The sequence below is a fragment of the Lissotriton vulgaris genome, unplaced genomic scaffold, assembly GCF_964263255.1.
Source record: "Lissotriton vulgaris unplaced genomic scaffold, aLisVul1.2 SCAFFOLD_3205, whole genome shotgun sequence".
NCBI lineage: Eukaryota > Metazoa > Chordata > Amphibia > Caudata > Salamandridae > Lissotriton > Lissotriton vulgaris.
This window is the reverse complement of record NW_028251786.1, coordinates 1-263211: the sequence shown is the minus strand read 5'-3', so window position 1 is coordinate 263211 and position 263211 is coordinate 1. Positions and strand designations below refer to the sequence as shown.

Sequence of the window (263211 nt, the reverse complement as noted above, 5' to 3'; positions counted from 1 at the left end):
AGCTGTGAATGTTGATTAAATTTTAGAGGTGGGGCCACCCGGGAACATATACACATGTAATGACCGGATTTTCCGCTTAGATGGGATCAGCCCCTAGGGGCCCCTCTAACCCAGCCAAAACGTAATCACCTCCCTCCTTAGAACGTATTTACAATGGGTATGGATACATATATGTACATTTCGTACCTAAGGATGGGGAAATAGCAATAAACATGCATAGGTTTTCTACCATATCCTATTCATATCAGCTAGTCTTGCGGCCACTCAGACCCAGACTAATCTACCCTGGGGCAGATATGACACACAATCCGGCGTGTCTACACACATGGGTCTGCAGCCCCAGTGCTCTCATTTACACACGGTCCGCAATCTGGCAGACCTCCACGCTGGTCTCCTCCCCAACACTCTCATTTACACACGGTCCGCAATCTGGCAGACCTCCACGCTGGTATCCCCCCCAGCGTTCTCATTACACACCAGTATCCTCCCTGGTGTTCTCATTAACGCCACTTACCAATGACGACCACTTTCCTATGAATACCTTCAGCTCTCTGTCTCTCTATGTTGGGAAGTCTCTCTCTCTATTCACTAAGGGTTTGCTACTACAATAATATTATGGGATGGCCGAATTACTTAGTGTCAACAATTCCCTAGCTCAAGGGCTCCCTGTTCTCCCTATTTATTCAGACTTACCGGATCAGGGGCAGCATCTGTTCTGGCTGTAACATCTGACTAGGAGAAAAAGGTTACCTATGCTCTGGAACAGAAGACGCTGTTTGCAGGATTATGGGATGGTGTACAAACTTTATCCCTTAGTTGCAGGTCTTCTATCTCCCTAATTATTCACTATTACTTACCTGATCAGGGGTAGCATCTGTTCAAACAGTAATACCTGACTAGGAAATGAGATTACCCGCACTGTATGGGGACAAAAATATACACCACACTAGTTACTAAGAAATGGGGTGTTTTATTGTAACAATGATAAAATACACTTACACAAATCTATGGGGTCTCTTGATTAACAGGGACTTTAACACACCGCTGAAAGAAAAGGATTAGACATACAATTTATCTGCGGGGTAACAGGAACTTTCAACACAACGCTGAAAGGGAAAAGATTAGACAACCTAAAGTCTAGGGAATAAGAACAAGATTAAGGTGTAATTATGAAGGGGATTAGTTCAGACTACCTCACCTATTAGAAGGAAGATTTCTCTCTCTGACTCTGGTGGGATCAGGGCTCTCTCTCTGTCTCTCCCTCCGTCACCACATCACCACGCCTCTGGTTCAATTGCTCCAGCTGACAGCCTTCTTTGATGCTCTCTGCACTGCTCTCTCTCTCTTCATCTTCAGCAATCATCTGCCTTCTTTCTCCATTCCAGAACTGCACTCTATTCTGCAGCTCCAGCAGACATCCTGTTCTCTCCTCTGCAAGAACCACTCTGCTCTGACTCCAAGCTGAGCTGCACACAAGCTGGACTGAACACTCCTCCTCTCCTGTAGCTCGCTAATATGGATTCCTCTCCCCTCATGGAAATTTCCAACAGAGGGCTGCCTCCTACCGAATTCCTGTGCTAGCTCCCAGGCTTCCACGCAACCGCAGTGGCCAGCTGCTTGTTACGTCTGGGCCCAAGAGAAAAACACATTCCTCGGATAAGAAGCAGTCCTAACCGGTCTTCCTCTAGCACACAAACAGCCTTACTGTAAACTTTACCTTTACCCCTGAAGCCTCTCAGCTCCATCAAGATGGAGTCCCTCTAGTTCTGGGCCTGTACGCCTGAGAAGGATGAAATAACCCTTAGCTCTGTCAGAGTACCTACATAAACCATACCAATGTGTAATATAAAGTCAGGACCACAGGATCCAACCTCTACTATAAGCAAGTATGTCAAAGCCAATAGGCAATAGACAGATTAGAGTCAAGAATAAGGGATCTATCATCATATTAAGCAGCTATCCTCTTCTAGGTCTGGAAAAAAGGGCTTAAAAGGGCCAACACAAGCTAGGAATACGTATCCTAGATGTGAGCAAGATTAAAGTCTATATCACTGCTAAATAGAGCCAAAAACCCTGCCAAGACATTCCACCCTTAGACTTTATTTTGCGAACATCTAACAACAACAACATCCATATAAACAAACATCAACACAATCTATCAACAAATCAAAAACTAAAAAACTCTCTAAAATGAATGACAACTTAAAGAAATTCCACCTGAAACGTAATGTAGGGAATACAAATCTAACAACTAACTGAAAACAAATCGAAGCACCCTTGACTTGAATGCTGAAACATATCTAAGATTTGATCTGATAAGAACAGAAACTATGCAAAGCATCCTCAAACTAAATGTGCCTCAACTTCTAGTGATAACTGGTGAAATCTAGTGATATAGGGACTTATTTGTTGAATGAAAACAGCAAGGGGCCTAAATGGGGCCTACCTACTTCGGACAACTTAAGCTAATGATAACTCATAAAATCTATTGGTGTAGGGCCATGTTTGAGTGATAAAAATAACAATGGGCCTAAATGAGGCCTACTGACATTGGTCAACTTAAGGAAACATTTGGTGAAATCTGAGAAATAAACATGACAAACGGTTCTCAAGGTCTGGGCATACATTAATAAGAAATGTAGGACATAACCATACTAAAAGACACACCTCCCAGGACAACTTAAAGTCTAGGGTAACCACCCTTGGATCAATCAAAGTGAAAGTGTGATAACAGGAAAATAAAGACAACCCCCATTCCTACAAGATAGCTGGTGTAGCACTATGCATAGAAATATATATAAATGTGGTGTATATATAAAAGCACAATATCATAAAACAGTTAGCATCCAGGTTCTTCACACTGTGGAACACATGTGTGTACCACCATTTAAAAATTATCAATCCTTCATTGGCAAAAACTGTTTTGCAGAAAACAAGAAAACTATAATAGGTGACTGCATCCTAAAAAGCAAAGATAGTACTACATAAACATCAAAACCATGAAAACATTTCTTTTTGTTTAAAAGTGGGGCCTGTTCATAGTGATTGCAAAGAAAAACATGGGAATAATGCAGGCCAAGGAATTACATAACATATTCCCGTTATGGGAAACATTATCAAAATCCAATAAAAATGGGTTCATGTAGAATACTATTGGCTTTGTCAAAAATATATCCAATGTTATTTGTATGGGGTTTGAACCTGACCGCTGAGGCAGCCAATTGTAGAATATAGTTAACCCCTTCCATGCTCATGACGAGCTCAGCCAATTGCAAGTTGTAAGTCCAATGTCCTAATATTAAGATTTAAGGCAGTCAATTTTTTTTGGGACATCAGTGTAGGTCACCACCCTGCATCTTCATCCGGTACCAAGGAAACACGTCCTCCACCGTTGATCCACCACCAATCCGGTCTGGTCTGGTCTGGTTCCATCTTCCAAAAATAATAAACTAACATAAGAAAGTGAAAAACAAAAAAAGGAGTGGGAGGGGGGTGGGCCGACGCACACACCGAACACCACAACCCAGCAACCTAGGACAAGAAAACAAGTATCATTAATCTTGCAAGATAAAATTTTCCATTTAAAAAGCACCCCAAGTGCTTTTCATTGTCGAAAAAAAAAAACTTAATTAAAAACATTCTTCTAAAGTCAAGAAATAATTAAAATCATATACTTTTAAATTTGTTTGGGCAAAATCTAATTTTTACATACACAGCCAGAAGGGCCTAGTAATACCCTAATCCTCTGTGAGACAGCCCCTCCCTTCAGAAAGATGTTCGTGCTCAGAGCTTTGAATCTGCTCCAAAAAATACGCAGAAGCTAGGCTACAGTGTGAAGTAATTTGAATCACTGCCAAGTGCTGATCTCATTGCAAGAGGAAGGCGCTGCCAAGCACTCGATCCAAGCATCTCTAGTCTCTAATCAGGGAAGCCTACCCAGGCCTACGTATCTAACTAACTCCAAGGGCCAAGAGTCTGCCAACTACTCTGCATGTGCAAGGATCCCTTATCAGCAGGCCATGAAGCTGTCTGCGCCGACAGCAAGGAAGAGCGAGTTGACCCCCCCTTACATAAACATTCCGTCCGCGGAACAAAATTGGATGTTGGCCAATCATAACAAGACAGGCAGTGTTCGGAGCCTCTAGAGGGAAAAAGCCCCCCTTTACAAAACAGCTGGTCTGCCAAGGTCGAAAAACACATTCCTTGTAAGCTGTTCCCAGGCCACATTCTCTAACTAACGAAAGCAAATTCAAATGTGGTAAAAAGCAAAGCAATCTGTAACACAGTCATATGCAAGCAATTAAAAATAATTCTGGTACAGTGTTCTGCTACTTAAAAGCTCCACTTTCTAAAAAACACTTTTGTCTAATTAATTCAGCTAGAAGGCAAGACATTTGAAACATGGGCATTTATTTAGCATGCAGATCAACACACAGAAAGGGGCAATTTGCTTCTGCACACAAGACTATGCATTTTGCATTTGAAAAAACGAATTATCATGGACTGTTGGGTTTAATATTTCTCTGCACATATATATATCAGGCAGCATGTTTAATGAACACTGCTTTTACCGTGCAAGGTATTACCTTTCTATCAACAGCTTGTCAAAGTACATAGGCGAGCCTTGTAACTAAATGCAAATTAAACTAATGTAAGGGACACATAGCAATGCATTAAGATGGTAGTGTGTCATAGTTATCATTTTTAGTCAAAATAGAACAATATATTCTGCTCCACCCTAACTATACACACTAGCATCCAAAAAATAAAAAACAAAATCACAATATACTTGCAGCTGTTGAAAGGGAAATAATATTAAAACAACATAAAATGCAAACACATTTCATCATTGATTTTTTTCCAACCAGGGATAACATGTAATTTTGCATTGCAGCATAATGTATCGTGCAAGCCTTTCAATTCAACCTAGTAAAAGGGCCAAATTCATATATTATCAAACAGCCATTTATTTTCCAACTGAGTGGGTTAACTTACATCTGCATATTAAAACAACTACATTTGAAAAAAAAAGGTTCAGCTTGCATCAGGGAAAAATAATAATGAGAACACATTTGTTTTAAAAGCACACAGTTGCCTGTCACTAATTAAAAGCACATGTTACTGTGCACTGTTGGGCAAGAATACCTACTCACAATCTGTGATCAGTCTAAAACACCGGTCTGGTTGGAAAAACCTCAAAGAAATAATTAATGAAAACAGCCCGTAGCGTGCACTCTAACTGGGCCATCTTTTTAATCATTCACTCATTTTAAATCATGCATTCAAAAATAATTCTCCACACGTCTGTGGATGCATATTAAGTAGCACATTTAGAAGAACACTGCTCTCTCCGTGCAAACCCTTATCTCGATCCGACTGGTTGATTTATAACTTACAGACCTCTAAGAGTCAGACACATGAAACATCAGCTCCAAGGCAAACCCACACAAATTCGTAGACGCAATTCAAAAAGAATGTTAAACGAACAGAGCCCTACGCTCAGCACAAGATGTTACCTTTCCATCAAGAAGCTGACAAAGCACATAGGCAGACCCAGAAACCAATAAAAGTCAAATCAAACCATAATTCATCTAAACACTCACTGACTTTTAGTGTCAGCTCAAAGAACCATGCATGTTAAACAGCATGTTAAAATAAATACTGCCATCTCAATTCAAGATATTAACCCTTTGGCAGCTCAAACAAAATCATTCCCCAATGACTGCAGTACATGGGAAATTCAAGAAATTATCTATCCACGTTTTCACATAACACGTACGCACATCTTCAAAACGTTATCCCCAAGCACCTGAAAGAGATCCAGCTCTCTCCTGCCTAACGTAATGATAACATGCCCTGTCCAAGCCATGACCACATGGCGCTATTCACAAGCCATATGTACAAAAAAAAGTCAACAAGTTCAAAAAATGACATGCTCCTCACAAGGAATATATGCAAGGCGCAATTCACAAGGAACACAGCAAGTCAAAATGAGAACATGCTCCTCACAAGCCACAATTACATGGCGCTATTCACAAGCCATATTTACAAGGGGCTATTTACAAAGAACTCCACAAGTCATATTACATTGAACACATTTCACATTGCACAGCATAAGCAGACGCAGCAAGCAATTTAATGGGAAATTTAAAAGCATTTTTTACACACATTTGTACAATTGGATCATCACAAATATGTTACTGGCTCCCTCATGTAATGTCATCCTTCAACCCTGACAGTTCAAACACCAAAATAAAAACCATTTTGTCCACCCTGAATAAGCCAAATGCCATGATGTAGTACAATCTCCTCACACTGCAACTGTTCAAGCCCATAGGTCACACAGGCTTCATAAACTGCAAGACTACGCCAGATGGAACTGGCGATCAGGGCACTCCCTCACAACACATGGGAAACAATCCAAGCACATGGCCAGATCACACAGGATTCGTAAGCAGCCGACTACGCCAGATGTAATGACCGGATTTTCTGCTTAGATGGGATCCGCCCCTAGGGGCCCCTCTAACCCAGCCGGAACGTAACCATCTCCCTCCTCAGGACCATCTATCCAGGCACCTGGGTACCTACCTGAGGATGGGGAACTCGCAATATACAAGCTCATATTATCAGAAACACCACTAAATCTATAGGGATACTAAGAATACTCACTGAATACTAAGGATATCCATGCCCTACACCACACTCATACCTTATAGTCTCGCGACCACATGGGTCCAGACTAATCTACCCTGGGGCAGTTCTGATTATCTACCATTACACCCTAACCTCAGTCAGTGCTCTCATTAACGCCTCTTTCTCTAGAGACGATCTCATTACACACCAGTGTCCTCCCTGGCGCTCTCATTAACATGCCACAATCCTGTGGGTATACACACATGGGTCTGCAGCCCCAGTGCTCTCATTAACGCCTCTTTCTCTAGAGACGATCTCATTACACACCAGTGTCCTCCCTGGCGCTCTCATTAACATGCCACAATCCTGTGGGTATACACACATGGGTCTGCAGCCCCAGTGCTCTCATTAACGCCTCTTTCTCTAGAGACGATCTCATTACACACCAGTGTCCTCCCTGATGCTCTCATTAACGCCACTTACCAATGACGACCACTTTCCTATGAATACCTTCAGCTCTCTGTCTCTCTATGTTGGGAAGTCTCTCTCCCTATTCACTAAGGGCTTGCTACTACAATATTAGGAGTTAGAACAGCTTTCCAAATTATAATATGTACCTTCTGCTCTTGGCATCAAATGTTCCCTACCTCCCTTACTCAGTCACTCCTTACCTGACCGGGATTCGCATCCGTTCATGCAAACAATGTCTGACCAGAAGCAGATTACCCTGATTGAACAAGAATACAAGGCACATGTCGGTTCACTAAGAACAGGGCTCTCTGTTTATTTTAACAATGATACAATACACATACAAGGTTATCAGTGGGGTCTCTTGAACTTTAACACACTGCTGAAAGAAAAGGATTAGACATACAATTTATCTGCGGGGTAACAGGAACTTTTAACACACCGCTGAAAGAAAAGGATTAGACATATAATAGCCTAGGGAATAAGGACAAGATTAAGGTATAATTATAAAGGATGGATATCACCTTATGAGTGTGAAGTCTTGCTCTAGCTGTCATCTGGGCTCCTCTCTCGTCTGTGTCTTGGCTCATCTCAGACTCTCTCTCTCCTGCACTCTTGGATACACATCTGCGCTGATCACTTTGCACTGGATTTCTCTCCCCCACGGACTCTCTCCACATTCCAACTTCAATCTAATGGTTCCTGCTGCTCTGATCACTGTTCATTCCACTAGCTTGTTCACTCTGTTTCAATGTTTCTGTGCCAATGTCCAATTAACTCCAGCTGCTCCCACAGGTTAATCCACGATATAACTTCAGTCTCTTCTAAAAGGCATTACTTCAGACTCCAGCTATTCATAACTCCTCCTGATAAGTAACTGCTTCTGACTGCTTCCTTCAGTTCCAGCTCACTGACTGTCTGTTTGTCTTCTCTCTGTTCCAAGCATTTCCTGTCTCTTCTCCTCTTGCAATTCCACTCCTCCAACTCTACCAACACTCTCTGCTCCTCCAATTCAACTAACTGCAACTTCAGCTCAGCTCTCTCTAGCTCGAACTCTCTCTTTGCAACTCCAACAACTCTCTCTTCTACCACTCCAGCTCAACTAACTGACTCCGCCTCTGCACTTCTCTGATATAGAATGCTGTTTCCTCATGGAAAGTTCCAGCCAGCAGCTTCCTCCCACCAATCCCATGCCCCAGGCTCCTTGCGCTAGACGCTCCCACAGTGACCAGCTGCTTGTTTCGTCTAGAGACCTGAGCCCAGAGACACTTCCTGATTGGATTCAGCTCTGGCCGGTTCTCTCCGGTTCGCTTAGGGCGAACAACAGCTTTAACTATAAACTTTACCTTTTCCCTTGAAGCCTCTCAGCTCCATCAACATGGAGTCCCTCTAGTTCTAGGCCTGTACGCCTGAGAAGGATGAAATAACCCTTAGCTCTGTCAGAGTACCTACATAAACCATACCAATGTGTAATATAAAGTCAGGACCACAGGATCCAACCTCTACTATAAGCAGTAATAACAGGCCAAAGCCAATAGGCAATAGATGGCCTCTTCTATGTCTGAAAGAAAGGGCCTAAAAGGGCCAACACAAGCCAGGAACACACATCCTAGATGTGAGCAAGATAAAGTCTATACTACCGCCCACTAGGGCCAAAAAGCCTGTCAAGACAATGATGTATCAACAACACATTCAGTGGTGTAAGAACAAGGCACATGACGCATAAAAACACATTCAGAGGTGCAGCAAAAGTACAATTGTGCCAAACTCCCATAAGTCACCACCTGTGACTGTCCCTAGGCCAACTGGCCTTGTTGGGGCTAGGATGCCCTGTGTCCAAAGTCAGGGGGCCTAAATGTGTCAACTGCCCACGAAGTGCTGGGCAGCTGAAAGTCTCCTTTGGGTGCCTAGAAGGAACAATAGTGCAAAAACGATGTGGGAGCCTAGCAGGCTCTGAAATAATTTACTGGGCCCTCAGAAGCCTCTCAGGCTCCAAGTAAATAAATGCCCCCACGAGCCTCTCTGGGCTCTCGAAGACAACTGGGGCCCCTGAGCCCCTCGTGGGCTCTCAGAAACAATTGCCGCCTGGTGGGAGCCTCTCGGGGGCTCTAAACCGACCAGAATGGCCCCCCTGAGCCTCTCAGGCTCTTAAACACAATGTGGGCACTCAAGAGCCCCTCTCAGGGCTGTAGAACAAGATAGACCCCTGGAGCCTCTCAGGGCTCAACAACAAATGTGCCCCCGAGGCCCCCGTGGGCCTCGCACCACAAATATGGCGCCTCGAGCCTCTCGGGACTCTTCAACAAAAGAATGCCCTTTAGCATTGGAGCCTCTCTGGGCTCGTGAACCAAATCGCCCCGGCGTTAGAGCCCCCCTTCTGGGGGCTCTAGATCAAGTGAGGCCTCACGGGCCTCCCAACACTCCGGACCTGGTACTAGAGGGGAGGGGCGGGCACCAGCAATGTGCCCCGACGCCCCCCTCTCTTTACTGGCACTCACCGGGTCTCTTGATCAGGCGGCTGGCAGCGGGGCTCTCCCTTGCGCTGGGGAGCTCCGCTTCTTCTTCTGACACGGCCTCTGTTCCCCGGGCTTCTTCTCTTTGCCGGGCCTTCTTCCACCTCCTGGCAGCACTCCGGGGCTCTCCCTCAGTCCCGGGAGCCCCGTGAAGGCCGGCGCTTCTCTCCTTCTGTCCCGAAGCCCCGCCTATAACCAGGCGAGTCGCGGGCACTTCCGGGTCGCGCTGCTGAGGGCAGCCAGTAGCAGCGTGGCCCTGGAGACGTGGAGGCGGCACTTCCGGGTCGCACTAGGCAGCGGCCCGGCAACGATTTAAATGCCCCTGGGCTGCGGCGGTGATTCTCGAGGGGCAATGCCGGGTGGGCACCGGCTGGTTAAAAATAAACAATAAATCGAGGTGGGCACTCGATCTGGCCAAAAACAGCGCAAGGTCCCTGGCGGGGTGGGCACCTGCCAGGGGACGTTAAAATCGGCGTGGGCAGCTGCAAAAGGGAAAGTAAAGCGCTCCCAGCGCTGGGGTGAAGGCACAGCGCCCCCAAGCACTATAAGACAAATACAGCGCTCCCAGGCGCTATAAGCCCAACAAGGTTCCAGCACAGTTCCTAGGTAGGCAGGGGGGCAAGGCTGGGCCCAGAGCCAGCTCACTGGGCCTCCAGGCAGGGAGGCACTCCAAGCCCAGCAATAGCAGCAGCCCCCTCAGGATCCTGGAAGAGAACAACTTCTAAGGGGACACAGCCCCTTCTTATACTAGTAAATCCTTTGTTCTGGCACAGGGTGAGGGGAGAAACCAGTCGCAGCTGGTTGGTGAGCACTCTTGATGTGCTCAATCACCCTTTTCATTCACTGGCAGGACTAGGGTAATCAGTCGCACCACAGGGGACGGAGCCAGCATTGTGTGGGGGAAGCCCAGCCCCATTCAGGACACAGGTGCACTCCTCCCCCGCCATCAGCATGCTAATCTCACACTCACCACCGGGCAGACCCATCCAGACTTCCTGGAGCCAGGCTCACCAGCCAGCTCCAGCCAATCACACGCCAGGCATATTTTACACTAATATGCTAACTCCTAGAAGTGGCACTTCCGCACAAGACACAATGATGCCACATACATCATTGCGAAGCATTCAATCACACGAGTTCGCCCATACCAAACTCGAGCATGCACACCTCACGCCTCAGGAACTACCAGGGACACAGACATTCCCCATGCATTCCTATGGGAGGGCAGGCCAACCTTACTCCACGCACTCAGAGTGCGCATGCACTTTCCACTGGGACACAGTGAAAGTGCGCACAACCCAAAAATCACCATCACCAGGTCACCATTAAAAGCAAAAAGTTTAGGGGTGAACCTGCCAGAAGGGCCAAGTGCAACAGAGACTGACTGAGGGAGAGACTGACTGAGAGAGAGAGATTGAGACACTGACAGAGAGAGAGACTGACTGAGAGAGAGGGAGACTAAGAGAGAGGGATAATGACAGAGAGAGACTGACAGAGAGAGAGAGAGACTGAGACTCAACATTTTAAATGCAATCTTAAAACCTTTTCAAATGTTTTGTACTTGCAATGGTTTATTTTTAAATCACGCAATAAAGAAATTTAACTTGACTGAGACTCTGACAGAGAGAGAGACTGACTTACAGAGAGAGAGACTGAATGAGAGAGAGACTGACTGAGAGAGACTGACTGACAGAGAGAGAGAGACTGACTAACAGAGAGAGAGACTGACAGAGAGAGACTGACTGACAGAGAGAGAAACTTACTACCAGAGAGAGAGACTGACAGAGAGAGAGACTGACTGACAGAGAGAGAGAGAGAGAGAGAGAGAGAGAGAGAGAGAGAGAGAGAGAGAGAGAGAGACTGAGAGAGAGAGAGACTGGCTGACTGAGAGAAAGAGACTGACTGACTGAGAGAAACTGACAGAGAGAGACTGACTGACAGAAAGGGAGAGACTGACTGACAGAAAGATAGACTGACTGAGAGAGAGACTGACTGACAGAGAGACTGACTAACTGACAGAGAGAGACTGACAGAAAGAGAGTGATAGAGAGATTGACAGAGAGAGAGAGAGACTGGCTGACTGACAGACTGACTGACTGAGAGAGACTGACTGACTGAGAGAGACCAATGCAGAGAGAGATAGAATGACTGACTGACAGAGAGAGAGAGAGAGAGAGACTGGCTTACTGAAAGAGAGAGCGACTGACTGAGAGAGAGAGAGAGAGAGAGAGAGAGAGAGAGAGAGAGAGAGAGACTGTGATGGAATTGGGGTCACAGTGTGTATGAAGCTATGCAATGCCTCTTAAGATTGCTATTGTCTGCTAATAAAAATGTATTATCAAAATGTGCTCTTTGTAGTTAAATCTGCTTTTGAAATACTGCATTGTTGCATTGTCTAATGTTTTAAAACGAGAAGGAACAGTGGATGCACTTTTGTCAAAACTGAACGATGAGTGGGCCCGATGTTGTATATCATGACAGGAGTCTGCATCAGGAAACCCACCTAAAATTGGGCAAACTTCCCCGGCCTACTGATGGCAGGGACCCTGTAATGAATGGACCACCACCTATGATAGCCTGCGGGCAGACTAAGCCCAACCTTTGACTCCACCATCCAGTGTTACTTATAACGGCTGTATTGGTGAGAGTGGCGTAACAATCGCCCCGCATCCCCTGCAGAATGGCGGGTCGCTGGCCTGAGAGCTCTAGACTGGCACGGAGGATGGGAGGGGGGCCCCCTCCATGTAGTTTGCAGGGGGCCCCCTCAAGTTTCGTTACGTCACTGTTTTCATGTACTCCCTATCTTCTCTCTTATCACAGGGCTGACATCAAACTAATGGGCATATTATCAACAACTAGCGATATTTATCGCTAAATAAGCTAGCAACATTTTTTTTATCGCCGCGCATTGCCGGATTTTATCGCAGAGATAACGTGCTATTAGCAACGTTTATCTCTAAAGCGATAAAAATCCCGGCCATAGCGGCGAAATGCGTGAATATCACTGGAAATCCAGCGATATTCAGGCATTATCGCTAATAGGGACTTAGCCTGAATATCCACCTCCCATTGGATATGATGGCTAAGAACTGGTCTGAGCAGGCGTTAGGTTTTGGAGAAAATCGCGCTTAGCGCAAATATTTCCATCGCTACTCCTGCGTTGATACTAGGCAATAGCGATGTTAGCGACTGCTTTCAGTCACTAAACGGTTCGGTACACCCACTTTGCATGTCATTAGCGATAAATATCGCTGACATGCAAAGTGGGCCCCAAACCGCTCGCTATCGCCTTCAAGCTGTCGCTAACTGCTGTTAGCGACAGCTTGCTAATAGGGCGATGAAATAATCGCGGCTTAGCGCCCGAAAACGGCCGCTAAAGCGGCGATAATCTCATATCGCCCACCTTGGTAATATGCCCCTAAAGGTTTCTGAGAAGATTTTAACTCGGAGTTGATGGATGGGGTAAACAGATTGCTGCTGATAAAGGGTCTGTAGTGCAAACAGGGTTCGGAGCAGGAACAAATACTGCGAGTGATGAACCGACACCAGACCTAGGGCCAGATGTAGGTAATTCCCATTTACAGACTCTTAAATACCGAATTTTACTGAATCGGTATTTAAGAGTCTGTAAATGGGAAGGGGGCAGATTTAGGTAATTCCGAATTTAGGAATACCGAATCAAGCCCATAGGAATCAATGGGCAATACCGATTCGGTATTTACCGAATCGGTAAATACCGAATCCTGAAAGGGTGCAGGGGGTGTCACTTTGACACCCTCTAGCACCCCAAGTGCAGGCTTGTGTGACATGTGGCACACATATATGCCCTAAGGGCATGTCTGTGTGTCACATGGCACAGGTGTGCATGCACAGATGTGCATGCACACCTGAATTCGGTATTTTACCACACAATAGGATTGTGTGGTAAAATACCGACTCTTAAGGGGCTGTGGCACTCTTAGGAGTGTCAGCTACATATGGATTTATTGATTCGGTAAAATTACCGATTCGGTAGGCCCCCTACATCTGAAAAGCCTAATACCGGTCGGAAACGGACGAAATCGGCCGTTTCCGACCGGTATTAGGGCTCCTACATCTGGCCCCTAGAGTCTTGCTCTTTCTGCGGTCGATGCGATCTTGGTCTCGAGCAGCCAGAGCGGTGTGTTGTGCAGGGCAAAGAAACGGAGGTAGCAGGAATCAACAACTAGCCTGCCATTGACTGTCAATAAAGCCAATTTGCTTAGCCCTGTGTAAAAGAAGAAATGTGGATATACGTCTTATTTTAAATATCTGTTTAAAAACATCTGCTTCAAATTTTGACCCTGTAAAAGAGGATTCAAAGACGCATTCTAAGAACTATCAACTATTTGTTGGAACGTAAGGCGAATATTTTGTTTAAGCAAATGCATTCAACACAATTTGGTGCACAGTGAACCTAGAACCAACAGCACCATCAAAATCGGGAAATTGGCAATAAGGAATGCTAATAGATGGTGGCAGCTCTCCAAAACAAAACAGATGAATGCAAACGTCGGAGGGTCACCCATTTAAAACCCAGCACAGTCTAAGAGTGCATGTCACTGAAATTGTATGCAAATAATGATAAATCATTGGTCTCTTTGCATAGTGCTTCGTGTCTCAGTTTCTTCCCTTTGTGTTACAAGTGTACGGATTTGTGAGTTTGCAAATGCATCATTTTCAACCGGAAAACATTCAACAATGCACTGCAGCAGCTAAAGCCATGACTGCTGTTATGTCGGCGGGGTCAAGATGACATACGACCTCGCCTAGTGGTGTGAATAACTTAGGGCCTGGGGCTTTGTAAATCAGACTCGGAGCTTGTGTGCTCGTTCCGTGGCTCGCGGTCGTACGCCCTAATGGCCTTACGCACGCGCACCAGATGAAATGAAAGGAAATGAAAAATTATATTTGTATAGCGCGTAACTACCCGGAGGCCTCGCAGCGCTTTTGACTGATTACTGTGGCGAGCTACAGGGTGGATTAACACGCTTTTGCGAACAGATGGGTTTTCAAAGCTTTTCTGAATGCCATCTGGTTATTATTCTCTCTATGGGCTAGGGGGAGAGAATTCCAAAGCCTCGCGGCGGTGTGGGAAAAAGAGCGGCCGCCCCATCGGGCTTTGTTGATTTTAGTTGTGGTTGCTAGATGCAGTAAACTAGAGCGGAGGGCTCTGGACGGGGCGTAGGGCACAACTAAGGGGAACAGGATGGCAGGGCCTGTTCGGTGGAAGGATTTGTGCACAATGCACATGGCCTTAAACTGTGCTCTGGCAGCCACTGGGAGCCAGTGAAGTTCTTTTAGGGCTTTCTTGGCTGACTGCCAGCGGGGATGTTGAACAGTAATCGAGCGGCACAGTTTTGCGTGACTTGGAGCCTGTTGGTCACTGCTACCGGGGCTCCTAGGTATAAAGCATTTCCATAATCCAGGCGGGAGAGTATCAGGGCCTGAACCATGATTCTCCTCGCCTGGAATGGAAGCAGAGGGAGCACTTTGCGGAGCATTTTCATTAGCCCGACACACGTGGAGGCTGTTTTGGTGAATTGGACCGAAAAGTCTAGCGCTTTATCGAGCCAAATTCCAAGGCTCTTTATCTGAGGTTTGGGGGGGGATGAGCGCCGAGACATGTGGGCCAGATGGAGGCCAGAGTGGTCGGTGGAGGGTTGCCCAGTAGCATAATCTCCGTCTTCTCCCCGTTAAGTTTGAGACAGGAGGATTGCATCCACTTAGCAACAGCCTCTAGACAGGGGCCCAAGGTGTTGGACGACCCCTCAGTGTGGTCCAGAGAGACTACCAGTTGGGTATCGTCCGCGTAGGTGACGATACGCACACCAAAGGGATGGACTATCTCTGATAGAGGTCGCATGTAGGCATTAAAAAGAGTGGGGCTTAGGGAGGAGCCCTGGGGAACCCCACAGCTGAGTGGTTCCTTGGGGGAGACTACCTCGCCCTCAAACACCTGGAAGAATCGCTCATCCAGGAAGGAGGTCAGCCATTCCAGGGCCGCGCCCGACACGCCCATGCCTTTCAGACGATGTAATAGTGTGGCATGGTTGACCGTGTCGAACGCGGCACTGAGGTCGAGTAGTATGATGGCTGCTTTTCCTCCCTGGTCCAGCACAGCTCTAGTTTCTTCCGTCACTGCTTAGAGGGCAGTTTCGGTTCCGTGCTGAGGGCGGAACCCTGTCTGAGAGGCACATAGCAGATTATTAGATTCTAAATAATTTACTAGGATGTTATTGACGTGCCTCTCAAGCAGTTTGCTCATCCAGGGAAGCAGGGAAATTGGGCGAAAGTTGGCCAAGTTGTTCTGGGCTAAGGTAGGCTTTTTCAGTAGGGCTTTGACCATCGCACACTTCCATGGAGCTGGGACGGAGTTAGAGGTGATGGAGGCGTTAAGGACATCCAGGATGACCGGGCGAATTGCATCCATGACCTTAGTAAGAGTCTGCGGAGGTGCTGGGTTATTAGGAGATCCCGAGGTAACTTTGGGGATCATTCTGTCTAATGTGATGGAATCAAGGAGTGGGAATTTGTCCAGCGAACAGGGGACGAGGGAAGTCAGAATCTGTTGTGGTGGTGGATTCCATGTCATCACTACCAGTGGTGAATGCGGAATAAATGGCCTGGATCTTCTGGGCCACCGTTTATTAATGTAAGGGTCACATGACCCAATGTAGCGTACCTGTTACATCACGGGCACAACACAACATTCCTCCAGTAGTATTCTCATGTCATGGTATTTCTCCTATGTTACCCTTTCCCTAGCTGCTCAGCCTGTGTGTATGTTCTGAGTGGAATGTTGGTGTGTGGGCCTTGTGTAGAATGCCTGGGTGACTGGATGAGGAGTGACAGTTGGTGAGAGGGGCTGAGCAGCTAGCAGGCTGCTCCTGGTGGGGCTGTGATTTACGGTTTACAGGACTTGTATACCTGTTATGATTACTTGATGAAGACTTTTACTACCTGTTAACCAACCTGTGAATAAACCTACTTGGTTTACATCATACCAGCGTTGTGTGATTACTACACCTCCCCAACAAACATCAAACAATAATCAGTTCATCATTGTGGCGTTCAGTGGTCCATGATAGTCCCTGACAGTCACTGACGCACATTACATAACCATCATAAAATAACAGGAGCATTCTCACGTGAAATAATCTCGCAACCTGCGAGTCGGCTCAGGGTTCTTGCGAAGTCGATACTGGGAATCACCATGCCACTCCAGCTCTCTCTCCTCGGCCCCAGACTGCGAGTTGTCTTGACCATCAGTGGAACTGCGAAATCCCTCCACTGAGGCATCAGCCACTGATCTTTCTGTGGGCATCGGAACTCGGGTTGATCCTCCAGCGTGTCGGTCGGATTCGCCGTTAAGGCCTTCAGGAATGTCTTGAAAAACAACGCATTTATTATTAAGGTTTCTCTCCCTCTTCTCGCGATGATCCGGGTGCCTTTCACATATCATCGCAGTCCAAGGATTCTTTTCATAGGGCAAACGAAATTTCCAGCTGGTCACTCTGTTTTTGAGAAGCACACGGTCGCCTCTCCTGAATTTCACAGGCTGGGCATGTCGCTTTGACAGATTTGGGCGTGATCCCGGGTGCATTGCGCCTTTACTTGGACCTCGTCTGGGGTTGCTGGACACCAATGGGGGTGGTGAGGAAGGGAGTCAGTGAATACTCGCCCCATGAGGAGATGGGCCGGGGCCACACCAGTAGTGATATGTGCCATCTCGCGACAGCTTCGTAGAAAGGTGAAGATTGCTAGCTCCATTGATTGATGTTTTTTGGGAGCGATGCGTATCACCTTATTCAAAGTGCGCATGAATCTTTCTACCGCTCCATTCGCCTGTGGCCACCTCGGCGTGATTCTCCTGTGCCGTATGCCCATGGTAGAGAGATAGGCAGCTAACTCCTGCCCCTGGAAGAGAGGTCCATTGTCTGGGGTCAGTTCCTGGATGAGGCCATGTGTTGCCATGATTTTCTCCAGTTTTGGAATGACCTCCACGGCGTTTGGGGAGGTTATGAGTTCGACCTCAGGGTACTTAGAGTGATCATCAATAGCTACAAACATGTGTATTTCGGCAGGCTGCCGAAATCCAAACTAATGCACGACCAGGGCTTCGGCGGTCTCGGCTCTGCAATAATGGGAGCCGGACGGGGAGCTTCTCCAGTGACCTGACACCACTGAGAGGAGCGGACGGTGGCCTCCACAAGTTCGTCCATGAGGGGAAACTATGCTTTGGTCCGGAGCTGCGACTTGGTCTTGACCATTCCCTGGTGTCCTATGTGTGCCAGCTGAACTACCCTGGCTGTCAGGGCCGACGGTATCACTAGTCGGTGGCCCTGCAGTAGGCATCCAGTGAAGTCCTCTGTGAGTTCTTCCCTGATGGTATAGGCTGTCCATGATACACTGGGCCTCCACAGTAAGGATCTTCCATTCTTCTTTTGCCCGATGCCAGTTGCCTTGTCTCAAGGTCATCTTTGCGTGTTGTAAGCGGTCATCCTTACCTGTCTCCTCTCACAAATCTTCCAGAGAGAGCGGAATTGGGCATCACCAGGCTGTAACACACCTGACGTACTCTTTGGTATCAGTGGCATCCTCCTTTTCTTGGTCAGTGGCCGCCCTCGGGTGACGCGACATATAGTCAGCCGGATTTTTGGACCCTGGTTGATACTCCACTCTGCAAATATAGTTCTGTAATTGCAACATCCACTTCTCGATTCAGAGTGGTGGCTTGTTGGATGTCTCAGAGAACAGGGCTACCAGAGGCTTGTGGTCGGTGGCTATGACAAACGGCTTGCCATACACGTAGAGATGAAAATGAGGGCGCCCTCAGTGTATTGCAATGGCCTCCTTCTCTATCTGGGAGTACCGCTGTTCTGTGCCTGTGAGGTACTAGCTGGCGAAGGCCACTGGAGCCCAGTCTTCCTCGGGGTGCCGCCTTTGGAGCAAGAACGCTCCGTGTCCGGCCGGGCCAGCATCCACCGCAATCAGCATCATCTTTCTGGGATCGAAGAATGCAAGGGTGGTCGCTTCCGAGAGAGCATCCTCGATGTCCTGAAAGGCTTTGGCTTGATCCGCATCCCATTTACAAGGGACGGAGTACTTTGTGAGTTCCTGCAGTGGTTGAGTGAGCGTTGTGAGGTCTCGAATAAATTGCCCACATTAGTTCACCATACCAAGGAAACTGCAGACCTCGGTAACTTTGGTGGGGCAGCTGCACTCTTGATGTCACTGACCTTGTCCGGATCGGGATTGACTCCTTCCTCCGAGAAAGTGTATCCAAAGAACTGTATCTTCCTTTTGAGAAACTCGCACTTCTTTCTGTGGAGCGTGAGTCCGGCGTTGTGCAACCTACGGAGCACCTGAGTCAATCGGGAGTTATGTTCGGTGATTGTCTTGGCGTGAACCATGATGTCATAGCTGACATTTATGACTCCGGGTATGCCCGTGATCTTCTCCTAGATCACATTTTGGAAGAATGCCGCTGCGCTGGTCAGCCCAAAGCTTAGGCGGGTGTACCTTTGGAGGCCCACGTGAGTTTAGAAGGTGGTTACGTTGCCAGAAGCCTCATCTAGTACAAGCTAATGGTATCCGGACCTCCGTCTAATTTCGAGAAGCTGCACACTCCAGCCATTTCTCTGATCAGATCATCGATTGTGGGCGTGATGTGATGCTCTCTTTTGATGGTACCATTCAACAGCCTCATGTCCATGGAGATTCTAACTGCAACTGCTTGTTTAGGCTTCCTGGTGACAACGATTGGGGAGACCCATGGAGTGGGCCCTGTCACATTTTCAATGATGCCTGCCGCCTCTAGCTCCTTTAGCTCTTCTTTCCCTTGGGTGCACAAGTGAAAAGCCACGCGCCGGTGGGGCAGGGCTACAGGTTTTACTGTAGGGTAGATGTGGAGGTGCACTTCCTTGCCTTTAAACTTCCCTATCCCTTCGAATGTCATTACAAACTCCTCCAGGAAGTGTTGAACAGACTCCTGGTGCATGGCGAAAGCAAATGTCACTACCCCCAGGTCTTCGGCAGCACAGCAGCCTAGTAACATGCCTTGTCCATCTTCTGTAACATACAAATTGGTGGCGATGGAGTGAGCGCCATGGGAGATGGACTTTTGAACCGGCCTCTTATCTTTAGTGGTGTATCCTGGCCATAGGCAAAGACCGTGATGGAGGTGGAGTGTAGCACTGGAGCAGGGTCCATAGTTTCGCACAGGGTGGCAGCCATGATGTTGATTGTGGCGCCCGTGTACACCACAGCGGTGACGTTATAAAAGCCCACCTGGACGTGACATTGGAGCAATCGCCGGGCTTATCGAGTGGCAGTTCTGATTATGTGCACTTTGTGTACTACCTTCTCATCTTGAGGTTCCGTGACGATTTGAACCCGTGTTTTCAACATTGTCGTAAACGCATAATTTTGGTATCAGTGAACCGCAAATGATCCATTTAGCATATCCTGGTGTTTTCGCTATGCTACGAGCAAGAGCACTCCTGTTATAAACATATTTCTGATTCACCCATGGCATCCATCTTAGAGTATGGCAGCCATTTTGTATTCTTGCCCTCACATAGTCAATGGACACACAATGACCTCTGATTAATCTATTTCGTTTAAGGACACGTAAGCCTTAGCCGGCGATTCACCTTGCTAGTGACACGTACACCTTAGCACAGAAACGCTGTGGCCGCATGACTCGACAAAAGCTGCCTCCCCAGCCTGAGGCCAGTCCTGCTATACTGGTTCTCGTGTTCGTTGGCCTGATCATGATTAGGCGGCCGAAGCTGGTAGCCTTGCCCATTTACGACCCACAAACATCTCTTATCCTGCTTTTCTATCTCCTGCACCTGGCTCTGCTCCTTTCCTTCTGGGCCTTTATTAGGAGGAGGTAACGAAATTTACGATGAGGCGGTCCGGCTCTTGAATGAAAAGTTGACATGAGATTATGATGGAACAGTGGGAACCCCTCGTTCGTAATGTTTTGACATCAGATATTGTTGACGATTCTTGTGTAACACCAAATATTTATTGTTTAGGACATGAAGGTTTAGAAATGTACTAGCATGTGAAGAATGTTGCCCCAAGCTGAAAATTTAGTATTTAAGGAGCAACCCACTTTGTACAAATCGAACAGGCTCCTAGATTCTGCCCGTGTGTAGTTTCTGTGACTTCTGTGTCCCTGCAGTAATAAACCTTTGGTCTTTGACGCCACCATCGAGAAGCCCGTGTTTCTGTTTATTTGTGCACCGAGACAGGTAGAACTCCGGGGTCTTCGGGTGTTGTCCCTGACACCTCTGGACGGAACCAAAAAGTCCAGAACTCCAATTGGCGCCCTCGTGGGGCGACGTCATTCGGTACCGGTCCAAAAGCCTGAAGAGTTCGAGAAGCTTCGTGTGAAGATTCCAGAGGGAGGCGCCCCACTTCATCGATCCCGGCATATCGCAAAAGTGGCCCGACTTTCTCTTCCACGAGGGTTCCCGTTCGGACGGCTGCAGTGGTCCGCTGCCTTGACTGTCGCCCTGTCTTGGACCCGAGGTGCAGACCTTAGTACGGCGAGACAAGACAGGTTTCTCCTTGGTGACGTCTTCAGTGCCTCAGTTAAGTATTAAGTGGTTGCTAGTTGTTTGGTTACTTCGAAAGGGTTTGCTCCTGTTTTGATAATCCTTTTAGTTCTTGGTTTGGTTTGGTTTCGTAAGATTATCACTGGTTGTTCTGGTTACGATAATCATTTGGTTTAGTTTGGGTATCGATACATTTGTTCGCTTTGGTAGGCCTAAGTTCTTGGTTCAAGTGCGCACCTTTTTGGTTTGTGTCTATTTGTGTTCCGGATTATAAAATGGTAAGTCGGAAAAGTTGTATGTTGTCTTGTTTTGGTTGCAACAGGGATTCCCGGTTGGAGGACTCATCTCTGGTTCCTCCGATTGGGACTCCTCTTTATGATCTTTATTGCAAGTTCGGTGTGGGCCCTATCTCTTATAACGAGGTATGGATCCGCTACACGGAAAAAGACGGTGTCCTTAGTTGGCCACTGCATGGTAGTTTTGAACCTGAAATTTTTGACAATTTAGAAGTGAAATTGTTTAAGAAGAAAGCCCGGCCGGCAATGTTTGATTCTTTCCGTTATTGGCGAAAAGAATCCAAACAGAGAGAAACTAAAAAGCTGAAGAAAGAACAGAAAGAACAAGAGTTGACTTTAGAACAATCTGCCAAGCAGCTGCAACTCAATGAATCTGAGAAAGCGATGGAGGTGGCCAATAGAGAGCGTAATCTAGTGATAGACAAGTGCTACCCTGCCTTGCCATCGAGTACAACTAAGATATTAGAGGACCCTGAAAAGGATCCTCTGTTGTCTTACTTGTTGAGGTCACCCCCACCATATGTACAAGGTGCTACAGCTCCACCTTTGCCTAATGTTCAATTACCGGTTGCTGGACAGCCTGGTATTCCTGCTCCCCTGAATCAAGTTCCTGTCGTCCCTGTGGTTATCAATGTTCCTCCAGCACCCCCTCTTCCAGGATTGCCAGCTCCAGCTTCTTTGCCTATACCTGTACCGCTGAATCCTGTTGTTTCACAAGCTACCTTGCCTGCTACCCCTACTGTTGCTGTTTCTTCTGTCCCGACTACTACTCTTCTTCAAACTTCTGCAAGCTATATGACTCCGCTTTCTGTTCGTCGGAGAATCACTGATTCTGTCGCTAATATTATATCTCCCTTTTATAAAACTTTGATTAGGAGTCCTGTCTCTGATTCTGTTCAGAGACGTAGTCAGCTTCCTAGTAGTGAAGAACGTGGAATATTAGACTCCACTGCCCTTAGATGGATTTCGAAGATGGGAAGATATAGTGTACGAGATGTATTAGATACATTTATGCAATGGAAGGAACCGACACAACGCTATGTGTTTGATGTCATGTGTTCCCTTTTACGTGAAGAATGGGAGGAGAGCGAATCTGAACAAGTACCGGATGAATTAATCCAAATTCAACAAAAATTTGCTGCGGGTATGATAGTTGGTCAAGAGATAAAGGAAGCAATGGAATTAATTTTAGATTTTAGATTCGATCCCTCCCTTCGTTCACCAAGAGACTTAGAGAAACGTAGCACGAAACAAGGTCGACAATATCCTATGAGAGAGGTTCCTCCAATTTGGCGCGAAGCCGTTCAAGCTGATGTGAACCGTGGTATTGCAGCCGCTCCGGCCCAATTCCAGAGAGTGTGGATACACATTCCGTGGAAACGAGCTGAAGTGCTAGCAGTGAAACAGGCCTTGCCAGATCCGCGTAAAAATCCAGCCGGATACTACAAAGAATTGGCGCAAACAGTTGAAGCTTGTGTAATGAATTTAGCAGACATTGACATGTTATTTGGCAACGTAGTACCGCAACCAATTTGGGCTAAAATTCGTAAAGAAAATCATCCAGTTGCCCTAAGTGGTGATTGGGCAGCTATAATAGCGGCAGATGGTCAACAAATAGGTGGTTCTAAACCCGAACCTCTAATTGCTGATTTACCTGGTAGGATAATCGAATTAATGAAAACTTTGATGCCAGCATTGCGCGTTAACTGGGACAAGTTATCCGCATGCAGACAGAAAAAGGACGAAAGTGTCTCCGACTTTTTCACAAGGTTTGAAGAAACTTTCGTAGATCACAGTGGTCAGGATATGAGCACAGAAGGAGGCCAGAGATTATTCGTTGATAAATTTGTGCACAATCTGTTACCAGAGCTAAGTAATAAATTAAAAGATTCTGAAAGTGCGTGGGCTGTCTCTACGACTGCACAAATACTTGCAACTGCTCAGTACTATGAAAATAGGGATAAGGAAGAAAAAGAAAAGTCAGATAAAAAGACGAAAGATTTAAAAACTAAAGTCCTTTTGCAGCAGGCATATCCGCCTCGCACGAATCAGAATAATCAGACTAACACACAGCCAGGGCCATATCAGAGGACAGATTATGGTTCTCAGAGACCACAATATCAATGGAATCAGTGTGCTTACTGCAAGAAGGAAGGTCATTATAAGAATGAGTGTCCTGTTTTAGCACAAAATAATGCTGCAGCAGCTCAGAGAGGTCGTGGTGGTTCTATGCAAAATTCTAGAGGTCGAGGACGAGGTGCTATGCCTCCACAAACGAATGATCGCCCTTCTAATTATTTTGATCAGCGAAATGGACAATCTACTCAACCAAATAGATCTCAACAGTATCACGTTGAGGACTACTGTGAAGTTAGTGAGGAATTTCAGCAAAATGAGTACTAGGACAGCCATGGACAAAGAGAGGGAGTAGTACCAGTTCCAGTAGATCAGAGTGGGCCTTATGTCGCAGTAGCAACATCAGGTGTAGTCGAACCGTTTCTGTTGGATACTGCTGCAGCAAAAAGTTCTATCATACATGCGAAACTCCCTGGCGCACCTTTGTCTGGCTTAACAAATTTTTCAGTAGGTTTTTCAGGCGCCCCTGTTCACAACCCCGTGTCTGGTCCTTTGTCTATTTCTGTTGGACCCTGTCAATTGAAAGCACCCCTGATTTTGACGACTGGTTGTAATGAAAATCTGCTTGGTTTAGACTTGTTAAAACGCCTATATGCGACACTGTACTGTTCTCCGGCAGGAGTACAGCTTACATTAGGTAAGAGAATCATCTCCCCGATGTACTTGTCAATGGATGCGCACCCACCAGAGCTGCGTTCTCTCCCTGATACTCTTTGGGTGACTGGTCCTAACGATGTTGGTCTTTTAGAAATTCCACCATATGTAGTCACTTTGAAAGCAAATGTCAAATTTCCAAGTATCCCTCAATACAAGATATCTAGTGAAGGTGAACGAGCGCTTTTATTGATCGTGCAAGATTTGATCAAGAAAGGCGTAGTAGAAGAAACCAGAGGAAATGTCTGCAACAGTCCTGTACTGCCGATTCTGAAATGCACTGATCCTTCTAAGCCTCCAGTCTATAGGTTTGTAATCGATCTTAGAGAGGTTAACAAAATTGTGATTCCACAGTTTCCTGTGGTTCCAGACATTACTGCATTGTTAACGTTGATTCCTGCTACAGCCACATGGTTTTCAGTCATCGACTTGAAGAATGCCTTTTTCAGCATTCCGATAGCCGAGGAAAGCAGAGATATTTTCGGCTTCTCTCTAGGAGGCCGAAGCTTCAGGTTCAAACGTGCTCCACAAGGCTATTGTGAGAGCCCATCCATTTACAGCCAGGCATTAAAAAGTCAGTTAGATTCTTTTGTACTTCCTACTGGTTCTGCTTTAGTGCAGTATGTCGATGATCTTCTAGTGGCTGCCGATGACAAGGAAACTTGCAAAGCAGCTACAATTTCCCTACTGCATCATTTGTCTAATCTAAATCACAAGGTGTCACCTTCAAAAATGCAATATTGTTGTCAAGAAGTAACCTACCTAGGTCATCTCTTGTCAAAGGAGGGAAGAAGGTTGACCCCAGAGAGAATAAAAGCAATTACGCAAATGAATGTTCCTAGTACACAGAGAGAAGTGCGTGCCTTTTTAGGTATTACCTCATACTGTAGGCAATGGATCCCACATCTTTCTCTTTTGGCAAAACCATTGGTGGCCTTGACTGGAAAAGGTGTTCCGAGTCCGGTGCCATGGTCTGCCGAATGTCAGCGAAGTTTCTCTGAGTTACGAAATGCACTGTGTTCAGCTCCGGTGTTGGGAACACCCGACTACAGCAAGCCATTTACACTCTATGTCCACGAGAGAGAAGGTTGCGCGTTGAGTGTTCTGACGCAACGATTTGGTGATAAACAACGCCCTTGTGCGTATTTCTCATCAACATTAGATCCGGTAGCCAGAGCGTTGCCTAGTTGCTTGAGAGCTACAGCAGCAGCTGCAGCGTCCATTCGACAATCTGCTGGTTTGGTCATGAACAACATGCTAGTGGTCATGGTTCCTCATGCTGTGGACACACTCATGAACCGAACCAAGACACAACACCTTACCAGTGCTAGATTATCAGGCTATGAGCTAACACTGTTAGCGAGTCATATTCAGATTAAAAGATGCAATGTATTGAATCCAGCAACATTGTTGCCGACTAATCAGGAGTCGAGTGATTCCGAACCACATGACTGTTGTTTCAGAACCGAGGAAGAGACAAAAGGACGGATTGATCTTAAGGATACTCCGTTACCAGATCCAGATGGCACGTTGTATGTTGACGGGTCTTGTTTTAAATTGGAGAATGGTGATGTGACAGCTGCATACGCAGTAACGACTTTGAGTATGATTGTGGAGACTGCAAGAGTGAGTCAGAATTCTGCCCAAGCTTCAGAATTAATCGCGTTGACAAGAGCGTGTGTTTTAGCTAAGGGAAAGAGAGTGAATGTTTTCACAGATAGTCAGTACGCATTCGGCGTTGCCCATAGTTTTGGACGATTGTGGAAGGAAAGGGGTTTTATTACGTCCCATGGGACTAAGATCCAACATGGTCAGCTAGTCAATGACTTGTTGAAATCTCTAACCTTGCCGACTGAAGTTGCGATTGTGAAATGCAGTGCTCATCGAGCAATCACGGATGATGTTGGTCGTGGAAATGCTTTGCTGATGAGATAGCTTGTTGGACTTGGCCCGCAGGGCAGGTTCACCCCTAGACTTTTTGCCTTATTTGTGACCCTGTGCTAGTGATTTGTGGGTCTCTGCGCACTTTTCCCTGAGTCCCAGAGTGAAAGTGCGTGCGTGTAGTATGGCTGGCCTGCCCTCCCATAGGAATGCATGGGGAATGTGTGTGTCCCTAGTAGTTCCTGATGCGTGGGGAGTGCAGGCTCGAGTTTGGTATGCCTGAACTCGTGAGAGTGAATGCTGCAAGATGGTGTCTGCGGCATGTGTGTGTCTAGTTGGGAAGTGCTACTTCTGGACATTGAGATATGTGTACAGTGAGGGTGCTGGAGCGTGATTGGCTGGAGCTGGCTGGCATGCCAGGCTCCAGGAAGTCTGGATGGGTCTGCCCGGTGGTGAGTGGGAGATTAGCATGAGTGATGTGTGGGAGGAGTGTACCTGTGTCCTGGATGGGCTGGGTTTTCCCCACACAATGCTGGCTCCGCCCCCCTGTGGTGTGTCTAATGACCCTAGCCTCCCCAGTGAAAGGAATGGGTGGTTGGGCCATCAAGAGTGCTCCAGAACCAGCTGCGACTGGTTTTCCCCCCACCCTGCACATTGTAACAAAGGATTTGTTGGTATAAGAAGGGGCTGTGTCCCCACTGAAAATGTTCTCTTCCAGGATCCTGAGGGGGCTGCTGCTGCTGTCGCTGGGCCAGAGGACCGCCACTTGGATTGTCTCCCTGCCTGGAGACCCAGTGAGCTGGCTCTGGGCCCAGCCTTGCCCCCCTGCCTTGCTGAAGGACTCTGCCTGGACCTTGGGGGCCTGAACTCTCCCCTAGCGCTTGGGAGCGCTTGAGTTCGGCCCCAGCGCTTAATAGCGCTTTATTTGCCCTCTAGCGCTTGGAAGCGCTTTGTTTTTGATTATAGCGCTTGGAGCGCTGTAAATTGCCTTGTAGCGCTTGGGAGCGCTTTGCCTGCCAGATCGAGTGGCCACCTCGATTGGAGTATTTATTTAGGAAAGCCGGTGCCCACCCGGCATTGCCCCGGTGGTTGGCTGCTGTTTGTGAATTTAACTCGAGGGAGCCCTCGGTTTATTGAGCCCCCGCCTAGAAGTACCGAAGACGGGCCGCCGCGCTGCCCGCGGCGACCCGGAAGTGAAGGGGTTGCCGTCCAATCACCGCGCGGCCCGGGAGAGTCAACCCGGAAGTCCCGCCTTCTTCTCGGAGCCGCGAGAGAGCCTGCCGAGGCTCACCGAGAGTGAGAAGAGGAGCCTGGACCAGCGGGAGAGACCCGCCGCCGCTGGAGAGACCAGCGCGAGCCCGGTGAGTGCCTGCCTGCAGAGGAGGGGGGGGAGCGTCGGGACACATTGCCGGTGTCCGCCCCGCCCCCCTCTCTGTAGCGCGACCTCGCGCCGGTAGCTGTGAAGAGCCAGAGAGGCTCTGGGGGCATTTGCTAGTGACGAGCCTTGCGAGGCTCGATTGCCATCCCCGCGTGTCGGGAGCCTGAGGGCTCGGGGGCATTGGGTGTCAAAGAGCTAAGAGAGGCTCCAGCGTCCCGCACCTTCCTCGATTCGACGAGCCAGAGAGGCTCTGGAGGAGCATTGTGTCCGTGCCCCGGGGGCACCGATTGAATTAGAGCCCAGCGTGGCTCTTGGCCAGCATTATTGCTTTGGGTCCCCAGAGAGGGGGACCCCACAGCCCAGCGAGGCTGCATCTGTCCAGCGCTGAGGCCCTGAGAGGCTCAGCAGCCCCCCTTACTGGTGAGAGAGCCTAAGAGAGGCCCACCAGTGCCACAGTGGTGGTTCTTTGAGCCCAGAGAGGCTCCAACTTTGTGCTAACATTCCCTGCTCCAGTTGTCCAGCACTTAGTGGACAACTGCCACGTTTAGGCCCTGACATTGGGACACCGGGACAGTCACAGGTGGTGACTTGTGAGTATGGGGGAATTGTTATTGATACTGCACCGCTGAATGTATTGCTTATGCGTCATGTGCCTTTACACCTCTGAATGTGGATACATCATGTGTTTTATTCTTGCACCCCTATAGGTATTGTGACATGTAGGTGGTTGTTTTCTCCCTAGTACAGGTGGTGCTAGAGAGGTCCTGTTACCAGTGATTACTGGTTGTATGCTCTACTGTTATATTTTTGTGCTACAGTAATTGTTTCTACAAGTGCTGATACCCTTGACAGTGGTCCAAGTGGCCCTGTCCTGTACAAATATCCCTTGTAAATTCCGCCCGTGTCTGTTGGCACCGTGTAATAAGATGTGTGTTTTATCTGATGTATATTTTTATAATACAAAGGCTATTTTTACATAACCTTGTGTGGAGTATATTCTTTGTGGTGGGCCTTGGTTGTTGTTGCTGGGGTGCGTGCGCAAATACTTAACCTACATAGCCTCCAAGTTTAGCCTTGTCTGCTCGCGCCACGTTACCTAGAGGGCGAGAGAGGGGTTATCTTGGTGTGTGACTCCCTTGCCCTGACACTTAGAAATGGCGATCCCTGACTGACCTCGACGCGAGTCTTGGCCGGCCAGGGTCCCGGGTCTAACATTGGCGGCAAGCGGTGAGGATAAGGATTTGTGTTTGCGTTGTACCACAGTGGCAACTGGCCACTACAAAGCTCTGCATTTTAGATGACCACATTTTTGGGGATTATTGTGTTTTTTTGAATTTCCATTATTGCTTCTCCTGAAGAGTGTCATTTGATAATTGTGTTCAGTACATTTGTCCCCCGCCCTGCTTCCAGAGTTTGGTACCTGTGTCACATGTGGTCAGGTTGAGAAGTCAGGGGTGGTAGAAACTGCCTTACCGATCCGAGGGGAGGGTGTGTGTGGATGAATGGTGTGTTTCCCTGGACGCATGAGTGAGTTCTTTTTTTAAGGAGAGTGTGGAAGTTTTGGAATTGTGTACTTTTACTTCAGATTGCTAGGTCCCTTGTGTTGCATGTGTCTGTGATGATCATCCTGTCAAGATGGAATCTCCTTTTAACCTTTGTGGCCTGTTTAAGTACAGTGTGCATGAGTTGGTACGGTTTTGTGAGGAGAGAGACATCCCAGTGAGTGAGTCAGACACCCAGTCCAAGCTTAGGGATAACATGATCCTGTGGCAGAAGAGTGACTGGGAGCGTGAGCACAGTGAGAGGGAGAGGGCCCGGGCCGCACACCATGAGGGTGGTGGGTCTGAGGGGAGCCCTGAAGAGTCTGATGTGGAGAGTGAGTTTGACAGTGGATGGTCGCCAGCAGAGAGCGAGGACCCCATAGATAGGGAGTCCCTTGCTGGGTCCAGTGTCAGATGTAGCACCCCATCCCTTTCCCTGTCCCCAGAGGAGTGGGTGGATAGGAGAGAAGAGAGGGAGCACCAGCTGGCCATGGAGAAGCTCAGGTTAGAGCATGCCAGAGAGATGGCGCAGCTGGGTGTGAATGAGCGGACTGCAGAGGCTGAGAGGGCCTTGGCCAGGGAGAAGATAGCCCTAGAGTGTAGGTTATCCCCTGACCGCAGTCATAATTTTCTGGATCCCCCAGGGAGGGTTGGGTCCAGTGGTGGCAGCTATTTGAATCTCAGTGCAGGAAGTCCCAGTTCCCAGAGTATGGTACCTGTTTCCCCAGAAGAGGAGTATAGGTTGAAGTTCAGGGGCAGTAGGAAACTGTCTCACCAGTCTTGGGAGGGTTTTGCAGGGGACTGTCAGTGTGCGCTGATTGAGTGGTTAGAGGTTCCCACGGGACCTGATTATGACAAACTGTTTGATCTTATTCTCAAGGAGCAGGTGCTCAGTCGTTGTTGGCCGGAGTTGCGGCAACACTTGTTGAGGTGTGAAAACATGGATCCTTGGGAACTTGCAAGTGAAGCAGACCGCTGGGAGAGTGCCAGAGGTTCTGTAGAGTCGTTAGAGAGTGAGTCCAACAGTAGTGGTACAGGGAGCTTCCAGCCCAGCGTGGTGGAAGAGGCTCAGTGTAGCCCAGCTAGGTCCCAGTATAGTGAGAGAGGTGGAGGGGCTGACTATCTGGCTCAGTGGAGCAGGAGTCAGTGGGAGGCTGAGAGTCCCCAGAGGCCCGAAGCCCTATCTCAGAGCCTGGGTGGTTTCTTGAGGGAACACCAGGTTGGGTACCTAGGCTGTCCTGTTAGTACACTTGAGGAGGATCTCCTAGTGCCTAGGGAACCTGGAGCCTCTGTAACTAGAGCTCCAGGGGTTCCAGTGTCCGGCAGTACCGCTCCGGTAGGGAGGGTACAGGAGTCCAGCGTGAGGAGTGATTGGGGGATGAGTTTCCCAGTGGATGCACCAGTGGACCAGAGACTAGCCAGTTGGGCTAGATCTTCTTGGAGGGACCCGGGTGGCGCCACTTCTGTGCTGGGGGATTTTTGCGCACTGTCAGGTGGACAGGAGGCGGGAGATCTGCGCCAGGCAGACAGTCACACGACACATGGGTCATGTGTCAGCCTCAGGGGGATTGTGTGTGAATCCCCAGAAGTCCTGGAGTGCCAGGCAATTGTTCCCCCAAAGGTTTTAGACCGGCGGGTGGATGGCCAGGTTCAGGATCAGCCTGACCTGAAGGGTAGGACGACTGTAACCAGTGTCCTGACCGGTTCTTCTTCCAGAGGAACTTCTCCAGTTGGGAGAGGGCAGACCTCTGGAAGGGGGTGCAGAGGGTGGGAGAGCCCACCTCTGACCCCGGTGCAACCTGAGGGGTTAAACCCTGGGTTGGAATGGCGTCCTGGGTGTCCCCCTCGCAGGAGGAGGAGGAACCCCGGAAGAAGAGGTAAGGGGAGGAAAGCCTTCTCTGAGACTCCTGGTCCGCCTGAGGTTGTAGACCAAAGGCTGGTGAACCAGTGGCAGTCTAGTCCTGTCTTGCAGACAGGGAGAGTGGAGAATGGACACTATGTGCCAGGGGTTACTACCCCCCGCTCTGCGAATTGGCAAGGACCGGTGGCACCTGGGTGGCCCAGGGCCGGGTCCTGGCCGCGGACAACTGAGGAGTACCAGTGGGATAGCCCAGTTGGTCCTTACAGGAGCTTTAGAAGGAACCCTAGGGGTTCACCGTGGCATAGAACAGGAGAGTGTCCCGGCCGTGGCGGGCCTGCGTCCGTGTTCTATCGCCCCAAGCAGGGAAGTCCATCACGGTGGTGATTGTTCTCCCCTGCGTTTTGGCTGGAAGGGGGTTGTGTTGGACTTGGCCCGCAGGGCAGGTTCACCCCTAGACTTTTTGCCTTATTTGTGACCCTGTGCTAGTGATTTGTGGGTCTCTGCGCACTTTTCCCTGAGTCCCAGAGTGAAAGTGCGTGCGTGTAGTATGGCTGGCCTGCCCTCCCATAGGAATGCATGGGGAATGTGTGTGTCCCTAGTAGTTCCTGATGCGTGGGGAGTGCAGGCTCGAGTTTGGTATGCCTGAACTCGTGAGAGTGAATGCTGCAAGATGGTGTCTGCGGCATGTGTGTGTCTAGTTGGGAAGTGCTACTTCTGGACATTGAGATATGTGTACAGTGAGGGTGCTGGAGCGTGATTGGCTGGAGCTGGCTGGCATGCCAGGCTCCAGGAAGTCTGGATGGGTCTGCCCGGTGGTGAGTGGGAGATTAGCATGAGTGATGTGTGGGAGGAGTGTACCTGTGTCCTGGATGGGCTGGGTTTTCCCCACACAATGCTGGCTCCGCCCCCCTGTGGTGTGTCTAATGACCCTAGCCTCCCCAGTGAAAGGAATGGGTGGTTGGGCCATCAAGAGTGCTCCAGAACCAGCTGCGACTGGTTTTCCCCCCACCCTGCACATTGTAACAAAGGATTTGTTGGTATAAGAAGGGGCTGTGTCCCCACTGAAAATGTTCTCTTCCAGGATCCTGAGGGGGCTGCTGCTGCTGTCGCTGGGCCAGAGGACCGCCACTTGGATTGTCTCCCTGCCTGGAGACCCAGTGAGCTGGCTCTGGGCCCAGCCTTGCCCCCCTGCCTTGCTGAAGGACTCTGCCTGGACCTTGGGGGCCTGAACTCTCCCCTAGCGCTTGGGAGCGCTTGAGTTCGGCCCCAGCGCTTAATAGCGCTTTATTTGCCCTCTAGCGCTTGGAAGCGCTTTGTTTTTGATTATAGCGCTTGGAGCGCTGTAAATTGCCTTGTAGCGCTTGGGAGCGCTTTGCCTGCCAGATCGAGTGGCCACCTCGATTGGAGTATTTATTTAGGAAAGCCGGTGCCCACCCGGCATTGCCCCGGTGGTTGGCTGCTGTTTGTGAATTTAACTCGAGGGAGCCCTCGGTTTATTGAGCCCCCGCCTAGAAGTACCGAAGACGGGCCGCCGCGCTGCCCGCGGCGACCCGGAAGTGAAGGGGTTGCCGTCCAATCACCGCGCGGCCCGGGAGAGTCAACCCGGAAGTCCCGCCTTCTTCTCGGAGCCGCGAGAGAGCCTGCCGAGGCTCACCGAGAGTGAGAAGAGGAGCCTGGACCAGCGGGAGAGACCCGCCGCCGCTGGAGAGACCAGCGCGAGCCCGGTGAGTGCCTGCCTGCAGAGGAGGGGGGGGAGCGTCGGGACACATTGCCGGTGTCCGCCCCGCCCCCCTCTCTGTAGCGCGACCTCGCGCCGGTAGCTGTGAAGAGCCAGAGAGGCTCTGGGGGCATTTGCTAGTGACGAGCCTTGCGAGGCTCGATTGCCATCCCCGCGTGTCGGGAGCCTGAGGGCTCGGGGGCATTGGGTGTCAAAGAGCTAAGAGAGGCTCCAGCGTCCCGCACCTTCCTCGATTCGACGAGCCAGAGAGGCTCTGGAGGAGCATTGTGTCCGTGCCCCGGGGGCACCGATTGAATTAGAGCCCAGCGTGGCTCTTGGCCAGCATTATTGCTTTGGGTCCCCAGAGAGGGGGACCCCACAGCCCAGCGAGGCTGCATCTGTCCAGCGCTGAGGCCCTGAGAGGCTCAGCAGCCCCCCTTACTGGTGAGAGAGCCTAAGAGAGGCCCACCAGTGCCACAGTGGTGGTTCTTTGAGCCCAGAGAGGCTCCAACTTTGTGCTAACATTCCCTGCTCCAGTTGTCCAGCACTTAGTGGACAACTGCCACGTTTAGGCCCTGACATTGGGACACCGGGACAGTCACAGGTGGTGACTTGTGAGTATGGGGGAATTGTTATTGATACTGCACCGCTGAATGTATTGCTTATGCGTCATGTGCCTTTACACCTCTGAATGTGGATACATCATGTGTTTTATTCTTGCACCCCTATAGGTATTGTGACATGTAGGTGGTTGTTTTCTCCCTAGTACAGGTGGTGCTAGAGAGGTCCTGTTACCAGTGATTACTGGTTGTATGCTCTACTGTTATATTTTTGTGCTACAGTAATTGTTTCTACAAGTGCTGATACCCTTGACAGTGGTCCAAGTGGCCCTGTCCTGTACAAATATCCCTTGTAAATTCCGCCCGTGTCTGTTGGCACCGTGTAATAAGATGTGTGTTTTATCTGATGTATATTTTTATAATACAAAGGCTATTTTTACATAACCTTGTGTGGAGTATATTCTTTGTGGTGGGCCTTGGTTGTTGTTGCTGGGGTGCGTGCGCAAATACTTAACCTACATAGCCTCCAAGTTTAGCCTTGTCTGCTCGCGCCACGTTACCTAGAGGGCGAGAGAGGGGTTATCTTGGTGTGTGACTCCCTTGCCCTGACACTTAGAAATGGCGATCCCTGACTGACCTCGACGCGAGTCTTGGCCGGCCAGGGTCCCGGGTCTAACATAGCTAAACAGACAGCTAGAAATACGATGAGTAGAATGTATGTTGCAACGTCTGCAAGATGGATTACTGAATCGGGAATGTGTGAGGATACAGTGGAAAGTGTGAAAGCAATTCAAGAAGAAGCGACTGAAGAGGAAAAGCTTGCATGGAAAGAGAATACGGGTAAATTGGACTCGAATGGGTGTTGGATTGATTTGTCGGAACAGCAGCGTTGGATGTTGCCTGATGCGTATGTGCTTGCGGTAGTAACGATGGCGCATGGAGCAGCGCACATCAGTTCTAAAGGGATTTGTAAGATGTTGGCTCCAGTCTGGAAGAATGATGGAATTAGTAAGTGTGCAGAAAGAGTGGTGAGAAATTGCATGATATGCTTGATGCATAATCCTGGCAAGGGAATCCCCACACCCGCTGGTCATTTCGCTCCTCCTTCCTGCCCCTTCGAAGTGATCCAATTAGACTTTATTCACATGGAACGTTGCAACAACCTTAAGTACGTTCTAGTGGTAGTCTGTGCTTTTTCAAGGTGGATCGAAGCATATCCACTAAAGGACAATACTGCTTTGTCCACTGCCAAAATCCTTCTCAAGGAATATTTCCCCAGATACGGCATGCCACGGATTGTATGGTCAGATAATGGAAGTGAATTCGTAGGGAAAGTTATGCAGAGTGTGTGTGCAGGTTTGAACATAAAACAAAAATTTCACAGTGCGAATCATCCCCAGTCTGCTGGACTAGTTGAGGACTACAATGGCACCCTCAAACTGAAACTTGCCAAGATACAGGCCTCCACGGGCTTGTCTTGGCCAGACGCACTACCTTTGGCTCTGTTATCCACAAGAGCGACTGTACATTCTCGAGTAGGGCTTAGCCCTTACGAGATTGTGTTCGGTCGACCTGCGAATATTTGGGGGGTACCTAGACCGAAGGAATTTAAGCAGCTGGAATATCCAATGCTAATTGATTACCTTTTTGACTTGACTGCTAAATTGAGTCTCATTCACCAACAGGTTTTCGTGCTTTGCCAAAGCCACCGGAGAGTCCAGGTCATCAGCTGAAGCCCGGTGATCAAGTAGTCATCAGGAACTTTGGACGAACCAGAAATCTCCAACCCAAATTCGTCGGACCATTCCAAGTCCTGTTGGCGACGAGGACTGCTATACGTGTGGCTGGCAGAAAGAACTGGATTCATGCGACGCACGCTAAGCGTGTACCTCTTCCACTTCCTTACGATAACTGGGTGAAAAAAGCAATTGGTGCCTCTGAAACCCAACCAGTTCCCAGATACATTCCTTTCAGTGATGCAGAACTAATTACTGATCCCCTGAACCCTGAATCCACTTCTGAAACTGCTCCTCTGAACTCTGAACATTTGCCCCCTGCATCAAACGAACACTTGCCATCTGCGGACTCGAACATTGTAATTCCTGCTGAAAACAGTCTGTTTCCAGATCAAACAACGCCAGGAAAACTGAGATATAGCCTAAGCATGGGCGGAAAATCCGTTTCGCTCGCGGATTTTGCGGATTTTCGGTAAATTCGCAATCTGCGAGATTCGCGAATCTCCCGCAAAATCCGCAAATCCGCGAGCAGCGGATTTTATGGCTTGCTCGCACTGTTCGCGTGAGTTCGCGGCTTCCCAGTACAACTTCGCGCCCCGCGAATAAGCGCTAAATTGCAGAAATACGATCTTAGCAAAACTGAAACTACTTACCAGGTTCAAAAGTTCAGGCTCATCATTAGTAGCCATTTCCTGTAGTGCTTCCTGAGGGGCCCCTCCAGAGTTCAGTTGCCAGTTGCAACTATTATGTGACCCTGCTCTGAACCTCAGAATAGTTACACATATGCCACAAAGGTCCTGAATTACAGCTAAGGGAGACAAGCAGGAGCCAGGCTGGAAGTTCAAATCCATTAATCAGCCCCTAATTCATTATTGTCAGTTGGGGCAGGGCAGGTGTTGTAACTAATTTTGCAACAATGAAAGCACTTAGCAAGTGCAAAAGATCACTAATCAGGAAGCACTAAGGAAGCAGGTGCCAGCTAAAAAAATATTCTGTGACACATTAATCAGCCCCAAATTAGTTCAGGTCACTTGAGGCAGGGAAGGTGTGCTTTGCTTTGCCACAATAATGTACACTGACTGGACAACCAGAGGGTGCTGTGATGAAACAGAGGGTGGCATGGGTGGGCCAGAGGGTGGCATGAGTAGTCAGAGAGTGGCAGTGGTGACAGAGAGTGGCAAACACAAAAAAGAAAATCTGCAAATTCGCGAGAATTCGCGGATTTTGCGGATTGCGAGTTCGCAAATCCGCAAAATTCGCGAACGCGAGATTTGCAAAATTCGCCCATGCTTAATATAGCCTCCGTTCTCATTTTATGGACAAATAAAGCAGGAAACTGCCTATTTTTTTCATATTTCAATCTGATACATTGCCTCCAGCCAGGAAGTTTGCTAATATTTTGCATTTCTTTATGTATATTTTGTTGTTTTAATTGCCTTGCCGTCTGGGTAGCCGTAGGGTCGTGGCCTTGTGCCTAGTTGAATCTGAGGGGGCCAGACACAAGGTCGGTCTTTCTGTCAGTTCTGGGAACTCCCAGGGCTGGTAGAGGCATTTTCAACTACGTACATACCATCAGTGGTCGCGAGCGGTTGTAGAAGATGGAGCTTCCTGAGCTGCACCGAGAGAATGTAATTTTTGTCCGCAGAAATAGACTCTACAAGATTATTCATAACAAATGTTTTCTAATGCAATGTGCAATTAAGTTTTTGATTGTTTTAATAACGTTGGTGGGTGGAATCGTCTTTGGAGTACATCTAATTTTTGCACCGATAACAAGTACCGTACCTCCCCTTGATCTTGTTTCTTCTACTGTTGCTTCCTATCATTCCTTTCATCCGTTTCCCGAACATGAGCAAGCTCGACGCTCAGAATTCATAAATAACACTTTTGTACAACTCTTGCATCAACACTAACTGGTAGTTAACACAACAGACTGCTGGGTATGTGGACTGATACCACACACTATGGATAAAGGCATTCCCTATCTGGTCTTGCCTTTTAGCTATAATGGATCATTTCAGGCCTTCCAGACTATATTTGTCTATGCCCTTGAGACCTATCCTCCGCGTCCACCACGTTCCGCTAAATATAACTCCGCTAATAAAGCTTTAGTCAAGGGAATCATTGACATGATTAAAGACGTCAATAACACCCCATCTTATCCTAGGGATGAATTACGAGTATATCTGAGTTGGAATTCTACAGAGTATCGCATTAGTTTGGGTGAAAGCAAGCGTAAGAGCTCCACTCCAGTTTGGGTCGTGCCTCACCGAGGTCAAGTCTGTTTGCAAGGTAATGGGAGAAATCCAAGAGCTCAGCTAGGGAAGAGTGAGTGCGTTGAGACTTACGTATATCCGTCGAACTCTTCCCCTGCCTTTCTTACTGCTAGGGGTACCTACTTCATCTGTCAGGACAGGGCATATACATGGTTGCCTGCTGACTTTTCAGGTTCATGCTATATTGCTCGACTATTGCCTCCAACGTACACTGCTTCTCCAGATTATCACAAGACCAGAGTAGCAAGAGGTGTTTTCAGCAAGGAAGATACCGCTGGTCAGGAAGCCGGAGACTTCTTCAAAGGTTTCCTTCCGTTCTGGGGGCCTATGGCCAATAGTAGAAACCTACGTCAGCTAACTCGGGTAGTTGAATCTACTATTACAGAAACTGCTGGTGCCCTTAGTAACTTAACAGCTGAGCTCCAGGCGGATTGTCTCATGACATTGCAGAATCGTATGGTTCTTGACGTAATACTTGCAGATCGAGGTGGGGTATGCAGAATGATCCAATCGAGCTGCTGTGTTTTCATACCCAATAATGCTCCGACTGTATACGAAGCGATCTCTAAGCTACACAAGATTTCCGACTCTATTCATGTAGACAAGGGAAACTGGTCCTTAATGGAGTGGCTTTGGACTCTACTATCAGCGTGGGGATGGAAGGTTCTGATGGTCATTGGTATTATCTTAGTATTCCTGTTCTCGTGCTGCCTTATTATCCAATGTGGTCCCGCTTTGTGTAGTCTCTGTACTGCAACCTGTTTTAGAAAACCACCTGTGTTTGGAGACAAGGTACGAGAAAGGATGATGATGCAACAGCATGTCACTGACCTAATGAACATCGAGATAGACTCTGACATAGACTGAGTAATTGCCTATGTAAGGGCAAAAGGAGGGTCTGAGGATCCGTGATGATTTGAACCCGTGTTTTCAACATTGTCGTAAACGCATAATTTTGGTATCAGTGAACCGCAAATGATCCATTTAGCATATCCTGGTGTTTTCGCTATGCTACGAGCAAGAGCACTCCTGTTATAAACATATTTCTGATTCACCCATGGCATCCATCTTAGAGTATGGCAGCCATTTTGTATTCTTGCCCTCACATAGTCAATGGACACACAATGACCTCTGATTAATCCATTTCGTTTAAGGACACGTAAGCCTTAGCCGGCGATTCACCTTGCTAGTGACACGTACACCTTAGGACAGAAACGCTGTGGCCGCATGACTCGACAAAAGCTGCCTCCCCAGCCTGAGGCCAGTCCTGCTATACTGGTTCTCGTGTTCGTTGGCCTGATCATGATTAGGCGGCCGAAGCTGGTAGCCTTGCCCATTTACGACCCACAAACATCTCTTATCCTGCTTTTCTATCTCCTGCACCTGGCTCTGCTCCTTTCCTTCTGGGCCTTTATTAGGAGGAGGTAACGAAATTTACGATGAGGCGGTCCGGCTCTTGAATGAAAAGTTGACATGAGATTATGATGGAACAGTGGGAACCCCTCGTTCATAATGTTTTGACATCAGATATTGTTGACGATTCTTGTGAAACTTTTTTTTTTTTTTTTTTTTATCAACAAAGAGAGAGATAGGGAGAGGCGCGAACACTCTTAGTCCCCAAAAATTAACAGAAAATAACAACAAAAGAGTGTTCCTGTACAGATGGGATGGAGGTATGCACGGAGCACAAAGGAGTCAACAAAGCCCATTTGGTTTGTTATTAAAGCCCTCACTCACCGACCTGGTCGGTGACTTGCTTCATCACCGGGCCCCACCGGGTGTGACCGAATGTCACCCCGGTGTGCTGCAACGCCAGAGTTACTGCGGAGCTGGTCTTGTGAGGATGGAGGGGCTATGTGATAGGTAACGTGAAAAGTGTGAAGAGTGGTGGTTTAAAATTGCCTTGTATGTATCAAAAATTATTTAATAGGTGATCATCAAGGACAAAGTAAAAAATGTGATGGTAGACAAGGCCAACTAATTGGATGGTCTCGTACCAATAACATTAAGTGAAAGTGTAGTTGGTCAACATGTTTCAGCCGGTGTGGTATAGTTAACCTGGCATTCGTCAGGACCTAGAGTGTAAACCCCGGCGGTATGGGCACGCTAAGGCCCACCCAACCGTAGGCCTTGAAAGTGAAAAATAGTGTCTGTGAAGTAAAAAAGAGGAGGGCTCCACCAGCCAAAGGCGGGAAGCAAACAGCCTCAAGGCTCCAAAATTCAGAGACCAAAATTAAAACTTCACAGGGGATGATATTACACCCCATAGACCACGGGAGGGGGGGGACAGCGCTTTTTGGCACATCGCCCACTACGCCAGTCTCCCGTTGATACACCTGATCAGCCCTCGGAACCGGGTCTCGCCGATGTGTAACACCAAATATTTATTGTTTAGGACATGAAGGTTTAGAAATGTACTAGCATGTGAAGAATGTTGCCCCAAGCTGAAAATTTAGTATTTAAGGAGCAACCCACTTTGTACAAATCGAACAGGCTCCTAGATTCTGCCCGTGTGTAGTTTCTGTGACTTCTGTGTCCCTGCAGTAATAAACCTTTGGTCTTTGACGCCACCATTCAAAAGCCCGTGTTTCTGTTTATTTGTGCACCGAGACAGGTAGAACTCCGGGGTCTTCGGGTGTTGTCCCTGACACCTCTGGACGGAACCAAAAAGTCCAGAACTCCAATCTTCGTCATCATCATCCATGTCACTGAGCTCTCCAGCGCCTTCCGGAACTGTGTTGACCACTTGTCTGGGCTTTTGGTATTTCTTCGACCTGCAAACCTTCTCAAAGTGATTGTACCGTCCACATCCTGAGCACCGCTTGCCCTAGCTGGGCACTCTGCTCCTGTGTGAGGTGGTCCACCGCAGTATCCGAAGGTCTTTGCCTGTCCCTGAGGTGCGGTTCCTGTTCCCTTCTTGTTCCACCGCGGCGTTGGCTTTGTTGTGACGGCATTCACTGGCTCCATCTTGACTGGTGTTTGGAGGGCGGCCTCCATGTGGGCTGCTCGGGCCTTCGATAGCTCCTTGGGGTGACCAAGTGTTAGTATGTCTGCAAGGGGTTTTCCGGATTCCTCTAGGATCCTTTCACGGAGTTTCGCTGACGCACAGCCTTGAATAATTTGGCCCCTTATTTCTTACGTTTCGTCTCTGAACCCGCACGTGGACCCTATATTCTTGAGCCTGGCATGGAATGTGTCGAGGGACTCTTCAGGGAGCTGGCGCGCCTGTCGAAGTATAAACCGTTCGTAATCTTGGTTAGCCATCGGTTCAAAATGTCCATTGAGGGCATTGATTAGCGTGTGGTGAGTCTTAGGCATGGCCGCAGCGAGGGTCTTGGTTATATTATGAATGTCCTTGTCCCCCGGGTGTAGTAGCATGGCCATCTTTTGGTCCTTGTGGACCTTCGTAGCCTCGAAAAATATGAGTAGCCTTTCAACCCAGTCCTTCCACTACGGCGCTAGTGCTGGATGGGGATCCTTCCACCACAAATGGTTCGATGGGGAGAATGGTGGACATGACAATTCCTTGTTGCCCCCCTGCCTGTGGGTCTTCCTCACTGCAGTGCTTGATGGCGTGGTCCTGCCACATGCCGCTGGGGCAAGATCCCCCTCAGTAGCGCAGTCGTGCAGTGCTGCTTGGGCCTTGGGCAGATGCCCCTGCGCTGCTCTGGCTTATTTGGGCCTTGGTCAGAGGCCTGTGCGCTGTGCTGGACTGCTTGCGTTTTGCCAGGAGTTTGTGTGCTGCTCCCTCGTGGCATCTGCTCTAATTACTGGGCATTCCAGAGTCACTTTTCCCCCACCAGGGCCAAAACGAGATATTGTGTACAATTGGGCGAAGCTGCCACCAGAAACGGCAGGGCTGCACACACGATGCAGGGCGGAATGGATGCCAGAAGTGTCCAAGGTGCGCGAACCACTGCCGGTGCCGTCCCGCGCCCTCTTGGGCTTGCGCACATGGCTGAAGACACAGCGCAGCGCTTAGGCCTCCACTCACCGGTGAAGCGCTGGAGCAGCGCTTGCGGGCGGGCTCACACCACCGCTTCTGCGGGAGCCAAGCCTTCTTCGCAGAGCAGTCCGCAGCTAACCAGGGTCTCGAGCGCGCTGTGGCACGAACACCGTTAGGCCAGGGGAACCCCTTTGCGGCTGCCACACAACGTGGAGACAAGGCGCGCCCACCCTCATCGCCAGGTGTTATGTCAGGGGGTCGCGATGACACGCAACCTTGCCTGGTGGTGTGAATCACTTAGGGGCCTGGGGCTTTGTAAATCAGACTCGAAGGCTTATGTGGCTCTCGTGGTCGTACGCTTTAATGGCCTTACACACGCGTGCCACCATTTATTAATCTAAGGGTCACATGACCCAGCGTAGCATGCCTGTTGCGTCACGGGCATGACACAACAACTGCCTCACACAAAATAATGAAATGAATACTTTTGTCTTTTCATTGACCTTTGTTAAACTCTGTGTTTCCATCATGTATAAGGAGTTTGGAGTATCTTATATTTGTAGATATGTAAATAGGATAGAGATGATGTTCTGTTTAGGTCTCAGCTAGCGTAGGCTGCGCATGCGCAGTCTCGCTGGCGAGAGCTTATGTCTCAGAGTAGCGAGGCTTAAACCCGCCCCTCTTCTCCATTGGCTGGCCTCATAAACGGTAGCCAGCCATTGGAGAAGGGGTCTCTGTGACGATCTCTTTTCGCTGTAAGCCCCGTCCTTTTGGGATTTTTTTTTCTAAAGAAAAACACGCCCCCCAATCCGAAAAGGATGGGGCTTACAGACTCCTGCTGCCCGTCTGCCCGATGCTTGTTAGACCTACCCACAACCTTTTTTATGCAAACACTTCCGTTTTCTAAGCTCTACGTTAGAACCAAGCACTCTGATTGGCCAAAGCCCCAGAATTCTGACATATCCCCTTGGCAATGCGCGTTCAGTGATCACAGCGGATTCTTGAAATTAGGGGGCTCCGAAGTTAGCTATAAAGCAGCAGAAACTCTACAAAAGAGGCCTGGGGAGTGGCCGGCTTTCATCCCCCTGTAGGCATGAAACTAACATAAATGCGGTCGGCCTCCCAGCTGTGCGCGCCTTCTGATCTTGTGCAAATCATACCGTCTGCAAGCAGAGCAGTGTCTGTGCAGGCTTTGTCAGCTGGGTCTGGGAACCACTGGGGAATCACTAAAAATGGCGGGCCTCCTCCGAGACAGAGCTAGGGTGGGTGCTTGGAGGCCTTCCTTGTGCAGAACAAAAGGCGCTACAGCCCTTTTGATGACAAGGGACTCAGACACACAGCCTGCGAAGAGTGAAGTGCGCCCAACAGGGGCCGACAGCATGAATGCAACAACAAGCATTGTCCAACCAGCACTCAGCTCCATGCAGTCTACCGCGTGCACTGCGTCGCTTGTAGGTTTGTTTGCTCTTCGCATCTTCTTCAAGATGTTTTACTCTTTCTCCAGCTGCCCCAACCCTTTCCTCTTTTCCTTTCTCCTCTCCGCTCTCCACCTTTTCTCCTCGCAGCTTCCTATGTCTCTTTTCTCTACTTTTCTTCTTCATGAACTCCTTTTCTTCTTCCTGAACTCACGGCTTGCTGTTTGCTCTTATCAGCCTGTCGCTTTTCTTCCCTCCTTCTCCTTGTTTGGACGGCTTTCAACTTTCAGAGAGAAGGGAAAAACATTTGTCTCAAGGTAAAAAAAAAGCAAAGCAGTCAGACTATCTGATGGGCATTCATGTCTCGAAGGACTTACTTCCATCCTAGCAGCACTCCCACCAGACGGAGCATTGTCGACTCTGTGGGTACAAAACTGAAACCCTAACCCACCTTTTCTGTGTATGCCCAGCACTGACAGGAAAGCAACAACGATATTTGAAATCCACTTTTAATGAGCTAAACATTAGCTCCTGCAGACACGCAGTTACAAGCTGGCTGGGAGGTTCATCCACAATCCTGGCATGCGGAGGTGTCAAATTCATGGCCGAGGCAAGAAAATCCTTAGAACAATTTGAGCAGGGGGAACATTGATGCGGGGGGCCATCGGGGATACCTTTACCTCAGGGATCCAAAAAGGGATCACAAACAGAGACTCTGAGACGGTATGCGGAGTGCTCGTGGAAGTTGTTTTTAATTGTATTGTTTTCAATTTTATTAAGATATCAAGAAGCCATAACCGCAGAAAAATTTTATAACCTTGTACCGTTATTTTATCATGTGAATTTTGTAATAATTTTAATTAATTATGCAATAAATCTTTGAAGACTTGAAGACAGTCAGACGCATGTTTTCTAAGTAGATTAATGTTTCATTTTCTAGCGAGGGAGATTTACTGGTACATGCCATTTTTGTACGTGTATGTTTGCCATCCGTGTTTAGTAAGGGCTTTGTGTCAATAAACGTGTAATTTTCTGTTCTTTGATTTCTTACCTCACATTCATGGTAATCCCGATTTTATAACCATGTAGATGTTCACTCAATTTGCAATAGCTTCATAGTTGTCACTAATGTTTTTTTTTTAATTTTAAACCGAGTTCAGTTGGTGTATTGCTGTGTTTACATATAAGTCTCTTTTGGTGTTGTGGGAGGAACAGGCTTTAAATCTTGATTATACCTGTGAGCAGTGTAGGCCTAACGTTGTCCGCTCTGCTGGAGCTGTGTGGTACTGTATCTACGCTGGTTTGTGGTGCGTTGATACCGCATTAAAAAGTAGACGCTCTGTAACCATTGAACATCATTTTTGTTTACTGATGAGAATAAGTGCAAAACTTGCAATTACGTTGCCTAAAGTCAGTCCTCCCTACACAATAAATCTAAGGGTGTCCAGCATAAGGGAACGTTATATAATTTTACTTGGATTTATGCTGTATTTCTTTCTGTATAACTACTCTGTTTGCAATTGAAAGAAGGCAATTCTGTTGGTCACGTGACTGTTTAAGATCTTTGGTTCTGGCTTTCTGTTAACAAGAACCTCAATTTACAGTTTGACATGCGATTCATAATTATCTGGACTGCAGGCAATGCAATGTGTTGTGATTTTTCGCTAGCCAAGTAATGCTCGCCATGTTGTGCTGAAGGCTCTCTTGACATGTAGCGCGTCATGGCTGTCAGACTTGTTGCAGTTCGAAAGAGGCCTTGTAACATCACCTCCTGGGGATCGTGTGCGGGGACCCCTCTGACAGGTGGAAACTATCTCCAACATTGGTGTCCATTTCCCTCCGATATTTGTGCCACACGACAGTAGCTCAAAATGCACCTTTTCTGTTAATGCCAATGGAGATCTGATGACGAAAGAGCAGTCTGTGATTGATAGATTCCATATTGGGGTTGTTTGTACAGGTAGCTCACATTAATACAATGGATGGGCTGTCAGTATAGTTGTTGCTTCAGATGAATGAGTCACTTCTGTGCAAGTACTTCAACGACGCCTGGGCTCTCTGTAGCCATAGATGCATTGTGCGTGGCTGCAGATGTCTATAATGGGGGTGGCCTGTCCACAGGGGAAACTGTTGGGATGAAGCATCCGCTTGTTACAGCATAATATGTGCTCATTAGCCTGCCATATTTCTTTGTGACCCGAGCTGTGTGGCTGTGTGTGGCTGTGTGTGGCTGTGCGTGGCTGTGTGTGGCTGTATGTGGCTGTGTGTGGCTGTGTGTTTGTGTGTGTGTGTGGCTGTGTGTGTGTGTGGGGGGGCTGTGTGTGTGTGGGGCTGTGTGTGTGGGGCAGTGTGTGTGTGGGGCTGTGTGTGTGCATGGCTCTGTGTGTGTGTGGGGCTGTGTGTGTGTGGGGCTGCGTGTGTGTGTGGAGCTGTGTGTGTGTGGGGCTGTGTGTATGTGTGTGGGGCTGTGTGTGTGTGCGGCTGTGTGTGTGTGTGTGGGGCTGTGTGTGTGGCTGTGTGTGTGTGTGGGGCTCTATGTGTGTGTGTGGGGCTGTGTGTGTGGGTGGCTGTGTGTGTGTGTGTGTGTGTGGGGATGTGTTAGTGTGGGGCTGTGTGTGTGTTTGGGGGGCTGTGTGTTTAGGGTGGCCTGTGTGTGCAGCTGTGTATGAGTGTGGGGCTGTGTGTGTGTGGAGGCTGTGTGTGTGTGGGGGGGGCTGTGTGTGTGTGTGTGTGTAGGGCTCTGTGTCTGTGTGTAGGGCTCTGTGTGTGTGTAGGGCTGTGTGTGTGTGTAGGGCTGTGTGTGTGTGTGTAGGGCTCTGTGTGTGTGTGTAGGGCTCTGTGGCTGTGTGTGGCTGTGTGTGTTTGTGTGGCAGGGTATGCTCAGACGTGAGTCCCTTGCTCACTTTGCCACTGGATTCAAGCAAGCCGGGCTGAAGACGGCTGGAATGCCAGAAACCGGTCCTCGGAAGCTTGTTTCCGGTCCAGGGAAGACATGGCTTGGCAGTTCGGGCTGGACTGTTCCCATGAGGCACAGGGTCAGACTGATTTGCATATAGCCATGTCTGAACTAGGGTGGCAGAGTGGGCTAAAGAACGGTGATGGATTAAACCCAGATCTTTTGACTGGGTGTGAGTGTTTGATTGATTCAGATGCTCCGTCCATCACCAACCCCTTTTGTACCGGTTTTGGCCGCCATAAGTGTGGCAGGGAATGCTCAGACGTGAGTCCCTTGCTCACTTTGCCACTGGATTCAAGCAAGCCGGGCTGAAGACAGCTGGAATGCCAGAAACCGGTCCTCGGAAGCTTGTTTCCAGTCCAGGGAAGCAATGGCTTGGCAGTTCGGGCTGGACTGTTCCCATGAGGCACAGGGTCAGACTGATTTGCATATAGCCATGTCTGAACTGGGGTGGCAGAGTGGGCTAAAGAACGGTGATGGATTAAACCCAGATCTTTTGACTGGGTGTGAGTGTTTGATTGATTCAGATGCTCCGTCCATCACCACTCCCTTTTTTACCGAAGTCTTAGCCGCGGCACACTCAGCCTTTGCTTGCTGGGACTCTAAGCTTGCCTTCAGCACAGGTGAAAGAAGCAGACAACACTATTATATTCAACAGTAGTCTCGTTGTTCAAAGCAGGAATGCGGGTGTGAACCATCCCAGTAACTTGAGACTTAGTTAGGCTTTCTTTTGGTACTTGGCTTAGTAAAATAAAGATGTGAATGTATGTGAGAAAGTGCATTCTTTCCACATGGTATGCCCCAACTTTATGCTGAATTACTGATGTTCTTTGACTGAGTGTGCCCTGTGTTCCTGCTAATCAGGAGCCCAGGGACTATTGCCCAGATGCATCAATGAAAATTGCATTCGCAAACGGTGCGAATCGCTAAATTCGGCCGTTTGCGAATGCAATTCATGTGTTTGGAATGCATCATTACTTTCCCGTTTTTCGCAAATTTAGGAATCGCTATATATTTTGCGATTCTCTAAAAAAATCGCAAAAATTGCGAATCCTTGAAAAATTGCGAAAAAATGCAATGCATCAAAATTAGCAATTAGCGATTTTGTTGAAATTCGCTATTTGGAATTGCTAAAATAAGAAGAAGTTGAACCTGGTGCTAATTTCAGTAAGTGGTATAACTGGATCTGTCAATCACTTGTATAGCATATAAGGACCTCTCAGACCTTGACCCAGTCTTTCAAGATGGCTGCACTTTACTTTTTGGCACGCAGGCAGAGGCTGAGAGCAGCTGCAGGTTGGAGGAGAAGGCTCATAGAGGAGAGAATCTTCAGAGTGCGCATAACCTTATTGGGGCAGACTGAGGCTGAGATATATAAGAAATATAGGCTGAATGCCAATTTAATATTAGATTTAATCCAAGAATTGGACCCAATCCTGCAGAGGCAAACACGCAGGACACAAGCCATACCTACCCATGTGCAGGTATTGTGTTCATTGCACCTCCTTGCATCTGGGTCATTTCAGGGTGTAGGGGCCATTGCTGGTGGTGTGTCCCAGAGTTCCCTTTCCAGATATTTTAATGCCTTTTTAAATGCCATGTTACATAGAATAAGGTTTCATATCAAATTTCCAAGCACACAGCAGGATTTAATGAAGACAAAACTGGATTTCTACAACATGGCACAATTTCCTCATGTAATTGGCTGTGTAGATGGTACACATGTCCCCATTTGTCCATCCTCAGAAAATGAATATATTTATCGCAATAGGAAATGCTTCCATTCTCTTAATATTCAAGCTGTCTGTAATGCCAAAACCATAATTACAGACCTAGTTGCTAGTTACCCAGGAAGTGCCCATGACTCCTTCATATTTAGACATAGTGCCATTCATGCTAGACTGCTAGCTGGTGAATTTGGAGATGGACACCTACTAGGTAAATGATTCATTCCACTCAACAAACTTATATTTGAACTGCACACATGTATGCTTACATTACATTTCCATTGCTTTCCATTGCAGGAGATAGTGGCTATGCAGTGAGGTCTTACATCTTAACTCCATACCTAAATCCAAGTACAAGGAAAGAGCAGCACTACAACCAGGCGCACATATCAACAAGGAATGTCATAGAGCGGACCTTTGGAGTCATGAAATCACGCTTCAGGATTCTTCATAAAACTGGAGGAGCATTGCAGTACCAACCAGACATTTGTTGCAAAATTGTCGCTGCATGTGCAATGCTACATAATCTAGCAACGGAAAGAGGAATAGAACTTGAAGAGGACGATGTGTTACCTCCAAATATAATTCAGCCTCCTCAACCACAACCAAGAGCACAAGGACCAGAGGCAGCAGAGGGCAGAAGGAGAAGAGCAGACATCACACAGCATTACTTCTAAATGAGGTAAGAAATAGTCTGAAAATGTAATTTGATTGCAAGCAATGTGAAATTTAATTGTAGATGGAAAAAAATAGCTAGTTTTTTTTAACATTACACAGTATCAAAAACTTAATTGAGGCCTTTCAAATCAGGCATGTACAAATGAAAAGCAGTGCATCACTAACAAATTATAAACAGAAATACCATGCAAGATGTATTGAAATGTCATTTTTTGTGGCCACGCACTCCTAATGCCTCCCCAGAACTTTTTCCAGGGTGCATGTTGGCATTTGTGCCATCATTCTGCTTCCTAATACTTCTCCGTGTGCCAGTCAAGCAATGCTCATATGTGCCACTTTCAGCACTGTTGTTAAACTGCTCCTCCATTGGCAATAGCTTTTCAGGGGATGCCTTGGGCCTTGATTTTTCAGATGGCTCTAAGGTAGCCCCCATGCCTTTTTGAATGTGTTTAAAAGTTTTCATCAGGAGTACCTGTGTTGACAGGGTTTGCTTGCAGAGGGCACGGGTACAATTTGTAAGGGAACTCAACTCCCTGTTATGGGCCTGCATGTTGTTCAGGACTTTAACCTGCCTTTTAGCACTGCTCTTTTGATGTTTCTGCATCAATGTGCACATTGTCTCCAATGAGTTTGCTATACGGTCAAGCTTCATAGCAGTTGATTCATGGCCAGATTTCATCACATTGATCATTGTATTCATACTGCTTGCCAAAGTACCCATTTGTTTGCTGATGTGCCCCATTTTGCCTTTTATAATCCTAATGTCTTTCCCTTGCAGACGCTGCACCTTTAACATTTTGTCCTCTACTTGATTGCCAGTGAAGGTACCCTCTCCATCCTGACCACTTTCACGCACTGATGTTCCACGCATTGTGAACTGCTGCAGTCTCCTTCGCCTACTCCTCGCTGAATTAGTGACTGTAGGAGTACTTTGAGGCTGGCTTGGAGTTACATTGACATTCTGCTCTGTTTCTGAATCTGTCTGGAGCAGTTGTCGCACCCTCTGTCTTTCACTTGGCTGTGAATTGGCAGTAGAAGTACTGGGAGCATTTTCCATTTCATTTTGAGTTACATCTTGGGTGTGCAAATCCCTTAAGTCCTGCTCTATTAAATCTTGGAGTTGCTCTATGAATAGAAAAAAATAAAACATTTGTTACTTTTCGTTTGCACTACCCTTGCAATGAATAATAAAGTTTGAAAATAATTTCACTTGAAATAATGTAGTCTCAATTTTACTATTTGCTTGTATCAATGTTTTGGTATTCTGCAAATGTTTTCCGTTGTGTACTATGTCTAAAGAACTACAACTACCACAATGCACTGCTTTGAGTTCATTGACATTACTAGGAGGATGATTGTGACTCTGTCACATTTGTTCTTATAGTTATTCAAACATGTTGAACACACATCAGCACTTTAAAACTAATGGTCTTCATTCACACTTTTTGTACCACATACAATTCACTTACCTTCAGTAGGAGTTGGAATCTCTGATGTATCGATGTTTGTTACTCCAACTACAGCCTCAGTCAAAAGTGTGGCTTCCACCATTTCTTCCAGGGGAGTGTTGGGTGTGTCCCTGGGTGTTCCACCTCCAGTAAGCTTCGCAGATTTCATCCTCTTTGCAAGCTTCTCTTTTGCTCGGCTGCGCAGGTCATACCACCTTTTCTGGAGATTAGTAATATCGCGATGTGCAACTCCTACAGCATTAACTTTTGATTGTATGGCAATCCATAGGTTCCTTTTCACAGCCTCAGGGACCTTAAGAGACAGCTTACCAAAAAGCTGCTCCTGTCTTGCAGTCACCTCCTCAATGAGGATTTCTAATTCTTTATCTGAAAACTTAATTTTTCTTTTTCTAGATGGCCCCTCTTCAACTGCATTCTCATTTTCCATTTTCAAAGACAGAAGAAAGGCACCGACTGCAGCAGCAACCTCCAGGGAAAGCTCACACAGCAAACTGCCAGACCACACCTTCAAACTAGGTAGCAGCTGCGCCTGATTGCTGTACTGGCTTTCAGGCAGTTGGGTCAATGAGATGCATCACGTGTGTAAAATTGCAATTTGCGATATCGCAAATTGCGATTTCGCAATTAAAGAATCACATATTTAATGCGATTCGGTAAAAATTGCGATTTTTACTGAATCGCAAAAAATATGCGAAAAAAATGATGCATAGCCTTTTGCGATTCCTTATTTGCGATTCCTTATTTTTCGCAAATAAGGAATCGTTGATGCATCTGGGCAATTATTCCTTCCCTAAAACTGTGTTGATGCCTAACCCCAATTGGCAACTCTGGCCACAGGTAGGTCCCTGGTAAATGGTACCGCCTGTACCCAGGGCACTGTGACCAGAGAATGCCCCTGAGGGCTGCAGCACGAATTGTGCCAGCCTCAGAGGCCCTGCGCCCTGACACAACCACACTGCCTGGCAGGAAGCGTGTCTGGGTGCAGAGCAAAAGTGAAGAGTTGACATGGCACACATCCCTGTATGCCATGCCTGCGAACCACTGCCCTGGCCTAGGTCAGTCACCCCTCTAGCTGGGCGCACTATGCCAGTGGTGAGGGCACAGAGGCATGAGCCCTATACCTCTACAGCGTCAGTATCCATTCACTGGCATTGTAAGTGCAGTGTGCCATTACAGAGTATATGGTGCTGGGAGTTTGTCATTACGACCTCCGCAGTACCATGATGGCTACACTGAAGTCTGGGAAGTTTGGTATTAAACTTCTCAGCACATTGTACCCACACTGAATCCAGAGTTGGCATCAATGTACAATGCACGACAGAGGGCAACTTAGAGCTTCCCCCTGAAATTGACCCACAACCAGTGTCTCCACTGAGTGGCTGCTTCGGCTGCCCCCAGACAAGACTCGGTGCCAGATCCCTGGGTCAAGAGCCATTTGCTCTCGAGGTCTGCACAATGCACCTCCTGGATGGAGGTGCTACGCCTCCTCCCCCAGGATGGACAGGAGAAGCTTCAAGACCCAGGGAACATGGTAAAAATATAAGACTAGCGTCCCTGAATTCAGAATTTATTGATACATTCTTTAGGATGGATGATTTCTAATTTCTCAGTTTAGAAATAGTACTTTTAGGAAGTGACTGTTTTGTCGTTCAATCTTGCTGTGTGCTGCTGCTGGAATGTGTATTCACCGTCTGGAGATAGGGACAGGGCCTAGGAAAACTCCAGCATCTGGTGTCAGCTGTCTGCCTTTTAGATCTGAAAGAGACACGTTAGTGATAGATTCCTTACCTTAGAATATCCCCAGGCATCAGACTGGATCCGGAAATTTTTGCGTAGCAGTACCCTTGCGCGTCGGTAGGCGTCGTCTGCGGCTCCGCGTCCGTCGTCGGCGTCGTGGGCGCCGTGATGACGTCGTAGGAGTTCTTCTTTTTTCCGCACCAGCAAGCGCAGATCTGGAAAAAGCCGTACTTTAGTCACTTTTTGACTAGACTTTTTTGATACCTTTTGATCATTTATCTTCAGTCTTGCGATCCGGACGGTGCCGAAAGGGATGCCAGGTTTCAAGCCTTGTGAGGATTGCGACCGACTGATGTCGGTCACCGAGCCTCACCGTAAGTGTCTCCACTGTCTCTGCGTCGACCACGACGACAAGATCTGCCCCGACTGCTGGGCCCTGACTTCGAAAGCTAGGCGGGAGCAGTCCCGCAAGCGACTCGAACTCCGGCAGTCGGCTCCGTGCCGCGAGAGGTCCCGGTCCCACAGGAGGTCAAGCGACAGGTCGCGGGGTCGGAGCCATCACAGCTCCGAGAGTCGGCATCACTCCTCCGGGTCGAAGTCGTCGTCAGGTAAGCACAAGAAGTCGAAGAGACGTCGTCGCTCTTCTGACTCCACCCGACGCTCGCGCCCACGTGGCTCCGTCGTAGTTGCGGGCATCGCGGCCTGCTCCACACCCTCCGGTCCCTGGGCAGGATGTGACGCCGGGGGAGATCGAGCGTTTCCTCATGGCCATGAGGTCCCTCTCTTCCCCGACGGGTTTCGCGGTGCCTTCGGGCCCAGCGGACCCGTCTGGGGCCCCTAGCAGGTCGGGGGCTTCGGCCCTGACGCCGCCGGCGCCTTTGGGTCCGGCGTCGCAGGCCCCACTGGATCCGCTTCGGCGCCGGTCCCTCAGGTGTCACCTCCGGCGCCGTCCTCGGGCAGCGCCGTCCTCGATGCCTCCCTCGCCCCAATGACTCCCTCACTCCGTAACGGCGCCGCTGGGCGCCGCTTTCGACGCCGCTTGGGGAGTTTAGCTTCTATGAACCGGCCCCATCGTTTGACAACCCTGATTATCAGGGGATGGGTGAAGAGGAGTATTGGGAGGGGTCTGAGGACCCTCTGACCAGAGAGTGTCAGTCTCAAGAGAACTGGACAGGTGGACTTGGGGATGCCAGTGGTCTGGACACCTCACCAGACACTGGCTTTGTCTCGCCTCCTACCGTGGCTACGGAGGAGGGGGAAACCTACAGTGTGGTGTTGATGAGTGCGGCCAAGGCCCTGGGCCTTGAGCTCCCCGTTGCGGCGGTGAAGACTAACCTCCTCACTGAGGTCCTTAAGCCGCAGTCAAGATCGGCCGAGCCTCTGCTGCCGTTTAATGAGGCCTTGACCGACGTTCTTTTGGGAACTTGGTCCAGGCCCGCTATGGGTTTGCCCGTAGATAGGAACGTGGCCAGACGCCACCGCCCGGCCTCGGGTGACCCATGTTTCCTGTCCACCCACCCCACCCCCGAGAGTCTGGTCATCCAGGCGTCCAATTCCCAGACCACGTTCCCGTCGGCTCCGCCGGACAGGGAATCCAAGAGGTATGAGCAGTACGGCAAAAAGGTATTCTCATCCCTTAGTCTGGGACTGTGGTCTTCCAACACCGCATGCCTCTTGGGCCGCTACACCCACTCTCTGTGGGACACGGTCACGGAATTGCTGCCAGAGTGTCCGTTGGAGGTACGGCCCAAACTCGGTCAAGCCCTTGTGGAAGTCCGGGATGCAGCAAAATATTTTATCCGGTGTGGGCTGGATACCACCGACTCACTAGGCAGAGCGATGGCAACGACGGTGGCGATTCGTCGCCACGCCTGGTTGAGGTCCACCAACTTTTCGGCCGATGTCCAGAATACACTGATGGACATGCCGTTTGATGGCCGTCGCCTTTTTGGCGACAAGGCAGACCATGCGCTTGAGCGCTTTAAGGACTCCAGTCAACGTTGCTAAGAAACCTCTACAAGCCTAATAATGAAAGGGAGTGGACGTGCCTGGCTGATAAGGGTCTCTCCTCTAATGTGGGAGAGCCCTTGATTATTTCCTGGTAGTTCCTTTCTTAAAATGTATTAAGAACAGTAACAATAACGTGGGGAAAGGCCTTTCGTGCTCTAAAGAAAATAACAAAGGCACGAAGGGGACGCGGCCAGCACTCCGCAATTTGGAGCTGCGAGGACGGGATGCGGAATGCGGAAGAGAATCCGTCTCGGAGGAGAACAAGATGAAGCGGGTTGTCGCGAACCGCAACCCAAAATGGAGGTAGAGAAAGTGGAGTTACGATAAGATTAGCGCTTGAGGCACGGGGGGGCGCGTATATGAGCGAGTTACATTAAGTTAAGCGCTGAAGGCACAGGAGTAGCTCAGAAGGAGAGATGAGGCACAAACTTAGAAAAACAAATTAAAAAGGTCATCAAAGTCATGGAAGCGTGACCGTGACAAGAAGTGAGTTGCAATTGGGAAACAGTTCAAAACAAATGAGATACGATTGGCAAACAGGCAGGTACACAATATTGATATAAATAGGTACAAGACTGTACAATTGGTAAACATCTATGAGATATTGATATAAATGTACAGAGATAGAATATCAACAGTACAGACACAGAGCACAGGAGAAAAACATCTTATCTGTCTTGAAATCTCATTTAAAAGAGGCAGATCTCTGTGCTGCTGTTGTCAAGTTACCCTTCTTTATTCTAGAGCTTTGCTTTATGATGTCACTTTCAAGTGGCTGTACTTGAAGTTGCATTAAAAGAATAATGCATAATGGTAGCCTCCGGTCTTGTAACGAAATCATATTTTCTTTCACTATGCTTTAATTTCCTAGGGACTTTTTAAGCATGGATGCGGCAATGAATATACAAAGTGGCACATTTCAATGATTTTTGTTTGATTATACATTTTCCATTGCAAGAAACTGGGTTATTAGTTCAAAGGGGTTGAAGCACCACTCAAATAATATACACAATCCCTGTCAGCATGACTCATGAAAGTTACTAAATAAAACTGTGCCAAAACTTCTGATAGCTTGGCACAAAAGCAGTCAGGCTTAACTTAGAAGTCAAGTGTAAAGTATTTATGCAGCTCCCCAACAGTAATAAAGTGACAACACAAGAAAAATCCCAAAACTTTTCAGAACAATAGGGTACATTTTAATTAATAAAATTACACCAAAACGACAAAAATCTAATCAGTAGAACTGGAGATAGGAGTTTTAAAGTGTATTTGAAAATGTTGCCAGGGGGAACAAAATCCCACTCATAGTTATCTGGAAGCACTGGTCTAGGGGTAATTTCCAAGTTTAGGCTGACCACGATAGAGCACAAATCAGAGACAGAGACCACGTTAGTCCAGTAGAAGAGGTGCTTTCTCGAATCCAAAGAGTTCCATTTGTATTGGCAGGGGCCACAAGGAGCTTGTTACTGGCATGAAGAGCAGGCTGGCCATTGTGGATGGTCATCAGCTGGTTGTTGCTGGAGCTTCACGTTGGTGGTTGAAGTGGGCTGTAGCTGTAAGTGCATAGAGCAGGTCTCCTAGCTTTGCATTAGAGATCAACGTCAGCCAGCACTGTCAGCGCAAAGGGATGGTCCATCTTCTTTTGTCTGTGAAGCTCAAACAGGAGGTCAGTCAACTGACACTTGAAGTTATGGAGAACCTGGGTTCAAGGCAAGTAGGTCCAATTTTCTAAAAGTGGGCTTTTCAAAATTGTAACTTAAAATCTGACTTCTTCATTAAATAAGAGTTTACATTACAATTAATTAGCTCAGTGTAAGTCTATGACACAGATAGTTGCATAGCACCCTGCGTTATGAGCATTTAGGGCCTACCTTAGGAGTGACTTCTAAGTATTAAAAAGCAAGTTGTAGGCCTGGCATAAGGTTTATTTAGTAAGGTCGAAATGGAAGTGTAAAACTGCACTACAGGCTTCAGTGGGAGACCTGAAACATGTTTTAAAAGTCTACTTTAGTGGGTAGCACAATGAGTGCTTCTGTTGCATTTAATTCACAGGCCATGGTATCCTATGGGCTTAAAAGTAAATTAACTGTGTCAGTTGTGTATATGCTTATTTTATCTCGTTTACTGGTGGAAGCACAAGTACTTTGCCACTGGATAGCGGGGCAATCCAGTGGCATGCCAGCAAAACTGAGTTCTGTTAAACGAAAAAACAAGGGAACCTAAAGGTAATATACTAGGGACCTTGTGCGGTAACTTATTATAGAAAACAGTGGTCTCTAGTATTTTAGAGGTGACTAAAAAACACCATATGCAGTAAAAATATGCAGTAATGTTGTATGCAATGTTGATTAAGAATCTGAATCAAGTCTGTTCACTGAGTACAAGTACACAGACCGCTTCGCTCGCCTTTTGTTAAACTTTTCTTTGTTTTGTCTTGTTTTCTGTGGTTCACAGGTCATGCCCACTTGTTATTTTTCTGTAATTCATATGCCATTACCTTTATTCAAAAATAAACTCCTGTCCGGCTGGACAAAGGACATACTCACTATCTAGTGTATGCCTATCTTTCGTGTGATCCTCTAAAATACTAGGGACCACTGTTTTCTATAATAAGCAAAACTGAGTTCAGCACAAATCATGGCATGAAGGCAAAATGTCTGGGAGAACACAATGCCAAGGATATCAGGTCTAGCATCTATTATATGTGTTGATGTATGCAAAGGTATAATCTGGCATGCTCCCAGTTTAGTTGCTTCAAAGTGTTTGGGTCCCAGTTGGTGGTCATATGGAGATGGAGAAAGGAAAAAAAACCACGCCCTCGCCGCCGTCCCCCACATCCGAAGAGCGACGACAGGAGGAAGGTCCTTCTCCTACCTGGCCGCCAAGACCTGGAACTCCCTCCCGACCGACCTGCGCCTGACCCAAGACCACCTCTCCTTCAGGAAGAAGCTGAAGACCTGGCTGTTCGAGCAGTAGCGGACCCCCCTCCCCAAGCGCCTCGAGACCCTACGGGTAGGTAGTGCGCTCTATAAATGTCATTGATTGATTGATTGAAAATGAAGGGGAAAGTCAGTTATCGGTAAGCTTGGTTTCAACCGCTTTGTTAAAAGAGAGGCATCATCAGCTACTTCCTGACAACAGAGTAGTCTTTGAGGCTTTTAATCCAGAATAGTTCCTCGCCACTTAGATTCTCACTGCAAGGTTGCTGGGTTAAGGTGTTGGAATTACAGGGGACAAGAATCTCTGATTCCAGGTGGTACATTAAAACTTAATCCAACTGTTACATTGTTTGTTTTTTTTTAAATTATTTTTATTGAGGGTATAGACACACTATTAAACCAGTACACAGCTTAAAAGATATTTAAAAAATAACAGAGATATCAGAATGTGATAAAATCTTCTGAAACAACGCAATTACTTAATAACAGCAACAAGTATCATGATAATGAGAAATGTTGTATAAAGCGATAAGCAATAAAAATGAAAAGTTACATCCACATCATAAAAGAATGTGTTCTACAATAAAGAATGTTTCGTTTTTGTATTCTGTTTTATAGGAAAAAAAGGAAAGGAAAGAGCTGGAAGAGAGGAAAAAGAGGAGGGGTAAAGAGAGAAAAGAAGAAAGAAGGTATAGATAAGTAGAATGAAAAATGGGTGTTATGAGAAGGATGAGAGTAAGGATAGAAAAGTAGTAAAAGGTAACCATAGTGAATCAGATTTAATTTTGTGAAAAATAGAGGAATGAGAAACAGAGGCAATTCTATGTTCTCCACAAATCAAATTCCACCAGAGCAAAAGGGATAGTTCAGAGTTATCTTTCCAACAGGTTAATATAACTTTAAAAGCAAGAGCAATAAAAAGGTCAAATAAAATAGTTTTCGAGGGGAGGTGGTCAAAGTCAGGACATATGTTGCCCAAAAAGAAAGTGTGAATAGCAAATGGAATATTGCATGAAATAAATCCGGAGGCAGCTATAACATTGTTAAGTCCATGGTGGAGGGAGGAATAACTATGCCGACCCACAATTCCAATATGAAAATCAACGTGTTCCTGATCTCAGGGAATATTCTGAAATTTACCACCTCCCCATAGCAGGTGGTAAATATCCGTAGCGTGTTGTGGGTGGTGTTGGATGAGGAGGGTGTTTGTGGCAAGGGTCACTGCAACTGTACCTGTGCCCTGCCTCTTAGCCTACAGTTTTCCCCGGGGCAGATGCCTACCCGGTAAAACAGGAGCCATTTGGAAATGTGTGGTCTGGAAACACCAGAAAACTTGTAGCTCCCTAGAATGGTGGAGTAGTGTTAACAGGGCAGAGGGGAGACAAAAGCTCTTGTTATCTTATTAATAGATCCTAAGAAAGTACAATTATTTTGTGTTTCAAGATTGTTTTTCTACTACTAGTAACACTTGTCTCTATTGCCTCTCAAAAATGTTTAAATAAGTTAATACAGTGAAACATGATTGTTAACAAAGAAAGCACAAACTGAGAAGTTAAAGATATACTGTTATGCATGGCTTCCATATGTTGTCACTAATATTTACACGATTCTAAATCTGGTAACTCATTGACGTAGCAACATTTGAAAACAAAACCTGTTACCCACTGTAGCAATCTGCTTTGGCTGAATACAGAAAGCATAGCTGCAAGAGAGGGAAAGAAGGTGGTAAGGGAGTGGGGATTGGTTACGGATGTCAGGTAAGGTATTTGTTTTATATTTGGGTCAGAGATACAATCAACCAATCAATCAGGGATTTTTAAGTGCGCTACTAACCTGTGAGGGTTTGAAGGCGCTGAGGGGTCCGCAGATCTATTTAGTCGAAGAGCCAGGTCTTGAGGGTCTTCCTGAAGGTGTTCAGGGAGGGGGGGGTGTCTGATGTCTGCTGGTTGCTCATTCCAGGTCTTGGCTGCAATGTGTGAGAAGGATCTTCTGCCAGCTCTTGCTCTGTGGATGCACGAGGTTTCAGCCAGGGCTAGGTTGGAAGATTGGAGGTTTCTTTTGGGGACGTGGAAGTTGATTCTGTCATTGAGATATTTGGGTCAGTTGTTTTGTAGGTATTTGTAGGCGTGAGTGAGGATTTTGAAAGTGACTCTTTTCTCCACGGGGAGCCAGTGGAGACTTTGTAGGTGTTGGCTAATGTGTTCATGTCAGGGGATGCTGACGACGAGTCTGGCAGCGGTGTTCTTTATTGTCTGGAGTATCCGGAGTAGGGCCTTGTTGATGCCGGTGTAGAGTGCGTTTCCATAGTCCAGTCTGCTGGTGATGAGTGCGTGGGTGAGTATCTTCCTTGACTCAGGGGGACTCCAATTGAAGGTCTTGCAGAGGATGCGGAGGGTGTTGAGCAGATGGAGGTGACGGCATTGACCTTTCGGTTCATGGTGAGTGATGAGTTGAGTACGATGTTGAGGCTCTTGGTGTGGTGTGGTAGGTGGGCTTCTGAGGGTGGTTGGCCACCAGGTGATGTACCAAGCAGAAGGGGTGGTACCGAGGATGAGGACTTCTGTCTTCTTTGCGTTGAGCTTCAGGCTGTTGTAGGTCACCCAGACTGTGACGACTTGCATTCCCTCCTGGAAGTGGAGTTTGGCAGTGGTGGGGTATTTGGTGAGGGAGAGGATGAGCTGAGTGTTGTCGGCGTAGGATACGATGTTGTGGCCTTGTTGTCGGACGATGGCTGCAAGGGGGGCCATGTAGATGTTGAAGAGGGTGGGGCCCAGTGGTGATCCCTGTGGGATCTCCGCCTTTGATTTTCGTGGGGTCAGAGAGGAAGGGTGGGAGTCTAATCCTTTGACTTCTTCCAGTGAGGAATGATCGGATCCAGTCCAGGGTTGTTCCTTGTATGCCTGTATCATGTAGTCTGGCGACTAGTGTGCGGTGGAAGACGGTGTCGAAGGCCGCTGATTGGTCGAGTAGGATGAGGGCTGTGGAGTGGCCTTGGTCCAGGAGGGTGAGGATGTCCTCTGTGGTGACAAGTTGGGCGGTCTCTGTGCTGTGGTTGCTTCGGAATCCGGATTGGGATGGGTCGAGGAAGGTGTTTTCTTCAATGAATCATGTCAGTGTCCTGTTGACTGTTTTTTTGGCAACTTTTGTGGGGAAGGGGAGGAGCGAGATGAACCGATAGTTCGGTGGGGTCAGCAGTAGGCTTCTTGAGCAGAGGTCTGACTTCTGAACGCTTCCAGTCATCTAGGAAGGTGCCTGTTTTGAAGTTGCTGTTGATGGTGCGTTATAGTTCGGGTGCAATGGTGGCCGCGGCTCTGTGGTACATGTGAGGAGGGCAGTGGTAGGTGGGGGCTCCCGACTGGATGCTGTTGAGGGTCAAGGCAGTGTCTTCGGCCGTGATCGGTGTCCAGTTGGAGATGGTGGGCTGGCTGGTGAGTCGGTGACGGGGGCCATCTGTGGCGCCTGGTAGATGGTCGATAAAGTTGTCATAGAGGTTTTTTATCTTGAAGTAGAAATAATTCCAAGCTTGTTGCATAGGTCTTGGGATGTGGTGATGTCTCTGGCTTACTACATGGGTTGGTGAATTGTCGAATGACACTGAAAAGTTCCATGGAGTTGGTGGAGTTGGCCAGGATTTTGTTGTGGATGAAGTACCTCTTGGTGTCTCTGATCTGGTTGTGTTAGTCTGTCATAGCGTCCTTGTAGGTGGTGTGGTTTACAGTTTTCTTGGTGTTTCTCTAGTTCTTCTCCAGGTGTCTGCTGGTGCGTCTGGCTTCTTGGAGAGCGATGGCGAACCAGGCGGCTTTCCTGGGGCGTTGTCTGTTGGAGTTGCATAGCGGGTCAAGTTTGTCTCTGCTGTTGGAGATCCAGGTGTGAAGTTCTCTGACTGCATATTTTGCGTCGGGTGCCCAGTTGTGGTTGTCTCGGATGAGGGTGGAGTTAAGTTGCTAATATGTAACCTTGCTCCAGTTCCTTCATGTTGGGCATGGGTCTGGTTTGGGTGCCTTGGGTTTGTTGATGGCAACGTGTACGCAGTGGTGGCCGGTCCATGGCGGCTGTGTTGTGTTGCTGAATTGGGTGCTGTTTCCTGCTGCGAAGATGGGGTCGAGGGTTTGTGCTGCTCTGTGGGTTGGTGTGTTGACGAGTTGTTTAAGTCCGATGCTGGTGAGGTTGTCGCGAAGGATAGTGGAGTTGGGGTCACTGGGGTTGTTGAGGTGGACGTTCAGTTCTCCAATGAGTATGTAGTTTGTTGAGGCGATGGCGTGGTTTGCAATGAAGTCGGTGATGGTGGTGGCACAGGGTGTTCGGGCTGGAGGTTTGTAGACTAGGGTTCCTCAGAGTGTGGCTTTGGTAGTGGTCTGGACCTGGAAGTGCAGGTGTTCAACGGAGGGGAAGGTTTCGCTGGAGGTGGTGAGGTGGTGGGTGCTCTTGTGGGCGATGGAGAGGCCCCCTCCTGGGTGTTTGGGGTGGTCTTTCCTCTGGATCTTATATCCATCTGGGATGGCAGTGCTGATGTCGGGGGCAGAGGATGCGTTGGTCCAGGTTTCTGTGAAGAAGGCGATGTCGGGCGAGAGAGAGTTGAGTAGGTTCCAGATTTCCATAGCGTGTTTGTGTACGGAGAGTACGTTGAGTAGGATGCATTTTAAGATGTTGACGACGGTGTTGGAGGCCGGGGTGGCGGTGAGTGTCTGGCGCAGTGAAGGCAAGAGAACTGAACATGGGTCACGTTCGGCAAGGCCTGTTGGCATTCTCTAAGTCTTCCAGGGTTGAGTGTGAGGAGGCTGGTGGCAGCGAAGCAATGGGCAGTGAGAGGTCCAGTGTTCCTAGTGCTAGCCGCGGTCAGGTCATGGACAGGTGCAGACGAGCTTCCCGTTGGCGCGCCTTTGGGGCGTCTGCTGCATGACCGCGCAGCAGCCGCCATTAAGTAGGGGAGGTGGGAGGGAGAGGCTTGGAGGTGGGAGGGGGGAATTCCAGGGGAGAATTCTGGGGGTGAATTCCAGGGGGAGGGGATGCAGGGGCAGCAGTGGCAAAAGGAACAGGCCGGTATGAGAAAATCAAAACAGTGGTTGAATTAGAGCAAGACACAGAGGGGCACAATAACAGTGGCACAACAGGTAAAAATTAAGAAAGAAAACGGCTGTAAAAGGTTACAGTGGTTGCAGGAAGTCTGGTCTCAGTTAGAGCTGGCAGCAGGCGCAGGAGCAGGCAGCAGGCGCAGGAGCAGACAGCAGCCTCGAACCTCCCAAGGAAGAGGTCGGGGGCTGGAGGCAAGAGACAGCACAGCGGAGCTGCAGGGAGAGAGTGGACCTAGACCGAGGGTCGAAGGTCTTACTTACTCGAGACAGGCCATCTTATATATTGCTCTCCCATTACTTATTTACCCCTATGTAGCAGTTGAAAGCAAGGACTGTTCATTTTGGAGGCCATAACCTGGTTGCCAACATAGCAACGCCCAACACCCACCACTCACTCAAAGCAACTCAGGATCATCATAAACAGCAAACTCGACATGACCTCCCAAGTTAATGCAGTCACCACCTCATGCTTTTATATCCTGATGATACTGAGGAATATGTTTAAATGGCTCCAAATCAGCACCTGAGCCGTCACACATGCCCTGATCATTAGCAAGCTGGGCAATGGGAACAGCATCTATGTCAGAATCAACAAAAGGCTCATCAGAAGGCTGCAGGCCATTCAGAACCTGGCGCCCAGAATCTCTCTCAACCTTCTATGCTGCACCCACATAACACGACAACTGAAGAAGCTACGCTGCCTAACCATTCACAGACAAGCGCAATTCAGAATCCTCACCCACACTTTCAAGGCACTACATAACACTTCTCCAGCATACCTTACCAACGCATGTGCTTTCTCAAACCTTCCAGACACCTCTGCTCCCCCCCGCCGCATGGCTCACCTGCTGTAGCGCGTCCCTGCACTTGTAACCCTCGCTGCTGCTCGTCATGTCCCCACTGCTGCCCACGGGATTTCCGCAGTGCCCTTGCTGCCTTCTGTGTTCTTATCTCTTTTGTTTGCTTTTTGTCACTCCTCCTGTGTGCTGGATCCCCGGTTTGAGTGCCCCCACCCGCTCCCTGCCGCCGTTCCCGCCACTACGATCCCTCGCAGCCCTGCCCCCTTCTCCTCGCCAACCCCATTGGCCACCCAGCTCCCGCCTCCCAGCTGCTCCTCCCTCCCACTTCGCCTCATATGGAGCCCACGTGCACGCGCAGCGGTTGCGCCGATTGTGCACCAAAGGTGCGCCAAAGGCAAGCCCGTCCGCGTCCGTCCGCGCCTGGACCGCAGCCAGTGCGAGAACCCATGGTTCTCGTCGACGCCAGCGCACCCGACGAACGTACGACGCCGCAACCATCCACGCACTCAATGCCGGCCAGAGCCCCGCCTGCTACAGTGCCACCCCGAAACGCACCAACGGACCCTTCACCTGCCAAGCCTGCAAATTCACCTGCCTCTGGACCTGCACTGCACCCGCCAAGCCGAGCACCAGCAGCAACCACCTCAAGTGCATCCTGCTCAACATCCGCTCCGTCCACACACACGCCGTCGAACTCTGGAACCTGGTCAACACAAGATCACCAGACGTCGCCTTCCTCACGGAAACCTGGATGAACGCCGCCTCAGCGCCCGACATCGCCATCGCCATCCCGGACGGATACAAGATCACCCAGAGGGACCGCGTCAACCTGACGGGAGGAGGCATCGCCATTGTACACAAGAACACCATCCGCATCACGACCAGCTCCGACAACACCTTCACCGCCGCCGAACACCTCCACTTCCAGATACACACCGACCCCAAGACCACACTCAGAGGCACCCTCATCTACAGACCCCCGGGACCACGCATACAATTCAGCGAAGACATCACAGACTTCATCAGCCCTCACGCCCTCCACTCCGCTGACTACATCCTCCTAGGGGACCTCAACTTCCACCTGGAGAACAACAAGGACAACAACACCACCACCCTGCTGGACAACCTCCCAAACCTCGGACTCAAGCAACTGGTGAACACCCCCACCCACTACGCCGGCCACACGCTTGACCTGTCTTCTCCTCCAGCAAGTACATCTCCTTCAGCCACTCCACCGGACTTCATTGGACTGACCACAGCTGCGTCCACTTCAGCTTTAGAAGAACCACGACCGACCACCACCTGCAACAGGTTCCTCGCTGGAACTGGAACAAGATAACCGCCAACCAGCTCACCACCTCCCTAAGCCAGAACCCTTCCACCAGCACAACGGACCCCAACATAGCAGCCAACAACCTCACACAGTGGATCACCAACTGCGCAGATGACCTTGCACCACTGAAGACCCCTCCCAAAGGACACAGCAGCAAGAAAGCCTCTTGGTTCACCAATGAGCTTAAGAACTCCAAGAAGAACTGCTGCACCCTCGAGAAAGCCTGGCGCAACGACCAGACCACAGACAACATGACTGCCCTGAAGTACGCCACCTGCAAACACCACCAGCTGATCCGCACCACCAAGAAGACAGCATTCAAAGAACGGCTGGACAACAACGCCCACAACAGCAAGGAACTCTTCAGCATCTTCAAAGAGCTCTCCAACCCCAGCGCTGGAAACAACGACATCACTCCCTCGCAAGACCTCTGCGACTCACTCGCCTCGTTCTTCCACCGCAAGATCGCCGAAATACACAACAGCTTCGGCGCACCAACCACGCACCCAACCCCCAAACCAATGCCCCCCACCACCACCCTCTGCGCCTGGACCCCGGTCAGCACCGAAGACACCACCCGCACGATGAACATCATCCACTCCGGATCCCCAACCGACCCCTGCCCCCACCACGACTTCAACAAGGCCGACTCCATCATCGCACCCCATCTCTGGGACATCATCAACGCCTCCTTAAACACCGCCACCTACCCAGAAAGCTGGAAGCATGCCGAACTCAGCGCCCTCCTGAAGAAACCAACAGCTGACCCCACCGATCTCAAGAACTTCTGCCCCATCTCGCTCCTCCCTTTTACTGCCAAAGTCATCAAGAAGACTATCAACAGACAGCTTGCCGCCTTCCTCGAGACAAATGGATCCCTCGACCACTCGCAGTCCAGCTTTCGAGCCACCCACAGCACCGAGACCACACTCATCGCAGCCACCGACGACATCAGATGCCTGCTCGACAACGGGGACACAACGGCCCTCATCCTCCTGGACCTCTCCGCAGCGTTTGACACTGTCTGCCACCACACCCTAGTACAACGCCTCAGCAACGTTGGAATCCAAGAGAAGGCACTGGAGTGGATCATCTCGTTCCTTGCCGGAAGAACCCAGGGAGTCCGCCTCCCCCCATTCAGATCCAAGGCCACAGAAGTCATCTGTGGTGTATTACAGGGATCATCACTCAGCCCCACCCTCTTCAATGTCTACATGAGCCCCCTCGCAGCCATCGCATGCCAACACAACCACAACATCATCTCCTAAGCCGACGACACCCAGCTGATCCTCTCCCTCACCAACGACCCATCCAGCGCCAGAACCAGCCTACACGAAGGGATGAAAGACATCACCGAGTGGATGAAGAACAGCCGCCTGAAACTGAACTCAGACAAGACAGAAGTCCTCATCCTGGGGTCATCGCCCTCCGCCTGGGACGACTCCTGGTGGCCCCCTGCCCTGGGCACCACTCCTAAGCCAACGGACCACGCACGCAACCTGGGCTTCATCCTGGACTCCTCCCTCTCGATTACCAGACAAGTCAATGCCGTCTCATCATCGTGCTTCAACACCCTGCGCATGCTCCGAAAGATTTTCCGATGGATCCCCACCGAAACCAGGAAGACGGTCACCCAAGCACTCGTCACCAGCTGACTGGACTACGGAAACACCCTCTATGCTGGAACCACAGCCAAACATCAGAAAAGACTCCAACGCATCCAGAACGCCTCCGCATGACTCATCCTGGACACCCCCCGACACAGCCCATCTCCGGCCACCTGAGAGACCTGCACTGGCTCCCCGTCAGCAAGAGGATCACGTTCAGACTCCTCACCCACGCACACAAGGCTCTCCACGACCAAGGCCCCAAGTACCTCAACAACCGCCTGACCTTCTACATGCCCACCCGCCAGCTACGGTCGACTGGACTCGCCCTCGCCCCCGTTCCACGCATCCGCAGAGCCACCGTCGGAGGAAGATCCTTCTCACACCTGGCAGCCAAGACATGAAACTCCCTCCCCATCCACCTTCGTCTAACCCAGGACCACCCATCCTTCAGGAAGCTACTCAAGACCTGGCTTTTCGAGCAGTAGCGGACCCCTCTCCCCCAGCGCCTTGAGACCCTTCCGGGTGAGTAGCGCGCTATACAAATGTTCATGATTGATTGATTGATTGATTGATTGCTCATTTAGAATCCTATTTGCACAAATCCCACATATACAGAAAACCAGACCATCGGGCCTTTTCCTAGATCGCTCCTAAAGCATGGAACTACTTGCTTTTACATATAAAAGTCTACTAACTTCTTGAATTATGCAAGTAGATGAAGACCTGACTTCTTGAGTAGTTCCACTATGCCTTAGGTGCTCCTAAACTCAACTGCTCAGTGCTAGGATACCCTCTCAGGTGATAGTGCGCTCTAGAAATCTGCATAACATACATAACATAACATTTTAGATGAGCAAAAAGTGGACTACAGGGATATTTTTCACCTCAGGGTTCTGAGTAACATCATAGACAACAAGAGTTTCGCTCTCCTTGTCTTTTTGATGAAATTCTAGATGAAAAACATCTCCATGATATACTGTTACCAAACTATAAATCTTTATGTTAACAGTACAGATATGAACCTTGCTATGAAACACTGCTATTGTCTAAACAATAATGTAGACAAAAGATTATGAGAATATGTTATCTTGCTTTAATCCTAAATGCAGGTGGGCATTGACAATGATTGATTAAAATTAACTACAGCATTCTGTACAGTTGTTCAAGTTGACAGTAAGAGGTTGAATATGTTTGTATTTTGGCTCAATGTTCACATAGATATTCGTAGTATGACTGTCCAGATGTTCAATTCTGTGTAGCCTACTCCTCCTTTTCAGTAAGACATCTGGGGACAGAACAAACTCCTTCTTGCCTGTCAGATCTGGTTCTTCTGGATACAGCTCGTCTCCTGTGGAAAAACACAATACAATGCTTTAGTTCACCTTTTTTACTTTTTAATTGTAATCGCGAGAAATGGTCATTTTATTTTCAGATCGTATGAACTAAAGAATGTTATTATTTCTCAAATATGCTGCTTGTAAGCAACATAACGAAGGGTGGTCGATGCTAGCCACTATGTTTAGGCCGGTAACAAATTACAGTTGTAGCATTCAGAAAGCTCAGCTGATGTAATTTCAGATTCCTTTTTTTCCACCCTGAAAAATGTCAGAACTTGTTCAAAATTAAGAATTTCCTAAACAAGTAGCAGTCCAGGTTTCCTGCGTTTAGTGAAGGTTTTCTAACTGGGGTTTTTATGAGTTGTTATGTGAAGAAGTGCCATTTCTTAGTAATATATAGATCATGAATGGTTATTGTTTTGCCAAGGGGCTATTTCTAGGAGGACACTGTGGATATGGAGCAGTGGGTATGAAGTTAGGGAGGAGGTATTCAGGGTAGGCTCTATAGGGATATTGAGTAAGTTTGGTTGAGGGATATTTCGGCTGTTGATTGTGTTCTTGCTATTTTGTGGTTGCCAGGTGCTTATGTACGTGGGCTATATATATATTCAAGGTATCATAGATGGCTTGTGATGAAGGTGCTTGACTTCTGAAGATTTTACAGTGATGCATTGCTAGATGCCTTATGTAAGAATTAAATGTGATCAAATCATAACAAAATTGGCAGGAATATTAGCTCAATAGACAAGATGGCAATAAACTGTACTGCTTAAGTCTATTAGAGGCCAAGTTGGCAGGCAATGAGAAATAACACCCAAAATCTAAGAACAAGACTTTGTTGGGACAGGATTGTACTCTGCATCATGTACAGTCACGTTCCTCTGCCCTGAATGATTGATCGCATGTATCTGCTATGACAATTTGTAATTGATGGCTCTAGCACCACACTAATCTGCTGTGTATGCTGAGGCCTAGGCTTGTTCTATGACCAGGTAGGGTGTACCAAAGGTGCAATTGTTGCACTGACAGTGGACTACTGTCCCTGTCATGTATTTGCTACATAAAGCTGTAGGAACAAGAAATGGCTTCCTGGCACTTCTGATGCAGCGCTACTCCAGAAATAATTTCTAAAACCATAATATCTTTCCCTAAAATCATACATGTACTCAACAGTGGGGCCCGTGACACTGCGAGTCACTCACATAATACTTACACCACTACTTCATGGATCGGTGAGATTCAGAGGAGAGCTGCTGTATCATAGCGGGATGTCTAAACTATAACCATATATTTATACTATTTACACCTGCAGTTTAAAGGAGTTTTCCATGGTTCTTATTAACAAAACATTTATTTAGACATGCCGCCACTGTGGTTGACAGATCTGCTTGTAAAAAATTAGGCGTAGGAAAACTCAAGACCAGCTTAATTCTTTATTTATCTAATTTTTATTAAAAGCAAATTTTCATGTCTAAAAATGTATTCACTTTATTAATTTCTTTATTCAAAAACGACATTTTAAAGAATAAGAGTTTTATCTCAAACTGTTAATTTCAGAAAATTCAGAGATGGTCATTTATTTAGATTGCAGAAATGCAAGTATTTTAGAAAAAGACAGATAGTTACCAAATAATCGTTTATTCTCCTAACTTCCCTAACTAAACCCTCAACTAAAGTGCATCTCCCTGTCAAAGGAAATAGAAAAATTATTCAAAGTCTTACATCTCAGGAAAATCAGCATTCAAGCAGCATCTCTCGTGTAAATCGGAAAGAAGTTTTTTATTCAGTAAAATCAGCACTTTTTATACCTTTTTCACTAGCTCTATCTATCTAAAAGTATAACTTTCAACCTAAATTTGAGTTCTGATTGGACAATTTTGGGGGGGATGAGCATCATCTCGTCACTGTAATATTATTTTTCCTTCCGTCCGCAAATTTCGAATGGGTCCTTTGTTTTACCCAAGTCCGGGCTAGTCTTGTTCTCCACTCGCAACTTTGCTGGATATTCTCACGTTCTGAACCATTGTGCTCATCCTTTTGGCAGCCATCTATACTTCCAGGCCACATTGTCCTTGAACCGTAGTCACTCCAGGCACAAACAGCTCACATTCAGACTCGGACTTTGCTCGTGCATGCAAACTTCTTTTATGGCCACAGTAATCGAGTGACTCCATTTTCTTTTAGGCCTCACAAGTCAAAAATGGGAACTATCTTAGCAACAAACACAAACGAACGTTAGTTTACGAATTTTAACCTTTCTGTTTACCTCCCCCTTACTGAGGTTTTCCCTATTAGTAGTTACCTAGCAAATAAGCAACATTTAGGCGTATTATACTCACCTAATCCCACGATTTGCCACTAAAGTACATAAACAAAAGCACATTCATGCCGCATTCCATTATTTTAAAGCTGCTTATTAGCTTAGGGCACGACAGAATCACATAATTAGTTGATTATAATTGCAACATAAGCAAAGTTAATTCCCACGTGTACTTGTGTAGGTGGAATGTTACTCTAGATTGATTAGTTACATGCATCATTCAATTAGTTCATATTACAGTTATGGAAGTGTGACTTTACAAGGGGTACACAAAATTTTGTTTCACCACCTTGCTCCATCAACTCCACCCTTTGATGATTTATCACCAAATATCTCCCAAAATTTTGCAAAATTTTATTCAGAACATGTTTCAAATTCTTCAGATTAGTAAATCTGTATTTTAGAATACTTTTCTCTGGTATCTTTAAAAATCTTTTCTCGGAACTCTTCCATTTCTATATCATCTTTTTCTCTTTCTCTTTCTCGTCTCTCTTGGATCATTTTCTTTAATGACTTTCTAACATTCCTTCTTTTTCTGTATATACAACATAACCTTATCATTACAATAACTAATACTATTACTGTTACTGTAATTAGTATTTAACCTATAATTGAAGTACCTATTTCTTGAAACCAATGTTTAACTGCTGTAACACTTCTACCAAGTCGTTCAAGAATACCATCAACTTCCAGTGGTTCAATTTCTCTATGCAATTCTGTAATATTTGTAATGTACTTTTCAATGTTTTGACTTTTATCTGGAATGTAGGTGCAGCAATGCTGTACCTTCAAAATTCTACAAACTCCTCCTTCTTTTGCTAATATAATGTCAAGAGCAAGACTATTTTGCATTACCATAGTTCTCATAGCAATCATTTTGGTGTTTACCATTAGGAATCCACCTGCTGTGTCTGTTGACAAACGATCTACTATCGTTGACAATCTTCTAATTGATTTGCATTGAAAGATATTCCCACTGCTGGTATCAGTGCTCCAAAAACATCACCTATTATTTCTATGACACTTTCTCTTTTTCTACGACTTAAAGGTTTACCTATCTATGAATACCATTAGTACCTCTATCTACATGAAAATGTTTAGGAAAGACCAAACCCACAATACATGTCCCATACCAGTGGTCAGGTTGTCTGTAATAAGCCTTGTTTCCACAAATAAAGTAAACACCTGGAAAAACTGGATCATTTCCCCCTTTAGATCCCCAACCCCCTAGAATCTAATAGGTATCTTTACATTGACTTGCTTCCACAAAATCATTGTAATACACAGTGTTGTCTCTCCTAATACACAATTTCCCTAATAATGGAGTGTCTATATTTATTGCTACATTCACATTTCTTTCATCAATATTTTCATCATTAAATGTCCAATATTTCCATTTCTCATGCTTTATTTTTCTTTACGTTTATAGGCAATCCGCCTTTATTCAACCATATCTTAAAATGTTTTCTCTTCTACTCTCATTTTACATGTTAAATTATTCTTAAACGCATAGTCATGACTTAACTCATCTATTTTAAAAAAGTATTCTCCCATAACTGTGGCAGGCTTTTTCTTATTCAGTGCATTATCAATATTCAACTTCGCAAACACTCTGTCTAAATTTGAGTAATGGTACTCTAGCTTGCCTGTTTGATAAAACAGGCTTGCAATCACACTACGCGTGACTCCGTATTTAAGCGGAAAGTGATGATAGGTCACCCCCTCAGAAACAGATACAGGTAACTTTAGACACGCATAGCAGTCACTAGCATCTATTGTTCTAACATACTCAGATAACAATCTTGAAAATGTGTTCTTAGTCAAATCACTTATAGAGCTATCTTGATCTAATTCTGGCCTATATACATGCTGCTTGTTAGGCTTTGATTCAACATTTTGTTCACTTGAACTCACATTATGTTTCAACTTCACTAAATTATCTCAGAAAGGAATGATAATAGCTAAAATTCTCCATATCAATATCAAGAATGCAGTGCAAATTAAACACATCCTGCACCATTTTCTAAAAATAGAACATTTCGTTTTATGACCATTAGTAGGCATTTTTTTTTTTTTTTTACACAGCAAATTTTGCTAACAGGTTTTCTTCGACCTTATTTCACCTATATGCCTCTTCCCTTCTAACAAGTTTTCTTCGCCCTAATGTCACTTACAAGTTTTAGTTTTCTAACAGAATTTTCTTCGACCTTGTGTCACTTATAGGTTTTTCTTTTCACTTACAATGCCCCTTTGCTTCTCCTTCTCCTGAATCTTCAGGTTTACCTTCTACCTTGTCCTTTTGATCAAATTACCATTTTTCTTTGTGGCTCAGTTCTTTACTCCCTTTTCCCATTTGTCTTTGGGCAATTCAAATTTTTCTGACTACTGTTTACTTCTTCAATTGGAGGTAAAACGATATATGTCCACTCAGGTGATTTGTACTTCTGATTTGGTCTTCTCATTCTTTTTGGCCTTTGGACAATTTCTATTTTCTTTCCCAATGCCTCGCTTTGACTGGTTATTTCATTAACCTGCTCTTCTTGTTTTCTTTCTTTGTTAACCAGTTCGAATCTCAGTCCATCATTTCCTCTAGGCCAATTATCTCCTTTACAAAATATTTTTGTCTTAGGCTCTGTGATGTTATGTTCCACTCTCCAAGCCCTTTTTCTTGGACTCTTCCTCAATGGAGTTTCAACTGCACTGTCATCAGTCTCACTTTCAGTGTGTTCGACAGTTTAATTTTGATGAACTTCACAACTTCTTTTTATTTTTTCAGAGTCAGTTTTCTCTCTTGACAGTTCGTTCACTCTGTTAGGAACATCTCCATAGCTGGTATTCGGAATCTCATCCTTATCGTGAGTTTTGCCTTCTTTTCCAGTTTCAGGATCTTCGTTCCTGCTTCCAGAGCTTTCTGACTGTTCTTCAGAGTTTTCTTGCTCACCAGTTTTATCTTCACTCTGTTCAGTGTCCTTACTGGTGACAGTCTTTACCAATTCTCGATCTTCAGATTGATCTTCAGAATTCGGTACTTCAAGACTTTCTCCTTCACCTTCAGAAGCAGAGCTAGTATCTGATAATTCCAGATATCAACAATCCTGTCGATCTTCAGTATCTGGACTACTCTCTGGTTCAACTTCAGAATCTGAATCAGTTGTGCTTTCACTTTCTTTGTTTAGATTTTCAGGTTCAGGCACACAAATGGTGTGACTTGGTGTACCCATATCTTTACTCCAGCACACTTAACTGCAGTAGTGCTAACCAAAACAACTTGTCTTGGTCTCTGCCAACGAGGCACCAAACAGTTTCTTCTGCAGTGTAGTCAGACAGGTTTTTGCAGTAATCCAGTATGATGTCATCATTAATTGTCAACAATTTATCAACTGGTACATATGCTTGTCTCATCACCCTTCCCATTAAGATCTCATGTGGACATATTCCAGTTTTCCTGTCAGGTATGCTTCTTAAGGTCATCAAAACAAGTGGCAAGGCATCAGGCCACTTTAGTCCTGTAGCTAAGCACATTTTTGCAATCCTGTTCTTAATTGTTCCATTTACTTGTTCTACCACTCCTGAAGCCTCGGGTCGGTAAGCACAATGCAGTCTCTGATGAATGTCCAGTGCTTCACATACCATTTGCATGAGTTCATTTTGAAAATTTGGACCACGATCAGTTTCGATCATCACTGGGAAACACAACCTAGGTATGATTTCACGTAGAAGTAACTTTGCAACAGTTAGCCCATCATTCCTCCTTGTGGGGAAAGCCTCTACCCTTCGGGAGAACAAACTGATGATCACCAGAACATATCTGAGTCTGTTACGTGGCGGACGCTCAATGAAATCCAATTGCACACATGTAAATGGACCTCCCTCCCGTCCTATGGTTCCCAAACTTACAATAGTTCTTCTGTTTGGATGAAACTGCTGGCAAACTAGGCATCTCTGGCACAAGCTCTCAGCAATCATCCTGAATTTTGGATTCTACTACGTCTGTCTAAAAAGGCGAAGCATGGCATCCCTCCCAATATGATCTTCACCATGGTACATTCGGGCCATATTTGAGATCATGCCATCAGGCATCACTGGTCTTTCATCTTTGTAAACCCAGATTTCATCTTCCTCTCTTTGTCTACATCCTGCTTTTAACCAGAAATATGCTCTTCTCCCTTTCCTTATTAATGGATGCAAGATTTTTGGCACAGTATTTAGCAATTGAGTCTACATACCTGTTACCTCGGGTGTTGTAGTCATCTGCCTTTTTGTGTTGAGGAAATATAAATTTTATGGTCAAGAAATGTTCCCTAACGTGTACCCCACCGTCTCCATGTACGAGCTTAAAGTGCATGTAACTTCCCTCCTGTGCCAGCTATGAAGGCGCAAATACATTTGCGTCCAACGTTAACATGTCCTCTTTCAGATCCACCCTGAATGGGTCGGATATTCCGTTCCTAAGTATGCCTTGCCACCGTCTTTGTATGGTGCACTTTCACGTATTTCTGGCTCTGTGCGAGCTAGGCCCTGTTTTCTGTCATCGAGCCTCTTTTCAAAGTCATCTCTGCCTCCTGAAACTGCAACGTGGGATGCCCCCCCGTGAACTCTGTCCTACTCCCTGCGAGGCGAGCGGGGCCAGGCTCGGCCTGCTTGCCTGCCAAAGACAGTATTTTACCTTCACGTTATCAGCATAGCCAAGCTCAGCTTCCCGAAAACACATTCCAGTCCAGCAGAATAGATAAACAACCCCTCAGCTGCAGAGCAAAGGGCCCGGCCTTTCTGTCTCCATACAAGTAATTCATAGCTCCCGTTACCATGGTAGGCCCATGGCCCCCTCGCTTTACACTCAGACACGTAGGCACATATGCACGCATTCATAGTCAAGTATAGGATAGCCTCTGCCCAAGAGACCTTTCCTTCTAGATAATATGGTTCCCAAACATCAGATATCAGATATGATATAGGAACGAGTTGATCTGACATGCCAGACTTCTGTCTCTTTCCTCTAGTGTAAATGTCAAGTCCCCTGCACCCTCCAGCTTCACGTCAATCACACGTCATGCAGCTGCGCGCGCATCCAGACCTCAGATTTCTGCTGACATTGCAAGATTCTGCTATGTACCCACCCACTTGTGACACCTTTATGTGACGTTTCTAGCACACACCTCTGTGCACGCCCTAGTTCACGCCTTCTGATTACGTATTGCTAACACGTGTGTGCTCTTATCTTGTTTCTCTCGGCTGTTACGCATTCTGTATTGGTTTCCATTATGTGCTTTAAGTATAAAAGTTATGTATTGTCAATAACGTATGCTCTATCCCTTCCTGAACCCCAGTGGTGTCAGGAACCCGATATCCGGTTCAAGAACCATTCCTTTTTAAGGAATAAAACCCCTAAGAACTCTAACACCACGGACTCTGCGTCTTTCTTTCCGATTGAGTTATTTTATTTTTAAGTACTTACCTGCATAGAAATTAGGACGGTAATTAAATATTTACCACATTAATTTGGCGCCCGAATAGGGACCCCTCCCCCACCCCACGCGCCGGTTGGTGCGTTGCAACCTTTGCCCCCTGCCATAGTCAAGACGGACAACTACGCGTACCCGCAGGATTTCCTGTATCTCCCTCAGGCCTACGGAGGTGACGGAGACTGCGATCAGCACCCAGACGAGGCGGTGAGGAGTGCGGAGGATCCCGACCAGAGCCTAGCCGAAAGAAGCAAGGTCCGAGGTGTCAAGAGGCCCACCAGTTCCAAAGTATTCACGTATCGAGTCGAGTCGAGTCGAGTCCGGTCCAGTCCAGTCGAGTTTTTTCCGAGGCCTTCTGTTCCGTGCTTCCCGGTGAGTACCGTTGCTGGGGACGCATCTAGACGGGTGCATTATTATGTATCCGGTAAAGACGGGTTTGGGTACACAAACACGGTCTGCGCTGTTTTAGACAGTGTATCTGTACTGTTTAGCAGTACATCAGGCATTCAAGTTCTTGCACTGTTCTTGGCAGTGTATCTGTACTGTTTAGCAGTATATAAAGTATTCAAGGTTTCGATTTTTTGTTCTCGTTTTCTGGAGTTCAAGGGTAGTCCATATGTGTTCAAAATGTTTCATGTGATTAATGTCGTGGTATGAGTGACTGTTTGATGTACATTACTGTGTTTTTGTATAACTAGCTGTGTTCAGTGTAAGTAACAAGTATGGAGTGTCCAGTACCAAGTAACAAGATGCCGTTTTTCAATAAATTAAGACAGATAGGAACTAGGAAAGGGATACTAGAGGAAGAAATTCCTGTCCCACCTAGGGACACTCCTGGAAATTTTATGTACCACAAGCATGGCCTAGATGCCATACTGTACCTAGATTTATGGGCTGATTATACCAAGCACCTAGAAGAGAGACACAGGTGGCCTGTTACAGGGACATGGGATGCCGAGTGCATCATGAGAGTAGAGGAAGCGCTATGGAAAAAGAAAGCCAGACAATCCCAGAGAGATGCCATAGAATTGTGGCGTAAAGAATCGCATAAACGTGCCGAAAAAGCATTCCGAAAAGCAGAAAAACATAGAGAAAAGTCGGATGAAGTCCGAGAAAACGAATTAGTTACTGAAGGTATCCGAGTAAAAGCAGAACAAGTAGACCGCATGCGAAACACTCTTGCAAATGGCATGTATTTAGTGGCCGAGGGTTTGCCTAAGGACACTCCAGAAATACCGAAAGATCTGCCGCCACCATTGGTTCCAACTAAAGTAAGTCACAGGACCACCAAAGACATATTCCTTGCTTCCTATCTAGACGATGTAGCTCCCGCTTACACCAATCCACGTGCCCACGTACCGCCTACTGACGGTGACGGAGGTGGCAACCCACTCCAAGACAATGCCCAGCCCGTACCACAACAAAGTTCCCCCGTTCGACATCCTGCTCCACCTGCTCCTCCACCACTTCCCACACCTAAGATTAATACACTGAATCCGTTTGGGCCTGATCCTGGTAAAAGACAAGTTCAGTTACACATACAGACTCCACAGACAAACCATGCTCAAACCTCCGCCTCAGGAGGTGCGACAGGAGGTTACCAGACCCCGCCACAAACACACAGATTAAACCTTAGGAACGTAGTAAAGCAACGTACACCCCGAACACCAAGTTACGACATGCTTAAAGAACCCCTTTCAATTTGCAGATACGATCCAGTACCCGGTAAAGACGATAGAATGTTGTTAGCATCACTACGCTTACGAAAAGTTACAGATTACTTAGTGTTATTTCCAGGAATGACTGAACACCTAGATAGAATATATCATTTTGTCCAGACTGGGGAAGATCCTGAAAGTATTAAAGAGGCCCTGGCTCACCAGAAAGCTGACACTCAAGGTTGTATATTACGCTTCTTCATAAATTGTTTTATAAGAGAACGAGACAGGCCTGGAGTAGACAAGGACGAGATGGACGCACTAAACAAGTGGGGTCAGAATATAGCCGATGGAAACCATGATAAACAGAGTTCTATAGCAAATATGTACAAAAGAATCAGAAAAGCAGTAATAGAAATACATGAAAGAAAGGAACAAGAAAAGGAAGGAGATAGCGACAGGAATGACTCCTCCGAGGAGGACGAACTTGAGGAATCTGACACGGCTAAAGAAATGATAGCGTATGTAGGTAAGGGAAATTACCTTAAGAAAGGCATTCGTCCAGAAAGCAAGAGAGTTTTTCTCTCTGGCGTATCAAAAACGAGTTCTCCTGAATATCTGTTTCAGGTTACCGATAAAATTCTTCAAGAACGAATGGGGTACCATGTACTCAATTCTATGGATGAACAAGAACTAGCCCGGTCAGCAGTACTATGGGCTGACAATCCTAGCACATATAGTGATGATACAGTAGCACAGACGTTTTTGAATCTTTCCCCAGACGAGCAGAAGTTAGCTGGTATGTACATGATTCAGCATCTCATCACGTTATACAGACATCAACATTCTGATCCAGGTCCCTTACCTGATACATTAGAAGCACTACTTATGAATAAATGGAGAGGCCTAAGTACCAAGTTAATTCAAATAATTCTAGAACAACGGCACAGATATAACGCTTTCTTAGGCCCACAATATGTTTCAGCTCCGCCCCCAGAAAGAAAAATGTTTCATTTTGACAGGCAGAATCCTTTACGAGAAGTACACCCAGTTATGAATGACGATAATACCCTAAGACGTGTGTTTGTGTACACACCTTTAACAAAGTTGGAATTGTTAGAAATGAAGAAACTAGTACCCTGTCACGATAAAGACCCTGCAGGTTTCCACCGAGAAATTAAAGACATGTTACTCATGGGAGATTACACGTATACGGATATTATGAAATTGTTAAAAGTACTTTTGCCCACAGGCATTTACGAGAAACTCAAGGAAAAAGAATGGGAGGTGGGAGATAAAAAGATTATTTGGACTGAAATTGAAGACGAGGAAAAAGGTCGTACTCCAGGGCTAGGCCTTGGGGACAAAGCTAAAGCATTACCAGGTTTAATAGTACAGGTTTTGCCAAGATTACTGACAACTAAAAAGGAAGACTGGGACGCAATCTCTGTCAGGTTCCGCAAGTGCAGCGCGCATACCACAATGGGAGAACTACATTTCCCATGAGCCGGCGGGGTCCCGCAGGAAGCTTATCACGGGTCCCGACGCGCTTCCTGTTGCGCGTTATTCTGATTCTTGGCAGCCTTCGGCGTGAGAGCGGATGCTCTGCACGCCATCCACTCCTTGAGTAGCCAGCTACTTCCCGACTCCTGTGGGCTCTTTGACCCCGTGGGCTCGTGGGGAGTCCTTCGGTATCCTGTCCTGGCTAGAGACGGAGTCGGCGCCCGCCCACAGGTACTGTTGTTCCTTTGCACCGACCGCATCAGCGGTCAGCTGTTCGTTTGCCTGTCTCCAGGGGCTCGGAGCCTTGTTTCACTATTGTGGGCAGATCTTGGCATTATAATCGGATTTGGGCATTTAGAGGTGGCGGAACACAGTGGCGGTCGAAACCACGTGTTACCGTACACTCGGCAATATTCATGAAACTGTACTAGCGGGGCGCTGTAGTGAGGAAACTACGCGTCTCCGTTATATACTGCATAATTCTGTGGAAACAAGGATCAGGGTGTGTAGTGAGGAAACTACAAATTTCCCCTGGTCTTATGTGTACTGGCTTCCAGTGGGTTTATTGTTTGACAGAATTCAGTGGTGGTCGCAACTACGTTTTTCTGTTTGCTTTTTCCATGTACACACTTTTGAGTTGTTATATTGAGAGCGGAGTGTTGTAGTTCTTGCTTCCTACACACTACCGTATCCTGATTTACTTTGTGGTGGATATCTTTACTTCCAGTGGATACATTTGGACCCCCTTGTACATTGAGTCCTCTGACATATTCTGTGGTATGTTGTGAGTGTTGGGTTAAGTGTCTCAGTACGGTGTGTATGTGTATGTTAAAGCAGGACTGTGTTCATTTACCCTAAATCTATGTGTTCCTTAGGCCTTCCTCACAGATTATGGCAGAAGGAGTGTAGATGTTTTCTAACCAAGGTCGGGTTTTCTTTCAGCCCAGGTACTTATTCGTGTGCATGCTTTATTAGTGAGACCATATGAGAGTAGTATTTCATGCTAGTAAGCACTTGACTGAAATCTGTCTTGTCTTCTGTTACAGGCGTCCTTTCCCTGCTGACCCTACCTTTACCCATCCCACATTTTTTTATTTTAGTTTGTTATTTTTCTCCCTCGCCTAATGGCTCGAACACCCTGTGTTTATACTTCAGGGTGTTGGTGACATTTGGAGGTGGAACCATATTTGCATCGGCTGGATCCCGCGGAGTAAACCTGACAATCTCAGCCTGTAAACAGAAACACGATGAAGATACTAGTGACTTCTATTCAAGATTCGAGAAATGTTTCATTATTAATAGTGGCCTGAAACCAGGTAGCGAGTCATACCCGCACCTTTTTGTAACAAAATTAGTCGAGAATTCCCTGACACAAGTTAAGAACCGTGTATATAAAGTCGAAAGTACATGGCAAGCAAATACGCCATCCCAGATGTTACAAATGTTACAATATCACCAGAACAGAATTAGAGAAGAACAGGATCACGAACAGAGACGTATGAAAGACACGAAAATGAAAATGTTAGTGGCCCAGTCGGTTCCAGCCGACGGTCAGAAAAAGGGTGTGACCCTGACAAGTAATTCAGCAGCTCCTGTTAAAGGGACATGCAACTATTGCAAACAACCAGGTCACTACGTAAACGAATGTCCAGTCCTGAAACACAATATATCAACAGGTAAAACTAAAGAAAGACCGCGTCAGCCTAGACAAGACCAGGTCCAGCAACAGACTTCACAGAATATACAGCCTATGCATGCTCCACCACATACAGTACAGACCGTAGCGGTATCACAGCCACAGCCCATTGCCGCGACGCAGCAAGTTTCACAACAGATGTACCAGTATGCCCAATCTGATTATCCCGATTATCAGAGGGAGGTTGGCTTGCCTCTTATTGAGATTCCTGTAGATCAAGAGGGTCCTTATGTACATAGTCAAGTATTGGGAAAAGACAGAAAGTTTTTAATTGACACAGGGGCAAGTCGCACAACGATCAGTCATGATGAAGTTCCAGGGGCACCCCTCTCAGGCTCACAGAATGTTTCCCTTGGTTTTTCAGGACAGCCTATTGTAAATGAAGTATCGAAACCTGTTCCCCTAGCAGTAGGTCCATTATCACGTGTTACAGACTTGTTACTCACGAAATCATGTCCAGAAAACTTGCTAGGTATCAAGACACTGAAGGCTCTAGGAGCAGTGATATGTTGTTCTCCGGAGGGAGTTAGACTTTTTCTACGTGACTTTAAGGGTCACTATGTACTATGAGAGTTTGATGTCAGATTGAAAAATGTACCGAAACACCTGCGGGCACAAGGCCCAACCGACGTAGGTTGTATGCACATCACACCATACCGTGTTACACTCAAACCAGGAGTTGTTTTACCCCGAATCAGACAATACAAGTTACCACCCGATGCTGTAGTGGCTTTACTGGAAATCATTGAAGAGCTCATTGCCCAAGGAGTGGTCGTAGAAACCGACTCCAATATCTGTAATTCCCCTATCATTCCGATTCTTAAACGTACTGATCCCAATGCACCGCCAGTATATCGGCTGGTGATTGATTTACGAGAACTGAATAAATGCATTGTTCCACAGTATCCTGTGGTTCCCGACATCTCATCCTTATTGACTGCTATTGATTCAGAGGCGACGTTCTTTACTGTAATTGACCTCAAGAACGCCTTCTTCAGTGTACCCATTGATCCAGAGAGCCAATATCTCTTCGGATTCAGTTTAAATGGCCGAAGTTTCAAATTTTCACGCGCACCTCAAGGATTCACAGAAAGCCCCAGCATCTATAGCCAAGCACTGAAAAGACAACTTGACTGTATCCAAATGCCAGTTAACACTGCCTTACTACAGTACGTCGATGATCTGCTGATCACCGCACGAAGTGAACCCGAATGTGAACAAGCATCACTGACAGTTTTACATTTTCTGGCCGACAAGGGACACAAGGTGTCTCCTTCGAAGCTACAATTCTGTATTCAGGAAGTGGTGTACCTTGGGCACTTGCTGTCCAAGTGGGGAAGACAGCTCACACCTGATCGAGTTCAGTTAATTGCACAGTTACCACAACCAAAGACACAAAAGGAAGTGCGGGCCTTTATAGGCCTCACCTCGTACTGCAGACAATGGATTCCTCAGTATGCATTTCTAGCTAAACCACTGATACAGTTGACAACATAGGAGGCAGCGACTTCGACTGTCCTCCCTTGGACTCAGGAACATACACAGGCTTTTGAGGAATTAAAGAAAGCTTTATGTCAAGCACCAGTTTTAGCGACACCATGTTACAGCAAACCTTTTACACTTTTTGTTACAGAACGTGATGGTACAGCGTTGTCTGTCCTCACACAAGATCAAGCAGGTTCACATAAGCCTTGCGCTTATTTTTCAAGTACATTAGATCCAGTGGCCCAGGCTCTGCCTGCGTGCTTAAAATCAGTTGCAGCGACAGCCCTAGCAATCAGACAAAGCGACTCAATAGTATTAGGACATCCATTGACAGTACAAGTTCCACATTCTGTAGAAGTCCTGCTAAATCGAACACAGACACAACACCTGACTATAGCACGACTGACAGGTTATGAATTGACGCTATTCCAGCCACACATAGAAATCAGACGCTGTAACATTCTAAATCCTGCCACATTGTTACCCTCGATTATGACAGATTTAGCCCCGCATGATTTTATAGAGATCATTAATGCAGTAACAAAGCCCCGACGAGACTTAACAGATGTTGCACTGACAAATCCAGACCTGACACTTTACGTGGGCGGTTCATGTATGAGAACAAGCACAGGAGAATTAGTGGCCGCATATGCAGTGACCACTGAAACTGAAATCAAAGAAACACACCGTATTGATACACTGTCCGCTCAAGCAGCAGAGCTTATCGCTCTGACCCGAGCCTGTATACTAGCCAAAAACAGGAATGTTAACATATATACAGATTCACGTTATGCTTTCGGAGTTGTACACGACTTCGGAGTGTTATGGCAAGAACGAGGTTTCTTGACCTCTCACGGTGCCAAGATCCAACACGGTCCCCTCATTCAAGCACTGTTAGAAGCAATACATCTGCCTTCAGGCATATCCATCATGAAGTGTAAAGCACATACTAGAGTTACAGATTCTATTTCCCAGGGTAACGACCTGGCGGACCAAACAGCAAAACATACAGCATTGACTCACACCCAGACAACTGATGTGACAAAGACAATAGTACCGACACATTGTATGACAGTTAGGGATCCCACACTAGATGTAATCGATATTCAGACACATGCTACTCCAGTCTGAACTAGGAGGGATCCAGACAGATCAGGGATGGATGACGAAGGGAAAATCTACATGGTTTCTCCCCGACTCTATGGTTCAAGTCATAATAAATACAGCACATAGTCCAGCACACCTGGGAGAAAAAGCTATGTTAGACAGTTTACAGAATCTCTGGTTCAACAAACATTTACGAGCAGCAGCAAAACAGAAAGTGCGTACTTGCATGATCTGTTGTCAGTTCAATCCAGGTAAAAGCGTCCCTGTAGAGCAAGGTGGATTTCATCCTCCCGATCACCCTTTTGAAGTCCTCCAGATGGATTATATCCAGATGGAACGTTGTCGAGGATTCAAGTACGTCCTCGTAGTTGTTTGTGCACTTTCCCGTTGGACCGAAGCATATCCAGTCCCAGATTACACTGCCCCGACCACTGCCAAGCAGCTGGTTCGAGAATTCTTCCCACGGTACGGCTTGCCTCGTATCGTGTACTCAGATAACGGACAGCCATTCTCATCCGAGCTCATGAAGCAGGTTTCACTCCTGCTAGGATATCAGTGGAAATTCCATTGCGTCCGACATCCCGAGGCAGCTGGCCTTGTAGAGAGGCACAATCAGACACTGAAAACCCGTCTTGCTAAAATATGTAAAGAGAAAGGGGTCGACTGGATAGTCGCCCTGCCAGTTGCACTATTCTATATGAGAATGGTCCCACATTCGAGATCAGGACTATCCCCGTATGAGGTGGTCTTTGGCCGGCCACCAAATATGTGGGGGACGCCCATGCCTAAGAAAATAACCGATGTTGACTGTAATATGCTGACAGATTACCTTGCCTCCTTGATGTCTGCACTCCAATCATGTCGTTCACAGGTTGCCGCAGCTTTTCCCGACAACACTGATGTGAAGCCACACGATGTCCGTCCCGAAGATACTGTCCTGATACGCAATTTCGATAGGAGGAGTCCGCTGGAGCCCCGTTGGCAGGAGCCGAAGCTCGTCCTTCTGACCACGAGGACTGCAATCAAGGTTGAGGGCCGTAAGGGGTGGATTCATACGAGTCATATTAAAAAATGTAATGAACTGTTGCCAGAGACTGACTCTTCCACCCCCTCAAAGGACTGCCCAGATTCTAGTGACTCTAAACTTCCCATGGTAGAGAAAACTCCGCAAGAGGAGTATAAATTAAAGTTGCGGTCTAGCAAGTCAGACAGTTTAATTGTTTAAGTCCTCCCCTAGGTGAATCGGTTAAATAGTTTCTGACATGTATCCCCTAGACCCCAATAGAGAGAGAGATAGAGAGAAACAGATCAAGAAGCAACGATATTGCAAATCTCTCAAAAGTTACTGTATTGTTACCTTATGGATTATGTTTTCTTTAAGTCTCACTATTATTGTCACAAGTGTAATTTTGCATATCTATTTTCCTATTGCTACACGTGCACATTCTTCTTCTAATAACACTGCCGAGCATTCTTTCAGCGAATTACCCCCTCATGAGTTGTCTTACCGACTTGCGCTGCGCAACAATACATTCATTAGTATGTTACATCACTCTCATCAGACCAGCAACGCTACTAATTGTTGGATATGTGGCCGACTCCCTCCCTACAAGAAAAACAGGGGAGTTCTGCCCCTCTTCCCGTACCCGTTCACACACAATGGTTCATGTGGAGCCTGGTTTAGTTTGATTAATTCCTTAGATTCAAATTCCGTAGTTTATCAGGGTAACTGGGTATGGGGAAACCTGAACACAGTTTTGCATAGAATATGTTATCCTGACAAAGAGGGACTTCCCAAAAGGACAGGGACTGATCTAGAAAATGAAGTATATGGATTAGGAAATTTTACACTTAACCTCATGATTCTAAATGTTGAATCCGAAACCGAGCCAGACTTGCCCACTATGTCAGTACTACCAGTCAAAGGTGAATTATGTGTCAGAAAGAATGGTTCCGTACACCTGGGTCATAGTAAATGTACTACTGTGGTCGAATTTAGTGATAAGGGCAAGTCCACATTCAAAGCTACACGTCATTCCTATTTCATTTGTGGTCAGACAGCATATATACGTTTGCCTCTAGATTGGGATGGGACCTGTTACATTGGATTCCTACTGCCACCTGTTTTCCTAGCTCCACCTGATTATCATAGAAATTCCCGTCTAGTTCACAGACCAAAAAGAGATCTCCCAATTGTCGACTATACTGAGACAGCATGGGAACAGTACACAGATTTCAATAAAGGTTTCTTTCCCCTATTTAGGAGCTATTTTTAATAGTAAGTCTATCCGTCACTTGACCAGAACTCTCGAAGCAGTAGTGAAAGAGACTACTTCCGCCCTAGGTAACTTGACTGAGGAACAGTCTGCTATGAGACTTGTCGTTCTTCAAAATCGTCTTGTTATTGACGTCATACTGGCCGATCGAGGAGGAGCCTGTAAGGTCCTCGGGTCAGCTTGCTGTGTTTTCATTCCAGATAATGCTCCGTCCGTATATAAGGCTATTACACGTCTCCATAAGATAGCTAGTCAGATACATCAGAATCCAGGCACTTGGACTTGGTCCGGTTGGCTCTGGACTACTATTTCAGCTTGGAAAATACTGTCACTCCTTGGAACAATACTACTTATAGTATTCAGTTGCTGTCTATGTTTACAATGTGGGCCAGCGATTTGCGGCTTGTGCGCCACATCCTGCACTCCCCATTCAAGTCAACGTTCTAAATCCCGTTTGAAAAAGGATGAGCAGATGATGCTAACTACACAAATAAATGGATTAATGAAGATTGACCTATCATGAAGGGTCCGTAGGGAACAAGGAGGGAATGAGGAAATATACATTTTATGGTCAAGAAATGTTCCCTAACGTGTACCCCACTGTCTCCATGTACGAGCTTAAAGTGCATGTAACTTTCCTCCTGTGCCAGCTATGAAGGCGCAAATACATTTGCGTCCAACGTTAACATGTCCTCTTTCAGATCCACCCTGAATGGGTCGGATATTCCGTTCCTAAGTATGCCTTGCCACCGTCTTTGTATGGTGCACTTTCACGTATTTCTGGCTCTGTGCGAGCTAGGCCCTGTTTTCTGTCATCGAGCCTCTTTTCAAAGTCATCTCTGCCTCCTGAAACTGCAACGTGGGATGCCCCCCCCGTGAACTCTGTCCTACTCCCTGCGAGGCGAGCGGGGCCAGGCTCGGCCTGCTTGCCTGCCAAAGACAGTATTTTACCTTCACGTTATCAGCATAGCCAAGCTCAGCTTCCCGAAAACACATTCCAGTCCAGCAGAATAGATAAACAACCCCTCAGCTGCAGAGCAAAGGGCCCGGCCTTTCTGTCTCCATACAAGTAATTCATAGCTCCCGTTACCATGGTAGGCCCATGGCCCCCTCGCTTTACACTCAGACACGTAGGCACATATGCACGCATTCATAGTCAAGTATAGGATAGCCTCTGCCCAAGAGACCTTTCCTTCTAGATAATATGGTTCCCAAACATCAGATATCAGATATGATATAGGAACGAGTTGATCTGACATGCCAGACTTCTGTCTCTTTCCTCTAGTGTAAATGTCAAGTCCTCTGCACCCTCCAGCTTCACGTCAATCACACGTCATGCAGCTGCGCGCGCATCCAGACCTCAGATTTCTGCTGACATTGCAAGATTCTGCTGTGTACCCATCCACTTGTGACACCTTCATGTGACGTTTCTAGCACACATCTCTGTGCACGCCCTAGTTCACGCCTTCTGATTACGTATTGCTAACACGTGTGTGCTCTTATCTTGTTTCTCTCAGCTGTTACGCCTTCTGTATTGGTTTCCATTATGTGCTTTAAGTATAAAAGTTATGTATTGTCAATAAAGTATGCTCTATCACTTCCTGAACCCCAGTGGTGTCAGGAACCCGATATCCGGTTCAAGAACCATTCCTTTTTAAGGAATAAAACCCCTAAGAACTCTAACACCACGGACTCTGCGTCTTTCTTTCCGATTGAGTTATTTTATTTTTAAGTACTTACCTGCATAGAAATTAGGACGGTAATTAAATATTTACCACAGTGTGCTGCACATTTTACCACAGCTAATTTGTCTGGCAGTTGAATTACATCAAGCAACATTCTCACAAACTCTGTGGTACTGAAAATTCTGGACCCGTGTCAGATACATGGTCGTATCATGACGATTTTGGTATCAGCAGACCGGTAATGGTTCGAATACTAGGCACAAGCATTTCCGTCATGTTCGAGTGACGGAACCACCTAGAAATCGGATTTCTTGTCCGGAACCCACGGGTTCCATTTTGTGATCGGCAGCCATTTTGTGGTTGCCCTCACATAAGGCAATGACTTAAGGCCGAAACCGGCCTGAAGGACACGTACACCTTTGCTGACTCCGCTGTGACCTGGGCAAGCTAACTCCACTGCCTGAAGCCAAACCTGTTCAGGCAGTTCCTTTCCCAGTGGCCGAGCGAGATCAGAATCAAGGCACAACATGTCATAAACCTTTCACCGCATACAAACCATGCCTAATCTTACACGCACCTGTCCCTGTTTCCTACTTTATGACTTGCTTTACGAGGGGGGAGGTGCCCGACTTTATTAGGGGTCCGTCGATATCTGATGAAAATACTGGGCCTTGCCGGGTAATCAATTATGAACTGGACGAACAGAAATGTGGGCTTGTCATCATGACTTTGCTTTTTCTTTGTAGTAAAAATATTTTGATGGTCAACTGTAAAATAAGGAATGTTTGCCTAAAGCACGTTATCGTGTATAAAAGAAGAAGGCTGGCTTCGTAAAAGAGAGCAGTCTCCTGAGAACATACATGCGCTTCATACTTTTGTACTTCTAGGATATCTGTTACTGGCTGCAGCCAATAAATATGATCTTTGATTTCACCCAGAAGACTCTGTGTTTCTGTAGTCTGAAACAGGAAGGACTCAGGAGTTTTCAGGTGTATTCCCTGGCACTGCCGGGTCCATAAAAACCCGGTACTCCAGTTGGCGTCCAACGTGGCGCGGTATCAGCGGTACCGGTCCAAGCCAGAGGTTTGTGAGGAGCTTCGTGTGAAAATTCCAGAGGACGGCCAACCACTTCAGCGACCCCTGCATGTCGATGTGGTCCGAAGGTCTTTGGTGCGAGGTTCCCCACGTCCCGACGGCTACGAAGGACTGCTGCCCTGACTATCGCCCTGTTTTGGACCCTTGATGATTTGTAGAGCGAAACGATAGACGAGTCATCGATACCTCAGTTAAGTATAAGTGGAGCGTCTCCCAGTCCTTAGTTTAATTCTTAGTTTTGGGTATCCTTCGGGATCGTTTTGTTTGGAACTTGCAAGTGCCAAACCGAAGGACTCGCGTATTCATGAGACTATCGTATTCGATAATCCTTCGAAGTTTGAAGCTAGACTAAAGAGCGAAGATGCCTGGTCTTAGCAGACTTGGAAATTTGTTTTGCCTTGGTTGTAATAGGGATTCCCGGTTGGAGGATTCGTGTCCGGTTCCTCCGATTGGAACTCCAACATATGAGCTCTATGTGAAACACGGCGTAGGCCCCATCACATATAATGAAGTATGGATCCCATACACCAGAAACGATGGTGTCCTAAAATGGCCCCAATATGGTAGTTTTGACACAGAGATTTTAGATAATCTGGAGGTAAAACTTTTTAAGAAGAAAGCCCGGCCGGCAATGTTTACTCTTTTCGCCTATGGCGAAAAGAAGCAAAACAGAAAGAATGGAAAGGGGCGACCACTCGGTCCCCCCGAACGTATGGTGGAGTACCCCGATCCCCCCGGGAAGCCATTTTAGGCGGGAGGCGCGTCTCGGCTGGTATGCCCGAAGCGGCGTAGCCGGGGCGCGCTTTTTCCCGCCCAAGAGTGGGTTGTCCTAGACACTGAAGCCGTCCGCCACGCCCCTGGAGGCGGGAGGAGGCGGGTTTACGCCCGCCCGGAGAAGAATAAAAGGAGCAACAAGCCAAGGAAGCATCCTCTTGTTCCTGTGCTCTGAAGCTGCACCTCCTCGCTGCACGTGAGCTCGAGACGGAACGAAGAGCCAATTTTGAAATTGGTAATTTCTCTCTTTTCTCTTTCAGCACTGCAAATCGCGTTGGGACCTTTCACCTAGGTGGGGAAAATGCCGGGCAAGAGAGTCGCAAAGAAGGTCAGCACCGACCAGATGCTCCGGATGTTGGTGAAAGACATGGCTGAGATGAAGAGAAAAATGGCGGCCAGGGACGGTGCGGGTAGGCCAAAAAGACCCAACCCGACGGAGGCCCCGGCCGGAAGAAGGAAGAGGGCCAGGAATGGGTCAAATGAGGACGAGGTCCCAGTTCCGGAGGCTCCCCCGGCGAGCCCTCCTAGTCCAGCGGAGATTCCCGCGCCGGCCCCTGCCGAGGGCCAGCGGATCCCCGTTGTGGTTACCCCAGTGGACGAAGGTGACATGCCCCCGGAGTTGGCCGCCCAGCTGGCGGCATGGCTGGGTAATAGCAGCGGGGGTTCCGTGGCTATGGGGGACACGGCCGAGGAGGCCAAGCAATTAATGAGGCAGTTGCGGCAGTCACGAGAGGCCGCGAAACCTCCTTGTCCGTTTGTTTCCCCACAGGCTCCAGTAGAGCAACCCGCAGCTGGCATGAGTTCGGCAGCAACGGCGGTTACAGCTTCTAGCTCAGGTAAGCAGCTAATGCCGATTGCGGGGAAAGGGTCTGTACCCTCGAGAAGGGAGAAATTGGCTCAGCATATCCCGATGGAAGTCAAAGAATGGATATGGGCTGAGAAATATGTAAATATGTTCTCCTTGCTAACTGATCATTATGAGATTGAGCATGTGAAAGTTCAGAAAGAACTTATGCATCCAAGTGTTTGGCGCGCAAAAATGGCCGCCTTTAGGGTCGATGAGACGATAGGTAATTGGGGTAGAGCATTTGGCATATTCACTTCGATTATGGGGGAACGGAGACCTGACTTGTTGACCGAGTTACCTGTGTACCAGTCACGTATTATGGAATTTTCTCAGACATATGTTGGCAATGAGTGGTTCTGTTATGACAATATTTTTCGTAAGGCTAAAGAGTTCGACACGTGCCTGACGTGGGATTGTTACGACTCCATTTCTTGGCAAAAAATGGAAAACTCAGGCATGTTAAAGGCGCCATTATTGGGGGGGGGCGGGGGTGAGTTTTCCCGCCAACCATCCGGGGCGCCCTTTCGGACAGGGGCAAATAATGAGCATCACCCAAGGCCGAACGGCAATACAGGTAAAAAAGGGGTATGCTGGAACTTTAACAGGGGAAAGTGTACGAGGCCCCAGGGGTCATGCAAGTTTAGGCATGACTGTGGGGGGTGTGGACAGTCTTCGCATCCCGAGACCATGTGCAGAGCCAAAACGGGTGATAACGGAAGTAGGGGAAGCGCCAAACAGGTCTGACATAGTCCGAGGGGCGGCTTTACCTACACCAGTTGATACCATGGCAATGATTCCTTGGCTCAGTGAATACCCTGATCGTGTCTCCGCTGGGGTGTTGCGAGACGGTTTTTCTTATGGTTTCCGCATCCCGGTGGGGAATTTTCAGGGTAAAGCACAGTGTAGGAACCAACTATCGGTCCTACATAATACGGCAGTGGTGCAAGCGAAGATTGGGAAAGAGGTAGCCCGGGGTCGGGTGGCGGGACCATTCAACATGCCACCAGTTTCTAATTTTGTTTGTTCACCCTTGGGAGTGGTCCCCAAGAAGGACCCGGGTGAGTTTAGACTGATACATAATTTGTCAGCCCCGAGGGATTTGTCGGTTAATGATGCAATAGACCCAGAGCTTTGTTCGGTGCGGTACGCATCCTTCGATGATGCAGTCGCCATGTTGAATCGCCTGGGGCCCGGAGCGCTGATGGCTAAATCTGACATCGAGTCCGCGTTCCGGTTGCTCCCGGTACACCCGGACGACCAGCGTCTCCTGGGCTTCATGTTTGAGGGGCGCTATTACATGGATAAATGTATGCCAATGGGCTGTTCCATATCTTGTGCTTATTTTGAAGAATTCAGTTGTTTCCTGCAATGGGCATTCACGAGGATGACGGGTTTTCAGCATGTAATGCATTATCTAGACGATTTTCTGTTTCTGGGGGCTGCCGGGGACACAGAATGTGCACAGGCTGTAAAAGAATTTTGTGATCTGATGAGTCGGTTTGGTGTACCATTGGCGCCAGGCAAAACTGTGGGGCCGTCAACTTCGCTCGAGTTTCTTGGAATAGAGCTCGATTCCGAGGAAGGTTGTTTCCGGTTGCCAGAAGAAAAGGTGCGGAAATTCAGGGCTTCGCTTGAGGCATGCATGAGAGAAACTAAGGTGAACTTGCATCAATTACAGCAGACTGTGGGTCAGTTGAATTTTGCCCTTAGGATAATGCCAATGGCCCGCCCCTTTTCCCGCTCGATTGCACAAGCCATGGTCGGTCTTAAAGAAGGGCACCACCGCACTAGGCTCTCGGCTGAGATTCGCCAGGACATGCGCATTTGGTTGGCATTCCTGGCGGACTTCAATGGTCGGGTTGTCTGGACCAAGCCGGCGGTGTCCTCCGAAGAGCTGGGGCTGTGGACAGATTCGGCGGGGAGTATAGGTTTTGGCGCCATATTTGGCAATCACTGGTCGGCGCAAACATGGCCGTCATGGTGGCACGAGTGTGGACTTACAAGTAACATTGCTTTTCTCGAACTGTTCCCTATTCTGGTGGCTTTGAAAACATGGCCTGAGGGGTTTAGGGATCACTCTGTGGTGTTCTGGTCTGATAATATGACCGTGGTTGAGTGTATCAATAGTCAGGCAGCACGATGCAAGTGGATCCTGAGGTTGCTCAAGGAAATTGTTTTACTATGTATGCAATTGAACGTGCTCTTTAGAGCGAGGCATGTGCCAGGGGTACTGAATCAGGCTGCTGATGCGCTTTCTCGTTTCCGTATGCAGGCCTTCTGGGGTTTTCTGCCCACAGCGGACCCGGTGGCGGCACCATTTCCCGAAGCTCTCTGGTCTCTCGGTGCCCCGAACTACAAAACCTCGTGGGAGAGAGTTTAGCACCCAGGACAAGGAAGGCATATGAAGGGGCGTTCCGTTCCTATTGGTCCTTTTTGGGTTCTGCTAGGAGGGAGTTTTGGGGCCAGGAGGAATTTGTCATAGAATTTTTACTGTCATTACAAAGGGCAGGCAAATCGGTGGCTACGGCCCAGAGGCATCGGGCCGCCATTTCCTTCATGGCACGGGCCCATGGTATCAAGGATCCTACAGCGTCTTTCGTAGTACAGAAAGCGCTGCGGGGATGGCAACGCCTTGAGGGTCGCAGAGTAGATGAAAGGCACCCGATAGGTCTGGATAGGTTGGCCCGGTTACTGTCCGTACTCCCTGCAACATGTTCATCCCAGTCGGAAACAGTGTTATTCCGGGCCGCTTTTGCATTAGCATTCTATGGGGCTATGCGGGTAAGCGAACTGGTGGCGAGAAACAAGCAGGATACGGGGGGGGGTTGTGCCGAGAGCACATTCAGGTAAAAGGGGAGACGATGATTGTCTCGTTTGTCAGGTCCAAGACCGATCAGGGGGCGATCGGGGACAGAGTAGTAGTCCAGCGGATTCCCGGATCTCACATGTGCCCGGTGGCATGCGTTGAGCAATATTTGGCGCAGAGGGCGGCATCATGGGGGGGGACATTGCTGAGGCACGCAGATGCCACCCCACTGACGAGGTTTCAGTTCCAGCGGGTGTTTGCAATGGCAATTTCGGCCGCGGGCTTGAACCCGAGAGAGTTTGGGACTCATTCCTTCCGGATAGGGGCTGCTACAGAGGCTACAGCCAGGGGTCTGAGTGTGGAAAAAGTGAAACAGTTGGGGCGTTGGTCCTCGAATTGTTACAAAAGGTATGTGCGGTTGCACATGTTGTGAAGCTGATATCATGTACTCACGCTTCTTGTCTTTGTTTGGTTACAGTTTCGCAAACCTACGAGGCGGGGCGGACTGTGCAGTCGACCCGGCACCTGGGAATCAGCGGTCAGAGATCACCGGCTGCGGAAAGAGTGGTGTGGGTCGTGGGCCACTCATACGTGAGGCGTGCCGCGGACGTATTCAAAGCAGGTGACATGATTCACACAGATGGGGAATACGGGTACAGGGTGACCTTCTACGGAAGGGGCGGGCTCTGTATTGACCAGTTTCAACAATTTCTCGAGGGTTTGTTAGGGCGGACAAGGTCACCGCCATCTATACTCATAGTACATCTTGGGGGCAATGATTTGGTGACCACTGGTAGACGACTACTTCTCGAGGCGATACTATCCACAGTAAGTTGGTTGGCGAGAAGAGTTCCAGGGTGCACGATTGCATGGTCCCATATGATTCCACGAAAGGTATGGCGGGGGGCTAATTCAGTGTCTGCTATAAATCATTCTGTGAAAAAGGTGAATAACAAGTTGGGTAGACTGTTCCGTACCAGTACATTGCATTCGATTCCTCATGGTTGTATCAGGGGGGACAATATGTATCTAGAGGATGGGGTCCATTTGTCCCGGGTGGGGAATTCTTTACTCATAGGAGACTTCGTAGCCTGGTTGAGGAGTTTACAGCATGACCTTTAGGTAGGAGTTTTGTGGGGGGTCCGGATAGCCGGTCAACTATCCGGCCTGTGGCGGTAAGGTCATGATCGGTGAGCAGTCATTGGAAGATCCCTAGGGGGGGGCGTCACCCATTACGGATGGGAGCGCCCGGGGGGAGGTGGCCATTGGCCCCTCAACGGGGAGGCGGTCCCTTCTAAAGGACGGGACGCCTAAAGGAAAGGGAAGGCGGTCAAGGCCCCTCCCTGGATAGGAGGGGCTACGGGCCCCTCCTGGGAATTTCCCGGGGCCAGGACATCTGCGACGGCAGATGTGGTAAGTTGTGTAGGGTGGGGAGGGGGGTCTACGCTACCTTCCAGACACCTCACACGAGTCCTCGGACGACCACGTACATGGCGTCGAGTTAACAGGGGCCCCCGTCAAGACAAGGGAAATTGGTATGGCACATGAGGTGCAGTCCTCTGTGCGGCCGCCCCTCACAAGTGAGGGGGGAGTTCTGGTTTAGGGATCTGACACCGGTTACGACCTTGCCGTTGGCCCTTAACGTTAGGATGTACAATTTCAATTTGAAATGCATTTGTAAGGATGTTAGTATCGGCTAGGAGAACCTTTGTATTAGATATGTGTTAAGGTTAGCCAAACATCGTAATGTGGATATGAAATTGTACATGATATGAAACTGTTATTTTAATGTTTTGATTTTGTTTCATATTTTAATAAATACGGCCGGGAGGGTAACTCCCTCCCGCCTTCCAAAAGTTCAGACCTGTTTCCGGTTTCCCAATTCTTGGGGATTGTGTTGAGAGGGGGTGGCGGGTATCTCAGCCATATGGAAAGGGGCGACCACTCGGTCCCCCCGAACGTATGGTGGAGTACCCCGATCCCCCCGGGAAGCCATTTTGGGCGGGAGGCGCGTCTCGGCTGGTATGCCCGAAGCGGCGTAGCCGGGGCGTGCTTTTTCCCGCCCAAGAGTGGGTTGTCCTAGACACTGAAGCCGTCCGCCACGCCCCTGGAGGCGGGAGGAGGCGGGTTTACGCCCGCCCGGAGAAGAATAAAAGGAGCAACAAGCCAAGGAAGCATCCTCTTGTTCCTGTGCTCTGAAGCTGCACCTCCTCGCTGCACGTGAGCTCGAGACGGAACGAAGAGCCAATTTTGAACCCACCCACCATCCCCTGAAGACAGCAAGTTGTCGTGGTATAAAGTCGTTTTACGTAGCAGTTGTTTTTCTTGCAGGTTGTTTTTGAATAAAGTTTGTGATTCGGTTGCAATAAAGTGGATAACTCTGTGCAGTATGCTTTATTAAAGACTTTCATCAGAGTGATTAGTAATGTTTTAGTTGTTTTAGAGGGTTGATACTTGATCTGTTTTAGTAGGAATGTCCTTTCTCTTTAGTCATTAGTCTTGTCGTATTTATTGTTTGGTCGGGCGGTAAGGTCATGATCGGTGAGCAGTCATTGGAAGATCCCTAGGGGGGGGCGTCACCCATTACGGATGGGAGCGCCCGGGGGGAGGTGGCCATTGGCCCCTCAACGGGGAGGCGGTCCCTTCTAAAGGACGGGACGCCTAAAGGAAAGGGAAGGCGGTCAAGGCCCCTCCCTGGATAGGAGGGGCTACGGGCCCCTCCTGGGAATTTCCCGAGGCCAGGACATCTGCGACGGCAGATGTGGTAAGTTGTGTAGGGTGGGGAGGGGGGTCTACGCTACCTTCTAGACACCTCACACGAGTCCTCGGACGACCACGTACATGGCGTCGAGTTAACAGGGGCCCCCGTCAAGACAAGGGAAATTGGTATGGCACATGAGGTGCAGTCCTCTGTGCGGCCGCCCCTCACAAGTGAGGGGGGAGTTCTGGTTTAGGGATCTGACACCGGTTACGACCTTGCCGTTGGCCCTTAACATTAGGATGTACAATTTCAATTTGAAATGCATTTGTAAGGATGTTAGTATCGGCTAGGAGAACCTTTGTATTAGATATGTGTTAAGGTTAGCCAAACATCGTAATGTGGATATGAAATTGTACATGATATGAAACTGTTATTTTAATGTTTTGATTTTGTTTCATATTTTAATAAATACGGCCGGGAGGGTAACTCCCTCCCGCCTTCCAAAAGTTCAGACCTGTTTCCGGTTTCCCAATTCTTGGGGATTGTGTTGAGAGGGGGTGGCGGGTATCTCAGCCATAATGAAATTAGCGAAGAAAAATAAATGAGGTATGTCAATGGTACAAGCTGCCGTTGCGTTTCGAGATAATGAGGAAGAGCGAGAGAGTGAACAAATTCTCAGAAGTAGGAAGTTAGCGGTAGATAAGTGCTACCCAGTTTTGCCACTTAAAGGACAAAAATCAGAGGAAAGACTTGATAAAGATCCATTAATGTCTCATTTACTGAGTTCACCACCTCCTTATGCACAGAATGCTACAGCACCTCAGCAACCTTTGGTTGTGCAACCCCCTGTTGTTGGGCCACAGGTTCTACCGCAATCACCAGCTCCTCCTCAGCTGGTTCCTACTCCTCCGGCGCAGCCCCCTCAAGGGCCGCCGCCTTTGTTACCTACTCCATCTATGTTCTCTACCACTTCGCCTACTGCTCTGACTACTTATCCTAACACTACCTCTACTACTGCCTCCACCCCTGCTTTACCTCAACACGTCTTTTCTGATGTTTCTGTCCTTCCGTCAGTTTCTCCTTCTGTTCGACGGAGAATGGCCAACACTGTTGTGGTCTTTTCTCACCCTTCTTTGGGTCTCCTAGTACGACCCCTAGCATAGAACGGAGACAGTTGCGGAGTCAATTACCTGACTATCGAGAGAGAGAATTACTGAATCAGTTAGCGCGTAAATGGGTTGTGGATACTGTGAGAAATGATGTACAGTCTGTCGTGGAAGTTTTCTGTCAATGGGAAGCATCGAAGCAGAGATATGTTTTTGAGCAAATGTGTGTATTTCTCTGTGAAGATTTGGAGGGGAATGATCCGGAACACGATATGCCCGAATTATGCCGTGTGCAGTTCGAGTTCTCGGAGGCCATTATCGTAGGCGCCGATGTTGAGAGAGCGGTTGCGAAATTGCTGTCGTATCGAAGTAAAGGGGGCACTTCTCGATCACTATTTGAGTGTGACACACCCGGTAGGAAAAAGGCGCGACAATATCCCATGAGAGAGGTTCCGCCGGTATGGAAGGAAGGGGACGCAAATGCCAATCCAGCCGTTCCGCCGCATTTTCAGCGTGTATGGGTGCATGTACCTTGGAAGAGATCTGAAGTCTTGGCTCTCAAACAGACGTTACCTGACCCCCGTAAAAACCCTGCAGGGTATTATAAGGAGTTATCACAGACTGTAAGCTCATGCATTATGAACTTAGCCGATATAGACATGTTGTTTGGGAACGTGGTTCCACAGCCTTTATGGGGAAAGATTTGCCACGCCGATCACGATCAAGAGTTAGGTGATACATGGGTTAACATTGCCGCTGTAGACGGCAGAAAAATTGGTGGTGCTAAACCCGAACCTTTGATTGCGGAACTCCCTGGTAGAATAATAACTTATATGAAGATTCTAATGCCTGGACTACGTATCAACTGGGACAAGTTGTCTGCGTGTAAGCAGAAGACGGACGAGACTGTGTCTGACTTTTTCACGCGGTTTGAAGAGACTTTTGTAGATCATAGCGGTCAGGATATGGCTACTGACATCACATAGTCGGATTCTGGCAATGGCTCATCTCTGATGTCTGCTCTTGGTTTGGTACAGTATTCAAGAACATCTAAACATTTGTGATCAACCTCATTTCTCACTTCTGTATCAGGCAATAATGTGGAAGGATTCACATTTACACATCTAGAAATTGTCACATTTTCTACTCCCAGAATTATCTTCTCGTACTTGGTCATCCTATTGTTAGTCAAGTACTGTGTTTTTGTTCTAGTGAGGAGAATCTCCACAGAGTGAGGTACATACACTCTTACAGGAAATCCCATCACTATTTGTTCACTTTGTTCTAGACTGACGCTTGTGGCTGCTACTGCTTTCAGACAAGCTGGCATTGCTTTTGCAACAGGGTCAAAAACAACTGAGAAATACACAATAGGTTTTCTCAGTTTTCCATGTCTCTGAATCAGTACTGATAATACACATCCTTCTCGATCACTGCAATACAGTTTGAACTCTTTTTCATAGTCAGGCATCCCTAAATCTGGTGCTTCACATAAGCTAGTTTTCAGTTGTTCAAAGGCTTCCATTTCAGTTTTAGTCAGAACTATAGTGTCTCTGATATCTGCTCTAGTTAATCTCTACAGTGGCTTTGCAAAACAGTGAGAATTCACTTATCCACTGTCTTCAATAACCCACCATTCCCAAGAACATTCTCACTTGTCTGAGAGTTTTTAGTGGCTGCATTCCCTGTATCATTTTGATTATTTCTGTAGTGTCTTGTCTAATTCCTTTTGCAATTTTATGACCTAGATACTGCACTTCCTTCTGACAAAATTGTAATTTTGACGGAGACACTTTATGTCCCTCTTCGGCCAAATGATTCAACAATGCAATGGTATCTGTTACACACACATATTTTATCTTCGATGCCACGTGGAGATCATCAATATATTGAACCAATACAGACTCTCCAGGCATGTTCAAACTTTCTAATTCTTTAGCAATTGATTAAAGATAGATGGACTTTCAGTATACCCCTGAGGAATTCGGCACCATGCCAAGATACGATCTCCGAATCTGAGCGCAAAAATTGGCTGGCTTTCTGGGTGCAATGGAACTGTAAAGAACGCATTACACAGATCAATCACAGTGTACCACTCTGCATCATGGAGAATTTTATATAAAATCACTGCTGGATTTGGTACAATCGGACAACATGGGACAACTATTTTATTAATCTTTCTTAAATCCTGTACTATTTTACAGGTTCCATTTGGCTTTTTCAGTCCCATTATCGCTGAATTACATGGACTACTTTCTATCTCTCTCAGTATGCCTTGTTCAATCATTTTGTTTATCACTGCGGTTATTCCTTCAATTATTTCTGCAGTCATTTTGTACTGGGGAATATTCGGGTAACTTGCACCTTCTTTTCTAGAGACTTTAACAGGATCTACGTCTTTCATTAATCCAATATCTTCACCTGTGAAATCCCATACCTTTTCTGTCACTACCTTTTTCAATTCATCCGGTATCTTTTCTCGATCAAACACGGGAAACAATTTGTTTCGTTCTGCCTCAAAGAAAAGCATGGTAATTTTGCACAGACTGTCTTCATCTGGTGTTTGCTATTCTATGCCATCTGGTGAACAGTATATGGCACAGTTCATTATGCACAGAATATCTCGTCCTAACAAATTTACGGGGTTACTGTCACACACCACAAATCGATGCATATCTTTGAAGTTTCCAATTTCTACTTCAACTGGTTGTTTCAAAGAAGTTTTAATCTGTCTATTGGCAACACCTACAACTTGGATGCAGTCTCCTGAGAGAAGAAGATTTTGGACTTCCACTGATCTAACAGTAGAACGGGTAGCACCAGTGTACACCAGGAAAGTTATTTCTACATCATTCCCCTTTCCGCTTACAAATGGACCAGACTGATCTACCTCAAGAGTGGCTCCAAGCACATACTCTTCTCCCTCTCTCAGGCACAGTCAGAAACTTTCATCAGACTCACTCCCAACTTCTTCTTGCAACCAATACTGAGGACTCACATTCACTCTGGGTGATCTGTTTACCTGCCCGACTCCGCTGAATCCTGTCTCTGCACTGTATCTCTGTTGATTTACACTGTGTGGAAGTGGCGGTTGTGGCACCTGACTTTGCTGATTAACTATTTGGTGCTGTTGCGGTTGATATTGAATTACCTCATTCTGCACCTGTGGATTCAATGATGCATTTTCTGGATTAACTCTTGGTTGATACTTACACTCTTTCTTCTAACGCCCTATTCTGCCGCAATTATGACAAGGAAACTTTTTCTTGAGCTCCTCTATATTTCCTACTAGTTTTGTTTTTGGGAAATTTCCTTTAAATTTTCCCTGGTTTGCATCACTATTTTTATTTTTCAATTGTGCCACTTGGTGTTCTGCTACCTTCACTTGTGCCCACATAGCTTTTTCTTTCAGTTTCTTTTGTTTAGCATCAATCTCTTCACTACAGTATTTTGGTTTTCTCATAACTTCTTCTACAGTACCTGATTGGTAACCTATCATATTATGCCTAATCATATCTCCAATTCTGGTCTCAATCCATACACAAATCGGTAAATAAAATGACTCATGTATTTTTCGTTCAACTCTTCATACCAACTGTATTGTTTAAATACTAACAACAATCTCTCATAAAATGAATGCACAGATTCCTTCGGTTCCTGTGTAGTTCTGTCTATTTTTACCCAATCTGTCTTTTCTGGTGGGATTTTATTCTTCAAAAATACAATAACTTATACATATTTTCTCCTCACTTCAGGTGGCGGAGCACCTGTTATTTTGTCTCGAGGATATTCCTCTTTTGGCCAATTCACAGTGATTTTACACTCAGTCCACAAATCTGCTGGCGCTACTATGTCAAATTATCCATCCAATTCAACCCATAGTACTTTCAAAACTTTCACAAACTGATCTACCTGTCGATACCATTCTACTGGCTTTTCTCTCAATCTGGGGAAATCATTTGTAAATCATAATATATCCTGTCTACTCCACGGAACATGTACATATCCTCCTCCTGGTATTTCTCTCATAGGGAATTAATTTGTGACTGTCTCTTTTCATCTGACTGGGAAAGCAAATGTTGATTTATCACTAGTCTCCTCTTTCTTCTTTGCCCATTTTACTCTCCATTTATTCACATCTCCCCATCTGCATAACAGCACAATTAATTATTTTATTTGGGACAACCTTCCAGCAGTATTCATGTTTTCAATGTCTTTTTTTGAAAAGTCCAATCTATAGGATTTCTGCAATGTTTTATTCTTTGCAAATTCTATTTCGAATTCATTTGCCAAACATCCCAACAAAGATGACTTGACTTTCTGGGAAGACCTTTTCAAACAAATTAAAACAATTACAGACACTGTCATGCACATAATTGCGGGTGATTTCAATCTGTCCTTAGATAGGAGCTCACGCTGTACCTTTCATGCCAATAAAGCAAATTTATGCAAGCGTTTTAATATGATTGACACTTGGAGATTACAAAATCCCACGGGTAGGGAATACACCTTCTATTCATCTCCCCATAACTCATATTCACGCACTGATTTTCTACTTATCTATGGTAAACTGAATAGATCAAAATTTCATCGAACCAAGAGTGATCTCCAACCACTCCTGTATCAGTCGATCCATTTCGGACCTGACTCCTTCCAAAAGGAACTCCACACAAGGTTATATAAAAATAACTTCTGTATTGTAAAAACACATCAGATAGAAGTCACACATGTAAATTGTGCCAACTGGCACGGGCGGTATTTACAAAGGATTATGTACAGGACAGGGCCACATGGACCACTGTCAGAATCAGCACTTAGGAGAATGTCACGCAGGGAACCAGGACCTCACTAGGACCACCTGTACTAGAAAGAACAACCACCTAAGTATCACAATACAGTTAGGGGTATCAGCAAGAACACATTACACATGATGCATCACAACATTCAGAGGTGTAGGGAAGGAAAACACTTGATCCATAAAACATACATTCAGCGGTGTAAGAACAAGGCACATGATACATCAATAACACATTCAGAGGTACCGGAGAAAACACATGATGCCCAAAAACATTCAGAGGTGTAAGATCAAGGTGCGTAATCTTATTAAATGCATTACATTTCCTAGCACAACATCACATTGCGCAAAACTTACATAAGCCACTACCTGTGGCAGTCCCTAGGCCAAGTGGCCTTGTTGGGGCTAGGACGCCCTGTGTCCAAAAGTCAGGGGCCTAAACGGAGCAGCTGCCCACTAATTGCTGGGCAGCTGTGAATCAACAAACTGCACCAGGGCCCTCACTGGCCCTCGAACAAAAGCTGCGCCAAGCTGGAGCCACACAGGCTCTGTAACTAACTTTGCCCCCTAAGAACCCTCTCTGGGCTCGCAAAACAACAAGGTGGGCAGGGAGCCTCTCTGGGCTCTAAAGCAACCATGTGGGCAGGGAGCCTCGGGGCTCTACAACAAAGAATGCCCCCAGAGCCTCTCGTGGCTCAAAAGAAATGCCCCCTCAAGCCTCTCTAGAGAGCCTTGTGGGCTCTAAACATTGTGGGGCCATGGAGCAGCTCAGGGCTCGAACTACAAATGCCCCTTGAGCCTCGCAGGCTCTGAAGAAAAATGTGGCGTCGTTGGAGCCCCCCTCTCTACGGGCTCACAACAAACTGTGCCCGGAGCCTCTCGGGGCTCACAACTCAACTGGGCCGGGTGGAGCCTCTCAGGGCTCTTCAACAAATAGGGCCAGTTGTTGGAGTCCCTCCCGGGGGACTCGGAATCAAGGGAGGCCCCACGGTCCTCTCTGCACACAGGCCTTCGCACTGGAGGGGAGGGGCGGGCACCGGTAATGTGCCCCAACGTCCCTTCTCCTGCTCGGTCACTCACCGGGTCGCGGAGTTCGGCTGCCTCCGTTATGCTGCGGCCGGAATCTGCTTTCCTTCTGGGAGCCCGCTCCACTTCCGCTGTGTCTGGGAACCTGGCTCCTCTCTCCCGGGCTCCTTTCAGGCCTCGGCGGTCTCCTTCTTCGGTGCGGGGCTCTCCCAGCCTCCCAGGAACCCCGTGCTAACTTCAGGCCACACTTCCTGGGACAGCTTCACTTCCGTCCGGCGGCCCCGCCCACAACCAGACGGGCCGCGGACGGCATTCGGGCAGTAAATGACGGGTAGGCTCCCTCGGGCTTACACAATTAGGGGCAAACAGCGGCAAAAATAAGCGGGGTGGACTCCCGCGCCGCTCTGCCACACAGCACGCCAGGAATGCCGAGTGGGCACCGTCCTGAGCCAGTGGAAAGCGCCCCCAAGCGCTAATAGAAAATAAAGCGCTCTCAGGCGCTTAGGGGTAATTACAGCGCTTCCACGCGCTATAGGACAATCCACAGCGCTCTCAGCGCTAGGGGTGAAGGAAGAGCGCTCCCAAGCGCTTAGGGGCAGAATAAAGCGCTCTCAGGCGCTAAGGGTCAAGATGCAGCGCTTCCAGGCGCTGGAAGCCAGCAAAGTCCAGGCAAAGTCCTTCAGGAGTCCAGGGGCTGGGCAGGGCCCAGGGAGGCAAGCCTTCCCCTGGGCCCAAGCAGCAGCACGCCCCTGGCAGGATTCAAGTCAGAAACAAGAACATTTTGGAAGGGGACACAGCCCCTTTTTATACAGAGAAATCCTTTGTCTAGCAGGGTGCAGGCAGTGTGAGAACCAGCTAGAACTGGTTATAGGGAATTCCTTTCACTGGCCAGGCTAGAGACATCAGACGCACCCCAGGGGGTGGAGCCAGCATTGTGTGGGGAAAACCCAGCCTCATACAGGACCCTCAAACCAGCAGTCAATCCACAAGCAGGCCCAGGCTCACTCATCCCCTCACATCAGCATGCTAAACACTCCATTCACCACCGGGGCAGACCCTCCCAGACTCTTGGAGCCAGGCTCACCAGCCAGCCTCAGCCAATCACACGCCAGACACAAATTACACAAATATGCCAACTTCTAAAAGTGGCGCTTCTACACTAGACACAATCATGCCGCATATACCATTGTGCAGCATTCAATCTCATGAGTTTGCACATACCAAACTCGACCCTGCACTCCCCACACATCAGGAACTACCATGGGCATACATATTCCCCATTCATTCCTATGGGAGGGCAGGTCACTCACCACACATACACAGAGAGCTCACACACTTTACACTGTACCACAGTGAAAAAGTGCGCAGAGGCCTAAAATCACCAACACCAGGTCACAGACACAGGCTAGGAAAAAGCAAAAAGTCTCAGGGTGAACTTGCCAAAAGGGCCGGGTCAAACAAGACTCTTTAGTAACAACGCACACATTTTATGCCATGCCTTGGAGAAAGCCAAACTAACAGACTCCCCAACAGTGGCAATCACTTTAGACGCCGAAAAGGCTTTTGACAAAATAGATTGGTCCTATCCCAAAGCGATACTCGGAAATTTAATCTGGGGGATAATCCTATTCAAATGGTAAAGGCACTGTATTTTAACCCATCCGCCAGTGTAAGAGCAGGCAGCAGTTTCTCCACTTCTTTTAAACTAAAGCCGTGAACCAGACAAGGGTGCCCACGCTCACCTTTCTTGTTCCTACTAGCTACAGAACTGTTCCTCTATCACCTACGGAACAACACAGAGATCACAGGTATACGTTTCAACAACAATACGGTTAAAATACCGGCCTACACAGACAATGTAATAGTTATCCCTGAAAACGCAGAGTCTGTGATAACCACGCTAATGTCCTCAATTGCCGACTTTCCCGCAGTGTCAGGATACAAGCTCAATAAGGATTAGACTGAGATAAAGTTGCTCAACAATCTCAGCGGCAAAGAAATAATTGGCAACTCGGGCCTTACATAGCAACCAAATAGTATTAAATATCTAGGCTTGGAATTCACCAGTGATTTAATCGCCACCCTACAGGTCAATGAGACTGTCCTCCTACAAAGAATCTCCATGCTACTAGACAGTTGGTCATCAACATTTTTATCTGGTGGGGAAGAGCAGAAACATTAAAAATGATGTTCACCCCATTAGTCAACTGTATGGGCAGTATGCTACCTATGACACTCTCTAATGAGTTATTGTCCAAGATAGACAAGATCTTCAACTCGTTACTATGGCAAGGCAAGAGACACAGAATTTCCATGAAAAAACTCCAACTACCCAAAGAACAAGCATTTACAATGCCTTTCCCAAAGTTAAAGCTATTGGCATTGTAAATGACACATTTCTTATTTATGTGTTGGTTTTGAAAACAGATAAATAAATGGCATTGTCATTTACAATGCCAATAGCTTAATCTCTCGCAAATGCGAGACCTATTGCATTTGCACCCCCACACACACACAGAGCCATACAGACACACACAGAGTCCCCCACACACACAGAGCCCCCCACACACACAGAGTGCCACACACACACACAGAGCCACACACACACAAACAGCCACACACACAGAGCCGCATACACACAGAGAGCCACACACACAGAGCCACACACACTCACACAGAGAGCCACACACACACAGAGACACACACACCCAGCCACACACACACACACACAGACACATACACACAGAGCCCCACATACACACTGAGCCCCCCACACACAGACAGAGCCCCCCCCAAACACACAGAGCCTCCCCCCACACCCACACAGAGAGCCATACACAAACACACACACACAGAGCCCCCCCCACACACACACAGAGAGCCACACACACACACAGAGACACACACACACACACAGAGCCAAACACACACAGAGTCCCACACACAGAGAGCCCCCCACACACAGAGCCCCCCACACACACACAGAGCCCCACACACACACACAGAGCCCCACACAAACACACACAGAGCCCCACACACACAGAGCCCCCCCACACCCACACAGAGAGCTTTACACAAACACACACATACACAGAGCCCCCCCCCCACACATACACAGAGCCACACACACACACACAGAGCCACACACTGGGAACAGAGGCCAGAAAAAACTATCACAACGAGGGAACAGGGGCGGGCAGAAAAGCAAGCATAACGAGGGAACAGGGTGGGCAGAAAAGCAAGCACAACGAGGGAATAGGGGGGACAGAAAATCAAGCACAACGTGGGAACGGGGGGCAGAAAAGCAAGCACAATGAGGGAACAGGGGGTGCAGAAATGCTAGCACAACGAAGGAACAGGGGGCAGAAAAGCAAGCACAACGAGGGAACGGGGGGCAGAATAAGGGAAGAGGGGGGCAGAAAAGCAAGCACAATGAGGGAACAGAGGGAAAAAGAGGCAAGAAAACCGGCACAACGAGGGAACAGGGAGGTGGGCAGAAAAGCAAGCACAACGAGGGATCAACAGGGTGGGGCAGAAAAGCAAGCACAACAAGGGAACAGGGGAGGCAGAAAAGCAAGCACAACAAGGAAACAGAGGCAAGAAAACAGGCACAATCAGGGAACAGAGGTCAGAAAAGCGAGCACTTACCGGTTGGGGCGGAGGACTCTGCAGCTTCTCTTCTTATTCCGGCGGCGGTCCGGCAGAAATGGCTCTCTGAAAAAAGCCCCAACATTTTCGGACGGGGGGGCGTGTTTTTCATTCTCTCCTCTTCCCATTGGCTGGAATGTAAAATTCCAGCCAATGGGAAGAGGAGAGAAAGAACCTAAAAAAACACGCCCCTCAATCCCAAAAACACGGGGCTTAAATGGACAGACACCCCTCTCCTGCAATGGCTGGCCTCCGTTTAGGAAGCCAGCAAATGGAGAAAAGGGGCAGGTTCAAGCCCCCACTAAAAACATAAGATCTCGCCGGCGAGACTGCGCAAGCGCAGCCTACGCAGGCCGAGACCTAAAAAGGGGACTTGGGCCTTCTAAATTTTAAGAACTGTCAAATGGCATACCTCTGCAAGCAAGGAGCGAACTGGCTGTTACCTGACCCGGGCTATATCCCAGTGTGGGTGGACATAGAAAGGTCGCTCATCAAGGGAATCCCTCTGCTCGCTCTCCTAACCATGGATACCTCTACCATCCCTCATTTTAAATATATCATTCAGAATACAAGAAGAGCCCTACTATGACTGGACCAAATGTCAACGGCAAAATTCAACAAAGCCAACTTAGCTTCTCTATGGTACAACCCTTCTCTGAACATAGAGAGAGAAATGTTATTCTGGGAAAAGTGGTCAGAAAATGGCATAAACTTAGTCAAAGATCTCTATAGCTGAACACTTCCCTCCCCTTTTTCCAAACTTCAGTCAAGGTATGGCATGGAACCCTTAGATTTGTATACATTTCTGAAACTAAAGGCACAACTCACGTCACGCTCAATTCTTCCTTTCAGTCCCTCTTATTTCCCAGCTACTGAAAGCAGGTCATATGGTGTCTAAAATCTACAAACTACTGACTTCAAACCCATGTAAATTACACCTGATTAAGGAAACAAAATGGGAATTTGAACCTAATATTGGAAATATTCCCTTCAAATGGCGTTAGGCACATAAAACTCCCTTTACAAACAAAATATCTCCTGTATTATCCCAGACGAAACTCATGCTAATTAATAGAACATATTGGACACCGGAAAGGATCATCAAACTTAACCTCAGTCAGAGTGCTACATGCTGGAACTGCAAAGCACATATCGGTGATTTAGCCCGCTCTTCCACTGCTCCATCCTACAAACATATTGGGATAATATTTACAAGTGCAAAACATAACCCTCAACATTGTCCCTCCCAGGGAATTCTCCTACATTCTTCTGGGATTTGTAGACCCAACACTTTCGTCTGAGACCGACCGCTACCTGTTGGACCTAATTCTCACACTAGCCTGCAAAATAATGCTCAACAATTGGAAGAACTTCAAAGAAGTCTCCTTGATAAAATGGTTGTCCTTTCTCAGAAGGGCAGTCAATATTTCTTTTCACTCTTTACCCTGGCGTCCTTCACATAGTAAGCTATGGAAGTTCCTTGATGCCTCTTCATTAAAGTTTGATCCTCCTGGATTCAAATGACTTCTTGTGAAACCATCTCTTATATTTTATTGTACCCATTGATGATAACCACAACACTAACACCGGAAATAAGACATTATCCTTATGGATTGCTATCACGTTCGTGAACCCTCTCTCCTACTGTAGTTCTGAAAAATTCTGGACTCGTGCAACAAACTTTTCCGTAGCATGGCGATTTTTATATCAAAAGACCGATAATGACTAGTACACTATGCACAAGCATTTTCGTCATAATCGAGTAACGATTTCCCCTCAAAATCGTCATTTTCGTTTTTGAACCCTTGGGTTCCATTTTACGCTTGGCGGCCATTTTGTGAGTTGCCCTTCACATAGGCTTGCAACTACAGCTGAATTCGATATCAACGGACACATACACCTTAATTGACTTCTCTGTGACCTGGCCAAGCTGGAACCATTGCCCCAAGCCAAACCTGTTCGGTCAGTTCCTCTCCCAGTGGCCGAACGAGATAGCATCAAAGCACAACAGGCCATAAACTGTTCCCATCGCACACACACCGCCGCCCAAATCTTGCTCACACCTGTCCCTGCTCTTTTCTCTTCTTTTGCTTTATGATGAGGAGGAGCCCGGTTTTATTGGGGGTACACTGATATCTGATGAAAATGTTGGGCCTTGCCGGGTAATTTATTACGAACTGGACACATTGAAATGTGGGTTTGTCATCATGACTCTGCTTTTTCTTTGTAGTAAAAATATGTGAATAGCTCACTGTAAACCCAAGAATGTTTGCACTGTAAATCTAAGAATGTTTGCCTGAAGCCTAAATTTCTGTATAAAAAGAGAAGCCTGACTCTGTAATTTTGAGCAGTCTCCTGAGAATATACACACCGTGTTGTCGTACTTCTAGGACGCTTATTACTTGGTTGCAGCCAATAAATTCGATCTTTGGCTTCACCTAGAAGACTCGTGTTTCTGTGGTCTGAATCAGGAAAGTACTCGAGGTCTTTGGGTGTTGCCCCTGACACCGCTGGGTTACCGGATCAGTACCGGTTCTGAAAAACTCAGTACCTCAGTTGGCGCCCAAAGTAGGGCGATACCAGCGGTACTGGTCCAAGCCATAGGTTCGTGAGGAGCTTCGTGTGAAAATTCCAGAGGACGGCCAGCCACTTCAGCGACCCCTGTATGTCGACGTGGTTCCGAAGGTCTTTGCTGCGAGGTTCCCCGCATCCCGACGGCTACGAAGGACTGCTGCCCTAACTATTGCCCTGATTTGGACCATTGATGTTTGGTAGAGCGGAACAATAGACGAGTCTTCTGGTGACGTCATCGATACCTCAGTTAAGTATAAGTGGAGCGCCTCCCAGTTAGCCATTAGTTTTGTTTGATTTGGAACTTGCAAGCGCCAAAGCCGAAGGACTCGTGTATTCACGAGAAAATCGTAATCGATAATCCTTTGAAGTTTGAAGCTAGACTAGAGAGCGAAGATGCCTGGTCGTAGCAGACTTGGAAATTTGTTTTGTCTTGGTTGTAATAATAGGGACTCCCGATTGGAGGACTCGTGTCCGGTTCCTCCGATTGGAACTCCAACCTATGAACTATATGTGAAACATGGAGTAGGCCCCAACACATAAAATGAAGTGTGGATCAAATACACCAGAAAGGACGGTGTTTTAAAATGGCCCCAATATGGTAGCTTTGATACAGAATTCCTAGATAATCTCGAAGTTAAACTTTTTAAGAAGAAAGCCCGCCCGGCGATGTTTGACTCTTTCCGCCTGTGGCGTAAGGAGGCCAAAATAAAGGAAATTAAACTAGCGAAGAAAAATAAGAGAGAAAAGGGTATCTCTGTAATGCAAGCTGCTATGCAGTATAAAGACAATGAAGAAGAGCAGATGAGTGAGCAGTTGCACATGCAACGTAAAATGATAATAGATAAATGTTATCCAGTTTTGCCGCCTCTTCAGCAAGAAGCAGCAAGAGCTTGAGAAAGATCCCCTAATGTCGCATTTGTTAAATTCGCCACCCCCCTATGCGCAAAGTGCTACAGCACCCCCACAACCTTTAGTTGTGCAACCCATGGTTGTTATGCCTCCTGTACCTCCACAGCACCCACCAGCTACTCTTCAGCTGGCTCCTATTCCTCCGGTGCAGCCTCCCCAAGGGTCACCGGCCTTTACATCTGCTCTCCCTATACATCCTGCAACTTTAACTACTGTATCGACTACCACTCCTGGTACTCTTCCTGACACTGCCTCTGCATCTGCCTCATCTCACCCTGCCTTCCCACTTGTCTTTTCATCGACTTCTCCGTCTGTCCACCAGAGAGTGGCAAGCACTGTTTCTAGTACTTTATATCCTTTCTTTGGAGCGGCAAGCCCGACTCATACCCCTGAAGACAAAGAGTTGCGTAGCCACCTGCCTGATTCTAGGGAGAAAGAAGTATTGGATCGTTTGGCACATAAATGGGTTACTGACCCGATGAGATATGAACTAGAATCTGTTATGGATGTCTTCCATCAGTGGAAAGCATCAAAGCAGAGGTACGTTTTTGAGAAAATGCGTATTTTTCTATGCAAAGATTTAGAAGAAAATGATTTGGACTCTAATCCGCCCGAGTTGAACCATGTACGGTTTGAATTTTCAAAAGGCACAATTGTGGGTTCGGATGTTAGGAAAGCCGTTGCAACGTTGTTATCACTTAGGACTGAAGGTGTTTCCAAGTCGTTGTTTGATTCTGATTCCTATGTCAAGAAGAAGGGTAGACAATATCCCATGAGGGAAGTTCCCCCAGTTTGGAGAGATGGGGACGCGAATGCTAACCCGATTATTCCGCCACACTTTCAGCGTGTGTGGGTACACGTCCCATGGAAGCGAGCTGAAGTTTTAGCACTTAAGCAGACATTGCCTGATCCCCGTAAAAATCCTGCAGGATATTACAAAGAATAATCACAGACTGCAGGCTCCTGTATCATGAATTTAGCCGATGTAGATATGTTGTTTGGGAATGTTGTTCCACAGCCTTTATGGGGAAAGATTCGTCATGCAGATCATGATCAAGAGTTAGGTGACACATGGGTAAATATTGCTGCTGCTGATGCTAGACAAGTTGGTGATGCTAAACCTGAGCCTTTGGTGGCAGAACTCCCTGGTAGGATCATTAATTACATGAAAACTCTAATGCCTGCGATGCGTGTAAATTGGGATAAGTTGTCTGCATGTAAGCAGAAGAAAGATGAAACGGTGTCTGATTTCATCAGTAGGTTTGAAGAAACGTTTGTCGACCACAGTGGTCAAGATATGAGTACAGAAGGTGGTCAGCGACTGTTCGTTGATAAATTTGTACACAATCTGCTTCCCGAGTTGTGTAAAAAGTTGAAGGATTAAGAGAGTTCATGGGCAGTTTCTTCTTCAGTACAGATATTGGCTACGGCGCAGTATTATGAAAATAGAGACAAAGATGAGAAAGATAGTGCAGAAAAGAAAACTAAAGAGTTGAAAACAAAGGTTCTGTTACAGCAAGCATACCCGCCACGTGGTGGGAGTGGCCAGAATAATGGCGGTCAGAATAACTATCAGAATAATTACCAGCAACCTCCACAGTTCCAGAAGACAAGAGTAGAGTATACTCAGCCACGTGTTCCTGTGGGTCCCAATCAGTGTTCGTATTGTAAAGAAGAGGGCCATTTCAAGTATAGTTGCCCTATCCTGTTAGAACGCGCAAATAATGGGTCAAACACAAGAGGTAGAGGTGTTCAGCAAACACATAGAGGTAGAGGACGTGGAAATGTTCCTCAAAATACACGCTCCCTTCCACCTTAAAATTCTATGAATCGGTTTGATCAGCAGAATAACGCATCTGGTAGGACAGCTCAGTACTACGCTGATGATTACTATGCAGAAGATGAGTATATGGAAGGTAATGATTGCTATGACAGCCATAGACAAAGAGAGGGAGTTGTTTCAGTTCCAGTAGATCAGAGTGGACCATACGTTGAGGTGATTACAGCAGGTGCGTCAGAACCTTTTCTGTTGGATACTGGTGCTACAAAGAGTTCTATGATGCACTCAAAACTCCCTGGCGCACCTTTGTCTGGCGAAATGAATGTTTCTGTAGGTTTTTCTGGCGCCCCGGTTAGGAACCCGATTTCTAGTCCTATGTCCCTGTCTGTTGGTCCTTATGAATTCGAAGCACCCCTTATTCTGACAACAGGTTGTGGTGAGAACTTGTTGGGATTGGACCTGTTAAAAAGATTGTATGCAACTTTGTACTGTTCCCCTTCGGGAGTGCAACTTACACTAGGTAAGGAAGTGGTTTCTCCAATGTATTTGTCAAGGGATGAATTTCCGACAGAATTGTCATCTCTACCTAATATTCTTTGGGCTACTGGTCCTAACGATGTGGGTCTCTTGGAAATACCACCATATGTTGTGACATTAAAAGCTAATGTTAGGATGCCACGAATTCCCCAATACAAAATTTCTGGTGAAGGAGAAAAAGCGTTGTTAGCGATCATTTATGATTTCATCGAGAAAGATGTGATTGAAGAGACAAGAGGCAACGTTTGCATAGTCCTGTTCTGCCTGTTTTAAAACGAACTGACCCCTCTCAGCCACCTATGTACAGATTTGTGATTGATCTTAGAGAGGTGAATAAAATAGTAGTGCCACAATTTCCAGTTGTTCCTGACATTACTACCCTATTGACTATGATTCCAGCCTCTGCAACATGGTTTTCGGTGATTGACTTGAAGAATGCTTTCTTCAGCATCCCAATTGCTGAGGAAAGTAGGGATATTTTTGGCTTTAGTTTAGGAGGATGAAGCTTCCGCTTTAAACGCGCTCCTCAGGGCTACTGTGAAAGTCCATCAATATATAGTCAAGCTCTAAAAACACAGCTTGATACGATCATTTTACCTGAAGGCGCTACCCTCATCCAGTATGTCGATGATTTGCTTATTGCTGCAGATTCTGAGGAAATTTGTAAAGAAGCCACGTTATCATTGTTGCGTCATTTGTGTGATCTGCATCACAAAGTGTCCCTGTCTAAATTGCAATATTGTCGACAAGAAGTGACCTACTTAGGTCATCTCTTATCGAAGGAGGGAAGGAAACTGACCCCAGAAAGAATCCAGGCAATAGCAAAATTAAGTGTGCCAAGAACACAGAGAGAAGTGCGTGCTTTCTTGGGTATTACATCGTACTGTAGACAGTGGATTCCAAATTTTTCTTTACTGGCCAAACCATTGGTGGCATCAACATGTAAAGATACACCCAATCCCGTGCCTTGGTCCGAAGAGTGTCAGAAAAGTTTTTCTGATTTGCGCACAGCATTATGTTCAGCTCCTGTGTCGGGTACTCTCAACTACAGTAAGCCCTTTACATTGTATGTCCATGAACAAGGAGGTTGTGCATTATCAGTGTTGACACAATTGTTTGGAGACAAGCAGCGTCCCTGTGCATATTTTTCGTCGACTTTGGATCCAGTAGCTAAAGCATTGCTAAGTTGTTTAAGAGCAACAGCAGCAGCAGCTGTTTCTATTCGACAGTCTGCTGGGTTAGTGATGAATAACATGTTAGTGGTAATGGTTCCACATGCAGTGGACACGTTGTTAAACAGAACCAAGACACAGCACTTAACTAGTGCTCGATTGTCAGGTTACGAACTAACTTTGTTAGCGAGCCATGTGCACATCAAAAGATGCAGCACACTAAACCCAGCCACATTGTTGCCAATTCCAGTTGGGACAGAGAATGATGAAGAGCAGCATGATTGTTTTCTTAGAACAGAAGAAGAAACGAAAGGGAGAATACACCTCCAAGATACTCCTCTTTCTGAATGTGATGGTACCTTATGTGTGGATGGTTCATGCTTCAAGCTTCCGAATGGTGACACGACTGCAGCATATGCTGTCACAACTTTGCATACAATCGTTGAAGCTGCACGTATTCCACATAACTCAGCTCAAGCGGCAGAATTGATTGCACTTACAAGGGCGTGTGTGTTGTCAAAAGGAATGAAAGTGAATGTGTACACTGACAGTCAGTATGCATTTGGTGTGGCTCATAGTTTTGGACGTCTGTGGTGTGAACGTGGGTTTCTGACTTCGCATGGAGCCAAGATCCAGCATGGTCAGTTGGTGAACGAGCTTCTTGAATCACTGACCTTGCCTCTACAAGTTGCGATTGTAAAATGTAGTGCTCACAAGAAGGTGACTGATGATGTTGGTCGTGGGAATGCATTTGCTGATGAAGTTGGAAAAGAAACAGCCAGGAATGTGACGTGCCGAATGTATGTTGCGGGCCCTGCAAGATGGGTTGGTGATGTTGGAATGTGTGAGGATACGATAGAGATTGTGAAATCGATCCAATCTGAGGCTACAGAGAAAGAGATGAACATGTGGAGAGAAAGTACGGGCAGAATGGATGCAAATGGTTGTTGGGTTGAATTGTCAGAGCATCAGAGATGGTTGCTACCCGATGCGTACGTGCTTGCAGTGGTTACAATGGCTCATGGAATGGCTCATATCAGCGTGAAAGGGATTTGCAAGTTGTTGGCACCAGTATGGCAGAATGCTGGCATTCCTAAGTGTGCAGAGAATGTGGTCGAGAATTGAATGGTGTGTCTGAAACACAACCCTGGTAGGGGAACCCCAACTCCAGCTGGTCATTTTGCACCTCCTACTTATCCATTTGAGGTTTTGCAGCTAGATTTCATCCACAAGGAGAGGTGCAACAATTTAAAATACGTACTCGTTGTTGTCTGTGCCTTCTCAAGATGGGTAGAAGCATATCCCCTTAAGGACAATACTGCCTTGTCCACAGCAAAAGCCCTTGTCAAAGAATTCTTCCCCAGGTTTGGAATGCCGAGAATGGTCTGGAGTGACAATGGGAGTGAATTTGTGGGTCAAGGGATGAAGAAAGTATGTGAAGGGCTAGGCATCCGACAGAAGTTTAATGCTGCAAATCACCCCCAATCAGCTGGATTAGTAGAATGCTACAACGGCACCCTAAAATTAAAATTGGCCAAGATTCAAGCGAGCACTGGTCTTAAATGGCCTGACGCTCTGCCCTTAGCACTCCTATCCACCAGAATGACCGTGCATTCTAGAGTGAAACTTAGTCCCTATGAAATTGTCTTCGGCCGTCCTGCCAACATATGGGGGGTGCCCAGACCCACCAGGTTCAGTGAAATTGAACACCCTGTTTTGCTTGACTATTTGTACGAATTGACGGCTAAATTGTGTGTTTTACACCAACAGGTCCATGACTCCCTGCCTCCGGTCTCTGAAGCTCCAGGCCATCAAATCAATCCTGGATCCTGGGTGTTGGTGAAAAACTTTCAGCGAACAAAGAACGAACAGCCCAGGTGGACCGGCCCACACCTCGTCCTTCTTTCCACAAGATCAGCGGTTCGAGTGGAGGGAAAGAAGAACTGGATCCACGGGATCCACTGCAAACGGATCCCTCTGCCTCTGCCCTATGACCGGTGGGTCCAGGAGGGTGTCGCCGACTCAGAGACTGAATCTGTGCCACGGTTCCTACCTTTCAGTGATGCTCGTGTGAAAGGAACAATTACTGAACAAGAGAGTGACAATATTTTGCAACCAGCCGTACCATCATCAGCCCGATTGGACACTACAGAACCTGAAGTCTTGTTTCAAGACCATACAATACCGGGAAACAACGGTATAATCTGAGGCCGAGAAATACGAACTAATAAAAATGGACTAATAAAAAGGTTTTTTTTTCCCCAAGTACTATTTTTGAAAGCGCAGCTCTCCCATCTGAGAAACTTGCTCATTTTTGTTTTTTCGAACCGCCATCCGCGTTCCGCTGCTAGGGCCGCGATTGCCCAAAGTCTTTGGGGTGCAGCTGACGACGTTAGGTCGGCAGTTCTGGTTGGTCCAAGGGAGTTGCCCTGGATCAACAGAAGCATTCCTTAGCAGAATCAACCTCCCATCGCGGGCAGCATTTTAGAGAGGATGGAGTTTCTCAAAATGGAAAGATCTGCCAAAGCTGCGAACTTTAAAGCCAGAATATGTGAATTGATGACCAAGAAACGTTTTTTATTATTATGCATTTTCCTGTTATTAAGTGCAATGATGTTTTTATTAGGATATGTATTGTTTTCTTTACAAGCGACCTTTGCACCGACTACATCGCCCGTACCTCCTTCTACTGTTTCTGCACATTCTTTCCATCCCCATCCTGAACATGAGTCAGCTAGGAGATTAGAATTCATTATTAACTCTTTCATTCAGCTCTTGCACCAACACCAACTAGTAATGAACACGACTAACTGTTGGGTGTGTGGTCTTCTGCCTCACACAACGGATAAAGGTATCCCTTATCTTGTCCTGCCATTCAGTCACAATGGCTCTGTGTAGGCATACAGAACAATGTTCATCTATGCACATGAAGTCTACCCCTTACGTTCTAAATCAGACAATCCTAAGAATAGTGCTCTAGTTAAGGGTATAGTAGATATGATTAAAGAAGATATTTCCTATGAGACTATCCCGAGAGATGAGACACTGGTATACATAGGATGGAACGTGACCGGTTATGGAACTACTCTGAGTGAGAAACAGCAAGCTAAGAGATCTTCCCCGATTTGGATTGTACCCCATCAGGGTCACCTGTGTCTGCAAGGTACTGGCAAGAATCCCGGAGCTCAGTTAGGGAAAAGCGTCTGTACTAAAACGTATGTTTTTACATCTCAGACTTCCCCTTCATTTTTAGCAGCTAAGGGTACATATTTCATCTGCCATGATAGAGCATATACATGGTTGCCCCCTGACTTTTCGGGGACATGTTTTGTCTCGTTCCTGTTGCCACCCACCTACACGGCCGCGGCAGATTACCATGGGACAAGGACAGTTAGGGGTGTTGTGAGTAAAGACGACACTGCGGAACAGGAGTTTGGGGATTTCGCAAAAGGTTTTCTGCCGTTTTGGGGGCCCATGGTTAACAGCAGGAACATTCGCCAATTGACGAGGGTAGTTGAATCCGCCGTGATTGAAACGGCTGGTGCCCTTAGTAACTTGACTGCTGAGCTCCAGTCGGACCGTCTTATGACCCTTCAGAACAGGGTCGCGTTAGACGTCATACTTGCAGACCGAGGTGGGTATGCAAATTGATCCAATCGAGCTGCTGTCTTTTTATTCCAGACAACGCTCCAACAGTATACCAGGCCATCTCCAAACTACATAAGATTTCCGAATCTATTCAGGTGGATAAAGGAGATTGGTCTTTCATGGGATGGTTCTGGGAACTGATATCTGGCTGGGGATGGAAAATTCTGATGGTCATTGGGATCAATCAATCATTGACACTTATAAAGCGCGCTACATACCCGTAGGGTCTCAAGGCGCTGGGGGGGGGGTGGGGCCGGTGCCGCTACTGCTCGAACAGCCAGGTCTTCAGCTTCTTCCTGAAGGAGAGGTGGTCTTGGGTCAGGCGCAGGTCGGTCGGGAGGGAGTTCCAGGTCTTGGCGGCCAGGTAGGAGAAGGACCTTCCTCCTGTAGTCGCTCTTCGGATGCGGGGGACGGCGGCGAGGGCGTGGTCGGCTGATCGGAGGTGGCGTTTGGGAGCGTAGAAGTTGACTCGGCTGTTGAGGTAGCTCGGGCCTTGGTCATGTAGGGCTTTGTGTGCGTGGGTGAGGAGGCGGAAGGTGATTCTTTTGTTGACGGGGAGCCAGTGAAGGTCTCTCAGATGTCCGGAGATGTGACTGGTTCGTGGGATGTCGAGGATGAGTCTGGCTGAGGCGTTCTGGATCCGCTGGAGTCTCTTCTGGAGCTTGGCGGTGGTACCGTCGTAGAGGGCGTTGCCGTAGTCCAGTCGGCTGGTGACGAGGGCCTGGGTGACGGTCTTCCTGGTCTCGGTGGGGATCCACCAGAAGATCTTCCGTAGCATGCGTAGGATGTTGAAGCACGCCGAGGAGACGTTGTTGACTTGCCTGGTCATGGAGAGGGAGGAGTCCAGGATGACGCCCAGGTTTCGTGCATGGTCTGTCGGTTTGGGTGCGGTGCCCAGGGCGGGAGGCCACCAGGAGTCGTCCCAGGCGGAGGGTGAGGAGCCCAGGATGAGGACCTCCGTCTTGTCCGAGTTCAGTTTCAGGCGGCTGGTCGTCATCCACTCGGCTACCTCTTTCATCCCTTCGTGCAGGTTGGCTCTGGCGGCGGCGGGGATGGTCTTGGCCATTCTTTTCCTGTTCTGTCTGTGCGTGCAGTGCGCTCCTGCAATATGTAGCCTCTGTGCTACATCATGTGTAAGGAAGCCTGTGTCAAAAGATGAACTAAGTACCAGAATGATGCTTCAGCAACATCTCAATGACTTTAGGAATATAGACCTGGACTCAGATTAGCATGAGATTAGGTTAAATTGCTTATGTAAGGGCAAAAGGAGGGTTTGTAGTTCTGAAAAATTCTGGACTCGTGCAACAAACTTTGCCGTAGCATGACGATTTTTATATCAAAAGACCGATAATGACTAGTACACTATGCACAAGCATTTTCGTCATAATTGAGTAACGATTTCCCCTCGAAATCGTCATTTTCGTTTTTGAATCCTTGGGTTCCATTTTACGCTTGGCGGCCATTTTGTGAGTTGCCCTTCACATAGGCTTGCAACTACAGCTGAATTCGATATCAACGGACACATACACCTTAATTGACTTCTCTGTGACCTGGCCAAGCTGGAACCATTGCCCCAAGCCAAACCTGTTCGGTCAGTTCCTCTCCCAGTGGCTGAACGAGATAGCATCAAAGCACAACAGGCCATAAACTGTTCCCATCGCACACACACCCCCGCCCAAATCTTGCTCACACCTGTCCCTGCTCTTTTCTCTTCTTTTGCTTTATGATGAGGAGGAGCCCGGTTTTATTGGGGGTACACTGATATCTGATGAAAATGTTGGGCCTTGCCAGGTAATTTATTACGAACTGGACACATTGAAATGTGGGTTTGTCATCATGACTCTGCTTTTTCTTTGTAGTAAAAATATGTAAATAGCTCACTGTAAACCCAAGACTGTTTGCACTGTAAATCTAAGAATGTTTGCCTGAAGCCTAAAATTCTGTATAAAAAGAGAAGCCTGAGTCTGCAATTTTGAGCAGTCTCCTGAGAATATACACACCGTGTTGTTGTACTTCTAGGACGCTTGTTACTTGGTTGCAGCCAATAAATTCGATCTTTGACTTCACCTAGAAGACTCGTGTTTCTGTGGTCTGAATCAGGAAAGTACTCGAGGTCTTTGGGTGTTGCCCCTGACACTGCTGGGTTACCGGATCAGTACCGGTTCTGAAAAACCCAGTACCTCACTACCCCCACACATGGGTACTGTTTTCCACATGACAAATCTCATGCTAGCCTCACTATGTCTTGAACATGATAAAATGAAGACGCGATGTGGAGGATTGGTGAGAATTTCATGTTAATTGATGTTTTAACATTAAGTCTGTACATAGGATATGTGTCTATGTTTACTATATTGCGATAATGGTCGATCTAACATGATATCCTTACAACACTTCCTATATAACCATTTATGTCTTCAATAAAACTTTTAACATGAGACCTTACGGTCGACCCACATACAAATTTCAAAACGAAAATCATTCGTGATTAACCTGATCGTAATTCCAAATGCCACTTGAATATGTAGCCTCTCTGCAATTCCATTGCTTTTTGTTTTCCATGTAGTTATTCATTTGTTATTATCATTTACAATCACATTTGTAACTCTATTTCAACTCATGCCAATCTGTGATTTTCTGATTGTACATCTATGCTCCTGCTTTTCCTTGAAAACCCAATAAAAATTATCTGAAATAAAGCTGTGGAACAGCATACTGTGTTTTATGAATCTATAGTTGTCACAAAACCTTTGTATCTGTGTCACTGAAGGGAAGGCTGCATGTAAAGTGCTTCTTCCCTGTGCTAACACTGATCCTACAGCAAACATTCCAAGTGAACTCTGCACGGCGCCAGGAGGGACTATTCGTCTTGTGACGGCTCACCTTGACAAAGTTCATCACGGAAATAACCCTGACATACTACTGGAGTGTTCCTATTGAACTAAGGAGCGTGGAGGAATTACCTGCTGTTGCCGTTTGCTCCCTGAGGACGCCTGGGAGGAGAGGAGGCTGACCGCCATCACATCTCGCCGCACCCGCTTTGCGGGTGCGCTTCGCTGTCAGGAGCGGGGGCTGAGCTGTTCTAGGTTGGGCCAGGTCTGTTTCCTGTGTCTTGGTGGCACAGCGAGGAAGGCGATCTGGGGCTTAACGCTGCAGGGACTCGAAGTACAAGTCAAGTCAAGTCAAAAAAGTTGTATAGCGCACTACTCACCCGGAGGGTCTCAAGGCGCTTGAGGGGGGGGGGTTCGCTACTTATCAAATAGCCAAGTTTTGAGTTGTTTTATGAAGGAGAGGTGGTTCTGTGTAAGGCGGAGGTGGGTGGGGAGAGAGTTCCAGGTCTTGGCCGCTAAGTAGGAGAAAGATCTTCCTCCCATGGTGGTTCTTCGGATGCGTGGAATCGCGGCGAGGGCTTGATTGGACGATCGTAGTTGGCGGGTGGGGGTTGTCTAGACAGGCTTTTTGGCCCTAGTGGGCAGTAGTATAGACTTTAATCTTGCTCACATCTAGGATGTGTGTTCCTGGCTTGTGTTGGCCCTTTTAGGCCCGTTCTTTCAGACATAGAAGAGGCCATCTATTGCCTATTTGCTTTGGCCTGTCATTTCATCCTTCTCAGGCGTACAGGCCTAGAACTAGAGGGACTCCATGTTGATGGAGCTGAGAGGCTTCAAGGGAAAAGGTAAAGTTTATAGTTAAAGCTGTTGTTCGCCCTAAGCGAACCGGAGAGAACCGGCCAAAGCTGAATCTAATCAGGAAGTGTCCCTGGGCTCAGGTCTCTAGACGAAACAAGCAGCTGGTCACTGTGGGAGCGTCTAGCGCAAGGAGCCTGGTGCATGGGATTGGTGGGAGGAAGCTGCTGGCTGGAACTTTCCATGAGGAAACAGCATTCTATATCAGTGAAGTGCAGAGGCGGAGTCAGTTAGTTGAGCTGGAGTGGTAGAAGAGAGAGTTGTTGGAGTTGCAGAGAGAGAGTTCGAGCTAGAGAGAGCTGAGCTGAAGTTGCAGTTAGTTGAATTGGAGGAGCAGAGAGTATTGGTAGAGTTGGGGGAGTGGAATTGCAAGAGGAGAAGAGACAGGAAATGCTTGGAACAGAGAGAAGACAAACAGACAGTCAGTGAGCTGGAACTGAAGGAAGCAGTCAGAAGCAGTTACTTATCAGGAGGAGTTGTGAATAGCTGGAGTCTGAAGTAAGGCCTTTTAGAAGAGACTGAAGTTATATCGTGGATTAACCTGTGGGAGCAGCTGGAGTTAATTGGACATTGGCACAGAAACATTGAAACAGAGTGAACAAGCTAGTGGAATGAACAGTGATCAGAGCGGCAGGAACCATGGGGGAGAGAAATCCAGTGCAAAGTGATCAGCGCAGATGTGTATCCAAGAGTGCAGGAGAGAGAGATTCTGAGATGAGCCAAGACACAGACGAGAGAGACGAGAGAGGAGCCCAGATGACAGCTAGAGCAAGACTTCACACTCATAAGGTGATATCCATCCTTTATAATTATACCTTAATCTTGTCCTTATTCCCTAGGCTATTATATGTCTAATCCTTTTCTTTCAGCGGTGTGTTAAAGTTCAAGAGACCCCATTGATAACCTTGTATGTGCATTTTATCATTGTTAAAATAAACAGAGAGCCCTGTTCTTAGTGAACCAACATGTGCCTTGTATTCTTGTTCAATCAGGGTAATCTGCTTCTGGTCAGACATTGTTTGCATGAACGGATGCGAATCTCGGTCAGGTAAGGAGTGACTGAGTAAGGGAGGTAGGGAACATTTGATGCCAAGAGCAGAAGGTACATATTATAATTTGGAAAGCCGTTCTAACTCCTAATATTGTAGTAGCAAGCCCTTAGTGAATAGGGAGAGAGACTTCCCAACATAGAGAGACAGAGAGCTGAAGGTATTCATAGGAAAGTGGTCGTCATTGGTAAGTGGCGTTAATGAGAGCGCTGGGGAGGAGACCAGTGTGGAGGCCTGCCGGATTGCGGGCCGTGTGTAAATGAGAACACCTAAGACAGAGGGGTGTGTAGGTCTGCCGGATTGCGGACCGTGTGTAAATGAGAGCACTGGGGCTGCAGACCCATGTGTGTATACCCACAGGATTGTGGCATGTTAATGAGAGCGCCAGGGAGGACACTGGTGTGTAATGAGATCGTCTCTAGAGAAAGAGGCGTTAATGAGAGTACTGACTGAGGTTAGTGTGTAATGGTAGATAATCAGAACTGCCCCAGGGTAGATTAGTCTGGACCCATGTGGTCGCGAGACTATAAGGTATGAGTGTGGTGTAGGGCATGGATATCCTTAGTAATCAGTGAGTATTCTTAGTATCCCTATAGATTTAGTGGTGTTTCTGATAATATGAGCTTTTAAATTGCGAGTTCACTCAGGTAGGTACCCAGGTGCCTGGATAGATGGTCCTGAGGAGGGAGATGGTTACGTTCCGGCTAGGTTAGAGGGGCCCCTAGGGGCTGATCACATCTGGTCCAAAAATCCGGTCGGTACATCTGGCGTAGTCGACTGTTTACGAATCCTGTGTGACCTGGCCATGTGCTTGGATTGTTTCCCATGTGTTGTGAGGGAGTGCCCTGATCGCCAGTTCCATCTGGCGTAGTCGGCTGTTTACGAATCCTATGTGACCTGGCCATGTGCTTGGATTGTTTCCCATGTGTTGTGAGGGAGTGCCCTGAGCACCAGTTCCATCTGGTGTAGTCTTGCAGTTTATGTAGCCTGTGTGACATATGGGCTTGAACAGTTGCAGTGTGAGGAGATTGTACTACATCATGGCATTTGGCTTATTCAGGGTGGACAAAATGGTTTTTATTTTGGTGTTTGAACTGTCAGGGTTGAAGGATGATATTACATGAAGGAGCCAGTAACATCTTTGTGATGATCCACTTGTACAAATGTGTGTGAAAAATGCTTTTAAATTGCCCATTAAATTGCTTGCTGCATCTGCTTATGCTGTGCAATGTGAAATGTGTTCAATGTAATATGACTTGTGGAGTTCTTTGTAGATAGCCCCTTGTAAATATGGCTTGTGAATAGCGCCATGTAATTGTGGCTTGTGAGGGGCATGTTCTCATTTTGACTTACTGTGTTCCTTGTGAATTGCGCCTTGGATGTATTACTTGTGAAGAGCTTGTCTTGTAAATATGGCTTGTGAATAGCGCCATGTGGTCATGGCTTGGACAGGGCATGTTATCATTACGTTAGGCAGGAGAGAGCTGGATCTCGTTCGGGTGCTTGGGGATAACGTTTTGAAGATTTGCGTACATGTTATGTGAAAACGTGGAGAGATAATATCTTGAATTTCCCATGTACTGCAGTCATTGGGGAATGATTTTGTTTGAGCTGCCAAAGGGTTAATATCTTGCATTGAGATGGCAGTATTTATTTTAACATGCTGTTTAATATGCATGGTTATTTGAGCTGACACTAGAAGTCATTGAGTGTTTAGATGAATTATGGTTTGATTTGACTTTTATTGGTTTCTGGGTCTGCCTATGTGCTTTGTCAGCTTCTTGATGGAAAGGTAACATCTTGTGCTGAGCGTAGGGCTCTGTTCATTTAACATTCTTTTTGAATTGCGTCTACGAATTTGTGTGGGTTTGCCTTGGAGCTGATGTTTCATGTGTCTGACTCTTAGAGGTCGGTAAGTTATAAATCAACCAGTCGGATTGAGATAAGGGTTTGCACGGAGGGAGCTGTGTTCTATTAAATGTGCTACTTAATATGCATCCACAGACGTGTGGAGAATTATTTTTGAATGCATGTTTTAAATGAGTGAAATTTTAAGGAGATGGCCCGGTTAGAATGCATGCTACGGGCTGTTTTCATTAATTATTTCTTTGAGGGTTTTTCAACTAGAAAGGAATATGCCAACCGGTGTTTTGGAATGATCACAGATTGTGAGTAATTATTCTTGCCCAACAGTGCACAGTAACATGTGCTTTTAATTAGTGAAATGCAACCGTGTGCTTTTAAAACAAACGTGTTCTCATTATTATTTTTCCAAATGCAAGCTGAACCTTTTTTCAAATGCAAATATTTCTGATATGTAGCAGATCATTGTATGAGTGTGCCCAGTCAGTTAGAAAAATGACTATTTACAAAAAAAACCTGGTGAATCTGGCCCTTTTTAATACGTAGACTAGAAGAGCTTGCAATGTACATTTTAGTTCTGAAATGCAAAATTATGGTGTTTCACATGTTATTTTCCATAAATATTATACATTGTGTCTGCTAATATTTTTTCTTTGCAGCAAATGACAGTACTGAATTATTTTCAAATGCTAGCATGTCACTTAATTACGAAAAATATATGAATGCTTTTCAACATGTTTTCATTTTACTTCGGTTAGTTTGAGAATAATGGTTCCCTCTCTAGCATGGGAATTGATCTCAGGAATGTGTTTTTTGACCTTGAATTTGCCTGGCTCAGACCAGCTGTTTTGTATAGGGAGGGCTTTTTCCTCTGAAAGCTCCGAACACTGCCTGTCTTGTTATGATTGGCCAACATCCAATTTTGTTCCGCGGACGGAATGTTTATGTAAGGGGGGGGGGGCAACTCGCTCTTCCTTGCTGTCGGCGCAGACAGCGTCATTGCCTTCAGATAAGGGATCCTTGTACATGCAGAGTAGTTGGCAGACTCTTGGCCCTTGGAGTTAGTTAGATACAGTAGGCCTGGGTGGGCTTCCCTGATTAGAGACTAGAGATGCTTGGACCGAGTGCTTGGCAGCGCCTTGCTCCTGCAATGAGATCAGCACTTGGCAGTGATTCAAATTACTTCACACTGTAGCCTGGCTTCTGCGTATTTTTTGGAGCAGATTCAAAGCTCTGAGCACGAACATCTTTCTGAAGGGAGGGGCTGTCTCACAAAGGATTAGGGTATTTCTAGGCCCCAGCCCTTCTGGCTGTGTATGTAAAAATTAGATTTTGCCCAAACAAATTTAGAAGTATATGATTTTAATTATTTCTTGACTTTAGAAGAATGTTTTTAATTAATTAAGTTGGTTTTTTTTTCGACAATGAAAAGCACTTGGGGTGCTTTTTAAATGGAAAATTTTATCTTGCTAGATTAATGATACTGGTTTTCTCGTCCTAGGTTGCTGGGTTGTGGTGTTTGGTGCGTGCGTCGGCCCACCCCCCTCCCACTCCCTTTTTTGTTTTACTTTTTTGTTTTCACTTTCTTATGTTAGTTTATTATTTTTGGAAGATGGAACCAGACCAGACCAGACCGGAATGGTGGTGGATCAACGGTGGAGGAAGTGCTTCCTTGGTCCCGGATGAAGATGCAGGGTGGTGACCTACACTGATGTCCCAAAATTGACTGCCTTGGACACTAAATTATTATAATATTGCACAAGTCATGTGCTATAATCCCTAATGTTGGAATTCAGAACAGTATTTCCTTGACTGCATAATTGGGCCTTGCATTTTTCCCATTTTGCTTTTTTTCCCCCCAGATGGACATTATCACAAACAGGCCCCACTTTTAAAAATTTAGTGATTTTGATGATTATGCAATGCCAATATATTTTACTCTTACTGTGTTCGCCTATTATAATTTTCCTGTTTTCTGCAGAACAAGTTTTTGCCAATGAAAGATCGATGCAGATAAATTTTAATCTTTTAAATGGTGGTACACACATGTGTTCCACAGTGTGAGAAACTAGGTGCTAACTGTTTTATGATATTGTGTCTTTTAGATATGCGCCACATTTAGATACATTTTAATATGCATAGTGCTACACCAGCTATTTTGTAGAAATGGGGTTATCTTTATTTTCCTGTTATTACACTTTCACTTTGATTGATCCAAGGGTGGTTACCGAAGCTTTTATGTTGTCCTGGGAGGTGTGTCTTTTAGTATGGTTATGTCCTACATTTCTTATTAATGTTTGCCCAGACCTTGAGAACCGTTTGTCATGTTTATTTCTCAGATTTCACCAAATTTTTCCTTAAGTTGACCAATGTCAGTAGGCCTCATTTAGGCCCATTGTTATTTTTATCACACAAACAAGGCCCTACACCAATAGATTTCATGAGTTATCATTAGCTTAAGTTGTCCAAAGTAGGTAGGCCTCATTTAGGCCCATTGTTATTTTTATTTCACAAACAAGGCATGTGTTATCATTAGCTTAAGTTGACCATAGTAGGTAGGCCTCATTAGGCCCTTTGTTGTTTTTTCATTAGAAGTTGAAGCACATTTAGTTCTTAAGTTGTCCGAAGTAGGTAGGCCCCATTTAGGCCCCTTGCTGTTTTCATTCAACACATAAGTCCCTACATCACTAGATTTCATCACTTATCACTAGAAGTTGAGGCACATTTAGTTTGGGGATGCTTTGGTTGGTTTCTGTTGTTATTAGATCAAATCTTAGATATGTTTCGGCATTCAAGTCAAGGGTACTTTGATTTGTTTTCAGTTGGTTGTTAGTTTTGAATTCCTTACATTAAGTTTCAGGTGGAATTTCCTTAAGTTGTCATTCATTTTAGGGAGTCTTTTTGGTTTTTGGTTTGTTGATAGATTATGTTGATGTTTGTTTATATGGATGTTGTTGTGTATAGATGTTCGCAAAATAAAGTCTAAGGGTGGAATGTCTAGACAGGCTTTTTGGCCCTAGTGGGCAGTAGTATAGACTTTAATCTTGCTCACATCTAGGATGTGTGTTCCTGGCTTGTGTTGGCCCTTTTAGACCCTTTCTTTCAGACATAGAAGAGGCCATCTATTGCCTATTGGCTTTGGCCTGTCATTTCATCCTTCTCAGGCGTACAGGCCTAGAACTAGAGGGACTCCATGTTGATGGAGCTGAGAGGCTTCAAGGGAAAAGGGAAAGTTTATAGTTAAAGCTGTTGTTCGCCCAAAGCGAACCGGAGAGAACCGGCCAGAGCTGAATCTAATCAGGAAGTGTCCCTGGGCTCAGGTCTCTAGACGAAACAAGCAGCTGGTCACTGTGGGAGCGTCTAGCGCAAGGAGCCTGGTGCATGGGATTGGTGGGAGGAAGCTGCTGGCTGGAACTTTCCATGAGGAAACAGCATTCTATATCAGTGAAGTGCAGAGGCGGAGTCAGTTAGTTGAGCTGGAGTGGTAGAAGAGAGAGTTGTTGGAGTTGCAGAGAGAGAGTTTGAGCTAGAGAGAGCTGAGCTGAAGTTGCAGTTAGTTGAATTGGAGGAGCAGAGAGTGTTGGTAGAGTTGGAGGAGTGGAATTGCAAGAGGAGAAGAGACAGGAAATGCTTGGAACAGAGAGAAGACAAACAGACAGTCAGTGAGCTGGAACTGAAGGAAGCAGTCAGAAGCAGTTACTTATCAGGAGGAGTTGTGAATAGCTGGAGTCTGAAGTGATGCCTTTTAGAAGAGACTGAAGTTATATCGTGGATTAACCTGTGGGAGCAGCTGGAGTTAATTGGACATTGGCACAGAAACATTGAAACAGAGTGAACAAGCTAGTGGAATGAACAGTGATCAGAGCGGCAGGAACCATTAGATTGAAGTTGGAATGTGGAGAGAGTCCGTGGGGGAGAGAAATCCAGTGCAAAGTGATCAGCGCAGATGTGTATCCAAGAGTGCAGGAGAGAGAGAGTCTGAGATGAGCCAAGACACAGACGAGAGAGGAGCCCAGATGACAGCTAGAGCAAGACTTCACACTCATAAGGTGATATCCATCCTTTATAATTATACCTTAATCTTGTCCTTATTCCCTAGGCTATTATATGTCTAATCCTTTTCTTTCAGCGGTGTGTTAAAGTTCAAGAGACCCCATTGATAACCTTGTATGTGCATTTTATCATTGTTAAAATAAACAGAGAGCCCTGTTCTTAGTGAACCGACATGTGCCTTGTATTCTTGTTCAATCAGGGTAATCTGCTTCTGGTCAGACATTGTTTGCATGAACGGATGCGAATCCCGGTCAGGTAAGGAGTGACTGAGTAAGGGAGGTAGGGAACATTTGATGCCAAGAGCAGAAGGTACATATTATAATTTGGAAAGCCGTTCTAACTCCTAATATTGTAGTAGTAAGCCCTTAGTGAATAGGGAGAGAGACTTCCCAACATAGAGAGACAGAGAGCTGAAGGTATTCATAGGAAAGTGGTCGTCATTGGTAAGTGGCGTTAATGAGAGCGCTGGGGAGGAGACCAGTGTGGAGGCCTGCCGGATTGCGGGCCGTGTGTAAATGAGAGCACCTAAGACAGAGGGGTGTGTAGGTCTGCCGGATTGCGGACCGTGTGTAAATGAGAGCACTGGGGCTGCAGACCCATGTGTGTATACCCACAGGATTGTGGCATGTTAATGAGAGCGCCAGGGAGGACACTGGTGTGTAATGAGATCGTCTCTAGAGAAAGAGGAGTTAATGAGAGCACTGACTGAGGTTAGTGTGTAATGGTAGATAATCAGAACTGCCCCAGGGTAGATTAGTCTGGACCCATGTGGTCGCGAGACTATACGGTATGAGTGTGGTGTAGGGCATGGATATCCTTAGTAATCAGTGAGTATTCTTAGTATCCCTATAGATTTAGTGGTGTTTCTGATAATATGAGCTTGTATATTGCGAGTTCCCCATCCTCAGGTAGGTACCCAGGTGCCTGGATAGATGGTCCTGAGGAGGGAGATGGTTACGTTCCGGCTGGGTTAGAGGGGCCCCTAGGGGCTGATCCCATCTGGTCCAAAAATCCGGCCGGTACAGGGGTGTAGAAGGTCAGGTGCGTGTTGAGGTATTTGGGTCCTAGGTCGTAGAGGGCTTTGTGTGCGTGGGTGAGGAGGCCGAATGTTATTCTCTTGTTCACGGGGAGCCAGTGGAGGTCTCTCAGCTAAATTTATAAAAAATGAAGTGCAGGTGCTCAAATGTTTTCGGAGACCACACCCACTTTGCTGACTCCACCCACTACTCCGCCAGCCCGCCCACTTGTTCTATAGTCTCCACCCACAAACTCAACTGGCACTGCTGAATGCCAGATGTAATACTGGATCGGAATTTTAGCAAGAGAGCCTTGCTCAAGTATGGTTTACCCCGCCCTGCGAAAAAAAAAATCATATAGTACACTTGAATGAGCCATTTATCACTTCCAGTGGCCAAAGGGGTTTGGATCATAAATAGTTGAGTATTCTGTGAATGCAATTAATTTACCAGTTGTGCTTATTACTATTACTCACTCCCGGAGCAATATATGTGCATTTATTAAAATTCAAAATAGTAAAAAATATAGAACTAAACTGGCATTTCCAAATGTAGTTCTGTATCACAGACAAGACAGATTACAAAAGAGCAGTGGCGGCTGGTGACATTTGAAAGTGGTGAGGTGTAAAATGAGTGCCATAGTGCACCGCAAGAGTGCTGAAGAACCTAAGGTGGGTTCGGGGGGGGGGTTCTCTCCGAGAAAATTTTGAAAAAAGAGTGGAAAAATGGTGCATTTTCAAGCAAATTTGAGAAAGCTAGAAGGTTAATAAAGCAATTGTGAAAGTGAAGCTATTACATTAATAAAGAGATGTCATATAACATAGGTAGCTGTGTATTCAAGCTTTCTTTCACCCCATGGTCCAGCAGGGTCTTGATACAAGACAGATAAGAGAAAAAACAGTGTGGTCCTCAAACAGGAAGACACTCATATTTCTTTGGTATGAAGTCAAAAGATTGGTCAAATTGAAAACCTAAATGCAATATGCAATCCAACAATTTGCAAGTACATCTCATCTATGTTCAACAAGCCATGTTTTACACATGATTGGATTTGTGAATTACCAAATAAACTGAGAAACTGCAATCAAAATCAATCAAAGTTGTGGCTCAAGGTTACATATTGGCAGAAACAGTATAAAACGGAAACAGTCTAAATAACTATGAAAGTGACACTTAAATATTGACCATGCAACTCAAACTCAGAAATTAAAGATCCAATTCACTCCCAAAGCAGGCCTCCCACGTGTCATTTCATGTGGGCTAAGTGCAATCTACAATGCATGACTTGCCAAAGCAAATTAACATTCTCTCATATTTAAAAATTCCTGTAGCAGACAAAATTTTAAGTTACCCCAAAGCGGGACAAGATTTTACATTCCAACATTCAATAGTCAGTTCCAGTGTTATAGTAGAGATAAATGTGTACGTACTCATACTTAGATCTGTCTTAATTTCTATGTCCCTCTTTTTCTCTCTCTAGCTCAACATACTAGTTACACCCCTCTCTCTTTCTGCCACACTCTCATTCTGGCTCTGCTTAGCTCCATCTCTCTCGTTCTCTCTAACCACCCATCGCTTCTCTCTCTCACTCATTCTGGCTTGTCATCTTTCTTTCAATTTTGCTTCATCTCTCTTGCTCTATTTATCAATATATTCTCTCTTATGTTGTCAATTACATTCAGGTTAGTTCCATTACACACCAAGCATGACATTTTGGTTTACAGGTGTGTCCTGTGTCTTTTTTCTCTTTGCTTTCCATTGAGTTTATCTCCAAGTATCTGTTTTTTCTCTTTTTGTGCCTGTATCTCTTTCTGTCATTTTATCTCTATCTACAACCCTATTTCTTTAGGTCTGTCTGTCTTCTTTGCATCCACTTTCACTCTGTGTCTGTCTCTTGATTTCTCTCTACTGTCTCTAGCAATACCCCTTCCTCTCAACAATGCGAGAAATAAATTGTTTCACCCACCGTTTTTTTCTCCTCCCACCACAACACCCTAATGTCGGTGGTGCTTTTTGTGTATGTATGTGCGCTGGTATGCGGTATTTCTATGGGTGCAGAATGTATGTGTGCCTGCATGTGCTGCCAATTTGTGCCTGCATGTGTGTTGAATTGGTGCACGTGGCATTTACAGCTGCTTTGCTGTCTAGGTGTGCAGACACGTCACACGGCTCTATTTTGTTTGTGAGTCCATGGTAGTCTATGCTTCTTTTCATGTATGTCCTGTGCACATGCATTTGTCTTAGTGCATTTATTTCTGCATGCATGCTGTATGTGACTTTACTTTCCTACGTTTTTGCCCGTCATGCTCGGCTGCTGCCTGTAATGTACAGATCCTCTCTTAGAGTGATGTCTCTGTGCACTGCTGATACTCAGCAAAGCTCCAGGCTCTGGCCCCTGTAATGGTTGCTCCCTGCTATGCCGGCTACTTCTTGTGTGTCGATAGTGCTGTCGTCACTTGACATCAGCTTTGCCAGCGCCATGCACAGGCACCCTATAATCTGTGCCCTCAATAGATGCTAATAACCACGTCAATGCAGGGAGGCGGGCAGAGAGAAATGGAGGGAACGCTCTGTGTGAAACATAGAAGTGGCGCTGGTGTGTGAGGGCAGAACAGACGATAATAACCCTGTGTGAGGAGCAGGAGTTGGACTCTGGGCATAACGGCTGCTTATGCAGGGACTGGCGCAGGAGGGTTGTAAAACCCCAGCCCCACACCCCCAAAGCCAGAGGCGGGCCTTAGTTCAGTGACCAATGAATATTTGTAACTTATAAATATTCATTGGTCTTCGTCTGACTCTGAACTGAGGCCCGAACATATAGTAAAGTTTGAATCTCCTGTCTGTTATTTTCCTTTACACCACTCTGAGTTGGGCGTGGAACGGCAGTTGAAGGAGATGAGTGCTTGACTTTTTTTTGGGGGGGGGGGCGGGGGGGAGGGAAGATGATGTTCCGATCATAGGTAATTTGGCATTACACAACCAGGCCCTCTCAGGAACCGGCCGGAAGAGATGCAAGATGTTTGGAGGCATTTTTAAATCATGAACACAAGCACTGGCGTTGCCAATAGGTCTCGCAGTAGGAAAGTTGGAGCTATTACAATTGCAAATAACAATGCCTTTTATTTTTGTTTTCATTTTAAAAACATAAAGGGCTTTGTCATTTACAAAACCAATAGCTCCAACTTTCCTACTGCAAGACCTATTGTGCACTGCACAGTGTGGGTGAAAGTGGCACTGCGTGGGTGTGAGTGGCGTTGCGTGGGTGATAGTGGGCTTGCGTGGGTGTGAGTGGTGTTGCGTGTCTGAAAGTGGTGCGGTGTGGTTGAACGTGGCACTGCGTGGGTGTGAGTGGCTTTGCATGAGTGAGTGAGTGAGTGGCGTTGCGTGGGTGAGTGGCGTTGCATGTGTGAGTGGTGTTGCGTGGGTGAGTGGCGTTGCATGTGTGAGTGGCATTGCGTGGATGAGTGGCGTTGCGTGGATGAGTGGCATTGCGTGGATGAGTGGCGTTGCGTGGGTGAGTGGCGTTGCGTGGGTGAGTGGCGTTGCATGGGTGAGTGGCGTTGCATGGGTGAGTGGCGTTGCATGTGTGAGTGGCGTTGCATGTGTGAGTGGCGTTGCATTTGTGAGTGGCGTTGCATGGATGAGTGGGGTTGCGTGGATGAGTGGGGTTGCGTGGGTGAGTGGCGTTGCATGTGTGAGTGGCGTTGCATGTGTGAGTGGTGTTGCATGTGTGAGTGGCGTTGCGTGGATGAGTGGCGTTGCGTGGATGAGTGGCGTTGCATGTGTGAGTGGTGTTGCGTGGGTGAGTGGCGTTGCGTGGGTGAGTGGCGTTGCATGTGTGAGTGGCGTTGCGTGGATGAGTGGCGTTGCGTGGATGAGAGGGGTTGCGTGGATGAGTGGGGTTGCGTGGATGAGTGGGGTTGCGTGGATGGGTGGCGTTGCGTGGATGAGTGGCGTTGCATGTGTGAGTGGTGTTGCGTGGGTGAGTGGCGTTGCATGTGTGAGTGGCGTTGCGTGGATGAGTGGCGTTGCGTGGATGAGTGGCGTTGCGTGGATGAGTGGGGTTGCGTGGATGAGTGGCGTTGCGTGGATGAGTGGCGTTGCTTGGATGAGTGGGGTTGAGTGGATGAGTTGCGTTGCGTGGATGAGTTGCGTTGCGTGTGTGAGTGGTGTTGCTTGGGTGAGTAGCGTTGCGTGGGTGAGTGTGGTGTTGCGTGGGTGATAGTGGGCTTGCGTGGGTGTGAGTGGCGTTGCGTGTCTGAAAGTGGTGCTGTGTGGGTGAAAGTGGCACAGAGCCTTTGATGTGGCCTGGCGCAGGAGAAATGCTGCTGCTGGGAACAGATGGCCTGGCTGTGAAGCAGGGGGCGGGGCAGCGCTGGGGAAGCCTGTGGGAGGGTGATTGATGCCTTTGATGTGGCGATATTAAACACCCCCCCCTCCCCATGACGAAGTTAAACAGTGGAAATTCATTGGGAGAGCAGACTAAAAGTCACGTTTAAGGCTGTGATTCGGATTTTACTAGCACCCTACATTTGATCGTCCTCATTTTTAAGTAGTTGCGTAGTTTGATCTTTTTCAATTCAGTGCATTATGGCCTGATTTTATTTTCCTTTTCATGAAGCTGCTTTCTTCAGCGGCCACCATCCGTTCGAGTGATTAAGTGCTCAGAGCTGGGGAGGGGCCTATGCTGCTGCGGTCAGAATTGCAGGCACTTTTCAGCAGTCCATGGTTCAATAACCGATACCTCCTCTACAGTGCGGCGTGAGTCTTCCTCAGACTGTTTGCCATGGCTCATTCCGGTGTCCAGGAAAAGCATCCTTCATGGTCACTGGCGGCGCTAGTGCTCTCTCCGCTGCCCTGATTGGGGATACAGAATTGGGGAGTTGGATGCTGGGGGCCAGGGGAGGCGTGCCATAAGCGACCTACGTCTTTACCAACATTCGCCTCATCCTCCTCGCCACCACATAGTAATTTTCAAGGCGCTGGAGAAAAGTCAGGGGGCTGACACAAGGTTTGTTGGAGGCCTAGAGAAAGGGAGCCTGCACCTCGCCCCAGGGAAAAGAATAGCGGTTTCTAGACATGGGAGATCACTTGGGTCAGGACGACAATGCAGGCGGTGGAAGGCACCGTGCAAAATTGCATGTCTGAAAAGGGTGGCCTCTTGTACACGGCCAGCTGTGGGTCTTGGGGGGTTGTTTCCTCTCACTGCATGCAAGGGAAACTGAGAGTACGGCCGGCCTGCGGCCGGCCATGAATAATTAGGGGAGGAGAAGCCCTTTGATGTGCTGGGCTGTATAGAGTGCAGGCATGGTGAAAGGAGATGCGTGGAGGATGGGGGCTGGCTTGGGAAACTGAGAGTACGGCTGGCCTGCGGCCGGCCATGAATAATTAGGGGAGGAGAAGCACTTTGATGTGCTGGGCTGGCCCTGAATGCGCGTGCTTGTTCACGTGAACTTCATGAAAACTGCGGGGCTGAAAGCCCTTAGTTTGACTATGTTTTCGCCACTTGAATTCTCGCTCCGCTCGATGCGCTTGCGCACATCAAGAGGTCGCGAGACCTAAAAATGCCCACATTTACACATAGACGTACTGCCTGACGTACGTGAAAACAGTCAAACGGGCATCAATTCAGAACAACAATGAAACATATATGCCTCCGTGCAGCTAGAACTAACAACAAACTTACAAGAAACCCAGCAGGCCAGGGCACAGAGATGGCTGAGTGCGGGCGCACAGAGACAGAAGTCCTGAACCGAGCAAGTTTCTAGGGCAAAGCAGGCAATGTGGGGGTTGCAGAGTGAGGTCTGCAGCCTGTGGGGCCTGCTGGGAGAGCTCAACTGTCGAGGCCACTCTAAATCTTTAAGTTAATTGCCGGAATTAAACGTTGCTGCGGAGAAAGCATATCTGGCACACGAAATGTGTCTGCTTTTTTATAAAAAAAAAAAGTTGTGTCTGTCGGTAAAACTAGACACCGATTGCAGAAATCCCTACCTGAATCTGGTGCTGCACACTTCACAACACGCCCCTCCTGCTTCAAATAATAGTGCTGTTGCGTGTGTGTTTCCTGATAAGGCGGGCTGGTGGTGTGGCGTGGAATTTTAAACAGGTTACGCACGCACGCTGCCGCCCCGCCTGTCGCAGCCACCCACACATGACCAAATTCAAGGCAATCAGAGGCCCCAACCCACAGCAACACAAAATGAAGACATGGACTTATAAATGGGAAATGGCCCAGCTCTTCACGGGGAGACACAGAGTGCCGATCTAATGCACACGGAACATTTGATATTATTCATTTTTTGACGCACGCTGTTGATGCTAGTTAGCAGTGGCAATCTGTTATAGACCCGGCCCTGATAAATAAGTGTCGGTGCTAAGCACCGGATAGCACCGGCACAAATTAAGCCCTGGTGACCGGATATGTGATTGTGGCGGGGTATGTCTAGGATGAGTCTGGCGGAGGCGTTCTGAATGCGTTGGAGTTTTTTCTGCAATTTGGCTGTGGTTCCGGCATAGAGGGTGTTTCTGTAGTCCAGACGGCTTGTGACAAGTGCTTGGGTGACCGTCTTTCTTGTTTCGGTGGGGATCCATCAGAAGATCTTTTTGAGCATGCGTAAGATGTTAAAGCATGATGATGAGATGGCGTTGACTTGGCTGGTCATCGAGAGAGAGGAGTCTAGAATGAATCCCAGGTTGCGAGCATGGTCAGTTGGTTTGGGCGCGCTTCCTAGGGCCGGTGGCCACCATGAGTCGTCCCATGCGGAGGGGGATGACCCAAGGATGAGGACTTCCGTCTTGTCACAATTCAGTTTTAAGCGGCTGTTCTTCATCCACTCGGCTACGTCTTTCATCCCTTCGTGTAGGTTGATTTTGGCGGTGTTTGGGTCTTTGGTGAGGGAGAGGATCAGCTGTGTGTCGTCAGCGTAGGAGATGATGTTGAGGTTGTGTTGGCGTGCGATGGATGCAAGGGAGCTCATGTAGACGTTGAAGAGGGTGGGGCTGAGTGATGATCCTTGTGGTACGCCGCAGATGACTTCGGTGGCCTCTGATATGAAAGGGGGGAGGCGGACTCTCGGTGTTCTTCTGGTGAGGAACGATATGATCCAATCCAATGCTTTTCCTTGTATCCCGACGTTGCTGAGGCGTTGTACAAGGGTGCTCTGGCAGACCGTGTCAAACGCTGCGGAGAGGTCCAGGAGGATGAGGGCGGCTGTTTCCCCGTTGTCGAGTAGTGTTTGGATGTCGTCTGTGGCTGCGATGAGGGCGGTCTCGGTGCTGTGTTTGGCTCGGAATCCGGACTGTGAGGGGTCGAGGGAGCCGTTAGATTCGAGGAAGGTGGCGAGTTGACTGTTGACGGCCTTCTCTATGACTTTGGCAGGGAAAGGGAGGAGCAAGATGGGGCGGTAGTTCTTAAGTTCGGTGGGGTCTGCTTTAGGTTTCTTCAGGAGGGCACTGAGTTCGGCATGTTTCCAGCTTTCCGGGAAGGTAGCAGTGTTGAGGGAGCAGTTGATGATATCTCGGAGATGGGGTGCGATGATGTAGTCGGCCTTGTTGAAGATGTGGTGGGGGCATGGGTCGGTTGGTGATCCGGAGTGAATAGAGTTCATCAAGCGGATGGTGTCTTTGGTGCTGATTGGGTTCCAGGCGCAAAGGGTGGTGGTGGGGTGCTTCAGTTCGGTGTTAAGGGGGGTGGACAGTAAGTTGGACACAACCGTTTTAGACTGTTGTGATCCCTCAAGGGTGACAGCAGCATTTCAGGACATCATTGAAGCAGTGTGCAACCTATTCTTGGTGCAAAATAGAGGTGGGGTTCAGAGAGAACATAAGAGGCTCAAGGGTAAGCAGCGGTGGTATACACCTAAATGCTGAAGCAGGAAATCTACACTAATCAAAGCAGTCAAGTCTAAGTCACAAGCTTTGATCCAGCAGGCTAGGGAAGAGTACATGTTGGTGGTAATAGAAGCCAAAAAGGAGTGGGAGGACCAGTATTGGCAAACACTTAAGGAGGCCAGTGATGGGAGGGATGCGGGTCGAATCTGGAATACTATAAGAGCCAAGAATAGTCCTGTTAGTGACCTCATCACGTGTAACATTACGGGTCAAATGTGGTTTGACCACTTCTCGAAACTGTATATATGTCAGCAGGGATTCGTTAATGTGTTCTCTCCCCGTAGTTCTCAGATACCCTTAGGAGAACCCGATAGATATCCCTTTACAGTTAAGGAAGTGGAAAATGAAATTAGTCACGTTGTGCCCCAAAAGGCAGCTCGTCCAGACTATTATTAATTTACTGGAAAGTAGTTGTTATAGGCAAAGGCAGTCTTTACCTCGCGTTGATTGATTTAAAGACTGCCTTTGACCTTGTACCCCGGCAATGCCTAGGGAGAGTGCTGTCCGATATGGGGATTCTGTAAGAACTGGGACCGCCAGCTCTCCAGGGGGTAGCATGGCACGAGCAGGAAGGCAGCCAGGGGCTTGCGTGTAAAGCAGCCACTTAACACACACATCCAATGAAACACACAGCGGCGCAATAATGGAGACCACACCAGTAGTTGTATTTGAAATATCAAGATCTTTTATATAGACTTTCAATTAGAGCAATGCATTGGTAATTCATTAGCATTTAAGGTAAACATTTCTTGAGGCAGTTGCAGAAAGACTTAACCTTACAATAATAATCAGCTCATTTAAGCCGTGCAACATTAACTAACCTGGAGGATCCTACAAGAAGCGACTATAGGATGGCATTAAAGTACCACATAGTAATAAAACATTTCAGCAAGTACTTTTCAGTATAACAAAGAACTTCGAAGAACACAGCCTTTAGTCATCAACCACAAGCCTTTCTTCTTGTGAATAATGATCGTTTTGCGACCCAAATCAGATCATCAGAATACTATAAAAGTCCACCCTTGTAAGAAAATTCAGTACAGTGTAGTGAATCTCCCTCTCATTTCAGGCTTGTAAATATGGTGCACTATGAACATTTCAGCTTGTAAATAAGGTGCACTATGAACATTTCAGGCTTGTAAATATAGTGCAGAGGGGGAAGTGTTTAATCCACCAACCTCCAAACTCTTGAGGCACATTAGAATGGGGCCAACAGGGCCCAGTCTCGGTTAACCCCGGGGGAGGGGTGACCTCGGGCCAACTTGGCCTACCACCCTCCTCCCCATGGGGTTACCTCTCTTCTTCGGCCCACCGGGGCCCTTGCGGAGATGCTGCTGCAGGCGAGAGGGGCTTCATCCCTCCCGTGGCCTCACTCGGCCCGGCGCCGGGAAGGCAGACAGCTGGGGGGCAGCGGCGCTCGGGGCGGCCGGTCGGAGGGGGCTCCAGGGCTCCACGGCCCCCTCCAGGAAGAGTAAGTGCTTCCCCGGGTGCCGGGCCTCGAGGCAGAAGGCTCGTTCTGGGCAGCCAATGGCTGCGCGGCTTGGCGGGGGCTTGGCCAATGACGAGGCCGGAGTCCCCCATCACGTGCTGCAGGCAGGGGGAGGCTTCAGGCCTAGTGCAGCCTGGTGATTACGATACGGCGGCCCTCTCCTGACATCGGGGGCCGCCGAGGGGGGTTCAATGGCGCGTCCCTTCACCAGAGCGCCGTGACAGTCGAAGGAGGATAATTTTCGGCCCCAGCGCGGCCGCTCAGGGTTTCCGGCGGCCCTCTCCGGGCATATGGGGGCCGCTGAGGGAGGAGTTCCCGCGAACTCTGAGGAGGATACTTGATGCCTCAGGAGGGCACAGGCGGCTCCGGGCCGTGGCGGTGAGTGGGGGATGCTAGCGCCTCGTGGAGGCAGGGCCCAGGCACCGCAGCGCTCGCTCGGGGGGCAAATCAGATGGCTCAGGAGAGCGCTTAGTGCAGGGCAGCCCAGCGCTTTAGGGGAGATGCTTCTCGGCGCTGTGCAGGGTCACAGTATACAGCGCGTGGCCAAATAAACAGCAGACAGTGCTGGCAGGAGGGTAGGCAAACAGTTCAGTCAGGGGGGCAGATCAGTGAGGCAAGGAGGGCCCACTGCAGGCAGGGGGAGTGCGCAGGGCAGCACCGTCCAGTACATTGTCGATCACCCAGCAGTCTCTGGTCACAGAAAAGCAGTTCTCTTGGCGCTTGGATGGTTCTGCGCCCTTAGATGGTTGTTTCTTGAAGTTGCTGAGGAGAGGGGGGGGGGGGGGTTTGAGTTGAAGGCTTGAAGAGTTTCTCCTCAGTCACTGCAGATGGACCCTGGGGTTCCCTACCACTGGGCCAGATCAGGGGCTAGCTTGGGACACCTCACCCAGCTTAAGAGGCAGCACCTAAATCCTGTCACTCCCAGTAGCATAGGTTCCTCACTAGGCCCTCCCGCCTAAAACTCCTGTGTGGGTTCCCCAGGTCAATGATGCCCCAACTGACTAGAAAAAGTTCCCTCCCTTTCTTATATATGCCCAGGTCAGGTGACCACTCTCTAAGGCGGGAAAAGTCAGGTCCGCCTTTCTTCTGGAAGGTTCCAGGAGCTTCCAGGAGGTTCCACCATTCTGGCTATGGGCAGGCTGGCAGGTTGGAATGACAACATTGTATGGGGATCCAGCCTGCTCCTAGTAGGTAGGGTGCTACACTAAAAGACCACGCCGCAGTAGCAGGGGCCAGTGGCAGCCATGTTGGAAGTAGAGAGCACCTGCACCCTAACACAGATTATTTTATTTATTTTATTTAAAGGAGCTTGTAGAGCGCCTGGTGACGCCTCCCGGCGTGTCCCCGCGCTGTGGAGAGAGTGTGAGAAGGAGTAGAGGAAAACCCATCACCAAGTGAAGAGGCAGGTTTTTAGTTTCTTCCTAAACAGGATTTCATTATTCTCCATCCTGATATCCGCAGGAAGAAGGTTCCATTTCCTGGCCGCCAAAGTCCGGAAGGATCTGCCTCCCATTCTGGCCTTTTTGGGGCGTGTGGTTCTGAGCAGACCCATACCTTTAGACCTAAGCGACCTGCTTGGTTCATAGACAGTAGCCAAATCCGACATGTAGGCCGGTGCTCTGTGATGAATTATTTTATGGCACCACAGCATAGCTTTAAAATCAATCCTCTTCCTGATGGGCAGCCAGTGGAGGGCTACAAGAGAGGGGCGAGATGGAGCTCGCCGAGGGAGCCTTAAGACCAGGCGAGCTGCCGAATTTTGTAGCACCTGAAGCTTTTTAATATTTTTCTCAGATGTGCCCATGAGCAGCACGTTTCCATAATCAATACGGGACGTTATCAGTGCTTGCGTCATGGTGCGCCTGGAATTAATAGGTAACAGGTCAAGGGTACGATTCAGAGTTTTCATTACCCCAAAGCATTTGCCCACCGTTTTTCTTATGTGGCTGTCAAAGGACAGTTTATTGTCCACCCACACACCCAAGTTCTTCGCCTCTCGGGATGGGGAGGGCAAAGGACCAAGGCAGCTGGGCCACAACTCCTTCGTCCATTTAGCCTCATTGCCTCCCATGATGAGGACCTCCGTCTTAGTCCCGTTCAGTTTCAGACAGTGGTCGTTCATCCAAGTGGCAAGTTTAGTCATGCAGACATTGAAATTATCAGCTTCCTTGGAAGGGGCTTGGGTCAGAAAAATAAGGAGCTGCGTATCGTCGGCGTAGGAGACAAGCTCCACGCCGAACGATTGCACTACCTCTGCCAGAGGGGCCATATATAGATTAAACAGGGTAGGGCTCAGGGCAGAGCCCTGAGGCACCCCCTGCTCTAGCCTCACCCTATCGGAGAGAAAGCTCCCCCTTTGGACTTGAAAGCTTCTGTCAAGCAAAAAAGCCTTCAGCCATCCCAGTGCCTTTTTTGTGATTCCAGCTTTATTTAGACACTGTAGCAGGATGGAATGTGCTACAGTGTCAAAAGCGGCACTGAGATCAAGCATGATGAGGGCCATTGTCTTTCCCTCATCTGCTCCCTCACGTAGGGTTTCGGTGGCCCTTAGGAGGGCTGTCTCCGTTGAGAACCCTGATCTAAAACCCGACTGGGATTTATGGAAGACATTATAGGTCTCCAGATGTTCCATCAGTTGGGTGTTAAGTGAGGTTCCAGAACTGAGAAAGCTTCAGCCAATATTTTAGGAGGAGCCGGATCTCTGGGCGATCCCGACTTGATCTTGTTACACATCTTAGACAGCATCTCATAGGGAGGGACTTCAAAAGATTTGAGACAGACCGGTGTGTTTACACTTTGCTCATTTTCAACGAAGTCTGCGGCCGGGGCTCCCTGTTTAGAGAAACTGGTATAGATCTTACTTATTTTACCAGCAAAGTACTGAGCTATGTTATTACATGATTCCACTGAGTCATTTTGGATAGAGGAGGACATCTCCACTATGGATATCTCCTTGTATATTTGGAATAGTTCCCTAGAGGAGTTGCCAGCTTCCGTAATCCGAGTGTGATAGTGCTCAGCTTTTGCCAGGCGGACGGCTTTGTAATATTCTTTCTGTGCAGTTTTATACTTTATGCTATGAAAAGGGTGCCCAAAGACCTATGAGCCAACAAAAAGTAGGTGGGAAAAATGAGGCAAGGGCAAAAAGTCACAGGGAAATACCACCCTAGGGCTGATAAGTCTAACAGATTCCCTCTAATATTTTGTCAATTCTAGTGAGGCTCCATGAAGGAAATTTTGTGCAAGTGAGGTGGGGCACTCAGGGACAGAAGACAAACAGAATTCCAGTAGAGAGAGGTATCTGCCAGGGATGTGTTCTTGCTCCCACCCTTTTTTCACTATATGTGAATGGTGTGGTTGAACACTTGCTGGAAAATCCATCTGATGTGCCATCCCTGGCGGGCGAGCGAATTCCAACCCTCTTATTCGCTGATGATACGCTTTTAATATCCAAGTCCCCTATGGGCCTCCAGAGTCTCTGAGATAATTTTCAGACCTTTTTTACTCAAAGAGGGCTTGTAATAAATACAGACAATACAAAGTATTTGATGTTGAACCCCCCGAAAAAACGTGGGCGACCCCCAGTCCTAAACCATGTATCCTTGGAAAGGGTCACTGTATTTTATTATTTAGGTATACGTATTTCAGACACCCTGCAGTGGAACCCTCCTCTTTGTAAAATGCTAATAAGCCACAAAAGGGTAGTGAGGATTCTCCTTAAGGAACAGCGTTCTTCCTCAACCAGACCCATTGCCCCGGTCATCGATATTTATAAGGCGAGGGGAGTCAGCTCGTCCCTTTATGGGGCGGAGCTGTGGGGTACCTGCAATATGAAACAGTTGGCAAGGTCAGAAAATAAATTCCTAAGGGATCTAATGTCACTCCCGCAGAGCACTCCATCGGTACCTTTGATACTCGATCTAGGATGCCATTGGATAAAAGATCTGGCAAAAGTCCAGCCGCTACTGTTATGGGCCTGGCTGTGGCGAGTGCCAGAATTAGCAAAGTATGCAGAGGGGCTCGCAGAAGTAATGTCGATGACGAGATGGCATAAAATAAAATGGCTTAAAGATGTGAATTGGGCCTTAATGAAGCCAGGGCAAGTAGGTCTTCTCCCCCTAAGGCAACACTGAAGAAGCTCTATTGGAGTTGGGTCGCATCTAGAAATAGTACTGACCCAAAGCTTGGTAGACTAACAGAAGACTTTCTAAGGTTTAAGGATGTGGCATTTCGGGAACCCTACCTTGATATTGTTCGGAAACCTGCTGATAGGGCTTTGTATTTTAGATTTAGGGTTTGGGTGCTTCCAGTGCATGAACTAACTGCCCGCTGGAAAGCCCCATTCCAAACAACACCCTTCTGCCCTATCTGTAAGTCCAGAATAGAATCTATTGCACATATTCTGTTCGCATGTCCGGCATATGCGTTACCAAGGAAATGCTGGCTTAAAACATTATGTAGATTACTGGGTACTGTAGTGTAGTTCCTATATTCCCAATAGGCTCTGCGCATTGGAATAACATAAACAGTAGTTTAGACATAGGACTGAGGTTGACTAGGTCTCTACTGAATATGTTAGACTTAATTAGGTATGCCAGCTAGCTCAGAGGTCACTAGAAACTTTCTCGAATGAACAGGAAGGAGTTAACTTTCCTGATTAGACAAGAAGGGTTTAGTTTCTGACAACCGCATAAACATGACAACTTTGCTCTCTCCAGAATAAGGAGTATATCTCCAGAGTCATGTGAAAACAATAGATAGCTATTTCCCTCAGTCAATCATGCATGCTTAGTTTCACCAGAGTGCAGAGAAATAGAGAGACTGGCGTTTTCAATAAAAGTTGATATTTATTGAGCAGTCTTCTTTCTCATGCAAGAGAAATGAATTGCCACAATGCCACATTGCAATACTTATCATAAAGTAGAGTGCGTACAGTAAAAGGAGTATTATGAAATAATACTGTAAAAGTATTTATATGGTTTCTGTGCCATATGATACTTAAAACGGATAAAATATATACAATACATACAATGATAAAAAATGACTAAACGTACTCAACTGGTGCTTCTAAAATACGCCTACCACAGTGTACCTACCTAAGCCTAGTACGTGGGAAGGAGTAAGTGAGCTGCAGTTTAGGTTAAGTTAGTTTTGCCAAGAATCTGAATCAAGAATTCTCTAAGGATCTAATCAGCTCCGTACCTTGGTTTTAGAATGAAGGAGGTCTTGCATCTCTTTCTCAGGACTCGATTTCCCAGCAACCCGCAAGGGTGACTGGAAACACTGGAGCTGGATTTCTCTGCAGGAGAAAAGACAGCATCTCTCTCAGTGCGTCAAATAGGAGGGTTGGCTTCCTTCGGCACTCGCACCAGCTGGACTTTGGGTAAGTAGATATCCGCTCTGCTCCAAACCACCGTGTGCTTGCTTAAGGCAAATGCTGGTATATTTATGGAAGTTGCCGTGTTTGACATAATGTTGGACATAAGACGTCACTAAGTACTGTCACTAAGAACTGGCAGTTCTTTCAGGACTCTCAGGAGTTCTAGGACAAATCAAAACAAAAGCAGTGGGAATTCCGGGATGCAGGAGGTTTGGTTTGTTTAAAGAACGTGTTGTACTTTCTAGGAGTCTAGGGTAGTAGCCTTGCCGTATTTGGACTGCATTGGCTATGACTAAATATGGATATAATTCTTTTGACTTTATAAGGATATGATTTGTTATAACCACATAAGGGCATAAATCGGGAATATTTAATTAGGTTCCTAGGTACGTTCACAACAGTACTAGGCAACATAATGAGGCATTGCGTATCCTGATGTCTGACACTCGGTCATTGTATGTATGTGGTCTCTCAAAATGTTTATCATGGGCTTCACCATAGATCTAAAAGGCTTAAAGAAAATATTTAATCTGAGATCTTAAAGAAAATGTATAAATTGTGATTTTAATCTGTAAATTGTGATTTTACCTTTTCATTCCTGTGTTCCTTTTTTCTTTCTATCCCCGATTTTAGTTTTGATGTAATTTGTGTATCAAATTCTTTTTTCCTAAGGTACAATGTATTTTTTAATGTGATGCTTTAAAGATATGTTTTTTATCGAAATAAAGTCTTATACTACTACTAAAAAAAGTGAACTCTGGGCATGTTTATGTATGTGCCCTGAATGTACCTGCAATGTGTCTATGAGCGAGTCAGATTAAAAGGAGGCCCTTGTAATCTATTGTGGATACCCCCAGCCTGGCATTGTGCACAAGATGGAGTAGAGGTTGTTTTCTCTGAAGGTGGAATTGTATTTCTGGCATTCTTGAAGTTGGAGGGAGGTAGGGTACCAACTTCTATATACCACCAAACACCTCGGGTCTAAACAAAGAAATAGAAGAATGGAAAAAGGACAAAGGTAAATATAGGCCAAGGGTTAAGACAACAACCTCCTCTATTACAGAAGAGAATCTCTTTGCCAAAACCCATAATTCACAAATTATGATATCTCAAAATTGGGTCTGGGCTCCTCTCACCAGGGACCTCAGTCTCAGAAATGGACTGGGGTACCCTTAGCTGATAGAAGAGCTAGAGGATGGTTGATGACTCCATGAAACCCAAAGGCACAACTGCATATTGTGTGAAGAGGATTAGTTACTCAAAGGAAATAGAAAAGGCAGCGCTGAATGATACAAGAGAGTGTGTTTAAAAATGACTAAGGGAACTCTATAACCAGTTTATTCCAAGAGTGCCGTTGTCAAGGTTAAAAAGCAGTATGCTAACACTTGAGGATATCATATGTTGAGCAGTGAAATTAGGTCGACATGTTTCTGCCCTCACAAGGATCTAGCAGTATCGGGGCATTCTTCAGAACTAAAACGATGAATTATATAAAGCTGCTGCTAATTGTGAGAAACTATAAAGTGAAAAATAAACACAAGCATATACTCCACCGGTAATGTCCAACTGGGCAAGTTTGGAAGTGATTACCGGGTACCTGTAAAAACAATATACAATTAATAAAAACAACAGTTACCCCACCTATCCCATTCTCCAAAACAATAGCTTCTCCTATATATGAGTGCTTCAATGAAACCCAAAAGTGGATTCAACCATGTCTGAATAATACATGCACTTACCCATATCAATTGGGTGTCACCCTCACCTCAACCTGGTCACTACTCAGAGAATGGGGCCCCGCTCTGTAACGAAAAAGCAATGCCCATGACGTAATCTGTCTAGGCACAGCTATCCGTCATGTGCTTCTCATTCATTCAACACCAAGACACACGCATTGCACCCTCAGTGAAACTGGAAACTCCTGTACTCATGGTTGTGAGAGCAACTCTAGTAGAACACAAGATAAAAACTAGTCTGCTGTAGTCCAATGAATATGACGTATTCACTGCATGTTTGTATGTGAAAGAAAACAAGGGTCTCATCTGTGTCATATATTAATGCTAGTGACTCTAATAGAGTATCCAGTAAACGTGTCTTAAACAACTGGCTATGGAAACCAGCAGAGATGCGTGTTCAAGCTACAAAGTGATCTAGTTGGGCTCAATGATGAAATACCCTAGCTGTCACTCTAACCTTTTGGTTAGGAGCATAGCGGCCTTTCTGGTTAGATTTTAGACAGGATTGTCACACTTCAGACTCAAACAGTAGTGTGATGCTATCTCTGCACACAGTTTGACCATCTGTCATTTTTAGCGTGTTTATACTGGAGTTTTATTCTAGTTATCAGTGGACTGCTGTACTGTAATATGCATGGGCATAATAACATTTCTCAACACATTTTTTTCAACCTTCGCGCGCCCCTCTCTTTAGGTGCGGCGTGTCATTCATGCATTTTTTGTTCAGATTCGATTAAAATGACACTGATGCACTGCCTGTGCGTCGAACATTCGTACACTGAGTCGTCAGACGTCTATTGTATGCAATCTGCGTATTGTGCCTCGTGTTCTCTTGTTTTCCGTCTTTTCTTGTAATTGACAAAGACCCGACATTGCAATTTAGTGGTTTAACATATTTAACATATTGGATATTTTCTTTGCCAATTTGAAACCCAGCGCTGATGTCCAATCGCGCAATAAAAAACTTTATTATGCATATGACTATGGACAGTGCTTACGATTTGACAGCGCTCATATCCCCCCTCTTCAGCGTGGTGACTATGCGCAACAGCCAGTGTCTTGACTTTAGTCATGCGCAGTATACTCCCCCACGGTTGTTCGCGCAGGCAGTAGATCAAACACCTAAACAGGACCCCTACGCCTTGACCGACGCCTCTGCAAGAGGTCGTTATAAGATCGAGATTTGCCCGCCGCCGGTTCCTCCTGTCAATGCTCAACGACCGTTTTGGGGTACCGACGGACACGTAAGGGCTCAGTTTGCTAGTTTTCTCTCGATCTGTGATTGTTTTTTTCTCGATCTGTGACGGGTTAACTTTCGCCTGAGGTGCTTTGGACGGGTTAACTTTCGCCTGAGGTGCTTTGTGAGACGCAGCGTATGATTTGATTTGATTTTTCAATTTGTATAGCGCGCGAATGCCCAAAGGCGTCTTGGCGCTGAGATTCCCACTGACTCCTGAGGTGTATAATTAGGGCTGTTTAGCAAAAAGCCATGTTTTGACTCCCTTTCTGAAGGATTTCAAGGATGGGCTGGTTTTTAATTCTAGCGGTAGTTGGTTCCATGTTTTTGCCGTCTGTACTAGGAAGCTTCTGCCTCCCCAGTTTGTTCTTCCGAATCTGGGTACTTTTATGAGTTTCCTTTGTCCGGATCTCAGAAGTCTATTTGGCTCATACAGTTGCAGGTGTGTTTTTAGAAATTTTGATCCAGTTCCATTTATTGCTTTGTATGCCAAGCATAATGACTTAAATTCTATCCTGCTTGCAATTGGGAGCCAGTGCAAACTTTTTAGTTTATGGCTTACTCTTTCGAACTTTGGAATTTCCAATATCAGCCTCGCTGCTGCGTTTTGCAGGCGTTGTAATTTAAGAAGAATTTTCTTCCTTGCTCCGACATATAGGCCATTTCCGTAGTCTAATCTGGACAAGGCCAGTGCCGTCACCACTGTTTTGCGTGAATCATGTGGTATGTAAGGTGAATTTTTTTTTATCATTTTCAGGATGTACCAAAGTGATGAAGCTAGTTTGCTTGCTTGAGCGTCAAATGAGAGGTTGGTGTCTAACATTATTCCTAGGTTTTTCACCTTTTCCGACGACTCTGGGCATCTTCCCATATCTGCGGGCCACCATAGAGGTGACCATATGTTTGTGTCACCTCCTAGTATCATTACTTCACTCTTATCGCTGTTTAATTTCAAGCAGTTCGTTTGCATCCATTGGCTGATTTTTGTCATGCAGCATTGGAATTTTGCTGCTGTGTCTTGTACCTCTTTATTTATTGACACCACAATTTGGGTGTCGTCGGCCTAAGATATAGGGGTGAAGCCCTCGTTCCTTATTATTTGCGCGAGTGGGGCTACATATAAATTAAAAAGCGTGGGGCTCATCGATGATCCCTGCAGGACTCCACATGGTAAGCTGAACAGATTAGATTTTGCTTCTCCTGATTCAACTGAGAAGGTTCTATTCTCTAGGTATGAGGCTATAAGAGCGCAGGTTGACTCATGTATGTTTGCTGTTTTTAGCCATGTTATGAGAATTTCGTGGCTGACCGTATCGAAGGCCGCTGATAGGTCAAGTAATATCAGTGCGGCCTTCGATCCATTATCCATTATTGTCCTGAGTTCCTCCACTGCTGTGATCAAGGCTGTCTCCGTCCCGTGTTCTGCCCGGAAACCAAATTGAGAATGGTCCAGCCATTCTCCGTCCATCAGATGTTGGGATAGTTGTTTACTTAGCAGTTTCTCCAAAGTTTTAGCAGCAAAAGGGATCCTGGCTATTGGTCTATAGTTGTTGGGATTTTCGCCGTCCAGATTGGTTTTTTTTAACAATGGCCTAATGGATATCATTTTTCATTCATCTGGGAAGGTGTTGGTAGAGATGATTTTGGAAAATAATTTTTCCAAGACCAGGCTTAGTTCAATGGAGCAAGCCTGCATAATTCGGGGTGGACAGGGGTCCGTTGGGCTACCTGAGTTGGTAGTAAGGATTTCTTTCTGGATCTGCTCAGCTGTAGGGGGTATAAAACTAAAAGCTGATATTTGGTCTTGTTGGGCGTCTGAATTTATTGAGTGTGATATGTCTTTATCCAGAGTTTCAATGTTCTGATTTTTGAAGGAGTTTTATACTGACGAGACTTTATTGACAAAGAAGTCACTGAGTATATTGCAAAATTCTGATGACAGTGCTTCCTGATTATTGTTTTCGAACTTTGAAAGTTTTTTGACAGTGTCAAAAAGAGTTTTGCTGGAGTTTTTTGACTCATTAATCTTATTGGTGAAGTATCTACTTTTTTCTTCTATTATTAGTTTTTTATAATTGTTTAAGGTGACGTTATATTCTTGTTTGAGGTGGGCGTCGTAGTTGGTTCTCCATTTTTTCTCCGCTCTTCTACACGTTTGTTTTTGTGTTCTTAGCGCGTCTGAGAACCAAGGTTGTGATGGGGTTTTTCTTTTCATAGTTACCTGTTTTTGAGGGACAGCCGAATTGACTGCCATATCTATCCACTTGTTAAATTGTTTACAAGCTATGTTACTGTTATCGTCAAACGTGGGATACGATATTTGGAGTTTCTCCTTGAACGCCTGGTTATCAATTTTAGACCAGTCCTGATATGTTACTTGCTTAATGATTTCCACATGCAATGAGGACTACACTTTTGACCCGTAGTCGGATAGGTCTCCACATGACGAACAGTTCATTTATATCCATTTAGATATACGCAGTATTTATGATTAATACAAGACGACTATTTAAGAGGCAGGCTCATGTAAAAAACTCAGAGCCTGCCGTGTTTTAGTAGTACAGACTGTGTTACTAATGTAACCTCACCAGAGCCATTAATCTTTCGGAGTTCCGAATTGACAGTTCGTGAGACTAGGCTTTCTAACATCAGGTTTTTACTACATTTGGAGACGCAGTCTCCTACAGGTTTCCATAGCCAGTTGTTTAAGACATGTATACTGGATACTCTATTAGAGTCACTAGCATTAATATATGACACAGATGAGACCCTTGTTTTCTTTCACATACAAACATGCAGTGAATACGTCATATTCATTGGACTACAGCAGACTAGTTTTTATCTTGTGTTCTACTAGAGTTGCTCTCACAACCATGAGTACAGGAGTTTCCAGTTTCACTGAGGTTGCAATGCGTGTGTCTTGGTGTTGAATAAATGAGAAGTACATGACGGATAGCTGTGCCTAGACAGATTACGTCATGGGCATTGCTTTTTCGTTACAGAGCCGGCCCCATTCCCTGAGTAGTGACCAGGTTGAGGTGAGGGTGACACCCAATTAATATGGGTAAGTGCATGTATTATTCAGACATGGTTGTAACCACTTTCGGGTTTCATTGAAGCACTCATATATAGGAGAAGCTATTGTTTTTGGAGAATGGGATAGGTGGGGTAACTGTTGTTTTTATTAATTGTATATTGTTTTTACAGGCACCCGGTAATCACTTCCAAACTTGCCCAGTTGGACATTACCGGTGGAGTATATGCTTGTGTTTATTAGCAGCAGCTTTATACAATTCATTGTTTTGGTCCTGAAGAATGCCCCGATACTGCTAGATCATTGTGAGGGCAGAAACATGTCGACCTCATTTTACTGCTCAACATTTGATATCCTCAAGTGTTAGCATAGTGTTTTTTAACCTTGACAACTGCACTCTTGGAATAAACTGGTTATAGAGTTCCCTTAGTCATTTTTAAACACACTCTTTTGTATCATTCAGCGCTGCCTTTTCTATTTCCTTTGAGTAAATAATCCTCTTCACACAATATGTAGTTGTGCCTTTGGGTTTCAAGGAGTCATCAGTCATCCTCTAGCTCTTCTATCAGCTAAGGGTACCCCAGTCAATTTCTCAGACTGAGGTCCCTGGCGAGAGGAGGCCAGACCCAAATGATGAGATATCACAATTTGTGAATGATGGGTTTTGGCAAAAGAGGTTCTCTTCTCCAATAGAGGAGGTTGTTGTCTTAACCCTTGACGTACATTTACCTTTGTCCTTTTTCCATTCTCCTATTTCTTTGTTTAGACCCGAGGTGTTTGGTGGTATATATATGTTCTCGAGGGGAATACACCTTGCAGGTCTTTAAAATTTCCCTTAGACCTTCCTTAATGTTTTGTTTCGCAGGGTACCAACTTCCCCAGAGAAGAATGCTGCCGTTCAACTTATATTTTAATATTCTGTGAAATGCGTGGATGTGATACTTTATTAAGGACATATGTAAAATCCTCTGTATTTATATCAAACTGGCCTTTCTGTCTCTGTTTACTTTATCGAGCAGAGATCATGTAGGAAGGTCTAGACTACTTTTTAATGCATTTTTGTTTTGCATTTGCTGTATTAACTATGTATGTATATCCCTGATTTAGAGCTATAATATTAAGCAGCACACACGCAACATGCGGAAAAATAAGCAACATACACGGACAACAAGGAGAAATGCCTGCTAAGGGGGACATGTGCCGACACGCCTCTACTGGTAGTTCACTGAGATGGTTGGATGAATCTAGAACTCTTGCTACAGTGGTCAAGACCCAAAAGTGAAAATGGCACGTGCCTCACAAATGGCTCCACCCAGGAGCCATTAGAACAAATATTGGCATAGCCACTAGGTCTCGCCTTTGGACCGTATACGTTTTTAGCCATGCAACAGTTGATGTTGTTGCACCAAGGATGTTGAGCTGCATTACTAAGTACTTACAAGGTCCCAAAAGAGAGACCTATTAGCTATGCCAATGATCATTTTTTTTCTGATGGTGATTGCTTTTCTGTGGGAGTCAATGTGCTGAGGTATTTTGTCACAAAGCAAGGTTTTAGTTTCAAGGTTTTAGTCTTGTGGGAGGGAGCAGCGGCCAATTAGCATCAATCGTGTATCGGCTGTCAACAATAAAATTACATTATGGAAAAAAAAACTTTGGAATATCCCCATTTTCTGTTTTCATTGTTTAAACAGCAGTTGTGATTCTGATCTATGACCTTTCTGTCACACTTTGTGCATGCAGCAGGTATTATGACATCATAAGCCAACTGTAATACTTTTTACATCTGAGAAAGGATATATGATGATACAACGCATGTTATTACAACGCATGCTTTTACATCGTATTTTTTACAACGCAAATGCTATTACAACGCGATTTTTTACAACGCATACTACTACATCGTAAAATAGTGTTACTAATGAAAAGTACTAATACAACGCATTCTATTACAACACATACCATTACATCTATTTTCATTATATTTTTTTTAATTGTAATCTAAAATCTGGCACGGGATGCAGGGAAAATAGGGGTTTTGGGTGGGTAAGTGTATTAAAAAACGGGCAAAAAAACTACCATAATATTACGAAACCGAATTAATTATTTATTTATTTAATACCCGAGTATTAAAAAAAATACTGTATAACATCGTATACCATAACAAAGCAGAAAAATATATATAATTTATTCTTTCTAAAATAAAACCTGGCACGGGATGCAGGGAAAATAGGGGTTTTGGGTGGGTAAGTGTATTAAAAAATGGGCAAATAAACTACCTTAATATTACGAAACCAAATTAATTATTTAATTATTTAATACCCGAGTATTAAAAATAATACTATATAACATCGTATACCATAACAACGCTGAAAAATATATATAATTTTTTCTTTGTAAAATAAAACCTGGCACTGGATGCAGGGAAAATAGGGGTTTTGGGTGGGTAAGTGTATTAAAAAACGGGCAAAAAAACTACCATAATATTACGAAACCGAATTAATTATTTAATAAATTAATACCCGAGTATTAAAAATAATACTGTATAACATCGTATACCATAACAACGCAGAAGAATATATATAATTTATTCGTTGTAAAGTAAAACCTGGCACGGGATGCAGGGAAAATAGGGGTTTTGGGTGGGTAAGTGTATTAAAAAACGGGCAAAAAACTACCATAATATTACGAAACCGATTTAATTATTTAATAAATTAATACCCGAGTATTATAAATAATACTGTATAACATCTTATACCATAACTTAGATTAAAAAAGGACATAGCAAAACGATAACGATAAGAAGATTAATAAATAAGAGATATCATTACTCGATTGACAAAAATAATGAGTTTACGAACAAATTAACGCCATTTTACACACAGTAAAAAGAACTAATGTCCATCTACTATTTCCATGACCTACAATGTCAACAAGACTTTCAAAATGGATGCCAAAACGGAACGAAACATTGAAAAGCTAACTTTAAAATAAAACAATTTAAATTATACGTTACCACATCAAATGAATTAAAAAAAATTTAGAAAGGAAACAATATGTAATGTAATGTAAGTGCCAATTTATAACGCGCGGCAATCGCTCCAAGGAGCATCTAGGCGCCCAGAAAGAACCACCAGGTGTTAGGTAGTTCCTATGCTTACTTGACCGAGACCCGAATTACACTAGGCTTCTGGCAGTCATATCTTGTAGATTAAAGATCCAGGTTTTTAGATGTTTACGGAAATCTATTTCTTTGTCCAGTAATCTCAACTGGGGGGGAAGAGTATTCCATGCTTTTGCTCCCAGTACCGCCAGGGATTTACCCCCTCGAGTTTTGAGTCTGAAACTTGGGACGGTAAGCAGGTTGGCCGTTGAAGAACGCAGTGCTCTGGTTGGGCAGTATCTGCTGAATTTTTTCCTCAGGTAGGATGGGCCTAAGTTGTGAACAGCTCTAAAAGTAATTAAGAGTACTTTAAACAAAACCCTTTTTGTAATAGGCAGCCAGTGTAATGCCTTAAGGGCTTTGGTTGCAGATGATCTTTTCGGCCATTTTAAAACCAACCTCGCAGCTGCATGTTGCACCATCTGAAGTTTGTGTGTGACAGCTTTATTTGTACCAGCGTAGAGGCTATTGCAGTAATCGATGCGTGATGTTACTAGTGCAACCGTAACTGTTTTCCTTGCTTCAAGGGGCAGAAGATCAAAGAACTTTCTCAGTCCCTTTATTACCCCAAAGCACATGCCTGCCACTCTAGCCGCTTGTTGTCTAAAAGACAGGTCAGAGTCAAAATGCACCCCCAGATTACGGGCCAAGTTGGTTGTATGAGGTGGTATTTCAGCTTTTTCTGGCCACCATAATCGTGGGATGAACTCATTATTTGGGCCTATAGGCATGATCTCTGTTTTGCCTGTGTTGCATTTCAGATGGTTTAGACGCATCCATTCAAAGGTGGCCGTTAGGCAACCTTTGAGATTTTCCTCCCAGGCTTGGTTATCCTTATCCATTACCAGGATAAGTTGTGTGTCATCGGCATAGGCTATAGCGTCTATGCCAAATGACGAAATCAATTTTATCAGGGGTGCAGTATAAACATTAAACAGGGACGGGCTCAGGCTCGAACCCTGCGGGACTCCCGTCAACAGCGCTTTTTCACTGGAGCAGAATTCCCCCAGGGTCACCACTTGCCTCCTGTCACTTAAAAAGTTTCTTATCCACTCAAGCACTGTCCCTGTGACACCAGATGTTATTAGCCGGTCTAATAGGATGGCATGTGAGACCGTGTCGAAGGCCGCCGATAGGTCTAATAAAATCAGGACGGCCTTCTTGCCTTGGTCTAGGGCTGAGCGGATAGTTTCTGTGGCGAACAGGAGGGCCGATTCGGTGGAATGTTGGACCCTGAAACCTGCCTGGTTGGGGTGCCATGCATCACTATCTTCCAAGAAACGAGTAAGTTGTTTATTTACAATTGACTCTGTGACTTTACACAGGGCCGGAAGTAGTGAGATGGGTCGTAGGTTCGACAATGTGGTGGGGTCAGGGAGTTGTTTTTTTTGCAGTGGTTTCACCGCTGCCAGTTTCCACTCTGGGGGGACTTTGGCTGTGGACAGTGAGGTGTTGACAATGGCATTTATTATTGGGTTGGCGATGTCCACAATGAGGTGTAAGAGTCTAACTGGGCAGGGGTCAAAGGGGGATCCGGATTTTGTTGCCAGAATTCCTCTTTTGGTATCCTCCAGGCTAACTGGAAGGAAAGTTGTCAGCTGCATGGCCCCTTGCCTCACTATATCATCCTCTATTCTGGGCTCTAATATGGGGACATCAAAGTCCTTCGTCAGCCCCTGTACTTTTCCCTCAAAGAAATCTGCGATCTTGTCACATAGTGCCTGCGAGGGCGGGATTTCCTGCGCTAAACATTTAGGTTTGTTAAAGCCGTTGACAATTTTGAATATTTCCTTTTGTTTGCTACTGGCTGTTTCTATTGCCAACGAGAAGTACCTTTTTTTAGCTTGTTTAATCAGCGCATGATAGGCATTTTTTATCCTTTTGTATTTGCTACGTTCTAGGCTAGAGTAATTTTTCCGCCAGCTTCTTTCAGCTCTTCTGAGCTCCCCTTGTTTATCTTTAAGATCTCGATCGAACCAGGGTGCAGATGTTTTCTTTCTACCCCGCCTTGTTCTGTTTTTTCCCTGCCCAACTGTGCCTTTCAGATCATTCATCCATGTTCTGAAACTGATGGGAGTTGCAGGTACTACCAGCTGGGGTCTACAGTTCCTGGCTATAGTTATAAGTTCTGGGTGGGACAGTATCGTTTTCCATTCATCCCTTGTGACCATGCTGTGTTCCTTTTTATAGTCGTTTTCTCGGTAGGACATAAGAGGGAACGTAAAAGGAATCAGCATATGGTCAGTCCATATTTGGGGTCTAAGGGGGTTAGTTGTCAAAGCGTCTAGGTTAGTGGCAATGCAATCTATTGTATGCCCTGCCTCATGGGTGGCTAGGGTGTCTCGGATAGTCAGGCCCAAGACCTCCATGGTTTCCCGATAGGAGGCAGCAGGTGTATCGGTTGTGGATTCTAGGTGGATGTTTATGTCACCCATCAGAGTGAAATTAGAATACCTAAGTATCAATGGGCTGAGCACCTCTCCTATGTTACTCAGGAAGCCCGCACAGGGTCCTGGCGGGCGATAGATCAAAGCCCCCGAGAAGGAGAAGTTGTCATTAATTTTAATTATAAAACCCATCCCTTCTGCATCTGTTAACTCTTGCAGTGGTACCGTCGAGCAGCTGAGGGAGTCCCTATATATGATGGCCACTCCTCCACCACGTTGTTCATTCTCTCTATCTACTCTTTGTATACCATATCCAGGGGGCAGGGCATGAACCACATCTGGGGGTGCACCAGGGTTTAAGCCATGTCTCCGTAATGAAGAGACAATCTAAGTTGTCATCTATCAATAGGTCCTGGATATGCTGGGCATGCTTCGGTACAGATCTGGCATTTATTAGGGCAGCTTTAAAGCTATCCTGAGGTGTTGAGAAGGCCGAAACCTGGGACCACAGAAAAGTGTGGCGACAGGCCTGGCAGCTCACTGGTCCTGCCCAGTATGAGGGATCAAAATTCTTTGAGTCACAACAGGGCTTAGTTTGTAAGGCCAGCAGGTCTTGTCTATCATAGCGCCTGGGTATGACATTTTTTACAGGGTCCCTGGCCCTGCGCCCGGCCTGTGCGCGGACGGGCGCAGACGGGCTGGACTCTGGCTTGACTCCGGCGTGAATGCGGCGTGCCCGCTGAGCGCGTCCGCTGCGCGGAGTCATAGCCGTCTATTTTTATAGTCTCTAGCCCTACCCAAAATGGCCGCCGCCGTTTTCCTTCGGTGTCCCGGCAAGACCGCCCTGAACTGGCCGGTTGCTCTGGGGGGAGGCTGATGTGCTGTCTGTGCAGCGCGGGTTACGGGGGGTTCAGGAGGTAATTTTTAAAATTTTAAACAAAGTTATGCCTCCACCCTCAATAGGTGGAGACACGCGCTGCGTTAAATCCGCGCGCTGTGCAGGGGGGGGGATAGGACACAGAGGAGGTGATATTATACAAAAGTCTTTTAAAATCAAGTCAAAGCATCTGCCCGGCTCAAGCCTCAGGCATCAAGTGGCATAGTATCTCGCGAACGGGGTCCTTCTACTATTTTTATAGTCTCTAGCCCTACCCAAAATGGCCGCCGCCGTTTTCCTTCGGTGTCCCGGCAAGACCGCCCTGAACTGGCCGGTTGCTCTGGGGGGAGGCTGATGTGCTGTCCGTGCAGCGCGGGTTACGGGGGGTTCAGGAGGTAATTTTTAAAATTTTAAACAAAGTTATGCCTCCACCCTCAATAGGTGGAGACACGCGCTGCGTTAAATCCGCGCGCTGTGCAGGGGGGGGGATAGGACACAGAGGAGGTGATATTATACAAAAGTCTTTTAAAATCAAGTCAAAGCATCTGCCCGGCTCAAGCCTCAGGCATCAAGTGGCATAGAAAAAAAATTTAGAACAAAAATAATGATAATTAAGAAAAGTTATAAATAGACGTATCCCACCATTTTGAAAACAGTTGATTATCAACTACCAGAGTAAGCAGACGTGAAAACCTGACCCTCTGACCTCTTGAAGTAAATCTCAACGAAAACGAACGTAGAAGCATTTCTATTTCATATAACAGTAAGTTAATTAAAACGATTTGCTAAAATGTTTAAGGTTAACATATCATCTGCAATATATCACCAAAAATGTTTTTAAATTAGATTAATTAATATAATAGTAACCATTAATAAAGTTAAACTTAGAACATAATGTGTGAGGTAGATTCGTTTTTGTTAAGAAAGTGAATGATAATAAGAAGAAAAAAATGGTTTTAAGTGAAATAAATTTATTTAATTTTCGATAAACAGAATATAATTAATAAATCGCTTTTAAATATTTCGTGGAAAAATAAACTGTTTTATAATGAGTTGAAAAATAAACCCAACATGTCCAAAGTAATTTGAAATTTTAAAACAATGATATTTCAAAATTAGTACATCAAAATGCATCGTAAACTAATTATTATTAATTAATACATATATTTCAAAGGTGTACTGAAATATCATCTCAAGCAGTACCAAGTCGAAAACACTAAGTGGTAATACGACTAAAGAAAGCGGATTTGAAAAAAAAATTTGACCAATAATTGGACTATCAACAAGGTAAGTGTTGTATAGTATAAAAATCGTGATAAAACATCTTTTTATAATTATATACATAAGTAGACTAAATAATTTAGGATAATCGAAAAAAACAATGCACGTAAATAAACGTACCCTCTGTATACCCCCACTCCGTTCATAAAATAACCCCAAATACTATAAATAAATAAGATAAAACCGAGAGATAATACAGTGTATAGATTAATTATATCTACATAGAATAAGTTTCCCTTTCACAACAGTAATTAATAATAAAACGTTGCATTTCTATTTATATACATTGCTTCTAATATCATTCCACATTTATTTTTAGATACTCTTATTTAGGTCCTAAAGCAGTTTAAAGTTAGAAAAAAACTGAACATACTAATCTACTCTGCACGGCATAGATAAAGATAACAAGCAAGGACTATCAGCAAGGTAAGTACATCATAGTATAAAAGTGGCAATACAAAATCGTTCGAAAATAATGGGCACTAGTATAACATTTTCAGAAGTATAAAGGTAATTAGTATTCCAACTCATGAATATTGTATATGTAACGAAAATGTTAAATACTCCAGAGGAACAACTTAGTATTCCTAATCCTACAAAGTGCATGATTAGTACAAGAACCGGAAAGTGTTAAAGTAGCACTTAAAATTTTAACTCCAGATAAGTGCATAATCTTAAAAAGAGCTGGATAATGAAAAGTTGTGAAAGTGCAAAATAGTCAATAGTCAATCTCTATGATTCTGAAAAGTACTACATAGTGTAGAAAATATAAATATACATTTATATATATATTTTATATTACTATATTAAATCTAGATAAGTGCATGATCTAAATGCAAAAATGTGACTAATTTCTAAACATCCTTAAACATAAATGTTTTTTCCCAAAGTGTAAAAAAAACAAGAAATGAAACATTTTCCATACATTTGACACATTTTCTAATTGTTTTGTTTACATCCAAACAGGAAATACTGCAACCCACAGAGCGCCTGAAAGACAGCCAAAATCCAAACTATTCACAAGACTTTTTGAAAAACAACCTTCAAAACACCAAGGTAATTTTCATAAATAAACACATCTCATTTACAGATTTCATAGCAAATAAAAAGCAATGTTAAAAGCATTAAAAGTGCAAAATCATAAAATAAATGTCACTTTCTATTATAACTTCATGTAAGTGCATGTTCTTAAAAGTGCTGGATAGTGAAAAGTTGGCAGTTACCAATCTAACACCAAGAAAGTGCATAAATAGGGAAAGTGCTGGATAGTGTACAAGTGTCACTTACTATCCTAACTCCAGGTAAGTGCATATTGAGAGAAAGTGCTGGATAGTTTAGAAGTGCCACTTACTATTCCAACTCCACAAAAGTACATATTCAGAGAAAATGCAGGATAGTGAAAAGGTGCCACTTACTATTCCAACTCCGTGAAAGTGTATGAGTAGGGAAAGTGCTGGATAGTCTCCAAGTGCCACCTACTATTCCAACTCCAGGTAAGTGCATATTCAGAGAAAGTGCAGGATAATGAAAAGGTACCAATTAGTATTCCAACTCCAGGAAAGTGCATGAGTAGAGAAAGTGCTGGATAGTGTAGAAGTACCAGTTAGAATTCAAACTCCAGATAATTGCATATTCTGAGCAAGTGCAGGATAGTGAAAAGATGTGACATATTTCTAAACATGCTTAAACGGAAATGCTTTTCCCCAACGTGTATAAAAAACAAAGAAATGAAACATTTTCAAAACATTGAACACCTTTTCAAATTGTTTTCTTTATAGCCAAACAGAAAGCACTTCAACCCACAGAGCGCCTAAAAGACAGCCAATATCCAAACTATTCACAAGACTTTTTGAAAAACAACCTTCAAAACACCAAGGTAATTTTCATAAATAAACACATCTCATTTACAGATTTCATTGCAAATAAAAAGCAATGTTAAAAGCATTATAAGTGCAAAATCATAAAAAAATGTCACTTTCTAATATAACTTCATGTAAGTGCATGTTCTTAAAAGTGCTGGATAGTAAAAAGTTGGCAGTTACCAATCTAACTCCAGGAAAGTGCATAAGTAGGGAAAGTGCTGGATAGTGTACAAGTGTCACTTACTATTCTAACTCCAGGTAAGTTCATATTCAGAGAAAGTGCTGGATAGTGAAAAGGTGCCACTTACTATTCCAACTCCTGGAAAGTGCATGAGTAGAGAAAGTGCTGAATAGTGTACAAGTGTCACTTACTATTCCAACTCCAGGTAAGTGCATATTCAGAGAAAGTGCAGGATAGTAAAAAGGTACCACTTACTATTCCAACTTTGTGAATGTGCATGAGTAGGAAAAGTGCTGGATAGTGTACAAGTGTCACTTACTATTCCAACTCCAGGTAAGTGCATATTCAGAGAAAGTGCAGGATAGTAAAAAGGTACCACTTAGTATTCCAACTCCAAGAAACTGAAAGAGTAAAGAAAGTGCTGGAAAGTGTAAAAGTACCACTTACTATTCTAACTCCACATATTTGCATATTCTGATCAAGTGCAGGATAGTGAAAAGATGTGACATATTTCTAAACATCCTTAAACGGAAATGCTTTTCCCCAACGTGTATAAAAAACCAAGAAATGAAACATTTTTAAAACATTGACCACCTTTTCAAATTGTTTTCTTTACAGCCAAACAGAAAGCACTTCAACCCACAGAGCGCCTAAAAGACAGCCAATATCCAAACTATTTACAAGACTTTTTGAAAAACAACCTTCAAAACACCAAGGTAATTTTCATAAATAAACACATCTCATTTACAGATTTCATAGCAAATAAAAAGCAATGTTAAAAGCATTATAAGTGCAGGATCATGAAAAAAATTTCACTTTCTATTATAACTTCAAGTAAGTGCATGTTCTTAAAAGTGCTGGATAGTAAAAAGTTGGCAGTTACCAATCTAACACCAAGAAAGTGCATAAGTAGGGAAAGTGCTGGATAGTGTACAAGTGTCACTTACTATTCCAACTCCAGGTAAGTGCATATTCTGAGAAAGTGCAGGATAATAAAAAGGTGCCACTTACTATTCCAACTCTGTGAAAGTGCATGAGTAGGGAAAGTGCTGGATAGTGTACAATTGTCACTTACTATTCCAACGCCAGGTAACTGCATATTCAGAGAAAATGCAGGATAGTAAAAAGGTACCACTTAGTATTCCAACTCCAAGAAACTGAAAGAGTAAAGAAAGTGCTGGATAGTGTAAAAGTACCACTTACTATTCTAACTCCACATATTTGCATATTCTGATCAAGTGCAGGATAGTGAAAAGATGTGACATATTTCTAAACATCCTTAAACGGAAAAGCTTTTCCCCAACGTGTATAAAAAACCAAGAAATGAAACATTTTCAAAACATTGAACACCTTTTCAAATTGTTTTCTTTACAGCCAAACAGAAAGCACTTCAACCCACAGAGCGCCTAAAAGACAGCCAATATCCAAACTATTTACAAGACTTTTTGAAAAAGAACCTTCAAAACACCAAGGTAATTTTCATAAATAAACACATCTCATTTACAGATTTCATAACAAATAAAAAGCAATGTTAAAAGCATTATAAGTGCAGGATCATGAAAAAAATGTCGTTTTCTAATATAACTTCATGTAAGTGCATGTTCTTAAAAGTGCTGGATAGTGAAAAGTTGACAGTTATCAATCTAACACCAGGAAAGTGCATGAGTAGGGAAAGTGCTGGATAGTGTACAAGTGTCATTTACTATCCTAACTCCAGGTAAGTGCATATTCAGAGAAAGTGCTGGATAGTTTAGAAGTGCCACTTACTATTCCAACTCCATAAAAGTGCATATTCAGAGAAAGTGATGGATAATGAAAAGGTGCCACTTACTATTCCAACTCCGGGAAAATGCATGAGTAGGGAAAGTGCTGGATAGTGTACAAGTGTCACTTACTATTCCAACTCCAGGTAAGTGCATATTCAGAGAAAGTGCAGGATAGTAAAAAGGTGCCACTTACTATTCCAACTCCGTGAAAGTGTATGAGTAGGGAAAGTGCTGGATAGTCTCCAAGTGCCACCTACTATTCCAACTCCAGGTAAGTGCATATTCAGAGAAAGTGCAGGATAATGAAAAGGTACCAATTAGTATTCCAACTCCAGGAAAGTGCATGAGTAGAGAAAGTGCTGGATAGTGTAGAAGTACCAGTTAGAATTCAAACTCCAGATAATTGCATATTCTGAGCAAGTGCAGGATAGTGAAAAGACGTGACATATTTCTAAACATCCTTAAACGGAAATGCTTTTCCCCAACGTGTATAAAAAACAAAGAAATGAAACATTTTCAAAACATTGAACACCTTTTCAAATTGTTTTCTTTACAGCCACACAGAAAGCACTTCAACCCACAGAGCGCCTAAAAGACAGCCAATATCCAAACTATTTACAAGACTTTTTGAAAAAGAACCTTCAAAACACCAAGGTAATTTTCATAAATAAACACATCTCATTTACAGATTTCATAACAAATAAAAAGCAATGTTAAAAGCATTATAAGTGCAGGATCATGAAAAAAATGTCATTTTCTAATATAACTTCATGTAAGTGCATGTTCTTAAAAGTGCTGGATAGTGAAAAGTTGACAGTTATCAATCTAACACCAGGAAAGTGCATGAGTAGGGAAAGTGCTGGATAGTGTACAAGTGTCATTTACTATCCTAACTCCAGGTAAGTGCATATTCAGAGAAAGTGCTGGATAGTTTAGAAGTGCCACTTACTATTCCAACTCCATAACAGTGCATATTCAGAGAAAGTGATGGATAATGAAAAGGTGCCACTTACTATTCCAACTCCGGGAAAATGCATGAGTAGGGAAAGTGCTGGATAGTGTACAAGTGTCACTTACTATCCAACTCCAGGTAAGTGCATATTCAGAGAAAATGCAGGATAGTGAAAAGGTGCCACTTACTAATCTAACTCCGTGAAAGTGTATGAGTAGGGAAAGTGCTGGATAGTCTCCAAGTGCCACCTACTATTCCAACTCCAGGTAAGTGCATATTCAGAGAAAGTGCAGGATAATGAAAAGGTACCAATTAGTATTCCAACTCCAGGAAAGTGCATAAGTAGAGAAAGTGCTGGATAGTGTAGAAGTACCAGTTAGAATTCAAACTCCAGATAATTGCATATTCTGAGCAAATGCAGGATAGTGAAAAGATGTGACATATTTCTAAACATCCTTAAACGGAAATACTTTTCCCCAACGTGTATAAAAAACAAAGAAATGAAACATTTTCAAAACATTGAACACCTTTTCAAATCGTTTTCTTTACAGCCAAACAGAAAGCACTTCAACCCACAGAGCGCCTAAAAGACAGCCAATATCCAAACTATTTACAAGACTTTTTGAAAAACAACCTTCAAAACACCAAGGTAATTTTCATAAATAAACACATCTCATTTACAGATTTCATTGCAAATAAAAAGCAATGTTAAAAGCATTATAAGTGCAAAATCATAAAATAAATGTCACTTTCTATTATAACTTCATGTAAGTGCATGTTCTTAAAAGTGCTGGATAGTGAAAAGTTGGCAGTTACCAATCTAACACCAAGAAAGTGCATAAGTAGGGAAAGTGCTGGATAGTGTACAAGTGTCACTTACTATCCTAACTCCAGGTAAGTGCATATTGAGAGAAGGTGCTGGATAGTTTAGAAGTGCCACTTACTATTCCAACTCCATAAAACTACATATTCAGAGAAAGTGCTGGATAGTGAAAAGGTGCCACTTACTATTCCAACTCCATGAAACTGCATTAGTAGGGAAAGTGCTGGATAGTGTCCAAGTGCCACTTACTATTCTAACTCCAGATAAGTGCATATTCAGAGAAAGTGCTGGATAGTGAAAAGGTGCCACTTACTATTCCAACTCCGGAAAAATGCATGAGTAGAGAAAGTGCAGGATAGTGTACAAGTGTCACTTACTATTCCAACTCCAGGTAAGTGCATATTCAGAGAAAGTGCTGGATAGTTTAGAAGTGCCACTTACTATTCCAACTCCATAAAAGTACATATTCAGAGAAAGTGCTGGATAGTGAAAAGGTGCCACTTACTATTCCAACTCCATGAAACTGCATGATTAGGGAAAGTGCTGGATTGTGTCCAAGTGCCACTTACTCTTCTAACTCCAGGTAAGTGCATATTCAGAGAAAATGCAGGATAGTGAAAAGGTGCCACTTACTATTCCAACTCCGTGAAAGTGCATGAGTAGGGAAAGTGCTGGATAGTCTCCAAGTGCCACCTACTATTCTAACTCCAGGTAAGTGCATATTCAGAGAAAGTGCTGGATAGTGAAAAGGTGCCACTTACTATTCCAACTTCGTGAAAGTGCATGAGTAGGGAAAGTGCTGGATAGTATCCAAGTGCCACTTACTATTCTAACTCCAGGTAAATGCATAATCAGAGAAAATGCTGGATAGTGAAAAGATGCCACTTACTATTCCAACTCCGTGAAAGTGCATGAGTAGGGAAAGTGCAGGATAGTGTAAAAGTAATGCTTACTATTCTATATCTACAAAATACATTATAATTTAAACTACAGAATAGTCAAAAAGTACCACTTACTATTCTAACTAGAGAAAAGTGCCTTTATAGGAAAAGTACTGGATTAAAAGCCACTTTCTATTTCAACGCATATGAAGTGCTTACCTTTATGAACTGCTATACAATAATAAGCTGTCACTTTGTATTTCAACTTATGTTTAAATAATATGTTCCTAAAATGTCATTATCATATTGATAATATAATTGATATTTCCTTTTTTCAACAGGAAATGGCAAGCCAAACTACTGCTACTTATACCAAATCTAGAAAAGGGAACCGACTGCTTAAACATTGTGGGTATATATATTGTAATGAGAGGCTAAGTGAACCAAGGAGACATTGGAGGTGTGTACAATATTATTCAGCCCGTTGCAGCGGCAGAGCGGTTACTGTTGGTGACATTGTAGTCAAAACCACAGAACATAACCACTCTGCCTCTGCAATGGAGATTGAAATACGCGATACTATCAATCAAATGAAAGATATTGCATCCACCTCCAATGAAACTCCTGGTCAGATTTTGAGAGAGGTTGCACAACATGTCCCTGGACATGTTGCTTGTAATATGCCAACAATCCCAAATTTGCGTAGAATAATTCAACGAAAAAAGCAGGCAAGTAACACACAAACAGTTACTCCTCAAACTTTTGCTGACATTGTAATTCCCCATGATTTAACTCTTTATTTCTCTAATGAACCTTTTCTACTGTATGAAGTCCAAAACCCTCTCAAACGCATGTTAATATTTAGCACTCCCCGTAACCTTTTTAAATTAGAGAATACTGAAATTTGGATGATGGATGGAACGTTTAAAAGTACGCCCCATCCATTCACCCAAATTTACAGTATTCATGCACAAATTAATAATAATGTATGTATGTATGTATGTATAGGCATTTATATAGCGCACTCTTACCCGTAGGGTCCCAAGGCGCTTCGACCGCTGCGAAACCCTTCCTGGCTTCCCTGAGAGATGGTCCCTTAATGGGTATCTCCAGGGTGAGACCAGGCATCCACGGCGGTCTGGTGGGGCTGTTAGTGAAGATGAGGCAAGCTAATGCCCAGAGTTGCCGAGTGTGATCGCTGATCAGAGTGGGGACCGAGGCGAGAGAATTATCGAGTCCGCTGACCCTGGTCCAGAAACCTGCAGCGCCGGGAATCGAACCCTGGTCCCGGGCCGTCCTCTGCTCTCGGGTCTGCCGCCTCTAACCAGTGAGCCACACTACTGTGTAGTTCCCTTAGTATACAGTTTGCTACCAGATAAGCAATCTGCAACCTATACTGAATTCTTATCAGTTATTAAAGAAAAAACTTCAGGAAAAAGTCCTAGGAAAATCATTTTAGATTTTGAATTGACAATGATGAATGTCATCAACAAATTGTACGTGGATACCCAAATTCAGGGATGTTTTTTTCATTTTTCCCAGGCATATTGGCGTAAACTTCAAAAAACATCCCTGGTTGCAGATTACTCATCTGATAGCAAATTACAAGTAGAATTAAAAAAATTAACTGCACTTTGTTTTGTACCACCTGATAGTGTAGATGACTACTACACTGCAATTTCAGAATCGGAATATTTTATAGAAAATGAAGAAAAATTGGCTCCCATTTTAAATTATTTCGAGGACACATGGATTGGGCGTCTAGGCAGATCAGGTCGCAGGAGGAAGCCACGTTACCATGTGGAGTGGTGGAACTGCTACTCAACCTGCTTGGAAGGTGGTGCAAAAACAAATAATGCCATAGAGGGATGGCACAACTCCTTCAGTCATACAATTGGCAAACATCATCCTAATTTCTACTCTTTTTTGAAAACTTTGAAGAAGGAGCAAAGTTTTCAAGAAATGAGACTTGCACAGGCATTGTCAGGTATCCTAAACCCACGACCTTCAAGACAAACAAAGGAGATGTCCAAGAGACTATTGGGTGTACTACAACAATTTTCGTTGTGTGTGGCTTTGGACTACCTAGAGAATGTTGCTAACATTTTACATTTCTAAATTTTTTTTCTCAAACTTACTTTCCTGCTTTGCCCTAAATTGATTTTTTTAATTTTTAATTCATTTGACATTTTTATAAACATTTCTTAAATTATTACTTGTCGGGTTCCCTTACCTTTAAACAATCATATTTTTTCCAACTGGACCAGTTAAAAATAGGAAAAATTCCTTTTCATTTTTCTTTCAAAAGGAAAAACCCATACAAATTAATTTTTAATAAAATATTTGAATATTAAAATGAAAAAAATGTTTTCATTCCATTACTTTTAAATGTTGTAAACATTTTGAACGTTCTAATTAAAGTTATATTATACAACATATCTCACCACTTACTTTTTCAAAAGTGATGCTGGCTTGTGAAAAATTATATCAGTAAACTGGTTGTAATAATGAAAATGTTTTTTGAATTTAATTTATTTTCAAAATTTTCTGTGCTATTTCAAACAGAAAAAGTTCTTAAAAAGCTAAGAATTTCGTATTCCTTAGCTTAAATTTTACCCATTCTTGTTTTTTTGGAACAATTCCTCAATTGAAAAGGTGACCTTTCAACCTGTTAAATTATTTTTGTTATGGTTAAATGACATCTCAACCAAACTGCATATCTTCTCGCTAACTATAGATTTTTCCAAAAACTACCCTATAAAAACAATGTATATAAATTATAATACATTTATTTTGTACATTAAATGCCATTTTGAATGAATGAAATAATGTCAAATTTTTTTTCAACACAACCTAACTGCAGTATTTCTCGCTGACTAAATAATTCAATTCGTCATTTTTACCAAATAATTCTAACAACTAGCAATGAAACAAATTTTTTATAAATGTGAACAATTAATTTCAAAAATAGCGGGCATCGATTTCAACTCTCAAAAACAAACCTTAACAAATGAAAAAAATTCCTTCATTTGTAAATATGAAACCATAACAACCAATTGAAAACCTTTTTTCTAAATTATCTACAAACAATACAAAACATACCTTGCATGATCTTGAACTCTCTTAATTCACAAAAACCAGTTTTCTACTTTACAAAACAAGCCAAATGCTATCATTTTTCAAAAAATCGTTTCTAACCAATCTATGTTCATCAAAATTTTAAAAACCAAACATTTCTATCACTACTCAAAACATATAACGTTCAAAATGTATACAATATATATGATAATTATATTTTTCAAATATATTTACCCTTTATTTTTTCTGTAACATAACCCGACGATGGCATATACTAGTGAAATGTTCGGCAACATGTTCAAATCAAAACAAAAGCAACTATTAGTTTAATACGCAACCTCTACTTAACCTCTCATTACAATATATATACTTTTAAAACTATGTTTTACTGTAAATAAAGTTTGAAAAGTTTCCTACCTTGAGCGCAGATCAGCTTCCTGCTACTTCCAGCAATCGATAAATCCAAGATGGCGGCTAACGTTGACGTGAACGTGAAGACGTCATCCAAAAGCAGCAAAATTGAAAAAGGACTATTTCATTATAATGTATTATATGTTTAATTTAATACATTATGTAATTTATTTGTAAAGTAAAAATATCATGTAAATATTAAAAATACAAATAAAAATCAATATATTTTTTTGACATTTTATTTGAATAATAAAAGAAATTTATTTCAAAACAAATTGAGTTTGTACTTTTATTATTTTTTGTTTGAACGTTATAAATAAAAAGTAAAGATACCAAAAATTATGTTTTTTATCACTTACCATTAGGCTACCCTTGTTTCCTTCTTCTCCATCCTGCTTCAGTTGTTTTTCATCCGTAAGAAACCGTCCCGCGGATTCCAATAGAGTATTCATAAATAAATAAAGGACAAAACGCTTCATTGAAATCAATACAAAAGCGGGGGAAAATGATTAAATATACATATTAAAAATATAACTATAATTTTTTTAAATTTCTAAAAAATATTGTAAACATTAAACTATATTTTATTGATTTACTAATTACTAATATAACCTTCTACAAAGAATAATTATATTTTAAAATAAAATATTTTAAACACAATGTTATTATATATTTTTAAATAAATACCTGAGTATTAATACTTCATTTTTTAATCTCCTTTACTTTATAATATATTTATATATATTATTATATCTTTCTAAAAATAATTTAAAAACAATGATATTATATATTTTTTAAAAAATACCTGAATATTAATACTTCATTTTTAAAAAATTTTTTTCATTAAATACCAGAATATGAATACTTCATTTTATAATCACTAATTATTATAATTAATTTTATATATATAATTAATATTACCAATTAAAACATAAACATTAATACTTAATATTTAAAAGAAATATAATTGTATAATTTTTTAGTAAGTAAATTATTAATTTTTTATTACTATGAATATGTAAATAACTTAGTCAATCTTTGTAATATTTATATCCTAATATATTTAATGACAAACAAATTATTAATACTTAATATATAAAAAAAATTTACATTTTAAATAAAATAAAATATTATTATTAGAACATTAATTACAAATACTAAATAAATAATTTTTTAATACAAATAATATATAAATAACTATGTCGTTAATTATAATATATATATATTTATCTTAATATGTAAAAAAATTTTAAATTTTAAATAAAATAAAATATTATTATTAGAACATTAATTAAAAGACTAAATAAATAATGTTTTAATACAAATAATATACAAATAACTATGTAGTTAATTATAATATATATATATTCATCTTAATACCAAAAAAAACAAAATTATTAATTAAAAATGATTTAAAAACAATGATATTATATATTTTTTTTAAATACCTGAATATTAATACTTCATTTTTAAAAATTATTTTTCATTAAATACCAGAATATGAATACTTCATTTTATAATCACTAATTATTATAATTAATTTTATATATATAATTAATATTACCAATTAAAACATGAATATTAATACTTAATATTTAAAAGAAATATAATTGTATAATTTTTTAGTAAGTAAATTATTAATTTTTTATTACTATGAATATGTAAATAACTTAGTCAATCTTTGTAATATTTATATCTTAATATATTTAATAACAAACAAATTATTAATACTTAATATATTAAAAAAATTAAATTTTAAATAAAATAAAATATTATTATTAGAACATTAATTAAAAATACTAAATAAATAATTTTTTAATACAAATAATATATAAATAACGATGTCATTAATTATAATATATATATATTTATCTTAATAGCAAAAAAAAAATTATTAATTACAATAATTTATAATTGTTATTTTTTAAAAATAAAATAAAAAGTACTGAGCACATAAACACATAATAAATAATAAAAAATAATTAATATTATTAATATTACACACATAATAAATAAAATAAAAAATTATTATTATTAAGCAATTTAAATATTATAATACAACCAAATATTATAAAAAAAATTATTAAACAAATAAAACAAAAATATATTAATAATCATTTAAATACGATGTAAAAACATGCGTTGTAATAGCACTTGCGTTGTAACACCATGCGTTGTAAAAACATGCGTTGCAATAGAAATTACGTTGTAATACCTGCGTTGTAATAGCACTGCGTTGTAATACTTGCGTTGTAATGGATGTTCCCCCTGAGAAACCACTGCGTTAGATTATTGCAGGTGATTACTGAAGTCACGGCTAGACTGTAATAGGAACATTATGAGCACGTTTTTATACACTAATTAAAGACATCTGAAAGAACCACGTAGTGATTCCTTACATTAGAATTGCCCCCAGTCGTCTGACTGGATCCGGAAAGTTTTTCGTCAACAGTACCCCTGTGCGTCGGTAGGCATCGCCATCCGGCTTCGCGTGCGTCGTAGGTGCCGTGATGATGTTGTGGGAGCTACTTAAACGCAACCAAGCGCGCTGACGTCAGTTCTTATTTTTGTCCACGCCAGCAAGCGCAGATCCGAGAAGAGCAAGTACCCCCAGTCAATTTTTGACTGATTTTTTCGAGGCCTTATACCTCATCTTTTCGAGTCGATCAATTCCTGGTGTCATAGGGATGCCCGGTTTCAAGAACTGTGGGGACTGTCATCGCATGATGTCAGTGACGGACCCCCGCCGCATGTGTCTCTCCTGCCTGGAGCACAACCACAACCCCAAGTCATGCCCCGACTGCCGGGCTATGGCACCGAAGACTTTGCGGGAGCGGTCCCGAAAGTTGCTTGAAGCCCGGCTGTCGGCTCCGTGCCCCTTAAGGTCCCAGTCCATCAGACCCATCGGGTGAACGAATACGCCATCATCTCTGCCCCTGGCGTGACATCACTTCGAACAAGTGGGTCCTGCAAAATGTCCGAAGGGGCTACTCCCTCTCCTTCAAGACAACCCCCCCAGCCATGCCACCTCAGTACCACGGCATGTTCGGGATCACTTAGTGCTTCCCCAGCAGGAAGTTGCGGCCCTCTTGGCCAAGGGGGCCATCAAGCACTTTCCTACGCCAGAAGCAGGTTGTGGTTGGTATTCCCACTACTTTCTGGTTCCAAAGAAGTACAAAACGGCATGTGTCCTATCTTAGACCTTCGGAATTTAAATCGCTTCCTCCGGAAGAAGAAGTTCAAGATGCTCACGTGGGCTCAGGTCTTGTTTGCCCTAGAGCCTCAAGACTGGATGGTGGCTTTGGACTTGCAGGACGCCTATTTCCATGTCAGCGTCCTGCCTGCCCACAGACGCTACCTGCAATTCACTGTAGGCCACAAGCATTTTCAGTTCACTGTGCTCCCCTTTGGACTTACCACCGCCCTTCGGGTGTTCACAAAAGTGATAGTGGGGGTCGCAGCTCTTCTGCACAGATCAGGGGTTTCAGCCTTCCCCTATCTCGACGACTGGTTGTTGAAGGCGGGCTCACCCCAGTCAGTTGTCTCCCACCTCCAGACGATGGCCGACCTTCTGCATTTGCTGGGGTTCTCCATCAATGTGCTGAGTCACATCTGATTCTGTTGCAGAAGATCCTTTTCATCGTAGCGGTTCTAGACTCGGAGCTGTTTCAGGTTTATCCTCCCGAACAGTGAGTCCAGGACATTCAGGCTATGATTCCGATCTTTCAGCCTCTGTCCCGGGTTTCAGTCAGAATGGTCCTTCGAGTGCTGTGCTTGATGGCCTCCCGCATCCTGCTTGTGCCTCATGCCAGATGGCATATGCGGGCTCTGCAGTGGGACCTGAAGTACAGTGGGCATAATATCAGGGAAACCTGTCTGATCACGTCCAGATCTCGGAGGGCACTGCACGGCAATTGCAGTGGTGGCTCACGAATCGTGATTGGGTAAATGGCAGATTCCTCTCCCGTCCCCAACCGGAGCATACAGTTGTGTTGAACGCGTCCCTTCTGGGATGGTGCGGCCACATGGGCGAGGCAGAGATCAGAGGCCTCTGGTCTCCGGCGGAGTCCCAGATCCACATCAACCTGTTGGAGCTTTGGAAAATCTGACTGGCACTGAAGACATTCCTTTCCTCTGTCCGGGGAAGTGTAGTGCAGGTGTTCACAGACAACACCACTGCCATGTGGTACTGCAACAAACAGGGTGGGGTGGGGTAGTGGACCCTATGCCAAGAGGCTCTGTGTCTCTGGGCTTGGCTGGAACATCTGGGCATGTCCCTGGTGGTTCAACACCTGGCAGGTTCTCTGAACGCCAGGGCGGACAAACTCGGCAGTCGGTTCATGTTGGATCACGATTGGCGTCTCACCTCGGACTTGGCACAAGGTCTCTTTACAGCAGTGGGGGGAGCCTTGGTTAGATCTGTTTGCCACCGAAAAGAATCCGCTATGTCATCAGTTCTGCGCGTTGGAATTTCCAAGGCGGCACTCGCTCGGTGACGCTTTTGGTCGTAAGTGGAGTTGTGGTCTGTTGTACGCCTTTCCGCTATACCAATTCTGCCCAGAGTGCTGAAAATGATCTGGCACGACAGGGCCCAAGTCATCCTTGTGGCTCCAGACTGGGCTTGAAGAGTATGGTATCCCGAGCTGCTCATTATGAGCATCAATTCCTCTATCCTTCTGCCTTTTCGGGAGGATCTTCTGTGGCAGCAGCAGGGGACCTCCACCCGAACCTGTCGAGCCTCCACCTCCTTGCGTGGAGATTGAGCAGGGGCAGTTGACATCTTTCGACCTGCCTCCTGAAGTCTGTAATGTTAATCTGGTGGCCAAGCGTCCCTCCACAAAAACAGTATACGCCTGTAGGTGGAATACATTTGTGGCATGGTGCACAGCAATGGCTGTGGATCCCCTCCTTTCTGCCCCTCTTTCAGAGGTCTTTCTTTTTCTTCTCTCATTGGCCCATCAGGGTTCTGCTCTTGGCACTATCAGGGGCAATGTCTCAGCCATTTCCGCCTATCTAAGGCTCCCAGATCCGCCTTCCCTTTTCAAGTCTCCTGTTGTAAATAGATTCTTGAAAGGCATCATGCACATGTTTCCTCCTGTTCCTTTTGTGATGCCTCATTGGGACTTGAATCTAGTTCTTACCTTTCTGATGCGCGCTCCTTTTGAGCCACTTCATAATTTCCCTCTTCATCTTCTGACTCTAAAGACTGCTTTCCTGGTTGCCATCACCTCTGCCAAGAGTGAGTGAGCTCAAGGCTCTTTCTTCAAAACCTCCTTTTCTCTCTGTCCATCCTGACAACGTTTTTCTGAGGAATGGTCCTTCCTTTCTGCCAAAGGTTGTCACCGCCTTTCACATTGGGCAGTCCATCACGTTGCCCACCTTCTTTCCGCCTCCGCAATCCTCTAAAGAGGAAGAGAGGCTCCACCGTCTGGACCCAAAACGTGCACTCTCTTTCTATCTGAGTCGCACACAACACTGCCCGGTGGATGACCAGCTCTTTGTTGGCTACATGGACCCCAAGAAAGGTTGGGCTGTGCACAAACGGACCATCGCTCAGTGGGTCATTCTGTGCACAAAGGCTTGCTACTCCTTGGCTAAAAAGGAGCCTCTGGTGGGGTTGTGTGCCCATTCCATTCTACCAGGGCAACAGCAGCCACTACTGCTCTGGGATGTGGCGTTCCCTTCTCGGACATTTGTCGACGTGGGCCTCGCTGCACACGTTTACCGAGCACTACTTCCTAGACAACAAAGTCCGGAACGACAGCTTCTTTGGCCGTTCTGTTCTCCAGGACTCTCTGGTGTGATCTTGGTTCGTAGACCCACCACCGGGGTTGGTATTGCTGGGGTATCTATTCTAAGGTAAAGAATCTATCATTACGTGTGTAGGAAGGTAGATCCTGACTATGGTTGCCCCCAACTTTTTGCCCTGTGTTTTAGCTGGTTTATGACATAGTTGGCCTGGGACCCTGCCAATCAGGACCCGAGGCCTACTGCTCTCTCTGTAAAATGGATTCCATGTACCCTAGGTACATATCCAATTGGTACTGGGCCACCTTATCAGACCCTGTAACTCAGGGCATAGGTGTACCCAGGGCTGCCAGGGGCTGCAGCATGTACTATGCCACCCCTGGCTGGCCATCTAAATCTGACACAACTGGCTGCACGACAGCTGGGGCGAGGTGGTGTAATCACCCCTTGCTTTAGATTTAGTATACCTATATCTAACCCTAAAAATGGACACACAGATTCCTATCAGTCACTCCTATGGCAGGCCTTGACAATCCTGAAGGCAGAGTGCTTGGAATCGTGTGAGATGGTGCTCTGGCATGAGCGGAGCCCGTTTGCAGCTTGCGGAACCAAGTCCTAATAGCTGTTCCATGATATCGCATACCATATACTCTTAAGTGCATTATAATCCTCACGGTTATATGCCAACTCTGGTATTGCTTTATCAAAGCATGTCGAGTAAGGTGTCATACGAATTGGAATACTAACCCCTCGCCAATTCTGGCGACGGGGTTAGCATTCCACCCTTCTAGAGGGACACGACATGTATGTAACCCTGAACCCCGGTTAAAGTTAACTCGAGCCTCAGCATCACAAAATGGATGCTGCTACCACAGACACAAGTCTGACCCCCTACAGCTGGGAGTCCTTCCAGCGAGGGGAGCTTGGACAAAGGGTTTCCTGTCAGGGGCGGTGCTAGCACTATCCCAGACAGGGTTTTGTGTATCCTGGGTAGGCAGGGCTTTACAGGAAGGTGACTGCAGAGTGGCACCCCGGTGCTCACTACGCATAGGCCGGCCAGAACCAGTTCCTGGGGCACACCAGCCCCTGGCCTGGGGAAGTCCGGCATGGGAAAGGGGTGTAACCACCCCCCTCCTAGTCCCACCCATAGGCAGGACCTAGTCACCGGGTCAGCCCCCCTTTCTTTAGGATAAAGGCAGGAGCGGGGACCCTTCCAAATTAGATCATCTTTGGAATCAAGACACGACTTTCTACGAAAGGACTTCAAGATTTCTTCTTCAAGATTCTCCCTTGTGACTAAGGAGTAGTCACCCTGCATCCGCAGGCACCATCTTAAGAACACTGCGGTCTGCTGCAAGTCCTTCCTCCGGAATCCGACTGCCCAGCTCGACGAGAACCGGCTTCCCTGGCACCTCTGACCTCTACCCACCTCTACAGCTAAGCTGAGAACCGTGGGTGCGACGAGACCTCGAGGGACCGGCCATCTTCAAGACTGCACTACTTCTTTCCAGCACGACCGCCGAGGGATCCTCTGGTGAGTGCTTTGGGGTCCGAGAAGCCCCGACCCTGAGCAGCTCCAGCACCGAAGTACAGCCTCCCAGCATCTCCACGATCTGCGTGGGGCCCTTCTGCTTTTTGCTGCTCACCGCGTTGTTTGGCTACTAGCCCGCTGGCTCGTGGCCTTCTTAACGACGCCCGACGACATCACTGCTGCTGGTCTGGTTGCTCCAGACTGGCCCTTGCTCCCTTCCAAAAGAGGAGCACCCCGGACCCTCCTGGTCCACTCCAGACGCCATTTTGAGTCCACCGCGTGGGCTTGAATTTGCCAAGGCTTTGTTGCCCAATCCTGGGTCCAGCGATGCCGACAGCATCATCCATCGTGGGACAGCTCGCACCTCCATCATGGTCGCCGACAACGCCTCCTGGTCCGTGAGACTGCAGAGCCCAGCGTCGCCCACTCACCTAGTCGAGGTGACTACCATCCGGTGCCCTCCTGGTGCCACCTGACTACTGGCTAGTAGTCACGAACTTGGTCCCCTCTGCTTTCAGGTGTCATCCATCTTCGATCCAGGCTTGGATCAACTCGAACTATCTTCACTGGTCGCCTGCCAGCAACTTCTTTCTTCAGGCTCCTGGTCCGGCAACGAGGATTCCCAACGTCTTTTGAGACATATGCAGCTGCAGCCCCTGGGCTAGGTAACTTTGGCATTTCGGTGCCCCAGCATAGCCTCACTATCCAAGGGTCAGAATCCACTTTCGTTTTCCTCCTACCAGGTCGGGTTCGCCCGAGAAAACTAACTTTGCTTTTACTAGCTACCATAGACTTTGTCCCGCATCCCGCGTGAGAGTGCACACTCTGCACCGAGTCCCCTAGGCCTCCTATTAGTAACCTGAAGGTTCAGTAGTCAAGTCCTAGCGATTCCAAAGCCTATTAGTACAGTACTTACCTGCTAGTAATTTCGCATTCCACTTTTGTAGTATATGGTTTTCCGTGCCCCTCTGGCATTTGTGTAAATTGTGCGAACTCAAGTATTTTCGTAAGAGTTTTGTTGTGTGCTTAGTACCCTGTCCTCATAAAGAGTACAGGGCTGTTGTGATCTAAATAAATACACTGTTTATTTTCATAACACTTGTGTGGTGTCCTTTCACTTGGTGTTCAAGGGGTATATGTGATGGTATAACAGCTGGCTTAACACGCCCTCTAGAGTTTAGCCCGAAGACTGCTCGTATCCACGCTACTAGGATAGCTGGTCTATAAGGTTGACTTACAACCAATCACCATAAGGGTTGTTTGGACTGATACAAAGTGCTCACTAGAATAGTGAACATTATATATCAGGCCAACTTCTCACAACGTGTTTCTTTCAGAAGCACAAGATACTTACCTTCGGTAACGATATATCTGTAAGAAACATTAGTAGTGATAAATTCCTTACAGACCCACCCATCCTCCCTGTTCTGCGAACTAATTTCTAGGATTAAGGCCATCCCTTTCAGTTCCCAAGTATCAAGGCACCAGTGGTCAGTATCTTGCATGGCTCTGTGTTCCTGGCACAGAAAGTCGTGTACAGAACGGACGTCAGCACACGTGGGTGCGTCTAAGTAGCTCCAACGTGATCAGGGCTCCAACGACGCACGTGGAGCCACACGACAACCCCTACCGATGCGCAGGGGTACTGCTGACGAAAAACTTTCCGGATCCTGTCTGATGCCTGGGGGTAATTCTAAGGTAAGGAATCTATCACTACTAATGTTTCTTACAGATATATTGTAACTTGTGCTTCAGTGTATTATATTTCCAAAAAATGTGCACAACTCCTGGGAACTGCAGCTGTCATTTACTGGCAGACAACATTACAAGAGTCACCATTTTTTTGTTTTATATAGTGCAAACTCGACCCAAAGGTATTGGAGCACTTTAGATGAGCACCAGTTAAATTACTCAAGGACACATTCATTTTTTGTAGGCACAGTGACATTGGATGATTTGCCCAGACTCCAAAGATGTTGAGCCAACCCCGAGTGTTGATCCCAGTTCCCCTGTTACCAAGTCGGGAGCTCTGGCAGTTATTTTATTGTACTGTACTATACTGTAGTTGTATTTATATAGCGCTTACTACCCCTGCTGATGCGTCAAAGCTCTTTTCGGCATGTAGCAAGCTACTCCGGAACTCAAAAAGGATTAGTGGTGGATTAGTATAGTGAAATTGAGTTCAATTGAGCGGTAGACATGTGAGTCTGTTATTTGAAGTGAAAAGGATAATGGGCTGATAGAAGAGGGACGAGTCTTGAAAGTGTTATTTGCCACATAATGAAGTGAAGCAAAGGAAAACAAAAGTAACGTACAAATTACTTAGGCCAGTGTAATTTCCATCTAATGGCCAAAGCCCCCAAAAAACCTCTTGTCTACAATGTATTTATTTAAATGTGGTGTTTTCAACAGCGCTGCACGGTTATTTTACGGCCGCTTCAAACTAGCTTTTGCAAATGAAATTGATTCATGCAAATCAGAATTATTTCATAAAATTGTTCGTATTTATATTTCCTTTGTACACAGGCTGCTGTTGCATTCCTATCAAATGTTTGCACAATTCTCTGAATTCTTCAGTATGGAGGTACCACTGGATCCGCCTGTGAAATTCCTGAACTTGAAACACAGGTTGCCCTTGCGCTGGCACGAGGCTGGAATGCCGGTTTCTCTCTCACTGTACTGCGGTTGCCAGCGGTACCAAGGCACCCAATCATAAGGGAGAACCATCCTCCGCCGAGAGGGAGCTAGAGGATGAAGGCAAAGTGGACTAGAGATGGGATTAAAACCAATGGGAAGCAGGGACAGCCTGCATGATCAGCCAATCAACGACAGGTTTACAACCATCGCGAGATGGTGTTTGCATTGGACCAGGAAGTGCAGGCATCCAGGCTGCTTGCAGCTAGTGACAGCTCAGTATCTTTAGGATTATAGCTCAGTGACCTGAAATGCCTCTAGCCGTTTGTTTCGTGAGCTAACCCTGTTGGACACTGGATAAGGCTGTGGGTCACCACACACCCGACCTTCTCATAGTCAATGTCATTACCTTTAAAGCCGTACCTCTAGATTCAGAATGTAGTGTTGCTGTCTATAGTACGGGCAAATGCTGCGTTTAGCAGGTGGCTTTGCACCAAGTAGGGTGCCACACTCTAAAAAGAGCAATTGGTGTCCCTGCCAATAACATACATATGTCTTTCTTCATAAGATCACCCTACATCCATCTCAAGTGTCAATAAAACCACTACCACTAAATTTTTAGTATTTGCCTTCCCAAGGTCTTTGGGGCAACTTAATAAGATATGTAGTGACCGCTTCTGAGAGATTTTACAGAGACTGAGGAGAAAGCAAAGAGTAAACAAGCGCTGCAAGAGCCCTGCTGAAGACACACATGCTCACTTGAAGCCCGGGCCAGGGAAGGCGAAGCCTGACCTAATGGAGGCCTGGGACAAACTCGAAGCCCATGTCTCTAGCTAGTCAACCTATTTGTACCGCCAGGTTGCCTCCCCTCCCCCGTCCTGAGGAAGACCTGCCTGCAGAGAATATAAATTAATGCAGCAGAGAGTAAGTAGTATGGCACCCCTGACCAGGAGCGCAATGCCTATTGGGCTTAAAGGGCTTCAGCCCTACCTTGTCGTGTGTGTCAATCCGGCTGAGACAGCTTTGTGGGCACACACACAGCCGCACCTGGGTACTTCACAGATCTATAAAAGACCGTTTACATGCTAATGAGCTTTGTTGTGTTTTCAAGCATTAGAGCCCCTGCATCTCCACTCTGCGTATTACTGGAAGAATCAGCCCCCCCCCTGAAAATTTTAGTAGCCCCCCCCTGAAATTTGGCTCTAGTTGCGCCTCTCCCCCTGCCCCTGATTGCCAGGTGGCAAAACTGGTGTTATTTGTTAAAGCCATCTCTGCAGTAAATGGGCCCCAGCCTGGAGAGCTTAAAGGCCCAAGCCTCCAACTCTAGAGCCAAACCTGGTCTGTTGCATAACACTCAACTGGATAGGGAGTACAAGAGGTTGAACACCTTTGGGAAAAGGAAGTTCTCTGCATCTTCTGCCAGCCTTGCACTGCGGTCAGTGAACACAGCATGCCTCTTGGGCCGATACTCCCATATGATCTGGGACTAGGTTGCTCGGAGGCCCGAGCCATTGCTGAAGAGAGAGATGCAGCAACATTCAACTTAAGCTTTACTTATGGATGTGCCTCTTGAGAACACTTCTCTTTTGGGAGAGAAGGCAGGCTCATTGCTGGAGAACGTTAAGGATAGCAGAGCTACGGCCAGGTCCTTGGGCTTCTCCATAGCCCCTTGCCAATCTCAGTTCAACTTCCACCACAGAAGAAATTTTCAACTGCATTCATACCTTTCCATCCTTTTCATGGCCTTGGATACAGGTCCCACAAACCACCTGGTAGATGTAGCCAAAGGTCAGGCCTTTAACCCCTACTGTGCTCATGACGAGCCACGGCGCTCCGGTGCTCATGACGAGCTGAGCTTGTCATGACCGTTGGAACGCTCGCACGCTGGGCTAAGTCCCCTGCTGTGCTAAGCGCTCTATTAAACAGGCGCGGTCATGACAAGCTCAGCTTATCATGAGCACCGGAGCACCGTGGCTCCTGACCAGCTGAACTCGCCATGAGCACCGGGGCACTGTGTGCACCCCCCACCCCCCAGCACAGCGGGAGAAACAGCCCCGCAACAAAGGGGTTAACCCCACCTCTCCATCAGCCGTAGCCCCTTTAGTTTACCCTCCTACCATCATGGGCATCCAGTGGATAGGCCACCTGCTGCACCACTGAAGTTTGAAAACATCAGGCCATTGTGCTTTACAGATTGCCAAAAGAGGCTACTCCTTCCCTTTTATTACGACCCCTCCACCATTGTCAACCACTAAAAAAAACGGTTGATGCTGGGCCACCTCTCTTTGCTCTATCAGGAAGTGTTGGCTCTCTTGGCCAAATTGCATAATCATGAGGGTGCCAACATCAGAAGTAGGTCACAGATTCTATTGCACTTTCTGGTGCCCAATAAGGACAGAGTCCTTCATACTATCATAGACCTGCACCTTCACAATTTATTTCTCAAAAATGAGAAATTCAAAATGCTCATCCTCGCTCAAGTCCTGTCTGCCCTGCATCCAGGAGTCTGGATGGCAGCGTTGGACTTGCAGGACACATATTTCCACATGCCCGTTCTGCCCGTCTACACGGTGGGTCAAGAGCACTTTCAGTTTCCTGTGCTTCCCTTCAGCTTTACCAGCACCCCTTGAGTGCTCACCAAGGTGGTGACGGGGGTTGCAGCATGTCTGCGGAGGGCAGGGATTCCAATCTTCCCCTACTTCAATAATTGGCTGTTTAAGGAAGGCTCACACCAGGCAGTTGTCTGCCATCTCAAGACTACGGTGAACCTCCTGCACTTGCTGGAGGCTCACTATCAATGTGCTGAAGTTAAACCTGACTCCCTCTAAGGCGCTCCCTTTCATCAGAGCTATACTGGACACTACAGTTCCAGAAAGCCCAAGATATTCAGACCATGATAGATATGTTTCAGGCATTCTACTGGCTTTTGGAATGAATGACCCTGAGGCTGTTGGGCCTCACAGCATCCGTTATCCTACTTGTAACACTTGCTCGTAGGCATATGCGGGCTCTGCAGTGAGACATGAAGTTCCACTGGGCACAGCATCAGGTGAATCTCTTCAACATAGTCCAGATCTTGGCGGTAATTGTGAAAGATGTACAATGGTGCGAACCACGATTGGGTCAATGGCAGCCCTCTCTACCTTCCGCAACCAGAGCTGACTATAGTAACAGATGCGTCACTCCTGGGCTGAGGCGCCATCTGAGAGAGATGGAGATCAGTGGACTCTGTTCTCAGGCGGAGTTCGAGCTTCACCTCAATATGTTGGAGCTTTGGATAAGCAGCTTGTCATCGAAAACCTTTCTTCCGTCGATCAAGGGAAGACTGGTTGTTACATTTACTTCCATTTTATAATGTGGCAGATGAATTACTGTGCGAGGGAGATTTGTTATTTAAAGCTGGAAAATGCATTCCACCTAATGGGGTACAAAATTTGATTTTAAAATTAGCACACAAAACACACCCTTGAATTTCTGCAATGAAGCGTTTGATAAGATCATATTTTTGGTGGCCTGGAATGGATAGATTTATTGATCGTACAGTCAGATTGTGCGATGATTGTTGTGCCAGGGACAAAATGTTAAGAGTTCACACTCCACCACTCAAAACTGTAAAATGGCCTCAAGTTCCATGGAATAAGATTGCTTTTGACATATCAGGTCCTTTCCATATCTTACCTGAAAAATCACGTTTTGCGCTTGTCATTATTGACTATCACTCAAAATGGCCCGAAGTCAAATTTGTTGCAAATGCTACCACCAGTGCGGTAATAAGTTTTTTTAAGGAGGTTTTTGCAAGTGAGGGGTGTCCATCCACTTTGGTTACTGATAACGATGTACAGTTAGTTTCTGTAGAAATGGAGAGTTTCCTGGAAAATTGTAAGATTAAACATATTCGCGCATCACTATATGAACCTCATGAAAACTGCCAAGTTGAGCGCATTAATCGCTTATTAAAGAATTTTATTTCAGATTCTATCAAACGAAAAGGTAATTGGTTGAGTGTTCTCAGAGAGAAACTGTGGACTTATCGTATTACTCCGCACACTACCACGGAGATCAGTCCTTTTAAATTACCAAAGGGTAGGGATCCTGCTTCAGATATTTGTCCTTGGTGGTTTTAGGAAAAATTTAAAGATTTGATAGAGGATAAAGTTGATATTTAGGAGACTGCCAATAAGGTTGATCTCAAACAAGACAACATCAGGTCATGGTACAATAATAAATGGAGGACAAGGGAACATAACATGAAAGTAGGTGATTGGGTTAGGATCGTTAAACCTTTTCTTGTTAGTAAAGGTATGAGCCAACATAGTAGACCCATACAAATAAAAAAAGTGTTTAGGAATACTGTAATTACCCAGGTTGGTAAAGTTTGGAATTCCAGGAGAGTAGCTAAGTGTCCTGTACAAAATGTTAAACAGTTCCAAAATATTACTGTTCAGAATGATAAACGAAGTGATGTATTAATATATGATTCAGTGGCGTCAAGGGTCAAAAATGACGTATGTGTTAGAAGAAGGCCTCCTTTGCTTCAAGATTTTGTATGATTTGTTTTATGATCTTTCCTTTTGTTTTAATGAGGGAGATATGTTACATTCTATAATTAATAGTGTATTTAGTATTACATGTAGGTTATGTATTCATGCTCCTTTAAGGCATGCAACATGTATATCTTTCAGGACAGTTCTTTATTCCAAAGAGAACTATGGTAATGTATTGTTCTATTTCTATGAGCCGGTAGCATCTGGCTTTTGTCTGATCTGGATCTGTATGCTGTGCTGAGAAATAAACACTTTGAATTCATTCTTCTGGACTGCTTTATAACACTGGTGCATGTGTTCATAGACAATAGAACCACCATCTGATACTGCCAAAAACAGGGAAGGGTAGGGTCATGGACTCTTTCTCAAGGGGCTCAGCATATCTGGACATGGTTGGAGCATCAGGGCATTTTCCTGGTAGTTCAACACCTGGCAGGCTCTTTAAAGGTCATAGCAGACAAACTCAGTGGATATTTACTAGTGTATCACAAATGGCGTCTCCATCCAGAGGTGGTACAAGGTCTCTTTCAAGAGTGGGGAGAGCCTTGGCTTGTTCTGTTTGCCACCCTCAGGATTCACCATGTCCACAATTTTGTGCGAGGGAGTTTCCAAGGCATCTTTTGCTCGGAGACACTTTTTATCTTAAGTGGAGCTCCGGCCTACTGTATGTCTTTCCACCAGTACCACTTCTGCACAGAGTTCTCAAGAAAATCAGGAATGACTGGGGCCAAGTCATTCTTGTGGGTCCCAAGTTGGGGAAGGAGAGACTGGTATCCCAGGCTGTTGAGCATAAGCATTGATCCCCCAATCAGGCTGCCTCATTGACTTCCATTGCAGGAGGACCCTGCACTCAAACCTGCACACCCTCCACCTTTATGTTGGAAGATTGAGCAGTAACAGCTGATAGTTTTCAAACTTCCTCACATAGTCTGTGATGTATTCAGGCAGCCAAGCGTGCCTCTACAAAGTGGGTATACGCCAGCCCACAGGGATACATTTGTTGCATGGTGTTTATCTCGGAACATTAATCGTCTATATGCACCCATTTCTCATATTTTTCTGTTTGGTCTATTCATGGCCCAGCAGGGCCCAGTTCTTGGCACAGTTATTTATAGGTCATTTCAGCCTTCTTGTGGTTACCAAACCAATCTTCTTTGTTCAAGGCTCCTGTTGTGGCTCAGTTCCTCAAAGGTTTGCAACATATATTTCCTCCCAGGCATTCATCATGCTCCTTTGGGACTTAATGTGTGCACACTTTTAGCCACTGCATGGCCAGAAGGGTCAGCAAATTGGAGGCACTCTCTGTACATCCTCTCTACACCATCTTCTATCTGGACAATCTGGTACTCCGGACACATGCCTCTTTCCTTACGAAGGTTGTGATTCCTTTCCATGCAGGCCAGAGCATCACACTGCCTAACTTTTTTCTCCGCCTGACACTTCAAAGGAAGAGGAGAGACTCCATTGTTTAGACCCAAAAAGAGAGATGTTGTTTCAAACTTTATCGCACAAAAGAGTTCCAGGTGGACGATTATCTCTTTGTGGGGTATGAAGGGACTAAGAAAAGGAAAGTTGTGCAGAAATGGACCATCTCAAGAGGGATAGTGCTCTGCACAAATAACCGCTATGTGTTGGGCAAGAACTTACCCCCTGAGGGTTTGCTTAATCATTCCACCAAGGTCAAGTCCACGGCCACTGCGTTAACTTAAGGAGTCCTTGTCCTGGTCATCTGTGAGGGAGCAACATGGGCATCTCTGCAGATGTCTACCAAGCAAAAACACAGCAAAGTAAGAACAAAGCACAAAGGGATACCAGACAGAAAATGGCACAAGCGAAGAATAACGATGGAAAGGAAAACGACTGACTACATGGTATACTCTGAGTATTTACAGGAGAGTGGAAGAAAGAAATTACACAATATTAAGAGTAAGCGAGAAAGAGAAGTATACTAGAGTTCATGCCCTGTTGAGGTTTGATGAGGCGACAACACCAGGAAGGGGTACACACGGGAAGCTAAAGGACTAAATGCAGTGAAAAGATCTATGTTGGAATGGGATCTAGGGAGAAATGGTACATGGAAGTGCACAAGAACGGTGGGAAATAGACAAATCAAATGGGTCAAGGATCTGTAAGGCAAAAGACTGAATGGAAGTGGTAGCCCAAACACACAGAATACAAACTACACCACCATGGAAGCTGGCACAAAGATACTACATATCAAATTTAGTGCTGGAAGCTAAAGGAACAGGATACTCCGAAGGGCTACCCTCGAAATTGTCTGAAAAATCCAATAAATAAATTGCCTTCAGCTAAGCTGTAGGCTGCGTGTCCTTGCTAGTAGATTGATAACAAAAAGTCATGGGACCCAACACGGATCCAGACAGCACCAACCCCGTAATCCAGGGTTGAAATGGAGAAGACACAGCTGTGCCACAAGATCAGCAGCATCAGGTCTAGCGAGAAATTTTGTAAGAATTCATGCTACACAGTGCAGCAAGGCAAGTTTCTGTGGTGCATTACGTGAAGGGGATAGAGCTCAGAAGGATCATATTTCAAATATATTGCACTCTTCAGCTCCCTTCCAGCGCTTGCACACTTGTTGCTGCTGAGCAACAATGCAGGCACCTATGCATCATGCTGTAAGGACTGTTTAGGTGCAAGATTCTATGATAAAACACATCAAAGTGGCATTTTTCTTTTTCTATATGTCAAAATGTGGGAAGAATTTGGTCTAATTTCTGTTTCTGTTCTCATTGAAGCATAAGAAAAAGATATCTTCCCTTATCCCTTTGTCTTCTTTTGGCTTAATCATCTGTGGAACAAAAGCCGTGCCCTTATGAACATATCAGAAGAAAAGTGGCCCAGATTCAGAACAACATTGTTGCAATCAATGGCAGAGCTAGCCTATGTGGTGATGGTGACTACCAAGTGGAAACTGATTAACCTAGCTATGCTAGCTAGAGACTCAATACATACGTAATATGAGAAATTGATAAATATGTTAGGTATGGACTTACTTTCGATTCATTGTGACTGTGTTGATGTCTAAATACAAAAGGAAAATATTCAGAACAATGAATACTAAAGAAGTCTTTTACGTCCCTATCCTACCTGATGCACAAAACATTATACCCACAGAGAGCGGGAGAGATTTACCAACTATTGACAACCACAGGCCTTCTCAGGAGGGCGTTGCCTCAAAAGTGAGTGGAATTTCATATGATAAAAGAGTTGTACATTCCAACATCAGTACCGCCTCACCAAGTTGGATACACCAAGAAGATTGGCCCCAGGAAGTAGGGAAGTTTGAAATTATGTCTAAGCCCAAAGATTTCGTTTGTGCTACATATATACACATTCTGGTAACTAATGATATCCTGTTCCACCCTTGCATGTCTTGCTGTAACATATTGACTGCAATGGTCAACGCCCTTTGCCACATATAAGCTTGTGAGCTTTTTATTTCACGAGCAGTACTTTCCTAAACCTTGAACAAAGAAACGCTTACCGCGACTGCTTATTCCTCGCTTGATTCAAGATTTAATTTTATCTCCTCCCGGTGCTGCTACATTGAACATTAACATATTTCCATTGGACATGTAATACTGGGTTTATTATTACTATTATATTCCTACACTTGGCGACAGGGGTTGTGTACATTACTATTGATTTGACACAAGTTGAGGTTTTTCGTGTAAGCAGAATGGTACCTGAATACTCGGAAGATTGTGGAATGTATACCGCTTACCGTTGTAATTTTGATGCATGCTGGGAGAATCAGTACTGAGGGATGTTGGGAGGGAGGATTGAGGTTGAGTTGCGTAGGAGGAGCGGTGATTTTTTCTATAAACACATGTGTGGTTAATTGGGAAGGGGGTAGTCAAAGCAAACGTGCGCAAAAAGGTAGCGGTTACAGACAGCCGCTAGGTAAAGCTGAGAAGGAATGTAAGCTTGAATAAGAGTTCCTTGCATTTGGTTAGCAGCAGGATATCGTTAGGTAACAGAATGTGTAAATATTAAGCACTGCAGACAATTTTGGTAAGAGCAAGACATATAGGCATGGTGCTGTTTGAGATTTAATGGGGTACACATAAGGTAGAGTTCATAAAAGCATACAGTATTCAGATTTGGTAATTGGGTGTGGAATATGATGATAACACTGATTGTCTTTTGTGAACATTTGTTTTTTTGATATCCCTGATGAAGGGAACATTCCTGAAATGCATTAGATTTTTAAATAAATTATCGTAACTCGTGGAAACGTTTTACTCTTCTGTGCTTGAAAAAGACATTACTGGTGGGAAGTTGAATGCATGAAATGAATTGAAAATACGGAGAAAAATATTTGAGAAACTTATGGAGTAAGTTTCATTTGATGCATCCATGGCTGTGCATCTTGTACAGGGATCTAACCCGGTTCCTTTTGTTTGAAGTATATTAACTCTGCCATGGTTAGTCTTTATTTAGACACATGATACATTAATTCTGGTGTATCTCAAATTTATTTTGCAGCACTCCATGCATTTCAGGAAGTGTCTAATATGGGGATCTGTAATGGATCTGTAATGTTGACGTGAACGGCTTCCTATAAGGCTGGCTCTATGCAAATATTTTTGTAGCCATATAAGTGAGGAAATACTAGAGCTGTGTTGCTTTTTTTTGCTCGATCGGAGTTTACATTGCACTTTGAAATGATCTCTAGGTACTTTGCCAGATTCTCTGATGAATGGTAGGTTCTAGCTCCCTGAAAAACCCTCTACAGGGCTGGATATATTTTCTGTGAACCATTGTACCCTAAACTTTGAAAAGCGAGCACCAATTTAGTACTTAGAGAATATATCCATTATGGGGAGATAAATAAACCGGAACATATAGCTCATGCACTTTATTTGTGAATGTTCACTGGGTCTCTCAAACATGGATTTTCCTGTGTGCACATCTCGATCAAACACAGCCATAATTACGCTCTTTTTCTGTTTGGGGTAGTAGGTCCATCTTCGACCCTCACCCTCCAAATTACCTTTCTAACCACATCCTGGTAGTGATAGTGACCTATTACATTGCCTGCTTGAACAGTTTTGTCCTTTTCAAGTCTGGTGTTAGACAAGACCTGTTCATTTTACCATAATTATAAGTAGAAGGTACTTATAGGGGCTTTCAGACAGTCCTCTTCCACTCGTCTGCTCTTGAAACAATCATATTTTTCTTCGAACCACTGGCGCATGCAGGTTCGAGAAGTGGGTCAGTGAGTTTCAGTTTCTGACTAATTTCTGTATGGGTGACAGGAATCTGCTCTTTCACAAGACCATCCTCAAACAAAGTAATCCCCTTCAGCAACTACTCTAGTAGCAATGTGTGCTTTCTGAGATAAAATAAATACTTTTGTTTACAGACTTACATTGCCAGAGGCGAGGCAGTTCCCCAACAATACAATAACACAAACCTTGATACAGCAAGCCTTGTTAAAGCCAGAGCAAAAGTCTAGCATTAGCTACAACTGAACACCAGACCTTTTGGCTTTGCAATTGCTTGGTTGAATATGTGTAGCTGCTCGTACATTAAGATCAACTTTCATTAGTACTAATGGAAGTTAAATTCAGATTTGCAATCCTCATGTCAAAGGCATCAACACTGGAACCTCCAGCGCCACATCCACATTTTTAAAAGCTCTAGCAACTTGTTACTTTTCTGCAGAACTTAAATACATGGGTCAATATGAATAGAAAATTATTGTTCCTAAACGTAAAATGTTACTGCACCTGGTAAGATCTGTATGTACCGATCTAAAGAAACTATAATCAAAGGCATCCAACGTTCACATCCTTCCAAAGCACGATCAACAGTAAACTGATGCAGTTCAAGCAGTGAAGGTAGACGGGCCATTCTGCTTAATTCATAGATCTGAGGTGATGCAATCCATATCTTCTGAGACTGGAAATTTTCAATTATTTCAGTAGGTGTTGACCACTGGAAAGATTAATACGGATGTTAAAAAATATAATTTTCCAAATCAATACTATTTATTTCATTTACAATAACGTGCTATAATTAAAACAATAACAATATTGCATGCAGTAGTACAGGATGTTTGCCAGATGTGCAAAACTGCCATAATTTTTTTACTTGAATTTTCAACTATACCAAAATTGCACTGGGAATGAAAGTCTGCTCCCATTCCTGTTAGTGATACTGATTCTAGGCTTCAAGTATCTACTCATCTTCACAGAGCAACTTGTGACAGACATTCTCCTAATTGAAATATTATCCGTTAGATTCGAAATCCCCTTGAAGACCCACAGCACTCCTTCATTGTGGTGGTTGGTGGGAGACTATCAGGCAAAGTGAAACTTGGTGTCAGCATAGTTAATGGGCTGGTAAGGGCTTGAACAAACAATGTACTAACCAAAGGATGTGGTAGGCATGATACAGCCAATGCTGGCATATGAAAAACATGCTGCACTTGGGCTAAAATACATAGCTAGGTGGTCACCTACACACTGCTAAGAGGCAGATTATAGCTATGTTTAGGTCAGAGTGTCCACTTAAGGAAAATGCTACTTAGCAATATGCATCTGTTCTTGGGATTTAGAGCTGCAGAGTTGCACACTATGCATAGATGGCCACCTAGTGTTGGGCCCGGATGTTTGCAGCTGTTTTGTTGTAGAAAGTCTTTGGAAGTCACGAGATAGGTGACTCCTCCTTTGGGTGATACTGCGCATGGGCATCTGCTCCATCTACAGATTGTTTTTCGCCATTAGAGAAGTGATGGAACTAAGAGATAGTGATGACCATGTGTGTTTGTATCTAATGAGAATACTGGAACAGATAAAGATAGCCGGGGAGGCGGGTGGGTGTGTGCAACTCTGCATCTCTACATGCCAAGAACAGATGCATACTGGTAAGTAGCAGTTTCCGTTCAAGGCATATGAGCTGCAGATTGCACACTATGCATAGATTGTATAGCAGTACCCACACTAGCGGCGACCACCTGTATCTGTTGCAGTTGTTTGAAATAGTGTTTTAAGTACAGCCTGGCCTACAGTGGCTTGTTGCTTTGTTTGCACATCTACACAGTAGTGCTTTGTGAATGTGTGCGGTGTAGACCATGTAGCTGCTTTACAGATGTCATCCAAGGGAATGTTCCCTAAGAATGCCATGAAAGCCCCTATTTTCCTTGTAGAATGGGTTTTTGGAGAAATTGTTAGTGTACGCTTAGCTTTATGGTAACATATTTGGATACACTTAACAATCCACCTGGCAAAACCAGATTTTGATATTGGGTTACCTTTATGCGGTGGTGAAAAGGATACAAAAAGCTGTTTTGTTTTCCTAAAGCTTTGCGTTCTCTCTATGTAATATAGTAATACTCTTTTGACATCTAAGGTGTGCAGAGCTCTTTCTGCTTCTGTTTGTGGCTGAGAGAAGAAAACTGGCAGTTCCACAGACTGGTTTAGATGGAAAGGAGAAACTACCTTTGGCAGGAATTTAGGGTTTGTACGAAGAACAACTTTATTCTGGTGCATTTGCAGAAAAGGTTCTTGAATGGTAAATGCTTGCATTTCACTAACTCTTCTCAACGAATTAATGGCTACTAGGAAAGCCACTTTCTATGTGAGAAATTGCAATTCGCATTTATGTAAAGGTTCAAATGGAGGTACCATGAGACGTGTGAGCACTATGTTTAAGTTCCACACAGGTGAAAGTGGTAGCCTTGGAGGTATTATTCTTTTGAGACCCCTGTTAGAAATGGGACCCCTGGCTGGCCAAGGCTTGCGCCAAAGTCAGTCAGGGACCACCACGCCTAAGTCAGGGCAAGGGAGTTACACACCAAGATAACCCCTGCTCACCCTCTAGGTAACGTGGCGCGAGCAGCAAGGCTAAACTTGGAGGCGATATGAGTTAAGTATTTGCGCACGCACCCCAGCAACAACACCCTAGGCCCACCACAAAGGAAACTCCACACAAGGTTATATATAAAAATAGCCTTTGTATTATAGTAAAAACACATTAGATAACACACAAACTTTACAATGTGCCAACAGGCACGGGCAGAATTTACAAGGGATTATGAACAGGACAGGGCCAAATGGACCACTGTCAGGAGTAGGCAGTTGTTAGAAATAATACTTGTAGGTATAACACTTAGCACATAAACATATAATGACTGTAGCACCAAAATAGTAAATGTAGCACACAACCAGTTATTACTGGTAAAGGGAAAATACCTCCTACGCAACCCTAAACACTGTAGGAAAATCACGCAGGGAACTAGGACCTTATCATCAGGACCTAAAGAAGGAAAACCATCACCTAAGCAGATCACATTTAGCAAAGGTAATAACATAAACAATCCTCTAAGCAGGTCACTTTTAGCAAAGGGGATAAAACACAAAATACCGAAGCAGGTCACTTTTAGCAAAGGTAATAACCATAACACAATCCTCTAAGCAGGTCACTTTTAGCAAAGGGGATAAAACATAAACACATTGCACATGAGGCATTAAAACACATTCAGAGGTGCAGGAAGAACATTTCTGCAGGAATCAAATATGCAAGTAAATCACAATGCACAGGGTGCACATAGCACAACACTAGAACTGTCCCTCAGGCCAACTGGCCTCGCCAGGGGCTGAAATGCCCTGAGTTCAAATTGTCAGGGAAGGCTGCGCAGGCAGCCAAGAACACCAAGCCTAAACGTAGCAACTGTCCACTAAGTGCTGGACAGTTGTGAATCACAGGTAGACAACGTTGGAGCCACGTGGGCTCAAGAACACAGGGGGGGGCAAGTACTGTGTGGGAGCCTCGGGGCTCTGACCACACTCGTGTCCCAAGAGCCTCTCTGGGCTCTACATAAACAAAATAGCGATTAAGAGCTTCTACGCTCTAAAACAATTAAAATGGCCCCAGAGCCTCTCAGGCCTCTAAATCCATGAACTGCCACTCGAGCCTCGCAGGCTCGTAGAAATGAAGGTGCCCCCTCGAGCCTCGGGTCTCGTAAATACCATTAGGGCCAGAGCCTCTCGGGCTCTAAATAAACAAATTGCCCCCAGGAGCCTCGGGGCTCCAATCTCACTTGTGGGCTTTGTTGGAGTCCCTCACGGGGGACTCTGGATCAGCAGCCAATGTCCCACGAGCCTCTCTGGGCTCGAAACCACTAGGCGCCCTGCGAGCCTCTCGGGGCTCTAACACAACCGGAGGGGAGGAGCGGGCACCGGCAATGTGCCCCGACGCCCTCCTCCCTCCGCTCGCTCTCCCGGCCCCACTCACCGGCTTCTCCTGGGCAGAGCGGGGCTCCTCTTTACTCGGGGAGCCTCGCTCCCTGCAGCACTCCGGCGCAGCCTCGGCAAGACGCGGCAGGCACTTCCTGCTCCTTCGCTCTTCCCTCCCATGACGCGCGGGAGGCTCGGCCGGCTGGGCCAATCCCAGCGTGGCTCTCCCAGCAAGCTGCTCTCGGCGGCTCTTTGTCTCGGCCCGGTGCTGCGGCGGTGATCACGGGGCAATGCCGGGTGGGCTCCGGCTTTAAATAATAAAATAAAAACGGGGCAATGCCGGGTGGGCACCGGCTTCCAATCAAGATATAAAGCAAGGTGGGCACTCGCTCTGCCAAAAATCGGCAATTAAAGCGGGCAAAGCGCTCCCAAGCGCTCCGGGCAAAGAAAAGCTCTCTCAGCGCTCGGTAGGCAGGGAAAAGCACTCACAGCGCTAGGAGGCACAAAATAAAATGCTCCCAGCGCTGGGGACAAGGGAGAGCGCTCCCCAAGCACAAAGTCTCTTAGGTAGGCAGGGGGGGGGCAAGGCTGGGCCCAGAGCCAGCACACTGGGTCTCCAGGCAGGGAGACAGTCCAAGTGGCGGTCCTCCTGGCCCCAGCAACAGCAGCAGCCCCCTCTGGCAAGGATCCTGGAAGAGAACAAACTGTATGTGGACTCAGCCCCTTCTTATACTGTAAATTCCTTTGTCTGTAGGTGCAGGGTGGGGGAGAAACCAGTTGCAGCTGGTTTTGGAGTACCCTTGATAGCTCAACCACCCATTTCATTCACTGGCGGGCTAGGGTCATCAGTCGCACTACAGGGGGTGGAGCCAGCATTGTGTGGGGAAAGTCCAGCCCCATCAGGGACCAGGTGCACTCCTCCCCAGCCATCAACATGCTAATCTCACACTCACCACCGGGCAGACCCATCCAGCCTTCCTGGAGCCAGGCTCACCAGCCAGCTCCAGCCAATCACACGCCAGGCATATTTTACATTAATATGCCAAGTCCTAGAAGTGGCATTTCTACACATGACACACTCATGCCACGTACATCATTGCGAAGCATTCATTCTCACGAGCTCGCACATACCGAATTCGAGTCTGCACTCCCCACGCATCAGGAACTACCAGGGACACAGACATTCCCCATGCATTCCTATGGGAGAGCAGGCCAGCCTAACTACATGCACGCACTTTACTCTGGGACACAGGGAAAAAGTGCGCAGAGACCAGAAAATCATTAACACAGATCACAGATTTAAAAGCAAAAAGATTAGGGGTGAACCTGCCAGAAGGGCCAAGTACAACACAACCCCCTTCCAGCCAAAACGCAGGGTAGACCAATCACCACCGTGATGGACTTCCCTGCTTGGGGAGAAAAAACAAGGACGCGGGCCTGCAACTGCAGGGACACCCTCCTGTTTTATGCGACGGTGAATCCCTGGGGTTCTTTCTAAAACTATGGTAGGGAATAACTGGGCTACCCCACCGGTACTCTCCAGCTGCCCTCGGCCAGGACCAGGCCCTTGGCCACCCAGGTGCCACTGGTTCTTGCCTACTCACAAAGTTGGGGGTAGTAACCCCTGGCACATAATAGCCATTCTCCACTCTTCCTGTCTGCAAGACAGGGCTAGACTGCCACTGGTTCTAATCCTCACCGCTGTCCAACAATGTTAGAACTGGCTATTTCTGGTTGGCAAAGGCTGACGCCAAAACCAGGCAGAAACCACCATTCAGTCAGGACAAGGGAGTCACACGCCAAGATAACCCCTGCTCACCCCCTTGGTAGCTTGGCACAAGCAGACAGGCTTATCCCGGAGGCAATGTGTAAAGCATTTGCGCACGCACACAACAGCAACATCCTAGGCACACCACAAAAGGAACTCCACACAAGGTTATATAAAAATAACTTCTGTATTGTAAAACACATCAGATAGTAATCACACAATATACATGGTGCCAACTGGCACGGGCAATATTCACAGGGGATTATTTACACAGGACAGGGCCACGTGGGCCCCTGTCGGAATCAGCACTTAGTAGAAATTGCACTTCTAGAACATAGAATATAGGATATAAAATCACTGTAGCACAAATTAGCAAATATAGCACAGAAACAAGTAACCACTGGTAACAGGTAAGTACCACCTACGCAACCCTAACCACCTTAGGAGGATGTCACGCAGGGAACCTGGACCTCACTAGGACCACCTGTACTAGAAAGAACAACCACCTAAGTATCACAATACAATTAGGGGTATCAGCAAGAACACATTACACATGATGCATCACAACATTCAGAGGTGTAGGGAAGGAAAACACATGATGCATAAAACATACATTCAGCGGTGTAAGAACAAGGCACATGACGCATAAAAACACATTCAGAGGTGCAGGAACAAGGAAGACACATGATGCATAAAAACATTCAGAGGTGTAAGATCAAGGTGCGTAATCATATTAAATGCATTACATTTCCTAGCACCACATCACTTTGGGCAAAACTCACATTAGGCAATTACCATCATAAACATAGCAGGTAACCACATTGCGCAAAATCACCTTAGGGCCTTGCGCACTATTCACCTATCAGCCCCCAAGGCCAACTGGCCATTCAATAAAGGGACTAAAGATACCTGTGTCCATAATGTCAGGGCGCGCTGCCAATACAGCGCCAGTCAGGGGTGCGCCACCGGCGCAAAAACCTAAACGTTGCAGCTGCCCACTAAATGCTGGGCAGCTGAGGACAATCCCAAGCGCCTAAACGGTGCAGCTGCCCACTAATTGCTGGGCAGCTGGGAAATAACAAAACTGCGGCATGGGCTCTCAGTAGCCCTTCAAGCAAATTGCGCCACATGTTGGAGCCACACAGGCTCTGGTATCAACTAGGCCCCTCAGGAGCCATATGGTTCTGAAACAATTACTGCGGCCAAATGCTGGAGCCACACAAGCTCTTGAGACAATAATGTCCCCGTGGTCGTGGGAGCCTCCAGGCTCTAAACATTGTTGCGGCGACCCACTGCCATCCGGGGCCGCCCTAAATGCACCACAATTAAATATGCCCCTTTACTGGGCCATCACGGGCCTTCCAGCCCAGGGAACACTTCTCCCTACGTTGGAGCGGCCCACTATCACACGGGCCGCCCTGATGCCGTGCCACGCACCGGCACCACTACAATTCCTCTGCTCCCTTGAGGAAAATGGAATTTTATATGGCCATGTATGTCCCCTATCGTGTACCCCAACGTTCAGTGTATATGCATGACATCTATGCATTTTCCCTCCTTGGCTGAAATGAAGACGCATTTGCATTTGCGTCCAACGTTAACATGTCAACTATCAGGCCCTCCATGAAAGAAACGATAATTCAGCCTTAAAACCTATATTGCCAATGCGTTTACATGGCACACGTTTTCTTGGCCCAGCCGAGCCAGGCCCTGAATTCAGGCTCCGAGCCTCTTCTGACTCTGAAAGCTGCAGTTCAGTTATGCATCCCTGACCTCTTCGGTGCCCGGCCTGGCCTGCCTACCAAGACGGTATTTTGCCTACAAGTTATCTGCTCAGCTCCGCGAAAACACATTCCAGTCTAGTGAGATAGGTAAACATATTCCGCCTGCAGAGCACAGGGCCTAGCCTTCCTGTCTCCCTTTTCGTGATTTACTGAACCCGTTTCCATAGAAGCCCATGGCCCCCGCGCAATGCACGAAGAAATATATGAACACACTAGCATTTAGTGATGAACAGCCTTTTGCTCGAGAGACCTTTACTTCAGACAATACATCCTCCAAACACAAGATATCAGATATGCCATAGGTACAGGTCGCTCTGACATCCCAGATTCCCGACTCCTCTTCTAGTGCTAAAGTCAACTCCCCCCAGCTCGTCCCCAGTCCCCAGTTACACGTCAGTTACACGTCATGACCAGTTGCGCGAACATGTAGGGTAAAGGTTCTAGCTGACCCTGCAGACCTCCTGCAGACCTCCTCTATGCATCCACCCACCTGTGATACACCTATGACTCATCACGTGTACGCCTACTTACACGCCTTCTCTCACGCCCATGTGCTCCTATCTCTCTCACTTGCTCCGCCTGGAGCGCTCCGCCTTCTCTATTGATTTCAATTGTATGGTTTTACTATATATAATGTGTTATGTGAATAAAACGTTAGATATCCCTTCCTGAACCTTAGTGGTGATGGAACCCGATTCTCCCCTGGCTCGAGCCATTGAAATAAAGCCCTTTTGAACTCGGACACCACGGACTCTGCCTCTCATTTTATGAGCTATCCTTATTGATATTAATGTACAGAAAAATGTCCAGGTAAATTTTATTTACGACATTCTGGCGCCCGAACAGAGACTAGTCCCCTTCCCCACGCGCCGGTGATGTAAGCGCAGCCCCTGACCCCTTCTATAGCCGTGACGGACACAACTCGTGTACACATCCGCGGGACTTCCTGCTAACTCCCTCAGGCCCACGGAGGAGACGGAGACTGCGACGAGGCATCCACACGAGGCGGTGAGGATTGCGGACCATCCCGACCAGAGCCCAAGCCGAGAGAGCAAGGTCCGAGGTATCCCGAGGCCCACCTGTTCCGAGGCGCATGCGCAGCAAGAAGCAGTCAGCAGCAGTAGCAGTCCAGTCCAGTATCAAGTTTCCGAGGCCTTCAGTTTTGCTTCCCGGTGAGTACCGTTGTTGGGAACGCATATAGACGGGTTCATTTATCTGAGCCCGGTCAAGACGGGTCTGGGTACACAGATCCGGTACAGACGTGTCCATTTCGGTGGATACGGTAAAGACGTGTCTCTTTATGAGACCGGTATGACTGTACTGTTTTAGCAGTGCATCTAGTAAATGAGGTATATCTTAGGATTGTGGTGTTCTATGTATTCTATGTATCTGTTTCCAATGTTTTAATGTCGTGGTATGAATGACCGTTTGCAGTCTATTATTGTGTTTATTGTGTTGTTGTTCAAGCTAGTTCAAACATGCCGTTGTTTTCGAAATTACGTCAGATAGGGACCAGGAAAGGGATACTCGAAGAAGCGGTTCCCGTCCCGCCTAGGGACACTCCTGGACATTTTATGTATCAGAAACATGGCCTAGACGCCATACTGTTCTTAGACTTATGGACAGACTACACGAAAGACCTGGAGGAGAAATATAGATGGCCTGTCTCAGGGACATGGGATGCTGATTGCATCATGAGAGTGGAGGAAGCATTATGGAAAAAGAAAGCCAGACAATCCCAGAAAGATGCCATAGAATTGTGGCGTAAAGAAGCGCATAGAAGAACAGAGAAAGAAATAAACAAAGCAGAGAGAAGTAGAGAAGCATCAGAAAAAGCCAAAGAGAAAGAGTTAAAGGAAGAAGGTGAACGGGTTAAGGCAGAACAATTGGATAGACAAAGAAATAATGCACTTATTCAAGGCATGTACCCCATTCTCGCCGAGGGCCTACCTAGAGTGACCCCGGAAGTGCCCAGTAACTTGCCGCCACCACTGATCCCAACTAAACTCCGTAGTCATAAACAGACCGCAGCGGACATTTTTCTTTCCTCCTATTTAGATGACGCTGCTCCAGAGTATGTAAACGAAGATCCACCTCCTCCCAATCCTGTTAATTCAGCCAGCCCTGCTAGTGCTCCTGTCACCATCCCTAACAATCCTTTTTACTCGCAACCGCCTGTCACACATGATCAACCCGCATTACCAGCGGCAGCGCTGGCAGTAAAAGCTGACTCAAGTCATGGCGACTCAAGTCTAGGAGCAGCGGGAGGAGGGCCCTCCACCCCACCTCCAATGAAGCAAACGTTACGAGAGTTAGCACTACAACACACACCAAGAAAAGTGACAGTAGGAACACTTAGACAGTCTCTCACTGACTGTATTTATGATCCAGTACCAGGTGAGGGCACAATGCTCATATACTCAATACGTTTAAGACGTGTTGCAGACTATTTGATTACTTTACCAGACATGAAGAACCACTTAGACAAGATATACCACTTCATTAGAACGGGGGAGGGACCAGAAAGTATACATGAGGCCATGAGTAACAGAAAAGTAGAGCTTCAATGTATGCTCTTACAGTTTTTGATTAATTGTCTGATCAGGGAACGAGACCAGCCAACTAAAGAAGTAACAAAAAGTATGACGAACTGGAGTGACAATATATCTATGGGTAAACATGATACACAGAGCAAAGTAGAAAGCATGTATAGGAAAATTCGTAAAGAAATTCTTGATTATCACGAGAGAGAAGAAGCTGAGAAAGAAGACGATGAAGTCTCAATGGACGATGATTTAGTAGCTGAGAACCCAAGTAAAATAAATTACGTAGGTAGGGCAAGGCCGTTTGACAGACCTATACGCCTAGATTACAATAAACGTTCCCTCTCTCCAATACCAGAATGATATTCTGGCAATTTCCAGTCCCTCGAACATCTATTCCAAGCTACTGAACATGCCCTGAAAAAACGAGTAGGTAGTAGCGAACTCTGCACTATGCATGAACAGGAACTAGCCCGGTCTGCTGTTCAATGGGCTTGTAATTCTGATATATATAAAGATGACATAGTAGCGCAAACATTTTTGAGTCTTAGTCCGGAAGAACAGCGTTTAGCTGGTATTTACATGATTCAACATCTCATCATTTTGTATGAGAGTCAGCATTCTGATCCAGGTCCCTTGTATAAATTACTAGACGATTTACTGTTAACAAGATGGAGAGGCATAAGTACCGAATTAATTAATGTCATTTTAGAGCAACGACATAAGTATTTGGCTTTTCTGACCCCGCATTTGATTCCTGCCCCGCATCGAGAAAGAAAAACCTTCCACATAGACAGACAGAACCCCCTACGAGAGGTTCATCCTGTTAAGACTGGAGCGGGTGTGCTCCAACGAGTATTCGTCTACACACCCCTGACTAAAATGGAATTATTGGAAATGAAAAAATTACTGCCCTGTCATGATAAAGACCCAGCAGGGTTCCACCGTGAATTAAAAGACATGCTTCGTATGGGGGAGTATACATACGCGGATATCATTAAAATGTTGAAAGTACTGTTACCAGCAGGCATTTACGAAAAGCTTAAAGAAAAAGAGTGGGAGGTGGGAGAGAAAAAGATTAACTGGACAGAATTAGAAGACGAAGATAATACACGAGTCCCTGGTATTGGACTCGGGGATAGAGTCAAAGAATTACCCGAGCTATTGATACAGGTCTTGCCAAGATTATTGACTACTAAAAAGGAAGAGTGGGATGCCATCTCACCCTGCAAACAGAAACAAGATGAAGACACTAGTGATTTTTATTCTAGATTTGAAAAATGTTTCCTTATTAATAGTGGCCTGAAAACAAGTAGTGAGTCATACCCACATCTTTTTGTGACCAAATTGGTAGAGAATTCCTTACCACAGATCAAAAATAGAGTACTGAAGGTTGAGAGTACCTGGCAAGCAAATAGTCCTTCCCAAATGTTACAAATGTTACAATATCACCAGAACCGAATTAGAGAAGAACAGGAACATGAAAGGAGACGCATGAAAGATACAAAAATGGAAGTATTAGTTGCTCAATCAGTTCCAGCTGATGGCCAGAAAAAGGGCACGGCACCTGTCAAAGGGAACTGCAACTACTGTAAACAGCCAGGTCACTATATAAATGAATGTGCTGTCCTGAAACATAATATAGCTACAGGCAGAACGAAAGAAAGACCGCGTCCTCCTAGACAGGATAACCAGAACACGCAAACGCCACAGAACGCACAACAGACAGTAGCTGTACCTCAACCCATTGCTGCCACACAACATGTCACGCAACAAATGTACCAGTATGCTCAGTCAGACTACCCAGATTATCAACAGTACTCATGAAACAGCCTAGAGAGGGAGGTTGGCTTGCCCCTTATTGAGGTTCCTGTAGATCAAGAGGGTCCCTATGTACACAGTCATGTATTGGGAAAAGACAGAAAATATCTGATTGATACAGGGGCGAGCAGGACTACCATCAGTCATGACGAGGTTCCAGGGGCACCCCTCTCAGGCTCACAGAATGTTTCCCTGGGTTTTTCAGGAAAGCCTATTGTTAATGAAGTATCAAAGCCAGTTTCCCTAGGAGTTGGTCCATTGTCCCGAACTACAGACTTGTTGCTGACTAAGTCATGTCCAGAAAATTTGCTTGGTATAAAAACATTGAAAGAACTAGGTGCAGTGATTTGTTGTTCCCCAGAAGGAGTGAGATTGTTTTTACGTGATTTTAAAGGACATTATGTGTTGAGAGATTTTGACCCCTGACTTCAGAATGTACCACAGCACTTATGGGCGAAAGGTCCGACTGATGTAGGTTATATGCACATTACACCTTACCGTGTCACACTCAAGCAAGGAGTTGTACTGCCACGAATCTGACAATACAAGTTGCCACCTGATGCTGTAGTAGCATTACTGAAAATTGTTGACGAACTCATTGCACAAGGAGTGGTTGTAGAAACTGACTCCAATGTATGTAATTCCCCTATTATTCCGATTCTTAAACGAACTGACCCAAATGCACCCCCAGTCTATAGACTAGTGATTGATCTTCGAGAACTAAATAAATGCATAATACCACAATACCCAGTGGTCCCAGACATTTCTTCACTATTAATTGCAATTGATTCCGAAGCGACGCTCTTTACTGTAATCGATCTCAAGAACGCCTTCTTTAGTGTCCCGATCCATCCGGAAAGCCAGTACCTTTTCGGATTCTGTTTAAATGGCCGAAGTTTCAAATTTTCGAGGGCTCCTCAAGGGTTCACAGAGAGTCCTAGCATTTACAGTCAAGCATTGAAAAGACAACTAGACAGTATTCACATGCCTACTGACACCGCATTACTGCAATACGTTGATGATCTTTTGATCACAGCACGAACAGAACGAGACTGTGAACGTGCATCATTGACTGTCCTATACTTCCTGGCAGACAAGGGACACAAGGTGTCCCCTTCAAAGTTACAATTCTGTGCCCAGCAAGTGGTCTACTTGGGACACTTGCTGTCCAAGAGGGGTAGACAGTTGACACCTGACCGCATTCAGTTAATCGCACATCTTCCACAGCCCAAGACACAAAAGGAAGTACAGGCCTTTATTGGCCTCACTTCTTACTGCAGACAATGGATTCCTCAGTACGCATACCTTGCCAAACCACTCATACAGTTGACAACACAGGAGGCAGCGACTTCGACTGTCCTCCCTTGGAATCAGGAACATACACTTGCATTTGATGAATTGAAGAAAGCCCTATGTCAAGCACCAGTTTTAGCGACACCATGTTACAGCAAACCTTTTACACTTTTTGATACTGAACGCCATGGCAGATTATTATCTGTCCTTACACAAGATCAAGCAGGAAAACACAAGCCTTGTGCTTATTCTTCTAGTACATTGGATCCCGTGGCCCAGGCTCTGCCTGCGTGCCTCAAATCAGTTGCAGCCACATCTCTAGCAATCAGACAAAGCGATTCCATAGTGTTAGGCCATCCCCTGACAGTACAGGTTCCACACTCAGTGGAAGTTCTCTTGAACCGGACACAGACACAGCACCTGACTATAGCAAGACTGACAGGCTACGAACTGACATTGTTCCAGCCACACATAGAGATCAGACGTTGCAACATCCTAAACCCTGCGATGCTTTTACCCTCAAGTACATCAGATCCTGCACCACATGACTGTGTGGAAGTAATTAATACAGTGAGGAAGCCAAGACAAGACTTGACAGACATTGCATTACCTGACCCAGACCTGACACTTTATGTAGATGGTTCATGCATGAGAACAAGCACAGGAGAGCTAGTGGCCGCATATGCAGTGACCACTGATACTGAAGTCATAGAGACACATCGTATTGACACCCTGTCAGCCCAAGCAGCAGAGCTCATCGCTCTAACCCAAGCCTGCATACGAGCCAAGAACCGGAAAGTAAACATATACACAGATTCACAGTATGCATTCGGAGTCGTTCACGACTTCGGTGTCCTATGGCAAGAAAGAGGTTTTCTGACCTCCCATGGGGCCAAAATACAGCATGGTCCCCTCATTCAAGCCCTGTTAGATGCAATACATTTGCCTACAGCCATAGCCATCATGAAGCGCAAGGCACATACTAAAGTCACAGACACTATTTCCCAGGGTAACGACCTGGCAGATCGAACAGCTAAACTAACAGCCCAGACTCAAACAGACATTTCAACTGACACGACAAAGACTGAAGTACCATCACTGACACATTGCATGACAGTCAGGGATCCCTCACAAGATGTACTCGACATACAGACACATGCCACTCCAGACGAAATCAAGAAATGGACGGAACAAGGAGGGGTCCAGACAGATCAGGGATGGATGACAAAAGGCAAAATCACATGGTTCCTCCTTGATTCCATGGTTCAAGTTATCATTAATACAGCACATAGTCCAGCACACTTAGGAGAAAAAGCCATGTTAGACAGTATACAGAACATCTGGTTCAACAAGCATTTACGTGCAGCAGCGAAACAGAAAGTGCGTACCTGCATGATCTGTTGCCAGTTCAACCCAGGCAAAGGCATTCCGGTGGAACAAGGTGCATTTCATCCTCCTGATCACCCTTTTGAAGTCCTCCAGATGGATTATATTCAGATGGACAGGTGTCGAGGATTCAAGTATGTTCTCGTAGTTGTATGTGCCCTATCTATATGGACGGAAGCGTATCCAGTCCCAGATTACACTGCTGTGACCACTGCCTAGAAGTTGGTCCGTGAATTCTTCCCGCGATACGGCTTGTCCCGTGTCGTGTACTCCGATAACGGACAGCCATTCTCTTCTGAATTAATTAAACAAGTATCTCTTTAGTTAGGATACCAGTGGAAATTCCATTGCGTACGACACCCAGAAGCAGCAGGTCTCGTAGAGAGACACAATCAGACTCTGAAAACTAAGTTAGCGAAGGTCTGTGCAGAAAAAGGTGTAGATTGGATGGTAGCCTTGCCGGTTGCCCTCTTTTACATGCGTATGGTAGCTCATTCCAGAACAGGATTGTCCCCGTATGAGGTTATTTTCGGTAGACCACCAAATATGTGGGGTACGCCTATGCGACGAAGAATTACTGATGTCGACAGTAACATGCTGACAGATTACCTGGCTTCCTTCATGTCTGCACTCCTTTCTTGTCGTTCACAGGTTGCAGCTGCCTTTCCGGACAACACCCAGGTGAAAACGCATGCAATTGTTCCGGGAGACCTGGTGTTGGTCCGCAACTTCGACCGTTCCAGCCCTCTGGAGCCCCGCTGGCGAGCGCCCAAATTAGTCCTGTTAACAACGAGAACGGCAGTGAAGATTGAGGGAAGGAAGGGCTGGCTCCATGCCCACCACGTGAAGAGATTCCATGGACCTGGTCCAATAAAAGACTCTGAGAACTGTCCCAAGAACATTGACATTAAGCCCCCTTTGCTAGAAAAGACTCCGCAACAGGAGTACCGATCCAAATTACGGTCTAGTAAGTCAGACAGCGTTTAATTGTTTAAGTCCCCCTCGGGTGAAGCGGTTAGACAGGTTCCTGACATGTTTAAGATCGTAGACCCAAATAGTCAGAGAGATAGGCGAATAAAGATGAAAGAGAAATACTGCAAATCCTTACGCAGTCGATGCATAGTTACTCTGATCATTATGTTTTTCTGAGTATATCGATTATATGTATAAGCTTGACGCTACATGTTTTCTTTCCTCCTCTTGGTTCCCATATACATTCATTTTTCAATGACACTGTAGAGCACACATTTAGCGACCTGCCACCCCACGAACTGTCTTATCGCTTAGCACTGCGCAACAATACTTTTATTCGTATTTTATACCATTCTCACCAGGCCAGCAATGTCACGAATTGCTGGGTATGTGGCCGACTCCCACCTTATCAGAAAATGATGGGAGTTCTGCCTCTTTTTCCTTATCCGTTTTCATACAATGGTTCGTGCGGACCTTGGTTTGCTTTAATGTCATCACTAGACAGTAAGTCCACAGTTTCCCAGGGCGATTGGATATGGGGATACCTGAATACAGTTATGAATCAGGCATGTTTTCCAGACGAAGGCGGTCTTCCCCAAAGGAAAGGTACCGATCTAGAAAATGAAGTGTACGAATTAGGAAATGTTTCCATTAACTTCATGGTCCTGAATGCCCAGTCCGAGACAAATACAGGTTCACCGTTCATAACAGTCTTACCAGTAAAAGGTGAACTATGTGTCAGGAAAAATGGTTCAGTGTACCTAGGACACAGTGATTGTAATACTGTCGTCAAATTCGATGATAAAGGAAAGTCTACTTTCAAAGCTTCCCGCCATTCCTATTTCATTTGTGGTCAGACAGCCTATATACGTCTGCCCCTAGACTGGGGTGGAACATGTTTTATTGCATTCCTACTGCCACCTGTTTTCCTAGCCCCATCCCATTATCACCGAGATTCCAGACTAGTACATGTTAGACACAAGAGGGATCTTCCCCCAATTGTTGATCAGACTGAGACAACTTGGGAACAATATACAGATTTCAATAAAGGATTCTTTTTCTTTGTAGGTCCCATCCAAAATAGTAAATTAATACGTAAATTAACCAGAACACTGGAAGCAGTAGTGAATGAGACTACTTTTGCCTTAGGAAACTTAACCGAAGAGCAGTCTGCGATGAGACTTGTTGTTCTTCAGAACCGCCTTGTTCTTGAAGTCATCCTGGCCGATAGGGGTGGAGCTTGTAGAGTGATCGGCTCCAGTTGTTGTGTGTTTATTCCAAATAACGCACCATCAGTGTATGCAGCAATAACAAGACTCCATAAGATAGCTCACGAGATACACCAGAATCCAGGCACCTGGACTTGGTCCGGTTGGCTCTGGAGTGTGATATCAGCCTGGGGATGGAAAGTATTGTCATTCCTAGGAATAATACTGCTCGTAGTATTCAGTTGCTGTCTCTGCCTACAATGTGGCCCAGCGATTTGCGGCTTGTGTGCCACTGCCTGTATTCCACGTCCACGTTCACGTTCCCGTGCACGAATGAAAAAGGATGAGCAAATGTTGCTATATGAACAAATAGATGGTCTCATGAAAATAGATGTATCCTGAAGGGAACGTAGGGGACAAGGAGGGAATGAGGAAAATGGAATTTTATATGGCCATGTATGTCCCCTATCGTGTACCCCAACGTTCAGTGTATATGCATGACATCTATGCATTTTCCCTCCTTGGCCGAAATGAAGACGCATTTGCATTTGCGTCCAACGTTAACATGTCAACTATCAGGCCCTCCATGAAAAGAAACGATAATTCAGCCTTAAAACCTATGTTGCCAATGCACACGTTTTCTTGGCCCAGCCGAGCCAGGCCCTGAATTCAGGCTCCGAGCCTCTTCTGACTCTGAAAGCTGCAGTTCAGTTATGCATCCCTGACCTCTTCCTTACTCCCTGCTCAGCCGAGAGGTGCCCGGCCTGGCCTGCCTGCCAAGGCGGTATTTTGCCTACAAGTTATCTGCTCAGCTCCGCGAAAACACATTCCAGTCTAGTGAAATAGGTAAACATATTCCGACGGCAGAGCATAGGGCCTAGCCTTCCTGTCTCCCTTTTCGTGATTTACTGAACCCGTTGCCATAGAAGCCCATGGCACCCGCGCAATGCACGAAGAAATATATGCACACACTAGCATTTAGTGATGAACAGCCTTTTGCTCGAGAGACCTTTACTTCAGACAATACATCCTCCAAACACAAGATATCAGATATGCCATAGGTACAGGTCGCTCTGACATCCCAGATTCCCGACTCCTCTTCTAGTGCTAAAGTCAACTCCCCCCAGCTCGTCCCCAGTCCCCAGTTACACGTCAGTTACACGTCATGACCAGTTGCGCGAACATGTAGGGTAAAGGTTCTAGCTGACCCTGCAGACCTCCTGCAGACCTCCTCTATGCATCCACCCACCTGTGACACACCTATGACTCATCACGTGTACGCCTACTTACACGCCTTCTCTCACGCCCATGTGCTCCTATCTCTCTCACTTGCTCCGCCTGGAGAGCTCCACCTTCTCTATTAATTTCAATTGTATGGTTTTACTATATATAATGTGTTATGTGAATAAAACGTTAGATATCCCTTCCTGAACCTTAGTGGTGATGGAACCCGATTCTCCCCTGGCTCGAGCCATTGAAATAAAGCCCTTTTGAACTCGGACACCACGGACTCTGCCTCTCATTTTATGAGCTATCCTTATTGATATTAATGTACAGAAAAATGTCCAGGTAAATTTTATTTACGACACCCTCATGGAACAGAACCAGAACTGCCCCCGCGTCTCCCGGCCCCGCGCTGACTCACCAGGCTTCTCAGGGAAGACAGGCCGTTCTCCACACGTGAACGCGGCTCTCTCTCTTGGGCGACGGGGCTCTCCTTCTGACAACGGAGCCCCGCCCGCACCTTCCTCCGCCTCTCTTCTCGTTGCTGGGCTCTCCTTTGGGCCCGGTGGGGCTCTCACGATACCGGAGCCCCGCCGGCACCTGCAGCCGCTATGCTCTTCGCGCCGTGGTCCCGAGGGCGGGACTTCTGGGCTTCTGGAGGCGCTTCCGGGTCGTTGCAGGCAGCGCGGCGGCCCCGCGGAGGGGAAAAATGCAGCAAATGCCGGGTGGGCACCGGCTCTCTTCAAAGGAAAATAAATCGAGGTGGGCACTCGATCGGGCCCACAGGTCTGCAAATAACCGGGCAAACCAAAGTACCACGCCTCCAAGGTTGCCCAGGGGCAAATGGACCACCAAGCCCCCAGAAAGGACCACACAGCAGAAAGCAGGTCCCAGTAACAAGGCAATATCAAAATAAAGCGCTTCCCAGGCGCAAGGGGGGCAGAGTCCATCAAGCCCCCCAGGGAGGACTCTCAGCAATGCAGTCCAGCAGGCATCCAGGGGCTGGGCAGGGCCCAGGGAGGCAAGCCTTCCCCTGAGCCCAAGCAGCAGCACGCCCCAGGCAGGATTCAAGTCAGAAACAAGAACATTTTGTAAGGGGACACTGCCCCTTTTGTACAGAGAAATCCTTTGTCTAGCAGGGTGCAGGCAGTGTGAGAACCAGCTACAACTGGTTATAGGGAACTCCTTTGACAGGCCAGGCTAGGGACATCAGACGCACCACAGGGGGTGGAGACAGCATTGTGTGGGGAAAGCCCAGCCTTATTCAGGCCCAGGTACACCCCTCCCCTCACATCAGCATGCTAAACACTCCATTCACCACCGGGGCAGACCCTCCCAGACTCTTGGAGCCAGGCTCACCAGCCAATCACACGCCAGACACAAATTACACAAATATGCCAACTTCTAAAAGTGGCACTTCTACACTAGACACAATCATGCCGCATATATCATTGCGCAGCATTCAATCTCACAAGCTCGCACATACCAAACTCGACCCTGCACTCCCCACGCATCAGGAACTACCATGGGCATACATATTCCCTATTCATTCCTATGGGAGGGCATGTCACACTCACCACATACACAGAGAGCTCACGCACTTTACACTGTACCACAGTGAAAAAGTGCGCAGAGGCCTAAAATCACCAACACCAGGGCACAGAAACAGGCTAGGAAAAAGCAAAAAGTCTCGGGGCGAACCTGCCAAAAGGGCCAGGTCCAACAGATTTGTTTTTTGGATTAATATTACCGCCTGATATGTGGAGAACTATGCGTAAAGTTGATGATCGTGCAACATTTGGAGCATTGTGGAAAGATTTAGAGCAGTTAAATGAAGATAGAGAACCTGCACAGAACTGTGTCAGTTAATTTTAAATCTCCCGGCAGCTATATCAGTTAATCAGTTATATCGTTGCCCCAAGCCGCCGTGACAATCGTCCCAGGCGCAGTCTTTGTAAAGTGAGTCCCAGCTGTGAGCCGACCTCCCCTGACACACTCTCCTGTAAACCAACGTACCAGGCGACCCGCGGCTGGGGCTTTGCCTGAATGGCGGCTGGGGGGGGTGGCAGCCAGTAGGCCCTCTGATCTGTCCGTCGTTAGGCCGTCGTTGAAGGCAGGTCACTCGCGCCCTCCCTTCGTGTTGCTCTGCTGTGGGCCTGTTCATACTACGCTTACTTTGTGGTGCTGTCACAGAGGCTCTCGCTCGAGGTGCCGTCATTGTGGATCTGTCCGCTTTATGTTAAAAGGCGATCTGCCTGCCATCATTTAACCCAGGTAAAATGTAAATGTCGTATACTTGTAAAGCGCACAGCTGCCCCAGCAAAGGGGCGTCCCGGCGCTGTATACCACTGGGGAACCCATCCTGGCTTTCCCTGTGAGATGGTCCCTCCTGGGCATCTCCAAGGTGAAGACAAGCATCCCCGGCGCTGATGGGGCCGTTAGTAGAGATTAAGCAAGCTATTGCCCAGAGTTGCTGAGTGTGACTCATGTTTGGAGTAGGCACCGAGGCGAGAATTATCGAGTCCACTGACCATGGCCCAAGACCCTGCTGCGTCGGGAATCGAACCCTGGTCCCAGGCTGACCTCTGCTTCCGGGTCTGCTTCCGGGTCTGCCGCCTCTAACCAGTGAGCCACACCACTCCAGGTCTTCGACGGAGACACACTGCTCCCCTCCCCGCCCTCTCAGCACTGGGCATGTAGCATTCAGGCTGTCCCTTAGTTGTGTGTTTGCCTAAGCCTTGGTACAGCAGGCGGGTGCACCGGTGATTGCCGACTCCAAGGCTGGTGGAAACAACACGCCGCCGCTGGGCTGCGTTACAAGATGGTGGGCCTCGCTCCATGTAGTGAGCGGCGCAGGGTTGTTCCCTGTACTATATGCTGGACGGAGTGTCCAGAACTCCCGAGTACCCGCCTGCTGTACGGCACAGTCCATTGCTGACTGGCTGCCTGTGGGTAGAAGTTGGAGTGCTCTCGGCCTGCACCGATATCGGGTCGTTCTAAGGCCGAGCCGCACCTTGGCAAGGGACCTGACCACCACTCAGCCCAGTGACCATTCAATTATCTGTTGCGACACGTGGGCTCACAGCACCAGGAGTCTGCCTGCTGTGGACGGCGAAATGCCGGTGCTTTGCAAGGTCACCGGCAGGAGTGAAGGAGCCACACTTCCTATGTGGTCGCCATCTTGGCCACGCCCCCATACCAGACTTTTAGAGAGAGCCAACTAAAAATGGCGAGGCATGCTTTTATGTGTATCCCAATGCAAGATTAGTATTCAGCCTTTTCAGAAATCAATGTACATTTGAATTTCATGTATAGGCTGCATTAAATGTATTCCCTTAGTGCCTTGTTGTCTGTATTTCTGGGCCCCTCAAATGTTGTGAAACTGTAGTCCTACATCTACGTTTGCTAAACTTCCCGGTTTTTCTTTTTCAAAATCTGGTCACCCTACACTGGAGAAGAAGGAAGATAATTTGAGAGGGAAAGGGAGGGGAGAGTAAACAGAAAGGTAACAAGCATTTACAATGCAATGGTTTCGCCTTTTGAAAAGTTTGAGCTATTGGCATTGTAAATGATGTTTGGAGCTAATAAAACAATTGGCAATGCTGACGCTCTGGAGAGGCTCTCTTGGGGTTATTTCTTTCAAATATGTCACTAGCCACTGAGAAATGTTTTCCATGGAATAGGGACACCAAGCACGCAATATATAATTAAAACAAAACACAAGCTACCTGTAGGTATTCACTAGTTGCTCTGCACAGTTGGATTCCCAGCCCCCCACTCAGACACTTTAGCCCAGAAATAACAACAAAAATTAATTTTTCATCTATGGAGGACATTGGCAGTGACTGATCTGCGCCAGGACTTCCCCGACGTGCACCGCTCCTCTCAGTTCTGCTGTAGGACAAGAGGAATATATCCCGCGGAAATCATCTTCAGACGCATGGCCTTGAAATCGGATATGAAAGTGTGCACCTTTTTTTTGTTTAAAGCACAGAGGCCGACAATGGGCATCTTGATAGGATACTATTTATTGCACCCCTCGCAAACCAAGGCTGGCACTTAAGTTACGACTCGCAGGGAACTGGCCTTTTCCAGAGCTGGGGGGCTGAGAAACGTACCGGCTGCAGATGAAACGGTCACATAGTTCGATTGATGCGACCAAAAAATAATCCGCCCAACCAAAAAAAAAAAGAGTGCAATGTGTAAGCATGCAAATGCGTCAGTGTGCATGCATTGGGTATGCCAGTGCCTTCATTGTTTATGTTTTTATTCATCCGTTTCAGGATGCCGACACCATTAGTTGTACTACATAAAGAAAAAAATAATTGAAATATGCACAAAAGTGCATTGGAGAAATGGAGTGGCCCAGCAGCAAATGGCAGCTGTTTGGTGCTTTCAAATAACATAAAAAAGTAGAATTTTTGTTTTAAAGCATCCTAGAAGGATAAAGGAGCAACGGAGAAGCGTGTGGGGGACCTTGAGTTAGGGGAGAGGACTAAAAACAACCATTGGCAAAGCCAAAAGGTCTCGTATTTGGAAAATATTTGACTGCCAATATGTTTTAGCCATGATGTACAGCATCTCAGACACTGTCCCACACCCTTTTATTTATTTATTTTGTTTATTTATTTTGAAAGTTTTATTTAGCGCGAACAGGATCTTTGCAGATATCAGAGCGCTTTACACGGCTGGGAATGCCAGCAAGAGAGTGGCGTTACACATAAGTAGTACAGCAAATCAATAATACAAGTATAACAGTTAAATGTGTGCATAGATAGTCAGTGGCATCAATAATACAGGTAAGATACATATTCATAGAGTTCGAGCAGCGAGTTAAATGTGTGCGTAGATAGTTAGTAGCGACAATAATTCAGGTGAAATACATAGTCGCGGTGTTACTCCAACTCAAAATGGCTCAAGGTGAAATACATAGTCATAGAATTCGAACAAAGTAATACAGGTCAGAGTAGGGTCTTTCCAAATCCAAGCTAATAGGTCAAGTGTATTTGGCCATAAAAATAGCTTTTACTTCTTTCTTAAAAAGTGTGAAGGAGGAGATGAGCCTGGTTTCAGGAGGGAGTGAGTTCCAGATCCTGGGTGCCATTCCTGAGAAAGAGCGTTTATAGGTTTTTACCTTCCGGAATCTTCGAGGTTTTAGCAGAAGATTGTCTGTGCCTCTAGTGTTTCTAGAGCCGCCAGAGATTGACAGCTTCTGAGTGAGGTATCTGGGAGAGCTCAGATGTAGAGCCTTGTGTGTCATGCAGGCGATTTTCAAATGTATTCTGGCTTCAAAAGGCAGCCAGTCCAGCGTTTTCAGATCAGGTGTGATGTGCGAGTGTTTTTTTGAACCAGTGATGAGTCTGGCTGCAGCGTTTAGAGAGGCTCTTAGGGGTGCAGTGCTGGTTAACGGGAGACCGCAGAGGGCGGTGCTGCCGTATTCAATTCGCGGGATTACTAAAGCTTGTACTGCAGTTTGGAAGTCTTTGGCTGGTAGGAAGGGTTTGAGTTTCCTCAGTGTATTGATTTGGAAGTTCTCTCCCTTAGTGGCTTTGCTGATATGCTGCTGCATGTTAAGGTTGGAGTCGAGGGTTATGCCTAAAGATTTCGCTGAGTCCACTATGATGGGTTGGACATTGAGTGCCGTTAACTGTTTAAGCCAGGTTTGCGTGATGGGTATCTTCGCGGGAGGTGCGATCAGCAGGAATTCTGTTTTCAGAGCATTGAGTTTGAGATGATTATCAGCAAGCCAGGATTGGGTGCTTCTAATCGTAGAGTTCAGTATTAAAATGTCGTTGGGGGATTGTAATTTGAGATATAGTTGGGTGTCATCTGCGTATATGTGAAAAAGTACATTGGATGCTTGAAGCAAGGTGGTGAGAGGTTCCATAACTAGGTTGAACAGGGTTGGTGATAGGGAAGATCCTTGGGGGACGCCTAACGACACAGGTATTGGAGAGGACATCAGGTTGTTACTCTTGAATTTCTGCGACCTGTTGTGTAAAAAGGAGGTGAACCACTTGAGAACAGTCCCAGAAAGACCCATTCTTGTGCTCAGAAGATCGAGTAACTTCTCATGTTTGACAGTGTCAAATGCCGAAGAGAGATCAAGCAGGATGAGGAGGCAGGTATCACCTTGATCTAGGATTTGAAGGGCGTCGTCAATTATGTGAGTCATAGCAGTTTCAGTGCTGTGTCCTGCCCGGAAGCCTGATTGATGCGGGTTGAGGAGATCAAACAGGTCGATATGTGTAGTCAGTTGTAGTTGAACGCATTTTTCCAATAATTTGGCGAGAGTGGGAATATTGGTAATGGGACGGTAGTTGTTTAGGTCGGAAGGGTCGGCAGTAGGTTTCTTTAGCAAAGGTGTGACTTGTCCAACTTTGAGGGAGTCAGGGATGGTTCCTTCTTGGAGCGAGCTGTTGATGATTTTAGTCCAGAGAGGAAGGAGCAGTGGGATGAAATCTTTGACAGCGTTAGCAGGGAGGGGATCCGTGAGGTGATTGGAAGGTTTCAAGGTGTTGAGCAGTTTGCCTATTTCTTCTTTGGAGTAGGTTTCAAAGGTTGACCATGTTGCATTGTTTTTAGGTTCGGTGGGTGTTATGCAGTTGAGTGTGTTGTGGAGTCTTGCGTCAGCGCGGAGAACATTCTTTATGTTGTCAGTTTTTTGGGTAAAGAAAGTGGCGAAGTCTTCACAGGAGGGTGCTTCGTGCAAGGTACTGAGAGGTTGGGGTTGTTCCTTGGCTTGTGTTCTGATTAACTCAAAAAGTTTTCTAGGGCGATTTTTTGCTTGGTCGAGCTGGAGGCTGAAGAAGTTTGCTTTTGAGCGCTTTCTTTTCCTGAAGTAGGCGTTTCTCTTTTTCTTCAGGGTTTTCAGGTGTAGTGCAGAGGGAGCTGTCCTCCAGGTGCGCTCTGCCAATCTCATGACTCGTCTATCTTCATTGAGACTCCCGTCGTACCATGGGTTGGAGATTTTAGCGGAGACTCTTTTTAGCTGCATGGGAGCAGCCTCATTAATTATTGAGGTCACGGTGCTAAGATAGTGGTCAGTCAGGGATTGGACATCTGTAACGCCAGTAGGGGGGAGTAGGAGGTCGCGACTGTTCGGGGGTAAGGATGATGGGTTGAGTTTTTTCAGGTCTCTTTTCCAGACTTTAGTTCTGGTGGGTTGAACCGAGTTGAGTTTGACTTTTTCATTGATGTGAAATGTAACAATATGATGGTCTGACCAGTCACAGGGTTGAATAGTCTCAAGTTGAGTAGCGCCCTCTTTGGCGATGATAAGGTCGAAGATAGAGCCTTTCTCGTGGGTCGGGCTGTTACATAATTGTGTGAGGTCCAGTGCGCTAAGGAAGCTTTTAAGACTATTTACCACTGCATCGTTAAGATCGTTCCAATGGAGGTTGAAGTCACCCAGGTATATTTGGGTGAGCTGTCGTCCTGCGTTGGTTGAAATCAGGTCCATCATTTGTTGGGCGAAGATCAGGTGGTCTCTGGGAGGGTGGTAAATGCCATGGAGAGAGCATATTGGTTTGCCATCACTGATGATATCGAGGCAGATGTATTCGTAGGAAGTTGGGGAGGGTAGGGGCGGCACGGAAACTGTCAAAACAGAAAGGCTGTTCCTGTATATGCATGCGATTCCGCCACCTATCTTGCCAGACCTGTCAAGCCTAATGATGTGGTAGTTAGGGGGAACCAGAATGTCCATTATAGGTGTAGAGGATTCGGTTAACCAGGTTTCAGTCAGGATGATAAGGTCAAGGTCCAATCTTAGGATGAGATCAGCGATGGCGGAGGAGTGTTTAGAAGCCGATCTGCAGTTTAGGAGAGTGCATTTGAGACGGGGTGTGTCTGGAGAGGATGAGGGTACTAGAGAGAGGGGAACTTTTCTAAGATTATTTGGGACGGATGTTCTGTTGTTGAGAGTGGAGGATCTACGGGGATTTGAGTGTATTGTGGGGATGGGGAAGTGCGAGGCAGTTGTGAGGTTTAGGGGAGCCTGGTCGTAGGAGCGGAGGAGGGAGAGGGTGTCGAGGTCCGAGAGAGGGTTGCATGTACGAAGGGGGCGGTTGTTGCGATTGTGGGCGGGGATCGCGGTCCAGTGAGTGCGGCGGTTGTGCTTGTTGCGATTGTGGGCATGGATCGCGGTCCGGTGTGAGGGACGTGGCTTAGGAGCGTCGTCGGGACGGGAGGGTAGCAGGTCGAGAGGGGGGGTGGTGGTGCGTGCGGCGAATCCAGGGGGTGTGGTGAGCAACTCTTTGATGGTGTGCATGTCTTCCTTGATGGTGTGAATTTCTTCTTTGAGTTGTAGGAGGAAGGACATAATCTTGTCTAGCGTGGGATGAGTATTAGTGCTGAGGGTGGAAGTCATGGTTGGGTGGATGACCTGGGACTTAGCGTGCGGGTGAGGGGGAGGGTTAGTGTTCATGCAGGGCTCCGTGTTGTCGTCGTGCGGGTTGGTGTTAGGGGGAGGGTTAGTGTTCATGCAGGGCTCTGTGTTGTCGTCGTGCGGGTTGGTGTTAGGGAGAGAGGGTACGGGGTCGATGGGAGTGGATGAAGTATGGAGGAGGTTGGAGGCGTGGAGGCGAGGATTCATGGCAGGCGGAGAGAGCGGGGTGGAAGTGGAGTGTATGATGGTGGTGAAAGGGGAGCCTGAAGGGAAGTGAGGGCTGAGAGTGGGGGGGGGGGAGTTGAGGTTGGAGATGGTCCTGTCGTGGGGCGGGGGAGTTAAGATGGTAGATGTGGTGTGCTCTGCATGATTAGTTAGCGTGTGGAAGTGGGGGCTGAGAGAGGGGGGGGACAGGGTGTGGGATTTGTCGCTATGTGTGGCGATCTGGTGCTGAACTAGGTTAGAGGGGTTGTGGGCGGGATCTATGGTGTCAGGGGGGAGTGGATGGGTGGGAGTATTATGAGAGGGGGTCACCGGGGTAGGAGTGTGGGGTCGGCTAGTGTGTGATGGGAGGTTATTTATGTCTGTGATTGCGGGGTGTGGGGTGGTTGCAGCAGGTGGGTGAGTGACTGGTGTGTTGGGGGAGGAGGTGAGGTGCATGTCGTTCTGGTGCTGAGCTAAGTAACAAGAGTTGTCGGTGGGGGCTGTGAGGTCTGGGGTGATAATACTGGAGGGGATGTGAGTGGAGGTCCGATGGTAAGAGAGGTTCTCTTTGAAAGTGGGGAACAGGTTGTCTAGTAGTTCCAGGTTCCTGTCTGTGGATTGAATTAGGACAATCCCGTTATTGTAGATAGTAATAGTGGTTCTGCCTAGGAAGAGTTGAGAGGGTGTGATGGAGAGAGTTAAGCAGTGTGCGGATTTCCTGGTGGTGGAGACAGTGAGTAGGGTGAGGAACGTTTCTCTCCATTGAGCTCTGCGTGAGGTGTGGAAGATGATATCGATGTTAAGGGATCCATTGACTGGTGAGAAGTAGGTGTCAACAAAGTGGATTTCAGGGTGAGACCTCAGGAAGTTGTGTTTAAAGCGTTTAGCGGCTTTTTTGGTGAGTGCGGATGGGTAGTTGATTTTATATGTGTGCTTGCCGATGGGCTCCATGCTGGGATGGCGGTATATGTGTAGGTGAGTGTGGCGGTAAAGGTGGGTGTGGGAGGGTAGATGATAGTGTGACACGTGCGCAAAGATCAGTGCAGACAGTAGGTTACATGGTACACAAGTGGCCTTAGTGAGTAACAAAAATAGCCAACATATAGGGGTAACAATCTGAGTAAAGCCCTATGCCGACAGTAAATTATGTGGTACACGAATGCCACTAGTGATTAACAAGATAGTCAAAATAATCAAGATAAGGATAAAGAGGTAGCAATCTGTGCCAACCGAAAATAAACAGTGTGAATGGGTGTAGCTTACACAGTGTACACTAATGAATGAAGAAATGTGAGGTAGCAGACGGTACAACTTACACAATGTAACGAAATATACAAAAAGATAAAAATATAAATGGTGTCAAACGGTGCAAATCGAGCAATATTAATACTAGTTATTCGCCAGAACATTTTGAGGTGGCGCTCGGTAAATATAAAAAAAAAATATAAAAATATAAATGGTGTCAAACGGTGCATATCGAGCAATATTAATACTAGTTGTTCGCCAGGACAATTTGAGGTAGCGCTCGGTACATTGACAGTGAAGAAAAGTGAGAAATGTGCAAGTTTACAAAAACGAAAATGTACACAATACAGATAGAGGTATACTGTTGCACTAAATGCAGGCACTTAGTCACACGAGTGTTTAAATACACAAGCTGATTGTAAGTAGCAAAGTACACAAGCTGATTGTAAGTAGCAAAGTACAAGATACAAGTTGAGGTAGAAGACTGCAAAAATAGGCAGGCACTTATGAGATTAGCAGTCCGTAAATTACATGAGAGAAAAGTGATAAGTGGGTGTAAGTTGCAGCATTGTGCAAAGTAGTGCAGAGTATACTTGGAGGAGTAGTTTTGATAAAATATCGACCTACACTATATGGGGTAGCAGTCGGTGAATTACAGGAGATAAGAGTGAGAAATGAGTGCAGGTTGCAGAATTGTGTAGAGTAGTGCAGAGTACAAATAATGTAAAGTAATGTAATGTAAACATATAATATAAAATAACATAGTATAGTAACATATAATACCACTGTAGAAAGGCAGACACTCAGTCCTGAGGAATGACTAGTCCATGGAGGTCGCCCAGGATAGACAGTCTACACTTCATCACACAAGTGTTTAAATACTCAATGTAAGTAAAAATGTACAGTATACAGGTAGAGGCATAGTACTGCAAAATTAGGCAGGCATTTAATCACACGTCGGTTTGAAAACAGAGCTATGTAAAGTGCGCTGTCTAGAAAGGCCAGGTCTTAGGGAATGACCAGATAGTGAGAATGACTAGTCCATGATGGCCGCCATCGAGAGAGAGGAACCAGTCTAAAATGGCCGTCCAATAGGGAAGATGGAGACGGTAGTCCTCTGTCTGTTGTGGTGGTTTGAGAACAGGGAAGTACAGATCAGTTTCTATTTGAGTCGGCCCTGTTCCTGGGAGGGAGTCTTATCTCTGTACTGGAGGACTTGTGTGGGGGAGCCTCGTGAGCCTCGTGAGCCTCGTGAGCCTCGTGAGCCTCGTGAGCACCCGAGGTAAAGGAGGGGATTTATTACTACAGTTTTATGACCCCGGCCATTTTGAACAAAGGAGGATTTTCAAGTATGTGAATAGGCAAGTGGGGTGAATAAGTACCTTCCTTGTGTGCTCTGCTCATCAAGTGCACCGATGTTGATAGCGAGGTTATTCAAGCCAGTGAACACAGCTGCCTTGTGCATCTATAGGTTGCTGGACAATGTTCGTGTATGTGAATGGTTCGAGCATCAGCACTCTCCATCTCCTCAATGAATGCTGCAGTGTGCTATCCGATGACTGTCTTCCCCATCTTGCCGTTCCCCTTTTGGATTTGCACTTGCCTTATAAACTGTTTTCGAAGCTTCCGCTGTCAAGCTTGAGACGCCTGTGTGTGTGCTTGAGGGTGGAGGGTGATGATTTTGATGATAGGCCCCGTTATGTGAGTGTATATTGTGGTGGGAAACGTTAAGGTAGTTACTTGTTAACTGTGCCCGCTGACGGTCATTGCAGCTTTGTTGTTCAGGATAGGAATACAAGCAAGCTGTTGTTGCTTAAATGCTTTCCTTTGCCTTGAGCTTCGAGCCAGGCGCGTCGAGCCCCATTACGTGTTTGTTTCCCGCGGCCCTCATCGTAGGCTAGTTAAATTTAGACAGTGAACAGCACCCTCGTGCATCTCGCTTGGTGTTTACTTGATGGATTTTTTTTTTTGGCCTAAAGGTTTTACTTCGCAAACGGCTGGTGTAGCCTGTCTTTGCGGGGAAGCCAGAAAGCCCATGCCAGTGGTGGAAAGGGGAATGCCATGTCATCAGGATGCAATCATTTGAAACCGCCCAGTCAGCCACGCACGACAAAAGCTGTCTTACCACCCATTTTACTTGTTGTAAAGCAACAGGAAACTGGGAGGATTCCCTGGCTTCTGGCAAATCCGTTTCAGACGTACTCTGCGCAAATGAGGCTACGCTTTTTTTTGCTTTGTCCACTTTGGATTTGTGATGCACATGGCCCTCAACTGGTGACTTCATCGGTCATTCTTTTTCTAAATGCAGGAGTACGTCTTTTTCTAACTGGATAAAGTAACTACAAGTTGGTGTGTAACACAGAGAGAATTAAACTCGGAAATCTCGAACAAAATGTGACTGGGACTGAATAGTTTACGGTACAGAACTCATGTCATGAAAAACAGGTTAGACTAGATTAGACGAATAGCTTCGCAACATGTCTCCCAAGTGCAGTGACTGATGCAAGCTCTGACGTGTTTTTGTAATGCATTCCACTTAGGTTGCCGCCCAGGAGTGAGTCGCTGAACCCTCCTTGTTCTCCAGCACACATCTTACGAGACGCCATCGCTCTCCAGCACTGCAGTGCCAGACCTCCTTTGTTTCACGGCCTTCTCTTATCTGCCCATTTAAGGGCATTCAAGTATTTGGATCCCTCGGTGACCTCCAGCACAGACAGGCAATGCTAAGTCAGGTCCCGGGCCGGCCAGCCAATCACAGCGCGGCCCGGGAAATGACGTCATAGGGTTGTCCCGGCCAGCAGCCAATGACAGCGCGGCCCAGAACAAAGGGGCGGGACTTAAAAAAAGACCAAGAAACGCCCCCGAATCGCGTTTGTCTGCGGTGCTACAGCCAGGTCGAAACCTAAAAAGTAGAAGAGAGAGAAGAGAGGGATAGACTGAGAAAAGGAAGAGTCAGAAAGGAAAAGAAAGACTAAAGGAGTGAGAAGAGGATAGTAGAGACAGAGGGGACAATAAAGACCTAGATGGAGTGGGAGTCAGAATAGTGGGAGAAATGGACAATATACAAAACACATTAATTTATATTAGTAGGAACATTTACCATAAAGGAAGTAACTTCTTTCTGGTCATCAAGTGTGTACGGCTGGTCGTGCAGACAGCACATGAAAAATGCGGTGTCATATCTTCTGCTCTTTACACTTCTTCCTATAACTGGGGTTAGCAAGTTGGACCACTCATGCAAAGCCCAGATGTTTGGCATGCAATGCAGCTCTTGACACATCTGTATAAATTGGGAAGGATTTCCTTGAATCCTTAGTCTCCATGCACTGAGTTGATCGTCCTTGAAATGCACCGTCTTAGTCAATTCCTGACTGGGAGTTCCCTCACTGCCTTTAGGAAGAACAAGCAAAATACCAGATTCTTCAAAGGTTTCTCGAATCGCACAGATGCGGAAGGCTACCTCTCCTGGAATCGGCGACCCAAAATTTGTTCTGTCTGTGGCAAATATCGGAGGTCTTGAACTGGGCTGCTGTTTCACCAAACCCAGTCCAAAGTTTGGGCTCTTCTTAGAATTACTAAACACTTCAATCCATTCACTGGAAAAATCAGAAGATTCTATGAGTCCACCTGGAAAAACGTGAGCGCTGGGCAAGTGACTGCTAGCCTTGCTTCTCTTAAGTAGAAGCACGTCATAGTCATAGGCACTTTTCAAAGGCCAGCTGGCACCATTCTCTTCTAAGAGGGGTAAAGGAGTCCTTTTTAAAACTGTATTTCCATTTCTAGCAGCTACAATCAGAGTAGCAGCTTCTTTCCAGTGCTTTAATGCTTGGTTCATTGTGGGTGGAGCAGTGTTCAGTAAGATTGTATTTGTCTTCCCTTTCTGGTCTTGATTTATAGGTTGGTTTGCCTGCGGCACAGACTGCGTTCTGCAGAGATATGTAAAACAAAGAAAAAAGATTACATATTTTATCATAAATGGTCATTTAACATGTCACGTTCTCTGTTGTAAAATATATGTTTAGAGATTTCTCAATAATGAGAGTAGTAGTAATAGTGAAAATAATTTTATTCAGACATATGTCAATTAAACATAAATATCGTTAAAAGCATACAGCAATTACATAAACCATCATCCAAACATTACATAATTAAAGTCAAACTTTTAATGTATAATAAGTATTAGAAAACATATAATGCCTACGACAATATCAAAGAATTGCATATTCGCAAAAAAAGTAATTGCATTCCACCATGACCAAATCTGTTATTAAAAAAAAGTGACATTAAAAATGTTCTATGAGCGCATAAATAATAAGGACAATCAATAAGGGCATGGGAGATAAAAACATTTCATTTTTCAAAAACATTTACGCATTCCATTAGTATGTCTAGTCCTATTGTAGCTTTCTTGTGGACAGAAAATTGGGTTACAACTAAGCAGCATTTTAAGTAGTTTACGTGCAATTTGGAGTTGGGGCTTGACAAATAGGGGAAAAAAAATTGGCTGAACAAGGGTGTTTATCGTAAACATTATGGACAGTTTCTTAGAAAGATTTTCCACGTCTAGCTTTTGGCAAGTGTTGGGCAATGCTACCAATGTTATTATTATACCAAAAGTACTATGCATGGTTTTAATTTAATTCATTATTTTGAAACGACCGATTGCCCATTTCCTTTCACTTACGAGAATCTCTTTGTTGTAGTAGAAGAAACTCCAGCAGCCAGTGTAGATTATGTAAAATGCTTATTTAAGTAGATGTCATGAAGTTCCCCACCAGTAGCACATTCATGCTACTCAGCCAATTCTCTTACTCTCTGAAACATTCCACAGCATCACCACGCACCAACATTCCACACCCCAGTCACACTGGCTGAGCAGCAGGAATACCACATCTCCCTTCTTTCTAAAGAATAACATTAGAAACTCTTGCATTAATATATACAAGATAGCAAACGAGATGCAATAAAGGTGCATGGAAAAAACAGGTGCAAAACATGGCACACATGATGCATAACTGAATAAGCAAAGTGTCATAACATATTAATTGCAAAGAACCATGTATTTTACCACAGCAAATAAAGAAAATAAAGGTACATGATATAACAGGGGATCCCTGCTGAAATTTTGCTCGTTCTTACCGGATTCTACGCTGCACACTGTGACCTGGTGTGCCTCTGCTGCTGGGCGGAAGCGGCTTCCCTGACGACTCGCCGGACCCGCTTCGCGGGTCCCGCAGCGCGCCTGTGCTGAGGAGGCTGTTGGCTGCAGGCTGCAGGTGACTGTTGGGAGGTGCGTGGGAGTGGTGTTAGGACCAGCGGGGCTGCGAGTTGCTAAGCAGGGACTCCAGTGTCCAGGAGTCCCTGCGCGCCCAACCAGCAACACCTGGGCTGCTCTCCCCGCTGGCCACGCCCCCCTGCCGAGGAAATGAAAAGCGGCATTCTCCCTCACCTAGCTGGGACCCCTGCTGAAATTTTGCTCGCTCTTACCGGATTCTACGCTGCACACTGTGACCTGGTGTGCCTCTGCTGCTGGGCGGAAGCGGCTTCCCTGACGACTCGCCGGACCCGCTTCGCGGGGTCCCGCAGCGCGCCTGTGCTGAGGAGGCTGTTGGCTGCAGGCTGCAGGTGACTGTTGGGAGGTGCGTGGGAGTGGTGTTAGGACCAGCGGGGCTGCGAGTTGCTAAGCAGGGACTCCAGTGTCCAGGAGTCCCTGCGCGCCCAACCAGCAACACCTGGGCTGCTCTCCCCGCTGGCCACGCCCCCCTGCCGAGGAAGTGAAAAGCGGCATTCTCCCTCACCTAGCTGGGACCCCTGCTGAAATTTTGCTCGCTCTTACCGGATTCTACGCTGCACACTGTGACCTGGTGTGCCTCTGCTGCTGGGCGGAAGCGGCTTCCCTGACGACTCGCCGGACCCGCTTCGCGGGTCCCGCAGCGCGCCTGTGCTGAGGAGGCTGTTGGCTGCAGGCTGCAGGTGACTGTTGGGAGGTGCGTGGAAGTGGTGTTAGGACCAGCGGGGCTGCGAGTTGCTAAGCAGGGACTCCAGTGTCCAGGAGTCCCTGCGCGCCCAACCAGCAACACCTGGGCTGCTCTCCCCGCTGGCCACGCCCCCCTGCCGAGGAAGTGAAAAGCGGCATTCTCCCTCACCTAGCTGGGACCCCTGCTGAAATTTTGCTCGCTCTTACCGGATTCTACGCTGCACACTGTGACCTGGTGTGCCTCTGCTGCTGGGCGGAAGCGGCTTCCCTGACGACTCGCCGGACCCGCTTCGCGGGTCCCGCAGCGCGCCTGTGCTGAGGAGGCTGTTGGCTGCAGGCTGCAGGTGACTGTTGGGAGGTGCGTGGGAGTGGTGTTAGGACCAGCGGGGCTGCGAGTTGCTAAGCAGGGACTCCAGTGTCCAGGAGTCCCTGCGCGCCCAACCAGCAACACCTGGGCTGCTCTCCCCGCTGGCCACGCCCCCCTGCCGAGGAAGTGAAAAGCGGCATTCTCCCTCACCTAGCTGGGACCCCTGCTGAAATTTTGCTTGCTCTTACCGGATTCTACGCTGCACACTGTGACCTGGTGTGCCTCTGCTGCTGGGCGGAAGCGGCTTCCCTGACGACTCGCCGGACCCGCTTCGCGGGTCCCGCAGCGCGCCTGTGCTGAGGAGGCTGTTGGTTGCAGGCTGCAGGTGACTGTTGGGAGGTGCGTGGGAGTGGTGTTAGGACCAGCGGGGCTGCGAGTTGCTAAGCAGGGACTCCAGTGTCCAGGAGTCCCTGCGCGCCCAACCAGCAACACCTGGGCTGCTCTCCCCGCTGGCCACGCCACCCTGCCGAGGAAGTGAAAAGCGGCATTCTCCCTCACCTAGCTGGGACCCCTGCTGAAATTTTGCTCGCTCTTACCGGATTCTACGCTGCACACTGTGACCTGGTGTGCCTCTGCTGCTGGGCGGAAGCGGCTTCCCTGACGACTCGCCGGACCCGCTTCGCGGGTCCCGCAGCGCGCCTGTGCTGAGGAGGCTGTTGGCTGCAGGTGACTGTTGGGAGGTGCGTGGGAGTGGTGTTAGGACCAGCGGGGCTGCGAGTTGCTAAGCAGGGACTCCAGTGTCCAGGAGTCCCTGCGCCCCCAACCAGCAACACCTGGGCTGCTCTCCCTGCTGGCCACGCCCCCTTGCCTATCAGCCAACGATCAAACAGGACCTGAGTACTTAGGTCCGCAGAGCTTCCGCTAAGCGGGAGCGTGCGGGAGCGCGCCGGGAGAAGCCCGGGACAAGGGCGGGACCGTCTGTGGCCGTCCGTGGTCGGACAAGGTTGGGTTGGGCCCAGAGTCCTGGTTAAAATCACATTCTGTTTCACACCATTTAGTTGTGTGTGGTATCTAGCCGTATTGTATTTATTTGAGAGGGGCTCTACTGGTATTTTTTAGGTGACATAGCGGATGTTTTAGTACTCATATTGTATTTTGTATTTTATATATCATCTCCTAAACATGGCATTAAGATCTGGTAAACAGCGCCTAGTTCACATACAAACCTCCAAGGGCGTTGTCTCTGGTCCCCTTGATGCTTTTATTACCAGAGCGACGGGAATCCTAGAAAAGGAAATAGAATTGGTCGAACATAGACTGTCCCTGGATTTAGTCACCGGGAAGCGTTCTTCAATTGGTGCCCTAGCCCGTGCTAAAAGCCCTGTGACCAACGCTGCTTTTAATTATATTTCTACTACAGAGACAGAGGCGATAGTCCATGTAGATGGAGATGGAGCAATTATATCCCCACCCCATGATAACAGGGAACAGAATTCAAATACTAATCAGATAAGCTATGAGGATGATAGCCAATATATTGAGGACAACGAATGCAGTCCGTCTGATGCTTCACAATCTTATGTTCCCACTTCCCCCAGTGTGTCCAATCCGCCACAAGATACCATAAACCCTACATCCCGGAAAAGAAAACATGTTTCAAGTCCACAGGGGGAAAAGGTCCAAAAACAACCCAAAATTGATCTTACTAACAGGGTGAGCTCATCCCTCTCCCAGACCCACCAAGGTCTCCCAATGGTGTATTGTCCTTCATTAGCTCCCTCTGGGTCATCAAATCCTTGCCCAACCTGTCTTAGCAGCGATGATATTTTGTTGGCCAAGATGGAAGCAATGTTAAAAACTATATTGCTCCCGGTCTTAGAGAGAACTAGGCTAATGACCGCTAAAATAGATGTTTTGGAATCAGCTGTCAATACCAACTTGGTCCTTTTGCAAAAATTAACAACACCCGTTACTGGGATGGGGGTTTGTAATTCTACTGGGGGCATCAACCAACGAGCGGGAAAATCTACAGCGATCCCTCCAGGGATTCCAGCTGCTAATAATAATAGGAAACCCCTAACAGGGGCAAAATCTGCTGCCACTTCGACCACTGTCAGTAGAGCTCCCGCAAAGGACATTCCGAGGGATTAACGCCCAATAACTGCCAATAATGCCCCAGCGAAACATCTTTTGCCGAATGGCATGTTAAATCAATCAATCAATACCCCAGTGCAAACACCAATAATGGGTAAAGACCAGAAAAATCCCCATCCACCTAGGTCTCAGAGGACGGATAATCGAAAAATACGACCAATACCCAGAGTTAACTTACCGCCAGAAGCGTCCCAATACACCATCGTCTTAACTGGGGTGGCCCCTTTAAAGGATGGTATTAAAGAGACCCAAGGGGACCTGCGGAATAAGGTTATATTTTGGTTAAATAAACATCGTCCTCTCCCTCCCTCATCCCCCACCGAAATCCTCTATGTAAGGAGAGTTGATTGGGTGGGTAAGGGTTTAAAAGACCTAGAAGGGGACTGTATTTTGATTTCTTTTAAAGACCCCTGGGTGGTGGACAGGATTCAAAGGAAAGCAAGATTTGCCCGTCTTGGTGATGTTCAGACCTTGCACCTTGGTTATTTTTACCCCCACACACACATTAACTATCCAATGGGCCCTAACCAGTGGAAAATAAGAGGGGGGAGGTCTTGAGAGCCGATAACACCTTACCCCCAACAGTACCCCCCGCTCTTTAACCACTTTGAGGCGCTGTCAGATTTAGAATGGATAGACTGACTGTGTGCATCCACCTTGTCACCTAACCTGTCTACTGAGAACGGGGAAGGAGTGCAACATCCACCCAACTCTGTTTTGGAATTAAATATGGACTACCAGCCTATGTCCCATAAGAAAGCTAGAACACCGGCTGCGCCAGTTGGGGAAGGGGCGTCTATTGTTAAAATAGAAGATAATAGAACCAGTAATAGGCTAACAAGTGTTAGCTTACCTAATCTCCATTCCCCTACCAATGTCAGCAACAACCCAGCAGAAACCGATACATTGATATCTGACATTGTGTCTTGGAATGTAGCCGGAGCTAAGACCCGTCTGGACTCTGAGGACTGGTTGGAGTTCATCGATAAATATGAGGTTGTGTTACTGCAAGAAACCTGGGCTACAGCACCCATATACAAAGTCGGGTTCATAAACTTCTTTAAACCAGCAATAAAGAGTAATAAAGGGCGTGCATCAGGGGGACTGACAACGTGGGTAAAACAGGCTCGGGGTTACTCAGTATCCGAATTGTATGTGGAAAACCCTGACATTTTGGCAATTAGGTTGCGTAAGGCAGGGGGTCAGGATATGCTTATTATCAATATTTATTCTCGAGGCCTCCCTGGTGGGCGATGCCCCCAGCTGATAGGTGTCCTAGACAATCTTTTAACTGGCTGGAATAAAGGAACATTTATCATGTTAGCTGGTGATATAAACTGCACAATTGAGCCACTCTATCTGCCTGAGGATAATTGGGGGTTTGTAGAAGATGCCACATGGAAAATCCCGGAACTAACGAACCAAACACCAGTTAAAGCAACGGAGGCCGCCCTGAGCTGGACTGCTTTCTGTCTCACCTGGGGATTAAGGGCCGTAAATGGTCGTACCAAATCGGACATTGGAGCCAACTTCACATTTGACAATGGTGTGAGAAAAAGTCGTATTGACTATATTTTTTTAAAAATGGAATTTTGGAGCCTAATTGTTGACAAGAAAATTGTTATGCGTCCGGAAAGTGATCATAATCCACTGTCTATGAAACTTAAAATGCATGATCTGATAAGACTAGCGGAACCAGATCCTAGGGGGCAAGGGGTTTTAACCTTATCAAATGATCGGAGGAGACTGAAATGGTCAACCATATCAAATGATGCAGTTATACAGGCTAGTATAGAAAATGTGGTGAAGCTTGCTTTAAATAATATGAGGACTGATGTTGTTGGGAGGGGTCAGATTGAACTAGATAAGATTATGGGCATGCATGATAAATGTTTTATCGAGCTCAAACAACTTCTCTCGAAACCCTGTAAGAAAGGTACTGGGCATTTGCAAGCCCCAAGAGCAAAATGGTACAACAGAGAGTGTAGAGAGGCCCATAGTTTTTTAATTGAGAAAGTTAAATCTAGAAATATGAGCGCAGTAAAGGTGGCTAGGCAAAGGTATAAAAGAGTACAATGGGAAGCCAAGAGGGCATGGGAAGATGATTTTTGGGCGGATCTTTTGGATGCCAGTAAGTCTAATAACCAGACCAAATTCTGGGACATTGTTAAATGTGGTAAGGATGGTGACTTTCGTATCCCATCCAATCATGTATCCCCTGAAGCCTGGATAAACTATTATTCCTCCCAATTTTGCTCAGAGGTCGCTGACTCCCTGTCCACATTGAACCTGTCACATGTAATGCCCCCTTGTGATGTGATCATGACCTTCACCGAAACAGAAACAGAGATAGCCTTAGGCTTGACAAAGCGGGGGAAAGCCCCTGGGTTGGATCAAATCCCAGGTGATCTGTTTAAGGCAAATACAGGCCTTTGGGTGCCCTATTTAACAAACATAGCTAACGCCATAGCGAGAGGAGCCTGTATCCCCAAAACATGGAAGGGGGCCGAGATTCTCCCTATACATAAAAAGGGAGATAGATCAAACCCAGGTAACTATCGCCCGATTAGCTTAATTGATTGTTTTCAAAAAGTTTTCGCTCGCATGATCTTGGCGAGAGTGCAGGGGTGGATGGATCTTGAAAACATACTGTCCCCAATGCAGGCGGGCTTTAGATCTGGTACAAGTACCATTGATCAGGTGCTACGTTTCTGTATGATCTTCTGGAAGGTTGTTACGCTTGGCGGTGGCACTATTTTTGCTGCCTTCATAGATTTGAAGTCAGCTTTTGATTTGGTACCGAGGGGAAAATTATGGCAGGTTTTAAGGGACCTGGGTATGCCGGGTGAATTAGTTGAGATGATTATTAGACTACATGACGAGAACTACGCCAGGGTAAGATGGGGAGCACAAGGTCAATTTACGGACTCGTTTCCAGTAACACGAGGAGTTCGCCAGGGGTGCGTTCTCGCTCCCACCCTTTTTTTACTCTTTATTGACCAAGTAGTTAAATTCTTCATGTCCACTCATACCGATGCTCCATCCTTGGCGGGGACTAAATTTCCTATGTTGATCTTTGCCGACGACACCCTACTCCTATCAAAGACCCGGGAAGGCCTACAGCGGGCCTTAAACCATTTTGAGGAGTTTTGTAAAAAAAATTATCTCCAGATAAATGTGGGTAAAACCAAGTTTATGGTTTTATCCAGGAAAAAACGAATACGTAGCAGCGTACAACTGAATGGGGTCAACTTGGATCAAGTTGAAACCATGACGTATCTGGGGGTCACTTTGGATTGTCGTCTGTCCTGGAAAGAACAAATAGCGACCCAGCAGCTAAAACTTGCCCAATTAACTGGATGTCTTCTGCGTGAGCAGAAGAAATCCATTACAAAACGGGTCATCCCCGCCTTGCGAATATATGACGCCAAAATAAATGCCGCCACACTTTATGGGGCAGAGCTATGGGGGTTTATGGATCTTTCGAGTCTATATAGAATTCTGTGTAGATTTCTCCGTAACCTGGTAGGGTTGCCCCAATCGACTCCACTGACCCCTCTTTGCCATGATATGGGCTGTCTTCCAATTACGGACATGGCAAGATATAGAGTAGTGTCCACTTGGAGGCGCCTATGGACCTCTGAGGATCTCGTACTATTTGCAAAAGAGCTAGCAGAAGTGAAGGCCATGGGGGGGTCTGAGCGGATCCCATGGCTCCGCTCGGTGAAAAAGAGTCTGTGTGATATGGGCCTAATCCATCTGTGGGTGTCCCCAGGTACCAATACTTTTCCCTCGAAAAAGGAATTTAAGGACTTATTTTGGGCCTCAACCCGCCTTTCCTTGGCACATGCCTCTAGTTCTGAGGGTCTGACGGGGCGTTTTCTAAGCTTTAAGCAGGATCCTGCCCGCAAGACCTACTGGGATTTCATTACCAGGCCATTGGATAAAAAATTGTACCATCAATTTCGGGTGGGCTCATTACCCTTGAATTCCTTTACCTCATCCTGGGGTAAAACCTCCTCAAGCCTTTGCAGCTGTTGCCCTGATCGTAAAGAAACTGAGGGCCATTTTCTGTTCGCCTGTCCACAATATACAGAACCCCGCTCCAAGTGGTTAAAACCCATTTTTAAACGATTACCATGTAGAAAATCCTCGGATGCAATATGGGCCCTAAAAACAAATACTTCTGAATTTATCGTGATATGCTTGGCCAAGTTTTTAGGTTGGGCTTGGGCAATCAGAGCCAGAAGGAACCTAACCTCTTCCTGATTATATCCTGTAATGTGTAATGTGTTTTTGTGTGTGTTTATTGCATTTTTAGAATCAGTCTTATTTAATGTCTTGTGGTATTTACAAATGTTTAATAACTTTTTAGCCGTGGATTCTAGTCTTAGTGTAAACTTGATAATATGTTTAAGTTGGTTTTATATAAGTGTTTGTACATTGCGGTGGTTTTTGATTTGTTTATGAATGTTTTTCTTTTTTGTCTTTTATGATTTTATTATCGAAATAAAGACATTAAAACCTGAAAAACCTGATATAACAGGTGGAAAATATTGCACACTTGATGCATAACTAAATTAAGCAACATGCCATTACATATGAATTGCAAAGGACCATGAATGTTACCACAGCACATAAAGAAAATAAAGAAAAACATATAGTAAGAATAGACTCACCTTACCCCTTTCCTAACCAGGAACTCCACCACACCACAAATCCTTTACGAATCCCCTAATGTCACAAACATGCCAGCAGCCAAGGCCGGCATAAAAGACAGCACACAGGGAACAAACCACCGGAGGACCAGTAGAGAACCACCCATAGCGAATGAACACAACACTGGGAAAGGTGGACCTTGGCTTAAATAATGCACTTCACCCTAACCCATAGTAAGGGTGGAACAACACTCCAATCACACGTCATATGGCTTAAACCCTGCCCCTCACCCTTACCCCGTAGGAAGGGTGGAACATCAAACTTCAATCACCAGTCATTTGGCTTGCACACTTCTCTTCACTCTAGCCCAAAGTAAGGGTGGAACAAAACTCAGATCACACATCATTTGGCTTAAACCCTGCCCTTCACCCTTACCCAGTAGGAAGGGTGGAACAAAAATTAACAGTACAAACAAAAGTCATTTGGCTTAAACCTTGCCCTTCACCCTTACCATGTATGAAGAGTGGAACAAAAAAACTTCAATCATCATTCATGACAAGACCGCAGTATACCGGGACCATGGGACCCTCGTTTCAGAATGCTAACGTGGCCCAAATAATTGGATTTCTTACCCCAGCAACATCACAGTGACAGAAATACAGTATGAAAATCCTCAACATTCTCTTTACAATACCTTTGGTGCCGGTTGACGAATCTTTGGGAAATTTTCAAAACTTTTGGACAGCTCCGGGTCGCTCCTATCCTGAAAGTCTCGGGGTGATTCGTCAAGCATGGACCGAGAGAAAAAGGGGGGTTCCAAAGGTGTTTTCCCCATGTAATTTCCCATAGGAACCTTTAATCGCAGCTACAGCCCGAACTGCTGAACGGAATTACACCAAATTTGGCAAAGAGGTAGTCCTTGGTTCAGTCTCGTGCCTTTTTGTTAAATGGCGTAAATCTGTTCAGTAGTTTTTTAGATATTAAAGGAAAATAATACATATATATCTGGGCGGAGCCTACTGACACATCTCATTGTGAGATCTGATTGGCTGTCAGCACTTCATCCAAGAAGTGTTGGCAGCCAGCTTGGGACCAATATACATGATAGCACCTCATAAAAAATCATTGCAGTTAATAGAAGTTTTTAAGACTTTAGTTACATTATAAATCAATTGTTGATGGTACCATACTCATTTTAGGAATTGTGGTGTGTTCTTAAGTGAGTTTACCCTGTGAAATAGCCTTCTGCTGGGATATCATGACTCATGTTTGAGAGAAAACTATTTTCTCATGCTTTTCCCACAAAGGTTTGGAAGGTGGGTGTGACGAGGGGGACCCGGATTCGGGCCCTCCGGGCTTACCTGTTAATGTCTCCGCTCTTTCCGAACAGCATACGGACTCCTGGAAGACGACGGACGCGGCATACAACCCCATGCTGGATGACAAGGACCCGTGTTTCTTTAATTGGGCGGAGCTGGACCCTGACCCCGCCCACCTGTCACTGGTAAAACCCAGCCTGAACACTACACAGGTGTGTGATTCACCCGGAGGAGGAGAAGGAGAGTGGTGGCGAGAGGACGGAGCGGAGTGGAGTTCGAGGACGGAGGAGGTGAGCAAGGAAGAGCAGAGGATGGAGGAGGAGATCAAGGAAGAGCAGAGGACGGAGGAGGCGAGCAAGGAAGAGCAGAGGACGGAGGAGTCGAGGGAGGAAGAGCGGAGCTCGGAGGAAGCAGGAGGAGGAGTCCGTGACTACAACGACAAGCCAGGAGGCCAACGGGAAGGCGCATCGCCCAGCCACACTTCCCGTGAAGTGTGGCTAGAGCAGGTACGGTCACGCTTCACGGGTTGGGCGGGACGTAGGTGGGCTAAACCACCCTGAAGAATCACTCGGCATACCTTGCACTTACCCCCCCTCTCACCTTACCGACACTTGTACCGGGGTACGGTTTCTGCACGTGTGTGTCCCCACTCCCTTCCCTTATCAAACGCCTTTTCAGTGTCAGGTTAACACGGGTTTCTTTCTTTCCTGTTGGCATCTGAAACATCTGGGAAAACGGCGGAAGAGCGGCCTATAACTCCCAGAAGACATCGGGAACGGCGGCTTGGAGCATCGAGGACCACGACAGAAGACACCGAAACCCCCCTCCCATACTACCGAGTACCGGTCCAGAAAAGGCGACAGTATAAAACAATAAAACCGGCATTACCAAGAACACCGTTGTCCGTGAGTCTATTTGAGTCTCCACGCGAAACCCCACAAGTGGTGGAGAATGCGGGCACTGAACTAGCCATCCAGAACACAAGGATGGAAGAAATGCTACAGGCACTCGTCAAAGGTCAAGAACAATTGGGCTGGACTGTGGAGCAACAGCTCGCCTCTGCCCAGCAAGATAGAGAGACTTTTAGGAACACCGTGGTGACAAGACTCGAGGGGATCCAACAGACAGGCGCTCCTGTCATCACCCAGGCCAGAGCCATCCGTCCACAGCACACCCCCTCTGGAATCTCCCTACAAAAGTATATTGCAGGCGAAGACCCCGACGCATTCCTGACCAACTTCGAGAGGGTGGCATTGGCATGTGGGTGGCCATTGGAGAAATGGCCGTTTTTTCTCGCACCCCTACTAACAGGAGAGGCCCAGGCGGCATACCAGGTAGCCAACAGTAATGGACAGACACCGTACGGACAGATTAAGGAGATCATCCTAGACCACCTAGGATTGGATGCAGAGGCCTACCGGGTACGCTTTCGTAAAGAAAGAGGGCTTTCCGGAGACAACCCAAAGACTTTATTCTATAGGCTGAAAACAGCGGCAGATAAATGGCTCACCCCCATGACCAGCACAAAAGAGGAAATCATGGATAGGATGTACCTCGAACAATACCTAGAGGCCTTGCCGTACGGGACACAGAGATGGCTGAGGCAACACTCCAACCTGTCTACCAAACAAGCGATGGAGATGGCAACAACGTTTGTTAGGGCACAACCCCGCCTGCATCCTACTGAAACGGAGAAAACCAGCAGGCCACCCCTCCGGCTGGACCGGCGGCCTCGTGCCCCCCCTGGTCTACCGGCTCCTCGCTTTGCGCCCCCGGAGGTTCCCCCATTCCGGGGCCCGCAATGCTTTGAGTGTGGGGCATGGGGTCATATCGCCCGCCTGTGCCCACAAAAACGCAACCAGGAAGAACCCATGGAGGTCGGGTACATACTGAAGGCCGTCATGTATACCGCTGAACTCGGAGGATCATATCACGTGAGTGTCAAAGTCAATGGAACAGTGGCCAGTGCACTCCTTGATTCAGGATGCAAACAGTTTGTGATACAAGGATGTTTTGTGAGGCCCCTCCAGGTAATGCCAGATGCGACAGTGTATATAAAATGTGTGCACGGTGACGTCAAAGGCTACCCGGTGGCCTATATCCCCATAGACCTGGAAGGCAAGAGTACGCTAGTAGTGAAGGTAGGGGTGTTGGATGCCCTTCCCGAAAAGCTCATATTAGGGACCGATAACCCCCACTTCCTAGACATGTTTAAGATTCGGGTATTAAAGGGCCAGTCCCCCAGACCCCCTCCACTTCCTGCCCTGATTTCCCCTGACCCCTGGGAGGGAGACAGGAGCTTTCGTTTTGCCCAAGCCAATGATACCAACCTTTTCAACGCCTGGGAACAGGCACATGCTGGTCAGAACAACCCCCAACCACATTATCCCCGCTTCCTGATCAAAGAGGACCTTCTATTTAGACAGGCGAAACAAGAAAGACCCGCTCCAGCTCTTAGTCCCGACTTGTTTCAGGGAACAAATCATGTTCTATGCCCACACGCACTTGTTGGCAGGCCACACAGGGAGCGAGAAGACCACCCAGAACGTACTGAGAAGCTTTTATTGGCCAGGAGTGTACCAGGATATTAAGACCCATTGTCAGACGTGCGATGTGTGCCAACGCAAAAACACACAGAGACCACCTGCTGTACCCCTACAACCTCTTCCTATCATCGGAACGCCCTTCAAGAGAGTTGGCATGGATCTCATAGGCCCACTACCAAAAACTCGGAGAGGGCACCAATATGCCCTAGTAATAGTGGGCTACGCCACTCGCTTCCCGGAAGCATTTCCTCTGAAAGACCCCACCTCGAGGAATATTGCGGAGAAATTCCTGGAGCTGTTCTCTAGAGTCGGATTTCCTAAAGAAGTCCTTACGTATCAAGGGACCCCGTTCATGTCACGAGTCATGAAGGAGGTATGCAATCTCTTAGGCCTCCATCAGATCCGGACGTCTGTTTATCATCCCCAGACGGACGGACTGGTGGAACGCTACAACGGGACCCTGAAGTCCGTGCTAAAGAAAATGCTTGCGGTGAACGGAAACGACTGGGACCTACTGCTACTTCTGGCCTTATATGTCATCCGAGGCCAGAAACAGAGCAGTTTAGGCTGTTCCTCCTTTGAGATGCTGTATGGGAGACAGCCCAGAAGTCTTCTCGAAATGACCAAGGAGGTATGGGAAGCAGAGTCCTCGGGAGAAACAAGAACCCTATTGGAATACAGCCAAAACCTAAAGAACAAGTTAGGGAAAATACGTGAATTGGCCTTTACACAACTAGAGAACAAGCAGAAGCAGCAACAAAGACACTACGATAAGGGTAAGAAATGGAGACGTCTCATCATTGGCGACTGGTCCCTAGTATTACTACCCTCCCCCACAAAAAAGTTCCAGAACGAGTGGCAAGGACCTTACAAAGTCCTAGAGACGATAGGGAAGACAACCTATTGGCTACAACTAAGCGAGAGGAAGGCACAGATCTTCCACATAAACCTTCTAAAAAAATGGTTAGGTTCCCCTCCAGTGTCTTCCAACCTCGCAACTCTCACAGACAACGACTCGGAAACAACGATGAAAGACCTCGTGATCAACGACAAACTACTCCAGAAGGAACACGAGGAGTTACAAAAGATCATACGGCCCTTTGGGCCCATATTCTCCAATCTTCCGGGGACGACCAGATTGACGGAACACCGAATAGATACCCCTGAGGGCGTCACAGTGAAGCAACAACCCTACAGGATCCCTGCAGCAAAGAGGGAAGCAATAAGCAAAGAAGTGAAGGAAATCATAAAACTAGGAGTGATTCGACCCTCCAGAAGCGAATGGTCGTCGCCCATAGTGATGGTGCCCAAACCGGACGGAAGTAGCAGATTCTGCATGGATTTCAGAGCGCTAAATGCAGTATCGTCGTTCGATGCATACCCCATCGCCAGGATCGACGAGCACATAGAGAAACTCGGAGATGCAAAATATATCAGTACCCTCGACCTGACGAAAGGGTACTGGCAAGTCCCATTGCGAGAAGAAGATAGAAAGAAAACCGCCTTCGCCACTCCCGATGGACTCTACGAGTTCAACGTACTCCCCTTCGGCCTTCACGGGCCCCTGCCACCTTCCAAAGGTTAATGAACGAGGTACTGAGAGACCACCAAGGATACAGTTCAGCCTACCTAGACAATATCATTATATTCAGCCCGTCCGGGGAGGAGCACCTACAACACCTACAGATCATCCTTCAACAACTGCGCAGAGCCAGACTACACATCAACTCAAGAAAATCAAGAATCGGGTTCCAAAAGGTCAAGTACCTCGGATATGTCCTAGGACACGGGGCCATAGAGCCCCAACACGAAAAAGTTAGAGCCATAGCCGACACTCCTTTTCCCAAAAACCAGAAAGAAATGAGGGCCTTCTTGGGGCTAGTAGGATATTACCAGAGATTTATCCCCTCTTTTTCTGAAGTAGCAGCCCCGTTGACAGACACCTTAAAAAAACTGCCCAAGAACCCCGACTTACAGAGTCCTACTCCAGCAATGTGAAAAGCCTTCCAGTCCCTAAAGAGAGCTATAACGACAAGCCCCGTCCTTAGCTCCCCTGACTTCTCAAAACCCTTTGTGCTACACACGGACGCATCCGACTTCGGCATCGGAGCGGTGCTTTCACAAGAGACAGGGGCTGGTTTAGAACAACCCATACTCTACATTAGCCGTAAGTTGTTTCCTAGGGAGGTGAGGTACCCCACGATCGAAAAGGAATGTCTCGCCATTCGATGGGCTGTCGATAAACTGCGCTATTACTTGGAGGGGCATCATTTCATCCTGTATACTGACCACGCAACCGCTCTTGTGGATGAGCCGCAACCTCTCGAATAACCCAAGGGTCATGAGGTGGTTCTTAGCCCTCCAACCATTCAGGTTTCAGGTTCGTCACAGAAAGGGGAAGGACAACGCCAACGCCGACTATCTATCCCGGTATCCTCTCCCCGATCGGGAGAATCCTAGGGGGGAGGGGTGTGACGAGGGGGACCCGGATTCGGGCCCTCCGGGCTTACCTGTTAATGTCTCCCCTCTTTCCGAACAGCATACGGACTCCTGGAAGACGCCGGACGCGGCATACAACCCAGTGCTGGACGACAAGGACCCGTGTTTCTTCAATTGGGCGGAGCTGGACCCTGACCCCGCCCACCTGTCACTGGTAAAACCCAGCCTGAACACTACACAGGTGTGTGATTCACCCGGAGGAGGAAAAGGAGAGTGGTGGCGAGAGGATGGAGCGGAGTGGAGTTCGAGGACGGAGGAGGCGAGCAAGGAAGAGCAGAGGACGGAGGAGCCGAGCAAGGAAGAGCAGAGGACGGAGGAGGCGAGCAATGAAGAGCGGAGGACGGAGGAGTCGAGGGAGGAAGAGCGGAGCTCGGAGGAAGCAGGAGGAGGAGTCCGTGACTACAACGACAAGCCAGGAGGCCAACTGGAAGGCGCATCGCCCAGCCACATTTCCCGCGAAGTGAGGCTAGAGCAGGTACAGTCACGCTTCACGGGTTGGGCGGGACGTAGGTGGGCTAAACCACCCTGAAGAATCACTCGGCATACCTTGCACTTACCCCCCCCTCACCTTACCGACACTTGTACCGGGGTACGGTTTCTGCACGTGTGTGTCCCCACTCCCTTCCCTTATCAAACGCCTTTTCAGTGTCAGGTTAACACGGGTTTCTTTCTTTCCTGTCGGCATCTGAAACATCTGGGAAAACGGCAGAAGAGAGGCCTATAATTTCCAGAAGACATCGGGAACGGCGGCTTGGAGCATCGAGGACCACGACGGAAGACACCGAAAACCCCCTCCCATACTACCGAGTACCGGTCCAGAAAAGGCGACAGTATAAAACAATAAAACCGGCATTACCAAGAAAACCGTTGTCCGTGAGTCTATTTGAGTCTCCACGCGAAACCCCACAGTGAGCTATAAGCTAAAATGAGAGCATATTTTCTGTAAATTCAGATTATTTTTCTCAATCATGTGAGAATGAAGTCTGACATTCTCAGCAAAACATGTACATCCAGCAAGGACAGAGACTGTCAGTTGATTCCTTTGTGTTCTACTGCAGCCTCCTAGAGTGTTCTAAAGAACAACTGGAGCGCTAACAGTCCTACTTATTACAAAAGTATAGCACACCTGAATCCATCTTGATTGGAATTGTTATATGGCATTTTAGGATCCGAGCAAATTTTCCCAATTCATGCCCTCACATAGGTACAATTCATATTGCCCTAATATTGATATTATAGAAATCATTCCCTTATTTAGAAATAGCCCACGCAGTCCAAATACAGGCATGGCTACTTCCACCCATGCCAAAACGTCACAACGATTTCTTGGAAAATCGGCTTAAGCAGTCAGGGACCTCTCCTTGTTTGAATATTGATTTGGCCAAGAACTCATGTACTTTACAAAGAACTACTATTCCTTTGGGGTTCTTTACTGACGTTATTATGCCCAACTTTACGTCAAACTAGACACCTCTGAGGTTTAAATATTCCTTCACTTTCTCTAGCAAGACACAGTGGTTTGGACCAGTTCGAAGACCTACTTACCCGACGCAGCTCGCTACAGCTAGTGCCAAAGGAAGCCGACTCTCCAGCTGACACACTGATCGAGAAGCTGTCCTTTCTCTCGCTGAGAATCCAGCTTCAGGGTTTCCAAGGTCCCCTTGTGGGGTGTTGGGAAATCGAGTGCAGAGACAGAGATACCATACCTCCTTCATTCTAAAACCAAGGTATGGAGCTGATTAGAACCTAAGAGAAATCTTGGATAGATATTTGGCAGAAATAACTTAACATATGCTACACAATACATACTCCCTCCCGCGTACTAGACTTAGGTTAGGTACATTGGAGTAGGCGTATTTTAGAAACACCAGTTGAGAATTTTAGTCAATGTTATTTATATATGTATTTATATATGGCTTAGAAACCATACAATGCTTTTACAGTATTATTTCATATTACTGTTTACGCAGTCCGCATTTAACTTTACAGTCTGCATTACGATAGTAGCAGTTCACTTCACTTGCATGAGAAAGAAGACTGTTCAATAAAAACCTTTTTATTGAAAAACGCCTGTCTCTCTATTTCTCTGCACCTCTGTAGAAATGAAGCATGCACGATTGACTGAGTGAAATACCTATCTATTGTTTTCGCGACTCTAGAGAAATATTTCGTATTCTTGGGAAACAAAGTTGTCATGTTTATGCGGTTGTCAGAAACGAATCCCTTCTTGTGTATTCGAGAACGTTTCTAGTGACCTCTGAGCTAGCTGGCACTTACTCTTAAGTTTAGTATATTCGATAGAGACCTAGTCCACCTCAGTCCTACGTCTAATATATAGGATAAATTATTCCAAAGCGCAGAGCCTATTTGGAATATAGGAACAATGCTACACAATAAAGTGGTAACTCTTAAAACATTTAATTTAAAAAGGAACAAAATGAGGAGCTTCATTTTGCCATAGAAAGTATGATTAATGCTTCAGAAAGAAAAATTAGGGCACGTTTTGAGTGACTACTCAAATCCTCTTCTATTTCATTAAAAAAAAATCTGACATGCAGACTGAAACATGTACTTTCAATACCAGCAGCAGACTTCCCTGGTGAGCAGTAGCTTTACTACAGTGATCTAATGAGCAACTAGAGTGCTAACATTCAGAATTGATGGCAAATGTGTGACACATCTGAATACCTTCTTGATGGAACCAAAGTAAATGAGGAAATTAGGAAACTTCATAACAAATAAGTCTCCCAAGACCGCCACCAGAAAAAAAAGAGCCCAAATGTAGCACAAGTATCACCCAGATGTAGCCCAAGTATAACCCAATGAAAAGAATGTCCCAGAGTGTTCTAAAGATCAACTAGAGCGCTAACAGTCTTACTTATGACAAAAAGTATGAAACATCTGAAGCCATCTTGATTGGAATAAAGTAGTAACACTTAAAACATTTAATTTGCAAAGGAACAAAATGAGGAGCTTCATTTTGCCATGGAAATTATGATTAGTGCTGCAGAAAGAAAAATTAGGGCACATTTTGACTTCTCAAATCTTCTGCTATTTCATTAAACAATTCTTACATGCAGACTGAAACATGCACTTTGAATACCAGCAGCAGACTTCGCTGGCAACTAGATTGCTAACATTCAGAATTTATGGCAAATGTGTGACACATCTGAATTCCTTCTTGATGGAACCAAAGTAAAAAACTGAAAGTATTTCCTACTGAGGATGTCAGAAATCATACTTGCGCCTGCCTTACTGTGTCTGGGGGATGACGAGGTGCAGTAAAAAAAACGGGCGCTGAGCGAACTACATTTCCCAGAAGCCTCGGTTAGCCTATTTGAGTTCCTGTGACACGCATCCTGTTGCGTGTTATTCCGCTTTGCTGCTTGGATTGAGCGGAGGGAGAAGGAGCCGGGGAACTCGTTGTACCAGCCGAAAGGTTCTGTGTCCGTTGCTTCCTTTCCTCCAGGTAGGAGCGGCTCCCCGCCTTGTTTGTGATCGCCATTGAGCGGAGCGTTGTGGGGGCTCCCACGCGTTGCCGTGATTTCCAGCGCGCAGTGACGGAACTGCGGCGCTTGCTTGTTTTGTTGCTTCTGCTTTGTTTACTGAGAGGCGCGGAGGAGCAGGTTCGCCTCCGTGGGACAGACTCTGAGCTTTTGGATTTAGTCCGTGTCGGCTTATGGACATTAGAGCGGAGCGTAGTAGTGTGAGGAGCCACACGCTGCCGTCTCTCTATTTGTTGATTACTTCTTCTACTTCGAGTAGGTGGTGCACGGTGGTAGTAGCTGCTCCGTGTAGCCAGAACAAGCGCTTGTATTGTTTATGGTTCATAACTATTAGTGAAGCTTGCGGAGCACGGCGGTGTTTTTTACTGCGTGTTACCGTGGCGAGAACACTTGAATACATATCATGATTATGCTGGCACAGGGTCGCAGTCTTTGATCCCATTCAATCTAACTGCTAAAATTCAGGAAACGTTACCTTCAAGTACCTGTGTTTCTAACAGAGGCTGGTGTGCTTTTACTCGCAGAGCGGAGTGCTGTGGTTCTTGCTTCCCACGCATTACCGTGTCTGTGTGGCTAACAACAACAGCTTCTCCTTATAATTTTGTTTGAGTGCAGTTACACTCTTTTCCCAACATTCACCCAGAACTCCATATTTCGGATAGCTTGTGTTTCCACTGAGGTATATAGGAGCTCGTAATGAATTCATATGTATGAGTTTATGCAATTGATGTTTTTCCTAACTTATGCCTGTTTCCATTAGGGTTCAAGCACATATCCTTAGAGGGGGAATTCGAGACCACCCCATTGCCGAGTTTATGTTTGTTCTCACAGGTACTTAGTTGCAAGAGGAAGTGGTGGTTTATTTCATGTGTTGGGTGTCTGGTGTTCTTACCTTTGTATGCTCTGTCGTTTCAGGTACATCCCTTCCCAGCTGACCCCTTCCTTCCCTTCCCTGTTTATTATTTTGACAATTACCCCTCGCCTAATGGCTCAAATCCTCTGTTGATATTTTATGTCAGAGTGTTTGTGACGTTTGGAGGTGGGCCTTCTATTCACCATCCGGATCCCGTGGAGCGTATCCGGACAGAATAACACGCCCACGAATTACTAGCTACACCCGATCCGGGTGGGGACTAAAATGGCTACCTTAGATGAAGTACTTCAGGCCTTGATATTGGTGCAACAGGAATTGGTTGCTTCTAAGGCCGAGGCCACTGCTCTGAAAGAAAAAGTAGATAGGCTAAGCAGAAACCCCTTCGATGCCTCTCCCTCACAAATACAGGTCACGGTACCTCCTCCCATTCCCCTTGCAAATCCGGAAAGGTATTCAGGAGACCCAGCTAAGACACAGATATTCCTGACACAGGTCTTGATGCATTTCTCGTGCAAACCGGCTTCCTTCCCATCCAATCACTCCAGAGTCGCCTTTGCCATTTCATATCTAATAGGTGATGCGGCCAATTGGGCAGTGCCGTTGGTTCGCAATGACGACCCTGTGTTAACGAATTGGAATGCATTCAGGGCAGAATTTGAGCGCGTATTCGACCGAAGGGCCACTACGTTTAGTGCGGATAGAGAGCTCCTGATGCTGAGACAGGGGAAAAGAGACTTGATTTCGTATTTGACGGATTTCAATAGGCTGGTAGCTGAAACAGCTTGGCCTGAGGAAAAGAGGATGTCACTTTTTTATCAGGGATTAAGAGAAGGGCTTAAGGATATTATAGCTCAAATAGACCCTCAGCCAGCTACTTGTAAAGATATGATCAATTTGACCCTACGTTTGGATGGGAGAATGAGTGACAGGAAACGTTGGGATCGGGGTTATTCAGGGTCCGATTTCAGTCCTCGTAGGACAGTATCATCCCCCGAGTCCAGTTCAGAACCCATGGAGTTAGGGGCTGTAAAAACCCCTCTGTCTAGAGAAGAGAAGGAACACCGTCGAGCCCTGGGTCTGTGTCTCTACTGCGGGAAAAAAGGACACTATGTTAGGGACTGTCCTACTAAACCCAAGACGAGCGGGGGATGGAATCGTAACAAAAGACTAGCCATTACTGCTGTAGGGGTGACTGGGGATGAAGAAGCAAAGGTAGACTCTCCCCTAGCAACCAGGGCCCCTCTCTATCAGATTCCATCCTTGTCAGTGATGACGCTATTAGAAACAGAGACTCACATACTCCTTCCCATGTATCTGGAGAGCCAGTCACAGAGTCATCAGGTGAAGGTGATGATAGATTCAGGAGCCACGGGGAATTTTATTGACAGTGGACTGGTGACTGCTCTGTCCTTAGTACGAGTGCCAAGAGATATTCCCGAGGACGTACTAGCAGTAGATGGGAAACCCTTGAAGTCAGGAAAGATCACGGAACATACAGACAAGCTTGTTTTGTCCGTGGATATTTCAGAGGGGTATCACAGAGAGGAACTGATCTTGAACATTATCGAGGCGCCTCAATACGAGGTTATTTTAGGTATGCCCTGGTTAAGTCACCATAACCCCACGATTGATTGGAGAACGAAGGAGGTCCGGTTTGAATCCGAGGAATGCAGAGAGCATGTGGTTTCCTCTTGTGGAACGATCACTGCTGTGTCATTTCTGCCCTTGATAGTAGCCACTGCTGCTGAGAAACAGGTGATCTTACCCTCGCAATATAGGGGATTTGAGGAGGTTTTCAGTGAACGTTTGGCGGAACAGCTACCGCCTCATCGTCCATATGATTGCCGAATAGATTTGGTAAATGGGGCTACTCTGCCTTCCTGTCGGGTGTATGCACTCTCAGTTCCGGAAACAGCGCACCTAAGGGAATATCTCGACCACTATGTGGAGATTGGGTTCATTCGCCCCTCGAGGTCCCCTGCGGCCTCTCCTTTGTTTTTCATCAAAAAGGCCAATGGGGAGTTGAGAGCGTGTGTCGATTATAGGGTGTTAAACAAAAACACAGTCAGGAATCGATACCCCTTGCCTCTAATATCAGTCCTGTTGGATCAGGTGAAGGATGCCAGAATATATACTCGGCTGGATCTGAGAGGTGCTTATCACCTGGTCCGGGTAAAGGAAGGCGATGAGTGGAAGACGGCCTTTAAGACCCGGTATGGCCTTTACGAATATACTGTCATGCCGTTCGGGTTGTGTAATGCCCCGGCGGCATTTCAGTATTTCCTGAATGATGTCCTAAAGGAGTTTGTTGACATATGTGCAGTTGTCTATATAGACGACATTCTCATATATTCAAACACCATCACACAGCATCATGTTCAGGTGTCTCAAGTATTACAGAGACTAGGAGAGAACAGACTGTTCTGCAAACTATCCAAGTGCGAATTCGATGTGTGTGAGGTGGAATTTCTTGGAGTGATGTTGAGTCATTCAGGGTTGCAAATGTCAGAGAGAAAGGTGAAGGCTGTACAGGAATGGCCGGTTCCGGCGAGTGTGAAGGATGTGCAAAGATTCCTAGGATACTCTAACTACTACCGGAGATTCATTGCTCAGTTTTCTCAGGTGGCTGCCCCTTTGTCCCGATTGCTTAGAAAGGGTGTTCCCTTTGTGTGGACCAAAGACACTGAAGGAGCCTTTCAGACACTAAAGAACGCTTTCACCACCGCACCGATACTGGCCCATCCTAAACCGGAACATCCTTACATAGTCGAAGCGGATGCTTCGGATGAAGCAGTGGGGGCTATCTTATCGCAAAGGAACCACCTCTCAGGGCAACTACATCCTGTAGCCTACCTTTCCAAGAAACTCAATCCGGCTGAAAAGAACTACACTATAGCCGAGAAGGAACTGCTGGCCATTAAAAAGGCGTTCCAGGAATGGCGCCAATATCTGTGGGGGGCTGCGTTCCCTGTTACTGTATATTCCGACCATCGTAATTTGCAGTACATGAAAACAGCACGCAATCTCACTCAGAGACAAATGAGATGGATGCTGTTTTTCTCTGAATATGACTTTGTGATTACTTTTCGTCCTGGAGCTGACAACAGAAAGGCTGATACACTTTCCAGACAACATCAGGGGGAGAACTCGATAGGGATTCCCAGACTTGAGTCCATCGTGGATCCGAACAAGGTTGTGTGTGTGATACACGCTGATACCTTCTTGGATCGCGTCAGCCGAGCAAAGACCCCGGGAGAGTGGGTAGCATGGGCCACCCAGGGAAGAGGTCGCATGATAAAGAAAGGCCTTCCTTTTCAATACACCAAACTCTTCCTCCCCGATGATGCTACAAAAAAGACTGCTTTCAACTGGTGCCACGATTCTCAGTTGGCAGGACATCAAGGGGTGGGTAAAACAGTACAGCTGATGCAAAGGTATTTCTGGTGGGACACAGTCAAGAGAGATGTGGTGGACTGGGTAAGATCGTGTAGTGAATGTGCCATGGCCAAGAATGAGACAGGGAAAAGGAAAGGATTGTTGGTTCCCCTTCCGACTCCTAAAAAACCATGGCAAACCATTAGCTTAGATTTTGTCACGGGTTTGCCTCCGGATCAAGGGATGACTGCCATATTAGTTGTGATTGATAGTCTTACCAAATTGGGTCATTTCGTTCCCTGTGTGAATCTGCCCACAGCCGGACAGACGGCGCAACTACTATTGTCCAACATCATTAGGCTACACGGGGTGCCCGAGGTCATTATATCAGATAGAGGTCCCCAGTTTATCGCCAGATTCTGGAAGTTTTGGTGTCAGGCCTTAGGCATCCGTTCCTCCCTTTCAACCAGTTTCCATCCGCAAACGGACGGACAGACGGAACGGTTGAACCAAACCTTGAAAAAATATCTCAGGTGCTATGCTGCGGAGGCACACGATTCTTGGGTTTCCTTGTTGTGGATGGCGGAGGTAGCCTACAATAATGCTTGGCACTGTTCTCTGGGGGTCTCCCCATTCTGTGCTACATATGGTTATGATGCTAGGATCCTTCCAGTTTCCATCCCTGAAGCGATAGATAATCAGCCTACAGTTTTGGGCCAAATGAGGAAGGTACAAGCCATTCACCGGAAAATAAAGATTCATTTGACCAGGGCTAAGAGAGAGTACAAGAACTATGAAGACAGACACAGAAAACAGGGCCCAACGTATGCAGTGGGTGACAAGGTATGGCTGTCAACCAAGAACATCAAATTCAAACTCCGTAGCATTTTTCACCCCCGGTTCATTGGACCGTATGTAGTGGTAAAGCAGATCAATTCGGTAGCTTACAAATTGAAGCTGCCTGGTTCCCTTCGCATACACCCTGTTTTTCATTGTAGCCTGTTGAAACCTGCATTTTCAGACAAACGCAGGGCTCCCCCTCCGGTGTTGTGTGATGGGGGCTTTGAATATGTGGTGCGGAGCGTCAAGGATTCCAAGTACAGGAGGGGTGTGTTGTGGTATCTGGTATCCTGGAAAGGGTATTCGGTGGAAGACGACTCGTGGGAACCGGTATCCAACATCCATGCCCCTGATGCTATCCGGTCCTTTCATCGGAGGTTCCCTACGCGGCCTGGGCCTAGTAGGCGCTGAGAGGAGGACCTACTGTCAGAAATCATACTTGCGCCTGCCTTACTGTGTCTGGGGGATGACGAGGTGCAGTAAATAAAACGGGCGCTGAGCGAACTACATTTCCCAGAAGCCTCGGTTAGCCTATTTGAGTTCCTGTGACACGCATCCTGTTGCGTGTTATTCCGCTTTGCTGCTTGGATTGAGCGGAGGGAGAAGGAGCCGGGGAACTCGTTGTACCAGCCGAAAGGTTCTGTGTCCGTTGCTTCCTTTCCTCCAGGTAGGAGCGGCTCCCCGCCTTGTTTGTGATCGCCATTGAGCGGAGCGTTGTGGGGGCTCCCACGCGTTGCCGTGATTTCCAGCGCGCAGTGACGGAACTGCGGCGCTTGCTTGTTTTGTTGCTTCTGCTTTGTTTACTGAGAGGCGCGGAGGAGCAGGTTCGCCTCCGTGGGACAGACTCTGAGCTTTTGGATTTAGTCCGTGTCGGCTTATGGACATTAGAGCGGAGCGTAGTAGTGTGAGGAGCCACACGCTGCCGTCTCTCTATTTGTTGATTACTTCTTCTACTTCGAGTAGGTGGTGCACGGTGGTAGTAGCTGCTCCGTGTAGCCAGAACAAGCGCTTGTATTGTTTATGGTTCATAACTATTAGTGAAGCTTGCGGAGCACGGCGGTGTTTTTTACTGCGTGTTACCGTGGCGAGAACACTTGAATACATATCATGATTATGCTGGCACAGGGTCGCAGTCTTTGATCCCATTCAATCTAACTGCTAAAATTCAGGAAACGTTACCTTCAAGTACCTGTGTTTCTAACAGAGGCTGGTGTGCTTTTACTCGCAGAGCGGAGTGCTGTGGTTCTTGCTTCCCACGCATTACCGTGTCTGTGTGGCTAACAACAACAGCTTCTCCTTATAATTTTGTTTGAGTGCAGTTACACTCTTTTCCCAACATTCACCCAGAACTCCATATTTCGGATAGCTTGTGTTTCCACTGAGGTATATAGGAGCTCGTAATGAATTCATATGTATGAGTTTATGCAATTGATGTTTTTCCTAACTTATGCCTGTTTCCATTAGGGTTCAAGCACATATCCTTAGAGGGGGAATTCGAGACCACCCCATTGCCGAGTTTATGTTTGTTCTCACAGGTACTTAGTTGCAAGAGGAAGTGGTGGTTTATTTCATGTGTTGGGTGTCTGGTGTTCTTACCTTTGTATGCTCTGTCGTTTCAGGTACATCCCTTCCCAGCTGACCCCTTCCTTCCCTTCCCTGTTTATTATTTTGACAATTACCCCTCGCCTAATGGCTCAAATCCTCTGTTGATATTTTATGTCAGAGTGTTTGTGACGTTTGGAGGTGGGCCTTCTATTCACCATCCGGATCCCGTGGAGCGTATCCGGACAGAGGAGACTGTAGTAAATGAGTTAATTAGGAAACTTCAAAACAAATAAGTCTCCCAAGATGGCCACCAGAGACATAAGAGCCCAGATGTAGCACAAATATTACCCAGATGTAGCCCAAGTATATCCCAATGACAGAATGTCGCAGAGTGTTCTAAAGAACAACTAGAGCGCTAACAGTCTTACTTATGACAAAAGTATGATACACCTGAAGCCATCTTGATTGGAATAAAGTGGTAACACTTAAAACATTTAATTTGCATAGGAACAAAATGAAGGGCTTAATTTTGCCATAGAAATTATGAATAGGGCTGCACAAAAAAAATTAGGGCACATTTTGCCTTTTCAAATCCTCTTCTATTTCATTAAAAAAATTCTAACATAAAAACTGAAACATGCACTGTGAATACCAGCAGCAGACTTCCCTGGTGAGCAGTAGCTTTACTACAGTGATCTATTGAGCAACTAAAATGCTAACATTCAGAATTTATGGCAAATGTGTAACACATCTAAATGCCCTCTTGATTGAACCACAGTAAACAAGCATTGAAAATACAATAGGTCTCGCCCTCGTTTAAGTTAAAGCAATTCTGTTTGTAATTATTTGGCTTTTTAGCTTTGCTTTTATTAGTGTTTTTCAAACTTTCATGTACATAACATGCACATGTATGCATATATGTATATGTACATGTATATATATATGTATGCATGCATTTATATTTGTATTTATAAAGATATGCAGATTATATATATGCTTATATATGTATATAAATATGTATATCACTAACAAAACATTGAAATTCCTCCGATATAGTTAGTTGTACTAACTATAACTCGCGCGCTCGCAATCCACTGCTGATGATGTCACATATTACATCATTCATGACATGGTCAGTGACATCACTGATGACATCTCAAATGACATCACTGATGGCATCACTGATGACATCATCCAGTGAATGTGGTTTGGTTTGATATTTAAATAAGTATTATAAATATAGCAATGTGCATTGAATACTGAGTGGATGTATAAGTGTCTGGATGGAGGATTTAGTAGCACTGTGATTGACTGTCAAAGTGACTAATTTGAAGTGTTTCTCTAAATATACGGGATAGTCATTAAACAGTGTGAATATCTATATCACTCCATCTCTTTTTGCGTAAACTACTGCATAAGTTGGTTACCAGCTATTTGAAAGTCGATATTACCTATTAATTAGTTAAATGAGTATTTGTATGGGATAGTGAATGTGAGTGTAGTTGGGTGGGAGGTATGTGACTTTCTACGATGTTATGTTATGTTATGTTAAAAATAATTTGTTAAGCGCACTGCACCGGTTGGTTTCCTGGCACTAATGAAAGACAGAGAACGTGACCTGAGGTTTAATGCGTGCTGGGATTATTGATATGCTTGTCTGAAGAGCCAGGTCTTTAATGCTTTCCTGAATGACATGAGATCCGGACAAGTCCGGATTTCAAGGGGGAAGGCATTCTACAGGCGAGGAGCCAGAATAGCAAATCTGCAGCCCCCAGAATGCTTGCGTTTAAAGGAAGGTCTCTGAAGAAGGGCCAGGTGGGCTGAACGCAGATTGCGAGAAGGAATATGCTTCATGACGAGTTTATCAATGAATTTAGGGCTTTTACAATGGAGGGATTTAAAAAGATGCGTAAATAGTTGATTTAGTAGGTATGAGGTTAAGACTGTATGTGGAAACAGTTGTTTGGATGAGTGAATGTCTTTATGGGTGTGGTGATGAGTAAATATATTTCTCAATTATACATGTCCAACAAACTAGAAATATAAAAGGCAGTGTATGTGACAGTTGTTGTATATAAATAAGTATACATAAGACTCAGTGAATGTATGAGTGAATGTATCGAAAACTTTATACATGCAATAGTGATTTTATAACACAGTAAGTATGAGTTACTATCTGAGTTACTATATGAATAATTAAAGTGGTGGTTGTATAAGTGTTTAGCTGAGTAAATCTAAGTATGATCAATTATTACATAAATGAGTAGGATGACTGCATAAGTCAATATGATGTGTGCTGGTGTGTAATGTCCATATAGGTGTAGAAGTATATTTAATAGTGTTCTATTGATCTTTTTTAGCATGTATGTGTGAATCTGTAGGTAAGTGTTTAGATGTGTGTGTAGATGTAGTAATCGCTGAGTGGGTTTTTAGAAACTTGTATTGGTGTGACAATGGTTTCAAATATGGTACGCCATATTTTATAAAGAGTGTTGAAAGGTTATACTAGTGTATGATGAGATGTATCATATTGTCACGTGGATGATGTCATCAGTGATGTCATCAGTGATGTCATTTGATGTCATCAGTGATCGCACGGCTTGGGCCCCATTCCACTATAGGAAAGATTTACTTGGCATAATCTGAAAAGACATCTCCGCTCCTCTAATGCGAGACTAATAAGAACGACTAGATTCAAGAAAACCAGGATGGGGGGCAGAGCCTTCGGCGTGGCAGCCACACGTCTTTGGAATGACTTGCCCCAGACCATCAGACAGGCTGATTCACTGTCCTGTTTCAGAAAGAATCTGAAAACCTGGTTATTTCCAAGGGCGGAAAATTAGATCTTTCACTACCAGTTCAGGTTAATCATTGCGCTGACTAGTCTAAGCGCTAGGATACCCAAAGGGTGGCAGTTTTGCACTATACAAATGCTACATACAATATAATACATGTCACTGACCATGTCATGAATGATGTAATATGTGACATCAGCAGTAGATTGCGGGCGTGCGAGTTATAGTTAATACAACTAATTATATTGGAGGAATTTCAATGGTTTTGTATGAGTGAAATGTTCAGCTAACTAGAACACACCTAAAACCTATGGTTTTTTCAGTGAATTTCAAAGGTTTTTTAAATGCTAATTCCTAACTATAATACCCCTAAAACATATGTTTTTTTCAGTGAATTTCGAAGGTTTTTTAAATTCTAATTCCTAACTATAACATGTCTGAAACCTATGTTTTTTTCAGTGAATTTCAAAGTTTTTGAAAATGTATTAATTGTTTTTTATATTGATTTACTTCCTTTTTTTACACTATTTACTTTTAGATATTTTATTTTTTAAATTACATTATAATTACATTATACATTATATTACAAAATATACCTGCTCAGAATGAATTACTTTAGTTTCAATACTTTGGATATAGGCAATAGACTTTTAAGTGCAGTAGTTACAGTTGTTCCATTGGGCAACACAATTTCAAACACAATGCAACATTGAGCTCAATGTGAACTTCTCGTTAAATGCAATTAGTTACTTTATGGATTACTTTTCTAACCACAGGACTGGATCCTAGATTCAAACCTCAGACATCTCCTGTAAACAGTTGAGTAAAAGCGTTTTGGTTACAGTAGTGATTTTTAACGAATAATATTGTATTTTAAAAGTTGACACGTCAAAACTTTTTCACATAGAATTACCAATGTTATCCTATGGTAGGAAATTCACTTATCAGGTAAGTAGTGTTATCGTTACTTTTTCTTACTCTGTTGTGGATCCTGGATCCAGCACTGATGCATCTCCTGTAAACAGTTGAAAGAATGCGTTTAAGTCATACAGGCGATTTTTAAGGAATATTTGTAGTTTGTGAAAATCAACCAGACAATGAATTCCTATGGAAGGAAAAACAAGTCACTGGTAAGTAGACTTAGAATTACTTTTCAGGGTCAGTGCTGGGCTCAAAGATGCAGCAATGAGGTCTCTCCTGATAACAGGGGAGTAAATTGGAATTCGTAGTACATCCAGTAAGCGCCACAGAGCTGCGTAGCAGAGAGATGTAAATAGGGGCACGGCCTGCACCACCTCTCTGCAACGCAGCGCAGTGGCGCTTCATAGAAGCACATGGTGAGCTACTTTGCCCCCACGGTCCCTCAGGTTTGAAGTGGAATTTTTTCCCAACTTAAAACGTGCCACAGGGCGTGTTTGCACACATCACGTCCGGCCCCGTTTCCTCCCTTCACCATTGTGTAAAAACACCTTGTCACCGTTCTAAGTTGAGATTAAGTTCCCTTCAATCCTAAGGGTCCCTAGGGTCAAACTAGCCCATTAGGTACCTCCAGTAAGCGCCACAGAGCTGCGTTGCAGAGAGGTGTAAAAAGGGTAAATAAATAGTGTTCTATTGATCTTTTTTAGCATGTATGTGTGAATCTGTAGGTAAGTGTTTAGATGTGTGTGTAGATGTAGTAATCGCTGAGTGGGTTTTTAGAAACTTGTATTGGTGTGACAATGGTTTCAAATATGGTACGCCATATTTTATAAAGAGTGTTGAAAGGTTATACTAGTGTATGATGAGATGTATCATATTGTCACGTGGATGATGTCATCAGTGATGTCATCAGTGATGTCATTTGATGTCATCAGTGATCGCACGGCTTGGGCCCCATTCCACTATAGGAAAGATTTACTTGGCATAATCTGAAAAGACATCTCCGCTCCTCTAATGCGAGACTAATAAGAACGACTAGATTCAAGAAAACCAGGATGGGGGGCAGAGCCTTCGGCGTGGCAGCCACACGTCTTTGGAATGACTTGCCCCAGACCATCAGACAGGCTGATTCACTGTCCTGTTTCAGAAAGAATCTGAAAACCTGGTTATTTCCAAGGGCGGAAAATGAGATCTTTCACTACCAGTTCAGGTTAATCATTGCGCTGACTAGTCTAAGCGCTAGGATACCCAAAGGGTGGCAGTTTTGCACTATACAAATGCTACATACAATATAATACATGTCACTGACCATGTCATGAATGATGTAATATGTGACATCAGCAGTAGATTGCGGGCGTGCGAGTTATAGTTAATACAACTAATTATATTGGAGGAATTTCAATGGTTTTGTATGAGTGAAATGTTCAGCTAACTAGAACACACCTAAAACCTATGGTTTTTTCAGTGAATTTCAAAGGTTTTTTAAATGCTAATTCCTAACTATAATACCCCTAAAACATATGTTTTTTTCAGTGAATTTCGAAGGTTTTTTAAATTCTAATTCCTAACTATAACATGTCTGAAACCTATGTTTTTTTCAGTGAATTTCAAAGTTTTTGAAAATGTATTAATTGTTTTTTATATTGATTTACTTCCTTTTTTTACACTATTTACTTTTAGATATTTTATTTTTTAAATTACATTATAATTACATTATACATTATATTACAAAATATACCTGCTCAGAATGAATTACTTTAGTTTCAATACTTTGGATATAGGCAATAGACTTTTAAGTGCAGTAGTTACAGTTGTTCCATTGGGCAACACAATTTCAAACACAATGCAACATTGAGCTCAATGTGAACTTCTCGTTAAATGCAATTAGTTACTTTATGGATTACTTTTCTAACCACAGGACTGGATCCTAGATTCAAACCTCAGACATCTCCTGTAAACAGTTGAGTAAAAGCGTTTTGGTTACAGTAGTGATTTTTAACGAATAATATTGTATTTTAAAAGTTGACACGTCAAAACTTTTTCACATAGAATTACCAATGTTATCCTATGGGAGGAAATTCACTTATCAGGTAAGTAGTGTTATCGTTACTTTTTCTTACTCTGTTGTGGATCCTGGATCCAGCACTGATGCATCTCCTGTAAACAGTTGAAAGAATGCGTTTAAGTCATACAGGCGATTTTTAAGGAATATTTGTAGTTTGTGAAAATCAACCAGACAATGAATTCCTATGGAAGGAAAAACAAGTCACTGGTAAGTAGACTTAGAATTACTTTTCAGGGTCAGTGCTGGGCTCAAAGATGCAGCAATGAGGTCCCTCCTGATAACAGGGGAGTAAATTGGAATTCGTAGTACATCCAGTAAGCGCCACAGAGCTGCGTAGCAGAGAGATGTAAATAGGGGCACGGCCTGCACCACCTCTCTGCAACGCAGCGCAGTGGCGCTTCATAGAAGCACATGGTGAGCTACTTTGCCCCCACGGTCCCTCAGGTTTGAAGTGGAATTTTTTCCCAACTTAAAACGTGCCACAGGGCGTGTTTGCACACATCACGTCCGGCCCCGTTTCCTCCCTTCACCATTGTGTAAAAACACCTTGTCACCGTTCTAAGTTGAGATTAAGTTCCCTTCAATCCTAAGGGTCCCTAGGGTCAAACTAGCCCATTAGGTACCTCCAGTAAGCGCCACAGAGCTGCGTTGCAGAGAGGTGTAAAAAGGGGCATGGCCTCCGAACATCTGTCTGCAACACAGCTCCTTGGCGCATACTGGAGATACCTGTTTGGCTATTTGGCCCTCAGGGACCCTCAGTATTGAAAGATAATTAATTCTCCAACTTAAAATGCATCACAGGGTGCGTTTGCATATTGGTGAAGGAAGGGGGTGTGGCCTGAGGTGATATGTCTGCAAACACGCCCTGTGGCGCATTTTAAGTTAGAAAATTCATTCCCACCAGGTACCTCCAGTATGCGCCAGGAGGCTGCATTGCAGAGAGGTGTTCAGAGGTCGCGCCCCTTTTTACAACACTCTGCAACAAAGCTCCGTAGCGCTTACTAAAAGTACCTGGTGGGCTAGTTGGCCCCCAGGGACCCTCAGGATTGACAAGGAATTAATTCCCCAACTTAAACCGCGCCACAGGGTGTGTTTGCACACATGTGAACTCAGGCCCGCCCCCCTCCCTTCACAACTGTGCAAACGCGCCCGTGGTGCATTTTAAGTTGGGGGATTAACTCCCCTTGAATACTGAGGGTCCCTGGGGTGCAACGAGCCCACCATCTACCTCCAGTAAGCGCCAAAGAGCTGCGTTGCAGAGAGTTGTAAAAAGGGGCCTGGCCTTAGAACAATTCTCTGCAACGCAGTTCCCTGGCACATACTGGAGGTACCTGGTGGGCTAGTTGGCCCCCAGGGACCCTCAAGATTGAAGAGGAATTAATTCCTCAACCTAAAACGCACCTTAGGGCAGTGGTGTTTGGGTAGTGTAGGGGGTCATGACTGGGGTAGTGTCTTAGGGTTTAGGTTAGCGCAGTGGAGTTTGGGTAGTGTAGGGGTTCGTGCCGGGGGTAGTATTTTAGGATTTAGGGTAGAGGAGTGGTGTTTGGGTAGTGTAGGGAGTCATGCCGGTGGTAGTGTTTTAGGGTTGAGGGTAGCGCAGTGGTGTTTGGGTAGTGTAGGGCAGAGCTTTCCAAACTCTGTTTCCCGACACAGTACTGTGTCGCCTGCAAGAGGTGGGTGTGTCGCGGGATGGCCGGGCACTTAGCACATAACTGCTGCTAAAATTAAGAGGCATTCCTTTTAAAGAGTGTCTCGGAGTCTGCCGCAGCAGCGTGGACTCCGAGACACTCTGCTCTATGGGGGCCGAAGATTCACAACAAAGCCCCATTAACATGTAAATGGTCTTTTAAAGACCTGCGATGTACTCAGGTGCAAATGTTCACAAGCATAAAGTATTTGTGTATATGGTTATATACATGCTTCTATGTGTGACACACGTCTGCACGTACGAGTTTGTGTAATGTCAAGTGCGTGCAGACACGTATGCCACGTGTGAGAGGTATATGTATGCATTTTGCTGCATGCGCGCGTGTTGGTCTTTGAAAGTCTTGTATGTTTTCTGAGGGTATGAGTCTGCTGAGGTGGTTCTTGGATGGCCCTCTGCTCTTGAATGCTAAACGGGGTGTATGTGGGGGGAGGATAAAACTGCAAAAAAAAGTGCAGCAATCCGGTTGCTGGTTTTTGGCTGCAAGGAGCTGCGGCAGAAGACAGCGGCAAAGAACCTTGAGTTGTGGTGGTGGTTCCACACAGTCCCCGACTATGCCTCAGCTCACCCCTTTCAGATATGCCACCTGCCTACCTGAGTAAATCCCTATAGTTGAAAAGGCTGTCAGAAACATGCCAGACCGCTGGATAGGGGGGGCTGCTGATTCTGCAAGGGGCTGCCGCAGGGGGGACAATGAATTGTGGTGGCCCCGAGTTGTGGCTGCAGCGATTTCCGCCGGTTCCTGGTTTCTGCCAGTCTTTGCCGCCAGTCTCTGGGTTTTCTGGGTTAGCTGGCCCGACCCCTGAGCTGCTTGGTTGGTGAACCGGACTGCGAACGGCCTGCTGGAGCAGGCAGGGAGCCCGAGCGAGCAAGCGAGGTGAGCTGAGGTATAGTCGGGGACTGTGTGGAGTGGTGGAGTGGCGGAGAGGTGGTGAGAGGAGCGGGAAGTGAGGAGCAATCTATGTTATTCGAGAGTCCTTGCTCCCGCTTTAGCTCTCGCTCCCACCCTCCCCCTTAGCAGATTGTTTCTAAAATAAGGACTATGTTGAGCGCCTCACAGTACAAGGAGCCAATGAGTTAAAAGGAAGGCTAGCACTGAGGAGGCACAGAGCTCGGAGTGCTATTCTTTGTCATTCTTTTCTTCGCCCATACCTTCCTCTTTTATGTATTGGGGGCCCGGGAGATCACTTTTGTACCTGAGCCGGGTGGACTATTAACATTATATTCATCACAGAGACAGAGGCAGAAACTGTAACTGCAGAAGGCATACTATTGGCGCAATATTGGAAGTTTTGAAAGGTTAAACAGGCCTAGACCTGGGCTGCATCTGTGTCACCGGCACAAATTCTTACCAGAATGGAGGCTGACTTGAAACCTGAGGCCTTGAGACTTGAGGCCTGAGGCCAAAGCTGCTGGATGCTGTTGCCACCTTATCCACCTTATGCTCCTTATGTTCACCCCACAATATCTATGACCCTGCAATAATTGTGCCAGGTAGAACAAGTCAGTAGCAGCTAGCACTTTTTGTGGGAACACTATTGAAATGAAAATTAACTTGCACGCTGATTACAGCAGTGTTTTTTGTCTTTTGACCTCCTGTCATATGATTGGTGATTTGGTGACTCTGGACTTTATCTGTGTACTGCTCTATTTTTTCTTTTTCTGTTATTTATATCTTTTTGTCCCTTGATCTGTTATTCATATTTATAGTTACTTATGGTGTAACGCCCTATCCTTTTTGACCCTTGATCCTTTGAGCCCCTTCTCTCTTTGTCTTTGTTCTCTGCCCTTGGACCCCTTATTGCTAAACCAAAAAAGCTAAGAAAGGACAGTCCTGGCTCCAGTTGTAGTTGAGAGAGCGATTTTTTTCTGGGCCAAAGAGTGGGGGACTGTATTTACACCTGTTAGAAATAGGATCTCTGGTTTGCCAAGGCTTGCGCCAAAGCCAGTCAGAGACCACCACTCTAGTCAGGGCAAGGGATTACACACCAAGATAACGCCTGCTCACCCCCTTGGTATCTTGGCACGAGCAGTCAGGCTTATCCCGGAGGCAATGTGTAAAGCATTTGTGCCACACACAAACACAGCAGCAACACAAAAGGCACACTACAAAAGGAACTCCACACAAGGTTATATCAAAAATAGCCTTTGAATTATCATAAAACACATTAGATGGTAATCACACAATATGCACTGTGCATAATTTACAGGGGATTATACAAAACATGACAGGGCCACATGGACCACTGTCAGAACCATCACTGAATAGAAATAGTAGCTGTAGCACAAATAGTACATGTAAAACACAGCCAGTATCTACTGGTAAAAGAATGACCTTAGCATTAGATCCTGCAAAAGAAACCATAGAATGCACAAATCATATTACTCAGGAATCTCATCAGGCATAAACCACATGAATCACCTTAGGTAATCATTTGCATGGACACCGTGTACCCCATTTGGGGACACACACACTAAAACTGGCCCTATGCCAATTGGCCTCCTCCAGGGGCTCAAATGCCCAACTTCTAGAATGTCAGGGTTGGCAATGCATGCAGCGGAGTAAAAGTGCCCAAAAGATCAGGTCAAACATGGCCTTGCTGGGCAGATGTGAAACTGTTCATTGGCACCAGCGTGCCTCCTGAACCCCCACTAGGGCACCTATGTAACAAATTCCCCAATGTTACAGCTGCCCTCTGTCCAGCGGGGCAGCTACGAAGAACCCTCAGGGACTGACACCACCCTTGCCTTAGGGGCAACCTCCGGGTGCGGGCACCGACAATGTGCCCCGACAAACACCACCTACCAGACTCCTGGTTAGGGGCAAGAGTGCCCCAAGAATGTTGTAACTGCACACTGTTGCGGGGCAGCTGAGGATGCCCAAAATACACAAGCCCTTGCCCCACAGGCCTCAGGTAGGACGCCCCTGTACCAGGAATGAGCCCCACTCATGGGGTGGTTGCAGGGACTCCTTCGGTCTCCTCTAACGCTGCCCCTTTCGTGTGCAATGCTCGATGGAGTCCTCCTTGCTTGGATTCTCTGGCGGCGTGTCCGGTCTCTGGGCACAGGGTGGGGCTCCAGCTGGGAGCCCTCAGGGCTCCAAACCTCTTCTGGCCCGGTCTTGCTCCTCTCTGTGGCTCTCACAGCCACCTAAGCCCTTGAGGCTCCTATTTGGAGACAAATCTCCACACGCGGGGCTAATGACAGCCTGAAGAGCCCACGAGGCTCCCCCAGCACTCAAGCTTCACCCGGTCCCTCTCTGGGGACACAGGACTTTGCTGGGGAGCCAGAAGAACTCCAAACGGCTTCCCCAGCAGCGGGCGGCACATTTTCTCCCTGCTTCTTGGCTATACGCGGCCCTACCCATGTCCCAACACAGGTTGCCTGGCTACCTGTCTGGGCTGCGGCAGTGATTTTCTGGTGCAATACGGGGTAGGCTCCCATTTTAAGTGAAGACACTTGTGGGGTGGGCACCCGCTGGGAGGCAGGAAACAGCGGGATGAACACCCACTTTTTAAATATGCTAAAAAAACGGCAAAGATGTGGGGTGGGCACCCGCTTTTTAAATATGCTAAATAAAACAGCAAAGATGCGGGGTGGGCACCCACCGAAGTCCTCAAAATGCGGGGTGGGCACCCGCTTTAGAAAGGCAGTGTGGGGGAAACCCACACGTTGCAGCTTCGCGCTGCAGACCATCAGCGTGCCCCATAAATGAAGGTAAAAAGCCTTCCCAGCAATAAAGAGCCCAGCGCTCTACCCAATAAAGGCAAAGGTTGAGGGGCACAAGGCTCGGCTCAGGCAGGCTAGCACACAGGGCCCTCAAGCAGGGAGGCAGTCCCTTGTGGTGGTTCCTCTTGGAGCCCAGCAACTGCAGCCCCTAGCATCATGATCAACACAGCAGAGAACACATTTATGGGGTCACAGCCCCTTCATTCATACAACCTTTTCCTTTGTGACACATCACAGAGTGGGGGGGAAATCCAGGAGCAACTGGTTTGGGAGAGTTTTGGAGCACTTCGTTGTGCTCAGCTCCTCTCTTCTTTGTTAGGTGGGGGCTGCGTGCTCAGATGCACCACAGGGGGCGGAGCCAGCATTGTGGAGGGAAGGCCCAACTCTATTCAGGTCCCAGGTGCAACTCCTCCCTCCCAACTATATGCAGATCTCCTTATTCACCAGCGGTCAGACCTATTCTGGCTCCTGGAGCCATTCACACCATCCAGCACCTGTCAATCACAAGCCAGACAGGCATTTCACATTAGGCAGGCAGACACACAGCACACAGAAATACCAATTTCTAAAAGTGGCATTTCTCCACCTTTCACCATACATCTGCGCACACCATTGCGCAGCATTTATTCTCACGAGTTCACTCATACTAAACTCGCCCCTGCACTCCTCTCATACCAGGAATTACCAGGGACACACATACCCCCATGCATTCCTATGGGAGGGAAGGCCAATCTCACCACACGCACTCAGAGAGAGCATGCACTTTACACTGGGCCACAGTGCTAAAGGGCGCAGAGGCTAAAAACTACTAATATCAGGTCACAGAAAAGGCAAAACGTTTAGGGTTGAACCTACCAAAAGGGCAGAGTCCAACAGAGTCTCTGCCAAATATATGAGAGTATTCAAGAATAAGTCTGCAATGATATATAATTAATATGATTGGTAAGATTACGCAGTGCACCTTTTAAACAGGCCTTAAATAAAATGACGGCAAAAAAACTTAGGTCAGTGCGATTGCTTGTGGGTAGGACCTGTGCAAAAACTAAATCAAATTCCTTATGTAACAAGGATGTCTCTGGCATGCTGTGGAAAAGAAAACGTTAACTATTTAGTCTACCGGAAAGAAAAAACATCTTCAAGTTGGATCAAATACCTAACCATTGGGAATAGGGGAGAAAATTTGATTAGGAATGGGAATGATACTGTTAATAATGTCACTGATGTGGTTGAGGTTGTATAATCACATATTACTTGTAGTAAGCATGGAGGAGGAGAATCCCTAGAATCCCAGAGGCATCCAGTATGGTGCCCTGGGGAACGGACTGGGTCTCCAGCCCTCCAGGTATCATTTGGACCTACTATGCCATCGCTTAAAACAGCCGATATAATTCCACACAGCACACCACACACACCTAAGGAAATCATAGAAGAGCCCCTTGGTCCCCATCCAGTAAAGGAAGTTCAAAATAAAGATTTTACTCTCCCGGGTCTAGATTTAGAGCTCTGCCGGAGGTATATTTTACATGATACTAGCAAGATTACAGAACTAGCAAAGACTCCAGCAATAGCAGTTCCTATAGGACTAAAATTATTCAGTAGTACCCCATCCATTAAATCAAATTATTCTCTCTTGCATTCACACCCCTCTCTGACCCTGTTCAAATTTCAGTGATACCCAACCCAGTCAAATCATAAGGAAGGATATAATAGTCTTGTGTTAGAAAAAGAAATGCATGGGGCAAGTCCCAGAGTGAAAGAAAAGAGGGGCTATTTGTTTGTAAATCACAAAAATCAAGTGTAGATTTGTGGCATGTAAAAGCAAAGCAACATCAAAATAGAGGACAGACTTCGATGTTGTGCACAGTCTCATAGTTCAAAGCCTAATCAGGTAATAGAGCAAGGGTTCAAGACCCTCCAAATCATTTTAAATGTATGTTTTTGCACTTTTAAAATATGTTTTTCTTAAATCAACCCAGGTGAAAGATATGTCTTTAAAATAACCAGCTACCACTTCTGTGGGGTTCTCACACAGTTATTCCATATCATATATAAAACATATCCAAAAGATGTGACACTCTGTGGTATATGTCACATGCCAGACTTGGGCTCCAACCCCTTCTCTGTTGTTCATCAGCCCTTACCTTCTTCAAGTCGGCTGGCAGCTGTCTTTTAACTGGTTCAAGTCCCTTTCTTTGTCGGTCGGATCTTCATCTCCCAGCTCCTCGACAGCTCCCGAGAGTTCCTCCTTCAGGCTGTCAAGTCTTCAGTATTGTGATTCCTAGAAAAGAAGCACAGAAGGAAATGTTAAAAATAAATACAATTCCCAGAAAAAGGTAACCTGACTCTTCCATGAACAATCGACGAGTTGAACAACTCATTTTAAAATAAAGAATGAGAACGTGGCGCCATCTTGTGGTGAAAACAAAATGTATGTTGTAAAAATACAGTTTTGGTTCATTTCAAAATATTGGGGTGCTTTTCACAACCATAATGACTTTAAAGCTGGATACATAAAACTATTGTCATTAGAGCTTTGTATCTCACAGAAGAATGCTCAGAAATTGTAGCTCATTATAATTGCCTGATAGTTTGGTTTATTTTATTTCAAAATCTGTATTTATTTAATGTGTGTTACAGAAAAAAGTATGGCAGCCTTTTAAAAAAGCACAGGTACTTGTGAAAGACAAACAAAAGAACTTTGAACTAAGTAAGCTATTAATATAGGTTGCTCAGTATTTATATGATTGTGTTATAGGGTAAGAATTGCTAATAAGAAGAAAGTGAAAATCCAGTATAACACACAAAGATTATTCCTCATATGAATAGTCTGCGTTTAATTAGGTATGGTTATTTGTTAAAAGGTCACAAATATATGCCTGTAGTGAAAATCCAGAATGTAGGTATACAGTAACAGGAATAATTCATCTAGATCTGCACTTCTCATTATCTCTTTTCACAAATAGCACGCAAAGAACCTCAGGGGCAGATTTACGACTTCTGGCGCATCGCTGCGAATCAGCAGAGTTGCACCGCATCTGCCCACCCATGAGCCACCACTGATGTGCAGCATTTATAATGAGCGCATCATGCACTTGGATGGGCAGATGCGTGACCCATCCCCGGCGGAAATGTGGTGCATTGCAGGAGTTGCGTCGCAAGCGCGACACAGCTCCAGCAAGGTTCGGGGGCACCCTATTTCTAACATGCTGCATCAATCCTTACGCCTGCTTCAAGCAGGCGCAGGGTTTTGACGCAGCATGGCCCTAAAAGTGACTGAGTGAAATCTTGTAGATTTCACTCAGATACTTTTAGGAGGCGTTCCTGCACAGGACCGCCCCCCATCTCTCAGATGCGTCTCGTTGTAAGTACCCTTCACCATGGTGCTGGATTTGCGCCGCCGCTACGTCACAAAAGTGACGCAACAGTGGCATAAAAGAGGCACAAGGGGCTTGTAAATCTGCCCCTCAGTCTTTATCAGAAGCCTAAGTATTACCCATTTGGCACTTTAACTCCCAAGATCAATCCCAACACCTCAAGAGGAGCCTTCAAGGTTATCGAAGACGTAGCACCTCAGCCAGTGTTGTTTTTCTCTCTCTCTTTTTTCAATTCCCTTTTCCCGCTGGGCACTTCCGGAAAGGGCAGTGTGTTATTATAACTTATTGACTTTCTGTCAGTTCTTAGGGGATTTGGGAACTATACGTCGTCAAAGGAGAGCAATCGGGAACATAGGTGAGTAGCTTGTCGTGACAGAAGGCTAAGCCGCACACACTCTTCCCTTGCTCTCTTTGACAACCGTTCAACATGGATCTCTCCGAAGATGCCATGCATTTAACTGAGATTATTCAGAATTTACATTTAGAAATGTAACATTTAAAACAAAAAAAACATTCCCTGAGAGAAGAACTAGATCAAAGTAAATCTGATTTCACTCAATGGAGAGAAACGAAGCCCTCCAAATCTCGTCCAGTATTAGCTCCATCCAAATTTGCTCCAACTACCTTTGGCCCTCACTCAACGTCTTCCCAAAGTTCTGATCAAAATCTACAAGTAACAGTTGCCACTGGAATACACCTGTTACAACGCATTTGTTACAACGCACTACCGTTACAACGCGACTTTTACAACGCATACCATTACAACGCATTGCGCTGGGGGGCGCTCTAGGATAGGGAATAAGTATAATTTACTATCCAACACCTTCCCTAGGGTCCACGGGGACTGGAGTTAGAATAGTAAATTATACTTACCACTATCCAGCACCTCAAAGCGCTATGCGTTGTAATGGTATGCGTTGTAATGGTCGCGTTGTAACGGTAGGTAGTTGTAACAGTATGCGGAGTAACATGGTACATCCGTTGCCACTCCTAACCCAGTTCCACTAGCCAATCCTGAGCATTTTACAGGGGACAGTTCTCGCTTTGCTTCATTTATGAGTCAATGTCAACTGCACTTTATTTGTGAACCCCAAGGGGCAGATTTGCCAGCCCCTTGCGTCACTTTTAACATGGGAAAAGTGATGCAAAATTGGTGCAAATGGCTTGTAAATCTGCCCCCAAGTTTTTAATACGGATACCACAAAAACAGCGTTTGTGATTTCATGCTTGGATGGTGCGCAACAGACTGGTCCCTATACCTCATTGAAATTAATGACCCTCTTTTACAAGTGACAATGAACTTCTTAAATTTGTGACAAGGATCCTAAGAACTGCTTACTTATATAACCACCTTCAGCCCCCGGCTCCTTGGGTAATTGGGTAATTGTGCACTTGACAAATACTAGATTAATGTTCAGGATAACAAATGACTGTGTAAATTATACTAATTCAGACTCATCATATGTAAATGTTTCCCTGCTCAGTGTTGAGAAACTCTGGCATGGGTTCAGCTGCTGTAGACCAAAGTTACAAACTCTTGACATAAAATTGGTGTATGTCCCATCCGCTCTATTTAGAGTGTACATCTACATAGTTCTTGGAAGACTTTCCATTCCTTACTTATGCCCCTTCTACCCCCCTCGTGGTATAGGTCCTCAACCAGAGCTCTCCAGCCATCTCTGTCTTGGTTTTGTTTTCAATCTATCTGCCAGTGTCACCCATCTCCTTGCGGTTGGCCTCGAGACCTGAGCGCCTGGCTTGGCCTTCCTCTTTCTCTCTTCCTCTGAGGGTTTCAGATCAGGGCTTGCCTCATGGTGTTTGATGCTGGCTTATGGAGGGTGTGACCTATCCAGCCCTAGGATCTTTTCATGATTTCTTCTTGAGCAGAGAGTTGGACAGTCTTCTGCCATAGCTCGTTGTTGCCAGGCCCGGACTGGCCATAGCGTGCAACGGGCAATCCCCCGGTGCGCCGCAAGGGTGGGGGCCGGTTTTGGGCCCCTGGAGGCCGGTTTTGTTACAGGGCCCTGCAACAAAATCGGCCGAAAACCGGCCCTAGCAAAGCGCTCAGAGGCACCTCCAACCCCCCCCCCCCCTCCCCGAGTGGGGAGGGAGTGGCCGGCCGAGCACTTTTCCAGGGCCGGTTTTGGTCCCCAGTCCGGCCCTGGTTGTTGCTGATGGTGTTTGATAGCAGATGTAGAGGATTTTCCTTAGAAAGGTGTTGATGAAGGTCTGGACTTTGTTGGTGGTGGTCACTTTTGTCCCCCATGTTTCTGCTCCATACAGTAGGACCAATTTTACGTTGGTGTTAAAAAGCTTGACCTTCGTTTGCAGCGTTAGGTCCTTGGGGCTCCAGATCTTCTTTATCTGGATGAAGGCAGCCTTTGCTTTGTTGATTCTTGCCTTGACATCGGCGTCTGTGCCACCTTGCTTGTCTATGGCACTGCCCAGGTAGGTGTAGACCACAACCTCTTCCAGTGCATCGCCTGCAAGAGTGACTGCAGTTGTGCTGGTCGTGCTAGCCTTCAGGATCTTGATTCTGCCCTGTGGATGTTGGGGCCAAGGGTGCGGATGTGGCGGCCCCCGTTGTTGGTCTTCTCTTGCATCTGCAGATGGGTCTGGGAGAGTAGAGCCAGGTTGTCTGCAAAGTCCAGGTTATTGAGCAGAGTCCAAGGAGTCCACTAGATTCCATTTCCTCTCTTAGCTGCGGATGTCTTTGTGATCCAGTCTATGGCCAGCAGGAATAGAAAAGGCAAGAGCAAACAGCCCTGGTGGACTGTGGTCCTCACTTGTTTCCGTGAGTGTTCCTCCATGGACTATCTTGCACGTTAGTCCCTCGTGAGAGTTCCTGATGCCTCTTACAAGTTTTTCTGACTCAACCATAGTTACGGAGGAGTTTCCAAAGGGTCTCTTTGTTGACGAAGTTGAGATAGAGGGGGAGTTCCATTCCTTCGACATTCCAATCCGCCAAACTCTCGTGTCCTGAGCCGGAAAGCCCGGACCGTTGCTCCTCATTTTTAAAAACTGAAACTTGTGTTTGAAATTGAATTTGTGCTTTTAAACTCACTCACTCTCACCTGGGCACTGTAGAGCGGCGCTTGGCACGGGCAGCAGCCTTCAGCGCTACCACGCTGCCTCGACCCCCTCCTACGCCCACAACTAACTCGGCACCGCGTGGACGGTGGCCACGCCCCCTTATACCACGCCCCCTTTAGACCACGCCCCCTTAGACCACACCCCTTTGGGCCACGCCCCCTTTAGGCCACACCCCTTCTCCAACAACGCCATTCAAATGTGCCTGGCCAGGAAGCGCAGCGGACGAGCGCAGCGGGAGCGCCTATGGCAAGCCCGTCTGCGCCCGTCCGCACTCGAACAGGCTTAGGGCCAGAACCTATGCCGGGGTCAGCTCCCAAGAGGAAAAGCTACTCGCGCCGGGCCCTCCTAAGTCTCAGACCCACCACTAACACAATGTGTAACTATGTTCATGACTTAGACGGATCTTTCACTAACTGTGCACTTTGTCACCCGGTCCATCTACAACTGAACGATCCACCTACCTCACACTGGGGCTTAAAACTAGCTGCACTGAATTGCAGGTCGCTTCCCATGCACGCTTTGCTTATCAATCACCTGCTTGTGAACCACGACCTTGATATCTTGTTCCTTACGGAAACGTGGCTCACCACCCACTCAGATTCGGATGTGGTGTTAGCCTTGCCCCCGGGCTTCCTCATCCAGTTCCAACTACGCCCCTTTGGTAGAGGAGGCGGTATAGCCATCCTGCACCGGGATCATTTCTCTTGCAGAATTAGCGATGCCTACATCTCGGACTCTGAAAGTTGCCATTTTACCATCCAGCTGGCCCCGACCACATCGCTGGCAGGCCTTCTCGTATATCGCCCCCCGGCCACTTTGGCCCCTTTGCTAGCTCCCTTCTAGAATCAATATCACTGCTGGCCCTTTCAACGACTAACTTCATCGTACTAGGGGACCTTAATATCCATTTTGATGACCCCCTAGATACAGGGGCCGCCGACTTGATCCTTGATCTGGCTGCCTATGGTCTCCAACTGGCCAACTCTGGAGCCACCCATATCAAGGGTCATCTGCTAGACCCAGTCTTCACTAATGTCCACTCCCTCCAAGACAAAGCGTCCCTCCCCCTTCCTTGGACGGACCATTTTTTGGTCCCCTTCTTTTGGCCAGGAGAATTCAGGAAGCCTCACAAGCCCGTCACTTACACCCGGGACAGGGCATGGTCTAGACTCTCTACGGAGGACTGGGCTAGAGCCTTGGATTCTACGACCCCTGCCCCCTCAGAGGATCCCGTCACAGCAGACAACAATTTTAAGAAGTGGATCTCCAACTCTCTTGATTCTATCCTCCCCATAAAAACCCGCGAAGATAAAAACGGAAAGACAGGATCAGCCCCATGGTTCAGCCCGGAACTCAGAACCCTCCGCAAGGAATGCAAAAAAGCGGAGCGACTGTGGAGAAAGGACTGGCTTCACTCCTGTAAGGATGCCTACCGTAGGTCGGTGAGAACCTATAAATCTGCCCTGAAACTCACTAAAGCCTCATATTACGATGCAAGAATAAAAAATGCCACCACCTCGGCAAGAGAGTCTTACCTCATCGCCAAAGAGCTGCTGAAAATACCACTACCCCCCTCCTCCAACAGGTCCCTTCCGGGAAGGAGTGACGAACAGGCAACCTACTTTGACTCCAAAATCTCCCACATCCTGGCCTCTCTCCCGCAACCCAGCCAGCCAAACCACAGGGACATTGATGCGCCTGACACCCGCCCAGGAAACACCCCTCGCCCACAGCTGACTGCTTTCAGGGCGGTTTCTCTGGACGAAGTGGGAAAGACTCTGGCCAAGATGAAAAGCGGCTCCCCTTGCGACCCTGCCCCCATGAGATTCCTGAAAGCAATCGCCCCTGCCATCGTGCCGCCTATCATGGAGCTGATCAACACCTCGCTGTCCAAGGGCTCTGTCCCCCCGAGCTGGAAGGGGGCAGTAGTTAAAGCCCTTCTAAACAAAAACCCAACTAGACCCCGCCGATCTGGCCAACTACAGGCCGATTTCGCTCCTCCCGGGCATCAGTAAAATGGCCGAAAAAATTGTCAATGTCCAACTGTCCCAGTTCCTCGAATCCAACAACCTACTTCTTCGATCCCAAACTGGGTTTCGCCCTGGCCACGGCACGGACACTGCCCTCCTCGCAGTCGTTGAGGAAGCAAGGTGCATTTTGGATTCAGGGGGGTCAGTGGCAGTGATCCTCCTGGACCTTAGTGCAGCCTTCGACACAGTGAATCACCGTGTCTTGCTCCACCGGCTGGCCAGGGCGGGACTCGGGGGCACCGCATTGGCCTGGATAGAGTCATTTCTGTCGGGCCGTTCATTCCAGGTCTGGGGCGGCAACTCCCGCTCAGCCTCCCTGCCTCTGTCTAGCGGGGTCCCCCAGGGGTCCTCGCTAAGTCCCACCTTGTTTAACGCCTATATGGCCCCTCTGGAGGACGTAGTTGTCCCATTCGGTATCAAGATTGTGAGCTATGCGGACGACACACAACTGGTCGTCTCGCTCTCACATCTTGACCACTGCCCAGATAATCTGTTGAACTGCCTCCAGGAAATCCACCTCTGGATGTGCGAGTCATCACTTAAGCTCAACGGATCTAAAACCGAAGTCATGCTGATGGGCAAGAAATGGTCAGCTATTCCACCAGCTGTCTGGCCCAACGCTTTCGGTGAGGTGCCCGCCCCGAAGAAAGAAATCAAAACTCTAGGAGTTTGGCTCGAACCAGACCTGTCCATGAAAACTCAGGCATCCAGGACAGCGGGAACTTGCTTCGGACTCATGCGATCAATTCGCAAGATCCTTCCGCTGCTCCCCCCTCCATCTAGGAAACTCTTGGTCCAAGGCCTGATACTTGCACGATTGGACTACAGTAACGCCGTCTACCTAGGAGCCCCCGAAACTACTCTGGCAAAGCTTCAACGCACCCAGAATGCGGCCGCTCGAATGCTGATGAATCTTCCCTCCAGAGCCTCGGCCATACCAGCGCTCAAGGCTCTTCACTGGCTCCCAGTGCGAGAGAGGATACAGTTTAATGCTATGTGTACCGCCCATAAACTCCTCAACGGTCTAGGCCCCTCGATCCTGAGAGACATGGTAACCCCTTATAAAGCACCGAGACTCCTGCGCTCGGACTATGAGCGACTGGCCAATGTCCCAAGATTTAGGAGGGCTCGTACTGGTGGTCGACGCTTTTCAGTAAAAGCGTCCTCCGGCTGGAACCCGCTCCCACGCTACCTAAGGCTGGAACCCTGCTACCTACGTTTCCGCAAACAGCTAAAAACCCTCCTCTTCCCCAAATAGGACCTCCTTTCCATTTTTGGACATCGCAAGCTTTTACAGCGCGGGGATGCCTCCGGGTCACCAGGCGCTCTATAAATCGATAAATAATAATAATAATAATAGGGCTCTTAGTTTCTTCATGACATAGGCTGCTTTCCACCACAACCGACGTTGAGTACTAGTAAGTAG

The 263211-nt window shown here is 46.1% G+C and overlaps 1 protein-coding gene across 1 annotated transcript; it reads right to left on the bottom strand.

Annotated features, from left to right (window-relative positions):
* Nucleotides 1–66005: 66005 nt before the first annotated feature.
* LOC147662765 (acyl-coenzyme A diphosphatase NUDT19-like) lies at nucleotides 66006–255545 on the bottom strand. The gene is made up of 4 exons (XM_086950916.1): nucleotides 255430–255545; nucleotides 215576–216401; nucleotides 185189–185396; nucleotides 66006–66281 (listed from the first exon to the last, which is right to left on the bottom strand). Exons 2-4 carry the CDS (start codon nucleotides 216308–216310, stop codon nucleotides 66070–66072), a joined length of 1155 nt encoding a protein of 384 aa, XP_086807042.1. The 5' UTR covers nucleotides 216311–216401; nucleotides 255430–255545; the 3' UTR covers nucleotides 66006–66069.
* Nucleotides 255546–263211: the final 7666 nt, after the last annotated feature.

Excerpts from the sequence above, each read along its gene's own strand:
- LOC147662765 (XM_086950916.1), bottom strand. The coding sequence starts at position 216,310 with ATGAACCAAGCATTAAAGCACTGGAAAGAAGCTGCTACTCTGATTGTA. Across the intron at positions 185,397-215,575 it reads AAGAAGTTACTTCCTTTATG|TGGTCAACACCTACTGAAAT; the intron begins GTAAATGTTCCT and ends TAATCTTTCCAG. Across the intron at positions 66,282-185,188 it reads GTACATACAGATCTTACCAG|GAGACGAGCTGTATCCAGAA; the intron begins GTGCAGTAACAT and ends GTTTTTCCACAG.